Source organism: Taudactylus pleione, unplaced genomic scaffold (assembly GCF_031769625.1).
Source record: "Taudactylus pleione unplaced genomic scaffold, aTauple2 ptg000875l, whole genome shotgun sequence".
In the NCBI taxonomy this organism is placed as follows: domain Eukaryota; kingdom Metazoa; phylum Chordata; class Amphibia; order Anura; family Myobatrachidae; genus Taudactylus; species Taudactylus pleione.
The window spans coordinates 919,536-1,207,893 of NW_028285277.1; the positions used below are offsets into that span (position 1 = coordinate 919,536).

The 288,358-nt window shown below is 47.5% G+C and overlaps 2 protein-coding genes and 1 pseudogene across 7 annotated transcripts; 2 read left to right on the top strand and 1 right to left on the bottom strand.

Moving 5' to 3' along the window:
• Positions 1–28,836: 28,836 nt before the first annotated feature.
• On the top strand, positions 28,837–177,093 carry BMAL1 (basic helix-loop-helix ARNT like 1). 4 transcript variants are annotated; one of them, XM_088458957.1, is made up of 19 exons: positions 28,837–28,925; positions 71,129–71,226; positions 71,366–71,513; positions 74,364–74,384; positions 77,857–77,901; positions 145,103–145,138; positions 149,695–149,852; positions 150,059–150,138; positions 155,818–155,910; positions 158,692–158,809; positions 159,165–159,314; positions 160,201–160,447; positions 161,838–161,944; positions 168,604–168,754; positions 168,962–169,050; positions 169,627–169,735; positions 171,241–171,331; positions 176,013–176,115; positions 176,486–177,093. In XM_088458957.1, the coding sequence occupies exons 3-19, from the start codon at positions 71,374–71,376 to the stop codon at positions 176,644–176,646; spliced, it is 1,899 nt and encodes a 632-aa protein (XP_088315083.1). In that variant the 5' UTR covers positions 28,837–28,925; positions 71,129–71,226; positions 71,366–71,373; the 3' UTR covers positions 176,647–177,093. The 4 variants fall into 4 exon arrangements, with proteins under 4 accessions (XP_088315083.1, XP_088315082.1, XP_088315086.1 ...); XM_088458956.1 differs by having other exon boundaries at positions 28,845–29,096; XM_088458959.1 differs by lacking the exon at positions 28,837–28,925 and adding an exon at positions 30,875–30,957.
• Positions 54,773–55,977, top strand: LOC148474204 (uncharacterized; annotated as a pseudogene).
• Positions 177,094–204,349: 27,256 nt separating the features above from the next.
• On the bottom strand, positions 204,350–271,940 carry BTBD10 (BTB domain containing 10). Of its 3 annotated transcripts, none has more exons than XM_088458936.1 (8): positions 271,828–271,940; positions 246,484–246,680; positions 239,687–239,972; positions 233,514–233,616; positions 229,217–229,337; positions 227,214–227,411; positions 210,393–210,503; positions 204,350–205,403 (listed from the first exon to the last, which is right to left on the bottom strand). In XM_088458936.1, exons 2-8 carry the CDS (start codon positions 246,635–246,637, stop codon positions 205,093–205,095), a joined length of 1,284 nt encoding a protein of 427 aa, XP_088315062.1. In that variant the 5' UTR covers positions 246,638–246,680; positions 271,828–271,940; the 3' UTR covers positions 204,350–205,092. The 3 variants fall into 3 exon arrangements, with proteins under 3 accessions (XP_088315062.1, XP_088315063.1, XP_088315061.1); XM_088458937.1 differs by lacking the exon at positions 271,828–271,940 and adding an exon at positions 260,385–260,451; XM_088458935.1 differs by lacking the exon at positions 271,828–271,940 and adding an exon at positions 247,817–247,941.
• Between the last annotated feature and the right edge of the window lie 16,418 nt (positions 271,941–288,358).

Genomic DNA, 288,358 nt, shown 5'->3' on the forward strand with positions numbered 1-288,358 from the left:
CAGCCCTCCATATTTTCTGTGGTCTTGAAGCGGTGTCACAAGCACCAATAGTGTAGCCAAGGTGCGGTTCCAAAATTCACACACACGTGCAGCCGTACGTACACAGAAAAAAAATTGACAAAAAAAGAAAAAAATTTTACAAAAATTTCAGCTCCAGAACTTGGGCTGGAGTCGGGCAGCACTAAGTTGCGTTGCCGACTTGCTAGATCTTGTGCGGCTAAGCCTAACACGCACAGACAATTATTTATTAGACAAAAAAATAGACAATTTTTTATTTTTTTTTCAGCTCCAGAACTTGGGCACAAAGCACAGATTGAGATTGCATTGCCCACTTGCTAGATCTTGTGCGGTTAAGCCTAACACACACAGACAATTATTAGACAAAAAAAGAAAAGTTTCTTTTTTTGGGGGGGGCCATAACTTGGGCCCAGAGCGCCAATTGATGACGACTGGAGTCGGGCAGCACTAGGTTGCAACTTGCTGTATATTGTGCGGCTAAGCCTCACACGCACAGACATGCAGAAAATAAATTGACAGAACCTGGGCCCAGATGGACGCAGCAGACAGCACAGCACCAGCCCAGATGGACACAGCAGACAGCACAGCACCAGCCCAGATGGATCAGCACCAGCCCAGGACACAGCAGACCTCACAGCACCAGACAGCACAGCACCAGCCCAGATGGGCGCAGCAGACAGCACAGCACCAGCCCAAATGGATTAGCACCAGCCTAGATGGACGCAGCAGACAGCACAGCACCAGACCAGATGGATCAGCACCAGCCCAGGACACAGCAGACCTCACAGCACCAGACAGCACAGCAACAGCCCAGATGGATCAGCACCAGCCCAGATGGGCGCAGCAGACAGCACAGCACCAGCCCAGATGGATCAGCACCAGACAGCACAGCACCAGCCCAGATGGATCAGCACCAGCCCAGGACACAGCAGACCTCACAGCACCCGACAGCACAGCACCAGCCCAGATGGATCAGCACCAGCCCAGGACACAGCAGACAACACAGCACCAGCCCAGATGGATCAGCACCAGCCCAGGACACAGCACAGCACCAGCCCAGATGGATCAGCACCAGACAGCACAGCACCAGCCCAGAATGGATCAGCACCAGCCCAGGACACAGCAGACCTCACAGCACCAGCCCAGATGGATCAGCACCAGCCCAGAATGGATAAGTACCAGCCCAGGACACAGCAGACCTCACAGCACCAGACAGCACAGCACCAGCCCATAATGGATCAGCACCAGCCCATAATGGATCAGCACCAGCCCAGGACACAGCAGACCTCACAGCACCAGACAGCACAGCACCAGCCCAAATGGATTAGCACCAGCCTAGATGGACACAGCAGACAGCACAGCACCAGCCCATAATGGATTAGCACCAGCCCAGGACACAGCAGACAGCACAGCACCATCCCAGATGGATCAGCACCAGCCCAGAATGGATCAGCACCAGCCCAGGACACAGCAGACCTCACAGCACCAGACAGCACAGCACCAGCCCATAATGGATCAGCACCAGCCCATAATGGATCAGCACCAGCCCAGGACACAGCAGACAGCACAGCACCAGCCCAGATGGATCAGCACCAGCCCATAATGGATCAGCACCAGCCCAGGACACAGCAGACAGCCCAGCACCAGCCCAGATGGACACAGCAGACAGCACCAGCACCAGACAGCACAGCACCAGCCCAGATGGATCAGCACCAGCCCAGGACACAGCAGACCTCACAGCACCAGCCCAGATGGATCAGCACCAGCCCAGATGGGCGCAACAGACAGCACAGCACCAGCCCAGATGGATCAGCACCAGCCCAGGACACAGCAGACCTCACAGCACCAGCCCAGATGGATCAGCACCAGCCCAGGACACAGCAGACCACACAGCACCAGACAGCACAGCACCAGCCCAGAAGGACACAGCAGACAGCACAGCACCAGCCCAGATGGATCAGCACCAGACAGCACAGCACCAGCCCAGAATGGATCAGCACAAGCCCAGGACACAGCAGACAGCACAGCACCAGCCCAGATGGACACAGCAGACAGCACAGCACCAGCCCAAAATGGATCAGCACCAGCCCAGGACACAGCAGACAGCACAGCACCAGCCCAGATGGACACAGCACCAGCCCAGATGGACACAGCACCAGCCCAGGACACAGCAGACAGCACAGCACCAGCCCAGAATGGATCAGCACCAGCCCAGGACACAGCAGACAGCACAGCACCAGCCCAGATGGACACAGCACCAGCCCAGATGGACACAGCAGACAGCACAGCACCAGCCCAGGACACAGCAGACAGCGCAGCAGCAGCCCAGAATGGATCAGCACCAGCCGAGGACACAGCATACAGCACAGCACCAGCCCAGGACACAGCAGACAGCACAGCACCGGCCCAGAATTGATCAGCACCAGCCCAGGACACAGCAGACAACACAGCACCAGCCCAGATGGATCAGCACCAGCCCAGGACACAGCAGACCTCACAGCACCAGACAGCACAGCACCAGCCCAAATGGATTAGCACCAGCCTAGATGGACACAGCAGACAGCACAGCACCAACCCATAATGGATCAGCACCAGCCCAGGACACAGCAGACAGCACAGCACCAGCCCAAATGGATTAGCACCAGCCTAGATGGACACAGCAGACAGCACAGCACCATCCCAGATGGACACAGCACCAGCCCAGGACACAGCAGACCTCACAGCACCAGCCCAGATGGATCAGCACCAGCCCAGAATGGATCAGTACCAGCCCAGGACACAGCAGACCTCACAGCACCAGACAGCACAGCACCAGCCCATAATGGATCAGCACCAGCCCTTAATGGATCAGCACCAGCCCAGGACACAGCAGACCTCACAGCACCAGACAGCACAGCAGCAGCCCAAATGGATTAGCACCAGCCCAGGACACAGCAGACAGCACAGCACCATCCCAGATGGATCAGCACCAGCCCAGAATGGATCAGCACCATCCCAGATGGACACAGCAGACCTCACAGCACCAGACAGCACAGCACCAGCCCATAATGGATCAGCACCAGCCCATAATGGATCAGCACCAGCCCAGGACACAGCAGACAGCCCAGCACCAGCCCAGATGGACACAGCAGACAGCACCAGCACCAGACAGCACAGCACCAGCCCAGATGGATCAGCACCAGCCCAGGACACAGCAGACCTCACAGCACCAGCCCAGATGGATCAGCACCAGCCCAGATGGGCGCAACAGATAGCACAGCACCAGCCCAGATGGATCAGCACCAGCCCAGGACACAGCAGACCTCACAGCACCAGCCCAGATGGATCAGCACCAGCCCAGGACACAGCAGACCACACAGCACCAGACAGCACAGCACCAGCCCAGAAGGACACAGCAGACAGCACAGCACCAGCCCAGATGGATCAGCACCAGACAGCACAGCACCAGCCCAGAATGGATCAGCACAAGCCCAGGACACAGCAGACAGCACAGCACCAGCCCAGATGGACACAGCAGACAGCACAGCACCAGCCCAAAATGGATCAGCACCAGCCCAGGACACAGCAGACAGCACAGCACCAGCCCAGATGGACACAGCACCAGCCCAGGACACAGCAGACAGCACAGCACCAGCCCAGAATGGATCAGCACCAGCCCAGGACACAGCAGACAGCACAGCACCAGCCCAGATGGACACAGCACCAGCCCAGATGGACACAGCAGACAGCACAGCACCAGCCCAGGACACAGCAGACAGCGCAGCAGCAGCCCAGAATGGATCAGCACCAGCCGAGGACACAGCATACAGCACAGCACCAGCCCAGGACACAGCAGACAGCACAGCACCGGCCCAGAATTGATCAGCACCAGCCCAGGACACAGCAGACAACACAGCACCAGCCCAGATGGATCAGCACCAGCCCAGGACACAGCAGACCTCACAGCACCAGACAGCACAGCACCAGCCCAAATGGATTAGCACCAGCCTAGATGGACACAGCAGACAGCACAGCACCAACCCATAATGGATCAGCACCAGCCCAGGACACAGCAGACAGCACAGCACCATCCCAGATGGACACAGCACCAGCCCAGGACACAGCAGACCTCACAGCACCAGCCCAGATGGATCAGCACCAGCCCAGAATGGATCAGTACCAGCCCAGGACACAGCAGACCTCACAGCACCAGACAGCACAGCACCAGCCCATAATGGATCAGCACCAGCCCAGGACACAGCAGACCTCACAGCACCAGACAGCACAGCAGCAGCCCAAATGGATTAGCACCAGCCCAGGACACAGCAGACAGCACAGCACCATCCCAGATGGATCAGCACCAGCCCAGAATGGATCAGCACCATCCCAGATGGACACAGCAGACCTCACAGCACCAGACAGCACAGCACCAGCCCATAATGGATCAGCACCAGCCCATAATGGATCAGCACCAGCCCAGGACACAGCAGACAGCACAGCACCAGCCCAGATGGATCAGCACCAGCCCAGGACACAGCAGACCTCACAGCACCAGCCCAGATGGATCAGCACCAGCCCAGATGGGCGCAACAGACAGCACAGCACCAGCCCAGATGGATCAGCACCAGCCCAGGACACAGCAGACCTCACAGCACCAGCCCAGATGGATCAGCACCAGCCCAGGACACAGCAGACCACACAGCACCAGACAGCACAGCACCAGCCCAGAAGGACACAGCAGACAGCACAGCACCAGCCCAGATGGATCAGCACCAGACAGCACAGCACCAGCCCAGAATGGATCAGCACAAGCCCAGGACACAGCAGACAGCACAGCACCAGCCCAGATGGACACAGCAGACAGCACAGCACCAGCCCAAAATGGATCAGCACCAGCCCAGGACACAGCAGACAGCACAGCACCAGCCCAGATGGACACAGCACCAGCCCAGATGGACACAGCACCAGCCCAGGACACAGCAGACAGCACAGCACCAGCCCAGAATGGATCAGCACCAGCCCAGGACACAGCAGACAGCACAGCACCAGCCCAGATGGACACAGCACCAGCCCAGATGGACACAGCAGACAGCACAGCACCAGCCCAGGACACAGCAGACAGCGCAGCAGCAGCCCAGAATGGATCAGCACCAGCCGAGGACACAGCATACAGCACAGCACCAGCCCAGGACACAGCAGACAGCACAGCACCGGCCCAGAATTGATCAGCACCAGCCCAGGACACAGCAGACAACACAGCACCAGCCCAGATGGATCAGCACCAGCCCAGGACACAGCAGACCTCACAGCACCAGACAGCACAGCACCAGCCCAAATGGATTAGCACCAGCCTAGATGGACACAGCAGACAGCACAGCACCAACCCATAATGGATCAGCACCAGCCCAGGACACAGCAGACAGCACAGCACCAGCCCAAATGGATTAGCACCAGCCTAGATGGACACAGCAGACAGCACAGCACCATCCCAGATGGACACAGCACCAGCCCAGGACACAGCAGACCTCACAGCACCAGCCCAGATGGATCAGCACCAGCCCAGAATGGATCAGTACCAGCCCAGGACACAGCAGACCTCACAGCACCAGACAGCACAGCACCAGCCCATAATGGATCAGCACCAGCCCTTAATGGATCAGCACCAGCCCAGGACACAGCAGACCTCACAGCACCAGACAGCACAGCAGCAGCCCAAATGGATTAGCACCAGCCCAGGACACAGCAGACAGCACAGCACCATCCCAGATGGATCAGCACCAGCCCAGAATGGATCAGCACCATCCCAGATGGACACAGCAGACCTCACAGCACCAGACAGCACAGCACCAGCCCATAATGGATCAGCACCAGCCCATAATGGATCAGCACCAGCCCAGGACACAGCAGACAGCCCAGCACCAGCCCAGATGGACACAGCAGACAGCACCAGCACCAGACAGCACAGCACCAGCCCAGATGGATCAGCACCAGCCCAGGACACAGCAGACCTCACAGCACCAGCCCAGATGGATCAGCACCAGCCCAGATGGGCGCAACAGATAGCACAGCACCAGCCCAGATGGATCAGCACCAGCCCAGGACACAGCAGACCTCACAGCACCAGCCCAGATGGATCAGCACCAGCCCAGGACACAGCAGACCACACAGCACCAGACAGCACAGCACCAGCCCAGAAGGACACAGCAGACAGCACAGCACCAGCCCAGATGGATCAGCACCAGACAGCACAGCACCAGCCCAGAATGGATCAGCACAAGCCCAGGACACAGCAGACAGCACAGCACCAGCCCAGATGGACACAGCAGACAGCACAGCACCAGCCCAAAATGGATCAGCACCAGCCCAGGACACAGCAGACAGCACAGCACCAGCCCAGATGGACACAGCACCAGCCCAGGACACAGCAGACAGCACAGCACCAGCCCAGAATGGATCAGCACCAGCCCAGGACACAGCAGACAGCACAGCACCAGCCCAGATGGACACAGCACCAGCCCAGATGGACACAGCAGACAGCACAGCACCAGCCCAGGACACAGCAGACAGCGCAGCAGCAGCCCAGAATGGATCAGCACCAGCCGAGGACACAGCATACAGCACAGCACCAGCCCAGGACACAGCAGACAGCACAGCACCGGCCCAGAATTGATCAGCACCAGCCCAGGACACAGCAGACAACACAGCACCAGCCCAGATGGATCAGCACCAGCCCAGGACACAGCAGACCTCACAGCACCAGACAGCACAGCACCAGCCCAAATGGATTAGCACCAGCCTAGATGGACACAGCAGACAGCACAGCACCAACCCATAATGGATCAGCACCAGCCCAGGACACAGCAGACAGCACAGCACCATCCCAGATGGACACAGCACCAGCCCAGGACACAGCAGACCTCACAGCACCAGCCCAGATGGATCAGCACCAGCCCAGAATGGATCAGTACCAGCCCAGGACACAGCAGACCTCACAGCACCAGACAGCACAGCACCAGCCCATAATGGATCAGCACCAGCCCAGGACACAGCAGACCTCACAGCACCAGACAGCACAGCAGCAGCCCAAATGGATTAGCACCAGCCCAGGACACAGCAGACAGCACAGCACCATCCCAGATGGATCAGCACCAGCCCAGAATGGATCAGCACCATCCCAGATGGACACAGCAGACCTCACAGCACCAGACAGCACAGCACCAGCCCATAATGGATCAGCACCAGCCCATAATGGATCAGCACCAGCCCAGGACACAGCAGACAGCACAGCACCAGCCCAGATGGATCAGCACCAGCCCAGGACACAGCAGACCTCACAGCACCAGCCCAGATGGATCAGCACCAGCCCAGATGGGCGCAACAGACAGCACAGCACCAGCCCAGATGGATCAGCACCAGCCCAGGACACAGCAGACCTCACAGCACCAGCCCAGATGGATCAGCACCAGCCCAGGACACAGCAGACCACACAGCACCAGACAGCACAGCACCAGCCCAGAAGGACACAGCAGACAGCACAGCACCAGCCCAGATGGATCAGCACCAGACAGCACAGCACCAGCCCAGAATGGATCAGCACAAGCCCAGGACACAGCAGACAGCACAGCACCAGCCCAGATGGACACAGCAGACAGCACAGCACCAGCCCAAAATGGATCAGCACCAGCCCAGGACACAGCAGACAGCACAGCACCAGCCCAGATGGACACAGCACCAGCCCAGATGGACACAGCACCAGCCCAGGACACAGCAGACAGCACAGCACCAGCCCAGAATGGATCAGCACCAGCCCAGGACACAGCAGACAGCACAGCACCAGCCCAGATGGACACAGCACCAGCCCAGATGGACACAGCAGACAGCACAGCACCAGCCCAGGACACAGCAGACAGCGCAGCAGCAGCCCAGAATGGATCAGCACCAGCCGAGGACACAGCATACAGCACAGCACCAGCCCAGGACACAGCAGACAGCACAGCACCGGCCCAGAATTGATCAGCACCAGCCCAGGACACAGCAGACAACACAGCACCAGCCCAGATGGATCAGCACCAGCCCAGGACACAGCAGACCTCACAGCACCAGACAGCACAGCACCAGCCCAAATGGATTAGCACCAGCCTAGATGGACACAGCAGACAGCACAGCACCAACCCATAATGGATCAGCACCAGCCCAGGACACAGCAGACAGCACAGCACCAGCCCAAATGGATTAGCACCAGCCTAGATGGACACAGCAGACAGCACAGCACCATCCCAGATGGACACAGCACCAGCCCAGGACACAGCAGACCTCACAGCACCAGCCCAGATGGATCAGCACCAGCCCAGAATGGATCAGTACCAGCCCAGGACACAGCAGACCTCACAGCACCAGACAGCACAGCACCAGCCCATAATGGATCAGCACCAGCCCTTAATGGATCAGCACCAGCCCAGGACACAGCAGACCTCACAGCACCAGACAGCACAGCAGCAGCCCAAATGGATTAGCACCAGCCCAGGACACAGCAGACAGCACAGCACCATCCCAGATGGATCAGCACCAGCCCAGAATGGATCAGCACCATCCCAGATGGACACAGCAGACCTCACAGCACCAGACAGCACAGCACCAGCCCATAATGGATCAGCACCAGCCCATAATGGATCAGCACCAGCCCAGGACACAGCAGACAGCCCAGCACCAGCCCAGATGGACACAGCAGACAGCACCAGCACCAGACAGCACAGCACCAGCCCAGATGGATCAGCACCAGCCCAGGACACAGCAGACCTCACAGCACCAGCCCAGATGGATCAGCACCAGCCCAGATGGGCGCAACAGATAGCACAGCACCAGCCCAGATGGATCAGCACCAGCCCAGGACACAGCAGACCTCACAGCACCAGCCCAGATGGATCAGCACCAGCCCAGGACACAGCAGACCACACAGCACCAGACAGCACAGCACCAGCCCAGAAGGACACAGCAGACAGCACAGCACCAGCCCAGATGGATCAGCACCAGACAGCACAGCACCAGCCCAGAATGGATCAGCACAAGCCCAGGACACAGCAGACAGCACAGCACCAGCCCAGATGGACACAGCAGACAGCACAGCACCAGCCCAAAATGGATCAGCACCAGCCCAGGACACAGCAGACAGCACAGCACCAGCCCAGATGGACACAGCACCAGCCCAGGACACAGCAGACAGCACAGCACCAGCCCAGAATGGATCAGCACCAGCCCAGGACACAGCTGACAGCACAGCACCAGCCCAGATGGACACAGCACCAGCCCAGATGGACACAGCAGACAGCACAGCACCAGCCCAGGACACAGCAGACAGCGCAGCAGCAGCCCAGAATGGATCAGCACCAGCCGAGGACACAGCATACAGCACAGCACCAGCCCAGGACACAGCAGACAGCACAGCACCGGCCCAGAATTGATCAGCACCAGCCCAGGACACAGCAGACAACACAGCACCAGCCCAGATGGATCAGCACCAGCCCAGGACACAGCAGACCTCACAGCACCAGACAGCACAGCACCAGCCCAAATGGATTAGCACCAGCCTAGATGGACACAGCAGACAGCACAGCACCAACCCATAATGGATCAGCACCAGCCCAGGACACAGCAGACAGCACAGCACCATCCCAGATGGACACAGCACCAGCCCAGGACACAGCAGACCTCACAGCACCAGCCCAGATGGATCAGCACCAGCCCAGAATGGATCAGTACCAGCCCAGGACACAGCAGACCTCACAGCACCAGACAGCACAGCACCAGCCCATAATGGATCAGCACCAGCCCAGGACACAGCAGACCTCACAGCACCAGACAGCACAGCAGCAGCCCAAATGGATTAGCACCAGCCCAGGACACAGCAGACAGCACAGCACCATCCCAGATGGATCAGCACCAGCCCAGAATGGATCAGCACCATCCCAGATGGACACAGCAGACCTCACAGCACCAGACAGCACAGCACCAGCCCATAATGGATCAGCACCAGCCCATAATGGATCAGCACCAGCCCAGGACACAGCAGACAGCACAGCACCAGCCCAGATGGATCAGCACCAGCCCAGGACACAGCAGACAGCACAGCACCAGCCCAGGACACAGCAGACAGCACAGCACCAGCCCAGAATTGATCAGCACCAGCCGTGGACACAGCATACAGCACAGCACCAGCCCAGGACACAGCAGACAGCACAGCACCAGCCCAGAATTGATCAGCACCAGCCCAGGACACAGCAGACAACACAGCACCAGCCCAGATGGATCAGCACCAGCCCAGGACACAGCAGACCTCACAGCACCAGACAGCACAGCACCAGCCCAAATGGATTAGCACCAGCCTAGATGGACACAGCAGACAGCACAGCACCAACCCATAATGGATCAGCACCAGCCCAGGACACAGCAGACAGCACAGCACCATTCCAGATGGACACAGCACCAGCCCAGGACACAGCAGACCTCACAGCACCATCCCAGATGGACACAGCACCAGCCCAGGACACAGCAGACAGCACAGCACCATCCCAGATGGACACAGCACCAGTCCAGGACACAGCAGACCTCACAGCACCAGCCCAGATGGATCAGCACCAGCCCAGATGGATCAGCACCAGCCCAGAATGGATCAGTACCAGCCCAGGACACAGCAGACCTCACAGCACCAGACAGCACAGCACCAGCCCATAATGGATCAGCACCAGCCCTTAATGGATCAGCACCAGCCCAGGACACAGCAGACCTCACAGCACCAGACAGCACAGCAGCAGCCCAAATGGATTAGCACCAGCCCAGGACACAGCAGACAGCACAGCACCATCCCAGATGGATCAGCACCAGCCCAGAATGGATCAGCACCAGCCCAGGACACAGCAGACCTCACAGCACCAGACAGCACAGCACCAGCCCATAATGGATCAGCAGCAGCCCATAATGGATCAGCACCAGCCCAGGACACAGCAGACAGCACAGCACCAGCCCAGATGGATCAGCACCAGCCCAGGACACAGCAGACAGCACAGCACCAGCCCAGATGGATCAGCACCAGCCCATAATGGATCAGCACCAGCCCAGGACACAGCAGACAGCCCAGCACCAGCCCAGATGGACACAGCAGACAGCACCAGCACCAGACAGCACAGCACCAGCCCAGATGGATCAGCACCAGCCCAGGACACAGCAGACCTCACAGCACCAGCCCAGATGGATCAGCACCAGCCCAGATGGATCAGCACCAGACAGCACAACACCAGCCCAGATGGATCAGCACCAGCCCAGATGGGCGCAACAGACAGCACAGCACCAGCCCAGATGGATCAGCACCAGCCCAGGACACAGCAGACCTCACAGCACCAGCCCAGATGGATCAGCACCAGCCCAGGACACAGCAGACCTCACAGCACCAGACAGCACAGCACCAGCCCAGATGGACACAGCAGACAGCACAGCACCAGCCCAGATGGATCAGCACCAGACAGCACAGCACCAGCCCTGAATGGATCAGCACCAGCCCAGGACACAGCAGACAGCACAGCACCAGCCCAGAATGGATCAGCACCAGCCCAGGACACAGCAGACCTCATAGCACCAGCCCAGATGGATCAGCACCAGCCCAGATGGACACAGCAGACAGCACAGGACACAGCAGACCTCACAGCACCAGCCCAGATGGACACAGCAGACAGCACAGCACCAGCCCAGAATGGATCAGCTCCAGCCCAGGACACAGCAGACAGCACAGCACCAGCCCAGATGGACACAGCACCAGCCCAGATGGACACAGCAGGCAGCACAGCACCAGCCCAGGACACAGCAGACAGCGCAGCAGCAGCCCAGAATGGATCAGCACCAGCCCAGGACACAGCAGACAGCACAGCACCAGCCCAGGACACAGCAGACAGCACAGCACCTGCCCAGAATGGATCGGCACCAGCCCAGGACACAGCAGACCTCACAGCACCAGCCCAGATGGATCAGCACCAGCCCAGATGGACACAGCAGACAGCACAGGACACAGCAGACCTCACAGCACCAGCCCAGATGGACGCAGCAGACAGCACAGCACCAGCCCAGATGGATCAGCACCAGCCCAGGACACAGCAGACAGCACAGCACCAGCCCAGAATGGATGAGCACCAGCCCAGGACACAGCAGACAGCACAGCACCAGCCCAGAATGGATCAGCACCAGCCCAGATGGGCGCAGCAGACAGCACAGCACCAGCCCAGGACACAGCAGACAGCACAGCACCAGCCCAGAATGGATCAGCACCAGCCCAGGACACAGCACAGCACCAGACAGCACAGCACCAGCCCAGGACACAGCAGACAGCACAGCACCAGCCCAGGACACAGCAGGCAGCACAGCACCAGACAGCACAGCACCTCTCCCCAGTCCTACACTACCCACCTCCCTGTTCAGTCTCTACAGCCGGAGTGAAATTACGCCCACCGCGTCCCTTATATATAGAGACGAAGGCTCGCGAGCCGCGAGATTTCGTCTCTATGGTTTTGCCTCGATGTCAGAGATCGGAATAAGGCAGGAACATCCGAGCCGGCTTGGATCCGACTCTGATCCCCTTAGTTTAGGTGGGTTCGGATCTCTTAGATCCGAACCCGCTCATGTCTGGTAATGAGGTATTTCCATGGCCTTCTGTTTAAGACTATAGTCGGCACGCCGGCAGGAAAGCTGGTCGCCATGACACCAGTCACCCCATATAACACCTACATTAAAGGGGTTTTCCACTTTAACCCTCGTACTAAATCCCCTCAGTTTTAATAATGATATATGGGTGGGGGTCCCTCCCCTACAACCCCCCCCCCACCACCATCTATTTAGTTCAGTCTCAGATACAGGCCTTACTTGGCTCTCCCTGTAATTGGGATATCTGACACAGCGGCCCTAAAGCTCCGTACCATAGGCACTATACACATGTGCTGGAAAGCAGGACCCGGAGTGGCTGTTATAGAGAGGGACGGCTCCTGTAAGACTGGTGCTTTATCATTGTGAGTGACAGCGAGCAATATACTGCAGGACACAGACAGACGTCAACACTTTTCATTATTGTTTACAAGTTTCTGCCATAACCTGAATATTTTGCATGGAATTAATTTCCTAGTAATCATCTCTTATTTCTATCTCTGAGCAGAAGAATAGCCGTCATTGCTGTGTAATTCATTGCTGCGTGCTCGGGGATATATGCATCATACAATAGAATGTACAGACAATCCGCACGCACCAGTGCTAGTTATAACCCTGATGTCCTCTCTCGGCTCCTGTGTATCACAGGGAGGAGTCACCTAGGTGGCCTCAGTAATACAGGTCATTCTGCATAAAGACAGGAGAGGCCACCTGTAGTGCCAGGAGACTCATTTTATTACTGTTATTAGTCATTTCTTTCTTCTGCTGAAATATCACTTTTTAGGGCAAACAAAAAGAGTTACACACATTAGGAAAAATCTGAATGGAAACCATTCACCAGGGACTAAGACGCTCTAAACTCAGGGGACTGGGAGCCATATGTAATAACCAACCTGGCATTAAATCTAGCAACTCATCTGCCAAATTATCACTATTTGCCGCAACTCGCAGGCTATTACACTTGTCCTGAGTGTTTTATAGTTGGTGATAATCAATTATAAGGATGTAGTAAGTCTTATAGACCATATATAGTCCATATAAGGGTTGGTACATCCATTCTAAAAATAAAACACATTATATCATCTAGTGCAATTGTCATCTCATGGTTTTTTAATCAGTGTATTGCATATTGATTGCATACAGCAACTAAAATATTTGCAACCTGAGAACATGAGAACAATGTGCCTCATGCCTCATTGGTTCCCCTAGGTCATATTTCAAAATGTTTTTTGAAATATGAAAAGGCCGCTTGTAATGTGACTAAGACTAGAAAATATCAGGGCACATAATGCACTCTGTCTGAGTATAGAGCTATAGTACATGTAATATATATATATATCAGTGCCAGAAAATGCATTTGCTTATAGTATACAGGAGGTTGAAAGTACTTTAAATGTTTAGTTGACTCTGATTTAAATCTGATGCTGCAGATTTCGTGATGAAAACCCATTTGTAAAGTGTAACGGCATATACTGCGCTATATAAGAAACTGTCAGTAATAATAGAAACTCTCATACAGATTTAATCAGCGTCAGAAATCCTGAACTCCCAGCTATCAAAATGTATAGACCTTGGAATTTGATGGCATGTAATGGCTTCATTGTGCCACACAGTGGCGCACCAGCACAATGACTACACAAAGATGAGCTAATGGTTACTTGCAGTAAGCCATAGGTATCTCAGTGTGAGCCTTGTTGGGCACATGAATCAGACATTAACCACTTGTGACCCAGGGAGCTTGCCCATTCATGCCCAGACCAATTTTTACATATTGGAGATTCATTTGTTCCACCAATTCCCTTTCTCTTAATCTACCCAAGTGAAGTGTATGTTCAGTGCGTCATGGAAGCTTCCTAAGGGGACATGTTGGAATATATACATTTAAAAAAAAATACCATTTATGGTCTTTGCGTAGGGATTTAAAATAAATCACTTTGCTGTGATCATTCTCCAAATGACTTGGAAAATGTCTGGAAAATAGGGTACCCCAAATATTTGCCCCTAAATTGTACCCATGTAGTTCTCCCGATTATAGGGTCTTCCCTGTATAGGACTATGCATACTGTATACAAGTTCTCATACACTGAGGGCGTAGAAATGTATATACAGTCAGGTGCATAAATATTGGGACATGGACAGAATCTTCATATTTTGGCCTCTAGTCACCACCACAATGGCTGTGAAATGAAACAAACAAGATGTGCTTTACCTGCAGACTTTCAGATTTAATTTGAGGGTAATTACATCCAAATCAGGTGAACGGTTTAGGAATTACAACGGTTTCTATATGTGCCTCCCACTTTTTAAGGGGCCAAAAGTAATGGGACTATAAACTCAAAAGCTATTTCATGGACAGGTGTGGGCTATTCCCTCGTTATTTCATTATCAATTAAGCAGGTAAAAGGTCTGGAGTTGATTCTAGGTGTGACATTTGCATTTGGAATCAGTTACTGTCGACTCTCAATATGAGATCCAAAGAGCTGTCACTATCAGTGAAGCCATCATTAGGCTGAAAAATCAAAACAAACCCATCAGAGAGATGGCAAAAACATTAGGTGTGGTCAAATCAACTGTTTGGAACATTCTTAAAAAGAATGAACGCACCGGAGAGCTCAGCAACACCAAAAGACTCGGAAAACCACGGAAAACAACTGTGGTGGATGACAGAAGAATTATTTCCCTGGTGAAGAAAAACCCCTTCACAACAGTTGGCCAAATCAAGAACACTCTCCAGGAGGTAGGTGTATATGTGTCAAAGTCAACAATCAAGAGAAGACTTCACAAGAGTGAATATAGAGGGTTCACCACAAGATGTAAACCATTGGTGAGCCACAAAAAAACAGGAAGACCAGATTAGAGTTTGCCAAACAACATCTAAAAAAGCCATTACAGTTCTGGAACAACATCCTATGGACAGATGAGACAAAGATCAACTTGTACCAGAGTGATGGGAAGAGAAGAGTATGGAGAAGTAAGGAACTGCTCATGATCCAAAACATACCACCTCATCAGTGAAGCATGGTGGTGGTAGTGTCATGGCGTGGGCATGTATGGCTGCCAATGGAACTGGTTCCCTTGTATTTATTGATGATGTGACTGCTGACAAAAGCAGCAGAATGAATTCTGAAATGTTTCGGGCAATATTATAAGCTCATATTCAGTCAAATGCTTCAGAACTCTTTGGACAGCGCTTCACAGTGCAGATGGACAATGACCCAAAGCATACTGCAAAAGCAACCAAAGAGTTTTTTAAGGCTAAAGAGTGGAATGTTATGCAATGGCCAAGTCAATCCCCTGACCTGAATCCGATTGAGCATGCATTTCACTTGATGAAGACAAAACTGAAAGGAAAATGCCCCAAGAACAAGCAGGAACTGAAGACATTTGCAGTAGAGGCCTGGCAGAGCATCACCAGGGATGAAACCCAGCGTCTGGTGATGTCTATGCGTTCCAGACTTCAGGCTGTAATTACCTGCAAAGGATTTGCAACAAAGTATTAAAAAGTGAAAGTTAGATTTAGGATTGTTTAGTTTGTCCCATTACTTCTGGCCCCTTAAAAAGTGGGAGGCACATATAGAAACCGTTGTAATTCCTACACCGTTCACCTGATTTGGATGTAATTACCCTCAAATTAAATCTGAAAGTCTGCAGGTAAAGCACATCTTGTTTGTTTCATTTCAAAGCCATTGTGGTGGTGAATAGAGGCCAAAATATGAAAATTCTGTCAATGTCCCAATATTTATGCACCTGACTATACCTTAGTACTATACAAGCTTTTGATCCCTTGACTGTCTCTGTGTGCCACATCTGTAAGGTGGGGTACCTGGGTGTGAGGCCTGGAATAAGGAGATGTGTTCTGTGGGTCAGGACCACTTACATTCTATGTGACCTTCCTGCACAATTCTCCAATGTACTAATGTCCTCACTCCTTCCAACCACCAGTATCATAATTATCATGTCAGAGGCCTGTGATGCTCCTGCATAGTAACCACAGCGTCAGTCAGCCATGGCGAGCTCCCCGAAAAGCTGTGTAGAGTATCAGGAGAGTATGTGTGTACTTATACTAGTTTCTCTAAATTAACTATTTTGCAGATTTTTGCCAGTAACATGGGCAGGGCCTGAATTTGTAGTTTTTTTTTTTTTTTTTTTGATAGCTAAAGATTTGCACGGGGGTAAAGAAATGGCTCTCCCAGCGTGCAAATAGCGGGGCAGATTCTTACTGTTGGACTGTCGCCGTGTCTTCATAGGAGTAAGGCTTTATCACCGCTTCACACAATTTATCAAGACGTTTACACCAGAGAAATCAGAATTCCCTGGCAGGAACCCATTTTGTGTAAGAGTATGGCATTGCCGATGCCCATCAGTCACTTTGCCCTCTGTGCAGGCGCATAGCCCTTCCTCCTCCATCATTAGGATGCTGAGGGGACATCCTCACAGTAGCACAATAGTACATCATAATGTGCAACACACGGTTACTGCTGGCCCACTGCAATCCGGGATTGTCTGTACTGGGAGAACTATGGCCCTCATTCAGACCCACTCGCAAGCGGGCGCACGTACGTTAGGCGTACGTACAAAAATATTTAAATTCAATGGCTCGCTCGTATTTTCGTTCGCATCTAAAATTCCTCCCAAAACTCTGACGACCCCTCCTCTAACTAACGAGCGTACAAAATAGCGAGCGTACATCCCCGAAATGGCTTGAAAGGAACGCACGCACAAGTATAAACAGGAAGTGGCCTTGTCAGATGTCGATTACCTGCTCCTTTATTCTGCCTACCTCCATCAATCGTATCATGCCAATCAATGTATCAATTAGCTTAATTGTTTGTTTTTTTCAACACAATGCAAGAAACTTTACTCTTGTCCGTGTTTGTGTTTACCCGCAGAATACGTACGGATGAAACATTAGCTTTTATTGTTCAAAAAACATGTGAACCACAATTAAACAATTGTTCTATTGCTGTGGATCCCCGCATATTTCCCGCGGTTCATTTCTTTATTTAAATTTGCTTACGCATGTCACTGCATCAAGCCTATCCTAACTCTCCAGAGATTTCTGGCCCTGTCGAACACATGACTCATACACTAACCAATAAAATTGCTCCTGTTAATTTCCAAAATACATTAGCCAATCAGAAATTTATTGCACACTTTATCAAAAATGTTTTGTATGAAAAACTCCATTGCCATCATGAGAGCCTCCGCATTCACCAGGCGCGAGCTGCTGGTGCTTACGGAGGTCATGGATCGCCGGATCACCAGCCAGCCTCAACCCATGACCAACCGGCAGAAGCGCTCCGCGTATGCGGAGGTACGGTCCCGCCTGCGGTCTTTCGGCTCACGCCGCAACATCGGGCAGCTGGAGCGCAGGTGGTCCGACCTGCAACGGTGAACGCCCCGCTTGCTGGCATGCTTTCGCATGCAGATCCTGGCAAGTAAGTGTTATGTATTGTGGTTTTAATGTTTGTGTTTGTGGGGCAAACTGCGTGTGCATGTTTTCCTGTCTGTTCTATTTATTATTTGTACTCATATCTGCGTGTGCATGTTTTCCTGTCTGTTCTATTTATTATTTGTACTCATATCTGCGTCTGCATGTTTTCCTGTCTGTTCTATTTATTATTTGTACTCATATCTGCGTGTGCATGTTTTCCTGTCTGTTCTATTTATTATTTGTACTCATATCTGCGTCTGCATGTTTTCCTGTCTGTTCTATTTATTATTTGTACTCATATCTGCGTGTGCATGTTTTCCTGTCTGTTCTATTTATTATTTGTACTCATATCTGCGTGTGCATGTTTTCCTGTCTGTTCTATTTATTATTTGTACTCATATCTGCGTGTGCATGTTTTCCTGTCTGTTCTATTTATTATTTGTACTCATATCTGCGTGTGCATGTTTTCCTGTCTGTTCTATTTATTATTTGTACTCATATCTGCGTCTGCATGTTTTCCTGTCTGTTCTATTTATTATTTGTACTCATATCTGCGTGTGCATGTTTTCCTGTCTGTTCTATTTATTATTTGTACTCATATCTGCGTGTGCATGTTTTCCTGTCTGTTCTATTTATTATTTGTACTCATATCTGCGTCTGCATGTTTCCCCTCTATTTCTGATTTTTTAATTCTACTGCTATTTGTTTTTTTTTTATTTTTTTTTTTATTTTTTTTAGTTTGGTTGCCCGGATTTGTCCATAAACTAAACGCAATTTCTTTGACATATTTTAGGGGGACAGCCAAGACTCCGCCGTCACCGTCCGTCCAGACGGCGTTCCCGCCCACTATCCCCAACCCCCAGCCAACACTCCACCCCAAATCTTTCCCCTATTCCCCACTCCTCCCCATCCTTCCCAGACCCTCTCCCGGAAATGTCGGGCCTCCTTCCCCTCCGTCCCACTTCCCCCTCTCCTCCACCCACCCCTCTTCCAATTACCCCCTCCCCGGAGTCCAGCATAACTCCGCCCCATTCTTTGGGGAATGACGGATCCTCCGAGGAGGATCATGGAGGTTTTCCCGGAGCTCCCGTTTTGTCTCCCGGTATGTTTTTTTTTATTTTTATTTAAAGCACAAACTGTTTGTATGTAATCATGTGTCGTGCCTTTCTTCGTGTTTTTGTGGCTTGACTTTTGTTGATTGTGAAGGTTTGCCTTTACCTCTTCCTGGTGATTTCAACATACACATATCATACCTGTGGGAATTTGTACCTAGGCCTTGTATTTTTGCCAGCCCACCCTTTTTATTTTTGTTTTTGGGTTTAGGAGTGATTTGGTTGTTTTTTTTAATTTTTCTGTGGATTCCCTATTGTTGTATTAACCCACACACTTTTCTCACCCACAGAGGAACAGAGGCGTCGGCAACAGGTGGCGGATGTTGTGGGGCAGATGCGCCAACATGTCATCGGCATTCTGGTGGCCCTCGACCGGCTGTCTGGCCTCCTTCGGCATTAGTTTTTTTATTTTTGTTCTATTTTCCAATTAAATTTATTAAGACAAATATACGTTGTGGCTCATTTTTAAAAACCAAAACCAAGATAGTTTAGCCTGACATAAGTAGACTGTTCCTGCAAGGATTTCCCTTTTTTAAAAGTTAGATTGTGTTTTGTCTTTGTATGTCAAACAGACACAAGAAACACATAACAGTAACAATGTCATTTCCCTTTTTGGGTGTAGTGTCAATTACATATTTCTACATTTTCCAGGTTCCTACTTGGTGCGCAAGCTGCTTAGGCCAATCTTACAAATCCCAAGGTTGGGCCAGGCTTCCTTTTGGTGTGGATTGGGAAGCTGAAAACATATTTCAGTTTAGCTCAACTGGCGTCAGTACTGGTTTACCCCTTAGTCAAATGTAACTTGTGTTAACCTGGTTACACTTGCTGTTAACGTTCCAAAAAAGGAAGACCATTTCACTCTTCAAACATTTATTCACAACATAACAGAGAAAACAAAGTGGTCACTCCCAAAAAAAATACACAGTGATAAATTCAAATACAACACATACCAAGAAATAATTAAATAAAAACACAAAATCAAGAACTGGTTGACGAAGGACCATGCCAACATGATTCCACAAACATGGCGTTGCGATATGGGTTCCAGAATATATGCCCAAAAGGACCAGATCCAGGTTTGGTAAGGGTAGCAGGAAGTAGTGAGCGTTGGAGTGCCAAAGATTATGTGAACAAACAGAAGATGGTGAGAAAAATAAAAATAAATTAGATGTTCGCCAAAAAACACAAACACATTAGGTATAAACACTGGAGTTTTGTTCAAACTTACCTAAAAAATCTGGCCACCACATCATCGCGTATGGCCCCCCCACATACTGACCTTCGACCAACCTCGGGGGGGCCATCCTCAGGTAAGGCATCCTCTGGCTGCATTGGGACACCACTCCTTATGGCAATGTTGTGAAATATCCCACACAGGACCACAATTTTCGACACCATATCCGGCACATACATGAGCTCGCCACCAGAGCGGTGGAGGCATCTGAATCGGCCTTTTAAAAGGCCGATACAGCGCTCCACCACTTGCCTGGTGGCTGTAAGTGCGGAATTATACGCACTTTGTGGCCCTGGTGTGGGAGCCAAATAAGGAGTGAGCAGCCAGGACATGCAAGGGTATCCACTGTTTCCTGTGAACAAAAATACACCACATCAGGAACACTGTGTATCAAGCTTAACATTGTTATGTACTAAAGGTCTCCACTTACCCAGAAGCCACGCATCACCAGCTTGTAGGTTGGTTAATTTCTGCCATATCCCTGATTGCCGGATGACGAAGGAGTCATGAGCACTTCCGGGTAATTTAGCATTCAGGGACAGGATCTGGAGGGAGGCATCACATACCACCATTACATTCAGGGAGTGATAGTGTTTCCTGTTTCTAAATATTGCCTCCAGCCGTGCTGGAGGCTGAAGTGGTATGTGAGTACCATCCACAACCCCTATGATGTGTGGGAAGCCAGCTATTTGGTAAAAATTGGCCTTGGCCACACTAAGGGCACCCATATCCAAAGGCATTTTTATAAAATGATGGAGGTGCTTGAAAAGTGCCTCCATCACTGCCCTCAGGATCCTGGAAAAGGAGGATTGGGAGATGCCCGCCACTATTCCCACCGTTGTTTGAAACGATCCTGAGGCACAGAAATGTAACACCGCCATAAATTGCGTCAGTGGTGGTATTGCTGTTGGACTGTCAATTTGCCGCTCAAGATCACTTTCTATTAATGAGAGAGTGTCTATGATGATTTTGGGAGGTAGACGGTAGCGTCTTAAAACCTCATCATCGGGCATTCCAAAAAGGGTGACACGTGTTCGAAATATCTGGGGCCTTGCATGCCTACGATGCCTACGCCTGGGACGAGTTTGAGGTTGGTCGTCTTCCGGGAGCAGGGCCAGAACAATTCGCCCCAGATCTACCTGAAATTCAAGGTTTACAATGTAAGGCTTTTGACCCACCCCAAAAGTAACAAAAAACAACTTAGCTTTCTGATACCATCCATAGCTGCTTACATGACGGGGTATTGTCATGATACGTATAAACTGTAAAAAAGCCAACAATGAGACTTCAAAAATTTAGATGTTTTTTTTTTTTATTCAAATTGTTGCAAGCCAACACAGAAAATAGCGGAAACACACATTTGGCCATCGATGAAAACGACATTGCACACCGTACGTCAAATAGGGTTCAAATGGACCCAAAAAATGGAAAAGGGAAAAGCAAAACTGGATTACATGATGAATAAGCCGCCAAAAATGCGTTAATTATTTCGCAAATGCAAGTCACTACACCAACAGTCAAAAATGCGTTAATTATTTCGCAAATGCAAGTCACTACACCAACAGTCAAAAATGCGGTAATTAATTCGCAAATGCAAGTCACTACACCAACAGTCAAAAATGCGGTAATTAATTCGCAAATGCAAGACAAAAAATGGACTTACCCAACTCGAATATATAAGATTTCCCAAAAAAACTTCTTTGGGTCCGAAAACCAAAAAAAACTAAAAAAGATGAAATGAGTGTTAAAAAAATTAACTAACCACAAAACAGAAGAAGACACCAATTGGCCACAAATTTGACTGCACAAAACTTACCAAATCAGGAAAGGATGTGGAAAAAATGAAAAAAATGCGAACGGAAAAACAAAAGAAATGTAGCAAAAACAAACAAAAAACCAACTCTGCCAAATCCTCCAACCGCAAACAACCAAATCCAAACAACTTAACCGACAACACTCCAACAACCCCACCTCGACTCCACACACACCAAGCCATAAATAGTGTTTATTTTCCCGCACAAATTAAGGATGAATCATAGGGACGCACAATCAATGATGCGGCCGCAAACAAAGGACGCATGTATAAATACGTCACGAAATCACATTGAATTTCTGGTTGTTTTCATTCTGGAAGCAGAAACATGGCTTCAGACCAGGGAAACAATGGCCAAAAATCCGGCGGTAAGGCCTTCATGCATTTTGTCTCCATGATTATTTTCACACAAATATATTGGTCAAGTTGTGAAGTGGCTAAATCGGAATATTTACCCAAATAGGTGAGGAGGATGACATGGATGAGACTGCTGGCCCCAGTCAACCCGCCAAAGCTGCCAAAAAAAAAAGGCAGCCACATTTCACAAGCAAGGAGATGGAGGTTTTGATCCAGAAGTGCGTTGACATCCTGCCCCAGGCAGCCAGGAATATGAGCCAAAGCCAGAAGTGGAGAATGTGGGAGGAGGTCGCCGTTGCTGTCAATAGGGTGGGTGATTATGTCCGTCTAGCCCGGGATGTCAAACGGCGGTAAGTAAACACTTTCCCATCCTATAAACAAACCCCATTGTAAAAAAAAGGATAATGGTTCCAAATTCATTCCACAGATGGGCAGACTTCAAATATCGTCTCAAACAAAAACTTGCCGACAGGGCTAGGCATGCAAGGGGGACAGGTGGGGGTCCCACCCCTGTGTCATTGGAGTTGACAGACTTAGAAGAGATGGCACAGGGGTGTGTGCAGGCTGTGGAGGTGTTTGGCGTGTCCAACATGGATACGGACATGCCAGACTTTGCGGCTCCTCATGTTGGCCAAGGTAAGTCTTGTGATGTCACCAACTCTGAAATGCTATTGTGCCAATATGTAGATTCTAATGTGAGTCTTTTCTCCAATTTCCTAACAGAGACAGAGGCGGATGAGTCTGCTCCAGAGGGGAGCCTTGGCCGCAGAATTTCTGCTGGCTCTGCAGGGGAGGAACCAGTACATCCGGCTGAGGACCCTGCAGAAGCCAGTCCAGGGCGTGCCCCCTCACAGGCAGTGGGCCTCCTCACAGAACTCAATTTTAAATCGGATTGCCATACGGAGATTCTGCAGAGGATGGACGCCAGTCTGATACGGGTGGCTGAGGCCCTGGAGCAAAATGCTGCGGCCAACGTGACCATTGCTCAGGCCCTGGCGGAAAATACCAGGGCCAACATCCGCATCGCCGATGCCCTGGAGCAGCTCGTTCGCCAGCACATGGTGGAGCCGACCTCCCTTCCTGCCGGAACATCCGGATCCTCCACCTCTGGCACAACATCAGGCAATCCTCCAAATGTGCCTAGCCCTGTGCCTAGTCCAGAGGCCACAACATCTGCCTCTGGACAGGCCAGCCCGATGGCATCCCAGAACCCGGTCTGGCGCCCACCCTCACCCAGCCAAACGGGCGAGAAAACGGTGACAGCAATGGCGACTTTTCCCACACTCCTTCTGTGCTTGGCTCATATTCCTTTCTGGTCAAAACTTCCCTCTCCTTTCTTGTGAAATGTTTTTAAATTTTGTATTTACGCTGATGTTACCAGTTATGGTTATTTTTTTTTTTGATCAAATATCTTTGCCACAAAAAAAGGCAACAAAATATTAGGCCAATTTGTTTGTGTTTAAACAATAAATTAAAAACAAAAATCTGACATTGTATTGTGACATTATTGTACAAATGGGTTACATTTAATCCTGGCCCTAAAGGCAAAAACTGACCCTCTTAAAAAAAAAAAAAGGCCTCTTTAAGTAACGTTTCAAAAATCACATAGCGATGCAAATTCCACAGTAAACCAAAAAAAAGGGGAGCTAATTAAAAGATGATGACATTATTGTTACAATAGGCCATAACCAACAAATTGTGGCCAAAATAAAACCCCAAAAATGTACGCTAATTGATTGTGTAATCATGACATTAGCAGCTCTGATTTCCACCTGCGTACGCTTTTGTGCTATCCCAATAAACTGCTTTCCAAACACATACCAAGCCGGATTTCAATCCAACACTAATTACTTTACTGACCAGCCGCGATTAATCGCTGCACCATCGTGGAGTCCCGGGACGGAGGAGAAGGCCATCGCCAATGTGGTCGAGTAATCCTGACCCTAAGCTGTGCGAGCATTTTGAAGGGAAAGCGGATGTTTCAGTGACGTATGAGACGGTCCGAACACATTTGACGTTCGCATCTGCTAATGTATGTACGCCCCAAAAACGCCTCGCCACGCCTGCGTTTTTTCATCTCCACCCCCGTCAACACCCAAAAACGCCCTGTTCTGTCAATCACATTTGACATGTCACTTCCTGTACGCTATTTTAGGAACGACAGAAAAAAAGCTCGCAATCTGCCGTACGCACATGCGCAGTGTAACACCGACGCATGCGCGGTTAGTCAACATCGGAACGCAACGAGCGTACTGTTGTTAACGTGCGGCTCTGAATGAGGGCCTATGATCAGTAAAAAGTGCAACAAACTTTATATTTCACAAATTATTAGTGTTGATAGTTTCTAAAATATTCCTTCATAATATCCAGCCAATTTATATAGCGCTGTTTACTACACCTCAGGGCTTATTCAATTGTCCGCGATAAAATCTTTGTTTACAGCGACCTATCGAGCAGTAATTTCACTTAGCGCGGCTGTGCGTGCTCCCGCTTACCGTCCAATCCCATTGGAAAAAGTGATTGCTCTGTTATTTTCTATGATGATAGCTGCATAAAGCTCGGGGAACAATGGGGAAATCAGCCTATACTTAATAAAAAGTGCACTTTAACATTGGATAACAGTATAGAAGTAGATTAGTGGCCAAAACCAAAGCAATCTGTCCTCTTACAGGTGACAAATGGCTGTTTTTTGCTTTTTTTGAGAACATTGAAAAATGTATAGAAAGTATTTGCTTTTCGGTAATGCTCTAGATTAATTAGGGCTGCATAAATTTGTCTGTAAATTGATTACTGTCATTTAATGCACGTTTAAAAATGTGTTAAACACCTGTAACTCCCTACTGCAAACCTAATTAACATAAGTCCCTTTCATACAGCACTCCCACATACCTGTCCCTTTCATACAGCACCCCCACATACCTGTCCCGTTCATACAGCACCCCCATATACCTGTCCCTTTCATACAGCACCCCCATATACCTGTCCCTTTCATACAGCACCCCCACATACCTGTCCCTTTCATACAGCACCCCCACATACCTGTCCCTTTCATACAGCACCCCCACATACCTGTCCCGTTCATACAGCGCCCCCACATACCTGTCCCTTTCATACAGCACCCCCACATACCTGTCCCTTTCATACAGCACCCCCACATACCTGTCCCGTTCATACAGTGCCCCCACATACCTGTCCCGTTCATACAGCACCCCCATATACCTGTCCCTTTCATACAGCACCCCCATATACCTGTCCCTTTCATACAGCACTCCTACATACCTGTCCCGTTCATACAGCGCCCCCACATACCTGTCCCTTTCATACAGCACCCCCACATACTTGTCCCTTTCATACAGCATCCTCATATACCTGTCCCTTTCATACAGCACCCCCATAAACCTGTCCCGTTCATACAGCACCCCACATACCTGTCCCGTTCATACAGCACCCCGTATACCTGTCCCTTTCATACAGCACCCCCATAAACCTGTCCCATTCATACAGCACCCCATATACCTGTCCCCTCTATACAGCACTCAGACATACTGGTCCCATCTATACAGCACCACCGTATACCTGTCCCGCCTGTACAGAACCCCCACATACCTGTCCCATCCACACAGCACCCCATATACCTGTCCCATCCACACAGCACCCCATATACCTGTCCCATCTATACAGCACCCCCACATACCTGTCCCATCCATACAGCACCCCCATACCTGTCCATCCATATAGCACCTCCATATACCTGTCCCATCCATACAGCACCCCCACATACCTGTCCCTTACATACAGCACCCCATATACCTGTCCCATCCATACAGCACCCCCACATACCTGTCCCATACATACAGCACCCCCACATACCTGTCCCATACATACAGCACCCCATATACCTGTCCCGCCCGTACAGCGCCCCTACATACCTGTCCCATCTATACAGCACCCCCACATTCCTGTCCCATCCATACAGCACCCCATATACCTGTCCCATCCATACAGCACCCCATATACCTGTCCCGTTCTTACAGCACCCCTACATACCTGTCCCGTTCTTACAGCACCCCTACATACCTGTCCTGCCCATACAGCACCCCCACATATCTGTCCCGCCCGTACAGCACTCCTACACACCTGTCCCGCCCGTACAGCACTCCTACATACCTGTCCCATCTATACAGCACTCCTACATACCTGTCCCGCCCGTACAGCACCCCCACATACCTGTCCCGCCCGTACAGCGCTCCTACATATCTGTCCTGCCCGTACAGCGCCCCCACATAGCTGTCCCGCCCGTACAGCGCCCCCACATAGCTGTCCCGCCCATACAGCGCCCCCACATATCTGTCCCGTATGTACAGTGCCCCCACATGTCTGTCCCGCATCAATTACCCCATTATGCTGCATTTTGCAGAATATTACCTCAAAAATGACAATTCATTATTGGCCTAATTAAGTTAATAAAAAACTTCCAAGTGACTAATTAATCATTAGGAGGGTGCCATTTTACCCAGCGTTTCACCTGCTCAGGGGCTATGAGAAAAAAAGCCACGGTAAATCCTGTGGAAAGTTAAAGCGGCTAACTGTGCACATCTGATTGAATAGCTAACAAATCGCTAAAATAAGTTGGATTTGATTACGTTAGCTGCTGAAAGCGGCCTAGGGCAGTTAATTGAATATGGCTCTTGGAATAAAAGGGGCATATTCAATTAGGTGCAAAAAGTGACGTACTTTTCACATGTCTGACTTTTTGCCGACATTGCTGGTTTTCCATGCAAAAAAGTATCGCGCTCGTCCCCGCTTATCCCCATATTCAATTAGAAATCGGCGAAAACGGGACCCGTCGAATTCGGACCTGGCGAAAAGTGCTGTCAGATTTGGGGCAATCAGCCTGACATCCCCCAAAAGATGCACTGACTTTGGGGATCACTCTAGATACCCCCGAATAGCCCTGCTGAAGGTATTTGGGGTACTTAAATGCTCTCAATAGCTGCAAATTAGCGTCTTTACACAAGTGGTGAATAGCATTTATCAGGTTTTTTTTTGTGGAAAATAAATAGTCCCAGCTAAATTTGGGGTACCTGAAAATGGGGGCTAGCATATTTTAAAGCTGCTAAAGTGAAGTTTTAAAAAATGTCAAAACCCACCTGCCATACCCACCCGCAAACTTAAAAACACCTGGGGCATCCTTGGGGACCCCCCTTCTATTTCGCTAGTTTTTAAGTTTGTCCCCCAACTTTGTACTTTTTCGTCCCCTTTTTCAAAGTAATTTTTTGGGGTGTTATTAAGTTTTTTTTAAAACTTTTTTTTTGACACAGTTTACCTTTTGGGGGCTGTCCCAAGGGTGCAGGGTGGTTCCCACAAGTTTGCACCCCAAAACCCCAATTCTGCACTTTTTTTCGACAGCTTTCATAGGCAAAGCTTTTTCCCTTATTCCAATGCATTGACTCTCCGCACCGGAGAAAAGTCTTTGGAATTGAATACGGGGATAAGTTTTCGCCTTGCGAAATGAAGTCACCGGCGAAAGTTTTCTGCAAAAACTGGCTTTTCGCACCTAATTCAATACGGCCCTGAGCGGGAAAACCAGAAACAGGTGGTTGTTACTACTCTGATAAAAGGATCATGTTGGCAGCTATGATTATGTTTGGTCACTAAGTTATGCATTAGTGACCAGTAGATAACTGTGACCATTCACAGTCTTCTTGCATAACAGCTGCTGGTGTCATTGCATATCTATCTATCTATCTATCTATCTAATCTATCTATCTATCTATCTATCTATCTATCTATCTATCTATCTATCTATCTATCTAATCAATCTATCTATCTATCTATCTATCTATCTATCTATCTATCTATCTATCTATCTATCTAATCTATCTATCTATCTATCTATCTATCTATCTATCTATCTATCTATCTATCTATCTATCTATCTATCTATCTATCTATCTATCTATCTATCTATCTATCTATCTATCTTCACACACACACAAGTATATTTCTGAGCCCATAAGAAAGATGGCGGCCTCCTAGCTCCACTTCTTCCCACACCCATCTGGAGCTTCTGATTGGAGGAGGCCGGCAGTGGCGCAGGGGGGAGGGACGTCTCACAGGCGAGAACGCTCATTGGCCGGCTGGCCTCGGGGAACGCACTGATTGGTTGGCACGGGCAGCCGGGCCGCCGCCGCACCTCATTGGTTGGAAAGTAGGTTAGTGGTGCGACATTTACAGTGAGGGCAGAAAGTAGGTCACGGACGCGGCTGTTTATGTGAGCTCGGTGTGCGCGGCTGACGGGTGAGTGACAGCGCCTGCTCTGGCCCCTGCCAGCTGTCCTGTCCAGGGAGGGAAGTGCAAGCTCTTCTGGCCAGCACTGGGGCACCATCATTGACCACCAGCTGGCATTTGCCCATCATACTCCTTCTGGTCCCCGGACTGCTGCCTGATGGGGGCCACTGGCTCCTCTAGGTACGTCTAGAGTGCAAGCTTAATGGGCAAGAGATGAAAATAATTGCTTTACCCTGGTGCATTTTTTTATATTTATATAGGTATTTAATATTATTATTACCAGTTTTATATATATGTGTATGTATGTATGTATGTATGTATGTATGTATGTATATATATATATTTGCTTTTCCTACATGTCACCTGTATTTCCTGCGTGTTGTCTGTTTTTGTGCCAGAGAAATACATTTATATATGTGACAGATGACAGTGCCGGCCAGTGACTTGGAAGCTGCTTATTGTTACTAGTTACAGGGAAGCATTGCAGTGATTCTTCCCTATGAAAGTGATTGTAGGAGGTTGGGTTTAGTTATCACAAGTCTTGGTAATTGTCTTTTTTTCCTTTATTTCCTTTGCATGGGACTGATAATTACTAAATGCTGGGTCATGTATCATTGTGTATACAGTTACTTTGTTGCACTGCGCCTTGGGAGCTTACACTTTAATCTGAGAGCGGATGGGTTCCTGAGACGCTGGTGAGATTGGCAGCTGGTTACCCCACATAGCTCTTCTATTCCTTGCGTTGTGTTCTTCCCCGTTGTTATCACCTGCACCTGTTAGGAGTGCGTTAGTCGGCTGTAAGTTAGCGCTGAAGCTGCGTTGTCACTTCTGTTACACTTAGAGCCACTATAAGGCTGTAAATGTTATTCTTGTGAACCCTCTGGACGTTAGTGCATCTCATCTATAGCTTGACTTATATGAGAAGCCTGTTTGGGACCCAGCGGACTCTTGTTTGCGCTGACTGGCGCGCTTAGCACTTTTGCTGCTAGGTGACGCAGCGTTGGAGGCAGCCCCCTCCCCACCCCTATCATTAAGAATCTTATCAGTGAGGGGCTTGTTAGATGCCCTCCGCTGCTGAGTGTAGATCACCCATTATTAGACGGAAGATGGATGTTATATGAGCAACATTTAGTCATATTTTGATGTTTAACCCCTAAAAATATTCCAGTAAAATGGATTTCTGTTTTGAGCAATTGCTGTTCCGCAGAATAATGGTATTTACAAAGATTAGCCGCTCTTTATCCGGAGCAGTGCCAGCAGCTTATCGCACATGTAATTAGTGCCAGTATACGTGTGCCCCTGACCTAAACATAACCGCATTTACCAAGAGGAGGCATGAGTCCATTTTGTTTTATGTAGTTTATTTCTCCTGCTAGTACAAAGCTGGTATGGTGAACGCTTGGGCCATTGTATCATCATAGCTCTGAGTGTATGACCGTCACAATGCTAATTAGTGATTGTATTCTGTGTCATGCTGAGATTGTATTCCCACCTGCTTGTGATGTAGGGGGTCTCTCGGTCCATCGCTACGTTACCCTGCTGTTCATCATCTGCCTGAATATGCCATTGCTTCCATGTGTGTGCTGGTCACTAAGCCCCTTGTCTTCATGAAGTTACTTCTGTGACTGTGAATGCAGCTCACATGGGTGTATAACCATGGGAAATGAGTCTCGTGGACCTGGGAGCTTACACCCCACAGGTCCGTCAGCTCAGCGACGCTCTGAGATGTCCACAGAACTCAGTCCTAACGTTCCTGGGGTTCCTCTAGATTTGGGAGAGCGGTGCGTGATGTTTAATTTGTGTCTGGTGGTTATATCATGCTTCCAGCGGGTTAGTCTCATCCTTCATTATCAGATTTGAGATCTCCTTACCGCGCTCTGTCTTCCCTGTCCAATACATTTAGGTCAGTAGGTTACTGTCAGAGCGTGGGCGAGACACCGCCAGTCTTACGTGACCGTCTCCTTCCGAGCACAGAGACCATACAGAGATACTAGTGATCTTGCTTTGGGTTTGCATCACAGGCTGAATTACAGGCATTACGGTAAGAAGTGACAATATTGTGTCTTCCAGGAGTTGTGCGACACTGCGCCTCCATCCAGAGCCGTATTAGCGGGCGGTGACTCACTATAAAGGCTGCTATGAGTAGGAGATGTTTGTGCTCTTTCCAGTTATGATGTCACGTTCTAAATAATGTCTTAGAAACCCTCCCGTACAGAGGACTAGGGTGGAAGTAACACAGCCCACTTCATGCTGTATTTGTGTCTCTGCTTCTGCAGGAAAATACCAGTAATGAGAATATAGCTCTCCATATGGGGCTGTTGCTGCACCCTCCTGCCCCAAGCTGTGCGGTGGCCCCATGAAGGCTTCCAAAATATTAGTAATCTCAGCAATACTACAATAATCGGGATGTAGTTATTATCCCGGCCGTCTGGGTGCCGGTGCAGGGATCCCGACAGTAAGTATTGGGTTAGGTTTAGGCTGCAGGGGGAGGGGGGGAGGGTTAGGTTTAGGCTGCAGGGGGAGGGGGGGAGGGTTAAGTTTAGGCTGCAGGGGGAGGGGAGGGTAAGGTTTAGGCTGCAGGGGGGGGGGAGGGTAAGGTTTAGGCTGCAGGGGGGGAGCAGGGTAAGGTTTAGGCTGCAGGAAGGGGGGGAGGGTTAGGTTTAGGCTGCAGGAAGGGGGGGAGGGTTAGGTTTAGGCTGCAGGGGGGGTTAGGTTTAGGCTGCAGGGGGGGTTAGGTTTAGGCTGCGGGGGGGAGGGTTAGGTTTAGGCTGCAGGGGGGGGAGGGTTAGGTTTAGGCTGCAGGGGGGGGAGGGTTAGGTTTAGGCTGCAGGGGGGGGAGGGTTAGGTTTAGGCTGCAGGGGGGGGAGGGTTAGGTTTAGGCTGCAGGGGGGGGAGGGTTAGGTTTAGGCTGCAGGGGGGAGGAGGGTTAGGTTTAGGCTGCAGGGGGGGTTAGGTTTAGGCTGCGGGGGGGGGGTTAGGTTTAAGCTGCGGGGGGGAGGGTTAGGTTTAGGCTGCGGGGGGGAGAGGTTATTCTTACTGCAAGTACCCCACGAGTGTCGGCTCCCTGTACCCAGCCCCAATAAGCAGCTGCAGCTCTGATTAGAGATGAGCGGGTTCGGTTTCACTCTGTTCTTTTCGCCACATTAGCGCCAGTTCAGATTTCTCTTATTAGCTATCCAAAACACGTGAGAGCCGGATAGCCAATAAGATAATCCGAACTTGCGCTAATGTGGGGAAAAGAACAGAGTGAAAGTCGCTCTGGTTATAATATAGTAAGAAGATTATAGAATTGTCAGTCAGCCTGTTAGGGGTATATTTACTAAAGTGAGAGTTTTCAGAAGTGGAGATGTTGCCCATAGCAACCAATCAGATTCTAAAGGCAGACTAGATGGGCCAAGTGGTTCTTATCTGCTGTCAAATTCTATGTTTCTTATCGTTTATCTAGCACCTTCTGGAAGATAATAGCTAGAATCTGATTGGTTGCTATGGGCAACATCTCCACTTCTATAAACCTCTCACATTAGTAAATTTACCCCTTAGAATGCAAAGAAGCTACAGTATAAGTCCAGGGCAGGGTCACTAGTTAGTGACTGCTGAGGGAGAGAGCAGTGGTACAGGCAGGGCAGAGGCACAGCAGGTAGACTGGCAGGGCAGAGGCACAGAAGGTAGACTGGCAGGGCAGAGGCACAGCAGGTAGACGGGCAGGGCAGAGGCACAGCAGGTAGACGGGCAGGGGTACAGCAGGTAGACGGGCAGGGCAGGGGTACAGCAGGTAGACGGGCAGGGGTACAGCAGGTAGATAGGCAGGGCAGGGGTACAGCAGGTAGACGGGCAGGGCAGGGGTACAGCAGCTAGGTAGACAGGCAGGGCAGAGGTACAGCAGCTAGGTAGATGGGCAGGAGCACAGCAGGTGGCAGGGCAGGGGTACAGCAGGTAGACGGGCAGGGCAGGGGTACAGCAGCTAGGTAGATGGGCAGGGCAGAAGTACAGTAGGTAGATGGACAGGTCAGAGGTACAGCAGCTAGGTAGACGGGCAGGAGCACAGCAGGTGGCAGAGGTACAGCAGGTAGACGGGCAGGGCAGGGGTACAGCAGCTAGGTAGATGGGCAGGGCAGGGGTACAGCAGGTAGACGGGCAGGGGTACAGCAGGTAGACGTGCAGGGCAGGGGTACAGCAGGTAGGTAGACGGGCAGGGGTACAGCAGGTAGGTAGATGGGCAGGGCAGAGGTACAGCAGGTAGGTAGACGGGCAGGGCGGAGGCACAGCAGGTAGACGGGCAGGGGTACAGCAGGTAGATGGGCAGGGCAGGGGTACAGCAGGTAGATGGGCAGGGCAGAGGTACAGCGGGTAGATGGGCAGGGCAGAGGCACAGCAGGTAGATGGGCAGGGCAGAGGCACAGCAGGTATAGACGGGCAGGGCAGGGGTACAGCAGGTATAGACTGGCAGGGGTACAGCAGGTAGGTAGATGGGCAGGGGTACAGCAGGTAGACAGACCAGCGTAATGTGCCGCTCGCAGTGGAAGTAATGAGAGAGCAGCTGGAAATTAGGAAAGTGCGGTTGGTGAGGATCCCTGCGTGGCCGGGCTTCTGACGCGCTTTTTGCCATAGGGCTTGGTCACAAGAATCCAGTGTATTCCATATTGTACTCTAATATATACAGTATATCCAAGGCTTTGTGTTACCGAGCTGAATAACATACATGAATGGTCCATGGAGTTTATATGGAGATTTTATATATATATATATATATATATTTCCATCTCGCTTTGCTGCAGCAGGCGCCATGTTATGAGGGGGGAGCTTATCTCTCTAAGGGGCCTATTTATCATTAAATATTTGCAGCATATTCCCCGAAAACACCCATTTTCAAAGGATATCCGTAATCATTAAGTAGCCCACGAATGTACCACGGAGGGGCGCAGCAGATATCTCCGAATTCCACTGCGGACCCTCCATTTATGACAGTAGCCGCAGCCCCTATTGGCTTGTGTGGGGGTTGCGATGCTGTCACTTGCCAAGCACCGGAAGGCAAAGCATCTGCACATGGCGTTAGCCGCTTAGCCTAGCCTAGCAGGGGAGAAGTCACGGGTACTGGAATGGGAGGAGGTAATCGGCACAGAGGTGACGTGAGGTGAGTGTGGTCTGAGAGTGTACAGGAGAGGGAAGAGGAATTGAGGGCTTGAGAGTGAGGGTGAGAACCTTAAATACTGTGCTATAATATGCAGAACCTGCAGGAGGCGCCCTGTGTGAAATGACGGCCGCTGCCGGCTTTCCTGATCAGCTGCGTGGACATCTCGGCAACCCTCATGACGTCTATGAAATCACGCTGCCAGGGCCAGTGAAGCCACAGGGACCAATGTGCCCCTGTTTTCTGCAACGCTGCCTGTCGCCGTCCCCCAAGTGCCAGCGGCATGTTACTCTTGCTGCGGCTTTTGAGGCTCTGCGATCCCCAGATCTGCACATGTGCTGTACGGCTTTTCCGCTTGTACAGATCTAAATACGTAGGGCGTGTGCGTAAACATGGGGTTTACATATATATCCCAGAATTAGGCCCCAATGTTAGTGTTCACTCTAACCCCATGACCAGACAGGGCACCAAATATGAAAGCGGCACATCTGCGTGCGCCTAAGTATCGTGCGAGTTTAGAATGACGACATCTATTCATCCTGTGCTCGGTGCTTCCCCCCGCGGTAAGGGGGGGGACGGGGAGAGGCGCAGCGGGACGGGGAGAGGCGCAGCGGGAAGGGTGGGACGGGGAGAGGCGCAGCGGGACGGGGAGAGGCGCCAGCGGGACGGGGAGAGGCGCAGCGGGAAGTGGGGGACGGGGAGAGGCGCAGCGGGGTAGGGGGGGACGGGGAGAGGCGCAGCGGGAAGGGGGGGACGGGGAGAGGCGCAGCGGAAAGGGGGGACGGGGAGAGGCGCAGCGGGTAGGGGGGGACGGGCAGAGGCGCAGCGGGTAGGGGGGGGACGGGCAGAGGCGAAGGGGGGACGGGGAGAGGCGCAGCGGGAAGGGGGGACGGGGAGAGGCGCAGCGGGTAGGGGGGGACGGGGGAGAGGCGCAGCGGGAAGGGGGGGACGGGGAGAGGCGCAGCGGGGTAGGGGGGGACGGGGAGAGGTGCAGCGGGTAGGGGGGACGGGGAGAGGCGCAGCGGGAGAAGGGGCTTTGTGGGCCCGTCAGCGTCCCCTTGTGATCAGCCTCTATAATAGTAAGGCGCGTATTAGGGTTTTGGAAGGAATTGGGCCGTGACAATGGGTAATGAGTAATTAGTGTCATTGTATCTGCTACACTAAGAACGAGCAGATGTAAAGTCATAGAAAGAATGAAGAAATGATCATTGTTATATGGAGCCAGAAGGGTCCCCAGTGCCATAGAGGTGTGTTATTCATGCCTAGAAAATACCCACTATATATATATATATGTGTGTGTGTATGTATGTATGTATGTATGTATGTATGTATGTGTATATATATGTATATATATCTCTCTCTCTCTCTCTCTCTCTCTCTCTCTCTCTCTCTCTCTCTCTCTCTCTCTCTCTCTCTCTCTCTCTCTCTCTCTCTCTCTCTCTCTCTCTCTCTCTCTCTCTCTCTCTCTCTCTCTCTCTCAGGAATAGACGAAGGGTGTTTAGTTATTATGGTATTTCTCCCAAGCTCGGCGCACGCCATGACTGTAGGCTCCATACACCGTGTACATAGGCCTGGGCACCGCCTGGAGCGCTACAATGTTCATTCACCTTTTATTTGCCTCCTGCGGCCGTATTGCTGGCTCCTGCGTCTCTGGTGCGCTTACTGTGTTACTAATGTGCTGTTAGGACCATTGTGTAGCAGAGCTGAGTCCCTGTATGAGATCTGTCCTGGTACCACGCGATCTTCCTGGCCGTGTCCTGCATTCAGCATGGTCTCCGGTGATTCTCTGGAAAAACACTTGTGTACCAAAATTAATATTACTGTATTAGTAGTTACCTGGCAACCAGCTGCAATTGCGTCTCCTGCATTGTGATTAAACGTTCCATCTCCCGACAGCCTGGCATTGATTATTCAGACATAAACCTGCACTGTAGGAAATGAGTGTTCACCCCTGGGATGAAGGACTGTGTGGGGAATATTACTGGTGGGACTAGGACTCACCCCTGGGATGAAGGACTGTGTGGGGAGTATTATTGGTGGGACCAGGACTCACCCCTGGGATGAAGGACTGTGTGGGGAATATTACTGGTGGGACTAGGACTCACCCCTGGGATGAAGGACTGTGTGGGGAATATTACTGGTGGGACCAGGACTCACCCCTGGGATGAAGGACTGTGTGGGGAATATTACTGGTGGGACCAGGACTCAACCCTGGGATGAAGGACTGTGTGGGGAATATTACTGGTGGGACCAGGACTCACCCCTGGGATGAAGGACTGTATGGGGGATATTACTGGTGGGACCAGGACTCACCCCTGGGATGAAGGACTGTGTGGGGAATATTACTGGTGGGACCAGGACTCACCCCTGGGATGAAGGACTGTGTGGGGAATATTACTGGTGGGACCAGGACTCACCCCTGGGATGAAGGACTGTGTGGGGAATATTACTGGTGGGACCAGGACTCACCCCTGGGATGAAGGACTGTATGGGGGATATTACTGGTGGGACCAGGACTCACCCCTGGGATGAAGGACTGTGTGGGGAATATTACTGGTGGGACCAGGACTCAGCCCTGGGATGAAGGACTGTGTGGGGGATATTACTGGTGGGACCAGGACTCAGCCCTGGGATGAAGGACTGTGTGGGGGATATTACTGGTGGGACCAGGACTCAGCCCTGGGATGAAGGACTGTGTGGGGGATATTACTGGTGGGACCAGGACTCAGCCCTGGGATGAAGGACTGTGTGGGGGATATTACTGGTGGGACCAGGACTCAGCCCTGGGAGGAAGGACTGTATGGGGGATAATATTGGTGGGATGAGATGTTGCACAGTCCACAATGTATCACTCTGATGTCTTATGCTTTGTGTACAGTTTACATCTTTTACAGGGGGACAGAAGGTTGTGTCTCGTTCCTAAGGGACGTAGTAATTAAATAATCAAATTATTTATTGCCCGTACTTGTAAATATAGCGTAGTCGTCAGTAATCCTTGTTACTCCGATCCATTTATTTGTTTGATTGGTGTGTAATCATTCTGTACATGTCCGCAGTGTCCCACAAGGGCCTGGTGATTATGTTTTGTTCTCACTCACAGACCCCAGCTACACATTAATTACTGATAATGGTAACACATTAACTCTGTAACATCTGACAATGCAGAGGCATTAATGCCAAGATTATAATGGTGAAACGCAGCGTCTTCCGCATAATACTGTCCTAATTGTGTTTAATGACTCTGTGCCTTATACATTCTGTACTGGGTGCTGAGCTAGCCATGTATATCCAGCAATATAGTAACTAGCAGCCAGAGGAGGGATGTGTCCAGGTACATCAGTAGGTTACCCTGGGAGGCAGCCAGAGGAGGGATGTATCCAGGTACATCAGTAGGTTACCCTGGGAGGCAGCCAGAGGATGGATGTATCCAGGGAGATCAGTAGGTTACCCTGGGAGGCAGCCAGAGGAGGGATGTATCCAGGTACATCAGTAGGTTACCCTGGGAGGCAGCCAGAGGAGGGATGTATCCAGGTACATCAGTAGGTTACCCTGGGAGGCAGCCAGAGGAGGGATGTATCCAGGTACATCAGTAGGTTACCCTGGGAGGCAGCCAGAGGAGGGATGTATCCAGGGAGATCAGTAGGTTACCCTGGGAGGCAGCCAGAGGAGGGATGTATCCAGGTACATCAGTAGGTTACCCTGGGAGGCGGCCAGAGGAGGGATGTATCCAGGGAGATCAGTAGGTTACCCTGGGAGGCAGCCAGAGGAGGGATGTATCCAGGTACATCAGTAGGTTACCCTGGGAGGCGGCCAGAGGAGGGATGTATCCAGGGAGATCAGTAGGTTACCCTGGGAGGCAGCCAGAGGAGGGATGTGTCCAGGTACATCAGTAGGTTACCCTGGGAGGCAGCCAGAGGATGGATGTATCCAGGGAGATCAGTAGGTTACCCTGGGAGGCGGCCAGAGGAGGGATGTATCCAGGGAGATCAGTAGGTTACCCTGGGAGGCAGCCAGAGGAGGGATGTATCCAGGGAGATCAGTAGGTTACCCTGGGAGGCGGCCAGAGGAGGGATGTATCCAGGTACATCAGTAGGTTACCCTGGGAGGCAGCCAGAGGAGGGATGTATCCAGGGAGATCAGTAGGTTACCCTGGGAGGCAGCCAGAGGATGGATGTATCCAGGGAGATCAGTAGGTTACCCTGGGAGGCGGCCAGAGGAGGGATGTGTCCAGGTAGATCAGTAGGTTACCCTGGGAGGCAGCCAGAGGATGGATGTATCCAGGGAGATCAGTAGGTTACCCTGGGAGGCGGCCAGAGGAGGGATGTATCCAGGTACATCAGTAGGTTACCCTGGGAGGCAGCCAGAGGAGGGATGTATCCAGGGAGATCAGTAGGTTACCCTGGGAGGCAGCCAGAGGAGGGATGTATCCAGGGAGATCAGTAGGTTACCCTGGGAGGCGGCCAGAGGAGGGATGTGTCCAGGTAGATCAGTAGGTTACCCTGGGAGGCAGCCAGAGGATGGATGTATCCAGGGAGATCAGTAGGTTACCCTGGGAGGCGGCCAGAGGAGGGATGTATCCAGGGAGATCAGTAGGTTACCCTGGGAGGCGGCCAGAGGAGGGATGTATCCAGGGAGATCAGTAGGTTACCCTGGGAGGCAGCCAGAGGAGGGATGTGTCCAGGTACATCAGTAGGTTACCCTGGGAGGCAGCCAGAGGATGGATGTATCCAGGGAGATCAGTAGGTTACCCTGGGAGGCGGCCAGAGGAGGGATGTGTCCAGGTAGATGACTTATGTCAGCCTTGTTGCTGCTCCGTTCTTTTGACTGGGTACACAGTGAAGGTGCCTACACACTTGGCGATATTTTACCCGATCTGGCTGATTCCGACGCATCGTGACGACAGATTGTGTAAAATATGCTCACGATGCGTGCTGTGGGGCAGATCTGCCAATCTGGGACACGATACACTGGAAAAAGTCTGGATGCAGGAGAGATCGTTTGTAAATTGGACACTTTAAACACCAAATCGTGCGCAGAGCTGCCGGGGAGGAGAGTCAAGGGAAATCGTACACATGCGCAGATCGCTAAGTGTGTAGTTACCTTTAACAATGTTTACCTAGCCGACCTGTCGTGTGATGGGAATTCCAGCATTGGCAAGTGCATACACACTTGCCGATGTCGGGAGCGGTATTGCGCATGCAGGTCCGACGGGCGATGTAGCTAATTATGCGCGGGAGCAGCATCGTCGGCAACATGAGTGTACACACTAAACGATGTTGCAGATATGTCGGCAGATCCCGCTGGATCAGACAACCTATGATCTAGTTTGTACCGCCCATTAGTTATTATCCCATTCAGCAAGTTTAGTGAATGAACTACAAATCATTGAGAATTAGTGAAAGATAAGTAACGATGGCTTTGTGTTTTAAATAGCTAAAAAGACCATTACACCTACAGTTGCGTAAAAGACAGTTTTTTATTTAAACCAGGTTTTTTTTTTTTTTTTTTGCATTAACGTTTTAATGGAAAAAAACCTGAATCCTGCTTATTACATTAATACTGTGAAACATTGCTATGTATTAGAAATATTGATCAGTCACGATTTAATGCTTTCTCACGATAACAACAATCCAAAGTTATTAGGATTTTTTTATCTCATTAAGGGGCGAATTCAAAAGCTGCAAAAAGTGCCGTCTGGCGAAAAGTGGGTTGAATTCGCCTGTTTTGCCGCAATGTTTTCTCCATGCGCGCCCCCGCTTTTCGCCCTATTCAATTGTAAAAAACGCGAAAACGTGGATAGGCGAATGTTCTCCAAAGCGAAACTAGCGAAAAGGACATATTTTTTGGGGGGAAATCAGTCTGTACCCCATTAAAAGCTTTAGTTACCCTGGGAATCAATATAGAATATTAGTAATAGCCCTAATAAGAGAAATGATAGAAATCAATGTTTTTTTCTGAAAAATAAGTACCGAGGATAAATTTTGGGTACCTGAAAATGGGTACTAGTATATTTTGATGTCTCGAAAATGAAATTGTAAAAAATCTCAAATATATACCTGTTGCAGCCTCGTACAATCCCAAAACACCTTTTTTCATTTTCGCCCCAAAAATGACATGTCTTTTTTGGAGTGAATTAAATTAATCTGTACCCCAAAATATGGATTTTGCACTTCTTTTCTCCTGCCCTTTGCTGGAGAGACTTTTCCGCCTGTTTTTGCCTATGGAGTTTTTACGTAAGCGAGAACTCCGGGAAATTGAATATGGAGATACTTTGAAAACAGGCGAAAAGTGCAAATCTGAGAGAACTTTTCTCCAAACGGCACTTATTGAGGCTAATGGGATACCTCCCTAACAAAGAACTAGGCTAAGGGGTCTATGTATTAATAATTGTGGCACTGCTATTCAACTCACCGGGGATATTTCCATTTTTACTAAAAATATCCCGGCTATGTACTATCGGGAACTCGTAGGGAACTGCTGTCCCGTGAGTGATATCCCCGGTATTGAGAAAAGTCTTTCACTGAAGTGAGAGAATTCCGCAGGGGAAGCTGACACTGGCATGCGCACAGCGTCCGCTTCCTGGACTGGCCGGGCGCTGCAGGAGAAGAGATCAAAAGATCTCTCTTCTGCACCAGGAGCCCCCATAGGCAAACAGTAGTTTACACCATCTGAAGATGGTGCAAACTACTGGGGCTAAACTCCGAAAAGCATTGCTTTTTGGAGTTTAGTACATAGGGTCAGATTGAAGTCCCCATTGATAATAATGGGGACTGCGATCTGCAGCGCTATTTAGCACCTTGCTGGAGATTTCTGTGATATCGCCTGCATTGTGCTATTAGTACATAGGAACAATACATAAAAGTATGCAGAAACTGCAATTTCTGCATAAATTTATGTAAAAAAAAAAACTGCTTGATACATAGGCCCCTAAGTTCTTTCTTTCTTCTTCTTTTTCTTTCTTTTCTTTTCTTCCTCATTAATGTGTTGGAGGTGTTTATCCTTTAAGATTGAGAATATTAGTTGTGGTTTTCTCCTGTCCTATAGGATTGTTAGGGGAGGACTTTGTGGAGCCTTTGCTGATGCTAGGCACATTTAGTACCTCTCTGATTTGGTTAACCCTCCCACCCTATCTATTCTCTGTTGTGTGTGAATTCACTGTATTGGTTCAACTCACTCAAATGAAGACCACACTCAGCAAGAATGTGGAAAATTACTAGAGAGATTCCCTTATAATAATCTTTAAAACAAAAAAATCACAGCATATTAAAAATAAATAAATGTGTTTTTAAATTAAAAAAACCTTTTGCTTTAAACAAGCCACCCCTGCTTAAAAGGAATGTAAGCTTCAGGCAAGTGCCTGCCTCCTCCAGCTCCCCGCCAATCACTAGGGGCCAGCTCTGGCTCTCTGAGCCTCCACTACATACATCCTTAGATGGGCCAGTTGCTGCCTAATATAACCACCTTATTATAATGCTGTCTGGGGTGCACAGGCCTTTGTAGTATAACAGTACTACTACTAGTCACAAATGGCTTCAGGCGTCTTTCAGAATTGGAATCATGGTTTGATCCTTTGGATATATTTTTCCTATGCAAACCAGACTTCCTGTCTGTACACAGATACTGCTGAGTCTGGTCTAGCATCCCTGTACACTGAAGAGCTATCAGCCAGCTTACAGTACATGATGTCTGCTTACTCCTGGGGAGAAGGTTTTCATTTTTTTTCAGCCCGCTAAGCAGTTGATCAGCACGTATGAAGGGACATGAGAGCTGGCGGGCTCAGGTTATTAATGTGTTACACTTGTGATGCGTGTAAGTGTGACTGGCCGTCCTGATTAGCGTTCCGCCAGCATCCTGCGTCTTCTGATTGCGCCCTCAGTCACAGGCGGGCTGACTTGAATAAATATTTGAATAATTGAACCACGCCGTTGATCTCATTAGAATAAATTGCGCTGTGGGTTACATGTACGGTCCTCACTTCTCCCTCCTATAGGTTTATTTTTTTTGGCTTCTCCATGACCCAAGCAATCGGCCTTAATGAGAGGCTCTATAGCAAAAACCTGTCCTGCTAATTGCAGCATTTTGCTTCACATGTGCTGTTTCTGTGCATGTTACAACTCTATCCTATGGTAGGAGGTGAGGTTGGGAGCGGTACCCGGTGGTCATAACACTATAATATATGCTCCATTTACAGTAAAACAAAGTACTTACAGACATATACAATTGGTGCCTCAGCGCTGATTCAGGCATTTGAAGATGGCGCGCAGGAACGAGGGTTAACCCCTTCAGTGGGGGAGCGAGGGGAGTTGGCTCGGAACTGGGAACCGGCGGCAGGAGGCTATACTCGGACAGAGACATTGTACCTGCTATCGTACTGGTGCCTACGGAGGCTGACAGAGCCGTCATACGCATGGATGTACACAAGGGAAGGACTTTGTAATAACGCCGATTGGCAATAGCCAGAGCTGCCGACGCCCCCTGAATTAGGCCCCGTGTATAATTATAATGACCCCGTTTTTTGTTGTTATTGAGCACAAAGGTTTTGAGAAAACAACATAGTATCATATTAATATAACCTGTATTATGAGAAAAAGAAAAAAACTATTTGGGTCAGGAGGTGGAAAATGCAGAGGGTGTGTGTCAGGGCGTTTATTACCCCAAAGGGGTGTCTTTACAGTGTTTTTTTTTTTTACGACAGCGCATCTTCATGCAGCACTTGCATGTAACGTAGTATGCGTAGTCGCACATATATATTTTATGCGCACAGTTGTGTGCGATCAGGTAAATGCGTCTTCTCTTTTTGGGCACATTTTCCGTCTGCGAACCTTTTATGGCGTAATGCACAGTTGGAAGCATTTATAGATGCACCTCAGTTCTGTCCCTACATCCTAGTAATCTATAAGGCTGAATACATTGTCCTGACGCCATAATGCCGCCTCCGCTGTGACAGGTGCCCTGTAAGGATCCACAATATTATAATCTGTGTCCTCGGGACAGAAGTGTTTCGCAGCAGACTGGCCAGCCAGAAAGGGATTCGGGGCCAGACTTGCGTATCCACTTGCCGATTAAAATGAGCGATATAACGATATCATTATCATTCAGTCGCTCATTAATCGGGCCTGAAAATGTCAAAAACGCCCAGCGATGTGCGTTCCCGCTGGTCGTTTTGGATATCTATCATCGCCTGAACATGCTGGTCAGTCTGCTGATAACGACCGATTGCCCATGTTCAGGGGTGATGGAGGGTGCCTGCACTGAGTGATATATATCATACAGTGTAGGCACTACAGGAGATGAGGAACCACTGTATGATTACCATGTACTGTCGTTCCACTATCTGCTAGTGCAGGGGTGGCAACCAGTCAGAGTCAAAGAGCCCAAAAATATCTCTAGGTATGTTAAAGAGCCGAGATGCGAACATGCAAAAAGAGGCGTGGTGCCCCTGGTATGATTTTGTTTTTTTAGGAGCATGTAAAAGCGCATAGCACAGTCACCATGGAGGTAACTATTAAAGGGAAAGAAAAAGCCAGAACAATAAAAGAAAACATTGAAAAAAAACAGATCCACCACATAAACTACACTGAAACAAGCCACATCCACATAAATACACTGAAACAAGCCACATCCACATAAATACACTGAAACAAGCCAGATCCACATAAATACACAGAAACAACCCAGATCCACATAAACTACACTGAAGCAAGCCACATCCACCTAAACAAGCCAGATCCACATAAATACACTGAAATAAGCCAGATCCACATAAATACACAGAAACAAGCCAGATCCACATAACATACACAGAAACAAGCCAGATCCACATAAATACACTGAAACAAGCCAGATCCCCATAAACTACACAGAAACAAGCCAAATCCACATAAACTACACTGAAACAAGCCACATCCACATAAACTACACTGACACAAGCCACATCCACATAAACTACACTGAAACAAGCCACATCCACATAAACTACACTGAAACAAGCCACATCCACATAAATACATTGGAAATAAAAAAAATCAGATTTACATAATACAATCCAGCCCCCCCATGTGTTACAACAGCAGCCCCCCAATGTGTCACAACAGCAGTCAGTGTCAGTCAGGGAGCCACATCAGGACAATGGAAGAGCCACAGGCTGACCACCGCTGTGCTAGTGGATATTCACCTTACTCATGAAAATAAAATTAGGATAAGAATACTATGACATGATCGCACGGATGGCTCAGACAGATTTGCTTACTGGCGTCTGATGAGAAGTCCTTGTCTCAGATGCAGTCGGCTTCCTAGAAAGTTGTTTATGAATTTAGAGGAAAGCAGCAGATTTGTCAATCTTGGACGATGGACCAGCACAGAGGGTGTAATCAGTGGCGTAACTAGGGCAGGGCGAGCGGGGTTCGTGCCCTGGGCGCCGTTGGACCGGCGCCGCGGGGGGGGCGCTGCCGGCCACGGTACCGGGCCGCCCGCCCTAGATAGCCAGTGTAGCGCCGACCGCAATGAGTGCGGTCAGCGGTACACATTTGCACAGGACCGGCGCTAGGCTTCCAGCGCCGGTCCTGTGCTGCATGCCTGAGCCCGTTCCCTCCCCCTGAGCGCTTGCCCAATAGCGCCAGGAGGCGGGCTCAGGCTGTGCATTACACACGCATCGCTGCCAGCGCTGGAGGCGATGCGTGTGTTAAACAGCAGCTAATGAGAGTCAGATAGACTCTCATTGACTGCTGCAGCACCCACTGCAAGAGCCGGGCTTCCGTCCGGCTCCTGCAGTGGGTAATGGGACTGACGTCAGTCCCATAATGCTGAGCGCGCCAGCCCGGGCGGACTGGAGGGCGGGAGCGGCATCGCGGACAGGAGCAGGAGCAGCGTGGAATCAGGTAAGTATATTTTTATATATATTTATTTTTAAACCTATTTGCAGAACGGGGGAGGGGGGTGGCTACTACTGGGAGGACCTCTACTGGGGGTGGGGGCACCATTATTGGGAGGACCTCTACTGGGGGACTACTACTGGGGGCACTTAATCGGGAGGGGGAACCTCTACTGGGGACTACTACTTGGGGGGGGGACTACCACTGGGGGCATTCTAAAAGGGGCCTATTACTAGAGGCACTGCACTCGGGGGACCACTACTGGGGGCAATAATAGGAAGGGCCACTACAGGGACCACTGGATAGGGGGGGGGTCACTACTGGGAGCCTGCATCAGGGGGACCTCTACTGGGGGCACTGCATGGGAGGGGGGGACACTACTGCTGGGGGCACTATATAAGGGGCTTACTGCTAGGGGCACTGCGGGGACCACTACAGGGGGCACTAGATAGGGGGGATCACTACAGGGTGCCTGCATAAGGGGACCACTACTGGGAAAACTGCATGGGGGGGGACTACTGCTGGGGGCACTATATAAAAGGGCACTGCATAAGGGGATACCGCTACTGGGCGCACTGCATTGTGGGGACTGCTACTGGGGGCACTGCATAAGGGGGAACACTACGTGGGCCACTGCATTTGGGGGGGCCACTACTGGGGGTACCGAGTAAGGGGAACTAATTGGGGGCTGTATAAGAGGGACCACTACTGGGGATACTGTATAAGGGGCACTACTATGGGCCTGCATGAGAGAGACCACAACTGCATACTGGGGGTACTGTATAAGGGGTACTACTGGGGTTAAGGTGCATATGGATAGGAATGTTCAGTTTGAAAATAAAGGGGTGTGTCATGTTGACACGCCCCATTTTTAAGTGACCACGCCCATTTTTTTTGACGCGCGCGCCTTCAGCGCGCACACATGGGGGGGTGGGGGGCTCCCTTTTCAAATTTGCCCTGGGCTACAAATACCCTAGTTACTCCACTGGGTGTAATGGTTAGCATTGGGCAGCACAGACAGTGTAATGGTTAGCATTGGGCAGCACAGAGGGTGTAATGGTTAGCATTGGGCAGCACAGAGGGTGTAATGGTTAGCATTGGGCAGCACAGAGGGTGTAATGGTTAGCATTGGGCAGCACAGAGGGTGTAATGGTTAGCATTGGGCAGCACAGACTGTTTAATGATTAGCATTGGGCAGCACAGAGGGTGTAATGGTTAGCATTGGGCAGCACAGACGGTGTAATGGTTAGCATTGGGCAGCACAGAGGGTGTAATGGTTCGCATTGGGCAGCACAGACGGTGTAATGGTTAGCATTTGGCAGCACAGACGGTGTAATGGTTAGCATTGGGCAGCACAGACGGTGTGGTGGTTAGCATTGGGCAGCACAGAGGGTGTAATGGTTAGCATTGGGCAGCACAGAGGGTGTAATGGTTAGCATTGGGCAGCACAGAGGGTGTAATGGTTAGCATTGGGCAGCACAGAGGGTGTAATGGTTAGCATTGGGCAGCACAGACTGTTTAATGATTAGCATTGGGCAGCACAGAGGGTGTAATGGTTAGCATTGGGCAGCACAGACGGTGTAATGGTTAGCATTGGGCAGCACAGAGGGTGTAATGGTTAGCATTGGGTAGCACAGGCGGTGTAATGGTTAGCATTGGGTAGCACAGGCGGTGTAATGGTTAGCATTGGGCAGCACAGACGGTGTAATGGTTAGCGTTGGGCAGCACAGACGGTGTAATGGTTAGCGTTGGGCAGCACAGACGGTGTAATGGTTAGCGTTGGGCAGCACAGACGGTGTAATGGTTAGCGTTGGGCAGCACAGAGGGTGTAATGGTTAGCATTGGGCAGCACAGAGGGTGTAATGGTTAGCATTGGGCAGCACAGAGGGTGTAATGGTTAGCATTGGGCAGCACAGAGGGTGTAATGGTTAGCATTGGGCAGCACAGAGGGTGTAATGGTTAGCATTGGGCAGCACAGACGGTGTAATGGTTAGCATTATTGCCTCACAGCACTGAGGTTGTGAGTTCGATTCCCACCACTGCCCTAACTGTGTGGAGTTTGTATATTCTCCCTGTGCTTCGTGGGTTTCCTCCGGGTACTCCGGTTTCCTCCCACACTCCAAAAATATACTGGTAGGTTAATTGGCTCCCAACAAAATTATCCCTAGTGTGTATGTGTGTGAGTGTATGAGATAGGGAATATAGATTGTAAGCTCCACTGGGTCAGGGACTGATGTGAATGGAGAAATACTGTCTGTAAAGCGCTGAGGAATATGTGTGCGCTATAGAAATAATTGGTAATAAATAATTTGGAAAGTATAAAACCTTTTTGTTGTATCAAATCCTCATTGTAAAGAGTTTTCTATTGTCAAACTCCAGCCTAGAACCGCTCTCTTATAATGCAGCTTCCCAACCAACATGGCGGCTTTATGTTACAGTAATGAGCCGGACCTTCCTGATGGGCTATGTATACATGTATAGTGTGGAATATGTATACATGTATAGTGTGGAATATGTATACATGTATAGTGTGGAATATGTATACATGTATAGTGTGGAATATGTATACATGTATAGTGTGGAATATGACACTGCTTTGGAGAGTTAGAGACATTCTCCATTTGCACCCCACACGGTGATGGAAGGGTATTTTTTTTTTAATTAAGTTTTTTTTTTTGTCAAACAATAAAAAGAAAATAAGCAGCATTATCTGTTCCTGTAAATAACAGCCGCAGATCTGTCGCCGTACATTTACTCGCCATGGAACGCTTGTGCAGTGGAAACTACGTTGGGAGCTCTTGGTTGAGCTGGGGCTAGATAGGTCACTGTCTCCACGTATTTAGCTGGTCTGTGGGGCCTGCTCCATCCCTGGGGGGTAATCTGTACCCCCATGGTGCATCTAATAAGTGATGCAGGTGGATTATCTCTGACTGAGACTAGGCAGCCCAGCAGGTAGCCGCCCGGCCCTGCCGCCCCAACGCTTTGCTGTGGGGTGACTCGCTTTATCCAGTGCCAGAATGGTGCGCTAACCATTTATTTGGGTTTTTGTTATTGTTAAAATCCTAATCGGTTAATTTCTGCGTCTCCGTAACCTGGACTAATACATCTCAGCGGGGGTACATTGATCTGAAGCATTCATTGTTCCTGCACAATCTAGTGTTACACGTCTTTTATTAATCTGCCCTTACATGAGCGCTACATACAGCGTGTACTTTCTTCTGCACAATGAGGTTCAGCATATTCTCATCTCTTCTTAAGGAGACTAATCCTATTTTTCTTTTTATTGTATTTGTCTAATGGAAGTATTAAGGGATATGTGCATTGTATTGTATAACGGATACACGTATAAAGAGATTCTTGTTACATTACTTAATCTTGTTTTTAGAATTGTGCTAGCAATTCCGCTCAGCCATCAGCAGAGGTGCCATTGTTTCTCTTCTCTTCCACTTAATTTTATTTATATGCTCCCAGAGCTGTCCTGTCCCTACTTTTAGTGGCAGCTGACCGTAGGAAAGGACTGAAGGATATAAGGGGTCATTCAGACCCACTCGCGAGCGGCAGTACGCTCGCAAGTGGGTCGATGTTCCCCACTGCGCATGCGCACGACGGAGGGAGCTCCGTCGTGCGCATGCGCGAGACCCGGCCAGCGAAGGACTTTCCATCGCTCCGGGTCTCGCACCAAAGGGGGCGTGCTGTCGATGTTGATTGACAGCACGCCCCCTTTGGTGGGCGTGCCCGGGGCGTGGAGGCCAGACGGAGGCATTCCCATGGGAACGCCTACCGTCTGAAGCCGGCCGCACTGACATCACTAGTGATGTCAGTGGGAGTGATTTTGGCTCTGATAGAGCCAAAATCACTCCAGGGCTTGTGGTTGAGAAACCCGACCACAGGGTTTCACTCGCAAGTCCGATGGTCGCGATGGTCAAGACCATCGCGACCATCTTGTTGGATGCTCGTATATGCTGTGGGTGGTGACCCACAGCTATACGAGCGTCCAGGAGGACGCTCCATTTTAATGGAGGAGGGCCCTGATTCAGAGCGAGCGCTCTGGTCAGAGCGTCCGGCTCTGAATCAGGGCCATAGTTCTGATGAATGAGGAATCAGTCGCACTACTGATCAATGCAAATATTTTTCTGTGATTTTTGAGGCCGATCAGTACTTAGTGTGAGTTTTGGCTCCTGGAGTGTAAATAAATCCTCTTTTCGTGGTGGGTGACTGACTGCTGATATACAGGTGCCACATATAAAATGAATCGGCGCAGTCTCATGAAGCGGTTTGTTCTATCCGTTTGCAGCTAAGACACATTTTCGGGCGAGATAAATGCTCGGTGAAAGCCGGGTTGCACGTGACCCGATGGCTGACTCGCACGCCACATGGTATAATGAGGCTAGGTGTATGAGGGCACATCTGTATGACAATCTCTTTACCCAATCCTCTACTATTCCGTATCTATACAAATTCAAAACCTTCTCTAATTCAGCCAAAAACACACTGTCATGTGTAAGGACACACAGGGGTATTCAATATGGGAGCGATAACATCGTTTTTGCGTTAATATCGCACTTTTGATGTCATTATCGCAGGTTTGACTTTTACACCGTATTCAATTTCAAAGACTTATCGCAGTTTTGAAACGTCTTTGATAAAAAAACAGGGATAACTTTTCACCATTGAATCGTTTAAAAAAAAAATAGGGACACCCCAAAAAATTTATTTAAACATTGGGGTGAAAAAAAAAATGGGAAAAAATTGTTTAAGAATAGGGAAATAGGTTCAGGGCTATTCTGCAAGTATGCGGCAGGTGTATTCTAGAATAGGCTATTAGCGGCAGGTGTATTCTAGAGTAGATTATTAGCGGCAGATGTTTTCTAGAGTAGATTATTAGCGGCAGGTGTTTTCTAGAGTAGATTATTAGCGGCAGGTGTATTCTAGAGTAGATTATTAGCGGCAGGTGTATTCTAGAGTAGATTATTAGCGGCAGGTGTATTCTAGAGTAGATTATTAGCGGCAGGTGTATTCTAGAGTAGATTATTAGCGGCAGGTGTATTCTAGAATAGGCTATTAGCGGCAGGTGTATTCTAGAATAGGCTATTAGCGGCAGGTGTATTCTAGAATAGGCTATTAGCGGCAGGTGTAGTCTAGAATAGGCTATTAGCGGCAGGTGTTTTCTAGAATAGGCTATTAGCGGCAGGTGTTTTCTAGAATAGATTATTAGCGGCAGGTGTATTCTAGAATAGATTTATAGCGGCAGGTGTAGTCTAGAATTGGCTATAAGCGGCAGGTGTAGTCTAGAATAGGCTATTAGCGGCAGGTGTATTCTAGAATAGATTATTAGCGGCAGGTGTATTCTAGAATAGATTATTAGCGGCAGGTGTATTCTAGAATAGATTTATAGGGGCAGGTGTATTCTAGAATAGATTATTAGCGGCAGGTGTATTCTAGAATAGATTATTAGCGGCAGGTGTAGTCTAGAATAGGCTATTAGCGGCAGGTGTAGTCTAGAATAGATTATTAGCGGCAGGTGTTTTCTAGAATAGATTATTAGCGGCAGGTGTTTTCTAGAGTAGATTATTAGCGGCAGGTGTATTCTAGAGTAGATTATTAGCGGCAGGTGTATTCTAGAGTAGATTATTAGCGGCAGGTGTATTCTAGAGTAGATTATTAGCGGCAGGTGTATTCTAGAGTAGATTATTAGCGGCAGGTGTATTCTAGAGTAGATTATTAGCGGCAGGTGTATTCTAGAGTAGATTATTAGCGGCAGGTGTATTCTAGAGTAGATTATTAGCGGCAGGTGTATTCTAGAATAGATTTATAGCGGCAGGTGTATTCTAGAATAGGCTATTAGCGGCAGGTGTATTCTAGAATAGGCTATTAGCGGCAGGTGTATTCTAGAATAGGCTATTAGCGGCAGGTGTAGTCTAGAATAGGCTATTAGCGGCAGGTGTTTTCTAGAATAGGCTATTAGCGGCAGGTGTATTCTAGAATAGGCTATTAGCGGCAGGTGTATTCTAGAATAGGCTATTAGCGGCAGGTGTAGTCTAGAATAGGCTATTAGCGGCAGGTGTATTCTAGAATAGGCTATTAGCGGCAGGTGTATTCTAGAATAGGCTATTAGCGGCAGGTGTATTCTAGAATAGGCTATTAGCGGCAGGTGTAGTCTAGAATAGGCTATTAGCGGCAGGTGTTTTCTAGAATAGGCTATTAGCGGCAGATGTTTTCTAGAATAGATTATTAGCGGCAGGTGCACAAATGCAGAATTTTTAAAAACTTACTTTAGTGACATAAAAATATGCTAGTACCCATTTTCATGTACCCCAAATTTGATGGGACCACTTAAAAAAACGAAAAAAATAACCTACGTGCTCTTCTGCATCACTTCTTCAATGTCGGGAAAAAAAACACCTGCTGCGGCTATTTAAATCCCCGACTTTCAACTAAAGGCTAAAACGGGGGTACCCATAGTGATCCCCCATGTTTTTACAACTTTAGGGGGGTCTTACAATTTTTTTAAGGAAAAATTTGTAACTTTACGCAAATCCCACTTCGGAGTTTCCCGTTTACGTTAATTTTATATTGATTACGGGGATAAGCGGGACCGCGCCCGATACTTTTACGTAGGTAAAAACTCCGATATGAAACGTTAACTTCGACAGTGAATATTGAACATATTGAATACCCCTCACAGTGTGCTAAAATAAGTGCACACTAGTGTAATATATTACAAAAAAGAAAGCGCCTACCGGTGTAGCCAGGAACTTCGCAAACAGCTTTGCAGTCAGGTCACTAGCGCTGGTGATATCATCATCATTCTATATTGGCATCTCACCCTCTGCAGATAATAAGGTCTCCTCGGGCAGACATGCTTTCATGTCCTGGCATGCACCGCGACCATAAGTGCCAAAATCCTGCAAGCCTGTGTTCACTTCCACGCAAGATACGCTAAAGCCCGGCGCACTCTGCGTAAGCCCCACGGTGGTTTCCTTTTTTTTTTGTCTTTAAACATGAAAACCTTTACACAGAAACCACACTACGCGCCTGTAATGGCCGATGAGAAGTGCGCACGGGATATGGAACACAAATGTTTTTTTTTTTGAGAACGTCACCAAAATATAAGGTGGTTAAATTCACATATTATCACTGTAATATTGAATGATCTGCGCAGTGTTTATATGGCGGTTTCTTCCCTTTTTTGTTAACTGCCCATGTGATGAAAATGTTGCAGAAATTTAATTTTTTGTACAGCACATGCCCATACCATCCCTCTGTGGGTAATGTAATGCCACCCCTCTCTGGGGAATGCAATGCCATCCCTCTCTGGGGAATGCGATGCCATCCCTCTCTGGGGAATGCAATGCCATCCCTCTCTGGGGAATGCAATGCCATCCCTCTCTGGGGAATGCGATGCCATCCCTCTCTGGGGAATGCGATGCCATCCCTCTCTGGGGAATGCGATGCCATCCCTCTCTGGGGAATGCGATGCCATCCCTCTCTGGGGAATGCGATGCCATCCCTCTCTGGGGAATGCGATGCCATCCCTCTCTGGGGAATGCGATGCCATCCCTCTCTGGGGAATGCGATGCCATCCCTCTCTGGGGAATGCGATGCCATCCCTCTCTGGGGAATGCGATGCCATCCCTCTCTGGGGAATGCGATGCCATCCCTCTCTGGGGAATGCGATGCCATCCCTCTCTGGGGAATGCGATGCCACCCCTCTCTGGGGAATGTAATGCCACCCCTCTCTGGGGAATGTAATGCCACCCCTCTCTGGGTATTGGACGGCGGACTTTTTTGTGGGGGTTATTTTGTTGCTGTATTTCTCTTTCATCCACAGGGGACACTGGAGGTGCTTACGCTGGGGTATAGAGGCGTGGATAGCTGGAGCTGGCACTTCAATAATTTAAGTGTGAAGCTCCTCCCCCTCTGTTTCCCCACAATCCCTCAGTTTTAGAAAATGTGCCTACGGAGCTGGTCACAACCTGCTGTGCTCCAGCAGGACACTTATTTTATTTCTTTTATTTAACATTTATTCTTTTAATTTTTTTTTTTTATTATTTTAAACATCTTTTACATTCTTTTATTGGGGTACCCTTCGCCACCTCTCTAAAGGTGGGGTCCGGGCACCTGGCGCCCTGTTACACCTCCAGGGGTTAACAGGAAGGAGTGTGCAGTGCTTACAAGGAAATGCATCTGACCGCTCCTTAACGCCAGCACACACAGCACTTCAGCTGCTCAGAGACACGAAGACAAGTGCTGCTGAAACCGGCCAGGGAGCGCAGTGAGTATATCACCAGCGCATCCCCCGTCTCGTGCCCCGCTGTCAGCGCTGTATACAGAGAGCGCTATGGAGCATGAGTCATCTGCTCTCCCTCTCCCCGCTGCTGAGCGCGGCTATGTGGCTCCTACCCAGCGGGGCTGGCAAAGCGCTGCTCCTGGATTTACAGCTCCCCTCTCCCCGCTGCTGAGCGCAGCTAAGCGGCTCCTACTCAGCGGGGCTGGTTAAAGGCTCCCCTCTCCATACGGCTGAGCGCGGCTGGCGGCTCCTACAACGGGGCTTGCAGGGGGAGGTGATTACAGCAGGCAGCCATACTAGAAGCCCTGTAGCCTTGAGGAAGGGGGGCGGAGCTTAACTGCGCGGGCTGAGGCTCCCTGTCTGTTTTACGCGGCAGCGGCTGTGAGAACAGCGTGGGGGCTGCTGTTTGTTAACCTGTTGTTTGCCCTGCATCTCTCCATTATAGGTAGGGTGCGGCACATGCAGAAGGCTGATTCTCCTGACTACATCCCTGGCAAGAGGCTGTGAGTAATCACTGGGGTGTAAGTGCAGGGAATCTAATCTGTGGGAGGGGGTACCTCTTCCTCTGTGTCCCAACCAGCCTTCTGTTTTATTTCTAATTCACTTTTGTTTCTACTGTGTCCCTCTGGTGACTGTGTGTATCCATGTCAAACAGAACAAAAACGGCTCAAAAGATGTTTGTCTGTTCTAAGCAGTGGTCGAAGTGGGGCGGTATACGGCGGTATGACATACCGCCACTTCCCGGCCCCACTTCATTTTAGCCACAGAAGGGAATGTACCAGCGCTGGGATCCAGAATGGGATCCCAGCGCTTGAACAGCGGCGGCAATGTGTAGAGATGTGTTCCGCAGGGGACACATCTCGATCAACTGAGGCGCTGGCATGTAGCAGCCGGGACAGAGCATTAGGTCCCGGCTGCATTGTAAGGTAACAGGCGCAGCACGCACTGGCCGGCTCGCTGGCGGCTAGCCAATAGCAGGGCTCACTGGCGGCCAGCCAATCAGCAGGGATTGCTGGCAGCCAGCCAATCGGGGGGCTCGCTGGAGGCCAGCCAATCGGGGGGCTCACTGGTGGCCAGCCTATCAGGGCTCTCGCTGGTGGCCATCCAATGAGAAGCAGCCAAGTGGCAGCTTCTCATTGGCTAAGAAGCGTCGCTGGATTAAACTGCAGCAACCAAGAAGACCCGATGCTCCTGGTGGCTCCTTTCCAGCAATGCAGGTCAGTAGCAATTAGAGAGAGAGAGAGGAGGGTTGAAAGAGGGAATAGGGGGCAGACAGAGGGAAGCAGGTAGTTAGTATTGTAGGTGGTGAAAGAGAGAGGGAATCATTTAGTGAGAAGGGCAGGGTGTGAGAGAGGGGAGCAGGCAGGGAGAAGTACAGTGGGGGTGAGAAGTACAGTGGGGTGATATGGAAGCAGGGGCCGGAGGGGGGGATTCAATCTCCATATCTCCATACCCCCACCTCTAAATTCCCACTTCGAGCACTGGTTCTAAGTGTAACAACAAACTTACTAAGCCGCATGCTGCTGGGTCCACTTTATGTGATGCTTGTATAGCAATAGATCCACCTATGGCTACTACTGACTCAGCTGCTCCTCCATGGGCCGCTGACATTGTAGGAGTAATGACGGACTTAGCATCAGAGTTAGCTGAGGCACGTAGGTCTCAGCCTCCCTGGGTGGCGGGGCTAACCAAGTCTCTAGACACCCTGGTACAGGTTATGGGTACAGCGGCATCTGCACCCTCCACTCCCTACCAAAGACCGACACAGAAACGTACACTGACGACTGTTCTCCAGTCAGAGGAGTCGGACGAATAATTTCTCGCTACAGAGGATACTGAAGAAGGGGAATTGGATGACGATACCCCTCAGGAGTTAGAGTCCACCTCTCCCGGGGTGGAATCTCTAATTTTGGCGGTCAGAAAGACCCTGAATTTACCTGAAGATATAACTCCTCCATCACAGGAGTGTGCATTATTTCACGAACAACCTAAGAGCTCTGCGGTTTTTCCATTCTCACAGCAACTTCAGCAACAGCTCTCTGTGGCCTGGAAACAGCCAGATAAGCGGTTCCAAATTCCGCACCGGTTTTCGTCTAGCTACCCGTTTCCATCATCCATGATGGAGAAGTGGGAAACACCTCCTCCAGTAGATGCGTCTGTCTCCCGTCTCTCAAAGAAAACAGCACTCCCAGTACCGGGAGCTTCAGTACTAAAAGATCCGTCGGATCGTAAGCTGGAGACAACGCTAAGATCTATTTATACTGCAGCGGGTGCTCAGCTTAGGCCCACACTTGTTACTGCTTGGGTTAACAAGGCTGTGGTTTGCTGGGCCGACCAATTGATTACAGGTTTGACTCAGGTACTTCCAGAGAAGAGTTACGTCTACTAGCAGAACACATCCGTGAATCTGCAGTTTACATGGGAGAAGCGTCAAAAGATATCAGTCATATTAGTGCTCGCATATCTGCTTCGGCGATTTCGGGCCGCAGAGCCCTCTGGCTGCGCGCTTGGATTCAAGCTGACGCAGAATCCAAGTGTGCGGTGGAAGGTCTACCATTCACTGGCAACATGCTGTTCGGACCGGAATTAGACAAATGGATATCCTAGGCCACAGGGGGTAAGTCTTCCTTCCTCCCGTCAACTGCACCGGCTCCCAGAAGATCATACACTGGACCTTCGTTTAATTCCTTTCGGGCGCCACATTCCTTTCGTGGTAGGGCCAGAGGTGCGCCCACACAACCAAGAGGGGGCAGAGGTAGAGTTTGCTCGTAGACAGGAGCCTAAACCAGCCGAGAAACAGGTGGCATGACAGTCTTCCGTCCCACCTAGGACCATCTGCAGTGGGAGCTCGCCTGCAAGGATTTCAGCAAATTTGGAACCAGACTTCTACAGAACCATGGATCCGCAGACTAATTTCCCTGGGGTAACGAATAGACTTCGAAGTACCCCCTCCATCTCGGTTCTTCACTACAAGTCTGCCAATACAGGCAGACAAAGCCAGGGTTCTACAGGAGGCTATCCAGTCTCTAGTAGTATCATCTGTGCTAGTTCCGGTTCCGGAACTTCAACGAGGTATGGGGTTTTACTCAAACCTGTTTGTGGTACCCAAGCCGGATGGATCAGTAAGGCCCATCTTAAACCTAAGGCCCATCTTAAACCTAAGGTCTTTGAACCTGTATCTGAGAATGTATCGTTTCAAGATGGAGTCTCTGCAGTCAGTCATAGCGAGCTTGGAACCAGGGGAGTTCCTGATATCCCTGGATATCAGGGACGCCTATCTCCATGTTCCCATTTGGGAACCACACCAGGCCTTTCTGCGTTTCGCCATTTTGAAAGATCATTACCAGTTTCGGGCATTACCATTCGGGTTATCCTCGGCTCCCCGCATCTTCACCAAACTCATGTCAGTCATGATCGCTCTCCTTCGGTCATCAGGAGTGAACATAATACCTTATTTGGACGACCTGTTAATCAAGGCTCCATCGGTGTCTCTTTTATCAGATCATGCCTTACTGACATATCACACTCTAATCCAACACGGTTGGATAATCAACTTCAAGAAGTCGAATCTCAATCCATCCCAGAAACTTCTGTTTTTAGGCATAATATTGGATACGGAATCGCAGAGGATTTTTCTTCCAACAGACAAGGCCAGGGATATCCGGTTGTTAGTTCAGCTGGTCCTCAGAACAAAGAAGGTGTCCATGCTTCTTTGTCTGCGTCTCTTGGGGAAAATGGTAGCTGCTTTCGAGGCACTAAAGTTCGGCTGGTTCCACTCCAGGGTGTTTCAGCTGGACCTGTTAGCACAGGGGTCAGGGTCTCATCTGCTACTACATCGACAGATCCGTCTGAACCCGGTTACCAGAGTAGCTCTTCTTTGGTGGACACAATCCAGAAATCTGTTAGCAGGCAGAAGATTTGGAGTGTGGGACTGGATCATCGTAACAACGGATGCCAGTCTGCGAGGATGGGGAGCAGTAGTCCTCGATTATCACTTTCAGGGTTGATGGTCCCCTCTAGAACAGAAGTGGCCAATAAATGTGTTGGAACTCAGAGCGATTTACAATGCTCTGATAGAGGCAACAGAGTTTCTAAAGGCTCGTCCGGTAAGAGTTCAGTCCGACAATGCGACGGCCGTCGCTTACATCAACCGGCAAGGAGGGACTCGGAGTCGCATGGCTATGCGAGAAGTAACTCAGATCCTCCGGTGGGCCGAGAATCAGTCAGTAATACTGTCGGCGGTATTCATCCCGGGTGTGGACAACTGGGAAGCAGATTACCTAAGTCGACCGGATATCCATCCCGGGGAATGGAAGCTTCATCCAGACGTATTCAACGCGCTGATACGTCGTTGGGGATGTCCTCAGGTGGATCTCATGGCGTCACGATTGAATCGTCAGCTTCCAGTATAAGTGTCAAGAACTCGAGATCCGCAGGCGGAAGCAGTAGATGCTCTGACAAGTCCGTGGATCTACGACTTCGTTTACCTTTTTCCTCCAATTCCACTTCTTCCTCGTCTTCTAAAAAGGATAAAACAGGAGACCGCTTCTGTAATTCTCGTGGCCCCGAACTGGCCTCGGAGAAGTTCGTTCTCGGACCTTCGGTCCCTATTGTCAGACGATCCGTGGCCCCTTCCTCTGCGCCCGGATCTTCTACAGCAGGGCCCTTTCATACACTCCAACTTAGCACAGCTGCGTTTAACGGGGTGGCTCTTGAAACCGGTAGAGGCATCCCAGACGAGGTTATTCCCACCATGCTACGTGCCAGGAAACCAGTTTCTGCTGCGCATTATCATCGCATCTGGCGTGCTTATATATCATGGTGTTCCAGTCGGGGTCTTCCGTCTAGGACCTTTCGTTTGTCCCGGTTTCTGCTTTTCCTTCAGACAGGTCTGGATTCTGGCCTTCGTCTGGGAACCTTAAAGGTGCAGGTTTCTGCCCTTTCTATTTTCTTTCAAAGGAAATTGGCCCTCATTCCTGAGGTGCAGACGTTTCTTCAAGGGGTGTTGCGCGTGCAACCTCTTTTTGTACATCCAATAGATCCCTGGGACCTAAACTTAGTGCTTCTGTTTCTTCAGTCGCCCATGTTTGAACCTTTTGGAGGAGGTTGATCTTAAGTACCTGTCTTGGAAGACGGTCCTCCTCCTGGCTCTCGCTTCAGCTCGTAGGTTTTCGGAGTTGGGGGCTCTATCCTATAAGCCACCTTACCTTGTGTTTCATACGGATAGGGAGGAACTCCGGACGGTAGCCGCCTTTCTTCCTAAGGTTGGGTCATCGCTCCATATCAATCAACCTATTGTGGTACCGTCGTTGGTAGAGGACTCTGGTTCTTCTACCTTGGATGTGGTTAGGGCTCTCCGAATCTATGTTGCCAGGACGGGGTCCCTCCATAAGTCTGAGTCGCTTTTTGTCCTCTGTGACGCTGTTCGGAGGGGTTGGCCAGCGTCTAAACTAGGGATGTGCAGGCTCGGATAGGTTCGAGTTTGCACGTGGAGTTCGGATTTTTCCCTCCAAAAAAACGGAACTCAGAAAGAGGCAAAACGTCATCTTACATGGACGAACATCATCATTCCTGGTCTTTTGTCCAGGAATGATGATGTTCGTCCATGTAAGATGACGTTTTGCCTCTTTCTGAGTTCCATTTTTTTGGAGGGAAAAATCCGAACTCCACGTGCAAACTCGAACCTATCCGAGCCTGCACATCCCTAGTCTAAACGCTCTGGCACGTTGGATCCGGCTGACTATTCATCAGGCTTATGTGAGTGCCGACCGTCGGTCTCCTTCGTCCATTTCTGCTCATTCCACACGTTCTGTGGGTGCGTCATGGGCGGCCGGTAGAGGAGCCTCCACGTCACAATTGTGCCGTGCGGCCACTTGGTCTTCAGTTCACACATTTGTCAAGTTTTACAAATTTGATACGTTTGCTTCTTCGGCATCCCGTTTTGGCCGCCTTGTTCTGCAGGTACCACAGAGCACTCCCGCCCGTGGGGATAACTTTGGGACGTCCCCAGCATAAGCATCTCCAGTGTCCCCTAGTGGATGAAAGAGAAAATGGGATTTTGGTACCTACCGGTAAATCCTTTTCTCTGATTCCACAGGGGACACTGGACGCCCACCTCTGCGCTCTTTGCCTGCCTGTTCGGTTTGTTCCGTATGTTGTATGATTCAGTTATTGTGTGTTCTTCTCTTTTTTTGTTACTCCATTTGTTCTCCATCTCCTCTCGGTCTTCATTTTCTAAACTGAGGGCTGGTGGGGCATAGAGGGGGAGGAGCTTCACACTTTGAAATGATTGAAGTGCCAGCTCCAGCTATCCACGCCTCTATACCCCAGCGTAAGCATCTCCAGTGTCCCCTGTAGAATCAGAGAAAAGGATTTACCGGTAGGTACCAAAATCCCATTTTTTTCATTTAGGCCTAAATAGATGTTAGATTTTTTTTTTTTTTTTTTAATTATTTATTTACACCCATCAGCCATAATGGAATGGGCATGAATTCCCGGTTCATATCCCGACGCCGGCAGCCCGAAGGGAGAAGATCCCCGACAGGGCAGGTAAGTACCCTAGCCAAATTGTGAAGGCTAGATGCTGGGTCAGAGCATTCCCAAAACGGCTGTCAGGTCTTGTCAGGTTCTCCCAGTATGCAGCAGTTAGTACCTACCAAAGGGGGTCCAAGGAAGGACAAGCGGTGAGCTAGCGACAGTCATAGTTGCCCAAGGCTCATTGATGTGTGTGGGGAGCGAAGGTTAGCCCGTCTGGTCCAATCCCACAGAAGAGCTACTGTAGCTTGCTGCATATGGGGCTGGACAACTGCAGACTGGTGAGAGTGCCCATGCTGACCCCTGCCCACCATTGAAAGCACCTACAATGGGCAAATGAGCATCAGAACTGGACCATAAAGCAGTGGAAGAAGGTGGCCTGGTGTGATGAATCCCTATTTTATTACATAATGTGGTCGGCTGGGTATGTATGTCATTTTCCTGGGGAAGAGATGGCACCAGGATGCACAATGAGAAGATGGCAGGGTGATGCTCTAAGCAATGTACTGCTGGGAACCCTAGGCTCCTGGCATTCATGTGGATGTTACTGTGGCACGTACCATCTACCTAACCATTGTTGCAGACCAAGTACACTCCTTCATGACAACAGCATTCCCTGATGGCGACAGGATAATGCGCCTGGTTGCCACACTGCAACTATTGATCAGGAATGGTTTGAGGAACATGGACATAGTTCAAAGTGTTGACTTGGTCTCCAAATATATATATCGTAGGGAGGAATAAAAATTGGAAGTCTGAAAAAGGTAGAGTTCACTCTGCCGATCCATAAAATGAAGTGACTGGAGCTAGACCAAGAATTGAAGTCTGACCTGACTTGGTGTAAAATACAGGGACATTTTGCATGGTCATTGGTGGTGATGATGTGTTAGGAAAATACCTAGATATATACATTTTTTTGTTTGTGTTTTGACTTCCTTTTTATTTTTCAGCATAAAAAGTTGCTACTTCTGTGAAAATTAGCCCCCGTCTGTGGCCGCTCACACGCAGCTCGGCGTGGGCATCTTGGGTTAAGAGCAGAATTTCTGTCCCTGTAGCAGCCGTATCCCCTGCTGTTTTCCGCCTGATATACTGTAACTTTGGGAGTGATACAACTTGTAGGAATTCAGAAGGTTCACATTCAGTATGTTGGCTGTCAGTGTCGACACGGATAATAGGTTGAGAACCACTATGTTGTTTAGAATGTTGACATTTAACATGTATGTCTGCATCAAAATTGTTGATTTGTGGTTTTTCGCTTTTTTTAGTGTAACCATAACACCTAACCCTAAATCTAAAGCTTGCCATACACTAGCCCAGTGGTTCTTACACTCAGGGCCTGATTCAGAGCCGGACGCAATTAGCGCTCGCTCGTCCAGAAAATAGGGGTGGCTATTCAAATCAACCGTTCGCTCTTTGCGGTCTGTTCACGCCTCTAGGTCTGAACGAACGAACAAAACTTGTGGTCGTTTTTTTTAAAAATACGCCCCCTGGCCGCTCGCATCCTACGTCATGTCCGCTATTTATTAGATTAATTGAGTACATCGACCAGGGTATGAACTGCTCGCTATCCTTGTGGTTGGTTTTTGCTACCACAATTTTGCGAGCAGTTCTGGCTATAAAATAACCCAGTGACGTGGTCAATGACGCTGCTGTATTAATTATGCACACCCATAAAACGCCCGTTTTGACCTTTAAGCACGCCTGCGTTCGGATCTCCACTCCCCGTTTTCAAGCACCTTCCCCCGTTACCACCCACATACGCCTACTCCTGTCACTCAAATTATCAGGCATTCGCTATTTTGCGAGCACATGAATTTCGGCCGCACTGACTGGTTCGCGCATGCGTATAACGATCCGTATGCATGCGCAGTTGGGCAAACATCACTCGGAGCGAACGAGCGGCTCTGAATCAGGCCCTCAGTCCTCAGGACCCCACACAGGTCACGCAGGAGCACAGGTGTACTCATTACTCACTGACACATTTTAAAATATACACAGGTGGAGCTAATTATCTCACTTGTAATTCTGTGAGGAGACCTGGAAAACATGCACTGTTTGGGGTCCTGAGGGCCGAGTTTGAGAACCTGTGTACTTAAGCAACTTTCCTCCAACTAATTGGCTGGTTGGATGAAATGAAAACACGGTCCTCAGGGTACCCCAACAGTTCAGGTTTTAGTGATATCCATGGTTGAGCACAGGTGTTTAAATGAATTTGACTGAGGTACTAATTAAGTCACCTTAAGATATCCTTAAAACCTGGACTGTTAGCGTGCCTTTAGGACCGAGTCTGGGAACCTCTGTTCTAGTGTATGGCCAGCTTAAGCCTAAACCTACTCCTAAAAAAACATTAAATAAAAATGTGTCTTTTGGTGTTGACATGTATGTAGACCTTTTGATCATGTTGACATTTTAAACCTGTCGACCTATATGCATGGCAACATATTGGTTGTCGACCTATTGACCATGCTGGCATTCTGACTGTCGACCAGATGGCGGTAATTTGTACTGTGTGTCTGATGAATGTCATTCTGTAGGCGCACTGCTGTGTTCTGTGCACACGTACCCCTGCTTATGTGTGAGTGTGAAAAGCTGCTTAGACTGCAGTGTGATGTGTTTGACCAGTGTTAGATTTCATGAGCTTTGCCATCGGTGTAATCTGGTGAGTGATACTTATGCAGCCTTAGGTGTAACCCCAGCGGTTTCTGATGCATTTACCCTGTTTTATACTGTTCTAGAGGTTTACATTGTATTCCTGAAATTTGAAGGCTTGGAGCTCACAATTAAGGACATCTGCCTAAGGCATGAAACCCCCGCCCCACCCCTGCACAGTACACATCTACTGGATCGCCACCCACCTGTCGCATCTCTATTCCCCAAGACCCAGCTTGACCCCTCTCACCTCCTCCCTCCCTCCGTCTATTTGGACCAAGCCCTTACCATTGTTTCTTAGGGGACCCTGCCCCTTACCTGACAATCTCTACGTGAACAGACGCAGAATCTTCCATTTTCTGAGCATAGAGACGTCATGTGAACTTCAAACAATTGAAATGTGCACCACCCGCTCCCTGTTCACCATGTGCACCAACCCTTCTGTTCAAGTAGCAATTTATATTGTGGTCCCTGTGGAGGGGGCCCACTAGAATTACTCCCACAACAGTAGGTAGCTGTGTCGGCACAAATTAGCTGATGGTGTCCTGTACAGCCTATGTTCAGGGAACCAAACTTACTGTAACGATCCCCAAACACGCGGTTTCTAGCAGCCATCAGTAGGGCTGTACACATTGGCATTTCTGCAACTAAAAATACCTCTGCTACTGTCAAAGTAAGGACAAGTTTGGCAGCAAGCGCAATCTGTCTCCATGTGTCGTCGTACTGCTGCGCTAATGGTATCTTGTAGCGTTTGCACAACTCTTTATGACTTTGATCCCGCTTTGTGTATTGATGAATCTGACAGAGAGGCTGGATCACACTGTGGGGCATATGTATCAAAGCTCTATGTGAGATAAAATTGTGAAATATATATCACCAACCAATCGGCTCCAAACTATCATTTCTTAAACACAGCCTGCAAAATGTAAGTTAGAAGCTGATTAGTTGGTGATTTATATCTCACAATTTTATCTCACATCAAGCTTTGATACATATGCCCCTAAAAGCGAAAGAACCATCAATGGGCACGATTCTATTCAGCGCGATGTAAATAGCGCCGGGAGTGAGCTCCCGGAGCTATTCAATACACCGCGCTGCCAAGTCCGACTAATGATTTCTTCTCTCATCCCTCCGGGGATGAGAGAAGAAATCCGACAAAAGGCTCGGCGCGAGGCTGTTTTCTGCCCTTCGCGCCTGGAAAACAGCCTCGCGCCGGGAAGTTAGGTCGGGGAATGCCCCTTTATCGCGCCTAAACACCCTGTTTAAGGCGCGAGAACGAGCCTTCCCCGATCTAACATCGCGATGAATTGAATAGCTCCCGGAGCTACCTCCCCGGAGCTATTTACATCGCGTTGAATAGAATCGTGCCCAATGTGTCATTATTACACACACAACATTTTACTCTAAAATAGCCCTCTAAAATAAAATGCAATAAAGATACCCTATAAAAACTTTATCCTGAAACGCGTTGATTATTTCTGACGTGACCGCGTTTCGCCTCGCTAGTGAGTTGGTGTGCGCTGAACCTAATCTTCGGGCATAGATGTGGCACGTTTAAGCCCTTTTCTGTCTTGCAGTCACTCTGATTTCTGCCGTGCTTCTTGTCCGTGTGAATATAGAGATTGTATTATTATAATTAGTGTCTGGCGGGAGAGACTCTGCTTTTTCAATTTTTCCTATATTTTGTTTCCTGAGAATAAATTTGCAGCATTAGTGAAGAATATCTGTTCCTTACAGAAGCGCTGATTAGTCTGATTTTACTGCTGACCTGTCATTACAGAGCAATAGATGATTGTGCCCTAAGAACAACCCCAGTGATATAACCTGCTTCCATTATGCCTTGCACACCAATTCTGTCCCCAAACTATTGAATTGTGCAAGGACTATAATAGCACATGAATAAGACTGACAGGAGGGTGTTATGCTGTAATAGCACAGTCAGAGCCTTACAGTAATCCTATGTAACACACACACACACAGAGAAAGCCATGCTTGTCACTGTAACAGTCTTCAGTCACAAAATGTCACTTTACAGATGTAGTTTTAGCACATGAATAAGACTGACAGGAGGGCTCTGAGCGCGTGTTATGCTGTAATAGCACAGTCAGAGCCTTAAAGTAATCCTATGTAACACACTCACACACAGAGAGAAAGCCGTGCTTGTCACTGTAACAGTCTTCAGTCACAAAATGTCACTTTACAGATGTAGTGTTAGCACATGAATAAGACTGACAGGAGGGCTCTGAGCGGGTGTTATGCTGTAATAGCACAATCAGAGCCTTACAGTAATCCTGTTATATACTCCTATGTAACACACACACACACACACAGAGGGCCTGATTCAGAGCCGGACGCTATTTGCGCTCGCTCATTCAGAAAAAGGGGCCGGCTATTTAAATTGAGCGTTTGCTCTTTGCGGTCTGTTGACGTCTCTATGTCTGAGCGAGCGAACGAAACATGCGCTCGCTATTTTGTAAAGACGCCCCCTGGCCGCTCGCATCCTATGTCATCTCCGCTATTTATTAGATTAATCGAGTACATCGAAGGGCATCTGAACTGCTCGCAGTGCTTGTGGTTGGATTTTCCTACCGCAATCATGCGAACAGTTCAGGCTAAGAAACAACCAAGTGACGTGGTCGATGACGCTGCTTTGTTAATTATGCACACCCTTAAAACGCCCGTTTTGACCGTTTGGCACGCCTGCGTTCGGCTCTCCACTCCCCGTTTTCAAGCACCTTCCCCTGTTACCACCCACAAACGCCTCATCCTGTCACTCAAATTAGCAGGCACTCGCTATTTTGCGAGCGCTTGATTTCCGAACGCAATCACTGGTTGGCGCATGCGCATTGCGACGCATGCGCAGATGTGCGAACATCGCTTGGAGCGAACGAGCGGCCGCTTACGAGCGGCTCTGAATCAGGCCCAGAAAGCCGTGCTTGTCACTGTAACAGTCTTCAGTCACAAAATGTCACTTTACAGATGTAGTGTTAGCACATGAATAAGACTGACAGGAGGGCTCTGAGCGGGTGTTATGCTGTAATAGCACAGTCAGAGCCTTACAGTAATCCTGTTATATACTCCTATGTAACACACACAGAGAGAAAGCCGTGCTTGTCACTGTAACAGTCTTCAGTCACAAAATGTCACTTTACAGATGTAATAAGAGCATAACACAACGATGTCCCACAATACGTCCCTTTACGCTTGTGATATTATATAACTGTTCAGCCCCAAATAAATATTTCACAAGATCAAATTTGGGAAAACAGATTTTCTCCTCAGTCCGACGTCTTGAAATCATTAACGAAACAATCTGCACGGGAGACAATTGTCCATAAAACGTGGGCAGTATATACTTTCTTAATGGTCGTCTGGTGGGCGCTGCATCCCCCATGCCACGTTGCCCATGTCTCCTGTGTGTGCGGGCGTATTGTATAACGTGCAGCATGGAGCCGGCAGCTCCCTGAGTGTATTTAGGTCCCGGTTGTGCCGGTGTCTTAGCTGAGTCAGATGACCTACTTTCTGCTCTGACCTTGATTCGCTGGGAGAGGTGTCAGTGTGCACCATCGGCTTCATCTAGCAGTCAGGGCAGTCGTGTGACCGGTGGCAACACCAGGCAGAGATGCACCGCGTCCGATCCTCAGTACATACGTGTGCTTGCTATGTGTACTGGCCATGAGTCACTGTCTCTCTCTGGCAGACTGGGGGGTGGCTGGTAGGGAGTCTCCACAATAAAAGTGTGTGTGTTTTATATATATATATATATATCTCTCAAGACGGCAGTGCACTGGTCTCATACAGTTCAAATGCATTTAAGCAGCCAGTTTGATAATCCAACGTTTTGAGATTTTGTTTCCCATTTTCAAGTAGATACATTGAGACGTTGGATTATCAAACTGGCTGCTTCATTGCATATATTTCAACCGGGAAACAGTCCAGAAGCCGATGGATGGAATCCCGACCGCCGACTTCCCGACTGTATAATCCTGGCAAAGGCTAAATGACAGGTGTCGAAATCCCGACGTCTGTAATTTTCCCTACGCCGGGAGCCCGGCTTACCGATCGAAGGTAAAGGGGGGTATCCACTAAAGTTGACTGATAAAATCGTTCGATAATCGTTTGAACATCGCTTGAAAATTTGGTCTTTGAGACATCTATCATCGTTCAAACATGCCGGTCAACCTGACGATATAGTCAGGTTCAGCATGTTTGCAGATGATTGATTGTCTCTACACTGAACGACATATCGTTCAGTCTTTTCACTGTCGGGTACTGGATACCCTCCTTAAGCCCGGCGACGGGCGCGGACAGCCGCATAGGTTTAGGGTTCCCATGGGGGACTTACGGTTAGGCACCACACAGGGAGGTTAGGTTTAGGCTAGGGGAAGGGGGGGTTTAGGCTTAGGCACCCCCAGGGGGAGGTTAGGGCTAGGTAACCCCCCCCGGGGGACTTAGGTTTCGGTGGCGGGGAAGGGGGGGGGGTTAGGTTTAGGCACTTAGGGGGGAGGTTAGGGCTAGGTACCCCCCCGCCCGGGGGACTTAGGATTCAGTGGCGGGGAAGGGGGGGGTTAGGTTTAGGCACCCCTAAGGGAGGGTTAGGGGGTAGAATAGTTTAGAGAATATTTACCTGGGGACGATGGTGATTTTCAGTGCTGCCGGGATGCCGCTGTCGGGATTTGAACCGCCGGCCATGCAGTAAATCATAGTGAATGCATTCAACTGCACGAGACCCCGGTGGAGAGCAGTGTTGCTGCATTTTCTGTATTACTTTCTGACGAGCACCCTGGCAAATGTTCTATGGAGGTATAGGAGTGCAGATCAATCTGTGTATATGCGCGCGCGTGTGTGTGTGTGTGTGTGTGTGTGTGTGTGTATATGTATATATATATATATATATATATATATACACACACACACAATGCAGCTTACCTGCTGTAACAGGTGACTGAAGGGGGCGTGGTCTGGCCTGTCAGGGGCGTGGTCTGGCCTGTCAGGGGCGTGGTCTGGCCTGTCAGGGGTGTGGTCCGCTTTGGTGAATGAGGTTTCCTCGATTATTTTACTTTTACTTTCCATTACCCTAGTATGATCCTGGTCTCTAGGAAATGTGTATATAATATAGGTGTGTGTGATTATATACAGGTTTGGGATTTTCTTGTACTGGATTATAAATTGCAGCTGCTCAGGGATAATTTCAGCATCTGAAATCTGACGATTAAAATAAAATGAATTGAAAATGAAATATCTCTTTGTATTTTATTATTAGGCCTAAGTAAAGCGCATACTTTTAGAAATGTATTTAAATAATTTATTGAACAGGATGTGACCATGTCAGGGAAAGCTCAGGCTGCGTTTGCGCCAGCTAAGACGGTTAATAAAGGGTCACTTATATTCGGCAAGGTGCAGCAAATTATGGGGGCGACCTTTTATCCATAGTCACAAGTAGTGTAAGTAAAGGCAGGGGTGTGTACTGTGTGCGGCATAGAACATAGTCCGCCCACTAGGGGTGTGGCCATGACTACCACAGTGTGCCGCCGCCATGCCCGATGCTGGGAGGTATTGCTTTTCTCGGCCACAATCCTCCTATACAATCTCTCTTTACAGACCATTCACAGTATTAATGATTGCATTGCACGGCTGCACAGTGGTTAGCATAAATAATAACTTGCATCAGTTGCCTTGCATTTACCCGCACACTATGCACACTGAATTACTATGACATCCACGCAGCAATAAATCGGATTACATGTATATGTGCTTGGCTAGCGTTACCGACTGCCCAGCGTCATCTTCCTCTCTGACCAACAAGCGCAGCAGTATGTGACGTGTGTCGCGTTGTCATTTCAGCTAAAGCTCCCTACAGGGTGGTAGAGTAACTCATTATTAATACTTGGCATATATTTTGTCACCGGTGGCCATGTCAACATAATGCCGACCTGAGAATGTCGACCATACAATTCTTGAGTATGCCTAAAGCTGTGTACACACTGGACGATATATATGGATTGTTCGATATATAGTTTGCAGATGAGCGGGTGTGTACAGGTGACCGCACATCGGGATCGTGATCGTTCGCAGCGACTGCACGAGTTATCGTTACGATGCGTCCAAATCATGCAGATAATCGTCTAGTGTGTCGGCCCCTTAACACTTCTGTCAGTAATTTAACGATGTCCACATGTAACCATGTCAGCATCATAACTGTTCACATTCTGGTACCGACATAGTGGACGTCAACATGCTGACTTCATACCCTTAGTAACATGTAGGTTCCACAGGTAATTTCTGTACACTCTGTATTTCAGCTATTACAGCGATTCCTATCCTGCTCACTATTCACGTCTCCTGGGCTCCTAACATCTACATTGTAATACATGAGCTGGAAAAGCCCAGGAGGAAGCAATGTACGGACGTTATAAGGCAGACGTGTGAACATGCTTAAATCACATTTAAATATATGATCGCAATACACAACACAAAATTCTAAAGCCGCGTATCCACTAGACGATGTAATGAATAATAACGATATTGTTCAATCGTTCATTATATAGTCATACGACCAGCGACGCGCGCTCCCGCTGGTCGTTGACGTCACTCATCACCCGCACCTGCTGTGACCATGGCGTCCTCCTGTCACTGGTTCTGGCCATTCCACAAATGCAGGAAATTTCCCCTGTAATAATACTAGTTACTATGTCATCTGGCTTTATCTGCATCCTCCGACGCGCCAACACTGCCAACTTTACCCCCACCACCTCTTATAGAACACTGTAGTTCAGTGACGTGCCATTGGGGGGCACATTACATATTGTTATAGAGGTTTCATTATCTGAGTGTCTCCTTTATCATCTCTGTGCTGTACGTCTGTATCATTACGTGCGTCACTTGTCATCTCTGTGCGGTACGTCTGTATCATTACGTGCGTCACTTGTCATCTCTGTGCTGTATGTCTGTATCATTACGTGCGTCACTTGTCATCTCTGTGCGGTACGTCTGTATCATTACGTGCGTCACTTGTCATCTCTGTGCGGTACGTCTGTATCATTACGTGCGTCACTTGTCATCTCTGTGCGGTACGTCTGTATCATTACGTGCGTCACTTGTCATCTCTGTGCGGTACGTCTGTATCATTACGTGCGTCACTTGTCATCTCTGTGCGGTACGTCTGTATCATTACGTGCGTCACTTGTCATCTCTGTGCGGTACGTCTGTATCATTACGTGCGTCACTTGTCATCTCTGTGCGGTACGTTTGTATCATTACGTGCGTCACTTGTCATCTCTGTGCGGTACGTTTGTATCATTACGTGCGTCACTTGTCATCTCTGTGCTGTATGTCTGTATCATTACGTGCGTCACTTGTCATCTCTGTGCTGTATGTCTGTATCATTACGTGCGTCACTTGTCATCTCTGTGCTGTATGTCTGTATCATTACGTGCGTCACTTGTCATCTCTGTGCTGTATGTCTGTATCATTACGTGCGTCACTTTTCATCTCTGTGCGGTACTTCTGTATCGTTACGTACGTCACTTGTCATCTCTGTGCGGTACTTCTGTATCGTTACGTACGTCACTTGTCATCTCTGTGCTGTACGTCTGTATCGTTACGTGCGTCACTTGTCATCTCTGTGCTGTACGTCTGTATCATTACGTGCGTCACTTGTCATGACCTATATTTGCACACAGCCTACACATTTTCTATAACATAACTTGCTGAACATACTATAACGCAGAGATGTCACTTGTGCTCTAGTCAGTGAGGTAAAATGACGCGATCGCTGTCACCGGTGAGGTCTCTATTTTCCTCTTCTTCTATTGTGCAGTTTTCTGTGGAATGAGAGGCCTAATGTAACACAGACATCATCCACATTCCTGTGCCCAGGCCAATAACACCCGTATAAAGGAGAAGTGACCTTGTGCTTACAGCAATAAGGGAAGGAGAGCTGGCAATTTGTGTAATACGCAATTTCTGCAGGATCTGAGCCCCTCAGCCTGGTATATCTGCGAGGCCGATTACCTGCTCACATTCATCCTGCTCTCTAAAGGCCGCGGGCAACCATGCACTGGATGCATTAATGATGGCCATGGTCATTGGCCGACCATATTCTGCCTGTCCTGATTTATGGCTAAATGCTCCCCTTCCGGTGTTCATGTTCTATGCCCACCTAATTCTCCATCTGTAGAGCAGTCACCATGGGCAACGTCTGGCCGGACAGTCGCCGTATCGCATACTGTGTGGCCAGTCAAACGATCATCCTCGCAAGAGCAAAATCTGTTTGAACAAAGAGTCTGATTGGACGGTGACTTGTTCTAGTCATGAATTCCATGCGAGGGGCGGGGCAGGCACTTAGGAGACGTCTGTTTCTTAGTATTCTGCTGGCTGGATGTTATTAATGAGATGTCACATGACAGGACACAGGTTCTCGCCACAATAATGTGTCACTGCTGTCCTCCCTCATTGGTTACACTGACATTCAATATCATCTTCCAGCATCAGAGTGACCTTGTCCTGTGTACAGACCCATTGTCATTAGCATCCAATATATTGGGTAGAAATAATAATAGTGTAAATACATGACTCTACTTGGTAGGGCTCTAATTTCAGTGATGGGTCACAAAACTAAAGGAATGATCAGTGAGATATAGCTCTATATATTTGTGTGTTACCTTGTTCTTATACTGTGTACCCTTGTGTTGCACCGCTCCTCACCGTCCTCACTCCCAGTTGTCGTCTTGTGCTCTAGTGTCGGACAGAAGACCATGGTTAGCAGGTGACCGTGTGTTCCAGCCTCCAGGAGGGTTCTCTCCTCTGGTTCCTATTTCACCAAGACAGATCTTTTAGGTAGGTGTCTTGGGCTTGTTTTGTTGTGTTGGGATTTCTGCTCTTCCTTGCGTAGAAGGTGTCCTGAGATCGTGCCTGCAGAAGTGTTTAAGAGAAGCGCATTATCTCACTATTCTCCTCTCCTGCTGTCCATCCGCAGATGTTCCAATGGCTGACCAAAGAATGGACATTACTTCAACTATTAACGACTTCATCTCTCCGGGTCCCACCGACCTCCTGTCTAGCTCACTCAGCACAGGGGGAATGGAGTGTAACCGCAAGAGGAAAGGGAGCCTAACAGACTATCAGTAAGTACAACACGTAGCTGGTGCTCCTCTTCCACCGGCAGCTGGTTAGTGGCTATATGGAGCCTGCAGATCCTGCTGAGTGACTTTCTTGGAAAGATTCCTGGACTGCACACCCTGAATATATATATATAATGGGAGGTGCTACCTGATGAGACTAATTGCAGGCACAGAAACCGTCAGATCTCAGGTGCACAACTCCAAATTACTGATATTATATAAATGCAATAACATTTTGCAATCAGTAGAGGTTTTTAGCATAATCATGGCCCTGTCATTGCATTGCATAGCCCGGGGGAGCCCTGTCATTGCATTGCATAGCCCGGGGGAGCCCTGTCATTGCATTGCATAGCCCGGGGGAGCCCTGTCATTGCATTGCATAACCCGGGGGAGCCCTGTCATTGCATTGCATAACCCGGGGGAGCCCTGTCATTGCATTGCATAACCCGGGGGAGCCCTGTCATTGCATTGCATAACCCGGGGGAGCCCTGTCATTGCATTGCATAACCCGGGGGAGCCCTGTCATTGCATTGCATAACCCGGGGGAGCCCTGTCATTGCATTGCATAACCCGGGGGAGCCCTGTCATTGCATTGCATAACCCGGGGGAGCCCTGTCATTGCATTGCATAACCCGGGGGAGCCCTGTCATTGCATTGCATAACCCGGGGGAGCCCTGTCATTGCATTGCATAACCCGGGGGAGCCCTGTCATTGCATTGCATAACCCGGGGGAGCCCTGTCATTGCATTGCATAACCCGGGGGAGCCCTGTCATTGCATTGCATAACCTGGGGGAGCCCTGTCATTGCATTGCACTTGGCATAGTTCAGGCTTATGGGGAAGTCCCATAACTAAATAAATGTAGGGTCCTCATCTTAGGACAGCGAGGGGTAAAATACATATTCCCACTGAGAATGTATCTGAGGTTTTTTGTTTTCAGACTTTATGTAAGTTAATAGAAGAAACCTCAGAATAGACCAGGACATTACCGACCTCCAGCATAATTACTCCTTTATCCGTATTCCCTAGCAGGATGCAGAGACACCGATAACTCACAGTGCGGACGCGGTTTAGTCACTGCAGCGTTTGCGTCTGTCTACGTGTGTTTCTGCCGTTTCCATAGTAACTACAGTACCTTTTGTAGTATGATGTATGTGACGGATGTGAGCTGTAGGGAAACACATAATAACCCTGCCTGCCTGCGAGTGAGAAGAGGCCCATGTTTGCTTAGTGGTGTGCCTCCATTATTTTCTCTAACCCCTTTCAGTGTCCTTGTAGGAGAACAAGATTTCAGCTCTACTCTTTAGATTTTAGTTGTTTCAGAAATAAATGATAAATGACTAAGAATGATCTGTGATAAATGGAATTTCTGCAACCTGTCATCAATCTTAATAAACGTGTTATTGATGGCGTGCAGAAACACGTATTTTGTAATGGCAGGTGCCTGTCTCACACGCACAGTGGCGGCAGCCATTTTGTCTATATGAGAACAGCCACCCCCAGACCTTGCATAGGCTGCACCTTCAGGAACATTGGCTCCACAATCACAGGGCCTGTAAATGTTTTATATCTAATCTCCCAGAGTGACTGTATTTGTTAATAAATACAAAATATGTTTTCACCTCACAGGCGCAAAATCCCCCTTTCCATTAGGAGAGAGTCTGAGTATACAGATTACAGAAGATGTCTTCTGTACTGGTCCAGAGAAGCAGGAGAGGGGCAGTTACGTAGATGGGCGTGCAGACTTTAGATCTCATGCGTGGTGATGTGTAGGAGCTGGGTGTGCAGACTTCCAGAGCTCATGCGTGGTGATGTGTAGGAGGGCGCAGTTATGTAGCTGGGTGTGCAGACTTATAGAGCTCATGCGTGGTGATGTGTAGGAGGGTGCAGTTATATAGATGGGTGTGTAGACTTATAGAGCTCATGCGTGGTGATGTGTAGGAGGGGGAAGTTACGTAGCTAGGCGTGTAGACTTCTAGAGCTCATGCGTGGTGATGTGTATGAGGGCGTAGTTATTTAGATGGGTGTGTAGACTTATAGAGCTCATGCGTGGTGATGTGTAGGAGGGCGCAGTTATGTAGATGGGCGTGCAGACTTCCAGAGCTCATGTGGTGATGTGTAGGAGGGCGCAGTTATGTAGATGGGCGTGTAGACTTACAGAGCTCATGTGTGGTAATGTGTAGGACGGCGCAGTTACGTAGCTGGGCGTGTAGACTTACAGAGCTCATGCGTGGTGATGTGTAGGAGGGGGCAGTTACGTAGCTGGGTGTGCAGACTTACTGAGCTCATGCATGGTGATGTGTAGGAGGGTGCAGTTATGTAGCTGGGTGTGCAGACTTACTGAGCTCATGCGTGGTGATGTGTAGGAGGGTGCAGTTATGTAGATGGGCGTGTAGACTTACAGAGCTCATGCGTGGTGATGTGTAGGAGGGTGCAGTTATGTAGATGGGTGTGTAGACTTATAGAGGTCATGCGTGGTGATGTGTAGGAGGGGGCAGTTACGTAGCTGGGCGTGTAGACTTACAGAGCTCATGCGTGGTGATGTGTAGGAGGGGGGCAGTTATGTAGATGGGTGTGTAGACTTACTGAGCTCATGCGTGGTGATGTGTAGGAGGGCGCAGTTATGTAGATGGGTGTGTAGACTTACAGAGCTCATGCGTGGTGATGTGTAGGAGGGCGCAGTTACGTAGATGGGCGTGCAGACCCTGTCCTGGGGGTTCAATACTAACCATAGCATAATAACCCCCCTCCCCACGTCAAACAGATGACCGGTCCCATCTAACGTTTCCCCAATCTCCATTTAGTACATTATTACTCCGATTCACTGCTTAATGTGACGTCTTTTGTCTTCTAGGCTTGATGGCTTTTCATATGAGTAAGTACGTTTCTGACCTTTCTGTCATGTCATTCAGCATCGTTTCCTGTCCTGGTTACTCCTATTGAGCGTAATCGCCTTCATAAAATCTGCTACACCCACTTTATTTCATGCTACAAAGTTTACTTGTCTTCCATCCCCGTTATTTCAGTCCTTGTGATGTACATACTAAGTGATGAATGTATAATATTATCCCGGGGACAGTGGAAGTGTCGCTCTTAGTTTGCGCGGTATAACTGCAGGTCTCTGTCACATAATCCCCCATATTCTTGTGCAGGGGTCACTTACAGATGTGTCCTCATTCGTCTTTGCTGCAGTTGTGCCAAACGGCCCCTCTCGTCGCGCCTGGTCCCGTGAGACTCTGCTTGCGCCAGGCGTCGTTTTTGCTGCTTTTTTTTGCCGATGCAATGCGACTGGGTCACCGCCGGAGACCGCGGTGATTAATGTGATGTGTAACACTTGTGTATCTGTGTAAAGTGCCCGGGTAGCGGCAGCAATTGAATAGCTCCGGGCAGCACTGCGCCCACGCCGCTAATTGATTCAACCACTTATTGGCTTCAGGCATGAAACAAAACTGAATATAATTCCAAAACAATCTAAGTAAAAACAAAATACAGTTTTTAATTGATTATGTCATTTATTGAAGGAAAAAAAATATCCAACACCTATATCACCTATAACCCTACCTATATCACCTATATATCCTATGTATCCTATATCACCTATTTCACCTATATATCTTATATCACCTATATCACCTATGTATCCTATATCACCTATATATCCTATATCACCTATAACCCTACCTATATCACCTATATATCCTATATCACCTATATCACCTATTTCACCTATATCTCTTATATCACCTATATACCTATGTATCCTATTTCACCTATGTCCTACATCACCTATATATCCTATATCACCTATATATCCTATATCACCTATAACCCTACCAATATCACCTATATATCCTGTATCCTATATCACCTATGTATCCTATGTCACCTATATCACCTATATATCTTATATCACCTATATATCCTATATACCTATATATCCTATATACATATGTATCCTATATCACCTATATATCTATGTATCCTATATCACCTATGTCCTATATCACCTATATATCCTATATCACCTATAACCCTACCAATATCACCTATATATCCTGTATCCTATATCACCTATGTATCCTATGTCACCTATATCACCTATATATCCTATATACCTATGTATCCTATATCACCTATATATCTATGTATCCTATATCACCTATATACCTATGTCCTATATCACCTATATATCCTATATAACCTATAACCCTACCAATATCACCTATATATCCTGTATCCTATGTCACCTATATATCCTATGTCACCTATATATCCTATATCACCTATATATCCTATATCACCTATATACCTATGTATCCTATATCACCTATATATCTATGTATCCTATATCACCTATATATCCTATATCACCTATAACCCTACCAATATCACCTATATATCCTGTATCCTATATCACCTATATATCTATGTATCCTATATCACCTATATATCCTATATCACCTCTAACCCTACCAATATCACCTATATATCCTGTATCCTATATCACCTATGTATCCTATGTCACCTATATATCTTATATATCCTATATACCTATGTATCCTATATACCTATGTATCCTATTTCACCTATATACCTATGTATCCTATTTCACCTATATATCCTATATCACCTATAACCTTACCTATATCACCTACATATCTATGTATCCTATATCACCTATGTATCTTATATCACCTACATATCTATGTATCCTATATCACCTATGTCACCTGTGTATCCTATATCACCTATATATCCTATATCACCTATATACCTATATATCCTAATTCACCTATATATCCTAATTCACCTATATCACCTATATATTCTATATCACCTATATACCTATATATCCTAATTCACCTATATATCCTAATTCACCTATATCACCTATGTATCCTATATCACCTATATATCCTATATATCCTATATCACCTATGTATCCTATATCACCTACATATCTATGTATCCTATATCACCTATGTCACCTGTGTATCCTATATCACCTATGTATCCTATATCACCTATATATCCTATATCACCTATGTCACCTGTGTATCCTGTGTCGCCTATGTATCCTTTGTCACCTATATACCTATGTATCCTATAACACCTATATCACCTATATATCCTAATTCACCTATATCACCTATGTATCCTATATCACCTATATATCCTATATCACCTATGTATCCTATATCACCTATATACCTATGTCACCTATGTCACCGATATCACCTATGTGGACATGTAATCCTCCCCCCTCTATCCCTAATAACTGCCTGTGCCACCTTTTAGCAGCAACAACTGCAACCACACACTTCTGATAACTGACGGTCAGCAGACACCCCCCACCCCCATATTCTGGGACGCTGCCTGACGCTAGTGAAATCCAACATGTGCGGGAATTGTGGCAATTTGTCGCTAGTGTAAGGGGGTAAATACTGTGTCACACGGGGCCAGTTGGTGTAAGGGGGTAAATACTGTGTCACACGGGGCTAGTTGGTGTAAGGGGGTAAATACTGTGTCACACGGGGCTAGTTGGTGTAAGGGGGTAAATACTGTGTCACACGGGGCTAGTTGGTGTAAGGGGGTAAATACTGTGTCACACTGGGCTAGTTGGTGTAAGGGGGTAAATACTGTGTCACACGGGGCCAGTTGGTGTAAGGGGGTAAATACTGTGTCAGACGGGGCCAGTTGGTGTAAGGGGGTAAATACTGTGTCAGACGGGGCCAGTTGGTGTAAGGGGGTAAATACTGTGTCACACGGGGCCAGTTGGTGTAAGATCACTTTTATTTTTCCCTTAAATAAATGAAATGATCAATTAAAAATTGTATTTTGTGTTTGCTCAGATTTTCTTTCTTCAGTTTTGTTTGAAGATCTGAGACGAGTGTCACAAATGAGCAAAAACAGAAGAAATCAGTTGTCGTGCCGCTGCGGCGCATGTTTTCAGGTCTTTAGCTGGCTCACAGATATTTTTGTTTGTACAATTATATGTAGCGCAATTCAAACATAGTTTCTAACACTGATCAATGAATATTTACTGACTTAATGTATAAAGGGCATTACTGTCTCCCTGGTGCCACCGGTGCCCAGTGATAGGCAAATATTGGGTCAGCCCAGAAAATGGCTGCCGCCATGGCGTGTCCGCAGCGACTACATTGTAACTGTAATGCAGATGTATTGAACATCATTAAAAAGAACAGTATATGACCAAGTGAGAAAGCTGTGCAGGGTTCTTGTAGAGGCACAGTGACCCCTCGCCCTGCCCTTACCCAGGATATAATGTACAGGTACCGTGATACTGCGGCAGCCTGTGTGACCATGGATTCTGTCTTTCCTCCTAGTCACGGAGAAGGCATGGATACAGACAAGGACGATCCTCACGGGATGTGAGTACCTTTCATGCTAAATTGTGTTTCTACTCCATTTGGTATATAAAACCCCTTTTGCTTCATAGGATTGCTGGAAGGAAAATATGGAAAGTAACGTTCTTTATCTGCCATCGTACAGAGTCCCCCAGCGCAAGATCACTTTTATATACGAGTTTGTTTTTCTTTTACTTATTTTTTTTGTAAAGTGTTTTTACAATTGTGTACAGTAATGCTGTATAATACGCTGTGTAGTCCTATACACCCAGACGAGGACATGCTGACCATTGTGTACAGTAATGCTGTGTAATACGCTGTGTAGTATACACCCAGACGAGGACACACTGACCATTGTGTACAGTAATGCTGTATAATACGATGTGTAGTATACACCCAGACGAGGACATGCTGACCATTGTGTACAGTAATGCTGTATAATACGCTGTGTAGTCCTATACACCCAGGTGAGGACATGCTGACCATTGTGTACAGTAATGCTGTATAATACGCTGTGTAGTCCTATACACCCAGGCGAGGACATGCTGACCATTGTGTACAGTAATGCTGTGTAATACGCTGTGTAGTATACACCCAGGCGAGGACATGCTGACCATTGTGCACAGTAATGCTGTGTAATACGCTGTGTAGTCCTATACACCCAGGTGAGGACATGCTGACCATTGTGTACAGTAATGCTGTGTAATACGCTGTGTAGTATACACCCAGGTGAGGACACACTGACCATTGTGTACAGTAATGCTGTATAATACGCTGTGTAGTATACACCCAGGTGAGGACACACTGACCATTGTGTACAGTAATGCTGTATAATACGCTGTGTAGTCCTATACACCCAGGTGAGGACATGATGACCATTGTGTACAGTAATGCTGTATAATACGCTGTGTAGTATACACCCAGGTGAGGACATGCTGACCATTGTGTACAGTAATGCTGTGTAATACGCTGTGTAGTATACACCCAGGTGAGGACACACTGACCATTGTGTACAGTAATGCTGTATAATACGCTGTGTAGTATACACCCAGGTGAGGACACACTGACCATTGTGTACAGTAATGCTGTATAATACGCTGTGTAGTCCTATACACCCAGGTGAGGACATGATGACCATTGTGTACAGTAATGCTGTATAATACGCTGTGTAGTATACACCCAGGTGAGGACATGCTGACCATTGTGTACAGTAATGCTGTATAATACGCTGTGTAGTATACACCCAGGTGAGGACACGCTGACCGTTGTGTACAGTAATGCTGTGTAATACGCTGTGTAGTATACACCCAGACGAGGACATGCTGACCATTGTGTACAGTAATGCTGTGTAATACGCTGTGTAGTATACACCCAGGTGAGGATATGCTGACCATTGTGTACAGTAATGCTGTATAATACGCTGTGTAGTATACACCCAGGTGAGGACATGCTGACCATTGTGTACAGTAATGCTGTATAATACGCTGTGTAGTCCTATACACCCAGGCGAGGACATGCTGACCATTGTGTACAGTAATGCTGTATAATACGATGTGTAGTATACACCTAGGTGAGGACATGCTGACCATTGTGTACAGTAATGCTGTATAACACGCTGTGTAGTATACACCCAGGTGAGGACATGCTGACCATTGTGTACAGTAATGCTGTGTAATACGCTGTGTAGTATACACCCAGGTGAGGACATGCTGACCATTGTGTACAGTAATGCTGTATAATACGCTGTGTAGTATACACCCAGGTGAGGACATGCTGACCATTGTGTACAGTAATGCTGTATAATACGCTGTGTAGTATACACCCAGGCGAGGACATGCTGACCATTGTGTACAGTAATGCTGTGTAATACGCTGTGTAGTATACACCCAGGTGAGGACATGCTGACCATTGTGTACAGTAATGCTGTGTAATACGCTGTGTAGTATACACCCAGGTGAGGACATGCTGACCATTGTGTACAGTAATGCTGTATAATACGCTGTGTAGTATACACCCAGGTGAGGACATGCTGACCATTGTGTACAGTAATGCTGTGTAATACGCTGTGTAGTATACACCCAGGTGAGGATATGCTGACCATTGTGTACAGTAATGCTGTGTAATACGCTGTGTAGTATACACACAGGTGAGGATATGCTGACCATTGTGTACAGTAATGCTGTGTAATACGCTGTGTAGTATACACACAGGTGAGGACATGCTGACCATTGTGTACAGTAATGCTGTATAATACGCTGTGTAGTCCTATACACCCAGGTGAGGACATGCTGACCATTGTGTACAGTAATGCTGTATAATACGGTGTGTAGTATACACTCAGGTGAGGACATGCTGACCATTGTGTACAGTAATGCTGTGTAATACGCTGTGTAGTCCTATACACCCAGGCGAGGACATTCTGACCATTGTGTACAGTAATGCTGTGTAATACGCTGTGTAGTATACACCCAGGTGAGGACATGCTGACCATTGTGTACAGTAATGCTGTATAATACGCTGTGTAGTATACACCCAGGTGAGGACATGCTGACCATTGTGTACAGTAATGCTGTATAATACGCTGTGTAGTATACACCCAGGTGAGGACATGCTGACCATTGTGTACAGTAATGCTGTATAATACGCTGTGTAGTATACACCCAGGTGAGGACATGCTGACCATTGTGTACAGTAATGCTGTATAATACGCTGTGTAGTATACACCCAGGTGAGGACATGCTGACCATTGTGTACAGTAATGCTGTGTAATACGCTGTGTAGTATACACACAGGTGAGGACATGCTGACCATTGTGTACAGTAATGCTGTATAATACGCTGTGTAGTCCTATACACCCAGGTGAGGACATGCTGACCATTGTGTACAGTAATGCTGTATAATACGGTGTGTAGTATACACTCAGGTGAGGACATGCTGACCATTGTGTACAGTAATGCTGTGTAATACGCTGTGTAGTCCTATACACCCAGGCGAGGACATTCTGACCATTGTGTACAGTAATGCTGTGTAATACGCTGTGTAGTCCTATACACCCAGGCGAGGACATGCTGACCATTGTGTACAGTAATGCTGTGTAATACGCTGTGTACTATACACCCAGGTGAGGACATGCTGACCATTGTGTACAGTAATGCTGTATAATACGCTGTGTAGTATACACCCAGGTGAGGACATGCTGACCATTGTGTACAGTAATGCTGTGTAATGCGCTGTGTAGTATACACCCAGGTGAGGACATGCTGACCATTGTGTACAGTAATGCTGTGTAATACGCTGTGTAGTATACACCCAGGCGATGACATGCTGACCATTGTGTACAGTAATGCTGTGTAATACGCTGTGTAGTATACACCCAGGTGAGGACATGCTGACCATTGTGTACAGTAATGCTGTGTAATACACTGTGTAGTATACACCCAGGTGAGGACATGCTGACCATTGTGTACAGTAATGCTGTGTAATACGCTGTGTAGTATACACACAGGTGAGGACATGCTGACCATTGTGTACAGTAATGCTGTGTAATACGCTGTGTAGTATACACCCAGGTGAGGACATGCTGACCATTGTGTACAGTAATGCTGTATAATACGCTGTGTAGTATACACCCAGGTGAGGACATGCTGACCATTGTGTACAGTAATGCTGTGTAATACGCTGTGTAGTATACACCCAGGCGATGACATGCTGACCATTGTGTACAGTAATGCTGTGTAATACGCTGTGTAGTATACACCCAGGTGAGGACATGCTGACCATTGTGTACAGTAATGCTGTGTAATACGCTGTGTAGTATACACCCAGGTGAGGACATGCTGACCATTGTGTACAGTAATGCTGTATAATACGCTGTGTAGTATACACCCAGGTGAGGACATGCTGACCATTGTGTACAGTAATGCTGTGTAATACGCTGTGTAGTATACACACAGGTGAGGACATGCTGACCATTGTGTACAGTAATGCTGTGTAATACGCTGTGTAGTATACACCCAGGTGAGGACATGCTGACCATTGTGTACAGTAATGCTGTATAATACGCTGTGTAGTATACACCCAGGTGAGGACATGCTGACCATTGTGTACAGTAATGCTGTATAATACGCTGTGTAGTATACACCCAGGTGAGGACATGCTGACCATTGTGTACAGTAATGCTGTATAATACGCTGTGTAGTATACACCCAGGTGAGGACATGCTGACCATTGTGTACAGTAATGCTGTGTAATACGCTGTGTAGTATACACTCAGGTGAGGACATGCTGACCATTGTGTACAGTAATGCTGTATAATACGCTGTGTAGTATACACCCAGGTGAGGACATGCTGACCATTGTGTACAGTAATGCTGTATAATACGCTGTGTAGTCCTATACACCCAGGTGAGGACATGCTGACCATTGTGTACAGTAATGCTGTATAATACGCTGTGTAGTATACACCTAGGTGAGGAGATGCTGACCATTGTGTACAGTAATGCTGTATAATACGCTGTGTAGTATACACACAGGTGAGGACATGCTGACCATTGTGTACAGTAATGCTGTGTAATACGATGTGTAGTATACACCCAGGTGAGGACATGCTGACCATTGTGTACAGTAATGCTGTGTAATACGCTGTGTAGTATACACACAGGTGAGGACATGCTGACCATTGTGTACAGTAATGCTGTGTAATACGCTGTGTAGTATACACACAGGTGAGGACATGCTGACCATTGTGTACAGTAATGCTGTATAATACGCTGTGTAGTATACACCCAGGTGAGGACATGCTGACCATTGTGTACAGTAATGCTGTATAATACGCTGTGTAGTATACACCCAGGTGAGGACATGCTGACCATTGTGTACAGTAATGCTGTATAATACGATGGGTAGTCCTATAAACCCAGGTGAGGACATGCTGACCATTGTGTACAGTAATGCTGTGTAATACGCTGTGTAGTATACACCCAGGTGAGGACATGCTGACCATTGTGTACAGTAATGCTGTATAATACGCTGTGTAGTATACACCCAGGTGAGGACATGCTGACCATTGTGTACAGTAATGCTGTATAATACGCTGTGTAGTATACACCCAGGTAAGGACATGCTGACCATTGTGTACAGTAATGCTGTGTAATACGCTGTGTAGTCCTATACACCCAGGTGAGGACATGCTGACCATTGTGTACCGTAATGCTGTATAATACGCTGTGTAGTATACACACAGGTGAGGACATGCTGACCATTGTGTACAGTAATGCTGTATAATACGCTGTGTAGTATACACACAGGTGAGGACATGCTGACCATTGTGTACAGTAATGCTGTGTAATACGCTGTGTAGTATACACCCAGGTGAGGACATGCTGACCATTGTGTACAGTAATGCTGTATAATACGCTGTGTAGTATACACCCAGGTGAGGACATGCTGACCATTGTGTACAGTAATGCTGTATAATACGCTGTGTAGTATACACCCAGGTGAGGAAACGCTGTCCATTGTGTACAGTAATGCTGTGTAATACGCTGTGTAGTCCTATACACCCAGGTGAGGACATGCTGACCATTGTGTACCGTAATGTTGTATAATACGCTGTGTAGTATACACCCAGGTGAGGAGATGCTGACCATTGTGTACAGTAATGCTGTGTAATATGCTGTGTAGTATACACCCAGGTGAGGACATGCTGACCATTGTGTACAGTAATGCTGTATAATACGCTTTGTAGTATACACCCAGGTGAGGACATGCTGACCATTGTGTACAGTAATGCTGTATAATACGCTGTGTAGTATACACCCAGGTGAGGACATGCTGACCATTGTGTACAGTAATGCTGTGTAATACGCTGTGTAGTATACACCCAGGTGAGGACATGCTGACCATTGTGTACAGTAATGCTGTATAATACGCTGTGTAGTCCTATACACCCAGGCGAGGACATGCTGACCATTGTGTACAGTAATGCTGTGTAATACGCTGTGTAGTATACACCCAGGTGAGGACATGCTGACCATTGTGTACAGTAATGCTGTATAATACGCTGTGTAGTCCTATACACACAGGTGAGGAAATGCTGACCATTGTGTACAGTAATGCTGTGTAATACGCTGTGTAGTATACACCCAGGTGAGGACATGCTGACCATTGTGTACAGTAATGCTGTGTAATACGCTGTGTAGTATACACCCAGGTGAGGACATGCTGACCATTGTGTACAGTAATGCTGTATAATACGCTGTGTAGTATACACCCAGGTGAGGACATGCTGACCATTGTGTACAGTAATGCTGTATAATACGCTGTGTAGTATACACCCAGGTGAGGACATGCTGACCATTGTGTACAGTAATGCTGTGTAATACGCTGTGTAGTATACACCCAGGTGAGGACATTCTGACCATTGTGTACAGTAATGCTGTGTAATACGCTGTGTAGTCCTATACACCCAGGTGAGGACATGCTGACCATTGTGTACAGTAATGCTGTATAATACGCTGTGTAGTATACACCCAGGTGAGGATATGCTGACCATTGTGTACAGTAATGCTGTGTAATACGCTGTGTAGTATACACCCAGGTGAGGACATGCTGACCATTGTGTACAGTAATGCTGTGTAATACGCTGTGTAGTCCTATACACCCAGGTGAGGAGATGCTGACCATTGTGTACAGTAATGCTGTATAATACGCTGTGTAGTATACACCCAGACGAGGACATGCTGACCATTGTGTACAGTAATGCTGTGTAATACGCTGTGTAGTCCTATACACCCAGGTGAGGACATGCTGACCATTGTGTACAGTACTGCTGTGTAATACGCTGTGTAGTCCTATACACCCAGGTGAGGAGATGCTCACCATTGTGTACAGTAATGCTGTGTAATACGCTGTGTAGTCCTATACACCCAGGTGAGGAGATGCTGACCATTGTGTACAGTTATGCTGTATAATACGCTGTGTAGTCCTATACACCCAGGTGAGGAGATGCTGACCATTGTGTACAGTTATGCTGTATAATACGCTGTGTAGTATACACCCAGGTGAGGAGATGCTGACCATTGTGTACAGTAATGCTGTATAATACGCTGTGTAGTATACACCCAGGTGAGGACATGCTGACCATTGTGTACAGTAATGCTGTATAATACGCTGTGTAGTATACACCCAGGTGAGGACATGCTGACCATTGTGTACAGTAATGCTGTATAATACGCTGTGTAGTATACACCCAGGTGAGGACATGCTGACCATTGTGTACAGTAATGCTGTATAATACGCTGTGTAGTATACACACAGGCGAGGACATGCTGACCATTGTGTACAGTAATGCTGTGTAATACGCTGTGTAGTCCTATACACCCAGGCGAGGACATGCTGACCATTGTGTACAGTAATGCTGTGTAATACGCTGTGTAGTATACACCCAGGTGAGGACATGCTGACCATTGTGTACAGTAATGCTGTATAATACGCTGTGTAGTCCTATACACACAGGTGAGGAAATGCTGACCATTGTGTACAGTAATGCTGTGTAATACGCTGTGTAGTATACACCCAGGTGAGGACATGCTGACCATTGTGTACAGTAATGCTGTGTAATACGCTGTGTAGTCCTATACACCCAGGTGAGGACATGCTGACCATTGTGTACAGTAATGCTGTGTAATACGCTGTGTAGTATACACCCAGGTGAGGACATTCTGACCATTGTGTACAGTAATGCTGTGTAATACGCTGTGTAGTATACACCCAGGTGAGGACATGCTGACCATTGTGTACAGTAATGCTGTATAATACGCTGTGTAGTATACACCCAGGTGAGGATATGCTGACCATTGTGTACAGTAATGCTGTGTAATACGCTGTGTAGTGTACACCCAGGTGAGGACATGCTGACCATTGTGTACAGTAATGCTGTATAATACGCTGTGTAGTATACACCCAGGTGAGGACATGCTGACCATTGTGTACAGTAATGCTGTATAATACGCTGTATAGTATACACCCAGGTGAGGACATGCTGACCATTGTGTACAGTAATGCTGTATAATACGCTGTGTAGTATACACCCAGGTGAGGATATGCTGACCATTGTGTACAGTAATGCTGTGTAATACGCTGTGTAGTATACACCCAGGTGAGGACATGCTGACCATTGTGTACAGTAATGCTGTGTAATACGCTGTGTAGTATACACCCAGGTGAGGACATGCTGACCATTGTGTACAGTAATGCTGTATAATACGCTGTGTAGTATACACCCAGGTGAGGACATGCTGACCATTGTGTACAGTAATGCTGTATAATACGCTGTGTAGTATACACCCAGGTGAGGACATGCTGACCGTTGTGTACAGTAATGCTGTGTAATACGCTGTGTAGTAATACACCCAGGTGAGGACATGCTGACCATTGTGTACAGTAATGCTGTGTAATACGCTGTGTAGTATACACACAGGCGAGGACATGCTGACCATTGTGTACAGTAATGCTGTGTAATACGCTGTGTAGTCCTATACACCCAGGTGAGGACATGCTGACCATTGTGTACAGTAATGCTGTATAATACGCTGTGTAGTATACACCCAGGTGAGGACATGCTGACCATTGTGTACAGTAATGCTGTATAATACGCTGTGTAGTATACACCCAGGTGAGGACATGCTGACCATTGTGTACAGTAATGCTGTGTAATACGCTGTGTAGTATACACCCAGGTGAGGACATGCTGACCATTGTGTACAGTAATGCTGTATAATACGCTGTGTAGTATACACACAGGTGAGGACATGCTGACTATTGTGTACAGTAATGCTGTGTAATACGCTGTGTAGTATACACCCAGGTGAGGACATGCTGACCATTGTGTACTGTAATGCTGTGTAATACGCTGTGTAGTATACACACAGGCGAGGACATGCTGACCATTGTGTACAGTAATGCTGTATAATACGCTGTGTAGTCCTATACACCCAGGCGAGGACATGCTGACCATTGTGTACAGTAATGCTGTGTAATACGCTGTGTAGTCCTATACACTACAGGTGAGGACATGCTGACCATTGTGTACAGTAATGCTGTGTAATACGCTGTGTAGTCCTATACACACAGGTGAGGACATGCTGACCATTGTGTACAGTAATGCTGTGTAATACGCTGTGTAGTATACACCCAGGCGAGGACATGCTGACCATTGTGTACAGTAATGCTGTGTAATACGCTGTGTAGTCCTATACACCCAGGCGAGGACATTCTGACCATTGTGTACAGTAATGCTGTGTAATACGCTGTGTAGTATACACACAGGTGAGGACATGCTGACCATTGTGTACAGTAATGCTGTGTAATACGCTGTGTAGTATACTCCCAGGTGAGGACATGCTGACCATTGTGTACAGTAATGCTGTATAATACGCTGTGTAGTATACACCCAGGTGAGGACATGCTGACCATTGTGTACAGTAATGCTGTGTAATACGCTGTGTAGTATACACCCAGGTGAGGACACGCTGACCATTGTGTACAGTAATGCTGTATAATACGCTGTGTAGTATACACCCAGGCGAGGACATGCTGACCATTGTGTACAGTAATGCTGTGTAATACGCTGTGTAGTATACACCCAGGTGAGGACACGCTGACCATTGTGTACAGTAATGCTGTATAATACGCTGTGTAGTATACACCCAGGTGAGGACATGCTGACCATTGTGTACAGTAATGCTGTATAATACGGTGTGTAGTATACACTCAGGTGAGGACATGCTGACCATTGTGTACAGTAATGCTGTATAATACGATGTGTAGTCCTATAAACCCAGGTGAGGACATGCTGACCATTGTGTACAGTAATGCTGTGTAATACGCTGTGTAGTATACACCCAGGTGAGGACATGCTGACCATTGTGTACAGTAATGCTGTATAATACGCTGTGTAGTATACACACAGATGAGGACATGCTGACCATTGTGTACAGTAATGCTGTGTAATACGCTGTGTAGTATACACCCAGGTGAGGACATGCTGACCATTGTGTACAGTAATGCTGTATAATACGCTGTGTAGTATACACCCAGGTGAGGACATGCTGACCATTGTGTACAGTAATGCTGTGTAATATGCTGTGTAGTATACACCCAGGTGAGGACATGCTGACCATTGTGTACAGTAATGCTGTGTAATACGCTGTGTAGTATACACCCAGGTGAGGACATGCTGACCATTGTGTACAGTAATGCTGTATAATACGCTGTGTAGTATGCACCCAGGTGAGGACATGCTGACCATTGTGTACAGTAATGCTGTGTAATACGCTGTGTAGTCCTATACACCCAGGTGAGGACATGCTGACCATTGTGTACAGTAATGCTGTGTAATACGCTGTGTAGTCCTATACACCCAGGTGAGGACATGCTGACCATTGTGTACTGTAATGCTGTGTAATACGCTGTGTAGTATACACACAGGCGAGGACATGCTGACCATTGTGTACAGTAATGCTGTATAATACACTGTGTAGTCCTATACACCCAGGCGAGGACATGCTGACCATTGTGTACAGTAATGCTGTGTAATACGCTGTGTAGTCCTATACACACAGGTGAGGACATGCTGACCATTGTGTACAGTAATGCTGTGTAGTATACACCCAGGCGAGGACATGCTGACCATTGTGTACAGTAATGCTGTGTAATACGCTGTGTAGTCCTATACACCCAGGTGAGGACATGCTGACCATTGTGTACAGTAATGCTGTGTAATACGCTGTGTAGTATACACCCAGGTGAGGACATGCTGACCATTGTGTACAGTAATGCTGTGTAATACGCTGTGTAGTATACACCCAGGTGAGGACATGCTGACCATTGTGTACAGTAATGCTGTGTAATTCGCTGTGTAGTATACACCCAGGTGAGGACATGCTGACCATTGTGTACAGTAATGCTGTATAATACGCTGTGTAGTATACACCCAGGTGAGGATATGCTGACCATTGTGTACAGTAATGCTGTGTAATACGCTGTGTAGTATACACCCAGGCGAGGACATGCTGACCATTGTGTACAGTAATGCTGTGTAATACGCTGTGTAGTATACACCCAGGTGAGGACATGCTGACCATTGTGTACAGTAATGCTGTATAATACGCTGTGTAGTATACACCCAGGTGAGGACACGCTGACCATTGTGTACAGTAATGCTGTGTAATACGCTGTGTAGTCCTATACACCCAGGTGAGGAGATGCTGACCATTGTGTACAGTTATGCTGTATAATACGCTGTGTAGTCCTATACACCCAGGTGAGGAGATGCTGACCATTGTGTACAGTTATGCTGTATAATACGCTGTGTAGTATACACCCAGGTGAGGATATGCTGACCATTGTGTACAGTAATGCTGTGTAATACGCTGTGTAGTATACACCCAGGCGAGGACATGCTGACCATTGTGTACAGTAATGCTGTATAATACGCTGTGTAGTATACACCCAGGTGAGGACATGCTGACCATTGTGTACAGTAATGCTGTATAATACGCTGTGTAGTATACACCCAGGTGAGGACATGCTGACCATTGTGTACAGTAATGCTGTATAATACGCTGTGTAGTATACACCCAGGTGAGGACATGCTGACCATTGTGTACAGTAATGCTGTATAATACGCTGTGTAGTATACACACAGGCGAGGACATGCTGACCATTGTGTACAGTAATGCTGTGTAATACGCTGTGTAGTCCTATACACCCAGGTGAGGACATGCTGACCATTGTGTACAGTAATGCTGTATAATACGCTGTGTAGTATACACACAGGCGAGGACATGCTGACCATTGTGTACAGTAATGCTGTGTAATACGCTGTGTAGTCCTATACACCCAGGTGAGGACATGCTGACCATTGTGTACAGTAATGCTGTGTAATACGCTGTGTAGTATACACCCAGGTGAGGACATGCTGACCATTGTGTACAGTAATGCTGTATAATACGCTGTGTAGTATACACCCAGGTGAGGACATGCTGACCATTGTGTACAGTAATGCTGTATAATACGCTGTGTAGTATACACCCAGGTGAGGACATGCTGACCATTGTGTACAGTAATGCTGTGTAATACGCTGTGTAGTATACACCCAGGTGAGGACATGCTGACCATTGTGTACAGTAATGCTGTATAATACGCTGTGTAGTATACACACAGGTGAGGACATGCTGACTATTGTGTACAGTAATGCTGTGTAATACGCTGTGTAGTATACACCCAGGTGAGGACATGCTGACCATTGTGTACTGTAATGCTGTGTAATACGCTGTGTAGTATACACACAGGCGAGGACATGCTGACCATTGTGTACAGTAATGCTGTATAATACGCTGTGTAGTCCTATACACCCAGGCGAGGACATGCTGACCATTGTGTACAGTAATGCTGTGTAATACGCTGTGTAGTCCTATACACACAGGTGAGGACATGCTGACCATTGTGTACAGTAATGCTGTGTAATACGCTGTGTAGTCCTATACACACAGGTGAGGACATGCTGACCATTGTGTACAGTAATGCTGTGTAATACGCTGTGTAGTATACACCCAGGCGAGGACATGCTGACCATTGTGTACAGTAATGCTGTGTAATACGCTGTGTAGTCCTATACACCCAGGCGAGGACATTCTGACCATTGTGTACAGTAATGCTGTGTAATACGCTGTGTAGTATACACACAGGTGAGGACATGCTGACCATTGTGTACAGTAATGCTGTGTAATACGAGGTGTAGTATACTCCCAGGTGAGGACATGCTGACCATTGTGTACAGTAATGCTGTATAATACGCTGTGTAGTATACACCCAGGTGAGGACATGCTGACCATTGTGTACAGTAATGCTGTGTAATACGCTGTGTAGTATACACCCAGGTGAGGACACGCTGACCATTGTGTACAGTAATGCTGTATAACACGCTGTGTAGTATACACCCAGGCGAGGACATGCTGACCATTGTGTACAGTAATGCTGTGTAATACGCTGTGTAGTATACACCCAGGTGAGGACACGCTGACCATTGTGTACAGTAATGCTGTATAATACGCTGTGTAGTATACACCCAGGCGAGGACATGCTGACCATTGTGTACAGTAATGCTGTGTAATACGCTGTGTAGTATACACCCAGGTGAGGACATGCTGACCATTGTGTACAGTAATGCTGTGTAATACGCTGTGTAGTAATACACCCAGGTGAGGACATGCTGACCATTGTGTACAGTAATGCTGTGTAATACGCTGTGTAGTATACACCCAGGTGAGGACATGCTGACCATTGTGTACAGTAATGCTGTATAATACGGTGTGTAGTATACACTCAGGTGAGGACATGCTGACCATTGTGTACAGTAATGCTGTATAATACGATGTGTAGTCCTATAAACCCAGGTGAGGACATGCTGACCATTGTGTACAGTAATGCTGTGTAATACGCTGTGTAGTATACACCCAGGTGAGGACATGCTGACCATTGTGTACAGTAATGCTGTATAATACGCTGTGTAGTATACACACAGATGAGGACATGCTGACCATTGTGTACAGTAATGCTGTGTAATACGCTGTGTAGTATACACCCAGGTGAGGACATGCTGACCATTGTGTACAGTAATGCTGTATAATACGCTGTGTAGTATACACCCAGGTGAGGACATGCTGACCATTGTGTACAGTAATGCTGTGTAATACGCTGTGTAGTATACACCCAGGTGAGGACATGCTGACCATTGTGTACAGTAATGCTGTGTAATACGCTGTGTAGTATACACCCAGGTGAGGACATGCTGACCATTGTGTACAGTAATGCTGTATAATACGCTGTGTAGTATGCACCCAGGTGAGGACATGCTGACCATTGTGTACAGTAATGCTGTGTAATACGCTGTGTAGTCCTATACACCCAGGTGAGGACATGCTGACCATTGTGTACAGTAATGCTGTGTAATACGCTGTGTAGTCCTATACACCCAGGTGAGGACATGCTGACCATTGTGTACTGTAATGCTGTGTAATACGCTGTGTAGTATACACACAGGCGAGGACATGCTGACCATTGTGTACAGTAATGCTGTATAATACACTGTGTAGTCCTATACACCCAGGCGAGGACATGCTGACCATTGTGTACAGTAATGCTGTGTAATACGCTGTGTAGTCCTATACACACAGGTGAGGACATGCTGACCATTGTGTACAGTAATGCTGTGTAGTATACACCCAGGCGAGGACATGCTGACCATTGTGTACAGTAATGCTGTGTAATACGCTGTGTAGTCCTATACACCCAGGTGAGGACATGCTGACCATTGTGTACAGTAATGCTGTGTAATACGCTGTGTAGTATACACCCAGGTGAGGACATGCTGACCATTGTGTACAGTAATGCTGTGTAATACGCTGTGTAGTATACACCCAGGTGAGGACATGCTGACCATTGTGTACAGTAATGCTGTGTAATACGCTGTGTAGTATACACCCAGGTGAGGACATGCTGACCATTGTGTACAGTAATGCTGTATAATACGCTGTGTAGTATACACCCAGGTGAGGATATGCTGACCATTGTGTACAGTAATGCTGTGTAATACGCTGTGTAGTATACACCCAGGCGAGGACATGCTGACCATTGTGTACAGTAATGCTGTGTAATACGCTGTGTAGTATACACCCAGGTGAGGACATGCTGACCATTGTGTACAGTAATGCTGTATAATACGCTGTGTAGTATACACCCAGGTGAGGACACGCTGACCATTGTGTACAGTAATGCTGTGTAATACGCTGTGTAGTCCTATACACCCAGGTGAGGAGATGCTGACCATTGTGTACAGTAATGCTGTGTAATACGCTGTGTAGTCCTATACACCCAGGTGAGGAGATGCTGACCATTGTGTACAGTAATGCTGTGTAATACGCTGTGTAGTATACACCCAGGTGAGGAGATGCTGACCATTGTGTACAGTAATGCTGTATAATACGCTGTGTAGTATACACCCAGGTGAGGACATGCTGACCATTGTGTACAGTAATGCTGTATAATACGATGTGTAGTATACACCCAGGTGAGGACATGCTGACCATTGTGTACAGTAATGCTGTATAATACGCTGTGTAGTATACACCCAGGTGAGGACATGCTGACCATTGTGTACAGTAATGCTGTATAATACGATGTGTAGTATACACCCAGGTGAGGACATGCTGACCATTGTGTACAGTAATGCTGTGTAATACGCTGTGTAGTATACACACAGGTGAGGACATGCTGACCATTGTGTACAGTAATGCTGTGTAATACGCTGTGTAGTATACACCCAGGTGAGAACATGCTGACCATTGTGTACAGTAATGCTGTGTAATACGCTGTGTAGTATACACCCAGGTGAGAACATGCTGACCATTGTGTACAGTAATGCTGTGTAATACGCTGTGTAGTATACACCCTGGTGAGGACATGCTGACCATTGTGTACAGTAATGCTGTATAATACGCTGTGTAGTATACACCCAGGTGAGGACACGCTGACCATTGTGTACAGTAATGCTGTGTAATACGCTGTGTAGTCCTATACACCCAGGTGAGGAGATGCTGACCATTGTGTACAGTAATGCTGTGTAATACGCTGTGTAGTCCTATACACCCAGGTGAGGAGATGCTGACCATTGTGTACAGTAATGCTGTGTAATACGATGTGTAGTATACACCCAGGTGAGGAGATGCTGACCATTGTGTACAGTAATGCTGTATAATACGCTGTGTAGTATACACCCAGGTGAGGACATGCTGACCATTGTGTACAGTAATGCTGTATAATACGCTGTGTAGTCCTATACACCCAGGTGAGGACATGCTGACCATTGTGTACAGTAATGCTGTATAATACGCTGTGTAGTATACACCCAGGTGAGGACATGCTGACCATTGTGTACAGTAATGCTGTATAATACGATGTGTAGTATACACCCAGGTGAGGACATGCTGACCATTGTGTACAGTACTGCTGTGTAATACGCTGTGTAGTCCTATACACCCAGGTGAGGACATGCTGACCATTGTGTACTGTAATGCTGTGTAGTCCTATACACCCAGGCGAGGACATGCTGACCATTGTGTACAATAATGCTGTGTAATACGGTGTGTAGTATACACCCAGGCGAGGACATGCTGACCATTGTGTACAGTAATGCTGTGTAATACGCTGTGTAGTATACACCCAGGTGAGAACATGCTGACCATTGTGTACAGTAATGCTGTGTAATACGCTGTGTAGTATACACCCTGGTGAGGACATGCTGACCATTGTGTACAGTAATGCTGTATAATACGCTGTGTAGTATACACCCAGGTGAGGACACGCTGACCATTGTGTACAGTAATGCTGTGTAATACGCTGTATAGTCCTATACACCCAGGTGAGGACACGCTGACCATTGTGTACAGTAATGCTGTGTAATACGCTGTGTAGTATACACCCAGGCGAGGACATGCTGACCATTGTGTACAGTAATGCTGTATAATACGCTGTGTAGTATACACCCAGGTGAGGACACGCTGACCATTGTGTACAGTAATGCTGTATAATACGCTGTGTAGTCCTATACACCCAGGTGAGGACATGCTGACCATTGTGTACAGTAATGCTGTATAATACGCTGTGTAGTCCTATACACACAGGTGAGGACATGCTGACCATTGTGTACAGTAATGCTGTATAATACGATGTGTAGTATACACCCAGGTGAGGACATGCTGACCATTGTGTACAGTAATGCTGTGTAATACGCTGTGTAGTATACACCCAGGTGAGGACATGCTGACCATTGTGTACAGTAATGCTGTATAATACGCTGTGTAGTCCTATACACCCAGGTGAGGACATGATGACCATTGTGTACAGTAATGCTGTGTAATACGCTGTGTAGTATACACACAGGTGAGGACATGCTGACCATTGTGTACAGTAATGCTGTATAATACGCTGTGTAGTATACACACAGGTGAGGACATGCTGACCATTGTGTACAGTAATGCTGTATAATACGCTGTGTAGTCCTATACACACAGGTGAGGACATGCTGACCATTGTGTACAGTAATGCTGTGTAATACGCTGTGTAGTATACACCCAGGCGAGGACATGCTGACCATTGTGTACAGTAATGCTGTGTAATACGCTGTGTAGTATACACCCAGGTGAGGACATGCTGACCATTGTGTACAGTAATGCTGTGTAATACGCTGTGTAGTATACACCCAGGTGAGGACATGATGACCATTGTGTACAGTAATGCTGTATAATACGCTGTGTAGTATACACACAGGTGAGGACATGCTGACCATTGTGTACAGTAATGCTGTATAATACGATGTGTAGTATACACCCAGGTGAGGACATGCTGACCATTGTGTACAGTAATGCTGTATAATACGCTGTGTAGTCCTATACACCCAGGTGAGGACATGATGACCATTGTGTACAGTAATGCTGTATAATACGATGTGTAGTATACACCCAGGTGAGGACATGCTGACCATTGTGTACAGTAATGCTGTGTAATACGCTGTGTAGTCCTACACACAGGTGAGGACATGCTGACCATTGTGTACAGTAATGCTGTGTAGTATACACCCAGGCGAGGACATGCTGACCATTGTGTACAGTAATGCTGTGTAATACGCTGTGTAGTCCTATACACCCAGGTGAGGACATGCTGACCATTGTGTACAGTAATGCTGTGTAATACGCTGTGTAGTATACACCCAGGTGAGGACATGCTGACCATTGTGTACAGTAATGCTGTGTAATACGCTGTGTAGTATACACCCAGGTGAGGACATGCTGACCATTGTGTACAGTAATGCTGTGTAATACGCTGTGTAGTATACACCCAGGTGAGGACATGCTGACCATTGTGTACAGTAATGCTGTGTAATACGCTGTGTAGTATACACCCAGGTGAGGATATGCTGACCATTGTGTACAGTAATGCTGTGTAATACGCTGTGTAGTATACACCCAGGCGAGGACATGCTGACCATTGTGTACAGTAATGCTGTGTAATACGCTGTGTAGTATACACCCAGGTGAGGACACGCTGACCATTGTGTACAGTAATGCTGTGTAATACGCTGTGTAGTCCTATACACCCAGGTGAGGAGATGCTGACCATTGTGTACAGTAATGCTGTGTAATACGCTGTGTAGTCCTATACACCCAGGTGAGGAGATGCTGACCATTGTGTACAGTAATGCTGTGTAATACGCTGTGTAGTATACACCCAGGTGAGGAGATGCTGACCATTGTGTACAGTAATGCTGTATAATACGCTGTGTAGTATACACCCAGGTGAGGACATGCTGACCATTGTGTACAGTAATGCTGTATAATACGATGTGTAGTATACACCCAGGTGAGGACATGCTGACCATTGTGTACAGTAATGCTGTATAATACGCTGTGTAGTATACACCCAGGTGAGGACATGCTGACCATTGTGTACAGTAATGCTGTATAATACGATGTGTAGTATACACCCAGGTGAGGACATGCTGACCATTGTGTACAGTAATGCTGTGTAATACGCTGTGTAGTCCTATACACCCAGGTGAGGACATGCTGACCATTGTGTACTGTAATGCTGTGTAGTCCTATACACCCAGGCGAGGACATGCTGACCATTGTGTACAATAATGCTGTGTAATACGCTGTGTAGTATACACCCAGGCGAGGACATGCTGACCATTGTGTACAGTAATGCTGTGTAATACGCTGTGTAGTATACACCCAGGTGAGAACATGCTGACCATTGTGTACAGTAATGCTGTGTAATACGCTGTGTAGTATACACCCTGGTGAGGACATGCTGACCATTGTGTACAGTAATGCTGTATAATACGCTGTGTAGTATACACCCAGGTGAGGACACGCTGACCATTGTGTACAGTAATGCTGTGTAATACGCTGTGTAGTCCTATACACCCAGGTGAGGAGATGCTGACCATTGTGTACAGTAATGCTGTGTAATACGCTGTGTAGTCCTATACACCCAGGTGAGGAGATGCTGACCATTGTGTACAGTAATGCTGTGTAATACGCTGTGTAGTATACACCCAGGTGAGGAGATGCTGACCATTGTGTACAGTAATGCTGTATAATACGCTGTGTAGTATACACCCAGGTGAGGACATGCTGACCATTGTGTACAGTAATGCTGTATAATACGCTGTGTAGTCCTATACACCCAGGTGAGGACATGCTGACCATTGTGTACAGTAATGCTGTATAATACGCTGTGTAGTATACACCCAGGTGAGGACATGCTGACCATTGTGTACAGTAATGCTGTATAATACGATGTGTAGTATACACCCAGGTGAGGACATGCTGACCATTGTGTACAGTAATGCTGTATAATACGCTGTGTAGTATACACCCAGGTGAGGACATGCTGACCATTGTGTACAGTAATGCTGTATAATACGCTGTGTAGTATACACCCAGGTGAGGACATGCTGACCATTGTGTACAGTAATGCTGTATAATACGCTGTGTAGTATACACCCAGGTGAGGACATGCTGACCATTGTGTACAGTAATGCTGTATAATACGATGTGTAGTATACACCCAGGTGAGGACATGCTGACCATTGTGTACAGTACTGCTGTGTAATACGCTGTGTAGTCCTATACACCCAGGTGAGGACATGCTGACCATTGTGTACTGTAATGCTGTGTAGTCCTATACACCCAGGCGAGGACATGCTGACCATTGTGTACAATAATGCTGTGTAATACGCTGTGTAGTATACACCCAGGCGAGGACATGCTGACCATTGTGTACAGTAATGCTGTATAATACGCTGTGTAGTATACACCCAGGTGAGGACACGCTGACCATTGTGTACAGTAATGCTGTGTAATACGCTGTATAGTCCTATACACCCAGGTGAGGACACGCTGACCATTGTGTACAGTAATGCTGTGTAATACGCTGTGTAGTATACACCCAGGCGAGGACATGCTGACCATTGTGTACAGTAATGCTGTATAATACGCTGTGTAGTATACACCCAGGTGAGGACACGCTGACCATTGTGTACAGTAATGCTGTATAATACGCTGTGTAGTCCTATACACCCAGGTGAGGACATGCTGACCATTGTGTACAGTAATGCTGTATAATACGCTGTGTAGTCCTATACACACAGGTGAGGACATGCTGACCATTGTGTACAGTAATGCTGTATAATACGATGTGTAGTATACACCCAGGTGAGGACATGCTGACCATTGTGTACAGTAATGCTGTGTAATACGCTGTGTAGTATACACCCAGGTGAGGACATGCTGACCATTGTGTACAGTAATGCTGTATAATACGCTGTGTAGTCCTATACACCCAGGTGAGGACATGATGACCATTGTGTACAGTAATGCTGTATAATACGCTGTGTAGTATACACACAGGTGAGGACATGCTGACCATTGTGTACAGTAATGCTGTATAATACGATGTGTAGTATACACCCAGGTGAGGACATGCTGACCATTGTGTACAGTAATGCTGTGTAATACGCTGTGTAGTCCTATACACCCAGGTGAGGAGATGCTGACCATTGTGTACAGTAATGCTGTGTAATACGCTGTGTAGTCCTATACACCCAGGTGAGGAGATGCTGACCATTGTGTACAGTAATGCTGTGTAATACGCTGTGTAGTATACACCCAGGTGAGGAGATGCTGACCATTGTGTACAGTAATGCTGTATAATACGCTGTGTAGTATACACCCAGGTGAGGAGATGCTGACCATTGTGTACAGTAATGCTGTATAATACGCTGTGTAGTCCTATACACCCAGGTGAGGACATGCTGACCATTGTGTACAGTAATGCTGTATAATACGCTGTGTAGTATACACCCAGGTGAGGACATGCTGACCATTGTGTACAGTAATGCTGTATAATACGATGTGTAGTATACACCCAGGTGAGGACATGCTGACCATTGTGTACAGTAATGCTGTATAATACGCTGTGTAGTATACACCCAGGTGAGGACATGTTGACCATTGTGTACAGTAATGCTGTATAATACGCTGTGTAGTATACACCCAGGTGAGGACATGCTGACCATTGTGTACAGTAATGCTGTATAATACGCTGTGTAGTATACACCCAGGTGAGGACATGCTGACCATTGTGTACAGTAATGCTGTATAATACGATGTGTAGTATACACCCAGGTGAGGACATGCTGACCATTGTGTACAGTACTGCTGTGTAATACGCTGTGTAGTCCTATACACCCAGGTGAGGACATGCTGACCATTGTGTACTGTAATGCTGTGTAGTCCTATACACCCAGGCGAGGACATGCTGACCATTGTGTACAATAATGCTGTGTAATACGCTGTGTAGTATACACCCAGGCGAGGACATGCTGACCATTGTGTACAGTAATGCTGTATAATACGCTGTGTAGTATACACCCAGGTGAGGACACGCTGACCATTGTGTACAGTAATGCTGTGTAATACGCTGTATAGTCCTATACACCCAGGTGAGGACACGCTGACCATTGTGTACAGTAATGCTGTGTAATACGCTGTGTAGTATACACCCAGGCGAGGACATGCTGACCATTGTGTACAGTAATGCTGTATAATACGCTGTGTAGTATACACCCAGGTGAGGACACGCTGACCATTGTGTACAGTAATGCTGTATAATACGCTGTGTAGTCCTATACACCCAGGTGAGGACATGCTGACCATTGTGTACAGTAATGCTGTATAATACGCTGTGTAGTCCTATACACACAGGTGAGGACATGCTGACCATTGTGTACAGTAATGCTGTATAATACGATGTGTAGTATACACCCAGGTGAGGACATGCTGACCATTGTGTACAGTAATGCTGTGTAATACGCTGTGTAGTATACACCCAGGTGAGGACATGCTGACCATTGTGTACAGTAATGCTGTATAATACGCTGTGTAGTCCTATACACCCAGGTGAGGACATGATGACCATTGTGTACAGTAATGCTGTATAATACGCTGTGTAGTATACACACAGGTGAGGACATGCTGACCATTGTGTACAGTAATGCTGTATAATACGATGTGTAGTATACACCCAGGTGAGGACATGCTGACCATTGTGTACAGTAATGCTGTATAATACGCTGTGTAGTCCTATACACACAGGTGAGGACATGCTGACCATTGTGTACAGTAATGCTGTGTAATACGCTGTGTAGTATACACCCAGGCGAGGACATGCTGACCATTGTGTACAGTAATGCTGTGTAATACGCTGTGTAGTATACACCCAGGTGAGGACATGCTGACCATTGTGTACAGTAATGCTGTGTAATACGCTGTGTAGTATACACCCAGGTGAGGACATGATGACCATTGTGTACAGTAATGCTGTATAATACGCTGTGTAGTATACACACAGGTGAGGACATGCTGACCATTGTGTACAGTAATGCTGTATAATACGATGTGTAGTATACACCCAGGTAAGGACATTCTGACCATTGTGTACAGTAATGCTGTATAATACGCTGTGTAGTCCTATACACCCAGGTGAGGACATGATGACCATTGTGTACAGTAATGCTGTATAATACGATGTGTAGTATACACCCAGGTGAGGACATGCTGACCATTGTGTACAGTAATGCTGTATAATACGCTGTGTAGTCCTATACACCCAGGTGAGGACATGATGACCATTGTGTACAGTAATGCTGTATAATACGCTGTGTAGTCCTATACACCCAGGTGAGGACATGATGACCATTGTGTACAGTAATTCTGTGTAATACGCTGTGTAGTATACACCCAGGTGAGGACATGCTGACCATTGTGTACAGTAATGCTGTGTAATACGCTGTGTAGTATACACCCAGGTGAGGACATGCTGACCATTGTGTACAGTATTGCTGTGTAATACGCTGTGTAGTATACACACAGGTGAGGACATGCTGACCATTGTGTACAGTAATGCTGTATAATACGCTGTGTAGTATACACCCAGGTGAGGACATGCTGACCATTGTGTACAGTAATGCTGTATAATACGCTGTGTAGTCCTATACATCCAGGTGAGGACATGCTGACCATTGTGTACAGTAATGCTGTGTAATACGCTGTGTAGTATACACCCAGGTGAGGACACGCTGACCATTGTGTACAGTAATGCTGTGTAATACGCTGTGTAGTCCTATACACCCAGGTGAGGACATGCTGACCATTGTGTACAGTAATGCTATGTAATACGCTGTGTAGTATACACCCAGGTGAGGACATGCTGACCATTGTGTACAGTAATGCTGTATAATACGCTGTGTACTATACACCCAGGTGAGGACATGCTGACCATTGTGTACAGTAATGCTGTGTAATACGCTGTGTAGTCCTATACACACAGGTGAGGACACGCTGACCATTGTGTACAGTAATGCTGTGTAATACGCTGTGTAGTATACACCCAGGTGAGGACATGCTGACCATTGTGTACAGTAATGCTGTATAATACGCTGTGTAGTATACACCCAGGTGAGGACATGCTGACCATTGTGTACAGTAATGCTGTATAATACGCTGTGTAGTATACACACAGGTGAGGACATGCTGACCATTGTGTACAGTAATGCTGTATAATACGCTGTGTAGTCCTATACACCCAGGTGAGGACATGCTGACCATTGTGTACAGTAATGCTGTATAATACGCTGTGTAGTATACACACAGGCGAGGACATGCTGACCATTGTGTACAGTAATGCTGTGTAATACGCTGTGTAGTCCTATACACCCAGGTGAGGACATGCTGACCATTGTGTACAGTAATGCTGTATAATACGCTGTGTAGTATACACCCAGGTGAGGACATGCTGACCATTGTGTACAGTAATGCTGTATAATACGCTGTGTAGTATACACCCAGGTGAGGACATGCTGACCATTGTGTACAGTAATGCTGTGTAATACGCTGTGTAGTATACACCCAGGTGAGGACATGCTGACCATTGTGTACTGTAATGCTGTGTAGTCCTATACACCCAGGTGAGGACATGCTGACCATTGTGTACAGTAATGCTGTATAATACGCTGTGTAGTATACACCCAGGTGAGGACATGCTGACCATTGTGTACTGTAATGCTGTGTAATACGCTGTGTAGTATACACACAGGCGAGGACATGCTGACCATTGTGTACAGTAATGCTGTATAATACGCTGTGTAGTCCTATACACCCAGGCGAGGACATGCTGACCATTGTGTACAGTAATGCTGTGTAATACGCTGTGTAGTCCTATACACACAGGTGAGGACATGCTGACCATTGTGTACAGTAATGCTGTGTAATACGCTGTGTAGTCCTATACACACAGGTGAGGACATGCTGACCATTGTGTACAGTAATGCTGTGTAATACGCTGTGTAGTATACACCCAGGCGAGGACATGCTGACCATTGTGTACAGTAATGCTGTGTAATACGCTGTGTAGTCCTATACACCCAGGCGAGGACATTCTGACCATTGTGTACAGTAATGCTGTGTAATACGCTGTGTAGTATACACACAGGTGAGGACATGCTGACCATTGTGTACAGTAATGCTGTGTAATACGCTGTGTAGTCCTATACACCCAGGTGAGGACATGCTGACCATTGTGTACAGTAATGCTGTGTAATACGCTGTGTAGTATACACCCAGGTGAGGACACACTGACCATTGTGTACAGTAATGCTGTATAATACGCTGTGTAGTATACTCCCAGGTGAGGACATGCTGACCATTGTGTACAGTAATGCTGTATAATACGCTGTGTAGTATACACCCAGGTGAGGACATGCTGACCATTGTGTACAGTAATGCTGTGTAATACGCTGTGTAGTATACACCCAGGTGAGGACATGCTGACCATTGTGTACAGTAATGCTGTATAATACGCTGTGTAGTATACACCCAGGTGAGGACACGCTGACCATTGTGTACAGTAATGCTGTATAATACGCTGTGTAGTATACACCCAGGCGAGGACATGCTGACCATTGTGTACAGTAATGCTGTGTAATACGCTGTGTAGTATACACCCAGGTGAGGACACGCTGACCATTGTGTACAGTAATGCTGTATAATACGCTGTGTAGTATACACCCAGGCGAGGACATGCTGACCATTGTGTACAGTAATGCTGTGTAATACGCTGTGTAGTATACACCCAGGTGAGGACATGCTGACCATTGTGTACAGTAATGCTGTGTAATACGCTGTGTAGTAATACACCCAGGTGAGGACATGCTGACCATTGTGTACAGTAATGCTGTGTAATACGCTGTGTAGTATACACCCAGGTGAGGACACGCTGACCATTGTGTACAGTAATGCTGTATAATACGCTGTGTAGTATACACCCAGGTGAGGACATGCTGACCATTGTGTACAGTAATGCTGTATAATACGGTGTGTAGTATACACTCAGGTGAGGACATGCTGACCATTGTGTACAGTAATGCTGTATAATACGATGTGTAGTCCTATAAACCCAGGTGAGGACATGCTGACCATTGTGTACAGTAATGCTGTATAATACGATGTGTAGTCCTATAAACCCAGGTGAGGACATGCTGACCATTGTGTACAGTAATGCTGTGTAATACGCTGTGTAGTATACACCCAGGTGAGGACATGCTGACCATTGTGTACAGTAATGCTGTATAATACGCTGTGTAGTATACACACAGATGAGGACATGCTGACCATTGTGTACAGTAATGCTGTGTAATACGCTGTGTAGTCCTATACACCCAGGCGAGGACATGCTGACCATTGTGTACAGTAATGCTGTATAATACACTGTGTAGTCCTATACACCCAGGCGAGGACATGCTGACCATTGTGTACAGTAATGCTGTGTAATACGCTGTGTAGTCCTATACACACAGGTGAGGACATGCTGACCATTGTGTACAGTAATGCTGTGTAGTATACACCCAGGCGAGGACATGCTGACCATTGTGTACAGTAATGCTGTGTAATACGCTGTGTAGTCCTATACACCCAGGTGAGGACATGCTGACCATTGTGTACAGTAATGCTGTGTAATACGCTGTGTAGTATACACCCAGGTGAGGACATGCTGACCATTGTGTACAGTAATGCTGTGTAATACGCTGTGTAGTATACACCCAGGTGAGGACATGCTGACCATTGTGTACAGTAATGCTGTGTAATACGCTGTGTAGTATACACCCAGGTGAGGACATGCTGACCATTGTGTACAGTAATGCTGTATAATACGCTGTGTAGTATACACCCAGGTGAGGATATGCTGACCATTGTGTACAGTAATGCTGTGTAATACGCTGTGTAGTATACACCCAGGCGAGGACATGCTGACCATTGTGTACAGTAATGCTGTGTAATACGCTGTGTAGTATACACCCAGGTGAGGACATGCTGACCATTGTGTACAGTAATGCTGTATAATACGCTGTGTAGTATACACCCAGGTGAGGACACGCTGACCATTGTGTACAGTAATGCTGTGTAATACGCTGTGTAGTCCTATACACCCAGGTGAGGAGATGCTGACCATTGTGTACAGTAATGCTGTGTAATACGCTGTGTAGTCCTATACACCCAGGTGAGGAGATGCTGACCATTGTGTACAGTAATGCTGTGTAATACGCTGTGTAGTCCTATACACCCAGGTGAGGAGATGCTGACCATTGTGTACAGTAATGCTGTGTAATACGCTGTGTAGTATACACCCAGGTGAGGAGATGCTGACCATTGTGTACAGTAATGCTGTATAATACGCTGTGTAGTATACACCCAGGTGAGGACATGCTGACCATTGTGTACAGTAATGCTGTATAATACGATGTGTAGTATACACCCAGGTGAGGACATGCTGACCATTGTGTACAGTAATGCTGTATAATACGCTGTGTAGTATACACCCAGGTGAGGACATGCTGACCATTGTGTACAGTAATGCTGTATAATACGCTGTGTAGTATACACCCAGGTGAGGACATGCTGACCATTGTGTACAGTAATGCTGTGTAATACGCTGTGTAGTATTCACCCAGGTGAGGACATGCTGACCATTGTGTACAGTAATGGTGTGTAATACGCTGTGTAGTATACACCCAGGTGAGGACATGCTGACCGTTGTGTACAGTAATGCTGTGTAATACGCTGTGTAGTCCTATACACCCAGGTGAGGACATGCTGACCATTGTGTACTGTAATGCTGTGTAGTCCTATACACCCAGGCGAGGACATGCTGACCATTGTGTACAATAATGCTGTGTAATACGCTGTGTAGTATACACCCAGGCGAGGACATGCTGACCATTGTGTACAGTAATGCTGTGTAATACGCTGTGTAGTATACACCCAGGTGAGAACATGCTGACCATTGTGTACAGTAATGCTGTGTAATACGCTGTGTAGTATACACCCAGGTGAGGACACGCTGACCATTGTGTACAGTAATGCTGTGTAATACGCTGTGTAGTCCTATACACCCAGGTGAGGAGATGCTGACCATTGTGTACAGTAATGCTGTGTAATACGCTGTGTAGTCCTATACACCCAGGTGAGGAGATGCTGACCATTGTGTACAGTAATGCTGTGTAATACGCTGTGTAGTCCTATACACCCAGGTGAGGACATGCTGACCATTGTGTACAGTAATGCTGTGTAATACGCTGTGTAGTATACACCCAGGTGAGGAGATGCTGACCATTGTGTACAGTAATGCTGTATAATACGCTGTGTAGTATACACCCAGGTGAGGACATGCTGACCATTGTGTACAGTAATGCTGTATAATACGCTGTGTAGTCCTATACACCCAGGTGAGGACATGCTGACCATTGTGTACAGTAATGCTGTGTAATACGCTGTGTAGTCCTATACACCCAGGCGAGGACATTCTGACCATTGTGTACAGTAATGCTGTGTAATACGCTGTGTAGTATACACCCAGGTGAGGACATGCTGACCATTGTGTACAGTAATGCTGTGTAATACGCTGTGTAGTCCTATACACACAGGTGAGGACATGCTGACCATTGTGTACAGTAATGCTGTGTAATGCGCTGTGTAGTATACACCCAGGTGAGGACACGCTGACCATTGTGTACAGTAATGCTGTATAATACGCTGTGTAGTATACACCCAGGTGAGGACATGCTGACTATTGTGTACAGTAATGCTGTGTAATACGCTGTGTAGTATACACCCAGGCGAGGACATGCTGACCATTGTGTATAGTAATGCTGTATAATACGCTGTGTAGTATACACACAGGTGAGGACATGCTGACCATTGTGTACAGTAATGCTGTGTAATACGCTGTGTAGTCCTATACACCCAGGTGAGGACATTCTGACCATTGTGTACTGTAATGCTGTATAATACGCTGTGTAGTATACACCCAGGTGAGGACATGCTGACCATTGTGTACTGTAATGCTGTGTAATACGCTGTGTAGTATACACACAGGCGAGGACATGCTGACCATTGTGTACAGTAATGCTGTGTAATACGCTGTGTAGTATTCACCCAGGTGAGGACATGCTGACCATTGTATACAGTAATGCTGTATAATACGCTGTGTAGTCCTATACACCCAGGTGAGGACATGCTGACCATTGTGTACAGTAATGCTGTGTAATACGCTGTGTAGTATACACCCAGGTGAGGACATGCTGACCATTGTGTACAGTAATGCTGTATAATACGCTGTGTAGTATACACCCAGGTTAGGACATGCTGACCATTGTGTACAGTAATGCTGTATAATACGCTGTGTAGTCCTATACACCCAGGCGATGACATGCTGACCATTGTGTACAGTAATGCTGTGTAATACGCTGTGTAGTATACACCCAGGTGAGGACATGCTGACCATTGTGTACAGTAATGCTGTGTAATACGCTGTGTAGTCCTATAGACCCAGGTGAGGACATGCTGACCATTGTGTACTGTAATGCTGTATAATACGCTGTGTAGTATACACCCAGGTGAGGACATGCTGACCATTGTGTACTGTAATGCTGTGTAATACGCTGTGTAGTCCTATACACCCAGACGATGACATGCTGACCATTGTGTACAGTAATGCTGTGTAATACGCTGTTTAGTATACACCCAGGTGAGGACATGCTGACCATTGTATACAGTAATGCTGTATAATACGCTGTGTAGTCCTATACACCCAGGCGATGACATGCTGACCATTGTGTACAGTAATGCTGTGTAATACGATGTGTAGTATACACCCAGGTGAGGACATGCTGACCATTGTGTACAGTAATGCTGTGTAATACGCTGTGTCGTATACACCCAGGTGAGGACATGCTGACCATTGTGTACAGTAATGCTGTATAATACGCTGTGTAGTATACACCCAGGTTAGGACATGCTGACCATTGTGTACAGTAATGCTGTGTAATACGCTGTGTAGTCCTATACACACAGGTGAGGACATGCTGACCATTGTGTACAGTAATGCTGTGTAGTATACACCCTGGTGAGGACACGCTGACCATTGTGTACAGTAATGCTGTGTAATACGCTGTGTAGTCCTATACACCCAGGCGAGGACATGCTGACCATTGTGTACAGTAATGCTGTGTAGTATACACCCTGGTGAGGACACGCTGACCATTGTGTACAGTAATGCTGTATAATACGCTGTGTAGTATACACCCAGGTGAGGACATGCTGACCATTGTGTACAGTAATGCTGTGTAATACGCTGTGTAGTCCTATACACCCAGGCGAGGACATTCTGACCATTGTGTACAGTAATGCTGTGTAATACGCTGTGTAGTATACACCCAGGTGAGGACACACTGACCATTGTGTACAGTAATGTTGTGTAATACGCTGTGTAGTATACACCCAGGTGAGGACACGCTGACCATTGTGTACAGTAATGCTGTATAATACGCTGTGTAGTATACACCCAGGCGAGGACATGCTGACCATTGTGTACAGTAATGCTGTGTAATACGCTGTGTAGTATACACCCAGGTGAGGACACGCTGACCATTGTGTACAGTAATGCTGTATAATACGCTGTGTAGTATACACCCAGGCGAGGACATACTGACCATTGTGTACAGTAATGCTGTATAATACGCTGTGTAGTATACACCCAGGTGAGGACATGCTGACCATTGTGTACAGTAATGCTGTGTAATACGCTGTGTAGTAATACACCCAGGTGAGGACATGCTGACCATTGTGTACAGTAATGCTGTGTAATACGCTGTGTAGTATACACCCAGGTGAGGACATGCTGACCATTGTGTACAGTAATGCTGTATAATACGCTGTGTAGTATACACCCAGGTGAGGACATGCTGACCATTGTGTACAGTAATGCTGTGTAATACGCTGTGTAGTATACACACAGGTGAGGACATGCTGACCATTGTGTACAGTAATGCTGTATAATACGCTGTGTAGTATACACACAGGTGAGGACATGCTGACCATTGTGTACAGTAATGCTGTATAATACGCTGTGTAGTATACACCCAGGCGAGGACATGCTGACCATTGTGTACAGTAATGCTGTATAATACGCTGTGTAGTCCTATACACCCAGGCGAGGACATTCTGACCATTGTGTACAGTAATGCTGTGTAGTATACACCCAGGTGAGGACATGCTGACCATTGTGTACAGTAATGCTGTGTAATACGCTGTGTAGTCCTATACACACAGGTGAGGACATGCTGACCATTGTGTACAGTAATGCTGTGTAGTATACACCCAGGTGAGGACATGCTGACCATTGTGTACAGTAATGCTGTGTAATACGCTGTGTAGTCCTATACACACAGGTGAGGACATGCTGACCATTGTGTACAGTAATGCTGTGTAATGCGCTGTGTAGTATACACCCAGGTGAGGACACGCTGACCATTGTGTACAGTAATGCTGTATAATACGCTGTGTAGTATACACCCAGGCGAGGACATGCTGACCATTGTGTACAGTAATGCTGTGTAATACTCTGTGTAGTATACACCCAGGTGAGGACACGCTGACCATTGTGTACAGTAATGCTGTATAATACGCTGTGTAGTATACACCCAGGCGAGGACATGCTGACCATTGTGTACAGTAATGCTGTGTAATACGCTGTGTAGTATACACCCAGGTGAGGACATGCTGACCATTGTGTACAGTAATGCTGTGTAATACGCTGTGTAGTAATACACCCAGGTGAGGACATGCTGACCATTGTGTACAGTAATGCTGTATAATACGCTGTGTAGTATACGCCCAGGCGAGGACATTCTGACCGTTGTGTACAGTAATGCTGTGTAATACGCTGTGTAGTCCTATACACCCAGGCGAGGACATTCTGACCATTGTGTACAGTAATGCTGTGTAATACGCTGTGTAGTATACACACAGGTGAGGACATGCTGACCATTGTGTACAGTAATGCTGTGTAATACGCTGTGTAGTCCTATACACACAGGTGAGGACATGCTGACCATTGTGTACAGTAATGCTGTATAATACGCTGTGTAGTATACACCCAGGTGAGGACATGCTGACCATTGTGTACAGTAATGCTGTGTAATACGCTGTGTAGTCCTATACACACAGGTGAGGACATGCTGACCATTGTGTACAGTAATGCTGTGTAATGCGCTGTGTAGTATACACCCAGGTGAGGACACGCTGACCGTTGTGTACAGTAATGCTGTATAATACGCTGTGTAGTCCTATACACACAGGTGAGGACATGCTGACCATTGTGTACAGTAATGCTGTGTAATGCGCTGTGTAGTATACACCCAGGTGAGGACATGCTGACCATTGTGTACAGTAATGCTGTGTAATACGCTGTGTAGTATACACCCAGGCGAGGACATGCTGACTATTGTGTACAATAATGCTGTATAATACGCTGTGTAGTATACACCCAGGCGAGGACATGCTGACTATTGTGTACAGTAATGCTGTGTAATACGCTGTGTAGTCCTATACACCCAGGTGAGGACATGCTGACCATTGTGTACAGTAATGCTGTGTAATACGCTGTGTAGTATACACCCAGGTGAGGACATGCTGACCATTGTGTACAGTAATACTGTATAATACGCTGTGTAGTATACACCCAGGCGAGGACATGCTGACCATTGTGTATAGTAATGCTGTGTAATACGCTGTGTAGTATACACCCAGGTGAGGACATGCTGACCATTGTGTACAGTAATGCTGTATAATACGCTGTGTAGTATACACCCAGGTGAGGACATGCTGACCATTGTGTACAGTAATGCTGTGTAATACGCTGTGTAGTATACACACAGGTGAGGACATGCTGACCATTGTGTACAGTAATGCTGTATAATACGCTGTGTAGTATACACACAGGTGAGGACATGCTGACCATTGTGTACAGTAATGCTGTATAATACGCTGTGTAGTATACACCCAGGCGAGGACATGTTGACCATTGTGTACAGTAATGCTGTATAATACGCTGTGTAGTCCTATACACCCAGGCGAGGACATTCTGACCATTGTGTACAGTAATGCTGTGTAATACGCTGTGTAGTATACACCCAGGTGAGGACACACTGACCATTGTGTACAGTAATGTTGTGTAATACGCTGTGTAGTATACACCCAGGTGAGGACACGCTGACCATTGTGTACAGTAATGCTGTATAATACGCTGTGTAGTATACACCCAGGCGAGGACATGCTGACCATTGTGTACAGTAATGCTGTGTAATACGCTGTGTAGTATACACCCAGGTGAGGACACGCTGACCATTGTGTACAGTAATGCTGTATAATACGCTGTGTAGTATACACCCAGGCGAGGACATACTGACCATTGTGTACAGTAATGCTGTATAATACGCTGTGTAGTATACACCCAGGTGAGGACATGCTGACCATTGTGTACAGTAATGCTGTGTAATACGCTGTGTAGTAATACACCCAGGTGAGGACATGCTGACCATTGTGTACAGTAATGCTGTGTAATACGCTGTGTAGTATACACCCAGGTGAGGACATGCTGACCATTGTGTACAGTAATGCTGTATAATACGCTGTGTAGTATACACCCAGGTGAGGACATGCTGACCATTGTGTACAGTAATGCTGTGTAATACGCTGTGTAGTATACACACAGGTGAGGACATGCTGACCATTGTGTACAGTAATGCTGTATAATACGCTGTGTAGTATACACACAGGTGAGGACATGCTGACCATTGTGTACAGTAATGCTGTATAATACGCTGTGTAGTATACACCCAGGCGAGGACATGCTGACCATTGTGTACAGTAATGCTGTATAATACGCTGTGTAGTCCTATACACCCAGGCGAGGACATTCTGACCATTGTGTACAGTAATGCTGTGTAGTATACACCCAGGTGAGGACATGCTGACCATTGTGTACAGTAATGCTGTGTAATACGCTGTGTAGTCCTATACACACAGGTGAGGACATGCTGACCATTGTGTACAGTAATGCTGTGTAGTATACACCCAGGTGAGGACATGCTGACCATTGTGTACAGTAATGCTGTGTAATACGCTGTGTAGTCCTATACACACAGGTGAGGACATGCTGACCATTGTGTACAGTAATGCTGTGTAATGCGCTGTGTAGTATACACCCAGGTGAGGACACGCTGACCATTGTGTACAGTAATGCTGTATAATACGCTGTGTAGTATACACCCAGGCGAGGACATGCTGACCATTGTGTACAGTAATGCTGTGTAATACTCTGTGTAGTATACACCCAGGTGAGGACACGCTGACCATTGTGTACAGTAATGCTGTATAATACGCTGTGTAGTATACACCCAGGCGAGGACATGCTGACCATTGTGTACAGTAATGCTGTGTAATACGCTGTGTAGTATACACCCAGGTGAGGACATGCTGACCATTGTGTACAGTAATGCTGTGTAATACGCTGTGTAGTAATACACCCAGGTGAGGACATGCTGACCATTGTGTACAGTAATGCTGTATAATACGCTGTGTAGTATACGCCCAGGCGAGGACATTCTGACCGTTGTGTACAGTAATGCTGTGTAATACGCTGTGTAGTCCTATACACCCAGGCGAGGACATTCTGACCATTGTGTACAGTAATGCTGTGTAATACGCTGTGTAGTATACACACAGGTGAGGACATGCTGACCATTGTGTACAGTAATGCTGTGTAATACGCTGTGTAGTCCTATACACACAGGTGAGGACATGCTGACCATTGTGTACAGTAATGCTGTATAATACGCTGTGTAGTATACACCCAGGTGAGGACATGCTGACCATTGTGTACAGTAATGCTGTGTAATACGCTGTGTAGTCCTATACACACAGGTGAGGACATGCTGACCATTGTGTACAGTAATGCTGTGTAATGCGCTGTGTAGTATACACCCAGGTGAGGACACGCTGACCGTTGTGTACAGTAATGCTGTATAATACGCTGTGTAGTCCTATACACACAGGTGAGGACATGCTGACCATTGTGTACAGTAATGCTGTGTAATGCGCTGTGTAGTATACACCCAGGTGAGGACATGCTGACCATTGTGTACAGTAATGCTGTGTAATACGCTGTGTAGTATACACCCAGGCGAGGACATGCTGACTATTGTGTACAATAATGCTGTATAATACGCTGTGTAGTATACACCCAGGCGAGGACATGCTGACTATTGTGTACAGTAATGCTGTGTAATACGCTGTGTAGTCCTATACACCCAGGTGAGGACATGCTGACCATTGTGTACAGTAATGCTGTGTAATACGCTGTGTAGTATACACCCAGGTGAGGACATGCTGACCATTGTGTACAGTAATACTGTATAATACGCTGTGTAGTATACACCCAGGCGAGGACATGCTGACCATTGTGTATAGTAATGCTGTGTAATACGCTGTGTAGTATACACCCAGGTGAGGACATGCTGACCATTGTGTACAGTAATGCTGTATAATACGCTGTGTAGTATACACCCAGGTGAGGACATGCTGACCATTGTGTACAGTAATGCTGTGTAATACGCTGTGTAGTATACACACAGGTGAGGACATGCTGACCATTGTGTACAGTAATGCTGTATAATACGCTGTGTAGTATACACACAGGTGAGGACATGCTGACCATTGTGTACAGTAATGCTGTATAATACGCTGTGTAGTATACACCCAGGCGAGGACATGTTGACCATTGTGTACAGTAATGCTGTATAATACGCTGTGTAGTCCTATACACCCAGGCGAGGACATTCTGACCATTGTGTACAGTAATGCTGTGTAGTATACACCCAGGTGAGGACATGCTGACCATTGTGTACAGTAATGCTGTGTAATACGCTGTGTAGTCCTATACACACAGGTGAGGACATGCTGACCATTGTGTACAGTAATGCTGTGTAGTATACACCCAGGTGAGGACATGCTGACCATTGTGTACAGTAATGCTGTGTAATACGCTGTGTAGTCCTATACACACAGGTGAGGACATGCTGACCATTGTGTACAGTAATGCTGTGTAATGCGCTGTGTAGTATACACCCAGGTGAGGACACGCTGACCATTGTGTACAGTAATGCTGTATAATACGCTGTGTAGTATACACCCAGGCGAGGACATGCTGACCATTGTGTACAGTAATGCTGTGTAATACGCTGTGTAGTATACACCCAGGTGAGGACACGCTGACCATTGTGTACAGTAATGCTGTATAATACGCTGTGTAGTATACACCCAGGCGAGGACATACTGACCATTGTGTACAGTAATGCTGTATAATACGCTGTGTAGTATACACCCAGGTGAGGACATGCTGACCATTGTGTACAGTAATGCTGTGTAATACGCTGTGTAGTAATACACCCAGGTGAGGACATGCTGACCATTGTGTACAGTAATGCTGTGTAATACGCTGTGTAGTATACACCCAGGTGAGGACATGCTGACCATTGTGTACAGTAATGCTGTATAATACGCTGTGTAGTATACACCCAGGTGAGGACATGCTGACCATTGTGTACAGTAATGCTGTGTAATACGCTGTGTAGTATACACACAGGTGAGGACATGCTGACCATTGTGTACAGTAATGCTGTATAATACGCTGTGTAGTATACACACAGGTGAGGACATGCTGACCATTGTGTACAGTAATGCTGTATAATACGCTGTGTAGTATACACCCAGGCGAGGACATGCTGACCATTGTGTACAGTAATGCTGTATAATACGCTGTGTAGTCCTATACACCCAGGCGAGGACATTCTGACCATTGTGTACAGTAATGCTGTGTAGTATACACCCAGGTGAGGACATGCTGACCATTGTGTACAGTAATGCTGTGTAATACGCTGTGTAGTCCTATACACACAGGTGAGGACATGCTGACCATTGTGTACAGTAATGCTGTGTAGTATACACCCAGGTGAGGACATGCTGACCATTGTGTACAGTAATGCTGTGTAATACGCTGTGTAGTCCTATACACACAGGTGAGGACATGCTGACCATTGTGTACAGTAATGCTGTATAATACGCTGTGTAGTATACACACAGGTGAGGACATGCTGACCATTGTGTACAGTAATGCTGTGTAATGCGCTGTGTAGTATACACCCAGGTGAGGACACGCTGACCATTGTGTACAGTAATGCTGTATAATACGCTGTGTAGTATACACCCAGGCGAGGACATGCTGACCATTGTGTACAGTAATGCTGTGTAATACGCTGTGTAGTATACACCCAGGTGAGGACACGCTGACCATTGTGTACAGTAATGCTGTATAATACGCTGTGTAGTATACACCCAGGCGAGGACATGCTGACCATTGTGTACAGTAATGCTGTGTAATACGCTGTGTAGTATACACCCAGGTGAGGACATGCTGACCATTGTGTACAGTAATGCTGTGTAATACGCTGTGTAGTAATACACCCAGGTGAGGACATGCTGACCATTGTGTACAGTAATGCTGTATAATACGCTGTGTAGTATACGCCCAGGCGAGGACATTCTGACCGTTGTGTACAGTAATGCTGTGTAATACGCTGTGTAGTCCTATACACCCAGGCGAGGACATTCTGACCATTGTGTACAGTAATGCTGTGTAATACGCTGTGTAGTATACACACAGGTGAGGACATGCTGACCATTGTGTACAGTAATGCTGTGTAATACGCTGTGTAGTCCTATACACACAGGTGAGGACATGCTGACCATTGTGTACAGTAATGCTGTATAATACGCTGTGTAGTATACACCCAGGTGAGGACATGCTGACCATTGTGTACAGTAATGCTGTATAATACGCTGTGTAGTCCTATACACACAGGTGAGGACATGCTGACCATTGTGTACAGTAATGCTGTGTAATGCGCTGTGTAGTATACACCCAGGTGAGGACATGCTGACCATTGTGTACAGTAATGCTGTGTAATACGCTGTGTAGTATACACCCAGGCGAGGACATGCTGACTATTGTGTACAATAATGCTGTATAATACGCTGTGTAGTATACACCCAGGCGAGGACATGCTGACTATTGTGTACAGTAATGCTGTGTAATACGCTGTGTAGTCCTATACACCCAGGTGAGGACATGCTGACCATTGTGTACAGTAATGCTGTGTAATACGCTGTGTAGTATACACCCAGGTGAGGACATGCTGACCATTGTGTACAGTAATACTGTATAATACGCTGTGTAGTATACACCCAGGCGAGGACATGCTGACCATTGTGTATAGTAATGCTGTGTAATACGCTGTGTAGTATACACCCAGGTGAGGACATGCTGACCATTGTGTACAGTAATGCTGTATAATACGCTGTGTAGTATACACCCAGGTGAGGACATGCTGACCATTGTGTACAGTAATGCTGTGTAATACGCTATGTAGTATACACACAGGTGAGGACATGCTGACCATTGTGTACAGTAATGCTGTATAATACGCTGTGTAGTATACACACAGGTGAGGACATGCTGACCATTGTGTACAGTAATGCTGTATAATACGCTGTGTAGTATACACCCAGGCGAGGACATGTTGACCATTGTGTACAGTAATGCTGTATAATACGCTGTGTAGTCCTATACACCCAGGCGAGGACATTCTGACCATTGTGTACAGTAATGCTGTGTAGTATACACCCAGGTGAGGACATGCTGACCATTGTGTACAGTAATGCTGTGTAATACGCTGTGTAGTCCTATACACACAGGTGAGGACATGCTGACCATTGTGTACAGTAATGCTGTGTAGTATACACCCAGGTGAGGACATGCTGACCATTGTGTACAGTAATGCTGTGTAATACGCTGTGTAGTCCTATACACACAGGTGAGGACATGCTGACCATTGTGTACAGTAATGCTGTGTAATGCGCTGTGTAGTATACACCCAGGTGAGGACACGCTGACCATTGTGTACAGTAATGCTGTATAATACGCTGTGTAGTATACACCCAGGCGAGGACATGCTGACCATTGTGTACAGTAATGCTGTGTAATACTCTGTGTAGTATACACCCAGGTGAGGACACGCTGACCATTGTGTACAGTAATGCTGTATAATACGCTGTGTAGTATACACCCAGGCGAGGACATGCTGACCATTGTGTACAGTAATGCTGTGTAATACGCTGTGTAGTATACACCCAGGTGAGGACATGCTGACCATTGTGTACAGTAATGCTGTGTAATACGCTGTGTAGTAATACACCCAGGTGAGGACATGCTGACCATTGTGTACAGTAATGCTGTATAATACGCTGTGTAGTATACGCCCAGGCGAGGACATTCTGACCGTTGTGTACAGTAATGCTGTGTAATACGCTGTGTAGTCCTATACACCCAGGCGAGGACATTCTGACCATTGTGTACAGTAATGCTGTGTAATACGCTGTGTAGTATACACACAGGTGAGGACATGCTGACCATTGTGTACAGTAATGCTGTGTAATACGCTGTGTAGTCCTATACACACAGGTGAGGACATGCTGACCATTGTGTACAGTAATGCTGTATAATACGCTGTGTAGTATACACCCAGGTGAGGACATGCAGACCATTGTGTACAGTAATGCTGTGTAATACGCTGTGTAGTCCTATACACACAGGTGAGGACATGCTGACCATTGTGTACAGTAATGCTGTGTAATGCGCTGTGTAGTATACACCCAGGTGAGGACACGCTGACCGTTGTGTACAGTAATGCTGTATAATACGCTGTGTAGTCCTATACACACAGGTGAGGACATGCTGACCATTGTGTACAGTAATGCTGTGTAATGCGCTGTGTAGTATACACCCAGGTGAGGACATGCTGACCATTGTGTACAGTAATGCTGTGTAATACGCTGTGTAGTATACACCCAGGCGAGGACATGCTGACTATTGTGTACAATAATGCTGTATAATACGCTGTGTAGTATACACCCAGGCGAGGACATGCTGACTATTGTGTACAGTAATGCTGTGTAATACGCTGTGTAGTCCTATACACCCAGGTGAGGACATGCTGACCATTGTGTACAGTAATACTGTATAATACGCTGTGTAGTATACACCCAGGCGAGGACATGCTGACCATTGTGTATAGTAATGCTGTATAATACGCTGTGTAGTATACACACAGGTGAGGACATGCTGACCATTGTGTACAGTAATGCTGTGTAATACGCTGTGTAGTATACACACAGGTGAGGATATGCTGACCATTGTGTACAGTAATGCTGTGTAATACGCTGTGTAGTATACACCCAGGTGAGGACATGCTGACCATTGTGTACAGTAATGCTGTATAATACGCTGTGTAGTCCTATACACACAGGTGAGGACATGCTGACCATTGTGTACAGTAATGCTGTGTAATACGCTGTGTAGTATACACCCAGGTGAGGACATGCTGACCATTGTGTACAGTAATGCTGTATAATACGCTGTGTAGTATACACACAGGTGAGGACATGCTGACCATTGTGTACAGTAATGCTGTATAATACGCTGTGTAGTATACACACAGGTGAGGACATGCTGACCATTGTGTACAGTAATGCTGTGTAATACGCTGTGTAGTCCTATACACCCAGGTGAGGACCTGCTGACCATTGTGTACAGTAATGCTGTATAATACGCTGTGTAGTAGACACACAGGCGAGGACATGCTGACCATTGTGTACAGTAATGCTGTGTAATACGCTGTGTAGTATACACCCAGGTGAGGACATGCTGACCATTGTGTACAGTAACGCTGTATAATACGCTGTGTAGTATACACCCAGGTGAGGACATGCTGACCATTGTGTACAGTAATGCTGTGTAATACGCTGTGTAGTCCTATACACACAGGTGAGGACATGCTGACCATTGTGTACAGTAATGCTGTGTAATACGCTGTGTAGTATACACCCAGGTGAGGACATGCTGACCATTGTGTACAGTAATGCTGTGTAATACGCTGTGTAGTATACACCCAGGTGAGGACACACTGACCATTGTGTACAGTAATGCTGTATAATACGCTGTGTAGTATACACCCAGGTGAGGACACGCTGACCGTTGTGTACAGTAATGCTGTATAATACGCTGTGTAGTATACACCCAGGCGAGGACATGCTAACTATTGTGTACAGTAATGCTGTGTAATACGCTGTGTAGTATACACCCAGGCGAGGACATGCTGACCATTGTGTATAGTAATGCTGTGTAATACGCTGTGTAGTATACACACAGGTGAGGACATGCTGACCATTGTGTACAGTAATGCTGTGTAATACGCTGTGTAGTATACACCCAGGTGAGGACATGCTGACCATTGTGTACAGTAATGCTGTGTAATACGCTGTGTAGTCGTATACACACAGGTGAGGACATGCTGACCATTGTGTACAGTAATGCTGTGTAATACGCTGTGTAGTATACACCCAAGTGAGGACATGCTGACCATTGTGTACAGTAATGCTGTGTAATACGCTGTGTAGTATACACCCAAGTGAGGACATGCTGACCATTGTGTACAGTAATGCTGTGTAATACGCTGTGTAGTATACACCCAGGTGAGGAGATGCTGACCATTGTGTACAGTAATGCTGTATAATACGCTGTGTAGTATACACCCAGGTGATGACATGCTGACCATTGTGTACAGTAATGCTGTGTAATACGCTGTGTAGTATACATCCAGGTGAGGACATGCTGACCATTGTGTACAGTAACGCTGTATAATACGCTGTGTAGTATACACCCAGGTGAGGACATGCTGACCATTGTGTACAGTAATGCTGTGTAATACGCTGTGTAGTATACACCCAGGTGAGGACATGCTGACCATTGTGTACAGTAATGCTGTGTAATACGCTGTGTAGTATACACCCAGGTGAGGACATGCTGACCATTGTGTACAGTAATGCTGTGTAATACGCTGTGTAGTATACATCCAGGTGAGGACATGCTGACCATTGTGTACAGTAACGCTGTATAATACGCTGTGTAGTATACACCCAGGTGAGGACATGCTGACCATTGTGTACAGTAATGCTGTGTAATACGCTGTGTAGTATACACCCAGGTGAGGACATGCTGACCATTGTGTACAGTAATGCTGTGTAATACGCTGTGTAGTCCTATACACCCAGGCGAGGACATGCTGACCATTGTGTACAGTAATGCTGTGTAATACGCTGTGTAGTATACACCCATGCGAGGACATGCTGACCATTGTGTACAGTAATGCTGTGTAATACGCTGTGTAGTATACACCCAGGTGAGAACATGCTGACCATTGTGTACAGTAATGCTGTGTAATACGCTGTGTAGTATACACCCAGGTGAGGACATGCTGACCATTGTGTACAGTAATGCTGTGTAATACGCTGTGTAGTATACACACAGGCGAGGACAGGCTGACCATTGTGTACAGTAATGCTGTGTAATACGCTGTGTACTATACACCCAGGTGAGGACATGCTGACCATTGTGTACAGTAATGCTGTGTAATACGCTGTGTAGACCTATGCACCCAGGTGAGGACATGCTGACCATTGTGTACAGTAATGCTGTATAATATGCTGTGTAGTATACACCCAGGTGAGGACATGCTGACCATTGTGTACAGTAATGCTGTGTAATACGCTGTGTAGTCCTATACACCCAGGTGAGGACATGCTGACCATTGTGTACAGTAATGCTGTGTAATACGCTGTGTAGTATACACCCAGGTGAGGACATGCTGACCATTGTGTACAGTAATGCTGTGTAATACGCTGTGTAGTATACACCCAGGTGAGGACATGCTGACCATTGTGTACAGTAATGCTGTATAATACGCTGTGTAGTCCTATACACCCAGGTGAGGACATGCTGACCATTGTGTACAGTAATGCTGTGTAATACGCTGTGTAGTATACACCCAGGTGAGGACATGCTGACCATTGTGTACAGTAATGCTGTGTAATACGCTGTGTAGTCCTATACACCCAGGTGAGGACATGCTGACCATTGTGTACAGTAATGCTGTGTAATACGCTGTGTAGTCCTATACACCCAGGTGAGGACATGCTGACCATTGTGTACAGTAATGCTGTATAATACGCTGTGTAGTATACACCCAGGTGAGGATATGCTGACCATTGTGTACAGTAATGCTATGTAATACGCTGTGTAGTATACACCCAGGTGAGGACATGCTGACCATTGTGTACAGTAATGCTGTATAATACGCTGTGTAGTATACACCCAGGTGAGGACACGCTGACCATTGTGTACAGTAATGCTGTGTAATACGCTGTGTAGTCCTATACACCCAGGTGAGGAGATGCTGACCATTGTGTACAGTTATGCTGTGTAATACGCTGTGTAGTATACACCCAGGTGAGGACATGCTGACCATTGTGTACAGTAATGCTGTGTAATACGCTGTGTAGTATACACCCAGGTGAGAACATGCTGACCATTGTGTACAGTAATGCTGTATAATACGCTGTGTAGTATACACCCAGGTGAGGACATGCTGACCATTGTGTACAGTAATGCTGTGTAATACGCTGTGTAGTATACACCCAGGTGAGGACATGCTGACCATTGTGTACAGTAATGCTGTGTAATACGCTGTGTAGTATACACACAGGTGAGGATATGCTGACCATTGTGTACAGTAATGCTGTGTAATACGCTGTGTAGTATACACACAGGTGAGGACATGCTGACCATTGTGTACAGTAATGCTGTGTAATACGCTGTGTAGTATACACACAGGTGAGGACATGCTGACCATTGTGTACAGTAATGCTGTATAATACGCTGTGTAGTATACACCCAGGTGAGGACATGCTGACCATTGTGTACAGTAATGCTGTATAATATGCTGTGTAGTCCTATACACCCAGGTGAGGACATGCTGACCATTGTGTACAGTAATGCTGTGTAATACGCTGTGTAGTATACACCCAGGTGAGGACATGCTGACCATTGTGTACAGTAATGCTGTATAATACGCTGTGTAGTATACACCCAGGTGAGGACATGCTGACCATTGTGTACAGTAATGCTGTATAATACGCTGTGTAGTATACACCCAGGTGAGGACATGCTGACCATTGTGTACAGTAATGCTGTATAATACGATGTGTAGTATACACCCAGGTGAGGACATGCTGACCATTGTGTACAGTAATGCTGTGTAATACGCTGTGTAGTCCTATACACCCAGGTGAGGACATGCTGACCATTGTGTACAGTAATGCTGTGTAATACGCTGTGTAGTCCTATACACCCAGGTGAGGACATGCTGACCATTGTGTACAGTAATGCTGTATAATACGCTGTGTAGTATACACCCAGGTGAGGATATGCTGACCATTGTGTACAGTAATGCTGTATAATACGATGTGTAGTATACACCCAGGTGAGGACATGCTGACCATTGTGTACAGTAATGCTGTGTAATACGCTGTGTAGTCCTATACACCCAGGTGAGGACATGCTGACCATTGTGTACAGTAATGCTGTATAATACGCTGTGTAGTATACACCCAGGTGAGGACATGCTGACCATTGTATACAGTAATGCTGTATAATACGCTGTGTAGTATACACACAGGTGAGGACATGCTGACCATTGTGTACAGTAATGCTGTGTAATACGCTGTGTAGTATACACCCAGGTGAGGACATGCTGACCATTGTGTACAGTAATGCTGTGTAATACGCTGTGTAGTATACACCCAGGTGAGGACATGCTGACCATTGTGTACAGTAATGCTGTGTAATACGCTGTGTAGTATACACCCAGGTGAGGACATGCTGACCATTGTGTACAGTAATGCTGTGTAATACGCTGTGTAGTATACACCCAGGTGAGGACATGCTGATCATTGTGTACAGTAATGCTGTATAATACGCTGTGTAGTATACACCCAGGTGAGGACATGCTGACCATTATGTACAGTAATGCTGTATAATACGCTGTGTAGTATACACCCAGGTGAGGACATGCTGACCATTGTGTACAGTAATGCTGTATAATACGCTGTGTAGTATACACACAGGTGAGGAGATGCTGACCATTGTGTACAGTAATGCTGTATAATACGATGGGTAGTCCTATAAACCCAGGTGAGGACATGCTGACCATTGTGTACTGTAATGCTGTGTAATACGCTGTGTAGTATACACCCAGGCGAGGACGTGCTGACCATTGTGTACTGTAATGCTGTGTAATACGCTGTGTAGTCCTATACACACAGGTGAGGACATGCTGACCATTGTGTACAGTAATGCTGTGTAGTATACACCCTGGTGAGGACACGCTGACCATTGTGTACAGTAATGCTGTGTAATACGCTGTGTAGTCCTATACACCCAGGCGAGGACATGCTGACCATTGTGTACAGTAATGCTGTGTAATACGCTGTGTAGTCCTATACACCCAGGCGAGGACATTCTGACCATTGTGTACAGTAATGCTGTGTAATACGCTGTGTAGTCCTATACACCCAGGTGAGGACATGCTGACCATTGTGTACAGTAATGCTGTGTAATACGCTGTGTAGTATACACCCAGGTGAGGACACACTGACCATTGTGTACAGTAATGCTGTGTAATACGCTGTGTAGTATACACCCAGGTGAGGACACGCTGACCATTGTGTACAGTAATGCTGTATAATACGCTGTGTAGTATACACCCAGACGAGGACATGCTGACCATTGTGTACAGTAATGCTGTGTAATACGCTGTGTAGTATACACCCAGGCGAGGACATGCTGACCATTGTGTACAGTAATGCTGTATAATACGCTGTGTAGTATACACCCAGGCGAGGACATGCTGACCATTGTGTACAATAATGCTGTGTAATACGCTGTGTAGTCCTATACACCCAGGCGAGGACATGCTGACCATTGTGTACAGTAATGCTGTATAATACGCTGTGTAGTATACACACAGGTGAGGACATGCTGACCATTGTGTACAGTAATGCTGTGTAATACGCTGTGTAGTCCTATACACCCAGGTGAGGACATGCTGACTGTTGTGTACAGTAATGCTGTGTAATACGCTGTGTAGTCCTATACACCCAGGTGAGGACATGCTGACCATTGTGTACAGTAATGCTGTGTAATACGCTGTGTAGTCCTATACACCCAGGTGAGGACATGCTGACCATTGTGTACAGTAATGCTGTGTAATACGCTGTGTAGTATACACCCAGGTGGGGACATGCTGACCATTGTGTACAGTAATTCTGTGTAATACGCTGTGTAGTCCTATACACCCAGGTGAGGACACGCTGACCATTGTGTACAGTAATGCTGTGTAATACGCTGTGTAGTATACACCCAGGTGAGGACATGCTGACCATTGTGTACAGTAATGCTGTGTAATACACTGTGTAGTATACACCCAGGTGGGGACATGCTGACCATTGTGTACAGTAATGCTGTATAATACGCTGTGTAGTATACACCCAGGTGAGGACATGCTGACCATTGTGTACAGTAATGCTGTGTAATACGCTGTGTAGTATACACCCAGGTGAGGACATGCTGACCATTGTGTACAGTAATGCTGTATAATACGCTGTGTAGTCCTATACACCCAGGTGAGGACACGCTGACCATTGTGTACAGTAATGCTGTGTAATACACTGTGTAGTCCTATACACCCAGGTGAGGACACGCTGACCATTGTGTACAGTAATGCTGTGTAATACGATGTGTAGTCCTATACACCCAGGTGAGGACATGCTGACCATTGTGTACAGTAATGCTGTGTAATACGCTGTATAGTCCTATACACCCAGGCGAGGACATTCTGACCATTGTGTACAGTAATGCTGTGTAATACGCTGTGTAGTATACACACAGGTGAGGACATGCTGACCATTGTGTACAGTAATGCTGTGTAATACGCTGTGTAGTCCTATACACCCAGGTGAGGACATGCTGACCATTGTGTACAGTAATGCTGTGTAATACGCTGTGTAGTCCTATACACCCAGGTGAGGACATGCTGACCATTGTGTACAGTAATGCTGTATAATACGCTGTGTAGTATACACCCAGGTGAGGACATGCTGACCATTGTGTACAGTAATGCTGTGTAATACACTGTGTAGTCCTATACACCCAGGTGAGGACATGCTGACCATTGTGTACAGTAATGCTGTATAATACGCTGTGTAGTATACACCCAGGTGAGGACATGCTGACCATTGTGTACAGTAATGCTGTGTAGTATACACCCAGGTAAGGACACGCTGACCATTGTGTACAGTAATGCTGTGTAATACGCTGTGTAGTATACACCCAGGTGAGGACATGCTGACCATTGTGTACAGTAATGCTGTATAATACGCTGTGTAGTATACACCCAGGTGAGGACATGCTGACCATTGTGTACAGTAATGCTGTGTAATACGCTGTGTAGTATACACCCAGGCGAGGACATGCTGACCATTGTGTACAATAATGCTGTGTAATACGCTGTGTAGTCCTATACACCCAGGCGAGGACATGCTGACCATTGTGTACAGTAATGCTGTATAATACGCTGTGTAGTATACACACAGGTGAGGACATGCTGACCATTGTGTACAGTAATGCTGTGTAATACGCTGTGTAGTCCTATACACCCAGGTGAGGACATGCTGACTGTTGTGTACAGTAATGCTGTGTAATACGCTGTGTAGTCCTATACACCCAGGTGAGGACATGCTGACCATTGTGTACAGTAATGCTGTGTAATACGCTGTGTAGTATACACCCAGGTGAGGACATGCTGACCATTGTGTACAGTAATGCTGTGTAATACGCTGTGTAGTATACACCCAGGTGAGGACACGCTGACCATTGTGTACAGTAATGCTGTGTAATACGCTGTGTAGTATACACCCAGGTGAGGACACGCTGACCATTGTGTACAGTAATGCTGTGTAATACGCTGTGTAGTCCTATACACCCAGGCGAGGACATGCTGACCATTGTGTACAGTAATGCTGTATAATACGCTGTGTAGTATACACCCAGGTGAGGACATGCTGACCATTGTGTACAGTAATGCTGTGTAATACGCTGTGTAGTATACACCCAGGTGAGGACATGCTGACCATTGTGTACAGTAATGCTGTATAATACGCTGTGTAGTCCTATACATCCAGGTGAGGACATGCTGACCATTGTGTACAGTAATGCTGTGTAATACGCTGTGTAGTATACACCCAGGTGAGGACATGCTGACCATTGTGTACAGTAATGCTGTGTAATACGCTGTGTAGTCTTATACACCCAGGTGAGGACATGCTGACCATTGTGTACAGTAATGCTGTGTAATACGCTGTGTAGTATACACACAGGTGAGGACACGCTGACCATTGTGTACAGTAATGCTGTGTAATACGCTGTGTAGTCCTATACACCTAGGTGAGGACATGCTGACCATTGTGTACAGTACTGCTGTGTAATACGCTGTGTAGTCCTATACACCCAGGTGAGGACACGCTGACCATTGTGTACAGTAATGCTGTGTAGTATACACCCAGGTGAGGACACGCTGACCATTGTGTACAGTAATGCTGTGTAATACGCTGTGTAGTCCTATACACCCAGACGAGGACATGCTGACCATTGTGTACAGTAATGCTGTGTAATACGCTGTGTAGTCCTATACACCCAGGTGAGGACATGCTGACCATTGTGTACAGTAATGCTGTGTAATACGCTGTGTAGTCCTATACACCCAGGTGAGGACATGCTGACCATTGTGTACAGTAATGCTGTGTAGTATACACCCAGGTGAGGACACGCTGACCATTGTGTACAGTAATGCTGTATAATACGCTGTGTAGTATACACCCAGGTGAGGACATGCTGACCATTGTGTACAGTAATGCTGTGTAATACGCTGTGTAGTATACACCCAGGCGAGGACATGCTGACCATTGTGTACAGTAATGCTGTATAATACGCTGTGTAGTCCTATACATCCAGGTGAGGACATGCTGACCATTGTGTACAGTAATGCTGTGTAATACGCTGTGTAGTATACACACAGGTGAGGACACGCTGACCATTGTGTACAGTAATGCTGTGTAATACGCTGTGTAGTCCTATACACCTAGGTGAGGACATGCTGACCATTGTGTACAGTAATGCTGTGTAATACGCTGTGTAGTCCTATACACCCAGGTGAGGACATGCTGACCATTGTGTACAGTAATACTGTATAATACGCTGTGTAGTATACACCCAGGTGAGGACACGCTGACCATTGTGTACAGTAATGCTGTATAATACGGTGTGTAGTATACACCCAGGTGAGGACATGCTGACCATTGTGTACAGTAATGCTATGTAATACGCTGTGTAGTATACACCCAGGTGAGGACATGCTGACCATTGTGTACAGTAATGCTGTATAATACGCTGTGTAGTATACACCCAGGTGAGGACATGCTGACCATTGTGTACAGTAATGCTGTGTAATACGCTGTGTAGTCCTATAAACACAGGTGAGGACACGCTGACCATTGTGTACAGTAATGCTGTGTAATACGCTGTGTAGTATACACCCAGGTGAGGATATGCTGACCATTGTGTACAGTAATGCTGTGTAATACGCTGTGTAGTCCTATACACCCAGGTGAGGACATGCTGACCATTGTGTACAGTAATGCTGTGTAATACGCTGTGTAGTATACACCCAGGTGAGGACATGCTGACCATTGTGTACAGTAATGCTGTGTAATACGCTGTGTAGTATACACCCAGGCGAGGACACGCTGACCATTGTGTACAGTAATGCTGTGTAATACGCTGTGTAGTATACACCCAGGTGAGGACATGCTGACCTTTGTGTACAGTAATGCTGTGTAATACGCTGTGTAGTATACACCCAGGTGAGGACATGCTGACCATTGTGTACAGTAATGCTGTGTAATACGCTGTGTAGACCTATACACCCAGGTGAGGACATGCTGACCATTGTGTACAGTAATACTGTATAATATGCTGTGTAGTATACACCCAGGTGAGGACATGCTGACCATTGTGTACAGTAATGCTGTGTAATACGCTGTGTAGTATACACCCAGGTGAGGACATGCTGACCATTGTGTACAGTAATGCTGTGTAATACGCTGTGTAGTATACACCCAGGTGAGGACATGCTGACCATTGTGTACAGTAATGCTGTGTAGTACGCTGTGTAGTATACACCCAGGTGAGGACATGCTGACCATTGTGTACAGTAATGCTGTGTAATACGCTGTGTAGTCCTATACACCCAGGTGAGGACATGATGACCATTGTGTACAGTAATGCTGTGTAATACGCTGTGTAGTCCTATACACCTAGGTGAGGACATGCTGACCATTGTGTACAGTAATGCTGTGTAATACGCTGTGTAGTATACACCCAGGTGAGGACATGCTGACCATTGTGTACAGTAATGCTGTATAATACGCTGTGTAGTATACACACAGGTGAGGACATGCTGACCATTGTGTACAGTAATGCTGTGTAATACGCTGTGTAGTGTACACCCAGGTGAGGACATGCTGACCATTGTGTACAGTAATGCTGTGTAATACGCTGTGTAGTATACACCCAGGCGAGGACATGCTGACCATTGTGTACAGTAATGCTGTGTAATACGCTGTGTAGTATACACCCAGGTGAGGACATGCTGACCTTTGTGTACAGTAATGCTGTGTAATACGCTGTGTAGTATACACCCAGGTGAGGACATGCTGACCATTGTGTACAGTAATGCTGTGTAATACGCTGTGTAGACCTATACACCCAGGTGAGGACATGCTGACCATTGTGTACAGTAATGCTGTATAATATGCTGTGTAGTATACACCCAGGTGAGGACATGCTGACCATTGTGTACAGTAATGCTGTGTAATACGCTGTGTAGTATACACCCAGGTGAGGACATGCTGACCATTGTGTACAGTAATGCTGTATAATACGCTGTGTAGTATACACACAGGTGAGGACATGCTGACCATTGTGTACAGTAATGCTGTGTAATACGCTGTGTAGTATACACCCAGGTGAGGACATGCTGACCATTGTGTATAGTAATGCTGTGTAATACGCTGTGTAGTCCTATACACCTAGGTGAGGACATGCTGACCATTGTGTACAGTAATGCTGTGTAATACGCTGTGTAGTATACACCCAGGTGAAGACATGCTGACCATTGTGTACAGTAATGCTGTATAATACGCTGTGTAGTATACACCCAGGTGAGGACATGCTGACCATTGTGTACAGTAATGCTGTGTAATACGCTGTGTAGTATACACCCAGGTGAGGACATGCTGACCATTGTGTACAGTAATGCTGTGTAATACGCTGTGTAGTATACACCCAGGTGAGGACATGCTGACCATTGTGTACAGTAATGCTGTGTAATACGCTGTGTAGTATACACCCAGGTGAGGACATGCTGACCATTGTGTACAGTAATGCTGTGTAATACGCTGTGTAGTATACACCCAGGTGAGGACATGCTGCCCATTGTGTACAGTAATGCTGTATAATATGCTGTGTAGTATACACCCAGGTGAGGACATGCTGACCATTGTGTACAGTAATGCTGTGTAATACGCTGTGTAGTATACACCCAGGTGAGGACATGCTGACCATTGTGTACAGTAATGCTGTATAATACGCTGTGTAGTATACACACAGGTGAGGACATGCTGACCATTGTGTACAGTAATGCTGTGTAATACGCTGTGTAGTCCTATACACCCAGGTGAGGACATGCTGACCATTGTGTATAGTAATGCTGTGTAATACGCTGTGTAGTCCTATACACCTAGGTGAGGACATGCTGACCATTGTGTACAGTAATGCTGTGTAATACGCTGTGTAGTATACACCCAGGTGAGGACATGCTGACCATTGTGTACAGTAATGCTGTGTAATACGCTGTGTAGTGTACACCCAGGTGAGGACATGCTGACCATTGTGTACAGTAATGCTGTGTAATACGCTGTGTAGTATACACCCAGGTGAGGACACGCTGACCATTGTGTACAGTAATGCTGTATAATACGCTGTGTAGTATACACCCAGGTGAGGACATGCTGACCATTGTGTACAGTAATGCTGTGTAATACGCTGTGTAGTATACACCCAGGTGAGGACACGCTGACCATTGTGTACAGTAATGCTGTGTAATACGCTGTGTAGTCCTATACACACAGGTGAGGACATGCTGACCATTGTGTACAGTAATGCTGTGTAATATACACACAGGTGAGGACATGATGACCATTGTGTACAGTAATGCTGTATAATACGCTGTGTAGTATACACCCAGGCGAGGACATGCTGACCATTGTGTACAGTAATGCTGTATAATACGCTGTGTAGTATACACCCAGGTGAGGACATGCTGACCATTGTGTACAGTAATGCTGTGTAATACGCTGTGTAGTATACACCCAGGTGAGGACATGCTGACCATTGTGTACAGTAATGCTGTGTAATACGCTGTGTAGTCCTATACACCCAGGTGAGGACATGCTGACCATTGTGTACAGTAATGCTGTGTAATACGCTGTGTAGTATACACCCAGGTGAGGACATGCTGACCATTGTGTACAGTAATGCTGTGTAATACGCTGTGTAGTATACACCCAGGTGAGGACATGCTGACCATTGTGTACAGTAATGCTGTGTAATACGCTGTGTAGTATACACCCAGGTGAGAACATGCTGACCATTGTGTACAGTAATGCTGTATAACACGCTGTGTAGTATACACCCAGGTGAGGACACGCTGACCATTGTGTACAGTAATGCTGTATAATACGCTGTGTAGTCCTATACACCCAGGTGAGGACATGCTGACCATTGTGTACAGTAATGCTGTGTAATACGCTGTGTAGTATACACCCAGGTGAGGACATGCTGACCATTGTGTACAGTAATGCTGTGTAATATGCTGTGTAGTATACACCCAGGTGAGGACATGCTGACCATTGTGTACAGTAATGCTGTGTAATACGCTGTGTAGTCCTATACACCCAGGTGAGGACATGCTGACCATTGTGTACAGTAATGCTGTATAATACGCTGTGTAGTATACACCCAGGTGAGGACATGCTGACCATTGTGTACAGTAATGCCGTATAATACGCTGTGTAGTATACACCCAGGTGAGGACATGCTGACCATTGTGTACAGTAATGCTGTGTAATACGCTGTGTAGTATACACCCAGGTGAGGACACGCTGACCATTGTGTACAGTAATGCTGTGTAATACGCTGTGTAGTCCTATACACACAGGCGAGGACATGCTGACCATTGTGTACAGTAATGCTGTGTAATACGCTGTGTAGTATACACCCAGGTGAGGACATGCTGACCATTGTGTACAGTAATGCTGTGTAATACGCTGTGTAGTATACACCCAGGTGAGGACATGCTGACCATTGTGTACAGTAATGCTGTGTAATACGCTGTGTAGTCCTATACACCCAGGTGAGGACATGCTGACCATTGTGTACAGTAATGCTGTGTAATACGCTGTGTAGTATACACACAGGTGAGGACATGCTGACCATTGTGTACAGTAATGCTGTATAATACGCTGTGTAGTCCTATACACCCAGGTGAGGACACGCTGACCATTGTGTACAGTAATGCTGTGTAATACGCTGTGTCGTATAGACCCAGGTGAGGATATGCTGACCATTGTGTACAGTAATGCTGTATAATACGCTGTGTAGTCCTATACACACAGGTGAGGACATGATGACCATTGTGTACAGTAATGCTGTATAATACGCTGTGTAGTATACACCCAGGTGAGGACATGCTGACCATTGTGTACAGTAATGCTGTGTAATACGCTGTGTAGTATACACCCAGGTGAGGAAATGCTGACCATTGTGTACAGTAATGCTGTATAATACGCTGTGTAGTCCTATACACCCAGGTGAGGATATGCTGACCATTGTGTACAGTAATGCTGTGTAATACGCTGTGTAGTATACACCCAGGTGAGGACATGATGACCATTGTGTACAGTAATGCTGTGTAATACGCTGTGTAGTCCTATACACACAGGTGAGGACATGCTGACCATTGTGTACAGTAATGCTGTGTAATACGCTGTGTAGTATACACCCAGGTGAGGACATGCTGACCATTGTGTACAGTAATGCTGTATAATACGCTGTGTAGTATACACCCAGGTGAGGACTTGCTGACCATTGTGTACAGTAATGCTGTGTAATACGCTGTGTAGTCCTATACACCCAGGTGAGGATATGCTGACCATTGTGTACAGTAATGCTGTGTAATACGCTGTGTAGTATACACCCAGGTGAGGACATGATGACCATTGTGTACAGTAATGCTGTATAATACGCTGTGTAGTATACACCCAGGTGAGGACATGCTGACCATTGTGTACAGTAATGCTGTATAATACGCTGTGTAGTCCTATACACCCAGGTGAGGACATGCTGACCATTGTGTACAGTAATGGTGTGTAATACGCTGTGTAGTCCTATACACCCAGGTGAGGACATGCTGACCATTGTGTACAGTAATGCTGTGTAATACGCTGTGTAGTATATACCCAGGTGTGGACACGCTGACCATTGTGTACAGTAATGCTGTGTAATACGCTGTGTAGTATACACCCAGGTGAGGACACGCTGACCATTGTGTACAGTAATGCTGTATAATACGCTGTGTAGTATACACACAGGTGAGGACATGCTGACCATTGTGTACAGTAATGCTGTATAATACGCTTTGTAGTATACTCCCAGGTGAGGACACGCTGACCATTGTGTACAGTAATGCTGTATAATACGCTGTGTAGTATACACCCAGGTGAGGACATGCTGACCATTGTGTACAGTAATGCTGTGTAATACGCTGTGTAGTATACACCCAGGTGAGGACACGCTGACCATTGTGTACAGTAATGCTGTGTAATACGCTGTGTAGTATACACCCAGGTGAGGACATGCTGACCATTGTGTACAGTAATGCTGTGTAATACGCTGTGTAGTATACACCCAGGTGAGGACACGCTGACCATTGTGTACAGTAATGCTGTATAATAAGCTGTGTAGTATACACCCAGGTGAGGGCATGCTGACCATTGTGTACAGTAATGCTGTGTAATACGCTGTGTAGTCCTATACACCCAGGTGAGGACATGCTGACCATTGTGTACAGTAATGCTGTATAATACGCTGTGTAGTATACACCCAGGTGAGGACATGATGACCATTGTGTACAGTAATGCTGTGTAATACGCTGTGTAGTATACACCCAGGTGAGGACACGCTGACCATTGTGTACAGTAATGCTGTGTAATACGCTGTGTAGTCCTATACACCCAGGTGAGGACATGCTGACCATTGTGTACAGTAATGCTGTGTAATACGCTGTGTAGTATACACCCAGGTGAGGACACGCTGACCATTGTGTACAGTAATGCTGTATAATACGCTGTGTAGTATACACCCAGACGAGGACATGCTGACCATTGTGTACAGTAATGCTGTATAATACGCTGTGTAGTATACACCCAGGTGAGGACACGCTGACCATTGTGTACAGTAATGCTGTGTAATACGCTGTGTAGTATACACCCAGGCGAGGACACGCTGACCATTGTGTACAGTAATGCTGTATAATACGCTGTGTAGTATACACCCAGGTGAGGACATGCTGACCATTGTGTACAGTAATGCTGTGTAATACGCTGTGTAGTATACACCCAGGTGAGGACATGCTGACCATTGTGTACAGTAATGCTGTGTAATACACTGTGTAGTATACACCCAGGTGAGGACATGCTGACCATTGTGTACAGTAATGCTGTGTAATACGCTGTGTAGTCCTATACACCCAGGTGAGGACATGCTGACCATTGTGTACAGTAATGCTGTGTAATACGCTGTGTAGTATACACCCAGGTGAGGACATGCTGACCATTGTGTACAGTAATGCTGTGTAATACGCTGTGTAGTATACACCCAGGTGAGGACATGCTGACCATTGTGTACAGTAATGCTGTATAATACGCTTTGTAGTATACACCGAGGTGAGGACACGCTGACCCTTGTGTACAGTAATACTGTATAATACGCTGTGTAGTATACACCCAGGTGAGGACATGCTGACCATTGTGTACAGTAATGCTGTGTAATACGCTGTGTAGTATACACCCAGGTGAGGACACGCTGACCATTGTGTACAGTAATGCTGTGTAATACGCTGTGTAGTATACACCTAGGTGAGGACATGCTGACCATTGTGTACAGTAATGCTGTGTAATACGCTGTGTAGTATACACCCAGGTGAGGACACGCTGACCATTGTGTACAGTAATGCTGTGTAATACGCTGTGTAGTATACACCCAGGTGAGGACATGCTGACCATTGTGTACAGTAATGCTGTGTAATACGCTGTGTAGTATACACCCAGGTGAGGACATGCTGACCATTGTGTACAGTAATGCTGTGTAATACGCTGTGTAGTCCTATACACCCAGGTGAGGACATGCTGACCATTGTGTACAGTAATGCTGTATAATACGCTGTGTAGTATACACCCAGACGAGGACATGCTGACCAATTGTGTACAGTAATGCTGTATAATACGCTGTGTAGTATACACCCAGGTGAAGACACGCTGACCATTGTGTACAGTAATGCTGTATAATACGCTGTGTAGTCCTATACACACAGGTGAGGACATGCTGACCATTGTGTACAGTAATGCTGTATAATACGCTGTGTAGTATACACACAGGTGAGGACATGCTGACCATTGTGTACAGTAATGCTGTGTAATACGCTGTGTAGTATACACCCAGGCGAGGACACGCTGACAATTGTGTACAGTAATGCTGTATAATACGCTGTGTAGTATACACCCAGGTGAGGACATGCTGACCATTGTGTACAGTAATGCTGTGTAATACGCTGTGTAGTATACACCCAGGTGAGGACACGCTGACCATTGTGTACAGTAATGCTGTGTAATACGCTGTGTAGTATACACCCAGGTGAGGACATGCTGACCATTGTGTACAGTAATGGTGTGTAATACGCTGTGTAGTCCTATACACCCAGGTGAGGACATGCTGACCATTGTGTACAGTAATGCTGTATAATACGCTGTGTAGTATACACCCAGGTGAGGACATGCTGACCATTGTGTACAGTAATGCTGTATAATACGCTGTGTAGTATACACACAGGTGAGGAGATGCTGACCATTGTGTACAGTAATGCTGTATAATACGCTGTGTAGTATACACCCAGGTGAGGACATGCTGACCATTGTGTACAGTAATGCTGTATAATACGCTGTGTAGTATACACCCAGGTGAGGACATGCTGACCATTGTGTACAGTAATGCTGTATAATACGCTGTGTAGTATACACACAGGTGAGGACATGCTGACCATTGTGTACAGTAATGCTGTATAATACGCTGTGTAGTATACACCCAGGTGAGGACACGCTGACCATTGTGTACAGTAATGCTGTATAATACGCTGTGTAGTATACACCCAGGTGAGGACATGCTGACCATTGTGTACAGTAATGCTGTGTAATACGCTGTGTAGTATACACACAGGTGAGGACACGCTGACCATTGTGTACAGTAATGCTGTATAATACGCTGTGTAGTATACACCCAGGTGAGGACATGCTGACCATTGTGTACAGTAATGCTGTGTAATACGCTGTGTAGTATACACACAGGTGAGGATATGCTGACCATTGTGTACAGTAATGCTGTGTAATACGCTGTGTAGTCCTATACACACAGGTGAGGACATGCTGACCATTGTGTACAGTAATGCTGTATATTACGCTGTGTAGTATACACCCAGGTGAGGACATGCTGACCATTGTGTACAGTAATGCTGTATAATACGCTGTGTAGTCCTATACACCCAGGTGAGGACATGCTGACCATTGTGTACAGTAATGCTGTGTAATACGCTGTATAGTCCTATACACCCAGGTGAGGACATGCTGACCATTGTGTACAGTAATGCTGTATAATACGCTGTGTAGTCCTATACACACAGGTGAGGACATGCTGACCATTGTGTACAGTAATGCTGTATAATACGCTGTGTAGTATACACACAGGTGAGGACATGCTGACCATTGTGTACAGTAATGCTGTATAATACGCTGTGTAGTATACACCCAGGTGAGGACATGCTGACCATTGTGTACAGTAATGCTGTGTAATACACTGTGTAGTATACACACAGGTGAGGACACGCTGACCATTGTGTACAGTAATGCTGTATAATACGCTGTGTAGTATACACCCAGGTGAGGACATGCTGACCATTGTGTACAGTAATGCTGTGTAATACGCTGTGTAGTATACACACAGGTGAGGACATGCTGAGCATTGTGTACAGTAATGCTGTATAATACGCTGTGTAGTCCTATACACCCAGGTGAGGACATGCTGACCATTGTGTACAGTAATGCTGTATAATACGCTGTGTAGTCCTATACACACAGGTGAGGACATGCTGACCATTGTGTACAGTAATGCTGTGTAATACGCTGTGTAGTCCTATACACACAGGTGAGGACATGCTGACCATTGTGTACAGTAATGCTGTATAATACGCTGTGTAGTATACACCCAGGTGAGGACATGCTGAGCATTGTGTACAGTAATGCTGTATAATACGCTGTGTAGTCCTATACACCCAGGTGAGGACATGCTGACCATTGTGTACAGTAATGCTGTATAATACGCTGTGTAGTCCTATACACACAGGTGAGGACATGCTGACCATTGTGTACAGTAATGCTGTATAATACGCTGTGTAGTATACACACAGGTGAGGACACGCTGACCATTGTGTACAGTAATGCTGTGTAATACGCTGTGTAGTATACACCCAGGTGAGGACATGCTGACCATTGTGTACAGTAATGCTGTGTAATACGCTGTGTAGTATACACCCAGGTGAGGACATGCTGACCATTGTGTACAGTAATGCTGTATAATACGCTGTGTAGTCCTATACACACAGGTGAGGACATGCTGACCATTGTGTACAGTAATGCTGTATAATACGCTGTGTAGTATACACACAGGTGAGGACACGCTGACCATTGTGTACAGTAATGCTGTATAATACGCTGTGTAGTATACACCCAGGTGAGGACATGCTGACCATTGTGTACAGTAATGCTGTGTAATACGCTGTGTAGTCCTATACACCCAGGTGAGGACATGCTGACCATTGTGTACAGTAATGCTGTGTAATACGCTGTGTAGTATACACCCAGGTGAGGACATGCTGACCATTGTGTACAGTAATGCTGTGTAATACGCTGTGTAGTATACACCCAGGTGAGGACACGCTGACCATTGTGTACAGTAATGCTGTATAATACGCTTTGTAGTATACACCCAGGTGAGGACACGCTGACCATTGTGTACAGTAATGCTGTATAATACGCTGTGTAGTATACACCCAGGTGAGGACATGCTGACCATTGTGTACAGTAATGCTGTGTAATACGCTGTGTAGTATACACCCAGGTGAGGACACGCTGACCATTGTGTACAGTAATGCTGTGTAATACGCTGTGTAGTATACACCCAGGTGAGGACACGCTGACCATTGTGTACAGTAATGCTGTGTAATATGCTGTGTAGTATACACCTAGGTGAGGACATGCTGACCATTGTGTACAGTAATGCTGTGTAATACGCTGTGTAGTATACACCCAAGTGAGGACACGCTGACCATTGTGTACAGTAATGCTGTATAATACGCTGTGTAGTATACACCCAGGTGAGGGCATGCTGACCATTGTGTACAGTAATGCTGTATAATACGCTGTGTAGTATACACCCAGGTGAGGACATGCTGACCATTGTGTACAGTAATGCTGTGTAATACGCTGTGTAGTATACACCCAGGTGAGGACATGCTGACCATTGTGTACAGTAATGCTGTATAATACGCTGTGTAGTCCTATACACCCAGGTGAGGACATGCTGACCATTGTGTACAGTAATGCTGTGTAATACGCTGTGTAGTATACACCCAGGTGAGGACACGCTGACCATTGTGTACAGTAATGCTGTGTAATACGCTGTGTAGTATACACGCAGGTGAGGACATGCTGACCATTGTGTACAGTAATGCTGTGTAATACGCTGTGTAGTATACACCCAGGCGAGGACACGCTGACCATTGTGTACAGTAATGCTGTGTAATACGCTGTGTAGTATACACCCAGGTGAGGACACGCTGACCATTGTGTACAGTAATGCTGTGTAATACGCTGTGTAGTATACACCTAGGTGAGGACATGCTGACCATTGTGTACAGTAATGCTGTGTAATACGCTGTGTAGTATACACCCAGGTGAGGACACGCTGACCATTGTGTACAGTAATGCTGTATAATACGCTGTGTAGTATACACCCAGACGAGGACATGCTGACCATTGTGTACAGTAATGCTGTATAATACGCTGTGTAGTATACACCCAGGTGAGGACACGCTGACCATTGTGTACAGTAATGCTGTGTAATACGCTGTGTAGTATACACCCAGGCGAGGACACGCTGACCATTGTGTACAGTAATGCTGTATAATACGCTGTGTAGTATACACCCAGGTGAGGACATGCTGACCATTGTGTACAGTAATGCTGTGTAATACGCAGTGTAGTATACACCCAGGTGAGGACATGCTGACCATTGTGTACAGTAATGCTGTGTAATACACTGTGTAGTATACACCCAGGTGAGGACATGCTGACCATTGTGTACAGTAATGCTGTGTAATACGCTGTGTAGTCCTATACACCCAGGTGAGGACATGCTGACCATTGTGTACAGTAATGCTGTGTAATACGCTGTGTAGTATACACCCAGGTGAGGACATGCTGACCATTGTGTACAGTAATGCTGTGTAATACGCTGTGTAGTCCTATACACCTAGGTGAGGACATGCTGACCATTGTGTACAGTAATGCTGTGTAATACGCTGTGTAGTATACACCCAGGTGAGGACATGCTGACCATTGTGTACAGTAATGCTGTGTAATACGCTGTGTAGTATACACCCAGGTGAGGACATGCTGACCATTGTGTACAGTAATGCTGTATAATACGCTGTGTAGTATACACCCAGGTGAGGACATGCTGACCATTGTGTACAGTAATGCTGTATAATACGCTTTGTAGTATACACCCAGGTGAGGACACGCTGACCCTTGTGTACAGTAATGCTGTATAATACGCTGTGTAGTATACACCCAGGTGAGGACATGCTGACCATTGTGTACAGTAATGCTGTGTAATACGCTGTGTAGTATACACCCAGGTGAGGACACGCTGACCATTGTGTACAGTAATGCTGTGTAATACGCTGTGTAGTATACACCCAGGTGAGGACATGCTGACCATTGTGTACAGTAATGCTGTGTAATACGCTGTGTAGTATACACCCAGGTGAGGACACGCTGACCATTGTGTACAGTAATGCTGTGTAATACGCTGTGTAGTATACACCCAGGTGAGGACATGCTGACCATTGTGTACAGTAATGCTGTGTAATACGCTGTGTAGTCCTATACACCCAGGTGAGGACATGCTGACCATTGTGTACAGTAATGCTGTATAATACGCTGTGTAGTATACACCCAGACGAGGACATGCTGACCAATTGTGTACAATATTGCTGTGTAATACTCTGTGTAGTATACACCCAGGTGAAGACACGCTGACCATTGTGTACAGTAATGCTGTATAATACGCTGTGTAGTATACACACAGGTGAGGACATGCTGACCATTGTGTACAGTAATGCTGTGTAATACGCTGTGTAGTATACACCCAGGCGAGGACACGCTGACAATTGTGTACAGTAATGCTGTATAATACGCTGTGTAGTATACACCCAGGTGAGGACATGCTGACCATTGTGTACAGTAATGCTGTGTAATACGCTGTGTAGTATACACCCAGGTGAGGACATGCTGACCATTGTGTACAGTAATGCTGTATAATACGCTGTGTAGTATACACCCAGGTGAGGACATGCTGACCATTGTGTACAGTAATGCTGTGTAATACGCTGTGTAGTATACACCCAGGTGAGGACATGCTGACCATTGTGTACAGTAATGCTGTATAATACGCTGTGTAGTATACACCCAGGTGAGGACATGCTGACCATTGTGTACAGTAATGCTGTATAATACGCTGTGTAGTATACACACAGGTGAGGAGATGCTGACCATTGTGTACAGTAATGCTGTATAATACGCTGTGTAGTATACACCCAGGTGAGGACATGCTGACCATTGTGTACAGTAATGCTGTGTAATACGCTGTGTAGTATACACCCAGGTGAGGACATGCTGACCATTGTGTACAGTAATGCTGTATAATACGCTGTGTAGTATACACCCAGGTGAGGACATGCTGACCATTGTGTACAGTAATGCTGTATAATACGCTGTGTAGTATACACACAGGTGAGGACATGCTGACCATTGTGTACAGTAATGCTGTATAATACGCTGTGTAGTATACACCCAGGTGAGGACACGCTGACCATTGTGTACAGTAATGCTGTATAATACGCTGTGTAGTATACACCCAGGTGAGGACATGCTGACCATTGTGTACAGTAATGCTGTGTAATACGCTGTGTAGTATACACACAGGTGAGGACACGCTGACCATTGTGTACAGTAATGCTGTATAATACGCTGTGTAGTATACACCCAGGTGAGGACATGCTGACCATTGTGTACAGTAATGCTGTATAATACGCTGTGTAGTCCTATACACCCAGGTGAGGACATGCTGACCATTGTGTACAGTAATGCTGTGTAATACGCTGTATAGTCCTATACACCCAGGTGAGGACATGCTGACCATTGTGTACAGTAATGCTGTATAATACGCTGTGTAGTCCTATACACACAGGTGAGGACATGCTGACCATTGTGTACAGTAATGCTGTATAATACGCTGTGTAGTATACACACAGGTGAGGAGATGCTGACCATTGTGTACAGTAATGCTGTATAATACGCTGTGTAGTATACACCCAGGTGAGGACATGATGACCATTGTGTACAGTAATGCTGTATAATACGCTGTGTAGTATACACCTAGGTGAGGACATGCTGACCATTGTGTACAGTAATGCTGTATAATACGCTGTGTAGTATACACACAGGTGAGGACATGCTGACCATTGTGTACAGTAATGCTGTATAATACGCTGTGTAGTATACACCCAGGTGAGGACATGCTGACCATTGTGTACAGTAATGCTGTGTAATACGCTGTGTAGTCCTATACACCCAGGTGAGGACATGCTGACCATTGTGTACAGTAATGCTGTATAATACGCTGTGTAGTATACACCCAGGTGAGGACATGCTGACCATTGTGTACAGTAATGCTGTGTAATACGCTGTGTAGTATACACACAGGTGAGGACACGGTGACCATTGTGTACAGTAATGCTGTATAATACGCTGTGTAGTATACACCCAGGTGAGGACATGCTGACCATTGTGTACAGTAATGCTGTGTAATACGCTGTGTAGTATACACACAGGTGAGGATATGCTGACCATTGTGTACAGTAATGCTGTGTAATACGCTGTGTAGTCCTATACACACAGGTGAGGACATGCTGACCATTGTGTACAGTAATGCTGTATAATACGCTGTGTAGTATACACCCAGGTGAGGACATGCTGAGCATTGTGTACAGTAATGCTGTATAATACGCTGTGTAGTCCTATACACCCAGGTGAGGACATGCTGACCATTGTGTACAGTAATGCTGTGTAATACGCTGTATAGTCCTATACACCCAGGTGAGGACATGCTGACCATTGTGTACAGTAATGCTGTATAATACGCTGTCTAGTCCTATACACACAGGTGAGGACATGCTGACCATTGTGTACAGTAATGCTGTATAATACGCTGTGTAGTATACACACAGGTGAGGACACGCTGACCATTGTGTACAGTAATGCTGTGTAATACGCTGTGTAGTATACACCCAGGTGAGGACATGCTGACCATTGTGTACAGTAATGCTGTGTAATACGCTGTGTAGTATACACCCAGGTGAGGACATGCTGACCATTGTGTACAGTAATGCTGTGTAATACGCTGTGTAGTATACACCCAGGTGAGGATATGCTGACCATTGTGTACAGTAATGCTGTGTAATACGCTGTGTAGTCCTATACACCCAGGTGAGGACATGATGACCATTGTGTACAGTAATGCTGTATAATACGCTGTGTAGTATACACCTAGGTGAGGACATGCTGACCATTGTGTACAGTAATGCTGTATAATACGCTGTGTCGTATACACCCAGGTGAGGATATGCTGACCATTGTGTACAGTAATGCTGTGTAATACGCTGTTTAGTATACACCCAGGTGAGGACATGCTGACCATTGTGTACAGTAATGCTGTATAATACGATGTGTAGTATACACCCAGGTGAGGACATGCTGACCATTGTGTACAGTAATGCTGTGTAATACGCTGTGTAGTCCTATACACACAGGTGAGGACATGCTGACCATTGTGTACAGTAATGCTGTGTAATGCGCTGTGTAGTATACACCCAGGTGAGGACATGATGACCATTGTGTACAGTAATGATGTGTAATACGCTGTGTAGTATACACCCAGGTGAGGACATGCTGACCATTGTGTACTGTAATGCTGTATAATACGCTGTGTAGTATACACCCAGGTGAGGACATGCTGACCATTGTGTACAGTAATGCTGTGTAATACGCTGTGTAGTCCTATACACCCAGGTGAGGACATGATGACCATTGTGTACAGTAATGCTGTGTAATACGCTGTGTAGTCCTATACACCCAGGTGAGGACATGATGAGCATTGTGTACAGTAATGCTGTGTAATACGCTGTGTAGTATACACCCAGGTGAGGACACGCTGACCATTGTGTACAGTTATGCTGTGTAATACGCTGTGTAGTCCTATACACACAGGTGAGGACATGCTGACCATTGTGTACAGTAATGCTGTGTAATAGGCTGTGTAGTATACACCTAGGTGAGGACATGCTGACCATTGTGTACAGTAATGCTGTGTAATACGCTGTGTAGTATACACCCAAGTGAGGACACGCTGACCATTGTGTACAGTAATGCTGTATAATACGCTGTGTAGTCCTATACACCCAGGTGAGGACATGCTGACCATTGTGTACAGTAATGCTGTGTAATACGCTGTGTAGTATACACCCAGGTGAGGACACGCTGACCATTGTGTACAGTAATGCTGTGTAATACGCTGTGTAGTATACACCCAGGCGAGGACACGCTGACCATTGTGTACAGTAATGCTGTGTAATACGCTGTGTAGTATACACCCAGGTGAGGACACGCTGACCATTGTGTACAGTAATGCTGTGTAATACGCTGTGTAGTATACACCTAGGTGAGGACATGCTGACCATTGTGTACAGTAATGCTGTGTAATACGCTGTGTAGTATACACCCAGGTGAGGACACGCTGACCATTGTGTACAGTAATGCTGTATAATACGCTGTGTAGTCCTATACACCCAGGTGAGGACATGCTGACCATTGTGTACAGTAATGCTGTATAATACGCTGTGTAGTATACACCCAGGTGAGGACACGCTGACCATTGTGTACAGTAATGCTGTGTAATACGCTGTGTAGTATACACCCAGGTAAGGACACGCTGACCATTGTGTACAGTAATGCTGTGTAATACGCTGTGTAGTCCTATACACCCAGGTGAGGACATGCTGACCATTGTGTACAGTAATGCTGTGTAATACGATGTGTAGTATACACCCAGGTGAGGACACGCTGACCATTGTGTACAGTAATGCTGTATAATACGCTGTGTAGTCCTATACACCCAGGTGAGGACACGCTGACCATTGTGTACAGTAATGCTGTATAATACGCTGTGTAGTATACACCCAGGTGAGGACACGCTGACCATTGTGTACAGTAATGCTGTGTAATACGCTGTGTAGTATACACCCAGGTAAGGACACGCTGACCATTGTGTACAGTAATGCTGTGTAATACGCTGTGTAGTCCTATACACCCAGGTGAGGACATGCTGACCATTGTGTACAGTAATGCTGTGTAATACGATGTGTAGTATACACCCAGGTGAGGACACGCTGACCATTGTGTACAGTAATGCTGTATAATACGCTGTGTAGTCCTATACACCCAGGTGAGGACACGCTGACCATTGTGTACAGTAATGCTGTGTAATACGTTGTGTAGTATACACACAGGTGAGGACATGCTGACCATTGTGTACAGTAATGCTGTATAATACGCTTTGTAGTATACACCCAGGTGAGGATACGCTGACCATTGTGTACAGTAATGCTGTGTAATACGCTGTGTAGTATATACCCAGGTGAGGACATGCTGACCATTGTGTACAGTAATGCTGTGTAATACGTTGTGTAGTATACACACAGGTGAGGACATGCTGACCATTGTGTACAGTAATGCTGTATAATACGCTCTGTAGTATACACCCAGGTGAGGACATGCTGACCATTGTGTACAGTAATGCTGTGTAATACGCTGTGTAGTATACACACAGGTGAGGACATGCTGACCATTGTGTACAGTAATGCTGTATAATACGCTGTGTAGTATACACACAGGTGAGGACACGCTGACCATTGTGTACAGTAATGCTGTGTAATACGCTGTGTAGTCCTATACACCCAGGTGAGGAAACGCTGACCATTGTGTACTGTAATGCTGTGTAATACGCTGTGTAGTCCTATGCACCCAGGTGAGGACACGCTGACCATTGTGTACAGTAATGCTGTATAATACGCTGTGTAGTCCTATACACCCAGGCGAGGACATGCTGACCATTGTGTACAGTAATGCTGTATAATACGCTGTGTAGTCCTATACACCCAGGCGAGGACATGCTGACCATTGTGTACAGTAATGCTGTATAATACGCTGTGTAGTATACACCTAGGTGAGGACATGCTGACCATTGTGTACAGTAATGCTGTATAATACGCTGTGTAGTCCTATACACTCAGGTGAGGACATGCTGACCATTGTGTACAGTAATGCTGTATAATACGATGTGTAGTCCTATAAACCCAGGTGAGGACATGCTGACCATTGTGTACAGTAATGCTGTGTAATACGCTGTGTAGTATACACCCAGGTGAGGACATGCTGACCATTGTGTACAGTAATGCTGTATAATACGCTGTGTAGTATACACCCAGGTGAGGACATGCTGACCATTGTGTACAGTAATGCTGTGTAATACGCTGTGTAGTATACACCCAGGCGAGGACATGCTGACCATTGTGTACAGTAATGCTGTGTAATACGCTGTGTAGTCCTATACACCCACGCTGATTATTGTGTAGTAAATGCCATCTCTGGTCTCACAGATTTGTTTGTTTGTTTTTTAGGCTGGAATACGCAGAAGGTCGGATTAAAAATGCGCGGTATGTTCCCCAAATTATCCAGCTGTTTCAGTTTGGACACCAGAGATCTCTGTGCAGCTCGTTACTCTATCAACAAAACTATATGAGAATATTTATTTTGGGGGGGTTGTTGTCGCTTATTCCTGCACCAGGGAACGAGCTGCAAGAGGGCGGAGACTAATAATGCCGCATGATCGCTAATGTTGGGCTGAGAGAGAGGTCCTTATTCTGGCCATACACTAGCGCGATTCCGTGCCGATTGCACAATTTTAGACGCCTCTTACGATGCGTTGCGTGCAAATCGTGCAGTATTTAGGTACAAACGCGACCTGATGCGTGCTCCCCCGTTCTTATATTGTATCTTATGATCAGACGCGCAGCCCATGTTATCCGTCATAATCGTATGCAGATCGTGCCGTATATTTGCGCATTCGATGCATAGTGCATGCGACCGTCCGAGCGGTGCAATTTTAGCGACCTTTTCCTCTTTTTAAATTTATTATGATTGCATGTTTTTGTGATGCACGCGATCGATCGATCGTATCACGACCTGTCGTATAGGGGCGAATGATCGTTCGGGAGACCGTATGTACATCGTGTGTCAAAAAGCACCAAGTCGTGCGGCCGGGACTGCCAGGGAGCTGCCGGGGGGCTCATGGGGAATCGTATACTGAATGGCATCTTATGCTGGTCGTTATCGTATATGGCCAACATTAGTGTATTCTGGCGCTATGAAATGATAAGAGCTTTAATCCCGGTGAGCGGAGACCTGCAAATCGCGCTTATTTGTGTACTCGGACATCTAATGATCAGCGAGCGCTGCGTGAACACCATTGATAGACTGTCTGATGTATGCTTAGTATGTAACAAGCGGAGGATACGTAACCAAATGGGGAGAATCTCTACCTCATATCCCTGATTAAATCCACTTTATTGTTAAATTTTTTTATTATGTTTGTTACATTTTGTAGATAGTGACATTTAGATGCCGGGAACTAGAGAATATTAGGGTAAATGTGGTAACTTCTAGACCGGTGGTTCCCACACTTCCAGTCCAGATTTTAAGAATATCCATGGATGAGCACCGATGGTTAAATCAATTTAATGGAGGTACCAATTAAGTCACCTCTGCTGAAGCATGGATATCCTTAAAACCTGGCCTGTTATGGTGCCTTGTTGACTGAATTTGGGAACCTCTGCTCTACTATGACAGTATTAATGCAGGAAAGTACAAGTGTATCCTTGCTCCTAGCCTCAATACGCCACACAGCGCAATATGCCTGGCGTGAGAGCCGCCAGGTCACGTTCTACTCTGCTAGCGCTGAGCATCTTTTTTTTTTTTGCCGAAAATGCGTCTAACTCTCAATATGATGCAACTACAACGCACCAGGAGACACTGCTGAGTAATGTGATATGTGACACCTGTATATCTGTGTGCTCCTGAGTCTGTATATAGGAGACTGTGCTGAGTAATGTGATATGTGACACCTGTATATCTGTGTGCTCCTGAGTCTGTATATAGGAGACTGTGCTGAGTAATGTGATATGTGACACCTGTATATCTGTGTGCTCCTGAGCCTGTATATAGGAGACAGCGCTGAGTAATGTGATATATGACACCTGTATATCTGTGTGCTCCTGAGTCTGTATATAGGAGAGTGCGCTGAGTAATGTGATACATGTGACACCTGTATATCTGTGTGCTCCTGAGTCTGTATATAGGAGAGTGCGCTGAGTAATGTGATACATGTGACACCTGTATATCTGTGTGCTCCTGAGTCTGTATATGGGAGACTGCGCTGAGTAATGTGATATGTGACACCTGTATATCTGTGTGCTCCTGAGTCTGTATATAGGAGACTGCGCTGAGTAATGTGATATGTGACACCTGTATATCTGTGTGCTCTCCTGAGTCTGTATATAGGAGACTACGCTGAGTAATGTGATATGTGACACCTGTATATCTGTGTGCTCCTGAGTCTGTATATGGGAGACTGCGATGAGTAATATGACGTGTGACACCTGTATATCTGTGTGCTCCTGAGTCTGTATACAGGAGACTGCGCTGAGTAATGTGATATGTGACACCTGTATATCTGTGTGCTCCTGAGTCTGTATATAGGAGACTGTGCTGAGTAATGTGATATGTGACACCTGTATATCTGTGTGCTCCTGAGTCTGTATATGGGAGACTGTGCTGTGTAATGTGATATGTGACACCTGTATATCTGTGTGCTCCTGAGTCTGTATATAGGAGACTGCGCTGTGTAATGTGATATGTGACACCTGTATATCTGTGTGCTCCTGAGTCTGTATATGGGAGACTGTGCTGAGTAATGTGATATGTGACATCTGTATATCTGTGTGCTCCTGTGTCTGTATATGGGAGACTGCGCTGAGTAATGTGATATGTGACACCTGTATATCTGTGTGCTCCTGAGTCTGTATATAGGAGACTGCGCTGAGTAATGTGATATGTGACACCTGTATATCTGTGTGCCCCTGAGTCTGTATATAGGAGACTGTGCTGAGTAATGTGACACCTGTATATCTGTGTGCTCCTGAGTCTGTATATAGGAGACTGCGCTGAGTAATGTGATATGTGACACCTGTATATCTGTGTGCTCCTGAGTCTGTATATAGGAGACTGCGCTGAGTAATGTGATATGTGACACCTGTATACCTGTGTGCTCCTGAGTCTGTATATAGGAGACTGCGCTGAGTAATGTGATATGTGACACCTGTATATCTGTGTGCTCCTGAGTCTGTATATAGGAGACTGCGCTGAGTAATGTGATATGTGACACCTGTATATCTGTGTGCTCCTGAGTCTGTATATAGGAGACTGCGCTGAGTAATGTGATATGTGACACCTGTATATCTGTGTGCCCCTGAGTCTGTATATAGGAGACTGTGCTGAGTAATGTGACACCTGTATATCTGTGTGCTCCTGAGTCTGTATATGGGAGACTGCGCTGAGTAATGTGATAGGTGACACCTGTATATCTGTGTGCTCCTGAGTCTGTATATGGGAGACTGCGCTGAGTAATGTGATATGTGACACCTGTATATCTGTGGGCTCCTGAGTCTGTATATAGGAGACTGTGCTGAGTAATGTGATATGTGACACCTGTATATCTGTGTGCTCCTGAGCCTGTATATGGGAGACTGTGCTGAGTAATGTGATATGTGACACCTGTATATCTGTGTGCTCCTGAGTCTGTATATGGGAGACTGCGCTGAGTAATGTGATATGTGACACCTGTATATCTGTGTGCTCCTGAGTCTGTATATAGGAGACTGTGCTGAGTAATGTGATATGTGACACCTGTATATCTGTGTGCTCCTGAGTCTGTATATGGGAGACTACGCTGAGTAATGTGATATGTGACACCTGTATATCTGTGTGCTCCTGAGCCTGTATATGGGAGACTGTGCTGAGTAATGTGATATGTGACACCTGTATATCTGTGTGCTCCTGAGTCTGTATCTGGGAGACTGTGCTGAGTAATGTGATATGTGACACCTGTATATCTGTGTGCTCCTGAGTCTGTATATGGGAGACTGCGCTGAGTAATGTGATATGTGACACCTGTATATCTGTGTGCTCCTGAGTCTGTATATGGGAGACTGTGCTGAGTAATGTGATATGTGACACCTGTATATCTGTGTGCTCCTGAGTCTGTATATGGGAGACTGTGCTGAGTAATGTGATATGTGACACCTGTATATCTGTGTACTCCTGAGTCTGTATATAGGAGACTGTGCTGAGTAATGTGATATGTGACACCTGTATATCTGTGTGCTCCTGAGTCTGTATATAGGAGACTGCGCTGAGTAATGTGATATGTGATACTTGTTTATCTGTGTGCGACTAATGCTGGGTACACAGTAGACGATTTGTGTACCCAGCGACGGCAGAAGTGACGGGACGATAGATTAGTCAGTGCGTACATACTGCACGATCTAGTGTACGACCCGTCAATATGTCGATCTCCCGCCGCATCCCAGAAACATGGAGTTGGCAGCCACATTTTTAGATTGGCAGATCTGAAGCTGCGACGACCGACTCACGGGAGCATCCTAAAGTGCGTACACTGGTCGCTGTGGACAATTTGTTGTTGCGATTCGCCCCAAAACGACAAATTGTCCAATATATCGTCCAGTGTGTACACAACTGGAGTCTGTAAAGGGAACTTGGCGTGGAAAAAAGCCGCGTCCGCGCATCGTAGCACTTTGCTGATTCAGAGACTCGGTTGTACTCCGATATAGAAGTGTCGCATATCACATTCATCAGCGCAGTCGCATTACGACTTAGACGCATTTCCAGCAAAAACAGACCCAGCGCAGCCTCATGGGACCAGACGGAGAGGGGCTGTTTGGTGCGACGGCAGCAAAGCCGAGTGAGGACACATCTGTACTATGTCACCGGGAGGGTGCTAGGTATCTGGAACAAGCTTCCAGCAGAAGAGGAATTTATATGGAGTCCACATATAAGCTTCTCATTAGCACAAGCAGGACGCATGGAGGGAGGGGTAAGACCTCTTGTGTGTAATCATTTTGTGTGTTGGTTAAAGGGAGGCGCACAGTCAGATCGAGAAGCGGCGCAGGGATAAAATGAACAGCTTTATCGATGAGCTGGCATCACTAGTGCCCACGTGTAACGCCATGTCTCGGAAGCTGGACAAGCTGACGGTGCTGCGGATGGCGGTGCAACATATGAAAACTCTACGAGGTGAGAGACGTTCTGCGTGTGAAATGCTCTGTATTGCTGTGTGTATGGGAAGACCCCTGTGGGTTACATGTGAGCCTCAGAGAACCATCACTGATGAGCTTGGTTTCTCCTCTTTAAGTCTCCATCCTGCATAACCTGTTACCGAGTAGCGCACAGGAGGGCAGATAATGGGCTTTTTGTGATGCAATCTCTTCTCCCCTTGGCAGGTGCTACAAATCCATACACAGAAGCAAACTACAAACCAGCATTTCTATCAGATGATGAACTGAAGCACTTGATTCTCAGGGTATGTGCCACACTGGGGATACTGGGACTGTATTGATGATGTACTCGACATGGTGTGTCCAATGTTTAACAGGTGTACTCTTCATGGCGTGTTGTCTCTTGGTGGGTGTACTCTTTATGGTGTGTTCTCTCTTAGTGAGTGTACTATTCATGGTGTGTTGTCTCTTGGTGGTGAGTGTACTCTTCATGGTGTGTCCGCTGTTTGACAGGTGTACTCTTCATGGTGTGTCTTCTATTGATGGGTGTACTCGTCATGCTGTGTCTTTATTGATGGGTGTACTTGTCATGCTGTGTCTGTAATGATGGGTGTACTTGTCATGCTGTGTCTTTATTGATGGGTGTACTCGTCATGGTGTGTCTTTATTGATGGGTGTACTCGTCATGCTGTGTCTTTTATTGCTGGGTGTACTCGTCATGGTGTGTCTTTATTGATGGGTGTACTCGTCATGGTGTGTCTTTATTGATGGGAGTACTTGTCATGGTGTGTCTTCCTTTCAAGGGTAGTGTTGTCACTATTTCTGTTGATGGATAGAATTGTCATGGTGTGTCTTTATTGATGGGTGTACTCGTCATGCTGTGTCTTTATTGATGGGTGTACTCGTCATGCTGTGTCTTTATTGATGGGTGTACTCGTCATGCTGTGTCTTTATTGATGGGTGTACTTGTCATGCTGTGTCTTTATTGATGGGTGTACTCGTCATGGTGTGTCTTTATTGATGGGTGTACTCGTCATGGTGTGTCTTTATTGATGGGTGTACTCGTCATGCTGTGTCTTTATTGATGGGTGTACTCGTCATGGTGTGTCTTTATTGATCGTGTACTTGTCATGCTGTGTCTTTATTGATGGGTGTACTTGTCATGGTGTGTCTTTATTGATGGGTGTACTCGTCATGCTGTGTCTTTTATTGCTGGGTGTACTCGTCATGGTGTGTCTTTATTGATGGGTGTACTCGTCATGCTGTGTCTTTATTGATGGGTGTACTTGTCATGGTGTGTCTTCCTTTCAAGGGTAGTGTTGTCACTATTTCTGTTGATGGATAGAATTGTCATGGTGTGTCTTTATTGGTGGGTGTACTCGTCATGCTGTGTCTTTATTGATGGGTGTACTCGTCATGCTGTGTCTTTATTGATGGGTGTACTTGTCATGCTGTGTCTTTATTGATGGGTGTACTCGTCATGGTGTGTCTTTATTGATGGGTGTACTCGTCATGGTGTGTCTTTATTGATGGGTGTACTCGTCATGCTGTGTCTTTATTGATGGGTGTACTCGTCATGGTGTGTCTTTATTGATCGTGTACTTGTCATGCTGTGTCTTTATTGATGGGTGTACTTGTCATGCAGTGTCTTTATTGATGGGTGTACTCGTCATGCTGTGTCTTTATTGATCGTGTACTTGTCATGGTGTGTCTTTATTGATGGGTGTACTCGTCATGCTGTGTCTTTATTGATGGGTGTACTTGTCATGGTGTGTCTTCCTTTCAAGGGTAGTGTTGTCACTATTTCTGTTGATGGATAGAATTGTCATGGTGTGTCTTTATTGATGGGTGTACTTGTCATGCTGTGTCTTTATTGATGGGTGTACTTGTCATGCTGTGTCTTTATTGATGGGTGTACTCGTTATGCTGTGTCTTTATTGATGGGTGTACTCGTCATGCTGTGTCTTTACTGATGGCTATACTCGTCATGGTGTGTCTTTATTGATCGTGTACTTGTCATGCTGTGTCTTTATTGATGGGTGTACTCGTCATGCTGTGTCTTCCTTTCAAGGGTAGTGTTGTCACTATTTCTGTTGATGGATAGAATTGTCATACTGTGTCTTTATTGATGGGTGTACTCGTCATGGTGTGTCTTTATTGATGGGTGTACTCATCATGGTGTGTCTTTATTGATCGTGTACTTGTCATGCTGTGTCTTTATTGATGGGTGTACTCGTCATGGTGTGTCTTTATTGATCGTGTACTTGTCATACTGTGTCTTTATTGATGGGTGTACTCGTCATGCTGTGTCTTTATTGATGGGTGTACTCGTCATGCTGTGTCTTTATTGATGGGTGTACTCGTCATGCTGTGTCTTTATTGATGGGTGTACTCATCATGCTGTGTCTTTATTGATGGGTGTACTTGTCATGGTGTGTCTTTATTGATGGGTGTACTCGTCATGGTGTGTCTTTATTGATGGGTGTACTTGTCATGCTGTGTCTTTATTGATGGGTGTACTCGTCATGCTGTGTCTTTATTGATGGGTGTACTCGTCATGCTGTGTCTTTATTGATCGTGTACTTGTCATGGTGTGTCTTTATTGATGGGTGTACTCGTCATGCTGTGTCTTTATTGATCGTGTACTTGTCATGCTGTGTCTTTATTGATGGGTGTTCTTGTCATGCTGTGTCTTTATTGATGGGTGTACTTGTCATGCTGTGTCTGTATTGATGGGTGTACTCGTCATGCTGTGTCTTTATTGATGGGTGTACTCGTCATGGTGTGTCTTTATTGATGGGTGTACTTGTCATGCTGTGTCTTTATTGATGGGTGTACTCGTCATGCTGTGTCTTTATTGATGGGTGTACTCGTCATGCTGTGTCTTTATTGATGGCTCTACTCGTCATGGTGTGTCTTTATTGATCTTGTACTTGTCATGCTGTGTCTTTATTGATGGGTGTTCTTGTCATGCTGTGTCTTTATTGATGGGTGTACTTGTCATGCTGTGTCTGTATTGATGGGTGTACTCGTCATGGTGTGTCTTTATTGATGGCTGTACTTGTCATGCTGTGTCTTTATTGATGGGTGTACTTGTCATGCTGTGTCTGTATTGATGGGTGTACTCGTCATGGTGTGTCTTTATTGATGGGTGTACTCGTCATGGTGTGTCTTTATTGATGGGTGTACTTGTCATGCTGTGTCTTTATTGATGGGTGTACTTGTCATGCTGTGTCTTTATTGATGGCTATACTCGTCATGGTGTGTCTTTATTGATCGTGTACTTGTCATGCTGTGTCTTTATTGATGGGTGTACTCGTCATGGTGTGTCTTCCTTTCAAGGGTAGTGTTGTCACTATTTCTGTTGATGGATAGAATTGTCATGGTGTGTCTTTATTGATGGGTGTACTTGTCATGCTGTGTCTTTATTGATGGGTGTACTCGTCATGCTGTGTCTTTATTGATGGGTGTACTCGTCATGCTGTGTCTTTATTGATGGGTGTACTCGTCATGCTGTGTCTTTATTGATGGCTATACTCGTCATGGTGTGTCTTTATTGATCTTGTACTTGTCATGCTGTGTCTTTATTGATGGGTGTACTCGTCATGGTGTGTCTTTATTGATGGGTGTACTCGTCATGGTGTGTCTGTATTGATGGGTGTACTCGTCATGGTGTGTCTTTATTGATGGGTGTACTTGTCATGCTGTGTCTTTATTGATGGGTGTACTCGTCATGCTGTGTCTTTATTGATGGGTGTACTCGTCATGCTGTGTCTTTATTGATCGTGTACTTGTCATGGTGTGTCTTTATTGATGGGTGTACTCGTCATGCTGTGTCTTTATTGATCATGTACTTGTTATGCTGTGTCTTTATTGATGGGTGTACTTGTCATGGTGTGTCTTTATTGATGGGTGTACTCGTCATGCTGTGTCTTTATTGATGGGTGTACTTGTCATGCTGTGTCTTTATTGATGGGTGTACTTGTCATGCTGTGTCTTTATTGATGGGTGTACTTGTCATGCTGTGTCTTTATTGATGGGTGTACTTGTCATGCTGTGTCTTTATTGATGGGTGTACTTGTCATGCTGTGTCTTTATTGATGGCTATACTCGTCATGGTGTGTCTTTATTGATCGTGTACTTGTCATGCTGTGTCTTTATTGATGGGTGTACTCGTCATGGTGTGTCTTCCTTTCAAGGGTAGTGTTGTCACTATTTCTGTTGATGGATAGAATTGTCATGGTGTGTCTTTATTGATGGGTGTACTTGTCATGCTGTGTCTTTATTGATGGGTGTACTCGTCATGCTGTGTCTTTATTGATGGGTGTACTCGTCATGCTGTGTCTTTATTGATGGGTGTACTCGTCATGCTGTGTCTTTATTGATGGGTGTACTCGTCATGCTGTGTCTTTATTGATGGCTATACTCGTCATGGTGTGTCTTTATTGATCTTGTACTTGTCATGCTGTGTCTTTATTGATGGGTGTACTCGTCATGCTGTGTCTTTATTGATGGGTGTACTTGTCATGGTGTGTCTTTATTGATGGGTGTACTCGTCATGCTGTGTCTTTATTGATCGTGTACTTGTCATGCTGTGTCTTTATTGATGGGTGTACTTGTCATGGTGTGTCTTTATTGATGGGTGTACTCGTCATGCTGTGTCTTTATTGATGGGTGTACTCGTCATGCTGTGTCTTTATTGATGGGTGTACTCGTCATGCTGTGTCTTTATTGATCGTGTACTCGTCATGCTGTGTCTTTATTGATGGGTGTACTCGTCATGCTGTGTCTTTATTGATCGTGTACTTGTCATGGTGTGTCTTTATTGATGGGTGTACTTGTCATGCTGTGTCTTTATTGATGGGTGTACTCGTCATGCTGTGTCTTTATTGATGGGTGTACTCGTCATGCTGTGTCTTTATTGATGGGTGTACTTGTCATGCTGTGTCTTTATTGATGGGTGTACTTGTCATGCTGTATCTTTATTGATGGGTGTACTCGTCATGCTGTGTCTTTATTGATGGGTGTACTCGTCATGCTGTGTCTTTATTGATGGGTGTACTTGTCATGCTGTGTCTTTATTGATGGGTGTACTTGTCATGCTGTGTCTTTATTGATGGGTGTACTCGTCATGGTGTGTCTTTATTGATGGGTGTACTTGTCATGCTGTGTCTTTATTGATGGGTGTACTCGTCATGCTGTGTCTTTATTGATGGGTGTACTCGTCATGCTGTGTCTTTATTGATCGTGTACTTGTCATGGTGTGTCTTTATTGATGGGTGTACTCGTCATGCTGTGTCTTTATTGATCGTGTACTTGTCATGCTGTGTCTTTATTGATGGGTGTACTCGTCATGCTGTGTCTTTATTGATGGGTGTACTCGTCATGCTGTGTCTTTATTGATGGGTGTACTCGTCATGGTGTATGGGCATGATATCGGACCGAGCATGCACCCGTGGGGTCGTACATCGCACCCCCTGATTTTACTGCAGGTTCAGTCTATCAGGGGATGCTATGGGGGTAGCCGGCATATCGGGTGGTCGACCACCCGATCGCACCGTGTGTGGGGACCGCCCGATATGTCGGACGTCTGATCCCCCGTTGTGTTGCACGGTGCCTATCGCACCATGTATGGGGCCGCATTACACATATTTTCATGTATATCCAGGAATATGATTATTAGGTAATGAGAACATTTCATTCAAATGCTTGTTTCAGGGCGGCATAAATCTAAGTGACTCTTAGAACATAATGACTCGTGTGTCAATGGATAAAGAACAGACACTACAAAGTGGGCGTCTAGCAGTGAATGAGAGGGGGTTACAGGGTGTCCCCGGGTGGTATATACATATCACATATAATATTGTGCAGCTGGCACTGATGAGTCACTGGGCGCAGCAGCCTCTGTGTATATCTCAGTGAGCCCCTGATCATTGTCTGATCCTGATTTCTGTGCAGGGATAATAACGCCTTCTCTGTCACAGGCAGCGGACGGTTTCCTCTTCGTGGTCGGCTGTGACAGAGGGAAAATCCTATTTGTTTCAGAATCCGTTTTCAAGATTCTCAATTACAGCCAGGTACAAGCTGACATTGTGTGATGTTCTCCTCCTTCAGGAACAAGTGTTGTGTTGTCTCGCTGCCCTGCAGAGCTGACAATCTACAGAATGATACGCGCAGGTGGAAAGCTGACATCCGGCTAGGCAGCATGTTACACATAAACACAGATAATAGCAATGTAGCACAGACTCGGCACGTGAGTCTAACCTCATCCTTCCAATGGCTTGAAAGGCGCAGGTTGGTCATTACTTAGGAACGTTCTGTGGCCAGATTCATCCCTGAAACCTGTGCTGCTCTCTGTAGGCTATTTCTGGTAACTACTGGATATATGTGAACATTACCAATGATCTTTTATATAGCACCTAAATATGGAGCAGCTTACAGTCTATATTCTCTAACACATGTCAGTGTAGTCAGAAGCTGTGGGACTGAGGGAGAGGAAACCAGAGTATCTAGGGGTACAGCCATGCAAACATGGGGTGATCATACAAACGCCCGTACACTGGCCAGTGTAGAATCGGCAGCCCGTACACTGGCCAGTGTAGAATCGGCAGCCCGTACACTGGTCAGTGTAGAATCGGCAGCCCGTACACCGGTCAGTGTAGAATCGGCAGCCCGTACACCGGTCAGTGTAGAATCGGCAGCCCGTACACTGGCCAGTGTAGAATCGGCAGCCCGTACACTGGCCGGTGTAGAATCGGCAGCCCGTACACTGGCCGGTGTAGAATCGGCAGCCCGTACACTGGCCGGTGTAGAATCGGCAGCCCGTACACTGGCCGGTGTAGAATCGGCAGCCCGTACACTGGCCGGTGTAGAATCGGCAGCCCGTACACTGGCCAGTGTAGAATCGGCAGCCCGTACACTGGCCAGTGTAGAATCGGCAGCCCGTACACTGGCCAGTGTAGAATCGGCAGCCCGTACACAGGCCAGTGTAGAATCGGCAGCCCGTACACCGGCCAGTGTAGAATCGGCAGTCCGTACACCGGCCAGTGTAGAATCGGCAGTCCGTACACCGGTCAGTGTAGAATCGGCAGCCCGTACACTGGCCAGTGTAGAATCGGCAGCCCGTACACGGGCCAGTGTAGAATCGGCAGCCCGTACACGGGCCAGTGTAGAATCGGCAGTCCGTACACCGGTCAGTGTAGAATCGGCAGTCCGTACACCGGCCAGTGTAGAATCGGCAGTCCGTACACCGGTCAGTGTAGAATCGGCAGTCCGTACACCGGTCAGTGTAGAATCGGCAGCCCGTACACCGGTCAGTGTAGAATCGGCAGCCCGTACACTGGTCAGTGTAGAATCGGCAGCCCGTACACTGGTCAGTGTAGAATCGGCAGCCCGTACACTGGTCAGTGTAGAATCGGCAGCCCGTACACTGGTCAGTGTAGAATCGGCAGCCCGTACACTGGTCAGTGTAGAATCGGCAGCCCGTACACTGGTCAGTGTAGAATCGGCAGCCCGTACACTGGTCAGTGTAGAATCGGCAGCCGGTACACTGGTCAGTGTAGAATCGGCAGCCGGTACACTGGTCAGTATAGAATCGGCAGCCGGTTAGGCCGCACTGGCTGACGCCCAATGTGCACAATTCCGCACTTTGCAATTTTAGATTTTTGTTTTGAAAAATTGTTGGGAATTTCCTCTTGGGCTGAAATCGCCCCATTTTCCTTTCTGAAATGACTGATAATGAGCCGAGTTACCCATTTCCCTTAGATTTCCGCTGGTAGGAAAGTTGCTATAGGTCATTTTATGTATGTATTATTGTTATTAGAGCGATATGCATTCAGATACAATGTTTAGAACACAATAGTGTATCACATATTAAGAAAGATAAAACATCTACTCTATTAGGGTCTTACTGAATACAGATAAATCAACATCAGATAAATGATATATGTACAATTAGACATATGAAATGAAATTGTCACAATGGTTAGTAAATATCATGGGAAACAGTAACAATGAAACAATAATAGAAAATAAATAATATTAAACATGTCAAATAAAACCTGCTCCCCCCTCCCGGCGCGGGAACCCCCAGAAAGTGTGATAGATTTTCTTAATAAAAAAAACACCTAAAGACCTTTTAGACATAAAATAAAAGTGGAACCTTCTTTAAGTTTTCACTTTTTCTCAGTAATTTCTTTGTTTTTCAATTAGCAATTGAGATGGGTGAGAACGTGTTACTATTGGACACAAGCGATAAGTCTAAGGGCATGTACCCATGAGAACGACGTGTATCCCAGCCGCCCCGCCACCCGATGGAAGGATGTATTGAGCGGCTTATACACTGCACAATCCAGTGTACGTCCGCCCGCTATATCCTTCCATCCCGCACTCACCTGCATGATGTCATCAGCGTAGTCGGCCCGTCTGATGTGCAGCACATAATTTGGGACGAGCCCACTGACGACGCACATGAAGGTGTGATTGAGGGTACACACAGTATGGGCAATATATATAGTTTACATCCGCATCGGAGTGATATATCGTCCAATAGATCACCTGATGTGTACCCCGGGTATCAGTCCTGTTAGGCAGCAAGTTTCTTCTATATATTTATCCGTCCATCCGCTATCTGCCCAGGATCAGTACATTGGGTATAATGCACGTCAGGAGATCCGCAGCAGGAATCCATGTCCTGAGTATAAGAACGCTTCATGTGTTATGTCCCCGGCACCTTGTACACAGAAGCATGAAACCTAAGTAAGCTCGTTGGCTAATTAACCTTTCCGCACGGTTTATGGATAGTATCACTTCATCAAGGTTTCCAGCCCGAGTTCTGACCCAACCACTTTCCATTTCAGAACGATCTGATCGGACAAAGTTTGTTTGATTATCTACATCCGAAAGACATTGCCAAAGTGAAGGAGCAGCTGTCATCCTCGGACACAGCCCCCCGGGAGAGGCTCATCGATGCAAAAAGTAGGTTGTTCAGAGGGTCACACGAGAAAACACCATTGTTTTTGGGAGGTTACCCCTGCAATAATAATAGGAAACCTGTCCATCGCCTTCAGATGCATCGTGTTGTATGGATCTCTAATAGGGCGCTGTGAGCTACAGGACTGTCCGCATAGCAGCATTTTATTGAGCAATGTTTTTAGTATTCCTGATGAGGACCAGCTTAGGCAACTAAATACCTGCTTCTTCATTGCACGATGACCAGTTGGGGGCGCTGTTCTATTAGATTCTACAGAGAGCGATGCGACAGCTCCCATTAGGTCACTAAGAATTGGTTCCCTGCCGGTAATAACTCTCCCTTGTGTCTTATCTTGTGTAGCTGGGCTGCCTGTAAAGACTGACATTACCCCCGGACCCTCGCGGTTGTGCTCCGGGGCCAGACGATCGTTCTTTTGCCGGATGAAGTGTAACCGACCTTCGGTAAAAGTAGAAGACAAAGATTTCCCATCTAACTGCTCGAAAAAAAAAGGTTTGTGAGATCTCTGCCCTCAGGATGAGTAACCTGCACCCAGCGGGGATTCGGGAAAAGCATCTGGGGTTTCCCTATGTCCTCTTCAGAGTTCAGTTCTATCACCAAGTTAAAGTTCCCCCAAACATAATATTTGTGCTGTGGGATATCCCAGTAATGTGGCTCATTCAGTGGTAGATGTAGCTACTGGGCGTCACCACCAAGCACCTATTAGTCTGTTATATAACCAAGGGCCTCCCACCACCATGGACATCAGACCAGTCATGGATCTGCCCCATCTGAGCACCCAGGTGACAGCAGACTCTGGCTAACCTAGTAATGTGCTGCTTGTGATGTAGTGTCCTGTACAGTAACACAGATCAGGGACGGGTTCTCCGTCTTTATTTTGGTGGCATAGGGGTGGTGTAGTGTCCTGTACAGTAACACAGATCAGAGACGGGTTCTCAGTCATTATTTTGGTGGCATAGGGGTGGTGTAGTGTCCTGTACAGTAACACAGATCAGAGACGGGTTCTCAGTCATTATTTTGGTGGCATAGGGGTGGCGTAGTGCCATGTACAGTAACACAGATCAGAGACTGGTTCTCAGTCATTATTTTGGTGGCATAGGGGTGGCGTAGTGCCATGTACAGTAACACAGATCAGAGACGGGTTCTCAGTCATTATTTTGGTGGCGTAGGGGTGGTGTAGTGTCCTGTACAGTAACACAGATCAGGGACGGGTTCTCAGTCATTATTTTGGTGGCATAGGGGTGGCGTAGTGCCATGTACAGTAACACAGATCAGAGACGGGTTCTCAGTCATTATTTTGGTGGCGTAGGGGTGGTGTAGTGTCCTGTACAGTAACACAGATCAGGGACGGGTTCTCAGTCATTATTTTGGTTTGCAGGAGACCGGAAAAGCTTTTGCACTATACATAGCACTGGGTATTTAAAGAGCTGGCCGCCTACAAAAATGGGCCTGGATGAGGACAACGAGCCTGACAGTGAGGGCTGTAATCTTAGCTGCCTTGTTGCCATCGGGCGCCTGCACCCGCACATAGTACCACAGCCTGCCAACGGGGAGATCAAAGTGAAGTCCACAGAGTATGTCTCGCGGCACGCAATCGACGGCAAATTTGTGTTTGTAGATCAGAGGTAAGAATTCGCTATAATTATTTTCTGTGTATCCCATATATACATCTGTAAGGTACAGCCTTATAGCCCCAGATGCAGCCTTATAGCCCCAGGTACAGCCTTATAGCACCAGGTACAGCCTTATAGCACCAGGTACAGCCTTATAGCCACAGGTACAGCCTTATAGCCACAGGTACAGCCCTATAGCCTCAGGTACAGCCTTATAGCCACAGGTACAGCCTTTATAGCCTCAGGGACAGCCTTATAGCCCCAGGGACAGCCTTATAGCCCCAGGGACAGCCTTATAGCCCCAGGGACAGCCTTATAGCCCCAGGGACAGCCTTATAGCCCCAGGGACAGCCTTATAGCCTCAGGTACCGCCTTATAGCCTCAGGTACCGCCTTATAGCCTCAGGTACCGCCTTATAGCCACAGGTACCGCCTTATAGCCACAGGTACAGCCTTATAGCCACAGGTGTAACTCTGAAACTGCTGTTACATAATTAAAAGTACCAACATGCTCTGGCAGTCTGTCCTGAGACTTGTAGTTCCACACCTGCTGGAGAAACGGAGCTTGCCTAGGTTCTTCCTGACTAGAGAGATGACCTCCTAAGCTTTGGGCTTTGTGAACTTGTGTTTCTGACACAGTCTCTGAATATTCCATACAGTACTAGATATCGCACTAGTAATGGAGTCGGCAGAACACATGGACTCGCTTCTGTAAATAATGACCTGTGGCGTTACAGACAGGCAGAATGTCATTTCATTCACTGATGGCGTCTGTGCATCAGAACCCTGGGAACAGCCCAATGACTGCAGGTGCTCAGCGTGTCTGTCACCTGGACTCCTCGCATGTGAATGGAGTTTTGCTCGGTGAATCTAAACCACACGGTCCCTGCACACGTGCAATAAGCACACACATTGCATTGCACACTCCCGTATTGCATGTAGAAGTAGCAGACGCCCCTCATAGTCGTCATTCCAGTTATTGTGATGTGTACAAGTCTCAGCTTTTCCCATCAAGGAGCGCAATTGTGTCTACAGAACAAATCTGGTTTCTTTTATTTTATTCATGACTGAGTTTGGTGATTTGAAGTCACATTAATTCTTGCCAATAAATTCTTCTGGCCCGGATGTGGGCAGCCTGTGTTGGCGCAGATGGACCTATGAATTAGGAAAGGTCTAGAAGAGAGAAACAATTGTTCCCCACCTTACAAGGCGCCCATGAGAGGAGGATGCCCGGTGCCCAATGAACGTTTCTCTCTCGCATGTTGTAGCGGTTTGAACCCATTTTCCTGATGATCTGCTAATAAACCCGATTTCATCTGCGGATTCTCCATTTAAAATAAAATATAACCTGCACCCGCGCCCTCTACTGACTACATTGTAACTACATGTGTTTTACATTACAGGGCAACTGCAATTTTAGGGTATTTACCACAAGAACTTTTAGGGACTTCGTGTTACGAATATTTCCATCAAGACGATATTGGGAACCTGGCAGAGTGCCATAGACAAGGTACGGGCTCTCTCCGGCCATTATGTCATCACTTCAGATCGTAATGTCCCGAATGCTGGGTAATGCGTCCCGAATGCTGGGTAATGCGTCCCGAATGCTGGGTAATGCGTCCCGAATGCTGGGTAATGCGTCCCGAATGCTGGGTAATGCGTCCCGAATGCTGGGTAATGCGTCCCGAATGCTGGGTAATGCGTCCCGAATGCTGGGTAATGCGTCCCGAATGCTGGGTAATGCGTCCCGAATGCTGGGTAATGCGTCCCGAATGCTGGGTAATGCGTCCCGAATGCTGGGTAATGCGTCCCGAATGCTGGGTAATGTGTCAAATGCTCAGTAATGTGTCAAATGCTCTACGTCTACAAATGAACCTGTATTTCTGTATACAGGTTGAGTCTCCCATATCCAAAATGCTTGGGACCAGGGGTATTTTGGATATCGGAATATTCCGTATTTTGGAATAATTGCATATCATATTGAAATGTCTTAGGAATAGGGCCCAAATCTAAACACAGAATGCATTTATGATTTATATACACCTTATACACATAGCCTGAATGTAATTTTATACTTTATTTTTAATAATTTTGTGCCTTAAACAAAGTTTGTGTCCATTAAACTATCAAAAATCAAAGTTTCCACTATCTCAGTCATGCTAAAAATATTCCGTATTTCGGAATATTTGGATATGGGAGACTCAACCTGTATTAGATAAGTGGATCTCAACCCTCAAGGATCCCTAACAGGTCATGTTTTCAGGATTTCTGTCTGTGGAAGCAGTTTTACTGACCCAGATTAATTCACCTGTGCATTAAAAAATCCACAAAACATGGCCTGTTGGTGGCACTTAAGGGGTGAGAATTGAGAACCCCTGGTACAGATGATTCCCTGTAGTGTATTCATGTGCATTTTGGTACATGGTTTTGTTAATACTAGACTAGAAATCGACTATTCAGATTGGGAAGGATCCAAAAGAATTGAATGTTGGGGCCCTGAGACACAGCACCTCATTGTCTTTGATATATCGGATCTCGTGTGTTGTGAATGGCATACAAAGCCGTCCCTGCTGGTCTCCGCTGCGATTGCAGGCTAGAATGAGAGGTCGTGCGCTAGAATTCTGCACTGGTGAATCAGAGGCAATCAATGATCCGACCTACGTGGTCACGATGGCAGCCACGGCACTGAGGGGGTTAATTGCTTGTGCTGCAGCACCATTTTGTTATTCTCTATCAGTGCTAGGCGCCATGTACTGTAAATGTATATTTAATCATGTATTTTAATATGTTATCTTTAACGCGCTGGCTGTGCGCAGTTGTAGAATGGTGGAAATAAATGTTTAAATGTATGGACTGTGCACTTATATTGTTTATTCCATATTTTGTTTTATAAGAAATTGCCATGGTCTGTGACGGAAGTGATCTAGTGATTGTCTGATGTAGGAAGTGATCTAGTAATTGTCTGTGACGTAGGAAGTGATCTAGTAACTGTGATGTAGGAAGTGATCTAGTAATTGTCTGACGTAGGAAGTGATCTAGGGATTGTCTGTGACGTAGGAAGCGATCTAGTAACTGATGTAGGAAGTGATCTAGTAATTGTCTGTGATGTAGGAAGTGATCTAGTAATTGTCTGTGACGTAGGAAGTGATCTAGTAACTGTGATGTAGGAAGTGATCTAGTAATTGTCTGACGTAGGAAGTGATCTAGGGATTGTCTGTGACGTAGGAAGCGATCTAGTAACTGATGTAGGAAGTGATCTAGTAATTGTCTGTGATGTAGGAAGTGATCTAGTAATTGTCTGTGACGTAGGAAGCGATCTAGTAACTGATGTAGGAAGTGATATAGTAATTGTCTGTGATGTAGGAAGTGATCTAGTAACTGTCTGTGACGTAGGAAGCGATCTAGTAACTGATGTAGGAAGTGATATAGTAATTGTCTGTGATGTAGGAAGTGATCTAGTAACTGTCTGTGACGTAGGAAGTGATCTAGTAATTGTCTGTGATGTAGGAAGTGATCTAGTAACTGTGACGTAGGAAGTGATCTAGTGATTGTCTGTGACGTGGGAAGCGATCTAGGGATTGTCTGTGACGTGGGAAGCGATCTAGGGATTGTCTGATGTAGGAAGCGATCTAGGGATTGTCTGATGTAGGAAGCGATCTAGGGATTGTCTGATGTAGGAAGCGATCTAGGGATTGTCTGTGACGTGGGAAGCGATCTAGGGATTGTCTGATGTAGGAAGCGATCTAGGGATTGTCTGTGACGTAGGAAGTCATCTAGTGGTAATTGTCTGTGATGTAGGAAGTGATCTAGTGGTAATTGTCTGTGACGTAGGAAGTGATCTAGTGGTAATTGTCTGTGATGTAGGAAGTGATCTAGTGGTAATTGTCTGTGACGTAGGAAGTGATGCAGTAATTAATTGTCTTGGCCCTGGCAGAAGATAGTGCTCACTGACCAAGCCTTTCCCCAGGGGATATTTCTGTGTTGTGGAGTTTTCTAAGAAGGTGTTAAGGAAAGAGATAGTTATGTGCTAAATCAGATTGTGTTTAAGGCAAACTGGTTCAGGTCATCGCTACATGAAAGGAGGAATGTCCAGGTCCTGAGGAATACGAGTGGTATTTTGAGAGACAATTTCCTGATTTGTGTTTTCGCACTATATAAAGGGCTGTTATGTGACCCCGAAAGTGTATATATCCTCTGACCATGCAGAGAGGAGTAAACCCGTCCACTACGCAGTGTGAGGAGTGGTGATTAAGTCCATTCAGATTACTTAGGGATGAGTAATCACCCTCTGATCACCTGGCGGAGCGAGCCCATCCGGTTGCAATGTGTACTAGACTAGTTATCAATCTGCTGCAATTGTGTGTTTAAGTGGAACATAGCAGGGTGTCCAAAAAGCCATCTGGTCTGTGACGGGACTCGCCCCCATCCCCTTCTCAAATAAAATAACTTCTTGCTGTATAAATCCAGGTAGGTAAATGTGAAGGATATTGTATCAGATCAGATCCAGTGATAACAAGCTGCAAAATGACAGGACGCTGTGTGACGTAGGACAGTCCGATTATAAAAAGCCTTTATAAGAACTTGATCATTTACATCTGGCCTTCGTGGATAGACCCGTACACTTCTGTTCCTTCATGAGGGGTGATCTTAAATAGCAGGGTCCCTGGCAGGTCTGGCCGATGTTTTAAAGTAGCAATCATTTGAAAGACAAAACCAGGTTGGACCCAGGGGGTAAGCGCTTATACGATCAAGCTAAGTGCATTTCCCTAATGGGCAGTGGGGAGAGGTCACTCTGCTGTGCTGAGACCACCTGGACAATTAGCCGCAGCCCTGGCAAGTCTGGAGGGGGGATGGTTCCACGATTCTGCTGGGGGATCTTATCACCTTCTCTGTACGAATTTGTGCTCCAGAGGCAGGGAAACTGGATTTCCAGGCAGCAGAGCTCCGAGAAAACAAATAGATGGCTGTGCAGGCCAAATCTCTCTTCACTACTATCATTTCTACCTAGTATTCGTCTGTCCTGTCAGACCTGCCCTCCAATTCTCTTCAAACAACATATAACTTACCACTGCCTGTTCCACAGTGATGGCAGACAGAGCACCATCCTCTGGATCCCTTGTGGCATACGCCACGTTGAGGATGTGTGTCTTCCTCAATCTACTGGGCACAGACAGGGACCTTATATGTCCAATCAACTAGCTGTAAGGGTTCAACTAAGGACAGGGCCCTGGGGGAAACACCAAAACTGGAGCACCCAAGCCACCAACACTAATCACAGAACTTACAGTAGGTCTGGGCATCATCTGACAGGCCAAGACCAGCTCTCCATCAGGCACTTCAGTGTACGGCCCATCCCCGGGTGACTGGCCAAAGGGGTTTCGTGGGTAAACACCACCAGTTGCACATGAAATCTCCCTGGGGACACCAGTTGGACATGTTCCATGTCTGGTCTATCCCCTTCTACCTTCCTGACTAACCTGTACATGAACCTTTCCCACCGTCACTTCCCCCATCTCGGAAAGGCCTCTGCCAGCTTGGTACCTCATGCCTTCCAGGGACGGGTCAGAGAGTTGAGCTTCCCTATGTTTCATGCCCTCATTTGGGCACTGTATAGGGGGGGTCTATGTTGGTATTGCTAGGGTCAGTCTGGTTGAGGTCAGTTACAGGGAGGTCATTCGGTCCAAACTACTGTGATCACCTCTTTCTCAAAGGAGACTGAAACTTCATGATTGGTACCTTACTGATGCTCCCTTCTTCCTACAAGGAACTATAAGAATCTGAAAACCCTGTAATGTGAGCTTGGTCTATTTGTGGTTGCTTATGTGACATGAGGACCCCAGAGTTTTCAAAGAGTCTCACCAGGAAGATGACGTACGAGATAAACCTGGTCTCTTCTATTGCTCTGGCCCAGGATGGTACTTCTGATTCTGAGGCAGAGGTTGAGGCCTTTGTCAACTGGACGAGATCCCTCAGCCACTGGGAGCAGGAAGGGTCCCTTTACTTACTGAGCCTCAGAAAACAACAAAGAGGAGAAAGGAGATGGGGCTCACATCATTCTATAAATCAGATGCTCCCTTGTAAGGTACAATTGTCAGATACAAAATGCAGGATTTCTGCTTTCCACCCATGACAGATCCAACTGCATATGGGGGAGAGGGTGGGTCGTTTTCTACCTCCTGCTCCTTGTGTCCATATTGCTGTGCAGTCTATACCTGAGCAGTTTCTGCCCATCGCAATAGCAAGTAGCTGAGGGACCAGATCATGGGAGTCTGTGACTGCAGACTGTGCACAAGCCCCGAGATTGGGGGGTGGGCTGCTCCAGTATGCCTAACACTTCCATGTGGAGCCCTTCTGCTGTTCTAATCCTCAGCGGGGCCCCAGATCCACCTTCTTCTGTCTGGCTAACACTACAGAGAGCAGCCAGCCCCCAGTACGCCCATTGCTGGCCGTACCGAGTGTAGCACAGATGAGCTGCTGCTACCGAATTCCATACAGCCCTCCGCTCTGCGCCATATCAGATAGCAAGCGGTAAGGTGGTTACACACCAGGCTGATCAGGTAAGCTATACACACTTACCGATCGGCGCTGACATCCCAACTGGGCGGGCATTTGAATTTGCCCGTACACGCAGCTAGATGCGCCGTCTCCATCCTCCTCAGTGATGATCATATCCAATGGGAGCCAGTGTTACAGATTCAGATTGTAATCTGAGGCAAAGGTTCTCCTCATACAGTGTAACAGTGATTGGTGTCTGTGCGCTCAGGGGTACAATCTGTGTGTAAGGGAGGTGTCCCATCTCCTGTGAGGTGAAGGGTTTGGTGCCACAGTAATACCCCTTTTACGCCAGAGCAAAAACCTGGGTTTTTACTGGGTCTACCCAGGTTGCAGCTCAGTGTAAAAGGGTCCCTGAAAAATAACCCAGGTCAAGTGACCCAGCAATCCAACCCAGGTAGCTACCAAGGGAGGACCCGGGTAATGGTGCAGTGTAAACGGTGCAACCCGGGTTATCTGACCTGGGTCATGCCTAAAATGAGCCGATTGGTGGTTGTGGGGCATTCACCTCCCACTTTTTATGATCTCACAGGTTCAGCAGGGCAGACCTGAGTTCAGTGTGAACAGGGCTGACCTGGGAGTAACCCAGATCGAAGGTGCAGTGTAGGGTCTGACCAGAGTTGTAACTATGTCCAAAAACCTAGGTCGGACCTGGATTTTTGGTGGAAAAGAGGTATTACACTGAGACCATGTGTTACATAAAGCAACTTATTATAGTGCAATATAAAAGTAAGCACAGGTGCATCCAACATGTGTCTCTCCCAAGGAATTGAAATGGAGCAATGCTATTGGCCTCTTATGCTGCATAAACAATCTGGTGTTCACAGAGGTGCAATAATGTCTCTTTCCCAGCAATAATACAGTCTGTACACTATATCGGCGATCACCTGCCTGTGGTGGATTGTCGGCCCTTCCGGGTACTGAACTTTGCAGTAAAATGACCCTTTATTATTGTCGCTGCCATCGGCTCCATCTCACATACGCTGTAACACTGGGCATGTAATCCGCAGATTAGTTCAAACCGTTTCATTTCTGGACTTTGTCTACCTATATTGTATCTTATTTATTCTATTATGTCTAATGATCAGTATTGTGTCTCTGCCTGTGTGCTGCTCGTGCTGTATAACACTGACAATGAGAGACACCTTGGGTTCTGGTCTTCTAGTGCTGCCTGTATGGTTTCTAGGTGTTGTACCCTATTACACGCCCAGGTGTCACTATAGTGCTGCCTGTATGGTTTCTAGGTGTTGTACCTTATTACACGCCCAGGTGTCACTATAGTGCTGCCTGTATGGTTTCTAGGTGTTGTACCTTATTACACGCCCAGGTGTCACTATAGTGCTGCCTGTATGGTTTCTAGGTGTTGTACCTTATTACACGCCCAGGTGTCACTATAGTGCTGCCTGTATGGTTTCTAGGTGTTGTACCTTATTACATGCCCAGGTGTCACTAATGTCAGCCAGCTCACTGCAGCTTCCGTCAGTATTCACCATTGTGAGACTATAACTGATGATATAAATACTAATGCAGGAATAAAAACTGTCCCAAATTATATGCGTTTACCTGTTTTTGTCCATTTTAGGTGCGAACGCAGTAACTTTATTTTCTCTCTTCCAGTGTTACAGAGCAGAGAAAAAATCACAACAAATTGTTACAAGTTTAAGATCAAAGATGGTTCATTTATTACCCTGAAAAGTCGCTGGTTCAGTTTTATGAACCCGTGGACCAAAGAAGTGGAATATATCGTATCTACCAACACTGTCGTATCGTAAGTTATAGCGAGAGTGTGTGTGTGTGCGCATGCATATATATATATATATAATTTTATTTTTTGTTCAGAAAATATACATGTTCCAGATAACGGTTATAACCAGTAAAACATTTCTACTACCAGAAGGAGATATAATGCGTCATTGCTGCATTAGAGAATATTCATTATATTGGTGTTTATGGATTTTGTGCTTTATTATTGCAGAGCAAACATAATAGAGAGTGGAGACTCTGCCTTGTCCCAGCTGACGGCCTCCCCACCCAGCATGGACAGCGTCCTGCAGCCCGGAGAAGGTGATTATGGGGCTGGGGTCCTACATTATCTGCTATCAGCAAAGCATCTGAGTGTTTCCCGAGGCCTCTGGGCAAGAGATGGTGATGGGACAACTGGCTGCTGATTACTATAATGTAACTTAGAACTGCAGCAAACGGCAGTGTCTGTGCCCCACACACAACAATACCATCTTACCGGGCATGTTACTCTCACCTGTCTGTGGGGTCCTCTGCCATTTACATACAAAATATTTAGCCCAATTCTTAAGCGACCATGCTGACTAATGTATGTATGTCAGGTGACCCGCTGCTGCACCACAAGGCTCAGCATACTCACCAGCACACACCAGTTTCACCTCCTGCATTAATCCCTATATTCCAGGAATCCATAAAGTAAAAAAAAAAAAAAAAGGTTCTATTGATGGATATTTTCTCTTCCTGCCCAGAACACATAATGCTGCCGGAGAATGTAGGGATCGGGGGGGGTTACAGTACAGAGTCCTGGTTTTTATGTAACTGGAAGACTCCAGAATCCGCAGTGAGTATTAGATGGATTTGCTGGTGATGACTGAGGAGTTCCTCTGCTTCTTATTCAAGGTGGCGCAAAAAGGTCCCATCCGACAGTGCCAGGTATTCCGGGGGGAACGAGAGCGGGCGCTGGGAAGATTGGCAGAATGATCGCTGAAGAGATTATGGAGATTCACAGGTGAATGTCACGCGGTACCCGCCCCCTCTCCCCGGGGAATGTCACCCGTTACCCGCCCCCCCCCTCTCCCCGGGGAATGTCGCCTGTTACCCGCCCCCCTCTCCCCGGGGAATGTCGCCCGTTACCCGCCCCCCTCTCCCCGGGGAATGTCGCCCGTTACCCGCCCCCCTCTCCCCGGGGAATGTCGCCCGTTACCCGCCCCCCCTCTCCCCGGGGAATGTCGCCCGTTACCCGCCCCCTCTCCCCGGGGAATGTCGCCCGTTACCCGCCCCCCTCTCCCCGGGGAATGTCGCCCGTTACCCGCCCCCCCCTCTCCCCGGGGAATGTCGCCCGTTACCCGCCCCCCCCTCTCCCCGGGGAATGTCGCCCGTTACCCGCCCCCTCTCCCCGGGGAATGTCGCCCGTTACCCGCCCCCCCTCTCCCCGGGGAATGTCGCCCGTTACCCGCCCCCCCCTCTCCCCGGGGAATGTCGCCCGTTACCCGCCCCCCTCTCCCCGGGGAATGTCGCCCGTTACCCGCCCCCCTCTCCCCGGGGAATGTCGCCCGTTACCCGCCCCCTCTCCCCGGGGAATGTCGCCCGTTACCCGCCCCCTCTCCCCGGGGAATGTCGCCCGTTACCCGCCCCCCTCTCCCCGGGGAATGTCGCCCGTTACCCGCCCCCCTCTCCCCGGGGAATGTCGCCCGTTACCCGCCCCCCCCTCTCCCCGGGGAATGTCGCCCGTTACCCGCCCCCCCCTCTCCCCGGGGAATGTCGCCCGTTACCCGCCCCCCTCTCCCCGGGGAATGTCGCCCGTTACCCGCCCCCTCTCCCCGGGGAATGTCGCCCGTTACCCGCCCCCCTCTCCCCGGGGAATGTCGCCCGTTACCCGCCCCCTCTCCCCGGGGAATGTCGCCCGTTACCCGCCCCCTCTCCCCGGGGAATGTCGCCCGTTACCCGCCCCCTCTCCCCGGGGAATGTCGCCCGTTACCCGCCCCCCTCTCCCCGGGGAATGTCGCCCGTTACCCGCCCCCCTCTCCCCGGGGAATGTCGCCCGTTACCCGCCCCCCTCTCCCCGGGGAATGTCGCCCGTTACCCGCCCCCCTCTCCCCGGGGAATGTCGCCCGTTACCCGCCCCCCCTCTCCCCGGGGAAAATCACTCATAGATTTAGTGGAGCTGTATGAAGAGAGATAAGAGTCCTCTTTGATAATGAATATTATAATTTTGACTTTGTATAACTTTTATATTTTTGTGCCTCTTATCTATGAAGAAAAATGTTTAGCACCCCAAAATATTTATAGCAACTTGGGAAATATATTTAATTTTAATAACCCGAATATAAAAAAAAAAAAAAAAAGAGTTAAAGAGGGGGGGGGGGGGATTTGTTTCTGAAGTGAACTGTTCTTGAAAAGCCGATCAGGGCAGGAGGAGACACAACCACAATACAGCGCTTTACGAGAGTACGATATAGCGTTATAACACTATTGTATCACCGTCACACCTAATAATAAATTATATTTTTACAGAATAAGAGGCTCCTCACCATCAAGCTGCGGGTCAAGTCCACTTAACATCACCAGTACCCCCCCTCCGGACACCTCCCCTGGAGCCAAAAAGGTAAGTTCTCTATGCTGTAAGGAGGAAGATGTTCCGGCAGGTGGGGCGCACACACGTGGTGTAATACAGGTCACTTACCCAAAGTGTAATGCACTGAGTTAGGCCATTTCACATTTGCTGGTTTTGACTGGCCAGGCAAGAACCGGGCGGTAGCATCCCGGGGTTTTACAGACACTGTGCGCCTTTCACAAGCAGCGGCTTTGACAAAAAAACAACCCATAAAAAGCGTCTCAACCAATTGGGCATGAGCAGCAGCTGTACAAGCGCGGCCGGCAGAAGCCGGTGTGTGTGAAAGGAAACATTGTTTCCTTCTCACTACCTGTGTGCAGGGACAACACAACACGGCACGACACCGTCCTGCACACTAGATATTTCTGGCTGTTGGACGACGACCGTGCCATGCCGCCTGAAAGGACTCGCTGATTCCCTGCATTTACTAGATTTCACACCCGTCTAAAAAAGCCGCCCGGGCAAAACCGGCAAATGTGAAATAGCCCTTACCGATATAGCTGCATGAGTGGGGTGTGCACCAAAAGCCAAATTATAATGCCCTCTATATGACTTTAGTCTTTTGTTTCTTCTTTGATTTGATACATGAAACCCGGCTGTACAGCTAGAGACTACGCACCATAGAATCTAAATTCAGTGCATTCTAGAACTATAGTAAAGCACATGAAAAATGCTCAGAGATGACTATAAACTTTATGGATCGTACACACGGTCAGATCAGACAACGATCCGATATCGTTGTCTGATCGTCCTACATGTGCTGGATGATCGTTATCAAACATCCAGCAAATGCACCATTCCCCCAACTACTACAACGACCCTCGATCGAGGCTAACCTGGTTGCTATATACCATCCGTGCCCGCACATAGTTTGATCGTTTAAATCGTCCTTTTTTTTGCCTCCTCAAACGACCAAACAAAATCGGTATCGTTTCTTCTTATTTTAGACGGGTTATATTGAAATAAACCTCTAGCTGGCGCTGAATGAGTTTAGCTGCTGGAACAAGGAACAATATACACAAACAACAATGCTTTTCCCTAATCTAAAATGAATATCACAGTTATTATCCAAGAGGCAGATTCAATGAGCCACAGAGCCAAAGCTCAGCCTGGAGCTATTCAATTAACGCCGCTACCCTGCAGGGTGCGCCCCAAAGGCATTCGGGATGGAACGCCGGCTGCCGTATGACCGGCAGTACGAATCCCGGCTGTGGCAGCCCGACAAAACAGCAGAGCCCGGCAGCGCTGGAAATCCCGATCGTCTAAAGGGAAGTATAAACTATTCTATTCTAACCCCCTGACCCTCCTTAGGGGTACCTAACCCTAACCTCCCCCTGTAAGTGCCTAACCCTAACCCCCCCCCCCCCCTTTCTCCGCTGCCTAAACCTAAATCCCAGGGGGGTGTGCCTAACTCCCCCCAGGTGGCCTATATCCAGTATGAGGAGGCACGAGATCAGCAATCACTTGTACAGCGTAACAGAAGATGCTGGCGCTATTTAATGGTACCAACAAACATCCAAAAACTTCAAACAAAGGTAAAGACTACCAAGACCATAAAGGGTGGGCGTTCAGTGACCCTCAATGAAGTCAAAGAAAAGGATGTACCACAACTATAAAAATCCTCTTTGTTCATCCTATGGGAAATGTCGCAAAGCTGCCTCTACGGCTGGGGGCTCTGTGTGGAAACCGTACAAGGCAGCTTCATTCCAACACTAGAATTCTTGGAATGCAAACAGCTCGTCGTCTGTTTTCACAGGTTTCAACTGAGTCCCTGTAGTGGCCGGAAGGTGCTCACCGATCTGGGAGAAGGTCTCCGGAGACTAGTAATTCACCTATTAATGGACAGCCACCACTTTCCTGTGCATAATAGGGGACAATCCTCCATCTTCTGAACAGAAGTACAAAAAGAGCTCTTTTCTGCTGGGGACCTACGACTAGAGCTGGAATCTCGATTTCTTCATAAGGTGAAAACATGAGACCATTCTTGGCTGAAAAGGAAGCTTGATCAAAACGACAGCCCCGATCCTCATGGAAAATGAGAGTGGGACAGAGTGCCCAGCTCAGAAACTCTCCTTACAGTAGAAAACTACCCTTCCAGGTGAGGTACCTCAGCACCACTGACTTTAACTCAAAGACCGGGTGCTGTAGGGCATGTAATACCAGACTCACAGAGCTACAGGAGGCACAAACAGAGGCCACGTTTCCAGTATATTCTCTATAAATATCTGGTGACAAAAACAAAACCTGAATCTTCAGAGAACAAAGTATTAAATGGGGGTGTTAAAAACAGTAGCAACCTGGACAACCTAGAGTAGGAAACCTCTCACATCATGAGATATGTCTTCCATACTGTACTGTAATTCCCGTCAGACAGCCAGGTCCTATAAGCTCCGGGGGAAACAAACCACCTTCATTTAGCAGGTCCCCAACCGTGGGGGAAGCTCCCAAGACAGACAGGTTGTTGTGAATGACCGAATACCAAACCCTCCGTGGCGACTCCAGAGCGACCAGGATGACTGGAATGCCAATGCCTCTTTTTACTCTTTAGTACCCTTGCAAGAATCACCACAGGAAGGAACAAGTACATGAGTGGAAGTAACACTACATGTCTACAGTAAAAAGGGCCTTGGATCATTTGTCCTGGAGCAGAACGTTTGCACCATCCTGAAGAAAGACCATTCTCTGACACAGGTTCTCAAACTCTGTTCTTAGGTCCCTAAACAGTGCATGTTTTTCCAGTTTTCCTCACAGAATCAAAAGTGAAATAATTAACTCCACATTTTACTAGATCTGTGGATCTTGTAAAATGTCAGTGAGTAATGAATACACCTGTGCACCTGCTAGGTGACCTGTGTGGGGTCCTGAGGACTGAGAACCTCTGGTCTATGATGATCATGTCTACGTCTCAGTTGTCGGTGCTGGAATGAAAACCATCATTATGTTTGTAACATTTCACTCTTCCCATTGAATAATCCTGCAGGTCTCTAGGGAAGAGGACTTCTGTCTCCTCCTCTCTTTATTATACTTTCATTTTACCACCATGTAAGGCATGGGGGGTAGACTTCCTAAATGTTGGTTTATCAAAGCCACCAGTCATCATTTAGTAAATCTACCCCTTGGTGTCCTCTTACAAGTCCTAAAACATTGCCCTTTACTCCAATACATTGGAAACTTGAGGAGTTAGTGCCCCTGATTAAAGACCCTGAAAGCAGTCGTCTGTTGCCACCACCATCCTATACAGAATGTTGAAGGGCCGCCCTTTACTAAGGTTCTCCCTCTGAAACCTCACAATGGAGGCTAACACAATTTGAGTTAATGCCTTCCTTACCATATGATCTAAGAATTTCAAAATGGACTGTATAGTCCAGCCTGGCTAACCAGATCCTAAAGATCCGGCACGGGAAAAAAAAAAACCCAGAAGCTTTGCATTCCACTTACTGTAAACCTAGAAGCATCAGGAATCTCATATCAGTTTCTGGGTTGTGTCCTGCCAACCCTAAGCCTCAAACTGCAAGTCAACCTTCAAGCCTGAATTTGGGGCCACACTGCCGTCCTTAGTGGATGAAGAGCTGTAATGGGCTCCTCCAAAGCCTGGAGTACTGCTGGATACTTCCACAAAGTAGGCTGTGCCAATGGCTGCAGCACTTCAAATGCTATATAGAGTGGAAGTCGGGGCACATAACACCTTCGATAGGAGAACCCCTTCTCTGGCATGAGCAGCTGCACTCAGTCATAGAGAGGGAAAAATTGAGACATGAATTTGCTCATGAAGATCAGTTATGAGGGCACTATCCCCTCCAGACCTGGTACCGCAGTGCAGCCAGCAGAGCAGGACGGGAGATGCTACCATGGCTGGTGCTGCTCGGGAGGAGTCTCCTGTCACCCGTGTGTGTTCTTCTGTTACCTGGACCACCCTGGAATCTGTCTTCCAGAACGTGGCAGTTTTGTGGACTTGCAACTGCTCAGTCCTGGTCATTGCTGTCCCCAGTGGTGCCCTCACTCCACCCACAGGCTCGAGTTCTGGCAGTGGCAACAGTAACACGTCCAGCCACCCAGCTCCTAGCCTCGCACAGCGCTGCTTCACAGCCATCTTAAAGTCTCTCCCGCAATTCAGTAAATAGAATAACACAGTGTACCGGCAGTAAGGAATTTATAATAAATGAGTTAGCAGCCCATCAAAATGATGGGACATTGTCACACCCGCAAAAAGTCCAGTTTCAGCACTGTAAGGGGTCATTTCTGCTCAGCACCTCGGAGGGGCTGTGAGTAGAAATGTTGGCGCCTGTGCGCGGCTGAACGCAGCAGCAATTGAATTGCGCTGTCCACCTAATAGACCTGTCCATGCGCACCCGAACGGAGCAACAACTGAATTGTTCCGTCGGGTGCCATCTAGTGGCCGCTGGCGCGCAGCACACTTGAATTCCCCCCATAGAGGTGAGGAGTAGCGTTAGCTATATATATATATATATATATATATATCCACACTCTGGCTGACAAACTAAACTGGGTCCTTGCATGTTTGGGCAGAAAGGGGGAGGCGCTATGGTAACACTTTCACATGTTCCCAATACGTTGAATAGGAGAAAACTAATCTGTCTTTTATTGTTTAACATGTAAAGTGACATGTGACCATTTTTTAAATAAACTGTTCCTGTCCGAAATTCTCTTTCAGATTTTAAACGGGGGCACCATGGACCTTTCTAGCTCTGGATTAGGAGGGGGTCAGCTTCAGGACAATTCCGGCTTCCCGTATTCAGACAGTTCCTCCATGCTTGGTAAGGAACATTTTGGAATTTTGAACGCAGTATGGCCACCGCCGTCGCTCCCGGCATCAGCAAGTGTGTATGCCGACACCGGGACCCCCCCACTTGGTCCCGTTGTTAGTGAGATCATGCTGGGTACACATTGTTTCGTGTGTACCCAGCATGTCTGTACCAGTAATTCTAGGATGGTCGTGGATGTGTCACTATGGTTGGTCTCCTGCCTTACAGACATTCCTACTTATCCTTACATGGAGTCTCCAAACCACATTTCCTGCTGATTTCCCATAATGATAGTTATTAGTTGGTGATGTCATTGTGACCGTACTCCCCATCTCGCAGTTACATGGTCCCCATACTGTAACGCAGCCTTTCTTTCCTGCAGGAGAGAACTCACAAATGGGAATTGACATGATAGAAGCAGACCACGGATCGAGCAGTCCCAGCAACGATGAAGCCGCAATGGCCGTAATTATGAGTCTGCTGGAAGCAGATGCAGGACTGGGAGGGCCAGTAGATTTCAGTGACTTACCCTGGCCATTGTGAATAAGCCAGTGACAAAGTGCATTATGGGAGCTTCACCTACTTCAGTGCCACATGGGCAATTCCTCGCTGTGGGGTGCGCACTCTACTGCCAATGAAGAGAATGCAAGATCGCTTGTTGTCTACACTGTTAAAGCCATATCAGACCACCACTCGCCCCAGTCACCCAGCGCCTCATGTATACAGCTTTGCAGTCATTGTATATTTTGAAATCTTTTAAAAAAGAGAAAAAAAAAAAGTCATTGTGCAAATCAGCTCTGGTCTCTGCAGATCATCATTCCTGGTCTCTGCAGATCATCATTCCAGACAGATGTTGTGTACACTGCAGAGCGCCCCCCACAGGGGGATTTCTTATTACTTGTACAAAGATGTTTTATTGTAAGAATCCTTTATGCTATACATGGTACAGTGTAATAGTTCAATATTTTTTAAATAAATTGTTTAATTGTTCTACAGCCCATCTCCAAGTTATTCCAGAGGTTCCCAAACTCCGCCATTACAATCCAGGTTTTAAGGATATCTATGGTTGAGGACAGGTGACTCAATTAGTACCTCAGCCAATTTGATTTAACCATCTGGACTCCAGCACAGATATCCTTAAACCCTGCAATTCTTGTATTGGTTACAGGGGCTCATTGTACTTTACTACTTACGCCCGTATTCAATTTGAGGCAAAATGTTGGAATCTGCGATAATTTATCGCCGATGACGTCATTTTAGCCTATTTCAAATATCCCCGTATTCAGTTACATTGGTGCGAAAAGTCAGTGTAAAAAAATGGGGATAATTTTTCGCCTGCCTTTAGCAGGTGACAAAAAGTGCAGAATTGGGGTTTAGAGCTTCAGGCTTAAAAAAAAAAATAGCCTCCACCCCTGGGAATAGCCACTAAAAACGAACTGTCAAAGTTTAGAAAAAAAAAAATTACCGACACCCCCAAAAACATTTAAAATATGATGGTGGAAAAAAAAAAAAAAGGGGGTAACTGTTTAAAAATAGGGAAATAGGTTCAGGTATATTCTGTAAGCATGCGGCGGGTGTTTTCCTGAATAGGCTATTAGCAGCATTTTTGCAGAATTTTTAAAAAATTAGTTTAGGGACTTGGGGAAAAAAAAAACCCTATCAAATTTTGGGGTACTAGCATCTTTTTATTTTTAAAAGTGGTCCCAAGTGCTCTTCTGCATCACTTCAATGTCGGGAAAAACACACCTGCTGCGGCTATTTAAAAATGTAGAACACATTCTGCAGGGCTAAACGGGGGTACCCACAGTGAACCCCCATGTCTGGACATCTTTAGGGGGGTCCTAGGAACAAAACCTGAAAATTGACATGGCTTTTCACCGGTTCCTGTTTTCGCCTACTTTAATATTGAATACGGGGATAAGGCGGGCACGTGCGCGATACTTTTCTGCCTGGAAAACAGGCGAAGGAAGCGAAAAGTCCGGCAGGTGAAAATGCTTGACTCTTCGTTTCAAATTGAATATGGCCCTTAGGCGGACTTAGAAGTGGCTGGTAAGTGTCTCTGTAAGATACAGCCAGTTTGAAGTGCACCCAATAATCCTACAATTTACTGCTTTATGGCTGGAAGAGTTTAGTCACATTTAGTGAATAAAATATATAATTTTCACTAATACAAGGGCAGAAAGACCTGTATAGATTAGATCTGATATCTGGGTCATCATTGCTCCATACCAAGGGGAGATGCCCATTCTGTGCAGCGCTATAATTTGCCATCAATCTTTTTAAGACCCAGAGGCAGTTGTATAGTTGGGCACATTTTTCAGAAAAAACACAGACTTACTATGCAGCCCATGGAAGGGGGGGGGGGGGGGGGGGGGGGGGGCTGGGGGTTGGTGTATTTTGCATTATGCGCAGAGCTGGGTGGCACTGCCAATTCTACTAGTACTGGTCAGTCCTGCATGTGTAACACCCCATGCAGTTCCTCTTTCCTGCTTGGGGTGTTGCTCTGGTGCTTCTAGCACACTCAGCTGATACAACAAACTGCTGATGTACAGACGAGTGTGGTAGAACACTAGGGTAGTAAACGTGCCAGGCTGATGCCAGGAAACAACAGTAGTATATGTGCCCATTTCACTACAGGATATACAATATAGTGATAGATATTCAGTACTGTGCAAAAGTTTAGGCAGGTGTGGAAATGATGTTGCAAAGTGAGAAAGCTTTCAAAAAGGAGACTTATGTCTTACCTGTTAGGTCCTTTTCTTCGAACTCCATAGGGGACACAGGCTTAGAGACCATGGGTATAGGGTGAGCAGGAGGAGTCCGGGCACCAAATAGTAAACTACGACATCATTGGAAATATGTATACCACACTCTGTGGTAGATCCAAGCAGAGACTGGCTTACTCGCTCTGAGCATAGTCTGGACCACAGAGCTAGAGAATCCTTTGGACCTCAGGAGGGATGTCTCAAGAGCCACGCCGTCAAAGACAGACAACCCAGGTCCAGGTAAAGACAAGGACCCTTAGACAACAGGTCCGGACATTGAGGCAGCAACGAAGTGTCGACGGAGAGACTCCAAAGATCTGAGTACCAATGACGTCTGGGCCAAGCTGGAGCCACCAGCAGGACAGTGCCTCAGTCTTGTTTGAACTTCTGAAAAACTCGAGGAAGAAGGGAGACTGGAGGGAACAGGTACGCTAACTGGAAGGTCAACTTCACTGACAATGAGTCTACGAAGGTTGCCTCGGCATCCCTTATTCCGGACCAGTACACAGTCAATTTGTGATTGTGTTGGAAGGCCATGATGTCTACCTCTGGTAGGCCACATCTGTTCACTAGGAGTTGAAAAAAACCTCTGGGTGAAGAGACCATACCCCAGTATGCACGTCGTGATGGCTGAGGAAGTCTGCTTCCCAATTGAGAACTCCCGGAATGAACACTGCAGAGATGGCATGGGAGGTGACCCTCTGCCCATGTCAGAATGCGTGACACTTCCTGTCATTGCTGCCCAACTTTGAGTGGCTCCTTGATGGTCGATATAAGTCACTTGTGGCATTGTCAGACTGTACCTGTACAGGTTTTCCTTGAGGGCCCTGTAGACAGCTCGAAGTTCCAATATGTTGATTGGCAGGATTGATTTGACCCGATGTCCAATGACCCTGGAAGGAGTGTTGACCGGTCACTGCGAACCAGCCCCGGAGACTGGCATACGTCGTTAGGAGAACCCAGTCTGGGATCCAAAAGGGGCGACCCTTGGTTAGATGAGATGTCTGTAGCCACCAAGATAGGGACAGACGAACCTCTGGAGAGAGCACCATCGTCTGAGCTCTGATCTGATGGGGCAACCTGTTCCACCTGGAGAGGATTAGCCTTTGCCTGGAGTGGCACTGAGCATACTCCACCATGTCCAAGGTGGATACCATGGATCCCAGAACCTGCATTGCTGAGTAGACTAACACTCGGAGACTGTGGAGGAATCTGTCCACTCGTAGTTGAAGTGTGAAGATCCTGTCCGATATCAGAAAAATTCTCTGAACCTAAGAATCTAGCAGGGCTCCCAGATGAACCATTCTTTGTGAAGGATTCAGGGAGGACTTTTTCCAGTTGATAAACCATCCATGCTTTTGAAGGAAAGTAATGGTTAGCTGCAGATGGTGTTAAAGCACCTCTGGGGATCCTGCTAAGAGCAGGTCGTTGTCCAGATATGGTAGCAGTTGGACCGCCATGATAGCCATAATTTTGGTAAACACCCATGGAGCTGTGGATAGTCCAATGGGCAGAGCCTGAAATTGGAAGTGTTTGCTGTAGTATAGCAAACCGGAGATATTGCTGATGAGAGGGCGCTACAGGTACATGTAGGTAAGTGTCCTGAATATCCAGAGATACCATAAAGTCCCTAGGCTCCATAGCTAAGATGATAGAGCTTAGGGTTTCCATCCTGAACCTGGGTACCCTGAGGAATTTGTTCAGGGATTTGAGGGTGAGGATACGCCGATGAGACCCATTCGGCTTCTGACCCAGAAAGAGTAGAATAATAACCGGTCCCTCACTAAGATAGCGGGACTGGCACAATTACCCCTGCTTGCAGCAAGGACTGTATGGCTTTCTGGATTTGAAGAGCCTTGTTTGAGTCTGAAAGAGGCCCTGTCTAGAAAAATTGGTGGGATGGCCGTATTAGAAATGAGAGGGCGTACCTGTGAGAGACCCCTTCTCTTACCCAAGCGTCCGTGGTGGTTTGACACGAGCACTGGGTCCCCCAGGGGGAGGCCCATCCTGTCAGGCTGATGGCTTGTCCTCGGATTTTGAAGCAGGACGTCTGGTGGTCCAGGCCTGCTTGGTCCTGGGCTTGATGGCCCTAGTGGAAGCAGACTGCCTAGGAAAGGACTGACGTTTAGGTATTCCTCGAGGACGAAAGGACCTAAAAGATGTAGTCCGAGGCTTTGTAGTAGTAGTAGCTGAAGGCAGAAATGCAGTTTTTGATGCTGCCAATGTGGTTACAATCTTGTCAAGGTCTGTGCCAAACAAGATCTCCCCGTTGTAGGGCAATACTTCTAAGCCCTTCTTAGACTCCGCACAGGGTATGGCGGGCAGACACCGCCGTGGCGACTGGCATCTAATGTCGCTTCTCCAATATAGGAAGCTGCATCTTTTATGTGAGCTATGAAAGACATCTGATCCCTATAAGCATCTGAGGGAAAAGTCTTCAAGTGCGTCAGCCCAGCTCTCTATTGCTTTAGCCACCCATGCAATAGCTATGGTCGGACGAGCAACAGCCCCTGAAAGAGTAAATTGATTTAAGGCAAGTTTCAACTTTTCTATCCGTAGGGTCCTTCAGAGAGGATACTGTAGGGATAGGTAACGTAGCGTTCTTAGTCGCATAACATGGGAATCCACCGCAGGGGAGGTCTCCCATTTTGATCAATGAGCCGCAGGAAATGGATAACAGGAGGTCAGACGGTTTTGGGGCTGAGACCTCTTACCAGGAGTCTGCGAGGCTGCTGCCATGTGTTCAGCTAGTTGATCCGATAGAAAGTGGCATCAGCAGAATTCCCTCTGTCGTTTAAACAGAGGGTGCTTGGATTTAGGTACTGGTTCACCATCTTCTATTAGTAAGATAGATCTAACAGCTCGCACCAAAGCAGGTATATTAATTTTTGACTGACTCTTCCTCCCCCGGAGGGGAGTCAGATTCTGAGGAGGCAGAAGATGCTGATCTCTCCAACACAGAGCTGCATGGACTGTGAGGATAACACAGGAGCTTAGAAGTTTTATTGGGTAGGAGCTTCTCACCTTGCAACATAGTTTGAAAGGCTGTAGAAGTAGCCACCAGACTGAGCTAGAGAGTACATCTACCCATGGAGGGGGTACAGGTATAGCCTGAACCTGTTGTGGCAACCCCATAGGGGGAATTACAGGCGGTTCGCAATAGTAGCCGGCACCTGAGAAAGGAAGCCCAGGGCCTGGTGGGGTATAACACTTGGCACATAACCCATCTTGTATCAAGTCCTCCTCACTTAAGCCTGCAGCACATAATTTGCATGATAGCGGTATGGGTGCAGATGCTTGCTTGCTACTCTTGCCCTTGCTAGACATAGCTGCAGAGTAGTATAGCACACAAATATGGCACTGGGTATAATGCAACCACTGGGTATGTAGAATACAAGTAGGAATGCACTATACTGGTCCTGTCTTATGCTTGGGCAAGCTGCAGGACAGTACAGTAACTATGTGACAACCCTCACAAATACAAGAGATGTGAAGTATAGGAAAACACTGAACACACCTGTATGTTAGGGCAAAGTAAGGAATAAAGGGAAACATATATACTGACAGTATAGAGTAGCATAAGTCACATACAATGCAGAAATATAATAAAAATAGAACTGCAGAAGGGCACTACAATCAACTATACAGATTCTGTGGTCAGAGACAACATCTGGTAGGCTATAACACTGCATAACCTGACTCCAGGGAGAGGTATATAGGGGGACCGGACCCAGCATTTCCCTGAGAGCGCTGTGGCTTAGCCTGGAGAAAATGGCCACCGGAGACCTCAGAGGGGGCGTGGTCGGAGGAGGAGAGCAGCTCAGGGAAGTGAGACCTCAGAGATATGGTCCCCTGAGCTGGGGGAGGGGCCGCTTTAATGGTGACAGCCGACCTCCCCATGCTGATTATTAACCACTGGGATGCTGGATTCCAGCTCCATATGTACCCTGGTGGACTAGTGAATCACTTTGGACAAAGCCTATGTTCACTCTCAGCACCTCCAGTCTGTCCCGAGACCGGCGGTAAGACTACCAATCCGGGTCACCACGAGCGGTAACCCGCCTTACCTGTCCCCTTGTGTCCGGGATGCAGTCTGGGTACGTCTGCAGGGCCGACTTGCAAGGTCCCCGGGATACCCGCCGAAATCCGCAGCTGGCGTTGCGGTGCCCGGAGGGGTGACGGAGCGGCAGCGCAGACGTCCTGCGGACAGTCTGCTGCTGCCCTTTTAGCAGATAAAGTACAAAAAATAAATCATAAAAATAAAACTGCATAATGGTGACCCGACTCCAGCCGGGCACTGATTAAACTGAGGTGCCTCTGGCTCGGAGGCGGGGTATAGGAGGATGGACCGATGCATCCTGGGAGCTGAAAGCTTTAACTGCGTGGTGCCCGGTCCTCAACCACCACCTACACCCCAAGGTCTCCCTGTGGAGCCCTATGGACCGTGAAAAAGAAAAATTAAATAATAGAAGTTTAGACTGCAGAGCAGTCTCCACATGTGCCTTGCTCCCTGCAGGCACCAAACTGAACTGGCCTGGCTGGGGGCTGGGTATAGGGGGAGGGGGGGAGGAGCCGGGGCTGCTGGGAGAAGAAGTTCCTCCTGCTCACCCTATGCCCATGGTAGTTATACTGCATTAGCAAGGTCTCTTCCCAGGCAAAGCAGAACGGAGTTTCAAGAAGTGCTGTTCAAGTTCTTTTGAAGAAGCACAAAGAAACGGACAACGTTGAGGACCGTTGACGCAGTGGTCGGCCAAGGAAACTTAAGCATGATGTGTCTTTCATCTGATGCACTACTTCCCTTCTAAATCGGAAGATGTCCAGCAGTGCCATCAGCTCAGAAATAGCAGAAACCATTGGGACCCAGGTAGACCCATCTACTGTTCGGAGGAGTCTTGGCTTTCTTCCACATCGAAGGTATGGCCAAGTGACTGAACTATGCATGAAAACATAGTAACTGGGGTGCAGAAAAATGGCAGCTGGTGCTCTGGACTGATGAGTCACAATGTGAAATATTTGGCTGTAACCGAAGCAGTTTGTTCACTGGAGGACGGTACAATGATGTGTCTGCAGGTAACATTGACGCATGGTGGAGGTTCCTTGTAAGTTTATGGCTGCATTTCAGCAAATGGAGTTGGGGATTTGGTCAGGATTAATGGTGCCCTCAATACTGAGAAATACAGACCGGTACTTATCCATCATGCAATACCATGTCTGATTGGCTCCAAATGTATTCTGCAGCAGAACAATGACCCCAAACATAGAGCCAATGTCAGTAAGAACTATCTTCAGCGTAAAGAAGAACAAGGAGTCCTGGAAGTGATAATATGGCCCCCACAGAGCCCTGATACATGGGGAAGGATTTGGGCAAACCTACAACCACAGATCTGTGGTTAGTTCTCCCAAGATGTTTGGAACAACCTCCCTGCCGAGTTCCTTCAAAAACTGTGCCTTCAAAACAGCATCAATTCTTCTAGGTACACTTGCACAAAGGGTGGTCACAACAGATATTGATCTGATTTAGATTTATCTTCTGTTCATTCACTTTGCGTTTTGTTAATTGATAAAAATAAACTAAGACTTCTATTTTTTTAAAGCATTCTTACTTTGCAGCATTTTTTCCACACCTGCCTAAAACTTTGGCACAGTACTGTATATATATATATCAATCTATAACATTGTCTATCTCGTGTTCTTACTAAAATATCATAGTTACAATGTAAAAAGACATCAAAATGCAGACAAATACGTTCAGAAAACATACATTAAGAAGTACTAAAAGTTCAATGAAATACAAAGGTGGTTTTCTTACCTGTCGCAGATGGCAGCAGCCATAGTAATGGCATCACAGAGCTCAGGAGCAGCCTCCTCTTGTCAGCAGGGCCCAGCACATACAAGGGGTCAGCTCCTGATACACATGCGTCTTGTCTGCATAGGACGCTTCTGTGTGAACTCTCCTGAAACTTAAAGCCCCCTTCATATCCTGTCCTGCCCCTCTAAGCATAAGGAGGGGAAAGCACAAAATGTGTCCAAACCTACCATTGGGACAGAGGCGGAAGAATTGTCTGTGCGCAATTTGTGCCACCAAAATGTGCTTACACCCTACATCAGTCCGAATACCAAGACTCCTGCAGAAGCCAAGTCATACACAAGGACATAGGCTTACACCCTACTCTACATCAGTCCTAATACCAAGACTCCTGCAGAAGCCAAGGACATAGGCTTACACCCTACTCTACATCAGTCCGAATACCAAGACTCCTGCAGAAGTCTTGGTCCATACACAAGGACATAGGAATGGAGAAAGAGCAAACGTGAGGAAGAGAAAACAAGAGATATGGTAAGAACTTACCTTTGTTATCTCTGTTTCTACCACGGAGTTAAAGCTTTCAGCTGCTCCCAGGATGCACTTGGGTCCAACCTCCCCTATACCCCGCCCCCGAGCCACAGGCACCTCAGTTGGTAAGCAGCCCAGACCGGAGGAGGAGACGAAACAGAGAGAAGGAAGACTGGAACACACAAGAACCATACTCACAGAAATGGGAGACGGAAAACTGGTGACCAGTCACAGAGCCCATATGAAGCCAGGTGCGTCAGGGCGGGTGCCCTGTGGACCCTATGGACTTCGTAGAAACAGAGATAACAAAGGTAAGTTCTTACCATATCTCTTCTTTTCTACTTCAGGGTCCATAGGGGTCCACAGGGTGACCTTGGGGATGTCCCAAAGCAGTCCAACTAAGGGCGGGGACGCTCCTGTGCTGATAGGAGAACCCGGCGCCCAAAGGATGCATCCTGAGAGGCAAAGGTGTCAAACGCATAGAACCTCAAAGAGGTCTGAATGGAAGACCAGGTGGCCGCCTTACAGAGCTGAACAGCAGAGGCGCCACAGCTAGCAGCCCAAGAAGGGCCCACAGACCAAGTGGAATGAGCCTTAACAGAGGCTGGAACAGGTAAACCCTCCTGCATATAAGCCTCAATAATAACAGAACGAAGCCAACGGGCTAGAGTCTGTTTGTTGGCAGGCCAACCCCTCTTGTGAAAACCAAAGAGGATAAACAAAGAATCCGACTTCCTCACAGAACTAGTCCGGTCCACATAAACCTGGAGAGCACAGACAACGTCTAAGGAAGACTCCCCAGCCGAAAGATCAGGCGACTGAAAGGCTGGTACAACAATTTCCTGATTAATGTGGAACCTGGAAACTACCTTAGGCAGGAACTCAGGACGAGTGCGAAGCACCGCTCTGTCCTGATGAAAAATCAGAAAAGGGGGACGACAACAAAGCGCCCCCAAATCTGAAACCCTCCTGGCAGAAGCAATTGCCAAGAGGAAAACAGTTTTAAAAGTTAGCCACTTGAGTTCCACTGACTCCAAGGGCTCAAAAGGCGGACCCTGTAAGGCCCGAAGAACCACCGCCAAATCCCACGGGGCCACAGGTGGCACAAAGGGAGGCTGGATTCTTAAAACTCCCTGGAAAAAGGTGTGTACGTCCGGCATAGCAGCGATCCTGCGCTGGAACCACACCGACAGAGCAGACGTGCACCTTCAGCGAAGAAAGACGTAATCCTAACTCCAAACCCGACTGAAGGAAAGCCAGAATACGCGAAACCCGGAACATCTGGGGATCATAGTTTCTGGCCTCGCACCACTGAAAGAAAGTGTGCCACACTCTGTGATAGATCCTCGCGGAAGCAGGCTTGCGCGCCCTCAGCATGGTGGTAATAACGGAGCTAGAAAAGCCCCGAGACCTCAGGACGGCTGTCTCAAGAGCCACGCCGTCAAAGATAGTCGACCCAGATCCGGGTGAAGACAGGGCCCCTGAGACAATAGGTCCCGCCGTTGAGGTAGGAGGTACGGAGCGTCGATGGACAGGCTCCGCAGATCGGAGTACCACGGCCTTCTGGGCCATGCTGGGGCCACCAGGATCAGTGTGCCTCCGTCCTGTTTGAACTTGCGCAGGACCCGAGGCAGCAGAGATATCGGAGGGAACAAGTAAGCCAGATGAAACAGCCATTTCACCGACAGCGCATCTATCAGACTTGCGCCTGCGTCCCTTGTCCTTGACCCGTACACAGGCAGCTTGTGATTGTGACGGGACGCCATCAGGTCCAGCTCTGGCAGCCCCCACTTGTCCACGAGTAGTTGGAATACCTCTGGATGAAGCGACCATTCCCCGGGATGCACGTCGTAACGGCTGAGGAAGTCTGCCTCCCAATTGAGGACTCCTGGGATGAAAACTGCCAAGAGAGCTGGAAGATAGCGCTCCACCCAAGCCAGGACGCGGGACACATCCGACATCGCAGCTCGACTGCGAGTCCCTCCCTGGTGATTGATGTACGCCACCGTGGTGGCGTTGTCTGACTGCACCTGAACGACCCTTCCGTGAAGAGCGGTGCCGGACAACTGCAGGGCTCTGTATACTGCCCGCAGTTCCAGGATGTTGATGGGAAGAAACGCTTCCTCCGCCGACCAACGACCCTGAAGTGACAAGGAGCCTGTCACCGCCCCCCAACCCCGGAGACTGGCATCTGTCGTGAGCAGAACCCATTCCGGGATCCAAAAGGGGCGCCCCTCTAGGAGATGAGCCGTCTGCAACCACCAGGCTAGGGACAGACGCACCTCCGAGGACAATGCCAGCATCTGAGAGCAGATCCTGTGTGGCAATCCGTTCCATTCCGAAAGAATCAGCCCCTGCAGGGGCCTGGAATGGAACTGGGCAAACTCCACCATGTCGAATGCCGACACCATGGACCCCAAAACTCTCATCGCTGAGTGCACCGACACTCTGCCACTGCTCAGACAACTGTGAATCCGCAGCTGTAAGGAGGAGACCTTCTCTGGAGTCAGAAAAATCCGTTGCTGACGAGAGTCCAGCAGGGCCCCCAAATGAACCATCCGCTGTGATGGGATGAGGGAGGACTTCTTCCAGTTGATCAACCAGCCGTGCGCCTGTAGACAAGCGACCGTCAGGTGGAGATGCTGGATCAGTACCTCTGGGGAGCTTGCCAGCAAGAGGAGGTCGTCTAGATACGGTAGCAACCGTATTCCCTGGCTCCGAAGATGAGCCGCCATGACCGACATCACCTTGGTAAATACCCTTGGTGCCGTGGAGAGACCAAAGGGTAGAGCCCTGAATTGGTAGTGGTTGTGGAGAATAGCAAACCGCAGAAACCGTTGGTGCGATGTTGCTATAGGCACATGGGAGGTAGGCGTCCTGGATATCCAGGGAGACCATATAGTCCCCTGGTTCCATCGCAAGAATGATGGAACGCAAAGTTTCCATCCTGAATTTGGGAACCCTGAGAAACCTGTTCAGGGACTTCAAATTGAGGATGGGGCGATGAGGCCATTGGGTTTCTGCACCAGAAACAGCGTAGAGTAATACCCCATCCCACGTTGAGACTGTGGCACGGGTATAATGACCCCCGCCGTCAGCAAGGCCTCTATGGCTTCCTGAACCTGCAAGGCCTTGGTTTTGTCCTGAGAAGGACTTGTGCAAAAAAACTGGCCAGGCGGCCTGTGCCGAAAAGACAGGGCGTACCCCTGGGAGACCACTTCTCGCACCCAGGCATCCGTGGTGGTATTGTGCCAGAACTGGGCGAATTGAAGAAGTCGGCCTCCCACTCTGGGGTCCCCCAGAGGGAAGCCCGTCCCATCACGCAGAAGGCTTATCTTCTGGCTTGGAAGAAGGGCGCCTAGCATTCCAGGCTTGCTTCTTTGGCTTTGAGGCGGTCTTGGGTGCGGACTGCCTCGGGAAGGACTGACCCTTTGCCTTGCCCTGAACCCGAAAGGCCGAGCTCCGGACCTTAGCAGGTGTAGTAGCTGAAGGGAGGAAGGCTGACTTGGATTTTGCCAGGGTATCTACTATTTTGTCCAGGTCCGGACCAAATAGTAATTCTCCATTAAAAGGTAAGGCCTCCAAGCCTTTCTTTGAATCCGCGTTTGCTCTCCAAGACCGCAACCACAAGGATCTACGAGCAGACACTGCTGCCGCCGAAACCCTAGAGGTCAACAGGCTAGCATCCAACGATGCTTCTCCAATGTAGGAGGCGGCATCTCTCATCTGTCCTAACAACGCCCTCTGGACGTCCGGAGCTTCATCCGTAAACGTGTCCTCCAAGGCGTTGGCCCACCCCTCAATGGCCTTGGCCACCCAGGAGATGGCCATGGACGGCCGGGCTACAGCCCCTGAGAGAGAATAAATAGACTTTAGACAAGTCTCCACCTTCCTGTCCGTAGGATCCTTCAGCGAGGATATAGACGGCAATGGCAAAGTAGCACTCCTGATGAGGCGTGTTACATGGGAATCGACAGCAGGCGGAGTTTCCCATTTCTTACAATGCGCTTCCGGGAATGGATAATTGGACGCCAAGCGTTTCTGTGGCAGGAAACGCTTACTGGGTGTCTGCCAGGCCACCGCCATGTGATCAGTCGACTGATCAGACAAGGGGAACGCTGCAGAAGTAACCTTAGCTTTTTTAAAACTAGGATACCTCGACTTGGGAGCGGGTGCCTCATCCTCAATCAGAAGAATGGCCCGCACCGCCTTAACCAGAGCCCGCACATTGATGGAAGACTTAGCCTCAGATGCCTCAGTCCAGGAGGTAGACACTGAGTCATCCTGCACCTCACCATCATCCGAGGACCCCTCAGAATCTGAAAGATGCGCAGCCTGCGCCATGACTGAGCGTTTAGACGCCCTGGAGGGCACGTCACTGCGCAACATCGACTGAAAAGCCGAAGATGCTGCCGCCAAATCTTGGACAGTGTGGGAAAGCGCATACACCCAGGGTGGAGGAGCTGCCACAGGAGCCTGAAACGGCACCACAGCCTGCTGTGCCACAGGGGTGGACTGAATATACATTGGCAACCCCGCATAGGGACCAACAGGCTGAGACCCCGGGGGAGTCTGCAATAATTGTGGGACACCCGGGGAATGGGGGATGGCAGGCTGGGGCAACGCCCTAGTAGGGGCGGCAGTCAGGACCGACAGACGGTCCGCGATGGACACCAGCACCTGGGAAAACATCGCCCATGGTGGCTCCTGCGACATGGGAGGTTTAGACATACCAGGGAGCGCCTGGCACCGTCCGCACAGGCCGTCCTGTGACAAATCCTCCCTATCCACTCCTGCAGAACAACGCCTGCAGGAGAACAATACCGGAGCCCCGGAGTGCTCAATCTCCTCCTCAGACATGACTTAGGAAGAAAACGTGCGCACTCAACAGCCCACAATATGGTACTGTGTAGCACACAACTGTATGTGACGGACCTCACAAATACGTGATTTATATAGGTGAGGTCTGTAGAAACACCCTTCCCCCGCACACCTGTAGGGCTTGTAGGAGAAGGAAAGGGATAGGTATAAGCTGACAGTAAGTAGAAATAAGCACAGACAGGCAGCACTAGCAAAAGTCACATACCATGCAGGAAGACATACTCACTGCACCTTTCCACTACAATCAACCTCCCAGATTCAGTGTCTGGGAGGGCTATAGTGCTGTGTACACTGTCCTTGTCGGGGGAGAGGTACACAGGGGGACCGGTCCGCGTGCTCCCTGAGAGTATTTGCGCTGCCACTTAAAGAAAATGGCTGCTGGAGATCTCAGAGGAGGAGTGGCCGAGTAGCTGCAGCTCAGCGACGCCAGACTCCGTGCTGAAAGGCGCGCTGAGCTGAGGGGAGGAGCCGCTAGACAGGGAAGGCTTCCTCCCCTGGCTAGCATATTTAACCCCCGGGTTGCCGGCATCCCGCTTGCCGCATAATTTACCCTGGTGGTCTAGTGGGGTATGCATCCGCTGGAGGGGGGGCCCGCCGCCACCGCTAGCGCCCCCGGTCTGTCCCCTAGACCGGGGACATGGGACTGCATTAACAAGGAACCCGCGCACCGCCGCTTATCAGCGGTGCGCGGCTTACCTTAATCTCCCCGGCGTCTTCCGGCAGCAGTCCCGGGGGAAGCCAGAGTCCGGCTAGTACAGACTCTGGCTTCCCCCGCCGCGATCCCCAGTTCAGTGCTGGCGTCGCGGCGCCAGCAGGGAGAAGGAGCGGCAGCGTGGGCGTCTGTACAGACAGCCCATCGCTGCCGCTCTGGAGAAAAAAACTATAGTAAAAAAATGTAACTAAGTTAAAATAAAAAAGCTTTAGGGGGCTGCTCCTGCAGCCCCCCCCCCCGCAGGGTGACCCGACTCCGGCCGGGCACCATCTTAAACTGAGGTGCCTGTGGCTCGGGGGCGGGGTATAGGGGAGGTTGGACCCAAGTGCATCCTGGGAGCAGCTGAAAGCTTTAACTCCGTGGTGCCCGAGGATCCAGCTATACCCCAAGGTCACCCTGTGGACCCCTATGGACCCTGAAGTAGAAAACAGGAACACGCAGTGATACCACAGTAATTAGAGCAACTGGATGGTGGCTGGTTGTGGGCAGGGGAAGCAGTATCAGGTGGCGCTACGATGGGTTATGACGACGCCTGACAGGGTAGGGAGCAGTACTGGAGGCAGAGAGGAAGTGAGGGAGAGGACTTATGATAAGGGCAGATGTATGTGGGGTGGGTAAGTAGCTTCAACTATCTTCTGGGGACGTGCTGCAGCAAATGAGAAACAGTGAGTGTAAAGATCCACTCAGATGGTGACGGATGAAAGATGGTGGAAACACTAGATGGATGGAGTCAGGCGAGGAGTTCACTGTACAGTATACATACAGTGCTGCCCCGAGAATTACGTGGTTTCCTGCACTTTAGCGCTGACTGTCTAAGATTCAGACCCATCATCGCCAATCAGCGGGCAGTTTCTATAGCAGCGGCTACTGATTGGCTGAAAGAGGTCTGACTCTTAGCCAATTAGCGCTAAGGTTCAGTGGACCACATGGGAACGGTCACTTTTGGGCGAGCACTATGTACAGGGCCTGTGTGTCCGTGGGATTGGAATTGCGGTTTGAGTTTTTGCCAAGTCCTCAGGATGTCTTCCTGGAGAAGGGGTCCGACCAGGGCCATAGAGTATGTAGTGAGTGGTTAATAAAGAGTTCACATAGTCTGTGTACGAGTCCTGACTTTTTAAAAATATTTTCTTTACAGTGGAGGTACCGGTGCCACTGGGACCTTACTGACACTTGTGGTTCTCCAAGTACCGCCATGCCTGGGCAGGCTTGCTGGGACCTGCAGTCCCACTGTAAAGAACAATATTCATTTCCATCTTCTGCACCATTACCCCAGCATCTCCAGGGGTTTGGGGGAAGAGCCCCGGGCTTTCACCCAGGGCTGTGGTTGATCCTCGAGAGGGGAATCCTACTATCAGAGTATTGCCAAGCCCTGGGCTGACCAGTTTGGGACTAGTTTATATTATGGCAGGGGGGCCACACGCTGTCTCCCTGCTGGAATTTTCAGTACCAGAACAGGCTCAGAGGGCTGCAGCTGGTTATGCTTGTGTGTGTACAGTCACACACAGAAGCCTGCACAGATCTGAGTGATCTGTGCAGTGCTCAGCAGAGTGTATTGAGAAGGGGCCAATAAGACTGAGCTCGCACATGATCTAACACGATCAGTATCTCCATTGGATCAAAATAGCCAGGCAAACACTATTAAAGCAGTGATTTTGGTTGCAAAAAACATGTGAATCCCAGCGTGTTTATTCTCAGCCAAACACGATTCTTAGGACTCGATCCAATTAGGTGCGAATTGCAAGTAGCGAGTTTGTTGCTTTAAACTCGCACACTTTGCCGCGAAGTGCACTCCCAACAATTCTCCAATCCAATTAAAAATGCCTATTCGCACTACTCGCAGCGAAGGGGTACGAATTGACTGCCAAATTGGAATTGTGAGAAATGCATGAAAATGTGGGGGAGACCACCCTGGATCCCCCAAACTTGATATTTTCGTTAGCAGGACCGTATAGACGGCTGTTTGTGGCCATTGGGAAGTTACTGTAGATTTTGAAATGGTGTCAAATGGCTGATTTGTGCTTTTTATTTAAATGCAAGAAAATGATCAAAAACAAACTTTTTTCATTTACTCTCAAACTAATTAAACGAAAAATGCAAAAAAAAAAAAGGAAAAAGGAAAAAAGGGTGATTTTGGGGTACTTTGAGGGCACCTTGAAAAATGGAAAAAATACAATAATTTTTTAGTTGAAAAATAATTGTTAATTAAATTTGGGGTGCCTAAACTAATGAAAGTGTTATTTTTGGGTAATTTGAGGGCATTTTTTTATTTTTACCTCAAAAAATTAAATTAGCTTATTTAGTCCAATAATTACATGTAAAACTTCCAAATGCCCAATGGGTCATTACGGAGGTGTCCAAGGGGTTCAGCACAGTGGACCTCATTCAGACCCGGCCGCAAGTGCTGAGCGCTCACAACCGGGTTGATGTTTATCCCCATCGCACACGCAGCGGGGATAATTCTCTCGCTCCGAAGCTCACTACAAAAGGGTCGACTGTCGATGTTGATAGACAGCTCGGCCCGTTTTGGGGGCGGGGCACGGGGATTGTTTCACAAACTGAGGCGTTCCTTAAGGAACGATTGCTGTTTTGTGGGCGGCCGCACTGACATCAGCAGTGATGTCAGTGGGGAGCTTCCTGCTCGATCAGAGCAGGAAGCTCCCTGGGGCCTGCGGCTGCCGAGACCCAACCTTAGGGTCTCATCGCAAGCCCCAATGGTCTTGACCATCCGGACCATCAACTTAGTCGGTCGCTAAGCTGTGGGTAGTAACCCACAGCTTAGCTAGCGACCAGGAGGCCGCACCAAAAAATAGAAGCGGCCGCCCTCATTCAGAGAGAGCGATCGCTTCTTGCGACCGTCTGTGAATGAGGGCCAGTGTCCTGACATTTTAACCTTAAAATAAAAATTTTCCTTTCCATCTCTCATCCTCAGGGAGGTGCGAGTGGAAAGTTGCGAATTCAGTCTGAATGATTAGTGCGAGTTGCTAATTGGATTGCACAATGAATTCGCTATGCGAATTTGAAGTGAATATCGCAACTCGCACCTAATAGGATTGATCCCTTAGTGTATTTAGCCATAGGACAGGGGAGTGACCGCAGTCTTGGGTGGGAGGAAGGAAGAAGTGAGAAAGGTTAGAGGGAGCAGTGGCAGTAGGGCTCTTGATGGCCATGTTGAGATTGAATAACTTGGGTAGAAGGTAAGAGAGGCTGCAAAGATGCCCAGGACTTGGGAAACTGGGGGTGGGGGGGGAATAAGCGACAGATGCTCTGAAATTAAGAGTAGAGACAAATTCTATGGACAACAGGAGGATCGGGAGGGTTCTAGGGTAACATGACAGTGCACCTAGAGATAGCAAGAAGCCGTATCCACCACCCAGATGGCCACAACTCCAGGGGTCAGGGCGACACCCTGACTGAAGAAATAGAGAGCACATGGAATTAGAGGACTAGGTCATGTATGGTGCAAACAGGCAGCTGAGTGGGGAACACGGGCAAGCGAGGGATGAGCTAGGGATAGATGTATCTGGCAGTACAGGGCAGGAGGACAGCTGTAATGTGTGTGCAGGGAGAGAATATGGGGGGATGACCTAGGGATAGATGTATCTGGCAGTACAGGAGGACAGCTGTAATGTGTGTGCAGGGAGAGAATATGGAGGGATGACCTAGGGATAGATGTATCTGGCAGTACAGGAGGACAGCTGTAATGTGTGTGCAGGGAGAGAATATGGAGGGATGACCTAGGGATAGATGTATCTGGCAGTACAGGAGGACAGCTGTAATGTGTGTGCAGGGAGAGAATATGGAGGGATGACCTAGGGATGGATGTATCTGGCAGTACAGGAGGACAGCTGTAATGTGTGTGCAGGGAGAGAATATGGAGGGATGACCTAGGGATAGATGTATCTGGCAGTACAGGAGGACAGCTGTAATGTGTGTGCAGGGAGAGAATATGGAGGGATGACCTAGGGATAGATGTATCTGGCAGTACAGGAGGACAGCTGTAATGTGTGTGCAGGGAGAGAATATGGAGGGATGACCTAGGGATAGATGTATCTGGCAGTACAGGAGGACAGCTGTAATGTGTGTGCAGGGAGAGAATATGGAGGGATGACCTAGGGATAGATGTATCTGGCAGTACAGGAGGACAGCTGTAATGTGTGTGCAGGGAGAGAATATGGGGGGATGACCTAGGGATAGATGTATCTGGCAGTACAGGAGGACAGCTGTAATGTGTGTGCAGGGAGAGAATATGGAGGGATGACCTAGGGATAGATGTATCTGGCAGTACAGGAGGACAGATGTAATGTGTGTGCAGGGAGAGAATATGGGGGGATGACCTAGGGATAGATGTATCTGGCAGTACAGGAGGACAGCTGTAATGTGTGTGCAGGGAGAGAATATGGGGGGATGACCTAGGGATAGATGTATCTGGCAGTACAGGAGGACAGATGTAATGTGTGTGCAGGGAGAGAATATGGGGGGATGACCTAGGGATAGATGTATCTGGCAGTACAGGAGGACAGATGTAATGTGTGTGCAGGGAGAGAATATGGGGGGATGACCTAGGGATAGATGTATCTGGCAGTACAGGAGGACAGCTGTAATGTGTGTGCAGGGAGAGAATATGGGGGGATGACCTAGGGATAGATGTATCTGGCAGTACAGGAGGACAGATGTAATGTGTGTGCAGGGAGAGAATATGGGGGGATGACCTAGGGATAGATGTATCTGGCAGTACAGGAGGACAGCTGTAATGTGTGTGCAGGGAGAGAATATGGAGGGATGACCTAGGGATAGATGTATCTGGCAGTACAGGAGGACAGCTGTAATGTGTGTGCAGGGAGAGAATATGGAGGGATGACCTAGGGATAGATGTATCTGGCAGTTCAGGAGGACAGCTGTAATGTGTGTGCAGGGAGAGAATATGGAGGGATGACCTAGGGATAACAAGAGATATGGTAAGAACTTACCTTTGTTATCTCTGTTTCTACGAAGTCCATAGGGTCCACAGGGTTGACCTTGGGGTATAGGTTGGAAACCAAATCCGGGCACCACGCAGTTAAAGCTTTTAGCTCCCAGGATGCACTTGGGTCCACTCTCCCTATAACCCCACCCCCAGCCAGAGGCACCTCAGTTTGTAAGTAGCCAAAGGCCGGAGGAGGAGAAAAAAAAGAGAGAAAACTGGAACACTCGATAACCATACTCACAGAAATGGGAGACGGAAAACCGGTGACCAGTCACACAGCCCATTTGAAGCCAGGTGCGTCAGGGCGGGCGCCCTGTGGACCCTATGGACTTCGTAGAAACAGAGATAACAAAGGTAAGTTCTTACCATATCTCTTGTTTTCTACTTCAGGGTCCATAGGGGGTCCACAGGGTTGACCTTGGGGAGGTCCCAAAGCAGTTCAACCAAGGGAGGGGACGCTCCTGTGCTGAGAGGAGAATCCGCCGCCAAAAAGGAAGCATCCTGAGAGGCAAAGGAAAACAATGCCTAGAACCTTAAAAAGGTGTAGACAGAAGACCAGGTGGCCACCTAGCAAGGCAAACCAGCCAAGGCGCCACCGCGAGCCACCCACGAGGGTTACATGGCCCGAGAAAAAAAACAAGCAGCAACAACAGAAAGGCCTACCCATGGGTAGGCCCCTGAAGAAGACATACGAAGCCGTCCAGCCAACATATGGCCATAGGCCGGCCATCCTTTCCTGTTAAAACCAGAAATCTCAGACCACCAATAAGGAGTCTGATTTCCGTCAGGAACTTGAATGGATCACATAAATCCACAGAGGCCGGACCACAGTCAATGAGGCCACACCAGCCGAGAGGACTGGGGACTGAATGGCCGCACCATAAGTTCCAGAATAATATGGAACCTGAAAATCACTAAGAAGAAACACAGGGTGAGAGCAACTCACACCCTAACAAGATGCCCTCCAGAAGAGGGAGCCACATGAGAACGCTCCCAATTCCGACACTCACCTGGTTGATATAAACTCCCTGATAGAAAGAGAGAAAGCCAAAGCAATAGACCATGTAATGGCTATTACAACCAGCGGTTCCATTAACTTTCCCCGGAGTTAACGAAGAACCACTCCTAACTCCCAAGGAGACCCTAGGGAGGACAAATGGAGGCATAATCCAGAAAACACTCCAAAGGATGAACTGGATATCAGAGCGGAGCAATTCGATAACCTAATCATACTGACAGTGTAGAGATCTGCACTGTCAGGAAGGCCAGGCCGAGGGAGAAACCCAAGCCAGCCGGAAGGAATGCCAGAATATCTGGAAATCCTGGACACCAGAGGATCGTATTGATAGGTATAATACCATAAGAATTATGGCTGCCACAGATTGTGGTAGGTCCCAGCAAAAGCTGATCCATGTGCTCCAATCATTCCAACGATGACAAAGCCATGGAAGCCGTAAGACCACTATAGGGACGTAGTCAAAGACAAACGACCCAGGTCCAAGGCAAACCCCAGGACCCTGAGACAACAGGTCTGGGTAGCGAAGCATCAGGAATGGAGTATCGATGGAGAGACTCCGAAAAACCAAGTACCCCTGACATCTGGGGCAATCAGGAGCCACCAGCAGGAAAGCATCTCTGTCTCTATTGAAACACTTCCCTCGAGGAAGAATGGAGACTGGAGAACACAGGTACGCAAATTGGAAGAACCCCTTCACCGACAAAGAGTCACTGAAGGTTGCTTCAGAATCCCCAGAGTTGGACTGTAACACCATAGTGTGATAGAGTCAGAAGGCCATGAGTGTCACCTCAGGAGGGCCCCCCCCCCCCTGCTCACCAGGAGATGAAACCTCTCTTGGGGAAGAGACTAGCCCCCGGGATGCACGTCGTAACGGCTGAGGACTCCCGCTTCCCAATGGAGAGCACCCGAAATGAACACTGTCGAGATGGTCGGGAGGAGACCCTCAGACAATGCCCGAATGTATGACATACCTGACATTGCCACCCAACGAACAGTATTGCTAAAAAGGAAGCCACTGTTCTGACCCTGTCGGACTGAACTTTTTCAGGTTCACCTGGAAACAAGGACTATGCCAGAGTGAAGCCCAAGACAGGCTAAAGTTCCAACAAGTTAATTGACAGGGTGGAATCGACAGACATCCAATTGCACTGAAATGGATGCGAACCAGACACTGTCCTTAGCAAAGAATACCCTGGACGAGATGGCCATAGTCACCCGAAAAGGGACCGACTTGCCTCCGGGGAGAGCATCATCGTTTGAACAGTGATCCGACAGAAAAAACTCGTTCCATCTGGAGATAAGCCAATTATGGAAAGGCCTGGAATGGAACTGTGCCCATTCCACCCTTCCAAAGGCAGACACTGAATAGTGGACCATGCATCCCAGAGTGTAAAGACATATGGCGACTGCGCAGACATCCATGTACTCCTAATGGAAGAGTGGAGATGCCGTCTTAAGCCAGAAGAATTCTCAGATTTTGAGAATCCAGCAGGGCTCCTAGGTGAAGAATACCCAGAGAGGGATGCAGGGAGGACTTTTTTCCCCTTGATTAAACGTCTGCACCCTGAAGAACCCACAGTCAACCAGACCCGGCTGTAAAGTATCCCGGTGATCCTGCTAAGAGCAGGAGGCCATCCAGGTACAGGAGCATTGGGATATACTGAACAGAAGAACTGTCAGAAAATCCACAACGCTGGTAAACCCCTGTGGGGCTGAGATCAGTCCCAACAGACAGAGCCCGAAAAATCGTAAGTGCTGTGATACAGCAAACCTCAGTCCATGCTGAGGTAAGGTCTCTGTAAGTACCCGTAGGCACGCGTCCTGTATATCCAGTGATACCATAAAGTCCCCGGGTTCCAAACATAGTATGATGGAGCATAGGGATTGCTTCCTGAACCCAGGTAGCTTTAGGAACTGGTTCGGGGAATTGAGACAGAGAATAGGCCAAAGAGGACCATTCAGCCACCGCACCAGAAAGAAAGCAGAACAACCAGTCCCTCGCTGAGAAAGTGGGGATGGCCCAATTAGCTCCGCTTACCGCAACAACTGTATAGCCTTCTGGATTTGTAAGGCCCTGTTCCGAATAAGGGCCTGCGTACCATCACATGGAAATAGGCCGCCTGAGCAAAGAGAGGGCGTACCCTCCTACCCACGTAGCCGCGGCAACTAGACACTAGTACCGGGCAAACTGAGAAATCGCCATCTCCCAGTGGTAGGCCTGTCTCGTCAGGCTGACGATATATCCGTTGGTTCAGAAGCAGGATCGGCTGGCAGTCCAGGCCTGCTCGGAACTGGATATGTCGGCCCTTGTAAAGGCCGACAGTCTATGAAGAAACAGACCTTTAGGCTGACCCAGAGGACAAAAAGACTTAATAGTCTGAGGCCCCGTAGTGAGCATAGCTGACGGCGGGAAATTTGTACTGCCACTGTCAAGGTCAGATATACCCTATAGATGGTATCTGCACCTCTGCATTCCCAGAGCGCAGCCATAGGGTATTACGGAGGATACCGTCGCAGCCGGAACTCTGAAAGTTTGGAGCTGGTATCCAATATAGGCATTTCCACCTATGACAACTGCATATATTACGTGAGCGACCAAATACACTTGAACCCCAGACGTGTTGGAGGGGAAAAACATTACAAATGCATCAGCTCAGTATGCAATAGTATTAACCAACCATGCTATAGCCATGGTAGGATGGGTAACAACCCCTGAAAGCGAGTATACTGATTTCAGGCAGAGTTACCACCTACGGATCAGAAGTATCCGACCACGCAGGAATGGGATGCGTAATAACGTCTGTAATCCGACGAGTAACACGCCCATCCACCCCAGGAGGGGCTCATGATGACCCTCAGGGAATTTGGGACAGGAGACCAAACACTGTTGTAATACCTCATATCTGGCAACAGCCAGAGTCCCGCCCTGCGATCCACCCGCTAGTCAGCAACAGGGACCCAGAAGGCACGCAATACTGAGGGTGTATGATACAGGTGCAGGTCAACATTCACTCTAACCAGAATGGACCTGCTACCAGCCCTAAAACAGGGATAAAAATACTTGAGATAGGCTTCCCCCCGTGTAAGAGGGAAAGAGCCCAAAACAGTATCCAGTTCACGGTAGAGCCAAGTGGGAAGTAAGCACAGGGCGTCCACCACGCCAATTTGCGTTTCATAGAAAAACGACTTCCACCCAGGGTGGCTGTTGTGGTAATCCCTGCAAGGGGCATGACAGACTATTGTGGCACCAGGGGGAATTGATATACTCGAAAAAAACCCTGTAGGGAGCGGTAGTCTGTGTCACAGGGGAAGAGTGCAAGAAACTGCGAGATACCCTGAGATGAAAAAGGGCAGTATGGTGAAGTAACCCCAAGTGAGGTACAACAAAGGGGCCCGCCCGGCGATCCGCAATTAAGAGGATCCCGAGAAAAGAAACCGCCCAAGGGGGTCGTGAAAGGGGCCGGCACCCACATACAGAACCCTTTAAGAGTTAAATCCTCCGCACTAACACCTGCAGCACATGGCTTGCAGGATAGTAAAAATGGGTGCAGTATAACGCTCTATCTCCTGGTCAGACATATCTGACCAAGCCTTGTGATCAAGCAGCGCTATACTGGTCCTGACTGAAACTAAAAATTAGCTGCAGGGACCCATTTTCAGCGTATGCAACACACAGTTCCACTCAAAATATGGCAACGTGCAGCACGCAACAGTATGTGACAAACCTCACAAATATTAACAAGTATATAAATGTGAGGTCTCAGAACCACCCCAAGTACAGCTGTATTAGGGCAGATAAGGAAAGGGATAGATATACACTGACAGGTGAGAGAATAAAGTACAGTCAGCACTAGCATAAGTCACATACCATGCAGATATACACATATATACATATATATGTCATATAATATACTGCACTATTACACTGCATTCAACTGCCCAGATTCAGTGTCTGGGAAGGCTACAGCGCTGTGTACACTGACCTGATGGTGAGGTACGCAGAGGGACTGGACTCACTGCCATCTCCAGAGATTTCTGCTGCACCACAGAGAAAATGGCCGCTGGAGACCTCAGAAGAAGCGTGGCCCGCGGAGGAAGCAGCTCAGCGACGCCAGACTATGGATACTGAAAGGCGCGCTGAGCTGAGGGGAGGAGCCGCTGTAACAGGGAAGGCTGTCTCCCCTGGACGGCTATTAACCCCCGGGACGCCGGCTCCCTGCACCGAACACTCAGTCCCTGGTGGTCTAGTGGACACACGGGGTATGGGGGGCCCGCCGCCACTGCCGGCGCCTCCGGTCTGTCCCCAGAGACCGGAGGCACAGGACTGCATTTCAAATGCGCGGATCACCGCAAGCGGTGACCCGCGCCTTACCTGCTCCCCGTGGATCCGGCAGCAGTCCTGGGCGCCCGCAGAGTCCGGCTAGTACAGACTCTGGGGTCCCGCTGAGATCCCCAGATCTGTACTGGCGTCTCAGCGCCAGCGGGGTGACGGAGCGGCAGCTTAGACGTCCTATGGACAGTCTGACGCTGCCGCTCTGAAGAATCCAAAGGAAAAATAAAAAACTCTGTCCTTCAGAAAAAATAAAGCTTAGGGGCTGCTAATCAGCCCCCACTGCACTAAACGGTGACCCGATTCCGGCCGGGCACCAACTTAAACTGAGGTGCCTCTGGCTGGGGGTGGGGTTATAGGGAGAGTGGACCCAAGTGCATCCTGGGAGCTAAAAGCTTTAACTGCGTGGTGCCCGGATTTGGTTCCCAACCTATACCCCAAGGTCAACCCTGTGGACCCCCTATGGACCCTGAAGTAGAAAGATGTATCTGGCAGTACAGGAGGACAGCTGTAATGTGTGTGCAGGGAGATAATATGGAGGGATGACCTAGGGATAGATGTATCTGGCAGTACAGGAGGACAGCTGTAATGTGTGTGCAGGGAGAGAATATGGAGGGATGACCTAGGGATAGATGTATCTGGCAGTACAGGAGGACAGCTGTAATGTGTGTGCAGGGAGAGAATATGGAGGGATGACCTAGGGATAGATGTATCTGGCAGTACAGGAGGACAGCTGTAATGTGTGTGCAGGGAGAGAATATGGAGGGATGACCTAGGGATAGATGTATCTGGCAGTACAGGAGGACAGCTGTACTGTGTGTGCAGGGAGAGAATATGGAGGGATGACCTAGGGATAGATGTATCTGGCAGTACAGGAGGACAGCTGTACTGTGTGTGCAGGGAGAGAATATGGGGGGATGACCTAGGGATAGATGTATCTGGCAGTACAGGAGGACAGCTGTACTGTGTGTGCAGGGAGAGAATATGGGGGGATGACCTAGGGATAGATGTATCTGGCAGTACAGGAGGACAGCTGTAATGTGTGTGCAGGGAGAGAATATGGAGGGATGACCTAGGGATAGATGTATCTGGCAGTACAGGAGGACAGCTGTACTGTGTGTGCAGGGAGAGAATATGGGGGGATGACCTAGGGATAGATGTATCTGGCAGTACAGGAGGACAGCTGTACTGTGTGTGCAGGGAGAGAATATGGGGGGATGACCTAGGGATAGATGTATCTGGCAGTACAGGAGGACAGCTGTAATGTGTGTGCAGGGAGAGAATATGGGGGGATGACCTAGGGATAGATGTATCTGGCAGTACAGGAGGACAGCTGTAATGTGTGTGCAGGGAGAGAATATGGAGGGATGACCTAGGGATAGATGTATCTGGCAGTACAGGAGGACAGCTGTAATGTGTGTGCAGGGAGAGAATATGGAGGGATGACCTAGGGATAGATGTATCTGGCAGTACAGGAGGACAGCTGTACTGTGTGTGCAGGGAGAGAATATGGGGGGATGACCTAGGGATAGATGTATCTGGCAGTACAGGAGGACAGCTGTACTGTGTGTGCAGGGAGAGAATATGGGGGGGATGACCTAGGGATAGATGTATCTGGCAGTACAGGAGGACAGCTGTACTGTGTGTGCAGGGAGAGAATATGGGGGGGATGACCTAGGGATAGATGTATCTGGCAGTACAGGAGGACAGCTGTAATGTGTGTGCAGGGAGAGAATATGGAGGGATGACCTAGGGATAGATGTATCTGGCAGTACAGGAGGACAGCTGTAATGTGTGTGCAGGGAGAGAATATGGAGGGATGACCTAGGGATAGATGTATCTGGCAGTACAGGAGGACAGCTGTAATGTGTGTGCAGGGAGAGAATATGGAGGGATGACCTAGGGATAGATGTATCTGGCAGTACAGGAGGACAGCTGTAATGTGTGTGCAGGGAGAGAATATGGAGGGATGACCTAGGGATAGATGTATCTGGCAGTACAGGAGGACAGCTGTAATGTGTGTGCAGGGAGAGAATATGGGGGGATGACCTAGGGATAGATGTATCTGGCAGTACAGGAGGACAGCTGTAATGTGTGTGCAGGGAGAGAATATGGGGGGATGACCTAGGGATAGATGTATCTGGCAGTACAGGAGGACAGCTGTAATGTGTGTGCAGGGAGAGAATATGGGGGGATGACCTAGGGATAGATGTATCTGGCAGTACAGGAGGACAGCTGTAATGTGTGTGCAGGGAGAGAATATGGGGGGATGACCTAGGGATAGATGTATCTGGCAGTACAGGAGGACAGATGTAATGTGTGTGCGGGGAGAGAATATGGAGGGATGACCTAGGGATAGATGTATCTGGCAGTACAGGAGGACAGCTGTAATGTGTGTGCAGGGAGAGAATATGGAGGGATGACCTAGGGATAGATGTATCTGGCAGTACAGGAGGACAGCTGTAATGTGTGTGCAGGGAGAGAATATGGGGGGATGACCTAGGGATAGATGTATCTGGCAGTACAGGAGGACAGCTGTAATGTGTGTGCGGGGAGAGAATATGGAGGGATGACCTAGGGATAGATGTATCTGGCAGTACAGGAGGACAGCTGTAATGTGTGTGCAGGGAGAGAATATGGAGGGATGACCTAGGGATAGATGTATCTGGCAGTACAGGAGGACAGCTGTAATGTGTGTGCAGGGAGAGAATATGGGGGGATGACCTAGGGATAGATGTATCTGGCAGTACAGGAGGACAGCTGTAATGTGTGTGCAGGGAGAGAATATGGAGGGATGACCTAGGGATAGATGTATCTGGCAGTACAGGAGGACAGCTGTACTGTGTGTGCAGGGAGAGAATATGGGGGGATGACCTAGGGATAGATGTATCTGGCAGTACAGGAGGACAGATGTAATGTGTGTGCAGGGAGAGAATATGGAGGGATGACCTAGGGATAGATGTATCTGGCAGTACAGGGCAGGAGGACAGTTGTAAATTGGGTACCATCAGTAGTTGTATAACAAGGTGGCATGGTAAATGCAAAGTGTTACTTAACTCTAATATCAGCCAATATGATGATTTTATTTTTCTTTGAGACAAGCCATGTTTTCATAATATCCCTAAATCATCTAACTAACTACATTAATTTACTGATGGTCATGCAGTGATCCCGCTGAATGCTGGTCTGCGGCAGAGAGAGTCTGCAGAGGTCATGACGTCATAGTAAATACAACCATTCAGGTGTTTTAAAATAATGACATTTATTTGAATGCAAAAACATACAATCATTAATAAAGAGTTCTCCTATTGGTAAACCTTGCCCAGGAAAGATGGTGCAGTGTAAGGCATGGCGGGCTGGGTCAGGCTCTGACGCAGATCAGGACACCGCGGGTTCCTCCCGGCCCTACGTGACACACTCCAGTGACTGAAGGAAATCTCATTTGTGCTCAACATTTAGAGGGGATTCAAATGCCCATTATAGCCAAACTTAACATTTTATAGATGCACTTATAAGTTAGCACTAATTTACTATAAAATGACTTTACAAACACCACCTGAAATCTTCCATAAAGTGCCACTATGAAATAGTATTACGTGTACCCCAGTAATAGGGGGGGGCACAAAAACCTTGATATGGGGGATCTTTACGATGCGAGGGGGGGGGAATAGAGACGGAGAGCCAATATCACAAGCACACCAGTAACACATTACACAGCCGGAACGCCTGCCTGTTCCTTTGGTCTGTAAAACGAATAGTCCACACCGCACAACCAAATCATTTCATCTGTATAGGACGCACCTCACAGGCGGCAAAGTCACCAGATCCGGGTGTGCCCTCCCTGTTTATCAAGTGTATTGATTGTAGCAAAACCTCACCCGTGCCTGTGGAAGCCGACTCCTGAATGCCTGATTAGACACTGCTGCCTTTGGATGTCGAGGACTTGCACACGGCTGCTCCCAGTAGCTTGTGGAGTGGAGTCTGTATTATAAGGTAGAGTTTTGCCCGTCTGGATCCGTGTCATTGTTGCCTGGCGTAGGATGATTGGGTAAGATGTCCAGCTCATCCACTTGAGGTGCAGGGTGCATGACCACCAGCTGGTCCTGCGGGATGTCAGCAGCGGCAGCGGCCAAGTTTGTGATGGATTTACTTTTAACACACTGAAAGTCCACGTGCCTGCTCTTACCCTCTTCCTTCTCCCAGGACATCCGGATAAAGGGTCGCTGCACGTAATTGTAGATGACCTCGGGACGGCCGCCAGGCCTCTTTTTCACCTTCTCCTTGTATGTTGGGTAACCTGGAGGTGAGAAGTAATGGTGAGATATCGCTCTCACAAGAACACACTGCCACAATCAGTACAACCCAATGCCTAAAGGCACAACCAACAACCAGTATTTGGTAATGGGTTCAATTCCCACTATGGCCCTAACTGTGTGCAGTTTGTATATTCTCCCTGTGCTTGCGTGGGTTTCCTCCGGGTACTTAGATTTCCTCCCACACTCCAAAAATATACTGGTAGGTTAAATGGAATCCAACAATAAATTAACCCTAGTGTGTGTCCACACTAGCTAGTGCCAGGGGGCCAGTCATGGCGTTATCGTGTCCGGTACCAGGATTGTGCCCAGCACTCAACCCCCAGAAATTCACCTGTGACTTATGCCCGGGTCGAGTCACAATAGGGTGGATGCACCACAACTAGCCCCCTGGCATTAGTTAGCATAGATCTCTGCTTGCACCCTCCAGAAATCCACTGGTCGAGGGTTTACAGCCTCAGCAATTCAACAGCTCTGGGAACTTAACCTGGGAGCTACGTCCCCACTAGATTAAATTATCCCTAAAGATAGCAAGCTCCACGGGCCAATTAGTCTCTGTAAATCGCAGCAGAATTTGTATACGCTATATAAATATACAGGTACATTGGTCTTGGCACCGTCGTTCAGGTGTGTACCCAGCTTAAGCCATGAGTATACAGATGTACAGGATGTGCTAACGATCCTTTTCTCCTTGCTGGCAACATTTCATCCATACTATGACTAAAGGCCCCCATACATCAGCAATTGATTGAAGCAATCGTGCAATTTGCAATTGATTGAAAAAGGGAAAGATTTTTATACACAATCGATTACAAATTGAACGATTGCTGCAATCAATCTCTGATGCCTTTAGTTGGAGGTGACAGAGATATGATCCTCTGTCAACTTGAACTAAAATGGATTAACAAGTAAAATTCACTTCTACCTTACAGTCTCAATGAATACTTTCTAAGAGTCTGTTCCTTGTAATGTTGTCATCCAGCCTTGTGACTTATTTTTATTTCAGTTTGTTCTGTGATAACTTAAGATGACCCAATATGATGTATTTTTCCATGTTGTATTTCTACACTGATGATCGTGTCGTCTGCCGTCTTGCTGGCAGCTCAGTCGAAGCGTCATTATTCTGTGGTCACTTATACCACTTTCACACAAAAAACATAAACAACCCGGCTTTTACTCCGCATTTGACGCATGGGTTTTTGTCGGGCCCAGCCTGTACCCACCTCCACTTAGAAAGGCAAATTGCCAGGTCAAGCATTTGGACCTGGTAATTTGCGGATCAACCTGGGTATTTCTTCTGTGTGAAAGGGTCAACCTGGGTCGCAATTCCCGGGACTTCAGTCCAGGTAAAAAAAGAGGAGCCACACTAACTGCCAGAGATGATTGGCAGCACTTGGGGTGGCAGTTGGTGAATGAATATGATCTGTGCTGCAGCCAGGATGAGACAGTCAGGACATTGCACAGGGGGAGGAAACATTTTAGCCCTTTTCACCCCCTTAGGAGTCGAAATTAGAAAAATCCCTTCTTAGTGGGCACTTACGTCATGGAAGGAATATACTCCCCGATATTCATGTTTCTAGGTCCAGGGGTTTGGGCCGGGCATTCAGCAGTCATTCAGGACATTTGATTATTTTATAGCTGACGTATGTAGAGGGAGGAGAATGTGTTACTACAGGGGTGAGCGGGGGTAATGTGTTGCAACAGATGTGAGGGAGGGGTTATATTTCTACACAGGTGAGAGAGGGAAATGTCAAATGTGTTACAACACGGGCGAGGGAGGCAAATGTGTTAGTACACAGGTGAGGGAGGGTAATGTCTTACTATAGCAGCGATGCATTACTATAGAGGTGAAGGATTAATGTGTTATTGGAGAGGTGAGATTGAAAGGGAAACAAATATCTAAGGTCCACCTGGGTGACACCAGGTACGTCAGCTAGTACAGGGTGCTTCACTCGCTATTGGCCCCAAAATTTTTCTTATAACTTTTAAAGTGCTTGATGTAAAATTACTGAAATGTGACACAGACATACAGTGCCTTGCAAAAGTATTCACCCCCTTTGCATTTTTCATGTTTTGTTGCCTTACAACCTGGAATTACAATGGATTGTGTGAAGGTGTGCATCATGTCATTCACACAACATGCCTACAACTGTGACGTTGTGTTTTTTCTAATATTGTGAATCAAACAACATTTAGGACAACATAACAGAAAACTTCAGCGTGCATAACTATTCACCCCCCTAAGGTCAGTACTGTGTCGTGCCACCTTTTGCGGCAATTACAGCTGCCAGTCGCTTTGGATAAGTCTCTATGAGCTTGCTACATCTTGCCCCTGGGATTTTTGCCCATTCCTCAAGGCAAAACTGCTCCAGCTCCTTCATGTTGGATGGTTTCCGCTTGTGAACAGCAATCTTCAAGTCTGACCACAGATTCTCCATTGTATTGAGATCTGGGCTGTGACTCGGCCATTCCAACACATTTACATGTTTCCCCTTAAACCATCGAGTGTTGCTTTAGCAGTATGCATCGGGTCATTGTCCTGCTGGAAGGTGAATCTCCGTCCCAGTCTCATATCACAGGCAGACTGACACAGGTTTTGCTGAAGAATATCCCTGTATTTAGCACCATCCATCTTTCCCTCGACTCGAATCAGTTTCCCAGTCCCTGCTGCTGACAAACATCCCCCCAGCATGATGCTGCCACCGCCATGTGTCACTGTGGGGATGGTGTTCTCGTGGTGATGGGATGTCGGGTTTGCGCCAGACATAGCGTTTTCCTTGATGGCCGCAAAGAACAGTTTTAGTCTCATCTGACCAGAGCACCTTCCTCCGTACATTTGGGGAGTCGCCCACATGCCTTTTGGCAAACTCAAATCGTATCTTCTTATTTTTATCACTAAGTAATGGCTTTTTTCTGGCCACTCTCCCATAAAGCCCAGCTCTATGGAGTGTACGGCTTATTGTGGTCACATGCACAGATACACCAGTCTCTGCTGTGGAACGCTGCAGCTCCTTCAGGGTTACCTTTGGTCTCTGTGCGGCTTCTCTGATTAATGCCCTAATTGCCCCGTCTGGGAGTTTTGGTGGACGGCCTTCTCTTGGCAGGTTTGTTGTGGTACGATGTTCTTTCCATTTGATGATGATGGATTTGATGGTGCTCCGGGGGATCATCAAAGATTTGGATATATATATTTTTTTTTTTAATAACCCAGAATTGTACTTCTCAACAACTTTGTCCCTGACGTGTTTGGAGAGCTCCTTGGTCCTCATGGTGTGATGCCTCTTGCTTAGTGGTGTTGCAGCCTCTGGGGCCTTTCAGAAAAGGTGCGTTTATACTGACAGATCATGTGACACTTAGATGTCACACAGGTGAAAGGGGGTGATTACATATGCACATGCCAATTTTCTGAATTTAATTTATAAAGATTCTTTTTTTTATACGTAATTTTCTCATTTCACTTCACCAAATTAGACTATTTTGGGCAGATCCATCACATAAAATTCAGATAAAAAAAATAATAAAAAGTTACAGGTCGTAATGTAGCAAAAAAGGTAAGAAGCCAAGGGGGTGAATACTTTTGCAAGGCGATGTGACCAGTAAGGATGGCGGTTTGTGTGGTTCCCCTATTTGAACTTTGGAGTGCGCTGCAGCCTCACCTGACTGGAATGTCAATTACCTTAAAAGTTATAAGAAAAACTTTGGGGCCAACAGCGAGTGAAAGCTCCTGTATCATACCTAACCCACTCCCCCATGCTCCGTCCTCACCGTCTACCTCATCTCTGTCACCCCCGTCTGTCTGCCCCTCCCTTTTGTAAGCGCTCACGAGCAGGGCCCTCTTCCCTCATGGGCTTCTCCTTCCCTTACTTATACTATCACTTACTCCTAAGTCCCTACAACAGCACCTAACACTTGGTAGCTGACACCCTGCTGCTTATTTAAGTGTTATGATCGCTATTGCAGCAATGTGTATATACCATGCCCTTGTCCGTCATTGTTTAGTACTGTTAATAACAGTCTTTCTTGTGTGTTTAATTGTTTATATACTTTGTAAGGTGCTGCAATAAATGAGGGAATATAAATATATAAATATATATATATATATATATATATATATATAATTAATCTCAATCCACACTCCTTTGCCATCTCTCTCCTCTGGAACTCACGCCCCCAGTCTATACGACTCACTAACAGTTAGGGAAGCCAATCCTGGGATTCCCGATCCAGAACGAACGTTTTTGAGTCCCAAAAATACCCAGAATTATAATCATTAAATGCCAGGTATTACAGGACTGAAAGCACACTGGGATAGGGGCAGTAGTATAATACTTCCCTTCCGCTCCTCTCCGGCTCTCCCAGTAGAATAGATGTCCCATGATGCAGTTCTCAGTTACTGATAAGCTGGGAGTGCACAGCACGGTGACATCACTCTGCGGCATGCTTCTAGCCAATCAGTGACTGAGGGCAGATCCAGTCTTACCCCCTAGACCAGCTGTGGTCAAACCAGTCCTCAAGAACACCTAACAGTTCATGTTTTCCAGATCACCTGTACAATGTGTCAGGAATGAATGCACCACATTTTTTTTAAAGTGTCAGTTAGTGATGACTACACCTGTGCACCAGCTAGATGGCCTGGGAAACGTGACGTGTTAAAGGTCCCCGATGACCAGGTTGGCCACCCCTGTCCTAAACTGTCACGAGCAAGAACCCCCACCTGCGCTATCCCTGTCTCCAGTGTGCTCCCTCCACAGTCAGTGGATCTGATCCTTTCAGCCCGCGGTACCCAGGTGCGGTCACCAAGCCATACGGTTATTAACAGGGTCTCCAAAAAACCAATGATTATAACAATAAAAAATTATAATAGTCAATACCGGAAAAAAAAAAAAAAACCCAGCAAAGTAGAAGCCAGAGTTGTATTGATCACTAGGAGGGGAGGTGAAGGGAAGGGCATGAACAAGCAGCGGTACACTCACCTTCTATGCCCAGACGGATCTTTTTAAGGCCTCTCTCCTTCAGAACTGACTTTGCAACATCTCGGTTTTCAATGTATTTAAAAAATCTGTATAACTTGGTGCTGTAAATAACTGAACAGACAGACACACTATCAAACATGTACACAGTATATAGTTATATACACATATAGGGGCACAGTATATAGTTATATACACATATAGGGCCACAGTATATAGTTATATACACATATAGGGGCACAGCGTAATCTAGTTATATACACATATAGGGGCACAGCGTATTCTAGTTATATACACATATAGGGGCACAGCGTATTCTAGTTATATACACATATAGGGGCACAGCGTAATCTAGTTATATACACATATAGGGGCACAGCGTATTCTAGTTATATACACATATAGGGGCACAGCGTAATCTAGTTATATACACATATAGGGGCACAGCGTATTCTAGTTATATACACATATAGGGGCACAGCGTATTCTAGTTATATACACATATAGGGGCACAGCGTATTCTAGTTATATACACATATAGGGGCACAGCGTAATCTAGTTATATACACATATAGGGGCACAGCGTAATCTAGTTATATACACATATAGGGGCACAGCGTATTCTAGTTATATACACATATAGGGGCACAGCGTAATCTAGTTATATACACATATAGGGGCACAGCGTATTCTAGTTATATACACATATAGGGGCACAGCGTAATCTAGTTATATACACATATAGGGGCACAGCGTAATCTAGTTATATACACATATAGGGGCACAGCGTAATCTAGTTATATACACATATAGGGGCACAGCGTAATCTAGTTATATACACATATAGGGGCACAGCGTATTCTAGTTATATACACATATAGGGGCACAGCGTATTCTAGTTACATACACATATAGGGGCACAGCGTATTCTAGTTACATACACATATAGGGGCACAGCGTATTCTAGTTACATACACATATAGGGGCACAGCGTAATCTAGTTATATACACATATAGGGGCACAGCGTATTCTAGTTATATACACATATAGGGGCACAGCGTATTCTAGTTATATACACATATAGGGGCACAGCGTATTCTAGTTATATACACATATAGGGGCACAGCGTATTCTAGTTATATACACATATAGGGGCACAGCGTATTCTAGTTATATACACATATAGGGGCACAGCGTATTCTAGTTATATACACATATAGGGGCACAGCGTAATCTAGTTATATACACATATAGGGGCACAGCGTAATCTAGTTATATACACATATAGGGGCACAGCGTATTCTAGTTATATACACATATAGGGGCACAGCGTATTCTAGTTATATACACATATAGGGGCACAGCGTATTCTAGTTATATACACATATAGGGGCACAGCGTATTCTAGTTATATACACATATAGGGGCACAGCGTAATCTAGTTATATACACATATAGGGGCACAGCGTAATCTAGTTATATACACATATAGGGGCACAGCGTAATCTAGTTATATACACATATAGGGGCACAGCGTATTCTAGTTATATACACATATAGGGGCACAGCGTATTCTAGTTATATACACATATAGGGGCACAGCGTATTCTAGTTATATACACATATAGGGGCACAGCGTAATCTAGTTATATACACATATAGGGGCACAGCGTAATCTAGTTATATACACATATAGGGGCACAGCGTATTCTAGTTATATACACATATAGGGGCACAGCGTATTCTAGTTATATACACATATAGGGGCACAGCGTATTCTAGTTATATACACATAACAAGAGATATGGTAAGAACTTACCTTTGTTATCTCTGTTTCTACGAAGTCCATAGGGTCCACAGGGTTGACCTTGGGGTATAGCTGGATCTGGATCCACGGGCACCACGCAGTTAAAGCTTTGCTGCTCCCAGGATGCACTTGGGTCCGTCCTCCTCTATACCCCGCCCCGGAGGAGGAGACTAAACAGAGAGAAGGAAGACTGGAACACACAAGAAACCATACTCACAGAAATGGGAGACGGAAAACCGGTGACCAGTCACACAGCCCATATGAAGCCAGGTGCGTCAGGGCGGCCGCCCTGTGGACCCTATGGACTTCGTAGAAACAGAGATAACAAAGGTAAGTTCTTACCATATCTCTTGTTTTCTACTTCAGGGTCCATAGGGGGTCCACAGGGTTGACCTTGGGGATGTCCCAAAGCAGTTCAACTAAGGGCGGGGACGCTCCTGTGCTGAAAGGAGTACCCGGCGCCCAAAGGATGCATCCTGAGAGGCGAAGGTGTCAAACGCATAAAACCTCAAAAACGTCTGAATTGAAGACCAAGTAGCCGCCTTACACAGCTGAACAGCGGAGGCGCCACGTCTAGCAGCCCAAGAGGGACCCACAGAACGAGTGGAATGAGCCTTAACAGAGGCTGGCACAGGTAAACCCTCCTGCGCATAAGCCTCACAAATAACTGAACGAAGCCAACGGGCTAACGTTTGCTTGTTGGCAGGCCAACCCCTCTTGTGAAAACCGAAGAGGACAAACAAAGAATCCGACTTCCTAACCGAAGCAGTCCGGTCCACATAGATTCTAAGTGCCCGGACCACATCCAAGGAAGCCTCACCAGCAGAAAGATCAGGTGACTGAAAAGCTGGCACAACAAGTTCCTGATTAATGTGGAACTTTGAAACCACTTTGGGCAAAAACTCAGGACGCGTGCGGAGCACTGCCCTGTCCTGGTGAAAAATCAGAAAAGGAGGGCGACAGGAAAGCGCCCCCAATTCTGAAACCCTCCTGGCCGAAGCAATTGCCAGGAGAAAAATGGTCTTAAACGTCAGCCACTTGAGCTCCACCGACTCAAGCGGCTCAAAAGGAGGACCCTGCAAGACCCTCAGTACCACCGTCAAGTCCCACGGAGCCACCGGAGGCACGAAGGGAGGCTGGATCCTGAGAACACCTTGGAAAAAGGTGTAAACATCTGGCAGTGTAGCAATCCGTCGCTGAAACCACACGGACAAAGCAGACACATGAACCTTCAGAGAGGTCAGGCGTAAGCCGAGGTCCAAACCCGATTGAAGAAATTCCAAGATTCTGGAAACCCGGAACACCTGCGGATCATAGTTTCTGGATTCACACCACTGAAAATAAGTGCACCACACCCTGTGGTAAATCCGCGCGGAGGCAGGCTTGCGTGCCCTAAGCATGGTACCAATCACTGAACTGGAGAAACCCCTAGACCTCAAGACGGCTGTCTCAAGAGCCACGCCGTCAAAGACAGCCGACCCAGATCCGGGTAAAGGCAGGGCCCCTGAGACAACAGGTCCCGACGCTGAGAAGAAGGTACGGAGCGTCGATGGAGAGGCACCTCAGATCGGAGTACCAAGGACGTCTGGGCCACGCCGGAGCCACCAGCACGAGCGTGCCGCCGTCCTGCTTGAATTTCCGCAGAACCCGAGGAAGTAAGGATATCGGAGGAAACAGATACGCCAGGTGAAACGTCCATTTCACCGACAGAGCGTCTACCAGACAGGCGCCTGCGTCTCTTGTCCTTGACCCGTAAACGGGCAACTTGTGATTGTGACGGGAGGCCATCAAGTCCAGCTCCGGCAGCCCCCACCTGTCCACGAGTAGCTGAAACACCTCTGGGTGAAGCGACCATTCCCCGGGATGCACATCGTGACGGCTGAGGAAGTCCGCCTCCCAATTGAGGACTCCGGGAATGAAGACTGCCGAGATCGCTGGAACGGGACACTCCGCCCAAGCAAGAATGCGAGACACCTCCGACATTGCTGCCCGACTGCGAGTTCCCCCTTGGTGGTTGATGTACGCCACCGTGGTGGCGTTGTCGGACTGCACCTGAACCGCCCTTCCGTGAAGAGCGGGGCCGGACGACTGCAGGGCCCTGTACACAGCCCGCAGTTCCAGGATGTTGATGGGGAGAAGTGCTTCTTCCGCGGACCAACGACCCTGAAGCGATAATGAGCCGGTCACTGCCCCCCAACCCCGAAGACTGGCATCCGTCGTGAGCAGGACCCAGTCCGGGATCCAAAAGGGGCGCCCCTCGACCAGATGCACCGTCTGAAGCCACCAAGCCAAAGACTGCCGAACCTCCGCGGACAACACCAGCATCTGAGAGCGGATCCGGTGAGGTAACCGGTTCCATTCCGATAGAATCAGCCCCTGCAGGGGCCGGGAATGGAACTGGGCAAATTCCACCATGTCGAATGTCGACACCATGGACCCCAGAACTCTCATAGCTGAATGGACCGACAGGCGGCAACTGCTCAGGCAACTGTGTATCCGCAGCTGCAGGGAGGAGACCTTCTCTGGAGTCAGGAAAATCCGCTGCTGACGAGAATCCAGCAGGGCTCCCAAATGAACCATCCGCTGTGATGGAATCAGGGAGGACTTCTTCCAGTTTATCAACCACCCGTGTGCTTGAAGACAAGCAATGGTCAGGTGGAGATGTCGAAGAAGCACCTCCGGGGAGCTCGCCAGCAGCAGAAGATCGTCCAGGTACGGCAACAGACGTAGACCCTGACCCCGAAGGTGGGCAGCCATAACCGCCATCACCTTGGTGAACACCCTCGGAGCCGTGGAAAGGCCAAAAGGCAACGCCCGAAATTGGTAGTGATGGTTCAGGATAGCAAACCTCAGATACCGCTGATGTGCCGGTGCTATGGGCACATGGAGATAGGCATCCTGGATATCGAGGGAGACCATATAATCCCCGGGTTCCATCGCCAGAATGATGGAACGTAACGTTTCCATCCTGAACCTGGGAACTCTGAGGTATCTGTTCAGAGACTTCAAATTCAGGATAGGGCGATGAGAACCATTGGGTTTCTGTACCAGAAACAGAGTAGAATAGTACCCCGTCCCGCGCTGAGACTGCGGAACGGGAACAATGACCCCTGCTTGTAGCAAGGATTCTATAGCTACCTGAATCTGACCAGCTTTGGTCTTGTCCAGAGAAGGACTCGTACAGAAAAACTGGTGGGGCGGCCTGAACCGAAAAGACAGGGCGTACCCCTGAGAGACTACTTCTCGAACCCAGGCATCCGTGGTGGTATTGTGCCAACACTGGGCGAATTGGAGAAGTCGGCCTCCCACTCTGGGGTCCCCCAGAGAGAGGCCCGTCCCATCAGGCAGCAGGCTTATCCTCCTGCTTGGAAGAAGGGCGCCGAGCACTCCATGCCTGCTTCTTGGGCTTGGGTGCGGCCTTGGTCGCCGAATGTCTCGGGAAGGACTGGCCCTTGGCCTTACCCTGAACCCGAAAGGACCGAAAGGCAGAGCTCCTCACTTTAGCCGGCGCAGAGGCCGAAGGGAGAAAAGCCGACTTGGACTTAGCCAAAGTATCCACTATTCTGTCCAAATCCGGACCAAATAGTAAATCACCATTAAAAGGCAAGGCCTCCAGACCCTTTTTTGAATCTGCATCAGCCCTCCAGGACCTCAGCCACAGGGAGCGCCGAGCAGATACCGCTGCAGCCGACACCCTAGAAGTGAGCAGGCTGGCATCCAAAGACGCTTCCCCAATATAGGAAGCTGCATCCCGCATCTGTCCCACTAACGCTCTCTGGATATCCGGAGCCTCATCAGGAAAGGTATCCTCCAAGGCATTGGCCCATGCCTCAATGGCTTTAGCCACCCAGGAGATAGCCATGGACGGGCGAGCCACCGCCCCGGAAAGAGAATAAATGGACTTTAAACAAGTCTCCACCTTCCTGTCCGTGGGATCCTTCAAAGAGGAGATAGACGGCAATGGCAACGTCGCGCTTTTGATCAAGCGGGTAACGTGGGAATCCACCGCCGGCGGAGTTTCCCATTTCCTGCAATGAGCTTCAGGAAAAGGATAGTTCGCCACCAACCTCTTCTGTGGATGGAACCTCTTACTAGGTAATTGCCAGGCCGCCGCCATATGATCCGATAATTGATCAGACAGGGGGAACACAGTTGAGGTCACCTTGGCCTTTTTAAAATTAGGAAACTTCGACCTAGGAGCCGGCGCATCATCCTCAACATGTAGGATAGCCTGCACCGCCCTAACTAAGGCTGGAACATTAATGGAGGACTTAGCTTCCACCTCCTGCCCCATGACATCAGAGTCAGAGTCCTCATGGATTTCTCCATCATCTGAGGACACTTCCGAGTCCGACAACTGCGCAGCTAGTGAACTCACAACCGGACGTTTAGACACCCTTGGTGGCACATCACCTTGCAACATGGACTGAAACGCCGAGGATGAAGCCGCCAGACTCTGTACGGAGCTGGATAGAACATCCACCCAAGGCGGAGGAGCCGTCGGAGCAAAACTCTGCAAAGGTACTACAGACTGACACGTCCCTGGGGAAGACTGCACATACACAGGCAGTCCCGAGTAAGGACCCACAGTCTGGGCCCCGGGGGAAGACCGCAACATTTGTGGAACCCTCGGGGAATGGGGGATGGTGGGCTGCGGTAACGCCCTAGAAGGGACCGCTGATGGGACCGACAACCGGTCCGCAATAGACGCCAGCACCTGTGAAAACATCGCCCAAGGAGGGTCCTGTGATACAGGGGGGTTGGAGGGGCCCGGTACCAGCTGGCACCGCCCGCACAGACCATCCTGAGATAAGTCCTCCCCATCAACTCCAGCAGCACAGCGTCTGCAGGAAAATAGCACAGGAGCCACAGAGCGCTCAGTCTCCTCATCAGACATGATACCGTAAATCACAAGAAACAGGTATCACCAGAGGAATTACGGTTTTAACACCCGCGCACTCACCAGTATGCGACACAACAGCCCAGATATGGTACTGTGTAGCACACAACAGTATGTGACTGACCCCACAAATACGTGTTTTATATAAGTGAGGGTCTCAGAAAAACGCCCTTCCCCCACACACCTGCCGGGCCGTAGGAGAAGGAAAGGGATAGGTATAAGCTGAAAGTAAAGGAGAATAAGTCACAGACAGGCAGCACTAGCAATAGTCACATACAATGCAGAAAAGTTATACTCACTGCACCTTCCGCTACAATCAACCGCCCAGATTCAGTGTCTGGGAGGGCTATAGCGCTGTGTACACTGTCCTTTAGCAGGGGAGAGGTACACAGGGGGACCGGTCCACTTGATACCGCCTGGGAGTCTGCGATGTGCCAGTAAAGATGGCCGCCGGAGACCTCAGAGGAGGAGTGGCCGAGAGATAAGAGCAGCTCAGCGACGCCAGACTGCTAGTTGAAAGGCGCGCTGAGCTGAGGGGAGGAGCCGCTAGACAGGGAAGGCTGCCTCCCCTGGCTAGCAATTAACCCCCGGGTTGCCGGTCCCGCTACCAGCCTGATACCCTGGTGGTCTAGCGGACACGCGGGGTATTCCTCAATTGAGGGGGAGCCCGCCGCCGCCGCTAGCGCCTCCGGTCTGTCCCCAGAGACCGGAGGCTCCTGACTGCATTGAAGTATCCGCGGGCCGCCGCACGCGGCGACCCGCGGCTTACCTGATCCCCGTCGCGTCCGGCAGCAGTCAAGGGAGTCCCCAGAGCCCGGCTAGTACAGGCTCTGGGGTCCCGCCGCGATCCCCAGAGCTGTACTGGCGGCGCGGCGCCAGCGGGGAGAAGGAGCGGCAGCGTGGACGTCCTAAAGGACAGTCTGATGCTGCCGCTCTAACAGTGTAAAAAAAGTAGAAAAAAATAAAAAATTTCTCTTTTAAAATAAAGCTTAGGGGCTGCTCCTGCAGCCCCACTGCGACAGGGTGACCCGACTCCGGCCGGGCACCAACTAAAACTGAGGTGCCTGTGGCCGGGGCGGGGTATAGAGGAGGACGGACCCAAGTGCATCCTGGGAGCAGCAAAGCTTTAACTGCGTGGTGCCCGTGGATCCAGATCCAGCTATACCCCAAGGTCAACCCTGTGGACCCCCTATGGACCCTGAAGTAGAAACAGGGGCACAGCGTATTCTAGTTATATACACATACAGGGGCACAGCGTATTCTAGTTATATACACATATAGGGGCACAGCGTATTCTAGTTATATACACATATAGGGGCACAGCGTATTCTAGTTATATACACATATAGGGGCACAGCGTATTCTAGTTATATACACATATAGGGGCACAGCGTAATCTAGTTATATACACATATAGGGGCACAGCGTATTCTAGTTATATACACATATAGGGGCACAGCGTATTCTAGTTATATACACATATAGGGGCACAGCGTAATCTAGTTATATACACATACAGGGGCACAGCGTATTCTAGTTATATACACATACAGGGGCACAGCGTATTCTAGTTATATACACATACAGGGGCACAGCGTATTCTAGTTATATACACATATAGGGGCACAGCGTATTCTAGTTATATACACATATAGGGGCACAGCGTATTCTAGTTATATACACATATAGGGGCACAGCGTATTCTAGTTATATACACATATAGGGGCACAGCGTATTCTAGTTATATACACATATAGGGGCACAGCGTATTCTAGTTATATACACATATAGGGGCACAGCGTATTCTAGTTATATACACATATAGGGGCACAGCGTATTCTAGTTATATACACATATAGGGGCACAGCGTATTCTAGTTATATACACATATAGGGGCACAGCGTATTCTAGTTATATACACATATAGGGGCACAGCGTAATCTAGTTATAACAAGAGATATGGTAAGAACTTACCTTTGTTATCTCTGTTTCTACGAAGTCCATAGGGTCCACAGGGTTGACCTTGGGGTATAGGTTGGGAACCAAATCCGGGCACCACGCAGTTAAAGCTTTTAGCTCCCAGGATGCACTGGGTCCACTCTCCCTATAACCCCACCCCCAAGCCAGAGGCACCTCAGTCTGTAAGTAGCCAAAGGCCGGAGGAGGAGAGAAAAAGAGAGAGAAAACTGGAACACTCAATAACCATACTCACCGAAATGGGAGACGGAAAACCGGTGACCAGCCACACAGCCCATATGAAGCCAGGTGCGTCAGGGCGGGCGCCCTGTGGACCCTATGGACTTCGTAGAAACAGAGATAACAAAGGTAAGTTCTTACCATATCTCTTGTTTTCTACTTCAGGGTCCATAGGGGGTCCACAGGGTTGACCTTGGGGATGTCCCAAAGCAGTTCAACCAAGGGTGGGGACGCTCCTGTGCTGAGAGGAGAATCCGTCGCCAAAAAGGAAGCATCCTGAGAGGCAAAGGAAACCAATGCCTAGAACCTTAAAAAGGTGTGGACAGAAGACCACGTGGCCACCTAGTAAGGCAAAACAGCCGAGGCGCCACAGCGAGCCGCACACGAGGGTCACATGGCCCGAGAAAAAACAAGCATCAACAACAGGAAGGCCTACCCATGGGTAGGCCCCTGAGGAAGACCTACGAGGCCATCCAAGCCAACATTTGGTTATAGGCCGGCCATCCTTTCCTGTGAAAACCAGAAATCTCAGACCACCAATAAGGAGTCCGATTTCCGTAAGGAACCTGAACGGATCACATAAATCCAAAGAGGCCAGACCACAGTCAATGAGGCCACACCAGCCGAGAGGACTGGGGACAGAATGGCCGTACCATAAGTTCCAGAATAATATGGAACCTGAAAACCACTAAGAAGAAACACAGGGCGAGAGCAACTCCCACCCTGACATGATGCCCTCCAGAAGAGGGAGCCACATGAGAACGCTCCCCATTCAGACACTCTCCTGGTTGATATAAACACCCTGGGAGAAAGAGAGAGCCTAAGCAATAGACCATGTAATGGCTATCACAACCAGCGGTTCCATTGACTGTCCCCGGAGGTAACGAAGAACCACTACTTACTCCCAAGGAGTCCCTAGGGAGGACAAATGGAGGCATAATCAAGAAAACACTCCAAAGGATGAACTGGATACCAGAGTGAAGCAATTCCATATCTTAACCATACTGACAGTGTAGAGATCCGCACTGTCAGGAAGACCAGGCCAAGTGTGAAACCCAAGCCAGCCGGAAGGAATGCCAGAATATCTGGAAATCCTGGACACCGGAGGATTGTATCGACAGGTACAATACCATAAGATTTATGGCTGCCACAGTTTGTGGTAGGTCCCAGCAAAAGCTGATCCATGTGCTCTAATCATTCCAACGATGACAAAGCCAGGGAAGCCGTAAGACCACTGTAAGGACACAGTCAAAGACAAACGACCCAGGTCCAAGGCAAAACCAAGGACCCTGAGACAACAGGTCCGGGCAGTGAAGCATCAGGGATGGAGTATCGATGTAGAGACTCCGAAGATCCAAGTACCCCTGACATCTGGGGCAATCAGGAGCCACCAGCAGGAAAGCATCTCCGTCTCGATTGAAAACACTTCCAAAGACCTCGAGGAAGAAGGGAGACCGGAGAACACAGGTACACAAAGTGGAAGGACCACTTCACCGACAAAGAGTCGCTGAAGTTTGCTTCAGAATCCCCAGAGCTGAACTGTAACACCATAGTGTGATAAAGTCAGAAGGCCATGAGGGTCACCTCAGGGGGGCCCCCCCTGCTCACCAGGAGATGAAACCTCTCTTGGGGAAGAGACTAGTCCCCGGGATGCACGTCGTGACGGCTGAGGACTCCCGCTTCCCAATGGAGAGCTCCTGAAATGAACGCTGCCGAGATGGTCGGGAGGAGACCCTCGGACTATGTCCGAATATGTGACATACCTGTCATTGCCACCCAACGAACAGTGTTGCTAAAAAGGAAGCCACTGTCCTGACCCTGTCGGACTGAACCTTTTCAGGTTCACCGGGAAACAAGAGTTATGCCAGAGTAAGTTAATTGACAGGGTGGAATCGACAGACGTCCAACTGCACTGAAAAGGATTCGATCCAGACACTGTCCATAGCAAAGAAAACCCTGGACGAGATGGCCATAGCCACCCGGACAGGGACCGACTTGCCTCCGGAGAGAGCATCATCGTTTGAACAGTTATCCGACAGAAAAAACTCATTCCATCTGGAGATGAGCCAATTATGGAAAGGCCTGGAATGGAACTGAGCCCATTCCACCATGCATCCCAGAGTGTAAAGACATCTGTCGACTGCGCAGACAACCATGTACTCCTAATGGAAGAGAGGAGATTCCGTCTTACGCCAGAAGAATTCTCAGATTCTGAGAATCCAGCAGGGATCCTAGATGAAGAATACCCAGAGAGGGATGCAGGGAGGACTTTTTCCCGGTTGATTAAACGTCTGCACCCTGAAGAAGCCACAGTCATCCTGACCTGGCCGTAAAGTACCCCGGTGATCCCGCTAAGAGCAGGAGGCCGTCCAGGTACAGGAGCATTGGGATATACTGAACAGAAGAACTGTCAGAAAATCCAAAACGCTGGTAAACCCCTGTGGGGCTGAGGACAGTCCCAACAGGCAGAGCCCGAAAAATTGTAAGTGTTGCTGTGATACAGCAAACCTCAGCCCATGCTGAGGAAAGGTCTCTGTAAGTACCCGTAGGCACGCGTCCTGTATATCCAGTGATACCCTAAAGTCCCCAGGTTCCAAACATCGTATGATGGAGCATAGGGATTTCCTCCTGAGCCCAGGTAGCTTTAGGAACTGGTTCAGGGAATTGAGACAGAGAATAGGCCAAAGAGGACCATTCAGCCACCGCACCAGAAAGAAAACAGAACAACCAGTCCCTCACTGAGATAGTGGGGATGGCCTAATTAGCTCCGCTTACCGCAACAACTGCATAGCTTTCTGGATCTGTAAGGCCCTTGTAAAGAGGGCGTACCCTCCTACCCACGTAGCCGCGGCAACTTGACACTAATACCGGGCGAACTGAGAAAATCGGTATCTCCCAGTTGTAGGCCTGTCCCGTCAGACTGAAGAGATATCCGTAGGTTCAGAAGCAGGATCGGCTGGCAGTCCAGGCCTGCTCGGTACTGGATATGTCGGCCCTTGTAGATGCCGACAGTCTATGAAGAAACAGACCTTTAGGCTGACCCAGAGGACAAAAAAGACTTAACAGACTTAGTCTGAGGCCTTGTAGTGGGCATAGCTGAAAGCGGTAAACTTGTCGTTAGTAATACTGCCAATGTTACTACAATCTTGTCAAGGTCAGGACCAAACAATATCAACCCTAAAGATGGTATCTGCACCTCTGCATTCCCAGAGCGCAGCCATAGGGTATTACGGAGGATACAGTCGCAGCCGGAACTCTGAAAGTTAGGAGACTGGTATCCAATATATGCATTTCCACCTATGACAACAGCATATATTACGTGAGCGACCAAATACATTTGAACCCCCGACGTGTTGGAGGGGAAAAAACGTTACAAATGCATCAACCCAATATGCAATAGTATTAACCAACCATGCTATAGCCATGGTAGGATGGGTAACAACTCCTGAAAGCAAGTATACTGATTTCAGGCAGAGTTACCACCTACGGATCCGAAGAATCCGACCACGCAGGAATGGGAGGCGTAGTAACGTCTGTAATCAGACGAGTAACACGCCCATCCCCCCCAGGAGGGGCTCGTGATGACCCTCAGGGAATTTGGGACAGGAGGCCAAACACTGTTGTAACACCTCCTATCTGGCAACAGCCAGAGTCCCGCTATGCGATCCACCCGCTAGTCAGCAACAGGTAACCCGAAGGCACGCAATACTGAGGGTGTATGATACAGGTGCAGGTCAACATTCACTCTAACCAGAATGGACCTGCTACCAGCCCTAAAGCAGGGATAATAATACCTGAAATAGGCTTCCCCCCGTGTAAGAGGGAAAGAGCCCCGAACAGTACCCAGTTCACGGCAGAGCCAACTGGGAAGTAACCACAGGGCGTCAACCACGCCAATTAGCGTTTCGTAGAAAACGACATCCACCCAGGGTGGCTGTTGTGGTAATCCCTGCAAGGGGAATGACAGACTATTGTGGCACCAGGGGGAATTCATATACTGCGAAAAACCCCTGCAGGGAGCGGTAGTCTGTGTCACAGGGGAAGAGTGCAAGAAGCTGCGAGATACCCTGAGATGAAAAGGGCAGTATGGTGAAGTAACCCCAAGTGAGGTACAACAATGGGGCCCGCCCGGCGATCCGCAATTGAGAGGATCCCGAGAAAACAAACCGCCCAAGGGGGTCGTGAAAGGGGGCCGGCACCAGATGACGCCACCTACAGAACCCTTTATGAGTCAAATCCTCCGCACTAACACCTGCAGCACATGACTTGCAGGATAGTAAAAATGGGTGCAGTATAACGCTCTATCTCCTGGTCAGACATATCTGACCAATCTTGGCGGAAATATTAAGCAGCACTATACTGGTCCTGACTGATGCCAAAAATTAGCTGCAGGGACCCATTTTCAGCGTATGCAACACACAGTTCCATCTAAAATATGGCAACGTGCAGCACGCAACAGTATGTGACAAACCACACAAATATTAACAAGTATATAAATGTGAGGTCTCAGAACCACCCTAAGTACAGCTGTATTAGGGCAGATAAAGAAAAGGGATAGATATACACTGACAGGTGAGAGAATAAAGTACAGTCAGCACTAGCATAAGTCACATACCATGCAGATATACACATATATACATATATATGTCATATAATATACTGCACTATTACACTGCATTCAACTGCCCAGATTCAGTGTCTGGGAAGGCTACAGCGCTGTGTACACTGACCTGATGGTGATGTACGCAGGGGGACTGGACTCACAGCCATCCTGAGAGATTTCTGCTGCACCACAGAGATAAAATGGCCGCTGGAGACATCAGAAGAAGCGTGGCCCGCGGAGGAAGCAGCTCAGCGACGCCAGACTATGGATACTGAAAGGCGCGCTGAGCTGAGGGGAGGAGCCGCTGTAACAGGGAAGGCTGCCTCCCCTGGCCGGCTATTAACCCCCGGGACGCCGGCTCCCTGCACCGATCGTTAAGTCCCTGGTGGTCTAGTGGACACACGGGGTATGGGGGGCCCGCCGCCACTGCCGGCGCCTCCGGTCTGTCCCCTGAGACCGGAGGCACAGGACTGCATTTGAAATGCGCGGATCACCGCAAGCGGTGATCCGCGACCTTACCTGCTCCCCGTGGATCCGGCAGCAGTCCTGGGCGCCCGCAGAGTCCGGCTAGTACAGACTCTGGGGTCCCGCTGAGATCCCCAGATCTGTACTGGCGTCTCAGCGCCAGCGGGGTGACGGAGCGGCAGCTTAGACGTCCTATGGACAGTCCGACGCTGCCGCTCTGAAGAGTCCAAAGTCCATGGAAAAAACTTTGTCCCTAAAAAAATAAAATAAGCTTAGGGGCTGCTAATCAGCTCCCCCTGCGCTAACGGTGACCCGACTCCGGCCGGGCACCAACTTAAACTGAGGTGCCTCTGGCTTGGGGGTGGGGTTATAGGGAGAGTGGACCCAGTGCATCCTGGGAGCTAAAAGCTTTAACTGCGTGGTGCCCGGATTTGGTTCCCAACCTATACCCCAAGGTCAACCCTGTGGACCCCCTATGGACCCTGAAGTAGAAATACACATATAGGGGCACAGCGTAATCTAGTTATATACACATATAGGGGCACAGCGTAATCTAGTTATATACACATATAGGGGCACAGCGTAATCTAGTTATATACACATATAGGGGCACAGCGTATTCTAGTTATATACACATATAGGGGCACAGCGTATTCTAGTTATATACACATATAGGGGCACAGCGTATTCTAGTTATATACACATATAGGGGCACAGCGTATTCTAGTTATATACACATATAGGGGCACAGCGTATTCTAGTTATATACACATATAGGGGCACAGCGTATTCTAGTTATATACACATATAGGGGCACAGCGTATTCTAGTTATATACACATATAGGGGCACAGCGTAATCTAGTTATATACACATATAGGGGCACAGCGTATTCTAGTTATATACACATATAGGGGCACAGCGTATTCTAGTTATATACACATATAGGGGCACAGCGTATTCTAGTTATATACACATATAGGGGCACAGCGTATTCTAGTTATATACACATATAGGGGCACAGCGTAATCTAGTTATATACACATATAGGGGCACAGCGTAATCTAGTTATATACACATATAGGGGCACAGCGTATTCTAGTTATATACACATATAGGGGCACAGCGTATTCTAGTTATATACACATATAGGGGCACAGCGTATTCTAGTTATATACACATATAGGGGCACAGCGTATTCTAGTTATATACACATATAGGGGCACAGCGTAATCTAGTTATATACACATATAGGGGCACAGCGTATTCTAGTTATATACACATATAGGGGCACAGCGTATTCTAGTTATATACACATATAGGGGCACAGCGTATTCTAGTTATATACACATATAGGGGCACAGGGTAATCTAGTTATATACACATATAGGGGCACAGCGTAATCTAGTTATATACACATATAGGGGCACAGCGTATTCTAGTTATATACACATATAGGGGCACAGCGTATTCTAGTTATATACACATATAGGGGCACAGTGTATTCTAGTTATATACACATATAGGGGCACAGCGTATTCTAGTTATATACACATATAGGGGCACAGGGTAATCTAGTTATATACACATATAGGGGCACAGCGTATTCTAGTTATATACACATATAGGGGCACAGCGTATTCTAGTTATATACACATATAGGGGCACAGCGTAATCTAGTTATATACACATATAGGGGCACAGCGTATTCTAGTTATATACACATATAGGGGCACAGCGTAATCTAGTTATATACACATATAGGGGCACAGCGTATTCTAGTTATATACACATATAGGGGCACAGCGTAATCTAGTTATATACACATATAGGGGCACAGCGTATTCTAGTTATATACACATATAGGGGCACAGCGTATTCTAGTTATATACACATATAGGGGCACAGCGTATTCTAGTTATATACACATATAGGGGCACAGGGTAATCTAGTTATATACACATATAGGGGCACAGCGTAATCTAGTTATATACACATATAGGGGCACAGCGTATTCTAGTTATATACACATATAGGGGCACAGCGTATTCTAGTTATATACACATATAGGGGCACAGTGTATTCTAGTTATATACACATATAGGGGCACAGCGTATTCTAGTTATATACACATATAGGGGCACAGGGTAATCTAGTTATATACACATATAGGGGCACAGCGTATTCTAGTTATATACACATATAGGGGCACAGCATAATAAAAATATATATATATATAGATCTAGAGAGAGGGAGAGAGAAATAAAAGGTGGGTTGTACTGAAGGCTGCTTGGAAGAAACACAAATAGGGGAAAAGGATGTAATGTACATTGGGAGAACACTGGTCCCATTAGTTTCCAAAGTGACACAGCGGCATTGGGAGCACGTATCTGTACATCATCCTTAGTATACAGCAGCCATGGGATAGGTATAGAGGAAGATACACAGCGGCATTGGGAGCACGTATCTCTACATCATCCTTAGTGTACAGCAGCCATGGGATAGGTATAGAGGAAGATACACAGCGGCATTGGGAGCACGTATCTGTACATCATCCTTAGTATACAGCAGCCATGGGATAGGTACAGAGGAAGATACACAGCGGCATTGGGAGTACGTATCTGTACATCATCCTTAGTATACAGCAGCCATGGGATAGGTACAGAGGAAGATACACAGCGGCATTGGGAGCACGTATCTGTACATCATCCTTAGTATACAGCAGCCATGGGATAGGTATAGAGGAAGATACACAGCGGCATTGGGAGCACGTATCTGTATATCAGCGTTTAGCACGTATCCACTAGCAGATACCGGCACAACAGTACGATTACGACAGAGGAAGATACATACTCTGAGAATATTCTTCTCCCATCTGTGGAGGATATTCCTCATCCCAGTCTACCACATCATCATCAGTTAGGACCACAATATGGCACTCCCGCTCCCCACTCTGAGCACTGGCGACCATCAGGGGCAGAATCATCTCCTCCAAATAGAACTCAAACTGTCTCCGGGCACCATCATTGGACAATTCATGCATAAGAGCACCTAGGAAAGCAGACAAAGGGGAGTTATGGGTAACAGACGGTATAATGCAACAAAGCCTGAGGCGACCAGGAACCGCAAGACGCTCAGGGCTAGAACACTCGGTAACCTCAACTGTACTAGTATCATCATCATTTCTCCATCTAGATTTTAAATTCAATGTTGTAATACTGCAGGGTTTCCACACCAATTCCAGAAGGGGAAAATAACCCCCATGTGACCCCAGGGCTGTTATAGCTTACTTCCGCTGTGTGGGATGGTGTTCCTCACTAGGTACTACATTAGTGATGAGGCAGAACCTCCTGGAACGCCTACATGGTGCGGATTTATACAGAAGAGTTTGGTCAAGAAAAAGAAATGGACACAAAAGGTCAAATGAAACGTGAAACACAGACAGTGAGAGAGGAGAGGGGAGGGGGGAGAGAGATTAGGGGTGCGGTGGCATGCGCACACAGGGAGAAAGGAGGGGGGTTCAAGCACAGACAGGGACAGAGGAGAGGGGGGGAGAGAGGGGGGGTGCAGTGGCAAGCACACACAGGCCAAAGGAGAGGGGGGGGGGGAGAGGGGGGCGGGTGGCAAGCACACACAGGGAGAGAGGAGGGGGGGAGGGGGGGAGGGGGGGGGCGGGTGGCAAGCACAGACAGGGACAGAGGAGAGGGGGGGAGAGAGGGGGGCGGATGGCAAGCACAGACAGGGAGAGAGGAGAGGGGGGAGGGGGGGAGAGATTAGGGGTGCGGTGGCAAGCACAGACAGGGAGAGAGGAGAGGGGGGGAGGGGGGCGGAGAGGGGGCGGGTGGCAAGCACAGACAGGGAGAGAGGAGGCGGGGGGTTGGAGAGACACAGAGATATCTAGATGTACACTGCACTCCAGGAGGAGGAGAGACACAGAGATATCTAGATGTACACTGCACTCCAGGAGGAGGAGAGACACAGAGAGATCTAGATGTACACTGCACTCCAGGAGGAGGAGACACAGAGATATCTAGATGTACACTGCACTCCAGGAGGAGGAGAGACACAGAGATATCTAGATGTACACTGCACTCCAGGAGGAGGAGAGACACAGAGATATCTAGATGTACACTGCACTCCAGGAGGAGGAGAGACACAGAGATATCTAGATGTACACTGCACTCCAGGAGGAGAGACACAGAGATATCTAGATGTACACTGCACTCCAGGAGGAGGAGAGACACAGAGATATCTAGATGTACACTGCACTCCAGGAGGAGGAGAGACACAGAGATATCTAGATGTACACTGCACTCCAGGAGGAGGAGACACAGAGATATCTAGATGTACACTGCACTCCAGGAGGAGGAGAGACACAGAGATACCTAGATGTACACTGCACTACAGGAGGAGGACTGATGAGTGAGCATTTGAACAAGGTAGATGCTAGAAAATAGGTACAGGGGGGAATGTACTGAGCCCAAAGGGAAGATGGCTTGTAAAAAGCTCTGCCGGCCTCTTACATGTGTAAAGTGCATGCGTGGTCTTTATCGTATTCTAGGGCAGTGGCGTTTTTCGGAAACAACGCAGATTGTATTTTTATTGTATCTCAGTGTATATATGAAAGCAACAACTTTACACCATCCCACCAGCAAGTTTCCTCTTCCTGACAGTGTTTGTAGCCTGTGTCCTACCCCTGAGCGGTGCCATTCCTGTGTGTACAGACAGACAGACAGCGACACTCTGACTGCCAGGACTGGTGACTGCATCATTTATCTGCTCAGAGAGGTAAGTGGTAATAAGGTGGGTTATGAAATGAAAGACGACAGACACCGGAGGTCCCCTGGGATACTTACTGAGGTCTCTACATTTGATAGTGCTATATTCAAAAGAGATACAAAGATAATCACACGCTTCTCTTAGCTCGGGGATAGAGATTCCATCTGGGCAACGAATTATCCCGGTCTTGTAGTAATCCTTATAAATTACAAAAACAAAGTTACAAAAAACAGAAACCAGTGAGAAGTCACAAACCGCAAAACTGCGAGACGCACGCAGAACATACATGTTATGGGTAAGGTTTGAGGGCCGACTAGTCAGAGCATTAAGTCCTTCATTATCAAAAGCAATGCATTCTGGGAGCATTTACACGCCACGTTTTATAGATCACAGCCATGGCTTAGTAAGCCGCACTACTATATAAAGGAACTAGGGGGCGCACTGTGCAGCTCAGTATCACTCCCAGCCCTGGCCAAATGCCTCTCGCTCCATCTCCACCTCTGTAATTACTGGGAAATCAGCGTTAAACAGAGGAGTAAGAGCCCCAGATAGCAGCCTCTGAGGATCTACCATGGACAGAGGGCACATTACTGAGGGGGTAAAAGACGGACAATGCTTGTCTATGTGAGCCAGGGACTTGTACCCTGATGGTAAAGCCAGGTATAAATAGAAGTTTGCATTCGCAGCACAATGCTATGCAGGTATGCAGCGGGTTTACAGTAACCCTTTCATAGCAGTGCTAGCAATTCTGTATTTGTATTACCCTTCTTCCCCGGTATTCCCCTCTATACTGTTACTAACCATTAATAAATACATCACAGAACATACTGGACATTTTCCTGGTTGTGACGTTGCCATGCCAATGATACAGACACCAGGCAATTACACTGGGCAGAGGCTCTGCAGGCTGCGGGATCATAATGATCCATGGGTCAGGCCCCACGATAAGGCATGGAGCTCCACTGTACTAACCCGCCCCAGGAAAGGAGGAGGAGTGCATTCGTTCTATCTGGCCCAATACTCACAGACAGGACACTTTACATGCTCAGCCCTGAAATAAGCCTACGTTAGTATCTGCCGCACACAATCACAGTACACTATCCTTACTAGTTACATGTGTGTGTGTGTGAGAGACCCTCTGTCCTGTGTATACTGTGACTGCATATCTACAGGGCACACACACACTGCAATGCCGCTGATCCTTGTATATAAACTCACATACTCCCATAATATGACATATTACAGGAATTCTGTAACACAACGCAGACAGAGCGTCTGGCAGACTCCATTCCACAGTGACCACTGCAGCAGAGATACTGGTTACTGGCCCCAGCAATGCAGAGCGGGGGATCTGCTGACAGTGACACCCAAGTCAGGGAGATGTACTAAGCCTTAGAGGAAGATAAAGTACCAAACAATCTGCTCCTAACAGTCATGTTACAGGCTGTGGTTGAAAAATGACAATTAGGAGCTGATTGATTGGTACTCTCTCCAAGCCTTAGTAAATTTACCGCTCAGTCCGGAATGATAGCTCCCCCTCTCCAACAATCTCATTGAGTTGTTCACCACAACACACTTCCAAGTACCACCTGTGATACTAGACTGCCAGGAACACACTCAAGTCATTTGGTGAGGAACTGCCGGAAATGAGAACATAGAGCTCCACTGTAGGACAGGATATAAAAGCCATGTGCTAAGTGGCCAACACCACTGTACTGCGTAAGGACAGGATATAAAAGCCATGTGCTAAGTGGCCAACACCACTGTACTGCGTAAGGACAGGATATAAAAGCCATGTGCTAAGTGGCCAACACCAATGTACTGCGTAAGGACAGGATATAAAAGCCATGTGCTAAGTGGCCAACACCACTGTACTGCGTAAGGACAGGATATAAAAGCCATGTGCTAAGTGGCCAACACCACTGTACTGCGTAAGGACAGGATATAAAAGCCATGTGCTAAGTGGCCAACACCACTGTACTGCGTAAGGACAGGATATAAAAGCCATGTGCTAAGTGGCCAACACCACTGTACAGCGTAAGGACAGGATATAAAAGCCATGTGCTAAGTGGCCAACACCAATGTACTGCGTAAGGACAGGATATAAAAGCCATGTGCTAAGTGGCCAACACCACTGTACTGCGTAAGGACAGGATATAAAAGCCATGTGCTAAGTGGCCAACACCACTGTACTGCGCAAGGACAGGATATAAAAGCCATGTGCTAAGTGGCCAACACCACTGTACTGCGTAAGGACAGGATATAAAAGCCATGTGCTAAGTGGCCAACACCACTGTACTGCGTAAGGACAGGATATAAAAGCCATGTGCTAAGTGGCCAACACCACTGTACTGCGTAAGGACAGGATATAAAAGCCATGTGCTAAGTGGCCAACACCACTGTACTGCGTAAGGACAGGATATAAAAGCCATGTGCTAAGTGGCCAACACCACTGTACTGCGTAAGGACAGGATATAAAAGCCATGTGCTAAGTGGCCAACACCACTGTACTGCGTAAGGACAGGATATAAAAGCCATGTGCTAAGTGGCCAACACCACTGTACAGCGTAAGGACAGGATATAAAAGCCATGTGCTAAGTGGCTAACACCACTGTACTGCGTAAGGACAGGATATAAAAGCCATGTGCTAAGTGGCTAACACCACTGTACTGCGTAAGGACAGGATATAAAAGCCATGTGCTAAGTGGCCAACACCACTGTACTGCGTAAGGACAGGATATAAAAGCCATGTGCTAAGTGGCCAACACCACTGTACTGCGTAAGGACAGGATATAAAAGCCATGTGCTAAGTGGCCAACACCACTGTACTGCGTAAGGACAGGATATAAAAGCCATGTGCTAAGTGGCCAACACCACTGTACAGTGTAAGGACAGGATATAAAAGCCATGTGCTAAGTGGCTAACACCACTGTACTGCGTAAGGACAGGATATAAAAGCCATGTGCTAAGTGGCTAACACCACTGTACTGCGTAAGGACAGGATATAAAAGCCATGTGCTAAGTGGCCAACACCATTGTACAGCGTAAGGACAGGATATAAAAGCCATGTGCTAAGTGGCCAACACCACTGTACTGCGTAAGGACAGGATATAAAAGCCATGTGCTAAGTGGCCAACACCACTGTACTGCGTAAGGACAGGATATAAAAGCCATGTGCTAAGTGGCCAACACCACTGTACTGCGTAAGGACAGGATATAAAAGCCATGTGCTAAGTGGCCAACACCACTGTACAGCGTAAGGACAGGATATAAAAGCCATGTGCTAAGTGGCTAACACCACTGTACTGCGTAAGGACAGGATATAAAAGCCATGTGCTAAGTGGCCAACACCACTGTACAGCGTAAGGACAGGATATAAAAGCCATGTGCTAAGTGGCCAACACCACTGTACTGCGTAAGGACAGGATATAAAAGCCATGTGCTAAGTGGCCAACACCACTGTACTGCGTAAGGACAGGATATAAAAGCCATGTGCTAAGTGGCCAACACCACTGTACTGCGTAAGGACAGGATATAAAAGCCATGTTCTAAGTGGCCAACACCACTGTACTGCGTAAGGACAGGATATAAAAGCCATGTGCTAAGTGGCCAACACCACTGTACTGCGTAAGGACAGGATATAAAAGCCATGTGCTAAGTGGCCAACACCACTGTACTGCGTAAGGACAGGATATAAAAGCCATGTGCTAAGTGGCCAACACCACTGTACTGCGTAAGGACAGGATATAAAAGCCATGTGCTAAGTGGCTAACACCACTGTACTGCGTAAGGACAGGATATAAAAGCCATGTGCTAAGTGGCCAACACCACTGTACTGCGTAAGGACAGGATATAAAAGCCATGTGCTAAGTGGCTAACACCACTGTACTGCGTAAGGACAGGATATAAAAGCCATGTGCTAAGTGGCCAACACCACTGTACTGCGTAAGGACAGGATATAAAAGCCATGTGCTAAGAGGCCAACACCACTGTACTGCGTAAGGACAGGATATAAGGACAGGATATAAAAGCCATGTGCTAAGCGGCCAACACCACTGTACTGCGTAAGGACAGGATATAAAAGCCATGTGCTAAGCGGCCAACACCACTGTACTGGTGAGCCTATCACATACTGTAGATGAGTAATAGATGGTAGTAGCCATATAATACAGAGAGAGACTTAGCAGAAGTGACGGAATAGTGTCCTATTGGAGGTGAGCTTATCACATACTGTACATGAGTAATAGATGGTAGTAGCCATATAATACAGAGAGAGAGACTTAGCAGAAGTGACGGAATAGTGTCCTATTGGAGGTGAGCCTATCACATACTGGGAGAAAACATTGATTGTGCCAGCAGGCAGGAAAAGCTCACCAGAATGGCCCGGAACACAGTGCAGCTGATGCCTTCCGCCACTTCATACTCTCCCTTGTCATTAGGACGTGTGAAATTGTGCTCTCTGCCAGATCCAAACATCCTGCATAACAAGATTGGCACATTTCAGCCAGTGTGAGGCCACAGGAAGCGGAATGTACAGAGATACATAGCGTAAGGGCATGGTGTCAGACATAATATGATCAGAGAAACTCAGCATTATTAACTCTTCATGTACCACAGCCCCCAGCAATGAGAGAGCCATGTACACGGCAGGAGAGAGCTTGCTGCTTGTTTGCAACCACAATACTAAAACATTTCACTAAAGCTGGTTTAAAAAAAAAAAAAAAAAAATCAGAGTTCTGGTATAACATACCTTAGTTAACTCTTTTTCTCCAAGGTCCATAGGGTCCACAGGAACTACCTTGGGGTATGTAGTTGGAGTGATCCAATGCACCAAACAGCTACAGCTTTGAAGCTCCCAGCATGCATAGGGCCTCCCTATATACCCTGTCCCCAGTCACAGGCATTCAGTTTGTAAACAATCCTAACAGCAAGGGACTGAAAGTGGAGAAGTACAATGTACACGAGAAACACTCAAAAAACGAAGAGGGAATCAGTGACAAAAAGAAAAAGAACAGATTCCCAACTGACGCCAGGTGCGTCAGGATGGGTGCTCTGTGGACCCTATGGACCTAAAGAAAAAAAAAAAAAAGGTTAACTAAGGTATGTTATACCATAACTAATTTTCTTCTTCAGGGTCCATAGGGTCCACAGGAACTACCTTGGGGGAAGTCCTAAAGCAGTTCCCTTAAGGGTGGGGACGCTCCTGAGCAGAGAGGAGAATCCGCCAACCAAAGGAAGCATCCATGGAGGCAAAAGTATCAAGTGCATAGAATTTGATAAAAGTGTGAACCGAAGGCCTAATTGTTCTGCAGAGGCGCCATGTCTAACCGCCCACGATGGTCCCACAGACCGAGTAGAATGTGCTGTTACGGTGTTCAAAACAGGGAGATCAGCTCACACGAGAAATAGTCATATGCAACCACCAAGCTAGTCTGCTTGTTAGCTGGCCAGCCTCGTTTATGAAAGCCATATAACACAAAAATGCCTCTGATTTTCTGATGGAGCTGGTACGATCACGTAGATACGAAGAGCTCGAACCACATCCAGTGAAGCTTCACCTACAGAAAGGCCAGAAGACTGAAAGGCTGGGACTACAATCTCTTCATTTATATGAAAACTGGATACCACCTTTGGAAGGAAACCCGCCCTTGTACGGAGGACAGCTCTATTCCGACGGAAAATCAAAAAAATGGGGAGCGACATGAAAGTGCTGCCAAATCATAAACTCTGCGAGATGAGGAGATAGTGAGGAGAAAAAGGGTCTTTGCTGTCAACCATTTGAGGTCCACTGTGTCTAAGAGTTCAAAGGGGGGAGCCCGCAGCACCCTGAGGACCAAGGATAATCCCAAGGTGCCACCGGAGGGACAATCAGAGGTTGCAGACGGAGAACACACTGAAAAAATGTTCTAACATCTGGCAGAGTGGCAATTCTGCGCTGGAACCAAACTGACAATGCAGAAACCTGAACTCTTAAGGTAGCCAGATGAAGACTTATGTCTAGCCCAGCTTGAAGAAAAGCAAGAACTCGGGCGACCCTGAAAACCCTAAGGTCATATTTTCTGTGGGAACACAAACAAAAAAATTAATGCCAAATCCTGTGATAGATGGGGCTGAAGCAGGCTTCCTCACCCTCAGCATCGTCTGGATCACAGAAGTAGAGAAACCTTTGGCCTTTAAGATGGAAGCCTCAAGAGCCATGCCGTCAAAGCCAGCAGAGATAAATCCGGATATAGGCAGGGACCTTGCACTAGCAAATCCGGCCGTAGAGGAAGTGGACCGTCTATGGATAGACATGTCAGATCGGTGAACCAAGGTCTCCTGGGCCAGGCAGGAGCTATTTGTATTAACCTGCCACCTTCCTGTTTGAACTTTCCGACGACCCTTGGGAGAAGGGAGATTTGGAGGAAACTGGTATGCCAACCTTAAGTCCCACCTTAACGCCAGCGCGTCCACGAAGGCAGCTGGGGGATCCATTGTTCTGGACCCAAACCTGGGGACCTTGTGATTGTGACGTGACGCCATAAGGTCTACGTCTGGTAGTCCCCACTTGTCCACCAGGAGTTGAAAGCCCTCCGGATGAAGAGACCATTCTTCAGCATGTATGTCCCGACGACTTAGGATGTCCACTTCCCAGTTGAGGACTCCTCCTGGGATGAATACTGCCGAGATTGCTGGAAGACGGCATTCTGCCCACAGCCACTTCCTTCATGGCTCCTGGACTTCGTGTGCCTCCCTGATGTTGATATAGGCCACTGTGGTCGCGTTGTCGGACTGAATCTGGACAGGCCTGCCCTGAAGGAGGTCCTGCGCCAGAATAAGCGCTCTGTGCACTGCACGAAGCTCCAAAATATTTATCAGTAAGTGACCTTCCTGAGCCATCCACCTTCCCTGGAAAGGCGTGACGACCTGTCACCGCTCCCCATCCTCGAAGATTTGCATCCGTGATGAGGAGTACCCAATCTGGGACCCATAACGGGCGACCCTTGTCTAAATGAGTCGTCTGCAGCCACCATGCAAAGGAGAGCCGAACCTCTGGCGAGATGCGGATCATCTGAGACTTAACCCGATGATACTGACCATCCCAATGAGACAGAGTCCATTGTTGCAGGAACCTGGAGTGGAACTGTGCATAAGCCACCATATCGAAGGTGGATATCATGGAGCCCAGTACCTGCATTGCCAAGTGAACTGACACTTCCTGCTTGCAGAGTAGACTCTGCACACGAGATTGTAGTGCCGCAATCTTGTCCATTGGTAGAAGAATCCTTTGTCCCAAGGAATCCAGCTGCGCCCCCAAGTGCACCATCTGCTGAGTTGGAGAAAGAAGACTTTTCCTAATTGATTATCTAGCCGTGCTCTTGTAAGCAGGCAATAGTCATTTGGAGAGGACGTTGTAACAGCTCCTGAGATTGTGCAAATATCAGGAGGTCGTCCAAATATGGCAGTACCCAAATTCCTTGTCGTCTGATATGAGCCATCATGACCGCCATCATCTTGGTAAATACCCGAGGGGATGTGGACAAACCGAAGGGTAGAGCCTCAAATTGTAATTGAAAGTGGGATCGCGCAATAGGAACATGTAGACACGCATCCTGTATGTCGAGGTAGACCATGAAATCTCCTGGCTCCATTGCCAGCGTAATTGACCGTAGGGTTTCCACATGGAAATTGGGCACATGGATGAACTTATTGAGAGACCTCAGATTCAGAATAGGGCGATGTGACCCATTTCCGAATCAAAAACAAGTTTGAATAATAACCCCTTCCGTGTTGCCTCACAGGAACGGGGATTACAACTCCTGACCTCAGGAGGGCCCAATAGCCTCCTGGAAGGCCAAAGTCCTGACCGGTCTGAAGGAAGGGTTGTACCAACGAACCTCTGATGGGGATGCCTCAGTAATGTGAGGGCGTAACCCTGAGAGACCACCTCTCGAAACCAGATATCCATAGTTGTCTGATTCCAGGCCTGAGAAAACTATAGAAGTCAGCCTCCAACCCTGAGACCCAGGGGGAGGCCCATCCCATCAGGTAGTGGGCTTACCATCTGGTTTAGAAGCTGGACGTCTGGTTGACCAAGATTTCTTGGTCTGTGGTTTCTTGTGGGAATTACCCTGTCTAGAGGAAGCCTGCCCCTTTTGCCCTACTCTGTGGGCGAAGGGACCGAACCGACGACTGCCTATACCTAGGGGTAGTCGTAGATAGCAACCCAGCAGATTTAGATGTTGCCAGAGAAGCCACTATGTCATCCAGTTCTGGCCCAAACAGTACTTTCCTAACAAAAGGCAAAGATTCCAGAGCCTTCTTGGACCCTGTATCCGCCTTCCAGGTTCCAAGATACCCGCATCAATAACTGCTTCCCCAACATACAACAGCTGCCTCTCACATCTGACAGATAAGACAGCTGTTCTCTGCTAGCATCAGGCATGCTATTCTCCAGAGCCTTCGTCCATTCTTCCATTGCTTTGGCTATCCAGGCCACTGCCATAGCTGGTCTGGTAATAGCTCCAGATAATGAAAACATTGATTTCAAATAATTTTTAAGTTTTCTATCTGTAACCTCCTTTAGTGAGGATGCAGAAGGAATGGGTAATGTAGAGCTCCAGATCAATCTAGTAACGTGAGCAACCACCGTTGGAGGAACTTCCCATTTGTTACATTCACCAATTGAAAATGGGTACAGAGAGGTTAAATTCCTTGTAGCATGGACATGCTTATTTGGAGTACACTATGCTTCAGACATGAGAGTCGTCAGTTGATCAAACTGGGGGAAATAATCTTTAGCCTTAGATTTTGGCGGAACCTCATCTTCCTCTATACTTAGGACAGATCTAACCGCTCTCGCCAGAGAGGGACATCCACAGAGCATTGATGATCTTCTTCCACTGAGTAGGAACCAGAACTCGAGTATCAGAGTGCGATGAGGAGGCAGAGGCAGAATCCTGAGGCAATGTCTGAAGAGAACCTCTTTTATGTCCCTGCTTTACCGCCACTGGACTATTTGCCTGCACTACCTGCTGAGGGGCTGTAGACTGCAGCATACTCTGACTACAGTGATCAGAAGAATCAAACCAAAAGGGATTCGTGGGCGACATATACATAGAAGGATGCAAATGCTGTGGGTACCCCATAGCAGGAGGCAGTACCATAGCAGGAGCTTGTGACACTGCAGCTCTGTCCACTAAATTTGACAAAACCTGAGACCAAGAGGCCACCCAGGGGGGTTCTTGTGCCGGTGCAGGTGCACCTGATAGAAAAGGTGACTGTTTACAACAGACACTACACAAACCATCCTGCACAAAATCCTGCTCTGACAGGCCGGAGGCTCATCCTTCTCCCCTTTACCTCAATGTATAACAGGTATAAATACTTATACCGTCCTAACAGGTATAAGGTATAAATGCAATGTGACCCTCTTCACATTTGTTAAAAGCCAATGAAAGACCCAACACACCTTTACAGAGGGATGAGGAGAAACACAGTGATGGATAGATCTGACAGTTTGGAAAACAAAAAGGCAGTATAAATACAGCAGCTTGTATTAAAGTCACATACAATGCATATATACATTCAAATGGACTCTGAATCAACTGCCAGCCCCACCGGGGTATTGGTAGGATGTAGAGCGCTGCCCCAGGGGTGAGGTATACAGGGAGATAGGCCAACAGCTTTCAGCAGTGCCCCTAAGGTGGACTTGGGAGCATCTCACATGCGAGGTGGTCAAAAATAGCAAACCAGACGCAGGAATCCACACCGGAAGTTGCGTCTGGGTTGGGGGTTGAGCGGCCAGGGGAGCACCTACTGTATCTCGCCTAAACTGCGATTTTGACGGCACGGGCACGCTGGCCTCACAGTAGCAGATGTTTACTAGTGCGTCTACTACACATACCCGGCGACAGAAGATATGGCCCCGGCCGCCTTAGTGCGGACACACTGACGAGTCCCTCACCCGCAGCAGCCTCCGATGCGTATCCTACACCGCAGGCCCGGACTGCAGCGCACGATTCCCCACAACAAGGAATCACCTTACCATCAACGTGAGTCGATCGCAGTCCGGACCCCAGCGATGCCGCCAGCTAAGCCTCGCTTTGTTACGCCGAAATTTCCAGGGAATATAGCGATACTGACATCTCGGCATCGGCGAAGGTAGGAGTTGCGGTACATGCGTCCTATTCGGCGCCTAGTACTGCTAAACTGAGTAGTTCCAAAATGAAGGTAAATTAAAAAAAAAAAAAACGCCTGGGACTGCCTAAGCAGTCCCGCTGTTATAACCTGTGCATCTGGATACTTGCCGCGCACAAAAAAAAATAAAACGGAATGGCTGGGGACGGGGTATATAGGGAGGAGGCCCTATGCATGCTTGGAGCTTCAAAGCTGTAGCTGTTTGGTGCATTGGATCACACCAACTACATACCCCAAGGCAGTTCCTGTGGACCCTATGGACCCTGAAGAAGAAATGTGATTTTCTGAATGAATGCCCTGCTCAGCAGTTAAGTCATCATGCAGCAATGAGTTTCTGAGGACACTCACACCCAATACAGAATACCAACCTTCCCAGCATTGTGTTTGGCTGTGCTGTGAAAATAGCCGGGTCTACCACAAATCTGGTGTTGTCCACTATAAGTGTGACTCTCTCGCTGGTGCGTATGTTCCGAGCACCTTCTTTTGCATTTTCGTACACAAACACCATCTCCCCGGCAGTTTTACAGTTCCATTCTGAGCTGGACTGGCTACTGTTCCGGCTACTGAGCCCAACACTACTACTGGAACCGTTGGGGGAGATTTTCTGAGGGCGGGGGCTGCTCGGCCGCGATGAACAATAATCCTTCTCTCGATCTATAAAAAAAAAATATCAAGTGTTTTTTTCAGTGTGTGGATTAGCTGCTGTGCAGTACAGGGAAAGTTTCAAGTACAATTAGTGGTCGTTCTAGCACTCTGCACCTGTCACATGCACCTGGGGGTGTCGCTCTCTGCTCTGGTGCTTCTAGCACACTCTGGTCTGTATCTCAGCCGTTTGTTGCATCAGCTGAGTGTGCTAGAAGCAACAGAGCAGAGAGCGACACCCCAGGCAGAAAAAAGGAACTGCACGGGGTGTGACAGGTGCAGGACGATAGAGTGATCACTATACAAACTAAATGAGAAAAAAAAAAAAAGTTGTGTAACTGAATTTGCAGATGTCCGTTCATTAAAATAGGGTTGTCCTGTTACTGCGCCTCATCTTATGGAATGAGGCACCAGATTAAAGGTTATGTGGTCTGTTTGGGTGATTAAATTCCATAGAAATAGCTCTATTTAGTGTCCTGAATAACTGGAAATGGACTGAAAAATGCTAATGATGTGAAGAAGTGAGAACTTCTGTGAGTGATAGAAAATAACAGCAAAAAGTCCCTTTAATACCTTTTATGTTCTGGTTGGTAGTTGCCCAGTTCCCACAATGGACCCATGCCATTCTGTTCTCTAACTACTCAACCATTCAAGTAGATTGTGAGATCTCCGTTCAGTGCGCAGGAATGTCGCGTGGGGCCATTACAGGCTCCACAGATCTCAGAGGGGCCGGCAAATGCATCACTTACTCACTGACTAATACGTACATTTATAAACAGCAATTCAGTGCAAGGGACACCTTAGAAGGCCTGAAAATGAGGGAAAAAGCGACTTGATCCACAAGCACAAAGGGGCTTATTCAGTCAGCTTTGCGGCACAAGTCTCACAGGGTTGGTTATGTATATGAAACGTGTCGTTTTAAATCTACAGACTAAATGGCCAGAATCACGGAGGGTCCTGCAACTCGCAGGCACCTAGCGAGAGAACCCTCTATCACTTGCTTTCCTGAAGGAAACACCATTGTCCTGTCTTGTATCCAATCAGTGAAGTCCACTATAAGCAGCAACAATACTGTCTCTAATACCCCTTTCGGACACACCGAGAATCCTGGGAATTTGGCCTGCCTCAGCCAAACTCCGTGGTTGCAATGTATGTCTGAAAGGTACCTAGCCGGGAACAAGTTCCCGTGTAGCCGACCCTTCAAAATCAACCAGGGAAATTACCCTGTTTATGTCTGAATGGTGCTACCGGGGAATTTACTATTCCCGGGCTGCACCAAGCAGCTTTTACATTGAGTTGGTAGCGCAGAGCATCCTATAGGACGCTCAGCGCTGCCACTCACCACCCCCTGCGCCAGTGGCTGTGCCGCTGTAGATCGCGACACAGAGGACCCCAGCCAGACGCTGGGGACACCTGCCCCCGCCGGAGACCGCCGACAGGTCTCTGCCACAGCGGGCCGCCCGCACTCACGCTGGGCCACCAGGGCAGTACATTTACAGAAGGGGTTCTATCTCTTCCCCATTGGGGGGGGGGGGGGATAGCAAATAGGGGATAAAACAAATAATTTATTGATAAAATAAAATGTAAAAAAAAATGGCTGGATTGGGAGGCTGCCTGCTGCATTTTGATGACCTCATCAGCGGCAGCCGGAGAGGGGATAGGCTAGGAGGGGCAGACGGCAGAGGAGAGGCAGGTCATCTAAAAATCCCGGCTTCTTCTGTCTGAAAGGGGTCTACCTGGGAAATTCCTGGGTAGATGCTGTAGTGTGAAAGGTGGGGTTTCAACCAAAGACCCGGGAATTTGCACAGGATAAATTCTCGTGTCTGAGCAGGAAATTTCCCGGCTCGTATGTCTGAAAGGGATTATTATTAAAGGGGACAAATTTAATTCATTGTCATTGATTGTGGATATTCAGTCTTCTGTATCCGAATGTTGGGGTTACCTTAGGACATAGTGCTGAGATTTTCCAACAAATTTAACACAATAATCTAATTTAAAGACTCCTCTCTCTAATGACTGCCAGATAATGATTAATAAGCCAACTGTGTAAAACATTACATATAAAGCAATGATAAGCTGCCACGGTACAGTGCTGCCCAAGGCCCATTATTGGCTGAGCAGCACAAGCTCTTATCCTGGCTAGTGAGCTAATGAGAACGCTCATACACACAGAAGCAAGACAGCGGATTAGACTGGTGCCCGCACGCCTGAGGGTGATCACAATGCACACTATACACACAGAAGCAAGACAGCGGATTAGACTGGTGCCCGCACGCCTGAGGGTGATCACAATGCACACTATACACACAGAAGCAAGACAGCGGATTAGACTGGTGCCCGCACGCCTGAGGGTGATCACAATGCACACTATACACACAGAAGCAAGACAGCGGATTAGACTGGTGCCCGCACGCCTGAGGGTGATCACAATGCACACTATACACACAGAAGCAAGACAGCGGATTTGACTGGTGCCCGCACGCCTGAGGGTGATCACAATGCACACTATACACACAGAAGCAAGATAGCGGATTAGACTGGTGCCCGCACGCCTGAGGGTGATCACAATGCACACTATACACACAGAAGCAAGATAGCGGATTAGACTGGTGCCCGCACGCCTGAGGGTGATCACAATGCACACTATACACACAGAAGCAAGATAGCGGATTAGACTGGTGCCCGCACGCCTGAGGGTGATCACAATGCACACTATACACACAGAAGCAAGACAGCGGATTAGACTGGTGCCCGCACGCCTGAGGGTGATCACAATGCACACTATACACACAGAAGCAAGATAGCGGATTAGACTGGTGCCCGCACGCCTGAGGGTGATCACAATGCACACTATACACACAGAAGCAAGATAGCGGATTAGACTGGTGCCCGCACGCCTGAGGGTGATCACAATGCACACTATACACACAGAAGCAAGATAGCGGATTAGACTGGTGCCCGCACGCCTGAGGGTGATCACAATGCACACTATACACACAGAAGCAAGATAGCGGATTAGACTGGTGCCCGCACGCCTGAGGGTGATCACAACGCACACTATACACACAGAAGCAAGATAGCGGATTAGACTGGTGCCCGCATGCCTGAGGGTGATCACAACGCACACTATACACACAGAAGCAAGATAGCGGAATAGACTGGTGCCCGCACGCCTGAGGGTGATCACAATGCACACTATACACACAGAAGCAAGATAGCGGATTAGACTGGTGCCCGCACGCCTGAGGGTGATCACAACGCACACTATAAACACTATACACACAGATGCAAGATAGCGGATTAGACTGGTGCCCGTACGCCTGAGGGTGATCACAACGCACACTATACACACAGAAGCAAGATAGCGGATTAGACTGGTGCCCGCACGCCTGAGGGTGATCAAAACGCACACTATAAACACTATACACACAGATGCAAGATAGCGGATTAGACTGGTGCCCGTACGCCTGAGGGTGATCACAATGCACACTATACACACAGAAGCAAGATAGCGGATTAGACTGGTGCCCGCACGCCTGAGGGTGATCACAATGCACACTATACACACAGAAGCAAGATAGCGGATTAGACTGGTGCCCGCACGCCTGAGGGTGATCACAATGCACACTATACACACAGAAGCAAGATAGCGGATTAGACTGGTGCCCGCACGCCTGAGGGTGATCACAACGCACACTATACACACTATAAACACCATAGGGCTTATGTCATATAAATGTTACTCTGGGCACAGTTGTACTGTAACACATAGCAGGGAAATGGCACCGGCTACACGTTACTACATCCCACTTACTATCATTCTTTAACAAGAACCACCCACTCAGAGTTATTCAATCCTCGCACAAATATACACCGTGCACACAGACATGTACAACTAACATCTGGATGAAATATGCAGAGAATAGATTCTAGTAACAATGGGCATTAAATACATTATATTATACAGTGTTCTCCCCAGGCGCCCGGCACTCTCACCAATGTGTAGTGTCCTCTGCCTCCCGGCATCCTCACCAACGCTTCCTTGGTGCCAGCGGTCAGCTACTGCTGGCGCATACAGGGCCTGATTCAACAAGGATCGCTATTGCGATCGTAAATCCGTAAATCGCATGCAGGTCTGCTGCGCAAATATGCTAATGAATGTAATCGCAATGCTGTTGCGCTGCCAGCATAGGAGCGCCCACTGCCTCCCACTACCGCGATCTCACATCTGTAACACTTTGCAAATCTTCGGTAACAGAGTACCATCGGACCCTCGCGACGATTATAGCAGACCTGACCCTGCTTAGAAATTGCTAACTTCGTTGCACGCAGTGAGTACTCCGGCTGCGTATGCAATCACATAGGCTAATTTATGCACGCCCACGTAACGGCGTTCAAGCGGTCAGGCACGCTGGTGTTTCTGCTACCAACCCCCCCCCCCCCCGTAACTACAACCAGACGCTAACTGTGTCAATCACTCTGCGATGGCTCTGCATGGTCTCCGTGATCATGATGCATGCGCAGTAGGGAACAATCGGCCGTCTGCATACGTTTTAGCAATAGCGATCCTTGCTGAATCAGGCCCACTGTACGGACGCCGGATGGAGCCTCCCAGGGGATGGCAGATGGCGCTGTGACGTGGTCTACATCACAGTGCAGGACCTGTGTCAGGCTGGAGGGCAGAGATCCCCCCTCTGAATAAAAGCAAGGCGCACAGTCGCCTGTGCACATTGGAGAGTGGTCCTCCTGCTATCACTCTCCCTCTTCAGTGCATCTGGGAGCTGTTATAAAAAAAATTCCATCCACAAAGTAACTGGGCAGTATCTGGGCACTTAATACCATTATTTGTGTCAGTGACAGAGCCAGGCAGCATCTGGGCAGTGACAAAGCAATTGGGACAACTAGGCCTTTAAGGAGAGGAGAATTAATATACAAAATGTTAATCTCAAGTTTAAATCAATGTAAGGTCAGAATTTCAATACTTCATTATTGAGAAACCCCCGGCCGGCCACTACTTGATGCCACCCGCCTGGAAAAACTTTTTCCGGAGAACACGGTTATATATTATAAAAGGTGGCTCCTTCCACATCAGAATGAATAAACAAACATTGTAACCATAAGGAAAATATACAAAACTGAAGCAAAGCACTTATAAAGTACATCTACCTGAAACATCTAGCCTACATACCTGTGGTTCATGATTTTTTTATTACCACTATTAACAAAAAAAAATATATACTTTTTTCTTTTTTTTCCCGCAACAACCACTTAAAAGAGCTTGCCTAATAACAATAAAATATTCCTACATACAACCCACTACCGGAAAATAGGGCCCCATCCCAGGAACCAGCCAATTAGGACTGGGGTGGAATGGCTTTTATAGAAGAAGCTTTGAAGGAGCTCTCCTATGTGATATGGATGGACGGAGGCCTTGTGCGTGGACAGATGAGACAGAAGCCGGCTCAGTGATAGTGTTCCAGGAGGGGGGTACATTTTTCTAAAGGATGAGTTTTACATCAGGTCACCCCCCCTAAGTGCGTCAGTGACAGTTGTGTGGGAGTTTTATTACATGCATAGGCGATCTAGCACAGGTATCGCATGCAGTGAGCAGCGGCATGACCTAACAATGACCACAACAAACTCAGGTTTCAGATTTACTATTATAGCAGCGCATCTCCAAGGACACCTACACAACGTGCGAGTACAGGAAGTTGCAGTTTTGCGCTAAATTGGAAACGTATATACGCACTAGAAGGTAAAGGGACTGAAACCATCGCGGAATAAAGCAACTCTCTCCCAAGTTATACCTGGTACATGTGATGTACATGAGGACACGTGATCGTCACAAATGATGCAGTTACCACGGTGACAGATTATAGCCATATGCAGCGGGTTACAGTGGGCAACCGTGATGAAAACTGCGCTACAGGTAACACAGAAAAGAAGGGTGATGCCCGTGGTTCAATATATACAATGAAAGCGACCGTCTGATTGGCTGCTACAGGAAACACCCCTTTCTGCCCAGTTACCAGAGTGGCAGTTCTCATACATGTCCCCCAATGTGCCTGGGCGATTCACAAAGTAACACGACACAAACAGCCACTACATAGCGACGACACCTACAGATATTCCAGGGGCCACAAATGCTCGGCATAGTAAACTCCACCAGATACTAGAGCTTCTAGATTTTCAGTGCTGGGTGGAGTTTATCTCTAAATGTAGCTAAAATATAAGATGACATTTCCCAGTAATTCCGTGTACGATGCAGATATTTACATGCGCTTAGACAAACGCTAGCAGCATTTCCTATACTGTCCCCCGTATGTGGATATAGAAGAGGTCTTATGCCTGCGTGTCCTGTAAGTATATGACAGTTCCTATCAGTTTGGGGTTCCGTGTCTATGAGGGTGCAGTGGTGCCTCGGTGTACGTTCCCTGGCAGCTCATCTGCCCATCTTTTACCATTTCCCAGCTATGCCCATGGAAAAGTGCCTCTGATTGTAATGAAACACTGTTCTAGGTACCGCTTTGGTGCTGGCGTGTAGGGGAGGTGACGTTCCGGATGCACGGGGTCAGCTGGCTTTCGCCTCTTTCGTGTGATGAGTCGCGTGACCTGTCACTTGAGCGTCGTCTGTCTCGTGATCGTTCGTGACCGCCACTGGCACCATGAAAACTCATCTTCGTGTGGCTGGTTCCCACTCTAGCGCCGCGTGATGGAGTGCTGGAAGGAGAAACAAATAACAGCGCATTACAGAGGTCAGCAGCTAGACAAGCAGGACACACGGACGTTACGTGGACAATTAGGTGAGGACACAGCTGCCATAACCAGGAAGGTGGGAATAGCCAGGTGATTATAATGGGCAGCATTTGATGCACATGGCAGTAAGGATGGCAGGGGAGAGTCAGATATCTGCTGCCGGGAATGGCAGACAGTAAGATAAGAGACAGGCTGGCCAGATGTCTCCTGTATGCTTTATGTAAAGTAGATTACAGCAGTGCCTGGGTATAAGAGCACACACACAGGACTGTAAACACTGAGCAGGTTGGTCATTCAGTATAGGACACCATAGTCAGACCTGTAACGGATTATAGCCAGAGCATTGGCTGTTACCCAGCACCAGGCTCAGATGGGAACATCCTCACAAGTAAATGTAATTACTGACCTATGACCAAGGTACTGAGGGGCCGAATACGTCATCACTGCAATAAGCTCTCTCAGTACGCGGATTCACAGGCCGAACAACTAACTCCCTCCCCCCCCCCCCTTTCCCAGGTGTCCAAGGGATGTTTTACATTAACATTAAAGAGATCAATTACTCAAAGAACCTAAAAAATGTGGTAAGTCAAGCTTTAAAGAAATGGACCATCAGCCTTACGTTAAGGTCATTATCTACCCTATTTGGTGCACTTAATGAGTATCTGTATGAGCTCGCTAAGTGACCCACAGCTGCGTTACATTACACACCATGATAATATATATATATATCTCACACATATACACACACACACACATATATATATTTGTGTGTCAGTCCTATCCACTCTAACCTTTATTTTTGTCTTTGAAGCAATTGATCGAGGTGAAAATTGTTTCAGACAGCACTCAGGAGCCTCAAGTTACAGCTGTAACTCTGCAAGATCTCGGGACATGTACTGGGACATATAGGTCACTATACAACAATTATGTCCATAAATAAAAACAAGCATGACAATGCTTCTACAAAATGTAATAACAAAAGGAAGAATTATCCCATTTACTACATAAATAACATTTCCTATCAAGATAAAACAAAATACTAAAAGCTCCCAGCCACCCAGACAACTGCCCATGTGCCCCAGGGGTAGAGGAATACGCACCTCATGCTTTGCCCTCTCAGGCACTGGAAAACCTTTGGAATGAGAGCACAAAGGAAGGGAGAGCCGTGGAGCGAGGATGCTGTAGAAGCCAGGTCAGCATCTCTCTGCATTCCTTGCAAAGTTCAGCATATTGCCACCCCACGGCCGTACCTGTACGATCGCTGGATGTCCTTTAGCCTCAATGGCAGCTATTCAGGAGATACAGTACCACCTCCCACATATTAATACAAATCATTTTCACACAATCCGTGATTCAGAGGCGCATAGTGATCGTGCTGACGTCTCCAGCCACACCACCCCATTAGTGCTGCTTTGTGAGAGCAGTCGTACCAGCTGCCTGCTATTGGATGTCCCACGGTGACAGGCAGAACACAGACGGGAAGGAGGGGGGGGGGGGTGTTTCTAAAGCTATTTCCAGGCTAACAAGATTTTCTAGTAGGACTCGTCAGAGTTGCTTACACGGCTGCTGCAAATTACTCCAAAGAATGACTTAAATCTGTGTCATCCAGAGAACATGTGACCACATCAGTCCAGCACTCACCTCTAGGCTCAGGCAGTCTACCTGCTGACATACCACTCACAGGTAACTGGAGAACCGGGACAGCAAAATTATCTTCTGAATGGCAAAGAAATACAAACTAAACAGAAAAATAAAACCCACCACATAGCTACAATGTTTCTAGTGTACATATAGCAACAACAGGATTTTGGTACTTACCGATAAATCCCTTTCTCAGATTCCACAGGGGACACTGGAGGCTTCATGACAGTGGGGTATAGATGTGTGCTAACCGGGAGCTGGCACTTTAAATTTAGAAAGTATGACTAGCTCCTCCCCCTCTATACCCCCTTACAAGTCAGTCTTAGGAATCTGTGGCCGAGGAGAGCTGGAAAAGACAGACTGCAGAGGAGGAGGTGAAGCAAGTACACAGAATGACAAACAAAATGTTAAAAGAATCTTAAGAACCGTAGAACAAAGAAAAACAACCAGTCATAACGTAGAATGACAAGCAACCATGGCAGGAACAGGAACAGCGTGGGTGGGCGTCTGGTGTTCCCTGTGCAATCGGAGAAAGGAATTTATCGGTAATTACCAAAAATCTTGTTTTCTCCTTATCCACTAGGGGACACTGGAGGCTTCATGACAGTGGGAACGACCCAGAGCTCCCATCCCGGGCGGGAGAGCGCCGAGAACCCTGCAAAACAGTATGGTCATTTTGTTTTTGCGAGGCAGAGGCCGCAAACGTATCAAAACAATAAAACCGGACAAAGGTATGTCAGCCCGACCAAGTGGCTGCTCGACAAAGTTGAGTCATGAAAACCCACGAGGGAGCCACAGAGCGCGTGGAATGCGCTGTGATGGAAACCGGAGGTTCCTTGGAAGAGGCCACATAGGCCTGCCTAATGGCCCAGACGGATCCAGCGTGCAATAGTCTGCTTGGAAGCCGGCCAACCAGGACGAGCCAAATCATACCGGACAAACAGGGAATCAGTTTTCCGTACAGATGCAGTCCTATCCATGTAGATCCTGAGGGCTCCAACAACATCCAGGGATCTGGAAGCTGGCGAGTCCTCTGGAAGAACCGACACCACGATAGGCTGGTTTATGTGGAACACAGAGACCACTTTAGGAAGGAATGCCATCTGCGTACGGAGTTTAGCCCTATCCACCTGGAATATCAAGTACGGAGATCGACAGTAAAGAGCCCCGGGCTCCGACACTCGCCTGGCCAAAGCCAGGGCTAGGAGAAGGACCACCTTCCACAAGAGGTACTTAAACTCAACCATCTGTAATGGTTCAAACAGTGAAGACTGCAAGAAAGAGGACGAGGTCCAAATCCCACGGAGCCGTTGGAGGGACAAAGGGAGGCTGCAAACTGATAACCCCCTGCAAAAAGGTCTGAATATCTGGGAGAAAGGCCAGTTTCTTCTGGAAGAAAATGGACAGTGCTGAAACCAGAACCTTCAGGGATGCAAGTAGGCCCGCTGAAAATCCTGCCTGCAGGAAAAGGAGGAGCCTGGACACCTTGAATGTTGAGGGAGGCAATCCCCGCCATTCAAACCAGATCACATAAGTGTTTGAGACATGACAGTAGTATCTGGAAGTCACTTCCTACCAGGCCCAGAGCATGGTAGGGATTACAGTAGATGGGATCCCTTTCGCCTTAAGATTGCCCTTTCAACAGCCACACCGTCAAACGTAAAGTACCCGCCTTAAGTCTGGATAGACAAAAGGACCCTGCTGCAGGAGATCCTCTCGCAGCAGTAGGGGCCATGGATAGTCTATCAGCAGTAGACGCAGGTTGGAATACCAAGCTCTGATGGGCAAATCTGGAGCCACTAAGAGAACCCTGGCCCTTTCCCTCTTGATGCATTGCAGAAGCCGAGGCAGAAGAGGAATTGGTGGAAACAGACGAATCAAAGCCGCCAGGGTGTTGTGAGTATGTCCACTGCCACGGCCTCCAGGTCTCTCGTCCGAGAGCGGTACAGAGGCAGTTGATGATTGTGTCTGGTCGCCATGAGGTCGACTTGTGGAAGGCCCCACCTCTGAACAAGCTGTTGAAACACCTGGGGATGGAGCGCCCCGGGATTTACATCTTGACAACTGAGGTAGACTGCCTCCCAAATGTCCATGCCTGGAATAAATATTGCTGATATTACCATGACAAATTCCTCCGCCCAGAGAAGAATGCGGCTTACCTCCCTCATTGCTGCCAGACTTCTGGTGCCACCTTGTCCGTTTATGTATGCCACCGCCGTGGTGTTGTCCGACTAGACTGACAGCTTGACCCTGCAACAGGTGATGCGCTAGTTGAAGAGCATAAAACACTGCCCGTAATTCCAAGAAGTTTATGGGCAGTCTCGCTTCCTATGGAGTCCAGCGGCCCTGGAAGTGGTTCTCCAGAGTCACTGCCCTCCACCCCCTCAAACTCGCGTCTGTCGTGTGGAGAATCCAATTCTACACTCCAAACCTCTTGACTCCAACAGGCGACATGAATTCAGCCACCAGAGAAGAGAACTCCGAATTCTGGGGGCCAGCTTCACTCGTTGGTGAAGGAATAGTTAGGGCCCCGACCACTGGGAGAGGAGGTACAGTTGAAAAGGCCTGGAGTGGAAGCGGCCGTATGGAATGGCTTCAAAAGGTCACAACCATCTTCCCGAGGAACCGTTTGCACAGGTGCACCGATACTCGTCGCTGTTGTAAGATCAGCCGCACCATCTCCTGAATGGAAGCTGCTTTTTCCTGAGAAAGGAAGACCTTCTGATTTACAGTGTCTAGAATCATCCCCAGAAATTGAAGGCTCTGCATTGGCTGCAGATGAGACTTGGGAAAGTTCAGGATCCACCCATGTCATATGAGGAGCCTGTGAGTCACCAGTATGTTTTGTAATAATTGGTTCTTGGAAGGAGCTTTCAGGTGGAGATCGTCCAGGTAAGGAACAATCGTGACTCCCTGAGTCCAAAGAAGAGCCATCATCACTGCCATTACCTTGGTGAATACCTTAGAAGCCGAAGATTAGCCTGCCTGGAATTGAAAATGTGAGTCCTAAATAGCAAATCGTAGAAATGCTTGGTGAAGTGGCCAGATGGGAATGTGTAGGTAGGCATCTTTTATGTCCAAAGACAGAAACTCGTTTTCCTCGAGCCCCGCAATGACTGATTGAAGGGACTCAATCTTGAACTTGAATACTCTCAGATAGGGATTGAGATCCTTCAGGTTCTTAGTAAGTCTGACCGATCCATCCGGCTTCGGAACCACGAACAAGCTGGAGTGGAACCCTTGTTTTAATTGATGTGTGGGTACCTGTACAAATACTTGAGCATTGAGAAATCTGTCTACAGCTTCTTGTATCTCGATCAGTCTTTGGAAACTGGCAAACCTGTGGTGAGAAACCGAGGTGGTTGAATCTGGAATAGAGTTTGTACCCCTGGGTAATGAGGTCCCGAACCCAAGCATCCGGACAAGATTGTGCCCACACCACCCTGAAATCTCGAAGACTAGCTCCCACCCTGGGGTCCCTCAGGTGAGAGGGAGACCAGTCATGCATTGGGTTTGGTGGAGGGCTTATTGTCCTGGTGTGTAGAGGTTGCTGTGGCTCTACCCCTACCTCTGGAACCACGAGAGGTGGTAGGTCCTCCTCTAGAACAGTCTTTAAATCTTCCTGGGGCACGAAAGGACAGTCCTGAATAAGGCTTACGGTAAGCCGGAGCAGCTGAAAGGAGATAAGTAGATTTACCCCCCCACCCGTAGCCTGGGAGATCCACTTGTCTAGCTCGGGTCCGAACAGGACACCAGTCAATGGAAGTGCTTCCACCGCCCTCTTTGATTCTGCATCAGCCTGCCACTGTTGCTCTGCGGGCCGATATTGCTAGAGTGGAAGACCTAGAAGTGAGATTACATACCTCTATTGAAGCCTCACCAAGAGACGCAGCCGACTCCCCAATCTGTTCTGCTAAAAGAATTAGATTCACAGCTAGGAGTATTGTCCGTAATCCTTCGGATAGTTGGTTAGCCCAGGCTTCAATTGCCTTCTTGACCCAGCAGTCCACTAGCGTGGGGCGAAGAATCATGCCAGCTACTGTGTAAATGGACTTTAGGGTGTTCTCCCCTGCCCCCCACCCCCCTCAGCAGCTCCATTGTCGCAAACAGGCAGGGGCAGCCAGCTACTTGTCATGTCACTCACTGTAATGTGCATGCATTGTGTACTGTGTTATTACCACTTCTGTATATCACAGTACACACCTCCCGATGTATTCCTGTCACTCACTGTAATGTGCATGCATTGTGTACTGTGTTATTACCACTTCTGTATATCACAGTACACAGCTCCCGATGTATTCCTGTCACTCACTGTAATGTGCATGCATTGTGTATTGTGTTATTGGCCACTTCTGTATATCACAGTACACACCTCCCGATGTATTCCTGTCACTCACTGTAATGTGCATGCATTGTGTATTGTGTTATTACCACTTCTGTATATCACAGTACACAGCTCCCGATGTATTCCTGTCACTCACTGTAATGTGCATGCATTGTGTACTGTGTTATTACCACTTCTGTATATCACAGTACACACCTCCCGATGTATTCCTGTCACTCACTGTAATGTGCATGCATTGTGTACTGTGTTATTACCACTTCTGTATATCACAGTACACAGCTCCCGATGTATTCCTGCCACTCACTGTAATGTGCATGCATTGTGTACTGTGTTATTACCACTTCTGTATATCACAGTACACAGCTCCCGATGTATTCCTGTCACTCACTGTAATGTGCATGCATTGTGTACTGTGTTATTACCACTTCTGTATATCACAGTACACACCTCCCGATGTATTCCAGTCACTCACTGTAATGTGCATGCATTGTGTACTGTGTTATTACCACTTCTGTATATCACAGTACACACCTCCCGATGTATTCCTGCCACTCACTGTAATGTGCATGCATTGTGTACTGTGTTATTACCACTTCTGTATATCACAGTACACACCTCCCGATGTATTCCTGCCACTCACTGTAATGTGCATGCATTGTGTACTGTGTTATTACCACTTCTGTATATCACAGTACACAGCTCCCGATGTATTCCTGTCACTCACTGTAATGTGCATGCATTGTGTACTGTGTTATTACCACTTCTGTATATCACAGTACACACCTCCCGATGTATTCCTGTCACTCACTGTAATGTGCATGCATTGTGTACTGTTATTACCACTTCTGTATATCACAGTACACACCTCCCGATGTATTCCTGTCACTCACTGTAATGTGCATGCATTGTGTACTGTGTTATTACCACTTCTGTATATCACAGTACACACCTCCCGATGTATTCCTGTCACTCACTGTAATGTGCATGCATTGTGTACTGTGTAATTACCACTTCTGTATATCACAGTACACACCTCCCGATGTATTCCTGTCACTCACTGTAATGTGCATGCATTGTGTACTGTGTTATTACCACTTCTGTATATCACAGTACACAGCTCCCGATGTATTCCTGTCACTCACTGTAATGTGCATGCATTGTGTACTGTGTTATTACCACTTCTGTATATCACAGTACACAGCTCCCGATGTATTCCTGTCACTCACTGTAATGTGCATGCATTGTGTACTGTTATTACCACTTCTGTATATCACAGTACACACCTCCCGATGTATTCCTGTCACTCACTGTAATGTGCATGCATTGTGTACTGTGTTATTACCACTTCTGTATATCACAGTACACAGCTCCCGATGTATTCCTGTCACTCACTGTAATGTGCATGCATTGTGTACTGTGTTATTACCACTTCTGTATATCACAGTACACAGCTCCCGATGTATTCCTGCCACTCACTGTAATGTGCATGCATTGTGTACTGTGTTATTACCACTTCTGTATATCACAGTACACACCTCCCGATGTATTCCTGCCACTCACTGTAATGTGCATGCATTGTGTACTGTGTTATTACCACTTCTGTATATCACAGTACACAGCTCCCGATGTATTCCTGTCACTCACTGTAATGTGCATGCATTGTGTACTGTGTTATTACCACTTCTGTATATCACAGTACACAGCTCCCGATGTATTCCTGTCACTCACTGTAATGTGCATGCATTGTGTACTGTGTTATTACCACTTCTGTATATCACAGTACACACCTCCCGATGTATTCCTGCCATTCACTGTAATGTGCATGCATTGTGTACTGTGTTATTACCACTTCTGTATATCACAGTACACAGCTCCCGATGTATTCCTGCCACTCACTGTAATGTGCATGCATTGTGTACTGTGTTATTACCACTTCTGTATATCACAGTACACACCTCCCGATGTATTCCTGTCACTCACTGTAATGTGCATGCATTGTGTACTGTGTTATTACCACTTCTGTATATCACAGTACACAGCTCCCGATGTATTCCTGCCATTCACTGTAATGTGCATGCATTGTGTACTGTGTTATTACCACTTCTGTATATCACAGTACACAGCTCCCGATGTATTCCTGCCATTCACTGTAATGTGCATGCATTGTGTACTGTGTTATTACCACTTCTGTATATCACAGTACACACCTCCCGATGTATTCCTGTCACTCACTGTAATGTGCATGCATTGTGTACTGTGTTATTACCACTTCTGTATATCACAGTACACAGCTCCCGATGTATTCCTGTCACTCACTGTAATGTGCATGCATTGTGTACTGTGTTATTACCACTTCTGTATATCACAGTACACACCTCCCGATGTATTCCTGTCACTCACTGTAATGTGCATGCATTGTGTACTGTGTTATTACCACTTCTGTATATCACAGTACACAGCTCCCGATGTATTCCTGCCACTCACTGTAATGTGCATGCATTGTGTACTGTGTTATTACCACTTCTGTATATCACAGTACACAGCTCCCGATGTATTCCTGCCACTCACTGTAATGTGCATGCATTGTGTACTGTGTTATTACCACTTCTGTATATCACAGTACACACCTCCCGATGTAGTCTGCACTATCACCACCTACCTTGCTGCACTGGCTGACACTGTCTGTGCCTTCTGCAGTGTGTTACACAAGATGTTCTGCTCTCCATCCATTAAATGCACAGAATTTACAGCCCGGGAAACAAACATCACAAGTATTCCAGCATACCAAGCTCCAGCCCGCTCCCCAAACCCAAGTATGACAGTGCTGCTACAGAGCATTTCCTACCAACAGAAGCTCTGCAGGCTTCCATATGCATGAGGAGGACATTGGTATTGGTAACCCCCCAACTAGCTGCAGGAGAGGCGAATCTGCAGGCCGGGGCCAGACGCTAATGCCCTTCCCAGGCAGGAGGAAGAAGAAATATGCTGACGGTTTATAAAAACATCAAAACTTCCTGCCAGTCATGAAAAAAGACATTGTGCATCCATTACATCTAAATGACATTAGCGGGCTGCAGACATATCGAGTGGAATAGAATATATATCCCATTACAGGGCTGACACTGGGTTATAGAGTCACATGAAGGTAGGGGAGGGGGAGAGCATTCTGTGCTAAATGATTACAGGTACAGGACAATGTTCTAGAGAGAAAATATATAGATATATATCCCTGGCTTCATATACTCACAGGCCGCATGCTACAGCACATGGCAATAAAACAGAAGACTAATGTAGGGATCCCATTATAGAAGTAACTGCATCCTGTACTTACACCATGTGGGCATACTGTAATAGTGTACACAGAGCGCAGGACGCTATACCTAGCACAGACAATGAGAACCCTGATCACCAAGCATGAAGGCATTGTGCAGGTTACACATTACCGGACCTCTCATACCTGCCGGAGACCATGCCAGGCCCATGCCGCAGTCAGTAATTTACCATCACCTACAGGTTACAGCAATATGACATCCTAGTGACAGAGACACTGGGAATGTTGCACCAAATAACGCAGACAAACACAGTGATTACAGAACGACAGCAGGAATGAATGGAAATCATGCAATGGAACATCTCACCACTCAATCTGGGGCCCATTTATCAATAATCACATACTCAATGCGATCTGGGCACAATATTAGCACCCGTGAGGGCATTGCGGCATGTGATAACACAGCAGGAATGTATGATATAGCACATGCAAGGACAGGCGGTCTGAGAAGAGCCCGTCCCTGCAATGCCCTCACAGTGATGTGACCGTACCCATGAGGGCATTGCAGTATGTGATAACACAGCCGGAATGTATGATATAGCACATGTAAGGACAGGCGGTCTGAGAAGAGCCCATCCCTGCAATGCCTCACAGTGATGTGACCGTACCCATGAGGGCATTGCAGTATGTGATAACACAGCCGGAATGTATGATATAGCACATGTAAGGACAGGAGGTCTGAGAAGTGCCCGTCCCTGCAATACGCTCATAGTGATGTGACCGTACCCATGAGGGCATTGCAGTATGTGATAACACAGCGGGAATGTATGATATAGCACATGTAAGGACAGGAGGTCTGAGAAGAGCCCGTCCCTGCAATGCCTCACAGTGATGTGACCGTACCCATGAGGGCATTGCAGTATGTGATAACACAGCCGGAATGTATGATATATCACATGTAAGGACAGGCAGTCTGAGAAGAGCCCGTCCCTGCAATGCCCTCACAGTGATGTGACCGTACCCATGAGGGCATTGCAGTATGTGATAACACAGCCGGAATGTATGATATAGCACATGTAAGGACAGGCAGTCTGAGAAGAGCCCATCCCTGCAATGCCTCACAGTGATGTGACCGTACCCATGAGGGCATTGCAGTATGTGATAACACAGCCGGAATGTATGATATAGCACATGTAAGGACAGGAGGTCTGAGAAGTGCCCGTCCCTGCAATACGCTCATAGTGATGTGACCGTACCCATGAGGGCATTGCAGTATGTGATAACACAGCGGGAATGTATGATATAGCACATGTAAGGACAGGAGGTCTGAGAAGAGCCCGTCCCTGCAATGCCTCACAGTGATGTGACCGTACCCATGAGGGCATTGCAGTATGTGATAACACAGCCGGAATGTATGATATATCACATGTAAGGACAGGCGGTCTGAGAAGTGCCCGTCCCTGCAATACCCTCACAGTGATGTGACCGTACCCATGAGGGCATTGCAGTATGTGATAACACAGCCGGAATGTATGATATAGCACATGTAAGGACAGGCGGTCTGAGAAGAGCCCGTCCCTGCAATACGCTCACAGTGATGTGACCGTACCCATGAGGGCATTGCAGTATGTGATAACACAGCCGGAATGTATGATATAGCACATGTAAGGACAGGCGGTCTGAGAAGTGCCCGTCCCTGCAATACCTCACAGTGATGTGACCGTACCCATGAGGGCATTGCAGTATGTGATAACACAGCGGGAATGTATGATATAGCACATGTAAGGACAGGAGGTCTGAGAAGTGCCCGTCCCTGCAATACGCTCACAGTGATGTGACCGTACCCATGAGGGCATTGCAGTATGTGATAACACAGCCGGAATGTATGATATAGCACATGTAAGGACAGGCGGTCTGAGAAGTGCCCGTCCCTGCAATACCTCACAGTGATGTGACCGTACCCATGAGGGCATTGCAGTATGTGATAACACAGCGGGAATGTATGATATAGCACATGTAAGGACAGGAGGTCTGAGAAGTGCCCGTCCCTGCAATGCGCTCACAGTGATGTGACCGTACCCATGAGGGCATTGCAGTATGTGATAACACAGCGGGAATGTATGATATAGCACATGTAAGGACAGGAGGTCTGAGAAGTGCCCGTCCCTGCAATGTGCTCACAGTGATGTGACCGTACCCATGAGGGCATTGCAGTATGTGATAACACAGCCAGAATGTATGATATAGCACATGTAAGGACAGGAGGTCTGAGAAGTGCCCGTCCCAGCAATGCCTCACAGTGATGTGACCGTACCCATGAGGGCATTGCAGTATGTGATAACACAGCAGGAATGTATGATATAGCACATGTAAGGACAGGCGGTATGAGAAGAGCCCGTCCCTGCAATGCCTCACAGTGATGTGACCGTACCCATGAGGGCATTGCAGTATGTGATAACACAGCCGGAATGTATGATATATCACATGTAAGGACAGGAGGTCTGAGAAGAGCCCGTCCCTGCAATGCCTCACAGTGATGTGACCGTACCCATGAGGGCATTGCAGTATGTGATAACACTGCCAGAATGTATGATATATCACATGTAAGGACAGGCAGTCTGAGAAGAGCCCGTCCCTGCAATGCCCTCACAGTGATGTGACCGTACCCATGAGGGCATTGCAGTATGTGATAACACAGCCGGAATGTATGATATATCACATGTAAGGACAGGCGGTCTGAGAAGTGCCCGTCCCTGCAATACCCTCACAGTGATGTGACCGTACCCATGAGGGCATTGCAGTATGTGATGACACAGCCGGAATGTATGATATAGCACATGTAAGGACAGGCGGTCTGAGAAGTGCCCGTCCCTGCAATACCTCACAGTGATGTGACCGTACCCATGAGGGCATTGCAGTATGTGATAACACAGCCGGAATGTATGATATAGCACATGTAAGGACAGGCGGTCTGAGAAGTGCCCGTCCCTGCAATACCTCACAGTGATGTGACCGTACCCATGAGGGCATTGCAGTATGTGATAACACAGCAGGAATGTATGATATAGCACATGTAAGGACAGGCGGTCTGAGAAGAGCCCGTCCCTGCAATACGCTCACAGTGATGTGACCGTACCCATGAGGGCATTGCAGTATGTGATAACACAGCCGGAATGTATGATATAGCACATGTAAGGACAGGCGGTCTGAGAAGTGCCCGTCCCTGCAATACCTCACAGTGATGTGACCGTACCCATGAGGGCATTGCAGTATGTGATAACACAGCGGGAATGTATGATATAGCACATGTAAGGACAGGAGGTCTGAGAAGTGCCCGTCCCTGCAATACGCTCACAGTGATGTGACCGTACCCATGAGGGCATTGCAGTATGTGATAACACAGCGGGAATGTATGATATAGCACATGTAAGGACAGGCGGTATGAGAAGAGCCCGTCCCTGCAATGCCTCACAGTGATGTGACCGTACCCATGAGGGCATTGCAGTATGTGATAACACAGCCGGAATGTATGATATAGCACATGTAAGGACAGGAGGTCTGAGAAGTGCCCGTCCCTGCAATACCTCACAGTGATGTGACCGTACCCATGAGGGCATTGCAGTATGTGATAACACAGCCGGAATGTATGATATAGCACATGTAAGGACAGGAGGTCTGAGAAGTGCCCGTCCCTGCAATGCGCTCACAGTGATGTGACCGTACCCATGAGGGCATTGCAGTATGTGATAACACAGCCGGAATGTATGATATAGCACATGTAAGGACAGGAGGTCTGAGAAGTGCCCGTCCCTGCAATGCCTCACAGTGATGTGACCGTACCCATGAGGGCATTGCAGTATGTGATAACACAGCAGGAATGTATGATATAGCACATGTAAGGACAGGAGGTCTGAGAAGTGCCCGTCCCTGCAATACCTCACAGTGATGTGACCGTACCCATGAGGGCATTGCAGTATGTGATAACACAGCAGGAATGTATGATATAGCACATGTAAGGACAGGAGGTGTGAGAAGTGCCCGTCCCTGCAATACGCTCACAGTGATGTGACTGCATTAGCCATCTCTTCTCTCCTCAACCAGAAAATCGTCTGCTGACCACGCGGTCGCCATTACCGGGCATGGATTCCGGATTGTGAAGTGTAGCCTGTAGGTGAACGCCACCTTCACATGGACTTGGCTGTGAAGGCGAAACGTGAGAAATCTGACAGCGCCACGAGCGCCATAGCTACAGGGGCTGCGGTTGCTGTGGGTAACGGAGGGGCGGCAGCAGATATCAGAGACGGGTGTTTTCAGGGAATATGTCGCAAATATTTAATGCTAAATAGGCCCCCCTGTATAGGAGATAAAATGAGTGCGGATGAGGAGGTGCAGCCATCTTTGTGGTACCTACCTGGAGTGTTTGTACAGTTTGCGAGGTCTATTACACAATTTCCGATCCCAGTTCTCTGGATCCCTGGAGTTACTGTCATAAGGATGAGGATGTGCTGTAATGTCACTGCCAGCACAGATCACCTATGTAACACAGCAGTAGTGGTCATCACACAAGACGTCATGCAGAATGAAAGCACGCACACGCTTAGTACATACTGGCATAGCCGTCATTTGGGCAATCAGTTACAGCTCAGAGAACTCTGACCACAAGCAGAATAAAATAAAACCTACAGATAAGAGAGTGAGGGCTGGAGCTACATTACTGAGGAGAATAGTGCAGACAGCACAAAGCTAAACGTTACTAATGCTGCAGCCCAGAGACATGTAATTATACTCCATGTGCCCATCTTCTATACATCTCCCCTCATATGGGTCATTCCATGAAGTATAGGAACCACCACATGAAAATTAAATTCTATCACAGCAGATGCCAATGACATATTCAACTTCATTTCTTACTACTGATGAACTTAATGTAACGTCAGATGAGGTAGATTCCCCATATATTATTGTCACGTTATTAAAAAGATGAATTTCAGCTTCATTCCTGTGTGTAGGGCAGGGGTGCCCAAACTGCGCGCCATGTCACCCTGGGGTGCCTCGGGACACTTGCACGGTTGCCTAAGGTTGGTGGTCCAGCACCAAATCAAATTATAGAAGGGCAATGTAATGTAAATATGTGGACAAACAATAGCACAAACCTGTCCCCATCACATACCTGAACCTAAAAATGACAGGTAGCACAATTTACTTCACTTTACTACATTTTCTTCTGAATCTCTTAAACTTAAACTTAGGGGTGCCATGAAAACAATGCTGTTACTCTACGGTGCCATGACTCCAAAAAGTTTGGGAACCACTGGTGTAGTGCATTTAAACTTCAAAAAAAAGCAACCAGATGGAGTGACCCAGTCAGAGGCAGAGACAGTGTATGTACCAATAATAGTACAGAGACAGGTCCTTACATATAGCAGCCAGATGGAGTGACCCAGTCAGAGGCAGAGGCAGTGTATGTACTAATCATAGTACAGAGACAGGTCCTTACATATAGCAGCCAGATGGAGTGACCCAGTCAGAGGCAGAGGCAGCGTATGTACTAATCATAGTACAGAGACAGGTCCTTACATATAGCAGCCAGATGGAGTGACCCAGTCAGAGACAGTGTATGTACTAATCATAGTACAGAGACAGGTCCTTACATATAGCAGCCAGATGGAGTGACCCAGTCAGAGACAGAGACAGTGTATGTACCAATCATAGTACAGAGACAGGTCCTTACATATAGCAGCCAGATGGAGTGACCCAGTCAGAGACAGAGACAGTGTATGTACTAATCATAGTACAGAGACAGGTCCTTACATATAGCAGCCAGATGGAGTGACCCAGTCAGAGGCAGAGACAGTGTATGTACTAATCATAGTACAGAGACAGGTCCTTACATATAGCAGCCAGATGGAGTGACCCAGTCAGAGGCAGGTCCCACGCCCCCCTCCACTTCTGTTTTCAGGACTTTAAAAGCATCAGTCGTACAATTATCTTTAAAAGCTTGATGACCATTTAGGGAGTATTTACCCTAAAGATAAGTACACATTGGAGCGATGTAGGGACGATTAGCCGTTTTATAACTACATATCCCTACATCGCTCCGTGTGTACACATGATTGTGCGGTCATTCACAAGATTACAGTGTGAGAACACTCAATATCGCTTGTTCTGGGCTCAAGAAAAATAGTCAGTAAAATCGCATTGATCGCTGATCCCTGTACCCAGCCTAAGGCGGCCTCTCGCCGTAATGTAAAACTAAAATATATAGGTGCATAAATATTGGGACATTGACAGAATTTTCATATTTTGGCCTCTATTCACCACCACAATGGCTTTGAAATGAAACAAACAAGATGTGCTTTACCTGCAGACTTTCAGATTTAATTTGAGGGTAATTACATCCAAATCAGGTGAACGGTGTAGGAATTACAACGGTTTCTATATGTGCCTCCCACTTTTTGAGGATTTAATGTGGATATAAAGTGCCAACCAATGTAAATGTCATGTTACAGGCTATGTTTGAAAAATAACAGTTAGGAGCTGATTGGTTAGTACTTTCTCTCAAAGCTTTGATAAACCTCCCCCTAGGTTTTTCCCATCACCTGTATTATTGGTTGAATCAGGTATCTACATTGGGTGGGATTCAGTCTCAACATTCACATTTGGATTCTCTTACAATTCTATTATAAACAGATTTTCAAAAGAGAGCTTAGTGGGTATGGCCACAGTAACTCAAAGGATACAGCAATGTAGCTACAGCAAACTACTGACCGGCACATAGATTATGGTTTACGTTATCCGTATTTGCCATCTACTCCACCCAACACAGAGTTATTATTTAGGTCACATGGCTTTATAGCCTAAATTTAGGCACATGTACCAGTCTGACCCTGGCTGAGACAGATCCTATACAGACTAATCATCCAAATCCACTGACGCTACCTGTTCTGCAAATAGCAGGAACTAATGCTGGAGTGTTACTTTATAGGAAGCCTGGAAGAGGACCGCTCACCAGGAAGGGAAGATAGTTACCATAACAGGCTAAGGGTACTATATGTACTGTATTATGTGGAGAGGAATGCCCGCTGTCACCAGCATTTCATGAGTGGTGGGCACATCAACACAAGTCTAGTGGACTGTGTCTAAAGTAACGGGGGTTCGCGGGGGGCTATTTAATTGTTGCTGTTTTTTTACGCTGATCACGCCCAAAGTGGTCGAGTGTAGCCGCGTAAAACAGCTACCCCCGACCAAAGTGCTGGGCGCAATCACGGAAAGTGATGTTTGGGCGACAAAAACATGTCACTTATCGCCCATTTCAGCTCGCAGCCCCAGGGAAACGGTGCGCCGGAAGCTGATTGCACCCGACAGGAGAAACAATTGAATAGCTCCAGTCGGGCGTGTACAAGGGCACAACAATTGAATACCGACCTAAGAAATAAAGCCATAGGGCCTTATTCAGACCCGGTCGCAAGCGCTGAGTGCTCACAACCGGGTCAATGTTTGCCCGCTGGGCATGCGCGCGACGGAGCCGGCTCCGACGTGCGCATGCGCGAGACCCGGCTAGCGACGGGCGCTCCGTTGCCACGAGTCTCGCACCAAAGGGTGCGAGCTGTCGATGGTGATTGACAGCTCGCCCCGTTTGGAAAGCGGACAGGCCGGCCAAACGGAGGTGTTCCCGACGGAACGCTTGCCGTTTGGGGGCGGCCCCACTGACATCAGCAGTGATGTCAGTGGGGAGCTTCCTGCTCGATCAGAGCAGGAAGTTCCCTGGGGCTTGCGGCTGCAGAGACCCAACCTTAGGGTCTCGTCGCAAGCCCCGATGGTCGCGATGGTCTTGACCATCGCGACCATCACCCTGGTTGGCCGCTAAGCTGTGGGTGGTAACCCACAGCTTAACTAGCGACCAGAAGGCCGCACTAAAAACAAAAACAAAAAAGAAGCGGCCGCCCTCATTCAGACAGAGCGATCGCTTCTTGCGACCGCCTCTGAATGCGGGCCATAATTCCCTCAAGTCTGACGAGACCACATCATGCATTTGATGCAACACTCACATATAATGCATCTGCACAAGAATGCATTAATGATACCACTCACTTACCCCAACCGGCATTTCCACACCAATTGCCCTTATACCTCAGCTTTCACCCTAGCTCACAGATGTCGCACATGGGTATACTGAAGTCCACTTTTTGTCCCTGAACCCTATAACTAAACCGGTGTCTGGTGAGTGTGATACAAGGCAGCTCGCACCCACCGGACAGTGCCAGCGTCACAACCCAACCCGGGCCTGCCTCTCTTCACCTCCGCACAGAAAGGTAAATGATCAGCGGAGATCACATGAAGCAGCGAGACCCCTTCAGCAGCGTTTATTCGGGATAGACACATTTCTCTGCACCATCTCCTTGTTCCATTCCAGCAAAGCCATCCACAATACGGTAATTCCTTACACTCCTCCTCAGTATCACAAGTGAAATAATTAGCTCCACCTGTGGATCTTTTAATGTGTGTCAGCCAGTACACCTGTGCACCAACTGAGAGATCTGTTAGGGGTCCCTTATGCTGGCCATACACACTACAATTATCAGGACGATCCGCCCGATATCCGCGGATTGCCCTGATAATTGTGGCTGCTCGCAGCCACCTGAGGTGACTAATAGAAATGTGAGATAAGTCTGTTGTGTGGGCAATCAAAGCAGGACTTTAAAACCAGGTTAGCTGCTAGATGCGGATTTTGGGCATGCACACGCGCCCAGGCGGAGCAACAATTGAATTACTCCGTTGGGCGCCCAAGAAACAATTGAATTACCCCTGTGTGTTTTAATAAACATTTTTTTCATCATCAGTCATTCTACTCCTATCCTGTACGTTTACAAATGACATACAGCACACAACTGGCCACCAAATGACACAACTGGCCACCAAATGACAACTGGCCACCAAATGACACCTGGCCACCAAATGACACAACTGGCCACCAAATGACACAACTGGCCACCAAATGACACAACTGGCCACCAAATGACACAACTGGCCACCAAATGACACAACTGGCCACCAAATGACACAACTGGCCACCAAATGACACAACTGGCCACCAAATGACACAACTGGCCACCAAATGACACAACTGGCCACCAAATGACACAACTGGCCACCAAATGACACTACTAGCACCAAGTTTTCAAGATCATTATAGTTACACACACTTCTATAAATCTAATACACACAAGATATCAGTGAGCACTTGAGGGTGGATCCAATTAGAATCAGTGCTTAACGCAGGAATGTAGCAGTGCCCGGTAATCCCGCAGTCCGCACTTACCGCGGATATCTGATCACACCCTCCTGAGGTGCGAACAGCAGTCTGCGGTAAGTAGGGTTTTCTGCCCTTATCGTGGTAAGATCGTTAACCCATAGCTCAGGGTAGTTAATCCGGAATCTATAGGTTAATGCGTGTTACCCACTTGTTTACCATGGAGGAAATAGGCTATTAATTGCTAAGCCCCAGGCGTTAAAGCTCAAAGGCAATCGGCTTGTGGCAAACCCTGCTTCTAAGTGAATCTGCCCCTTAGCATAACTAATGCTGACACATATTGTTCGTGACCACCAACAGCTTTGCCATAGCCCAAAATACACAGTTCCTCAGCCCGAAAAGCCTTGCCTCTACCTCTTGCGACTAACCCACACATCTCCTAACGCCCACAATTCTGATAAACCACCACACACAGTCCAAGGAACCGGACATACCCCCATCATACATCACTGCTGGGCGACAATCCCGACATACCCCCACCACACACCATTCCTGGCACACAATGAAACTGAAATACACCCACCACACAACTACAGACCCACAACGATACTGATATACCCTCCACACACATACTACAATTTCTGATATTCACCCACCACACACCGCTCCTGGCATACACCCACCGCAATCCTGACATCTCCAACAATTATAGCCCCTGTCCCCACATTCCTGTCATACTCCCCCCATACACAGCTCCTGCCTCCACATTCCTGTCATACTCCCCCCATACACAGCTCCTGCCTCCACATTCCTGTCATACTCCCCCCCATACACAGCTCCTGCCCCCACATTGCTGTCATACTCCCCCCATGCACAGCTCCTGCCCCCACATTGCTGTCATACTCCCCCTCCATACACAGCTCCTGCCCCCACATCCCTGTCATACTCCCCCCCCCCCCCCACATCCCTGTTATACTCCCCCCCATGCACAGCTCCTGCCCCCACATCCCTGTCATACTCCCCCCATGCACAGCTCCTGCCCCCACATCCCTGTCATACTCCCCCCATGCACAGCTCCTGCCCCCACATCCCTGTCATACTCCCCCCCATACACAGCTCCTGCCCCCACATTCCTGTCATACTCCCCCCCCCCATACACAGCTCCTGCCCCCACATTCCTGTCATACTCTCTCCATACACAGCTCCTGCCCCCACATTCCTGTCATACTCTCCCCATACACAGCTGCTGCCCCCACATTCCTGTCATACTCTCCCCATACACAGCTCCTGCCCCCACATTCCTGTCATACTCTCCCCATACACAGCTCCTGCCCCCACATTCCTGTCATACTCCCCATACACAGCTCCTGCCCCCACATTGCTGTCATACTCCCCCCCCATACACAGCTCCTGCCCCCACATCCCTGTCATACTCCCCCCCCCCCACATCCCTGTTATACTCCCCCCCATGCACAGCTCCTGCCCCCACATCCCTGTCATACTCCCCCCATGCACAGCTCCTGCCCCCACATCCCTGTCATACTCCCCCCATGCACAGCTCCTGCCCCCACATCCCTGTCATACTCCCCCCCATACACAGCTCCTGCCCCCACATTCCTGTCATACTCCCCCCCATACACAGCTCCTGCCCCCACATTCCTGTCATACTCCCCCCCCCATACACAGCTCCTGCCCCCACATTCCTGTCATACTCTCCCCATACACAGCTCCTGCCCCCACATTCCTGTCATACTCTCCCCATACACAGCTCCTGCCCCCACATTCCTGTCATACTCCCCCATACACAGCTCCTGCCCCCACATTCCTGTCATACTCCCCCATACACAGCTCCTGCCCCTACATTCCTGTCATACTCCCCCATACACAGCTGCTGCCCCCACATTCCTGTCATACTCCCCCCATGCACAGCTGCTGCCCCCACATTCCTGTCATACTCCCCCATACACAGCTCCTGCCCCCACATTCCTGTCATACTCCCCCATACACAGCTCCTGCCCCCACATTCCTGTCATACTCCCCCATACACAGCTCCTGCCCCCACATTCCTGCCATACTCCCCCATACACAGCTCCTGCCCCCACATTCCTGTCATACTCCCCCATACACAGCTCCTGCCCCCACATTCCTGTCTTACTCCCCCATACACAGCTCCTGCCCCCACATTCCTGTTTCCCCCCCATAGACAGCTCCTGCCCCCACATTCCTGCCATACTCCCCCATACACAGCTCCTGCCCCCACATTCCTGTCATACTCCCCCCATACACAGCTCCTGCCCCCACATTCCTGTCATACTCCCCCCATGCACAGCTCCTGCCTCCACATTCCTGTCATACTCCCCCCATACACAGCTGCTGCCCCCACATTCCTGTCATACTCCCCCCCCATGCACAGCTGCTGCCCCCACATTCCTGTCATACTCCCCCCCCATACACAGCTCCTGCCCTCACATTCCCGTCATACTCCCCCATACACAGCTCCTGCCCCCACATTCCTGTCATACTCCCCCATACACAGCTCCTGCCCCCACATTCCTGTCATACTCCCCCCATACACAGCTCCTGCCCCCACATTCCTGTTTCCCCCCCATAGACAGCTCCTGCCCCCACATTCCTGCCATACTCCCCCATACACAGCTCCTGCCCCCACATTCCTGTCATACTCCCCCCCCATACACAGCTCCTGCCCCCACATTCCTGTCTTACTCCCCCATACACAGCTCCTGCCCCCACATTCCTGTCATACTCCCCCATACACAGCTCCTGCCCCCACATTCCTGTCATACTCCCCCCCCCCATACACAGCTCCTGCCCCCACATTCCTGTTATACTCCCCCCATACACAGCTCCTGCCCCCACATTCCTGTCATACTCCCCCCCCATACACAGCTCCTGCCCCCACATTCCTGTTATACTCCCCCATACACAGCTCCTGCCCCCACATTCCTGTCATACTCCCCCATACACAGCTCCTGCCCCCACATTCCTGTCATATTCCCCCCATACACAGCTCCTGCCCCCACATTCCTGTCATACTCCCCCCCCATACACAGCTCCTGCCCCCACATTCCTGTCATACTCTCCCCATACACAGCTCCTGCCCCCACATTCCTGTCATACTCCCCCCATGCACAGCTCCTGCCCCCACATCCCTGTCATACTCCCCCCCATACACAGCTCCTGCCCCCACATTCCTGTCATACTCCCCACCCATACACAGCTCCTGCCCCCACATTCCTGTCATACTCCCCCATACACAGCTCCTGCCCCCACATTCCTGTCATACTCCCCCATACACAGCTCCTGCCCCCACATTCCTGTCATACTCCCCCATACACAGCTCCTGCCCCCACATTCCTGTTTCCCCCCCATAGACAGCTCCTGCCCCCACATTCCTGCCATACTCCCCCATACACAGCTCCTGCCCCCACATTCCTGTCATACTCCCCCCCATACACAGCTCCTGCCCCCACATTCCTGTCTTACTCCCCCATACACAGCTCCTGCCCCCACATTCCTGTCATACTCCCCCATACACAGCTCCTGCCCCCACATTCCTGTCATACTCCCCCCCCCCATACACAGCTCCTGCCCCCACATTCCTGTTATACTCCCCCCATACACAGCTCCTGCCCCCACATTCCTGTCATACTCCCCCCCCCATACACAGCTCCTGCCCCCACATTCCTGTTATACTCCCCCATACACAGCTCCTGCCCCCACATTCCTGTCATACTCCCCCATACACAGCTCCTGCCCCCACATTCCTGTCATACTCCCCCCATACACAGCTCCTGCGCCCACATTCCTGTCATACTCCCCCCCCCATACACAGCTCCTGCCCCCACATTCCTGTCATACTCTCCCCATACACAGCTCCTGCCCCCACATTCCTGTCATACTCCCCCCCATACACAGCTCCTGCCCCCACATTCCTGTCATACTCCCCCCCCATACACAGCTCCTGCCCCCACATTCCTGTCATACTCTCCCCATACACAGCTCCTGCCCCCACATTCCTGTCATACTCCCCCCATGCACAGCTCCTGCCCCCACATCCCTGTCATACTCCCCCCCATACACAGCTCCTGCCCCCACATTCCTGTCATACTCCCCACCCATACACAGCTCCTGCCCCCACATTCCTGTCATACTCCCCCATACACAGCTCCTGCCCCCACATTCCTGTCATACTCCCCCATACACAGCTCCTGCCCCCACATTCCTGTCATACTCCCCCATACACAGCTCCTGCCCCCACATTCCTGTTTCCCCCCCATAGACAGCTCCTGCCCCCACATTCCTGCCATACTCCCCCATACACAGCTCCTGCCCCCACATTCCTGTCATACTCCCCCCCATACACAGCTCCTGCCCCCACATTCCTGTCTTACTCCCCCATACACAGCTCCTGCCCCCACATTCCTGTCATACTCCCCCATACACAGCTCCTGCCCCCACATTCCTGTCATACTCCCCCCCCATACACAGCTCCTGCCCCCACATTCCTGTTATACTCCCCCCATACACAGCTCCTGCCCCCACATTCCTGTCATACTCCCCCCCCATACACAGCTCCTGCCCCCACATTCCTGTTATACTCCCCCCATACACAGCTCCTGCCCCCACATTCCTGTCATACTCCCCCATACACAGCTCCTGCCCCCACATTTCTGTCATACTCTCCCCATACACAGCTCCTGCCCCCACATTCCTGTCATACTCCCCCCATGCACAGCTCCTGCCCCCACATCCCTGTCATACTCCCCCCCATACACAGCTCCTGCCCCCACATTCCTGTCATACTCCCCACCCATACACAGCTCCTGCCCCCACATTCCTGTCATACTCCCCACCCATACACAGCTCCTGCCCCCACATTCCTGTCATACTCCCCCATACACAGCTCCTGCCCCCACATTCCTGTCATACTCCCCCCATACACAGCTCCTGCCCCCACATTCCTGTCATACTCCCCACCCATACACAGCTCCTGCCCCCACATTCCTGTCATACTCCCCCCATACACAGCTCCTGCCCCCACATTCCTGTCATACTCCCCCATACACAGCTCCTGCCCCCACATTCCTGTCATACTCCCCCCCCCCATACACAGCTCCTGCCCCCACATTCCTGTCATACTCCCCCCCCCCATACACAGCTCCTGCCCCCACATTCCTGTCATACTCCCCCATACACAGCTCCTGCCCCCACATTCCTGTCATACTCCCCCATACACAGCTCCTGCCCCCACATTCCTGTCATACTCCCCCATACACAGCTCCTGCCCCCACATTCCTGTCATACTCCCCCCATACACAGCTCCTGCCCCCACATTCCTGTTATACTCCCCTCCATACACAGCTCCTGCCCCCACATTCCTGTCATACTCCCCCCCCCATACACAGCTCCTGCCCCCACATTCCTGTCATACTCCCCCCATACACAGCTCCTGCCCCCACATTCCTGTCATACTCCCCCATACACAGCTCCTGCCCCCACATTCCTGTCATACTCCCCCCCATACACAGCTCCTGCCCCCACATTCCTGTTATACTCCCCCATACACAGCTCCTGCCCCCACATTCCTGTTATACTCCCCCATACACAGCTCCTGCCCCCACATTCCTGTCATACTCTCCCCATACACAGCTCCTGCCCCCACATTCCTGTCATACTCCCCCATACACAGCTCCTGCCCCCACATTCCTGTCATACTCTCCCCATACACAGCTCCTGCCCCCACATTCCTGTCATACTCCCCCATACACAGCTCCTGCCCCCACATTCCTGTCATACTCCCCCATACACAGCTCCTGCCCCCACATTCCTGTTATACTCCCCTCCATACACAGCTCCTGCCCCTACATTCCTGTCATACTCCCCCATACACAGCTCCTGCCCCCACATTCCTGTCATACTCCCCCCCCCCATACACAGCTCCTGCCCCCACATTCCTGTCATACTCCCCCATACACAGCTCCTGCCCCCACATTCCTGTTATACTCCCCTCCATACACAGCTCCTGCCCCCACATTCCTGTTATACTCCCCTCCATACACAGCTCCTGCCCCTACATTCCTGTCATACTCCCCCATACACAGCTCCTGCCCCCACATTCCTGTCATACTCCCCCCCCATACACAGCTCCTGCCCCCACATTCCTGTTATACTCCCCCATACACAGCTCCTGCCCCCACATTCCTGTTATACTCCCCCATACACAGCTCCTGCCCCCACATTCCTGTCATACTCCCCCATACACAGCTCCTGCCCCCACATTCCTGTCATACTCCCCCATACACAGCTCCTGCCCCCACATTCCTGTCATACTCTCCCCATACACAGCTCCTGCCCCCACATTCCTGTCATACTCCCCCATACACAGCTCCTGCCCCCACATTCCTGTCATACTCCCCCATACACAGCTCCTGCCCCCACATTCCTGTCATACTCCCCCCCCCATACACAGCTCCTGCCCCCACATTCCTGTTATACTCCCCCCATGCCCAGCTCCCTCCCCAATTCCCCGGAGGCCTCCCGCCCCCTCGGCCCTGTAGTGTAACGAGCGATTCTCCGGACTCACCTGCTGTCCGCCCTACACCTCCATGGAGGCCGCTTCCTCCGGGAACCGTCACACACAGACCCCGATCAGGAGCCTCAGTACGTCACCTCACACCGGATCTCGCGAGAGCGGAGGCCTGGCCTGTATGTATGATGCGGGGGATCTCGCGAGACCCGGGGCAGGAAACTCTCGCGAGAGGTGACGTCACACGGTCGCTGACACTTATTGTTCTTTGAAAAGACCTGTGGGTGCGGGCTGGGGGATGACGTCACTCTGTGCCCATGACGTAAGTATACTGTCAGGGCAGTGGTGGTATAACATACAGGCACTGTATGTCAGGCCTGGCCAACCTGTGGCTCTCCAGCTGTTGTAAAACTACAAGTCCCAGCATGCCCTGCCACAGTTTTAACATTTCCTAATAGCAAAACCGTGGCAGGGCATGGTGGGACTTGTAGTTTCACAACAGCTGGAAAGCCTCAGGTTGGCCAGGCCTGCTCTATGGAATAAAGGCGAATGCAGATACAAATGATGTCATCACGTTGGTAGGACCTCTGTGACCCCCTCCCACCAGTGACAGTGATGTCACTTCCTGAGGGTTCTGGCTAGGTCAGGGTTCTCTCCGTGAAGGGGATTTAGACGGAAAGAGATCCCCTTCTGTAGATGTACGATGACGTCATCTGCCAGTGTCCAACGTCATTCCCTGCCATCCAAGTGGGCATAGGGGGGGGAATATATTCATGTGGCGAGCGAAGCGAACCCCTGTGCCCACAGCGTGTCGAGCGAAGCGAGCCCACAAGGCGCCAACTTTCTTATTTTTGGGTAAAGTGTGAGCAGAAATCTCCACTTCCACCCTCACTCACGTCACTTCCAGAGACGGCTACAGAAGGGGTTTTATGCTCTTCCGATTTAGACACTACCTTCTGGCTAGGGTTGTCACCCATCAGGGACAGACTGGGGCTCTAAACCAGACGACGCCATTTTGCGTCGTTAGCACGATACCATTGTGTACAACGCTATACTTGGTTATTAGCGTTGTGAGTCTTTTCTGCTACTGCATAGTGTTGAAAGTCCTATCAAAACCTATACGCACATTAGATAATACATATAAAATATACAAGACGCACAACGCACATTTGCGCTGCACATTAAAGCCTACAGATAAGCACAAAACACATATACGCACAATGCATACTAGCGAAAGTACACAATATTCTCACACTCACACATGCAATCACTTATAACAAGGTTCCCAAGCATTAAGGTCAATATTAGTGGTATTATTAGCAAATGCTTCTGTTGTGAAATGTATATGATATTTAAGGTACAGAAACATAGTAGACATGTCATGTTTGGTACCATTCTAAATCCCTGTTTGTTCGCAGATCTCCGGTTCTATCGGCAAGGAGATCGCATCATGTGTCTGCAAGTTATGAATTATAGGGAATTAGTGGCTAGCGGTAGTTTTTCGGTCCAACACCCAATAGTAATCGCAAAGTCCATTGATCAGTTAGGTTCTCTGGGCAATGCGATCAGACCGCATAGTTTAGTGGCGTAAACTGTGATTGTGACTTGAGTAGTTGTGGGGAGGAAATCACTGGCAAGGGTAAGTGTTATTGTAACACTTAAATTCTACCAGGCGAGAGTAGCTCAAAGTAGGAAGCAAGTGGACGAAGCTTGGATAAATTTGCCGCAAGCAGGGTAGATTGCAATAGGCATTATTCTGTTCCTCGTTGTGTAAGCTGACTGAAATGCTTAGCGGGCCGGCTGTACATAACGGGAAGGAGTGCATGAACGTAGCTCTTTGAAGTTGTTCACCAGTCGAAATTCTCTAGTGAGAAGTTGCTAAGCATTTTCCGGAATGGGGGCTAAGCAAACGCTAGTAATGGTCGACAATGTGCTGCTCATGGAAGAGCCGACAGGGTCGGCCAGGTACATAATGTATAGGAAGTATGGTGCGTATGCTACTGTGTACTGTGATGAATGGGTCAAGATGACCAAAGGATTTGTAAAACCTTTCCCTAAAATTGTCAGTTTCGATTTGGAGGTACTAAATAATGTAAGAAATAGCATATGTTTAGTCAAATCACTGAAGAAACGAGTAAAATACAACGACTGTTTAAAGTTGTGGCAGCACGAGGGGAACACATGGTTGAGTGGCGTGCACGCGACGCAAAACGGTCGCGCACGCTACGCAAGGGAGCGTGTATGTGACGCAAGGCAGCACACGCGACGCAAAACAGCATCATGTACACGCTGCATGGGAGCTCGCACATACACCGCAAGGTAGCGCTACCAAAAGTAAAGGATGGCGCATGCGCACCTCCACCGCCCTATGCGGTGGAAGGTGAAGGTACAGCCGATGCCAAAAATGATAAAAATGTAACAAGTAATTTGTACCCTGTATTAAGTAATTATAAAGAAAATGTGTATGTAGAAGATGATGACCCCACTGTAATATCAGCCATTACACATGTTGCTAATCTGTTAGAAGCACCATAGAAACAAGTAAAGGAAGTGACCCCCCAGTTGTAGCAGAAGAGATTGCCGAGGGTAGTGGAGTGCGTTGCAGTAAGAGATTGAACCTCCAGAGTACCGAGACCATAAGTCCCATAGTTAACCCTGAACATAGCAATGTAGCAGGTATACATCCAGTTCGTACAATAACTATTCCCCATGGGAAACCGGATAGAGAGGGTGTAGTTCCCATGAGGGATGTAACAATGCATTGTCCATGGACGAGAGCAGAGTTCCATTCCATAATGTCAGACTTTCCCGATCCTAGGAAAGAGATCTAGCTAAGTATCAGAAATTTGTTAAGGACTTAGGTAATGCTCATGAGCCAACAAATAAAGATTGTCGAGTGGTGTTAAGGGCATGTCTTCCTCCCAATACTGACGTGAAAAAGTTTATCACTGCTTGTGTATTGAATGAAGATATATCCTTAACTGACGAGGATAATCAGGCTAACATTCAACGTATAGTCACACAATTGGCCAAATATTTTCCAGTGATAGTTAACTGGAGCAAGATCTTCACTATCAAACAAAAAGATAGTGAATCTGCAGCAGACTATTTCACCAGGGCGCTGCAGACGATATCTCAGTACACTGGGATAGAAATATAAAGGATAACATACACCACAGGGAGGTAGCTGTAACGGTACTCATGGATGGGCTCAAAGACACTCTAAAAACCAGGGTGCAAACCTCTCAGCCTAACTGGAGAGGAATTACTGTAGATGTTCTTAGAGAGTCAGCAGTAGACCATGATAAGAACATATTCAGGAAGAAAGAGACACAAAGCGAAAGGTTAATGGCTGTGAGCATTCAGGCTTTAGAGGGTTCATATACACAGCCGCAAAACACATATTTCCCTGCACCATTACAAGATCTCAACACATATCATCCCGCACAGCCAGAAAACACATACCAACCACGAAGGTGTTATAATTGTGATAAAACATGACATAAGCAGGTTCTGTAAAGTGAAAAAGTGGGGGCCACCTAGGAAAGGAACACCAAATTACACGCAGAGAGGACACCCACATAATTCAGGAAACATCCAACAATCACCTGTTCACATAATGGCAGTGAATGCTCTGCTGGATAGTGATAGTCAGCGCTAGGGGTCAGGTCATACCTGTAGTCTACAGCAAGTCAGGTTAACTGAGAGTACTAGAGAAGAACCTACAATGACAGTTGATATATCTGGTACTAAACATACTTTTCTTGTAGACACAGGAGCGACCAGATCAGTGTTAAATTCTCCATCTAATTTACAGATTACTAACAAGACAGTACCAGCAATGAGAGTAACGGGAAGAGTGCAGCATTATCCTCTAACCAAATCTGCAGAGGTTACTATCGGGCCGCTGCAAACCAAACATTCCTTTCTCCTGGCAGCGGCGGCTCTTACTAACCTGCTGGGAAGGGATTTGTTGTGTGAAATGGGATGTGCCATTTATTGTACCCCTGATTATATATTCCTAGATATCCCAGAGACGGTTGAGCATGAGGTAAGGGATATATTTGACACTCCACAAAGGTTAATGTTTCACTCTACCGTTTTAGAACAAAGCTCATCCCAAGTAAAAGAGATGTTATCTCAAATACCGGGTTCACTTTGGACCAGAGATGGACAGGACACTGGATTGATGGCAAATGTATCTCCTGTAATGGTATATTTAAAAAGTGGTAGGCAAGCTTCAAAAATCCCTCAGTACCCGTTAAAACCAGAGGTAGAGTTAGGGGTTTATCCCATAATTGAGAGGTTGTTACAACAGGGGATTTTAATTCGTACAGCTAGCCCAGCCAATAGTCCCATTTTTCCAGTAAAGAAGGCTGGGGGGAGGGGCTATAGATTAGTACAGGACCTTAGGGGTGTAAAGTAGTTGAGAGCCAATTCCCCGTAGTGACCAATCCAGCTGTCCTCCTCATGCAGATCCCACCATCTGCAACCCACTTCACTGTCGTTGATCTATGTTCTGCCTTCTCTGTCCCTCTGCTCCCTGACTGTCAATATCTCTTTGCATTCACCTACAGAGGGGTACAATATACATGAACATGATTTCCCCAGGGTTTCATAGATAGCCCCAGTATTTTCTCTCAAGTCTTACACGACTGTTTGCAATCTTTTCAGCTAGCCAATGGATCTGTTCTAATTCAATATGTAGACAATTTGTTGTTGTGCTCTGATTCATTTATGTCATGTTTAAATGATACTAAACTGTTGTTACTTCATCTCTCACAAACAGGTGGCAAAGGACAAATTACAGCCATGCCAGGCTAAGGTTAAATACTTGGGACACTGTCTAACCCAGGGGCTACGACATTTGACGACTGACAGAATACAGGCCATACAGACCGTGACACTGCCGCAAAACCAGCAGCAAATCCGTACCTTCTAGGGCATGTGTGGATACTGCAGAACGTGGATCCCAGGTTTTTCTATTTTGGCATTACCATTGCAGAAATTGGTGTCATCCTCAAAACCCAACCGTGTCACACACACTGAAGAAACAGAGCAGGCTTTCCTTAACCTTAAGGATAGTTTGACAAGAGCACCTGCCCTGGGAATACCAGATTATGAAAAACCTTTTGAGTCATATTGTACGGAGGTTGATGGCTGCACAGCAGGTGTTCTCACACAAAAACATGGTGACGCTAGTAGACCTGTCGCTTACTACAGTGCACAATTGGACACTGGCAAGATCACTCCCAACGTGTTTATGAAGTGTAGCAGCAACCGCTCTTCTGGTCGATAAGAGTGAGGATGTAGTATTAGGTCATGATATGATTATATATACACCACATGCTGTATCTGCTTTGCTGAATTCTGCCCAAACCAGACATGTTTCTTCAGCTAGGTTCACAAAATGGGAACTAGCACTAATAGCATCTGCAAATATCACCATTAAACAGTGTAATACGTTAAACCCAGCAACGTACTTACCATATGTGCCTCAGGATGCACAAAGGGTGAAGAGAGGTGAGTCGGAGGTATACTGATACACATGATTGTATGGAGTATTTGAATCAGACCTTTACTGCAAGACTTGACATACGTGACACACCATTATAAAATGTAGATGTGACATTTTACACGGATGGGAGTTGTCATAGACAAACTAACACAGGAGAATGATGCACAGGTTATGCTGTTGTAGATGACAAGGATGTTGTAAAAGCCGAACCACTTGGTCCACCTCACTCAGCACAGGTGGCTGAACTGGTGGCATTAAGGAGAGCGTGTGAGCTGGCAGAAGGTAAGTCAGCTAAAATCTACACTGACTCTAGGTATGCCTTCGGGGTAGTACATGATTTTGGGGCTCTTTGGCGTCTGAGAAATTTTATGACAGCAGCAGGCACACCAGTTGCACACTCACACCACATAAAAGGACTCTTGACAGCGATCCAGTTACCAAAGGCAGTAGCTGTCATCAAATGTTAAGCCCACACATGTGAAGAAGACCCTGTGTCATTGGGCACACAGAGCAGACGAAGCTGCCAAGTGAGCAGCAGGGTTGCGTATTAATTTAACAACTGATAAAGTGATGGTCTTCCAGACAATGGACATGCAGAAATTAATTGAGATGCAAAATTTGTGTTCCCTACAGGAAAAGGTGGTCTGGAAATCGAAGGGATGTGGTCAGTAGTCCTCTGGACTCTGGAGAGATGGACAAGGTAGGCCGGTTGCTCCCAAGGCATATTGCCCAACCCTGGCTGAGGCAGCGCATGGTTTGACTCACCTAGGATAAGGAGGTATGTGCAGGTTAGTCAGAGCATACTGGTGTGCATCTGGATTTTCTTCTCAAGCTGAAAAGAGGGCTATGTCCTGTTTGACTTGCTTGAGGAAGAATGTCGGGAAGACAAACCCTACCGAACCATCCCATATCCCTCCGACAGACGGACCTTTCCAGGTAATACAAATCGATTTCATCCAATTACCACCCTGCAGGAATATCAAGTATGTATTAGTTTGTACCGATGTGTTTTCTAATTAGGTAGAGGCATATCCAGCTACCACTAATACTGCTGTTTTTACTGCTAAAAAGATTGTTCAGGAATTTGTATGCAGATACGGTATCCCTAGAACCATAGAAAGTGATAGGGGTACTCATTTCACTGGAGATGTTTTCCAGAACATGTGTAAGCTTATGGGTATGAATAGTAGACTTCACAACCCCTACCGACCACAAGCCAGCACCAAGGTGGAGAGGGTAAATGGTACTATAAGAATAAACTGAGTAAGATCATGGCTGAAACTGGGTTAGGATGGCCATAAGCATTACCGCTAGTCCTCCATAGCATCAGGACCACTCCTAGACCTCCTCTTAATCTGTCCCCCTTTGAGATACTGTTTGGGAGACAACCGCATTTGATTATAAGTCCACAGGATGATTTGAAGAGCAATAATGAGGTTACTGTGAAATATTTTATACAAATTAGTAAACAGTTGAAACAGCAGCAACAGAAATTGAAAATGTTATCAACTGATATGCCAGAAACAAACTGTCATGATGTTGAACCTGGAGAACTTGTTATGATCCGAATTTTCTTACGTTCAGGTTGTTTGACAGATCGCTGGGAAGGTCCGTATCAAGTGTTGCTGACAAGTACAACATCCTTGAAAGTAGCAGAGAGAGATACCTGGGTCTATTCCACTCACTGCAGAAAGGTCAACCACCCGGTGGAGATACAAGGCGGAGTCGAGACAGATAACGTGGACCTGTCGATTGCGAGCCTGTTCTGGGAGAACTAGAAACTGCAGTGGAACACCTGAGCTAGAGAAATTTGCAGACCACTATTCCAGCAAAGGAGTGGTGGGCTGGGATTGTGTTTCTGTTTCCTTCCAGGGTTCTCATCAAAAAAAAGTGCATCCAACGATGCCAGTCCAAGAGTAATCTGTATTTGGGCGAGCATCCTTTAGAGGATTAACATTCCTTAGTGGGTAAGGTCTTAAACCAGACTGAATGTTGGGTGTGCACTCACGTGCCTCAGGGACAACATAATGTAGGTTTAGTACCATTTCCATTAAATGTCTCGGAGGTTCATGGATTACAAAAAGGGAAAACGCTGGACGGGAAATTCATTAGGTCCAAACCTCCAAATTTTAAGCTTCACCAGTATCAAGTAGATAGATCTCTCTTATGTTTAAACATCATCAATTTCAACAAACCAGGAAGTTGGGAGGTGACCGGGAACAACCAGACAATGACCTTTTCATACAGAGCTGATAACGAACCACTAAATGATAAACTTGTACGCGACATTACTACCAGTGGGAGATATTTCCGGTATAGGCATACACGTAGTCCCATCCAGGAAATTGTTCGCAGAGTACTAGTAGGGTACTGTGCAGATATTATACAACCGGAGACATGTACCAGTCAAATAGGAGAACCTGGGATAGGATCCTTTGTCAGAGAAATGTGTTTAATGGTAATGATGCATTCTATTACTTATGTACTCCCAGACGGTGTATTTTATATGTGGAAGGAAAGCGTACAAGTGTCTCACTCCGAGTTCTGAAGGTTTATGTTATCTGGGAAGGGTACTCCCAGAGGTTATGACCCTTACACATGGTGAAATGCTGGGTATTCATAAAAACACACCATCACCATATCTTCATACGCAGTATGAACACCGTGACCCCGGTACTTTAAATTTTAGATACATCCAAGACCTTGCTAAATTAATAGATAATATCACCGAGATGTATGATGACACGTACAGGTACACAGGCAAGGAGCTACAGGCCTATAAGAAAGAACTTGTGCAACATAGACTAGTGTTAAACTATTTAACAGCTGTTACTGGTGGATACTGTGTGACTCTGGCCACCCAAATTGGTGTCAAGTGTTGCACGTACATCACCAATAATACTAATGAGGTGATAGACTGGAAGATGTATGAGATTCTGCAGCTGAAATGGGAATTTCGAAAGAACCATAATACCTCATTGACTGAGGTGGAGGAAAAGGTAGAAGAGTGGTTCTCGTGGTTGAACCCTGTAAAATGGTTCTCCGGTCTAGGAGAGTGGGTCCAGGAAATGGTTGCTAGTGTAGGTAAGCTCCTGATCCTCATATTGGTTGTCATCTTAGTAATTTGCTTATGTGTCAGAAGTGTTCCTACTGTGTTGAAGTGTGAAAAATGTACTGCTAAGGCAAACAGGGACAATGAAATTATGATGGTGGTTAGTAGTAATAGTGTGCATAGCAAAGTAAATGAAGTACTGCATTACAATCCTGAACTAGAATGTACCATCAGATGATGAAAGGTGGATAGATTCAGCCATGAAAAGTATTTTTGAATGTTACTTTAAACATCTTAAATAATGTAGTCCCTATCCCCTTCAAGACTTCCTTTATAGGTTAGGTGCATCCCCACATCCTTCCCATGATCTTCAGAGATCTGCGGTGTGCGTATAAGGGTAGTTTTATGTTAATGACCAAATTGTGCAGTCCCATAACATAACATTAAATAATATTTTATAGTATTTGAGTGAATAGATTAAGACTAAAGTGTGATAGCGCTTTGGTTGCTATCAAAGGGTGGACTGTCGAAGCCGGATGATTGGCTGAGACCAAATCTTTATTTTAATATCTGACGCCGCCATTTTGCGTCGCCAGCATGATACCACTGTGTATAACGCTATACTTGGTTATTAGCATCTGCTACTGCATATTGTTGAAAGTCCAATCAAAACCTATACGCACATTAGCTAATACATGTAAAATATACAAGACGCACAACGCACATTTGCGCTGTACATCAAAGCCTACAGATAAGCACAAAACACATATACGCACAATGCATACTAGCGAAAGTACACAATATTCTCACACTCACACATGCAATCACTTATAAAAAGGTTCCCTCACATTAAGCTTAATATTAGAGGTTTTATTAGCAAATGCTTCTGTTGTGAAATGTATATGATATTTAAGGTACAGAAACATAGTAGACATGTCATGTTTGGTACCATTCTAAATCCCTGTTTATTCGCAGATCTCCGGTTCTATCGGCAAGGAGAACGTATCATGTGTCCGCAAGTTATGAATTATAGGGAATTAGTGGTTAGAATGTATACCTCTGTATGTAATGTCTTTAGCTAGTTTAAACCAGTTCTTCGGCGGGAAAACCACACAAAGCAACTTCTGAGGAACTGGGACATACCCCTAGTGACACTGTATGAACTGACCTATGACCTGCATCGTACCAGAATGTCCAGGAGCCAGACCCAATGTAAATCTGTCAACTAGTTTCTTTGTTAGAGCTGAACTCTGTAAGGTATATAACCTGCCTGCTGATTCTAGTGTACAGCCATTCTTCTTAGATGACCACAGGCTTCTGTATACTGGGACCAGTGCGCACGCATATGTATCAGCTTGTACCTTGTATTTATTTGCTTTTTGCGCTAATTGTTTAGATCACATCACGTTACACCTTTTCATGTAAAATATAACTTTTTGTGCTTTGGAACCACAATTGGAAAGCAATTATTTCAATTAAGCGACATGAGACGCTAAATAGCGACATTTAAGTATAGCGATTAATGGGTATCCATTATAGTGATTTTTTTTTTTTTTAAATGAAGCCATCGGTTTTTTGGCTTTAGTAAATCTGCGGGATGAGATCCTGCCGAAATATAAAAATAAGTAAATATACCCCTTAGAGTCCATGGGACGTGCATTAGTACACAGACTTCTTATTATGTTCAAAGGAATAACACAGGCTTATAAATTCGCACATCCAGTCTCCATAAGAAATCTCATTGACTAGTAATTGTCTGTTTCATTATTCATAGATTAGATTTTAATGTTTTATTTACTTACATTGTTATCAGTCCTGTGAGGCCCCTAATAACAGCCTAGGCTCATGAAGAAAGGCCTGATGCAGTGTTCTCTGCAGAGCCTTTTAATAAGGACCCAAGCGAGGGACAAAATGACATCCCGTATACTCTCTCCACCAGCGATTGCCAGGGGCATAACCTAAGTGCCCGCTCTGCTCTTCTGCCGGCTCCAAGAGATTGCTAGCTCCTTACCACAGAGATGAATTTGTGCCTGTACGAGCCCCCATCATCTGGGCGACTTATAAAAGAACATATACTGTATTACAATTTGGGAAGTCTGAGCTATAACAAGCATAAAACAATAAAATAAACAAATGCCAATTTCGCTTTTTTTTTGCTGCCCATTATAGCATATGACATGAACCACTTGGCCCATCTGGTCTGCCCCTTTTCATGTATCCTTTAGGCAACTGCAACCCTATTTACTCCTTACGTCTCTCAAAGATATTCTTCGCTTTTGTAGACACATCGCGTATTCTGTAAATTATTCATAGTAGAAAAAAAGGCAAAGGAGACAAACCCCATTGTGCATTTTCTTACTGTGAACCAAAGTGATTTATGCTAATGAAATGCACATAGCAGCTTTATGCAGCGATAACAATTCATTTTGGTTTAATTAAATAACCGTACCTCTCAAACGTAAGCGGTGGCACTCAGGTCAGAGGGCGTGGCCACAAATGGCAATGTGGGCGTGTCCACACCTCAAAGTGTGTGTTTAGTGCTTCTCAACTGTTAAGCTGCCCCTTAACCCCCTCATCTGAAAACATCCATTCATTGCTGCCTGCCCCTGGCATCATACAGAACCGCAGTGACCAGGGCACAAGACCCAACTCTCTGACCTGCGGGCCAGAGCTGTACTGATGGGGATGTTGGGACAGAGCCGATAGAGTGGCACTATCCCACCCACGTCACAACAGTTGGGTGGTATAAAGTTACACCCGTATTTACAATATTGGAATTTGATTTTTGAGATTTCTGCTTAATTATTAATTTCCTCTTCGAAACCAAAGTTTGTGTGACATTAAGGCATACTAGCCCCCCGCTCCCCCGAAAGTGTAGGCATTACTCCCGCCCACATCCTGCCCACGTCCTAGTGAAGCAGGCATGATGGGGAGATTTAATAGGGAATTTGCGAGTCCGCAAGGAAAGGGCGTGGCTAAATGACGCAATTTGCTTCATTTGGCCCCACCCCTCCACGCATACCCACAAATCGCGGGCTTTTCCAAAGTCGGTAAGTAAGCATTAGGGTCTATACACTAAGCCTGGGAAAGAGATAAAGCAGATAAGTGTGCATTAGGGTCTATACACTAAGCCTGGGAAAGAGATAAAGCAGGTAAGTGTGCATTAGGTCTATACACTAAGCCTGGGAAAGAGCTAAAGCAGGTAAGTGTGCATTAGGGCCTATACACTAAGCCTGGGAAAGAGATAAAGCAGGTAAGTATGCATTAGGGTCTATATACTAAGCCTCGGAAAGAGATAAAGCAGGTAAGTATGCATTAGGGTCTATACACTAAGCCTGGGAAAGAGATAAAGCAGGTAATTGTGCATTAGGGTCTATACACTAAGCCTGGGAAAGAGATAAAGCAGGTAAGTGTGCATTAGGGTCTATACACTAAGCCTGGGAGAGAGATAAAGCAGGTAAGTATGCATTAGGGCTATATACAAAGCCTGGGAAAGAGATAAAGCAGGTAAGTGTGCATTAGGGTCTATACATTAAGCCTGGGAAAGAGATAAAGCAGGTAAGTATTCATTAGGGGCTATATACTAAGCCTGGGAGAGAGATAAAGCAGGTAAGTGTGCATTAGGGTCTATATACTGAGCCTGGGAAAGAGATAAAGCAGATAAGTGTGCATTAGGGGCTATACACTAAGCCTGGGAAAGAGATAAAGCAGGTAAGTGTGCATTAGGGGCTATACACTAAGCCTGGGAAACAGATAAAGCAGGTAAGTATGCATTAGGGTCTATATACTAAGCCTGGGAGAGAGATAAAGCAGGTAAGTGTGCATTAGGTCTATACACTAAGCCTTGGAAAGAGATAAAGCAGGTAAGTATGCATTAGGGTCTATATACTAAGCCTGGGAAAGAGATAAAGCAGGTAAGTGTGCATTAGGGTCTATATACTGAGCCTGGGAAAGAGATAAAGCAGATAAGTATGCATTAGGGTCTATACACTAAGCCTGGGAAAAAGATAAAGCAGGTAAGTATGCATTAGGGTCTATACACTAAGCCTGGGAAAGAGATAAAGCAGATAAGTATGCATTAGGGTCTATACACTAAGCCTGGGAAAGAGATAAAGCAGGTAAGTATGCATTAGGGTCTATACACTAAGCCTGGGAAAGAGATAAAGCAGGTAAGTGTGCATTAGGGGCTATATACTAAGCCTGGGAAAGAGATAAAGCAGGTAAGTATGCATTAGGGTCTATACACTAAGCCTGGGAAAGAGAGAAAGCAGGTAAGTGTGCATTAGGGTCTATATACTAAGCCTGGGAAAGAGATAAAGCAGGTAAGTGTGCATTAGGGCTATATACAAAGCCTGGGAAAGAGATAAAGCAGGTAATTATGCATTAGGGTCTATACACTAAGCCTGGGAAAGAGATAAAGCAGGTAAGTGTGCATTAGGGTCTATATACTAAGCCTGGGAAAGAGATAAAGCAGTTGTGTGCATTAGGGCTATATACAAAGCCTGGGAAAGAGATAAAGCAGGTAATTATGCATTAGGGTCTATACACTAAGCCTGGGAAAGAGATAAAGCAGGTAAGTATACATTAGGGTCTATACACTAAGCCTGGGAAAGAGATAAAGCAGGTAAGTATGCATTAGGGTCTATATACTGAGCCTGGGAAAGAGATAAAGCAGGTAAGTATGCATTAGGGTCTATATACTAAGCCTGGGAAAGAGATAAAGCAGGTAAGTATACATTAGGGCCTATACACTAAGCCTGGGAAAGAGATAAAGCAGGTAAGTATGTCTTATGGTCTATATACTAAGCCTGGGAAAGAGATAAAGCAGGTAAGTATGCATTAGGGTCTATATACTGAGCCTGGGAAAGAGATAAAGTAGGTAAGTATGCATTAGGGGCTATACACTAAGCCTGGGAAAGAGATAAAGCAGGTAAGTGTGCATTAGGGTCTATACACTAAGCCTGGGAAAGAGATAAAGCAGGTAAGTATGCATTATGGTCTATACACTAAGCCTGGGAAAGAGATAAAGCAGGTAAGTATGCATTAGGGTCTATATACTAAGCCTGGGAAAGAGATAAAGCAGGTAAGTATGCATTAGGGTCTATACACTATGCCTGGGCAAGAGATATAGTAGGTAAGTGTGCACTAGGGTCTATACACTAAGCTGGGAAAGAGATAAAGCAGGTAAGTATACATTAGGGCTATACACTAAGCCTGGGAAAGAGATAAAGCAGGTAAGCATGCATTAGGGTCTATATACTCAGCCTGGGAAATAGATAAAGCAGGTAAGTATGCATTAGGGTCTATACACTAAGCCTGGGAAAGAGATAAAGCAGGTAAGTATGCATTAGGGGCTATACACTAAGCCTGGGAAAGAGATAAAGCAGGTAAGTATGCATTAGGGGCTATACACTAAGCCTGGGAAAGAGATAAAGCAGGTAAGTGTGCATTAGGGTCTATACACTAAGCCTGGGAAAGAGATAAAGCAGGTAAGTGTGCATTATGGTTTGTATACTAAGTCTGGGAAAGAGATAAAGTAGGAAAGTGTGCATTAGGGTCTATATACTAAGCCTGGGAAAGAGATAAAGCAGGTAAGTATGCATTAGGGTCTATACACTAAGCCTGGGAAAGAGATAAAGCAGGTAAGTATGCATTAGGGTCTATATACTCAGCCTGGGAAATAGATAAAGCAGGTAAGTATGCATTAGGGTCTATACACTAAGCCTGGGAAAGAGATAAAGCAGGTAAGTATGCATTAGGGGCTATACACTAAGCCTGGGAAAGAGATAAAGCAGGTAAGTATGCATTAGGGGCTATACACTAAGCCTGGGAAAGAGATAAAGCAGGTAAGTGTGCATTAGGGTCTATACACTAAGCCTGGGAAAGAGATAAAGCAGGTAAGTGTGCATTAGGGTCTATACACTAAGCCTGGGAAAGAGATAAAGCAGGTAAGTGTGCATTAGGGTTTGTATACTAAGTCTGGGAAAGAGATAAAGTAGGAAAGTGTGCATTAGGGTCTATATACTAAGCCTGGGAAAGAGATAAAGCAGGTAAGTATGCATTAGGGTCTATATACTAAGCTGGGAAAGAGATAAAGCAGGTAAGTTGCATTAGGGTCTATACACTAAGCCTGGGAAAGAGATAAAGCAGGTAGGTATACATTAGGGGCTATACACTAAGCCTGGGAAACAGATAAAGCAGGTAAGTGTGCATTAGGGTCTATACACTAAGCCTGGGAAAGAGATAAAGCAGGTAAGTATGCATTAGGGTCTATACACTAAGCCTGGGAAAGAGCTAAAGCAGGTAAGTGTGCATTAGGGTCTATACACTAAGCCTGGGAAAGAGATAAAGCAGGTAAGTGTGCATTAGGGTTTGTATACTAAGTCTGGGAAAGAGATAAAGTAGGAAAGTGTGCATTAGGGTCTATATACTAAGCCTGGGAAAGAGATAAAGCAGGTAAGTATGCATTAGGGTCTATACACTAAGCCTGGGAAAGAGATAAAGCAGGTAAGTATGCATTAGGGTCTATATACTAAGCCTGGGAAAGAGATAAAGCAGGTAAGTATGCATTAGGGTCTATACACTAAGCCTGGGAAAGAGATAAAGCAGGTAAGTATGCATTAGGGTCTATATACTAAGCTGGGAAAGAGATAAAGCAGGTAAGTTGCATTAGGGTCTATGCACTAAGCCTGGGAAAGAGATAAAGCAGGTAGGTATACATTAGGGGCTATACACTAAGCCTGGGAAACAGATAAAGCAGGTAAGTGTGCATTAGGGTCTATACACTAAGCCTGGGAAAGAGATAAAGCAGGTAAGTATGCATTAGGGTCTATACACTAAGCCTGGGAAAGAGCTAAAGCAGGTAAGTGTGCATTAGGGTCTATACACTAAGCCTGGGAAAGAGCTAAAGCAGGTAAGTGTGCATTAGGGTCTATACACTAAGCCTGGGAAAGAGCTAAAGCAGGTCAGTGTGCATTAGGGGCTATACACTAAGCCTGGGAAAGAGATAAAGCAGGTAAGTGTGCCTTAGGGTCTATACACTAAACCTGGGAAAGACATAAAGCAGGTAAGTGTGCATTAGGGTCTATATACTAAGCCTGGGAAAGACATAAAGCAGGTAAGTGTGCATTAGGTCTATACACTAAGCCTGGGAAACAGATAAAGCAGGTAAGTGTGCATTAGGGTCTATACACTAAGCCTGGGAAAGAGATAAAGCAGGTAAGTATGCATTAGGGTCTATACACTAAGCCTGGGAAAGAGCTAAAGCAGGTAAGTGTGCATTAGGGTCTATACACTAAGCCTGGGAAAGAAATAAAGCAAGTCAGTGTGCATTAGGGGCTATACACTAAGCCTGGGAAAGAGATAAAGCAGGTAAGTGTGCCTTAGGGTCTATACACTAAACCTGGGAAAGACATAAAGCAGGTAAGTGTGCATTAGGGTCTATATACTAAGCCTGGGAAAGACATAAAGCAGGTAAGTGTGCATTAGGTCTATACACTAAGCCTGGGAAAGAGATAAAGCAGGTAAGTGTGCATTAGGGTCTATAAACTAAGCCTGGGAAAGAGATAAAGCAGGTAAGTATGCATTAGGGTCTATACACTAAGCCTGGGAAAAAGATAAAGCAGGTAAATATGCATTGGGGTCTATACACTAAGCCTGGGAAAGAGATAAAGCAGGTAAGTATGCATTAGGGTCTATACACTAAGCCTGGGAGAGAGATAAAGCAGGTAAGTATGCATTAGGGGCTATACACTAAGCCTGGGAGAGAGCTAAAGCAGGTAAGTGTGCATTAGGGGCTATACACTAAGCCTGGGAAAGAGATAAAGCAGGTAAGTATGCATTAGGGCTATACACTAAACCTGGGAAAGAGATAAAGCAGGTAAGTGTGCATTAGGGTCTATACACTAAGCCTGGGAAAGAGATAAAGCAGGTAAATATGCATTGGGGTCTATACACTAAGCCTGGGAAAGAGATAAAGCAGGTAAGTATGCATTAGGGTCTATACTCTAAGCCTGGGA

What these genes read in the sequence shown, in the direction of transcription:
- BMAL1 (XM_088458957.1), top strand. Translation starts at nt 71,374, where the DNA reads ATGGCTGACCAAAGAATGGACATTACTTCAACTATTAACGACTTCATC. An exon ending in TTTGTGTTTGTAGATCAGAG is followed by an intron (nt 160,448 to 161,837) that starts GTAAGAATTCGC and finishes TTTACATTACAG; the next exon opens with GGCAACTGCAATTTTAGGGT. An exon ending in CCTCCCCTGGAGCCAAAAAG is followed by an intron (nt 171,332 to 176,012) that starts GTAAGTTCTCTA and finishes ATTCTCTTTCAG; the next exon opens with ATTTTAAACGGGGGCACCAT.
- BTBD10 (XM_088458935.1), bottom strand. Translation starts at nt 247,926, where the DNA reads ATGCAGAGAGATGCTGACCTGGCTTCTACAGCATCCTCGCTCCACGGC. An exon ending in TATCAAATGTAGAGACCTCA is followed by an intron (nt 227,412 to 229,216) that starts GTAAGTATCCCA and finishes CTGCTTTCCTAG; the next exon opens with GTGCTCTTATGCATGAATTG. An exon ending in GGGAGAAGAATATTCTCAGA is followed by an intron (nt 210,504 to 227,213) that starts GTATGTATCTTC and finishes CTGTCTGTTCAG; the next exon opens with TTATTTACAGCACCAAGTTA.